General features: G+C 39.8%; 1 protein-coding gene across 2 annotated transcripts; it reads left to right on the top strand.

Annotated features, from left to right (window-relative positions):
• Positions 1-99,375: 99,375 nt before the first annotated feature.
• On the top strand, positions 99,376-236,319 carry LOC102410994 (SPHK1 interactor, AKAP domain containing). Of its 2 annotated transcripts, XM_025278383.3 has the most exons (11): positions 99,376-99,477; positions 119,339-119,446; positions 189,487-189,546; positions 191,795-191,929; positions 197,149-197,404; positions 199,758-203,529; positions 216,614-216,799; positions 218,648-218,734; positions 220,932-220,984; positions 221,072-221,256; positions 234,429-236,319. In XM_025278383.3, the coding sequence occupies exons 1-11, from the start codon at positions 99,391-99,393 to the stop codon at positions 234,570-234,572; spliced, it is 5,073 nt and encodes a 1,690-aa protein (XP_025134168.3). In that variant the 5' UTR covers positions 99,376-99,390; the 3' UTR covers positions 234,573-236,319. The 2 variants fall into 2 exon arrangements, with proteins under 2 accessions (XP_025134168.3, XP_006047169.4); XM_006047107.4 differs by lacking the exon at positions 218,648-218,734.
• The last annotated feature ends 52,039 nt before the right edge of the window (positions 236,320-288,358 follow it).

Raw genomic sequence — 288,358 nt, 5'->3', positions numbered from 1 at the left:
GTTTGCAGATGACATGATACTGCACATAGAAAACCCTAAAGATAGTATCAGAAAATTACTAGAGCTAATCAGTGAATTTAGCAAAGTTGCAGGATATAAAATCAATACACAGAAATCACTTGCATTTCTATATACTAACAAATAAAAATCAGAAAGAGAAATTAAGGAATCAATCCCATTCACCATTGCAACAAAAAGAATTAAATATCTAGGAATAAACTTACCTAAGGATACAAAAGAATTGTACACAGAAAATTACAAGATACTGATGAAAAAAATATAAAATGACATAAACAGATGGAGAGATATTCCATATTCCTAGGTAAGAAGAATCAATATTGTGAAAATGGCTATACTACCAAATGCAATATACAAATTCAATGTGATCCCTACCAAATTACCAGTGGCATTTTTCAGAGAACTAGAAAAAATTTTTCACAATTCGTATGGAAACACAAAAAACCCTGAATAGCCAAAGCAGTCTTCAGAAAAAAGAATGGAGCTGGAAGAATCAACCTGACTTCAGATTATACTACAAAGCTACAGTCATCAAGACAGTATGGTACTGGCATAAAAACAGAAATACAGACCAATGGAACAGGGTAGTTAGCCCAGAAATAAGCCCATGAACCTATGGGTACCTTATTTTTGACAAAGGAAACAAGAATATAGGATGCAGCAAAGATAGCTCTTCAATAAATGGTGCTAGGAAAACTGGACAGCTACATGTAAAAGAATGAAATTAGAACACTCTTAACACCATACACTTCATGGGAAATAGATGGGGAAACAGTGGAAACAGTGGCAGACTTTATTTTGGGGGGCTCCAAAATCACTGCTGATGGTGATTGCAGCCATGAAATTAAAAGACACTTACTCCTTGGAAGGAAAGTTATGACCAACCTAGATAGCATATTGAAAAGCAGAGACATTACTTTGCCAACAAAGGTCCCTCTCGTCAAGGCTATGGTTTTTCCAGTGGTCATGTATGGATGTGAGAGTTGGACTGTGAAGAAAGCTGAGTGCCAAAGAATTGATGCTTTTGAACTGTGGTGTTGGAGAAGACTCTTGAGAGTCCCTTGAACTGCAAGGAGATCCAACCAGTCCATTCTAAAGGAGATCAGTCCTGGGTGTTGTTTGTAAGGAATGATGCTACAGCTGAAACTCCAGTACTTTGGCCACTTCATGCGAAGAGTTGACTCATTGAAAAAGACTCTGATGCTGGGAGGGATTAGGGGCAGGAGGAAGAGGGGACGACAGAAGATGAGATGGCTAGATGGCATCACCGAAACGATGGACATGGGTTTGAGTGAACTCCGGAGTTGGTGATGGACAGGGAGGCCTGGCATGCTGCAATTCATGGGGTTGCAAAGAGTTGGACACGACTGAGCAACTGAACTGAACTAAACTGAACTGAACACCATACACAAAGATAAACTCAAAATGGATTAAAGACCTAAATGTTAGACCAGAAACTATAAAACTCTTAGAGGAAAACATAGGCAGAACACTCGATGACATAAATCAAAACAAAATCCTCTATGACCAACCCTTAGAATAATGGAAATAAAAGCAAAAGTAAACACTGATTAAACTTAAAAGCTTTTGCACAGCAAAGTAAACTCTAATCAGGTGAAAAGACAACCCTTGGAATGAGAGATAATAAAAGCAAATGAAACAACTGACAAAGGATTAATTTCCAAAATATACAAACAGCTCATGGAACTCAATACTAGGAAAACAAATGAGCCAATCAAAAGGTGGGGAAAAGATCTAAACAGACACTCTCCAGAGAAGACATACAGAAAGCTAACAAAAACATGAAAAGATGTTCAACATCACTAATTATTAGAGAATGCAAATCAAAACTACAATGAGATAGCACCTCACACCAGTCAGAATGTCCACCACCAAAAAGTCTACAATCAATAAATACTGGAGAGGGTGTGGAGAAAAAGGAATGCTCTTACACTGTTGGTGGAAATGTAAATCGATACAGCCACTATGGAAGATGGTATGGAGAGTTCTTAAAAGCTAGGAATAAAACCACCATTCAGTTTAATCCATCACTCATGTCCAACTCTTTACAACCCCATGAACCACAGCACACCAGGCCTTTCTGTCCATCACCAACTCCTGGAGTTCACCCAAACTCATGTCCATTGAGTCAGTGATGCCATCCAACCATCTCATCCTCTGTCATCCCCTTCTCCTCCTGCCATCAACCTTTCTCAGCATCAGAGTATTTTCAGATGAGTCAGCTCTTCGCATCAGGTGGCCAAAATATTGAAGTTTCAGCTTCAACATCAGTCCTTCCAATGAACACCCAGGACTGATCTCCTTTAGGATGGACTTGTTGGACCTCCTTGCAGTCCAAGGGACTCTCAAAAGTCTTCTCCAACACCACAGTTCAAAAGCACCAATTCTTCAGTGCACAGCTTTCCTTGTAGTCCAACTCTCACATCCATACATGACTACTGGAAAAACCATAGCCTTGACTATTCAGAGTTTTGTTGGCAAAGTAACGTCTCAGCTTTTTAATATGCTGTCTAGGTTGGTTACAACTTTCTTTCCAAGGAGTAAGTGTCTTTTAATTCATGGCTGCAATCACCACCAGCAGTGATTTTGGAGGCCAAAAAAATAAAGGCAGCCAGTATTTCAACTGTTTCCCCATCTATTTGCCATGAAGTGATGGGACCAGATGCCATGATCTTAGTTTTCTGAATGTTGAGCTTTAAGCCAACTTTTTAAGCCAACTGGAAATTCATGGTTCATGCATTGCTGAAGCCTGGCTTGGAGAATTTTGAGCATTACTTTATTAGCGTGTGAGATGAGTGAAATTGTGCGGTAGTTTGAACATTCTTTGGCATTGCCTTTCTTTGGGATTGGAATGAAAATTGACGTTTTCCAGTTCTGTGGCCACTGCTGCGCTGTCCAAATTTGCTGACATATTGAGTGCAGCACTTTCACAGCATCATCTTTTAGGATTTGAAATAGTTCAACTGGAATTCCATCACCTTCCTAAGGCCCACTTGACTTCTCATTCCAGAATGTCTGGCTCTAGGTGAGTGATCACACCATCGTGATTATCTGGGTCATGAACATCTTTTTTGTACTGTTCTTCTGTGTATTGACTTCCCTGGTGGCTCAGATGGCAAAGCGTCCTGCTTCCAGTGCAGGAGACCTGGGTTCGATCCCTGGGTCAGGAAGATACTCTGGTGAAGGAAATGGCAACCCACTCCAGTACTCTTGCCTGGAAAATCCCATGGATGGAGGAGCTTGGTAGGCTACAGTCCATGGGGTCACAAAGAGTGGGACACGACTGAGCAACTTCACTTTCACTTTCACTTTTCTGTGTATTCTTGCCACCTCTTAATATCTTCTGCTTCTGTTAGGTCCATACCATTTCTATCCTTTACTGGGCCCATGTTTGCATTAAATGTTCCCTTGGTATCTGCAATTTTCTTGAAGAGATCTCTAGTCTTTCTCCTTCTATTGTTTTTTTTCTATTTCTTTGCACTGATCACTGAGGAAGGCTTTCTTATCGCTCCTTGCTATTCTTTGGAACTCTGCATTCAAATGAGTATATCTTTCCTTTTCTCTTTTGCTTTCCCTTCTATTTGTAAGGCCTCCTCAGACAGCCATTTTGCCCTTTTGCATTTGTTTTTCTTGGGGATGGTCTTGATCCCTGTCTCCTGTACAATGTCATGAACCTCCTTCAATAGTTCATCAGGCACTCTGTCTATCAGATCTAGTCCCTTAAGTCTATTTCTCACTTCCACTGTATAATCATAAGGGATTTGATTTAGGTCATACCTGCATGGTCTAGCGGTTTTCCCTACTTTCTTCAATTTAAGTCTGAATTTGGCAATAAGGAGTTCACGATCTGTGACACAGTCAGCTCCCGGTCTTGTTTTTGCTGACTTTATAGAGCTCTCCATCTTTGGCTGCAAAGAATATAATCAATCTGATGTCAGCGTTGGCCATCTGGTGATGTCCATGTGTAGAGTCTTCTCTTGTGTTGTTGGAAGAGGGTGTTTGCTATGACCAGTGCATTCTCTTGGCAAAACGCTATTAGCTTTTGCCCTGCTTCATTCTGTACTCCAAGGCCAAATTTGCCTGTTTCCCCAGGTGTTTCTTGATTTCCTACTTTTGCCTTCCAGTCCCCTATAATGAAAAGGACATCTTTTTGTGGTGTTAGTTCTTAAAGGTCTTGTAGGTCTTCATAAAACTGTTCAAGTTCAGCTTCTTCAGTGTTACTGGTTGGGACATAGATTTGGATTACTGTGATATTGAATGGATTGCCTTGGAAATGAAAAGAGATCATTCTGTTGTTTTTGAGATTGCATCCAAGTACTGCATTTTGCACTCTTTTGTTGACCATGAGGGCTACTCCATTTCTTCTGAGGGATTCCTGCCCACAGTAGTAGATATAATGGTTATCTGAGTTAAATTCACCCATTCCAGTCCATTTTAGTTCTCTGATTCCTAGAATGTCGATGTTCACTCTTGCCATCTCCTGTTTGACCACTTCCAATTTACCTTGATTCACGGACCTAACATTCCAGGTTCCTATGCAATATTGCTCTTTATAGCATCGGACCTTGCTTCTATCACCAGTCACATCCACAACTGGGTATTGTTTTTGCTTTGGCTCCATCCCTTCATTCTTTCTGGAGTTATTTCTCCACTGATCTCCACTAGCATATTGGGCACCTACCGATCTAGGAAGTTCATCTTTCAGGGTCCTATCTTTCTGCCTTTTCATACTGTTCATGGGGTTCTCAAGGCAAGAATACTGAAGTGGTTTGTCATTCCCTTCTACAGTTGACCACATTCTGTCAACCACCATGACCCATCAGTCTTGGGTGGCCCCAGATGGCATGGCTTAATTTCATTGAGTTAGACAAGGCTGTGGTCCATGTGATCAGATTGGCTAGTTCTCTGTGATTGTGGTTTCAGTCTGTCTGCCTCTGATGTCCTCTCTCAGCATCTAACGTCTTACTTGGAGTTCTCTTACCTTGGACGTGGGGTATCTCTTCATGGCTGCTCCAGGAAAGAGCAGCTGCTGCTCCTTACCTTGGATGTGGGGTATCTCCTCACTGCTGCTGTTCCTAACCATGGACTTGGGGAAGTGGGGTATCTCCACGTGGAGTATCTTCTCACGGCTACCACTCCTGACCTTGGACTTTGGATGTGGGGTAGCTCCTCTTAGCCGTTTCTGCACTGCACAGCCACCACTCCTGTACCACCATATGACCCAGCAATCCCATTCCTAGGCATATACCCTGGGGAAACCAGGGTTGAAAAAGACACATGCATCCCATTGTTCATTGCAGCACTATGTACAATAGCTAGAAAATGGAAGCAACCTAGATGCCCATCAGTAGATGAATGGATAAGAAGTTGTGGTACATATACACAATGCAATATTCAGTTCAGTTCAGTCACTCAGTCGTGTCTGACTCTTTGCGACCCCATGAACCACAGCAAACCAGGCCTCCCTGTCCATCACCAACTCCCAGAGTTCACTCAAACTCATGTCCATTGAGTTGGTGATGCCATCCAACCATCTCATCCTCTGTCATCCCCTTCTCCTCCTGCCCTCAATCTTTCCCAACATCAGAGTCTTTTCAAATGAGTCAGCTCTTCAAATCAGGTAGCCAAAGTATTGGAGTTTCAGCTTCACCATCAGTCCTTCCAGTGAACATTCAGGTCTGATCTCCTTTAGAATGGACTGGTTGGATCTCCTTGCAGTCCAAGGAACTCTCAAGAGTCTTCTCCAACACCACAGTTCAAAAGCGTCACTTCTTCGGCACTCAGCTTTCTTTATAGTCCAACTCTCACATCCATACATGACTACTGGAAAAACCATAGCCTTGACTAGATGGACCTTTGTTGGCAAAGTAATGTCTCTGCTTTTTAATATGCTGTCTAGGTTGGTCATAACTTTCCTTCCAAGGAGCAAGTGTCTTTTAATTTCATGGCTGCAATCACCACCTGAGTGATTTTGGAGCCCAGAAAAATAAAGTCAGCCACTGTTTCCACTGTTTCCTCATCTATTTGCCATGAAGTGATGGGACCAGATGCCATGATCTTAGTTTTCTGAATGTTGAGCTTTTAGCCAACTTTTTCACTTTCCTCTTTCACTTTCATCAAGAGGCTCTTTACTTCTTCTTCACTCAGCCATAAAAAGGAACACATTTAAGTCAGTTCTGATGAGGCAGATGAACCTAGAACCTATTATACAGAGTGAAGTGAGTCACAAAGAGAAAGATAAATATCATATTCTAATGCACACATATGGAATCTAGAAAAATCATCCTGAAGAATTTATTTACAGGGCTGCAATGCAGAAACAGACAAAGAGGATAGACTTACAGACATGGGAGAGGGAAGGAGAGGGTGAGATGTATGGAAAGAATAACATGGAAACTTACATTACCATATGTAAAATAGATAGCCAATGGGGAATTTGCTGTATGGCTCAGGAAACTCAAACAGGGTCTCTGCATTGACCTAGAATGGTGGGATGGGGAGGGAGATGGGAGGGAGGTTCAAAAGAAAGGGAATATATGTATACCTATGGCTGATTCATGTTGAGGTTTGACAGAAAACAAGAAAATTCTGAAAAGCAATTATCCTTCAATAAAAAAATAAATTAAAAAAATAATTTTGAAAGCCACTGCATAGGAAAAAATTGCAAAAGTACATTTATTAACCTAATACAGTGAGAAGACACTCCTGGAGAAGCTCAGTGTTAACCAAGACAAAGGGAAGAAGGAGGTGTTTACTGTAAAGTTTGAGTTCTCCTGACAGGTCCATAAAGGGGGCAGGATCCTTTCCTGTCTTTCCTTTTTTTTTTTTCCACTCATTAACCCCAACATTGATTAAGTGCCCCCCTTTAATACTGGAAGAGACTTAAATTTGTTCAACACAAAGAGCAGCAATTGCATAATGTCCCACCTTAAATATGATAGCTATTTCAATTACATCAGATAATTTTTAAAATTTTCTAGCATTTTTGGGGGACAAAATTGATATATAACATTTAGTTAGCTTTAGATGTACAACATAATGATTTGATATGCAAATATATTGAGAAACTATTAAAAAAAAAAAAAAAAAAAGAATGGGTATGCCAATGCAGAAGATCCCCCAATGTAGGAAGTAGCAACCCACTCCAATATCCTTGCCTGGAAAATACCACAGACAGAGGAGCCTGGAGGGCTACAGTCTATGGGGTTGTAAAGAGTCAGACATGACTAAGCGACTAGGCATGTACACATGCACCATGCTGTACATTACAACTCTGGGGCTTATTTATCTGATAACTGGAAGTTTGTACCTTTTGCTGATTACCATTTCTGGGGCAGCAATAGAAGTGGGACTAATTAAGAATTGGGTGCCAAGAGATGAGAGCAGTTTAGTAACTGTGTTCCAGCAATTATGGGAAAGGAAAGGAGGTCTGGAGCCTTTACTGGCAAGAAAATAGGAGTCAATCAGAAAGACCCCAAGAGGGGGTCATTGTGGCATTTCACAGCTGCTGCCTGACCCAGGAGAAATTCTGTTTCCCGCTAACTTTGCAGCTGGCTTTATCTACATCTGTCCTGGGGCCTAATTAATGAGCTTCTGTGTTTCTTCCTCCAGCCAACCTGATTTTCACTCTTTTAATCGAGGATCGGTATTTGCTCTTTCTGACTGTTTAGATTATAGGTCATTTCCATTATATTGCTCTAAACTTTTTTTTTTAACATGTTCCATATTTTCTACAATTCTGTTTAGGATCAGGGTAAAAACAGAAAATCTATGTAAAGGAATAGTTAACCAACAGTAATGAGCAAAAAATCAATCCATGCTCCAGAAAAATAACTGTATTTACATTTATTATTTATTCAGGCTTGCTGTTTGCATTGAGTAATAAATTTGCACTTTTAAATAATATTTGTGTAAACTGAATGTTTCATATATTTCAGTTGGAGTGATTATCTACATTGTTTAATTCAAAGAATTCAAATATTTTATTATTCAGTTGAAAAAGAGGAAAGAATGAGAAAGTCATAAAGGATAATGCTTTATTTATTAACCCAGAGATGGTGACTCAAGAGCCATCATGGTGTATTTGTCAATAAGCCCAACATAAAACACTTCTGAATAGCACAGTTCACAATCCACCTCTTACTACCCATGAGAGTCAGTGTATTATATACCTAGCAGCACATTCTAAATATCAGGGTGACTACAGCCACATTTTGAGGAATTCCAAGAAGATCAATAATACACTTTCTTTCTGAAAGTGTTAAAAGAATAGAAGCAAATCTGTGTTCCACATCAGCGAGTAATACATTGACTGAAAATTCAGTTTGGTTCTCTTAGGTCCTGAACAGAGAACTGAAATGCCTGGGGTGCCTGTTGTGCCCATGTGCTGAGTAGAACTGAGGGTTCTGGAGGTCAATTGCTCTTATGCTCTGTGTAGTGTCAGTAGGCAGACTCTGCACCATCAACTGTTGGATGTTGCCAACACCTTCCTTGATTTAATGCCACCAACAAATAAAAGACAGGACCTGTGTGTTTTCCATACTGGAGTGGCTTTCCATTTCCTTCTCCAGCACACAATAAAAATGAAAGCTTGAAGAAGTTAAGTTCAGAAAGTTGCTTGAGGCCATATAGCTTTAGTCAATTACCTTTCCTAATGTGATTGAGACACAGGGTAAAATACGGGAAATTATTTACATATCTGTAGCAAAATTACCAGACATTGTTTAGCTTTCTTGAGGAAAATGAGAATTACATGTAAGCCAACTATGTTAATGGTGTCATCTTGGAGTCCAGACCTGAAGAACTTTCTTTTTCATTTTGTATAACAAATATCTGGGAGTTGAAACACATCAAAGTGATTAACAAATCTAAAATTTTATCAGCTAGTTCTTTAGAAGGGAGGGATAGAAGAAGCTAAAAGTAGGGGTGAAAAAAATGCAGAATAGCTAGAAAGATGGGGGAAATAATAAGAACAAGAGGGAAAAAATGGGAGGACCAAGCATGATTTATCCACAATTTGCCCTAGACTGATTGGAAAGTGTGTATTGCAATAACAACTTAAGCTATACACTTTTATAAAGTAGTTAAACCATCAAAACATTTTCTTTGAACCAAGAATCGGCCACAGATCATGTCTCCTGAGCCAGACTGATTTTTCTGTTGTCACTTATTGATACAAAATGGCTTAATCCCAACTTGAATCAGCCTTGAGGTGAAAAAGAACAAACAGGCACTTCCTCTGCTGGGTTTTGAGGGAAATCGGGAAGCCCACTGCCTCAGGGAGGCACCAATTATATGAACCTGAAATGTAGGTTGTGAAGAGGTGCTGGAAAGGCTTAAAGAATGCTCCTCTCTGCAACTTCTTGGGAAAAGATGGTCTCTAATAATCATCATTTCTGTAGTTAGCATTCATTAAGCCCTCAGTGTATGTCAGGCACTGTGGGAAACTCTTCCTTGGTGGTTTCATTTAATTTTCACAGCACTTCTATGAAGCAGACACAAGGAAATTAAAACCCATGTCAAGAGATTGACAATGGGAAATTATGGCACAGGAAAGGAGACAAAGAGAATAAGATTTTTCTCATCAAAGTCATATAACTGCCTTATGAAAAAGCAAGAATATTCCATTTTCTACTAAACGATAAATGCATAGATAAGCAAAGTTGCTAAGGATCCTGCTTTCAGGCCTTCCTAGTGAGGAAGAGATACTTCATGGAAGTCTGCCATTCTTTTAGTGATATGAACTTCCAGATGTTCAAGCTGGTTTTAGAAAAGGCAGAGGAATCAGAGATCTAATGCCAACATCCACTGGATCATTGAAAAAGCAAGAGAGTCCCAAAAAACATCTATTCCTGCTTTCCTGACTATGCCAAAGCCTTTGACTGTGTGGGTCACGATAAACTGTGGAAAATTCTAAAAGAGATGGGAATACAAGACCACCTGATCTGCCTCCTGAGAAATCTGTACGCAGGTCAGGAAACAACAGCTAGAACTGGACATGGAACTACAGACTGGTTCTAAACAGGAAAGGGAGTATATCATGGCTGTATGTTGTCACCCTGCTTATTTAACTTATATGCAGAGTACATCATGAGAAACGCTGGGCTGGATGAAGCACAAGCTGGAATCAAGATTGCCTGAAGAAATATCAATAACCTCAGATATGCAGATGACACCCCTCTTATGGCAGAAAGTGAAGAAGAACTAAAGAGCCTCTTGATGAAAGTGAAAGAGGAGAGTGAAAAAGTTGGCTTAAAACTCAACATTCAGAAAACTAAGATCACGGCATCTGGTCGCATCACATCATGGCAAATAGACGGAGGAACAGAGGAAACAGTGACAGATTTTATTTTGGGGGGCTCCAAAATCATTGCAGATGGTGACTGTAGCCATGAAATTAAAAGACACTTGCTCCTTGGAAGGATAGTTATGACCAACCTAGACAGCATATTAAAGAGCAGAGACATTACTTTGCCAACAAAGGTCCGTCTAGTCAAGGCTATGGTTTTTCCAGTAGTCATGTATGGATGTGAGAGTTGGACTATAAAGAAAGCTGAACACTGAAGAATTGATGCTTTTGAACTGTGGTGTTGGAGAAGACTCTTGAGAGTGCCTTGGAATGCAAGGAGATCCAACCAGTCCATCCTAAAGGAGATCAGACCTGAATGTTCATTGGAAGGATTGATGCTGAAGCTGAAACTCCAATAATTTGGCCACCTGATGCAAAGAGCTGACTCATTGGAAAAGATCCTGATGCTGGGAAAGATTGAAGGTGGGAGAAGAAGGGGAACAACAGTGTATGAGATGGTTGTATAGCATCACTGACTCAATGAACATGAGTTTGAATAAACTCTGTGAGTTGGTAATGGATAGGGAGGCCTGGCGTGCTGCAGTCCATGGGGTCGCAAAGAGTTGGACTTGACTGAGCGACTGGACTGAACTGAACTCAACTGAGGCAATTCTTAGACCTGGCATGACACACCTGTGATGCCAGCCCCAGTGCAAGTTTAAAAATGTGTTACATATTAGTCCGGTTTTCATCTTCTCTCTCCTAGAGTGGATTTCTCTTCTGCTCATCCATTCTGTCATAATAAATTTCTTCTTCCCTATCTGTTGTTAAGATCATATTTTGTAAATAAGTTCATTTGAACATCTGAACCAAACACAACATTGTAGACCAACTATACTCCAGTAAAAAATTCTAAAATAAATAAATAAAAATTTAAAAAAGAAAACAGTATGAAAAGATTATGTTAGTTTCTGAAGGTGGTTTATTAGCTATTCTTGTGCCCTCAAGTCCTTTGGGGTCTGGAAAACATGATTATTTAGAGCCTGGTGTGCTGCAGTTTGTGGGGTCACAAAGAGTTGGACACAACTGAACGACTGAACTGAACTGATATAGATAATAGTTTTAGTTGTTAATCTGATAGCAACATTGTCTTGCAATTTTCTAAATCTGAGTAGGAATCTCTCTCCCCCCATCATAGTATTTTGTTGTTGTTGTTCAGTCACTAAGTTGTGTCTGACTCTGCAACCCCATGAACTGCAGCTCATCAGGCTTCCCTGTCCTTCACTCTCTCCAGGAGTTTGCTCAAACTCATATCCATTGAGAGTGATGCTATCTAAACGTCTTATCCTCTGTGGCCCCATTCTCCTGTCCTCAATCATTAGCAGCATCAGGATCTTTTCTAATGAGTCAGCTCTTTGCATCAGGTGGCTAAAGGATTGGAGCTTCAGCTTCAGGATCAGTCCTTCCAATGAATATTTAGAGTTTATTTCCTTTAGGATTGACTGATTTAATCTCCCTGTGGTCCAAGGGAATCTTGAGAGTCTTTTCCACCACCATAATCTGAAAGTATCAATTATTTGGCACTCCACCTTCTTTATGGTACAAAAAAGACCTTCACAACCCAGATAATCATGATGGTGTGATCACTCACCTAGAGCCAGACATCCTCATATGTGAAGTCAAGTGGGCTTTAGGAAGCATCACTATGAACAAAGCTAGTGGAGGTGATGGAATTCCAGTTGAGCTGTTTCAAATACTAAAAGATGATGTTGTGAAAGTGCTGCACTCAATATGTCAGCAAATTTGGAAAGCACAGCAGTTGCCACAGGACTGGAAAAGTTCAGTTTTCATTCCAATCCCAAAGAAAGGCAATGCCAAAGAGTGCTCATTGCACTCATCTCACACTCTAGTAAAATAATGCTCAAAATTCTCCAAACCAGGCTTCAAAAATACGTGAACTGTGAACTTCCAGATGTTCAAGCTGGTTTTAGAAAAGGCAGAGGAACCAGAGATCAAATTGCCAACATTCTCTGGATCATTGAAAAAGCAAGAGAATTCGAGAAAAACATCTATTTCTGCTTTATTGACTATGCCAAAGCCTTTGACTGTGTGGATCACAATAAACCGTGGAAAATTCTGAAAGAGATGGGCATACCAGACCACCTGACCTGCCTCTTGAGAAATCTGTATGCAGGTCAGGAAGCAATGATTAGAACTGGACATGGAACAACAGTTTGGTTCCAAATAGGAAAAGGAGAACGTCAAGGCTGTATATTGTCACCCTGCTTATTTAACTTATATGCAGAGTACATCATGAGAAACGCTGGACTGGAAGAAACACAAACTGGAAACAAGATTGCCAGGAGAAATATCAATAACCTCAGATATGCAGATGACACACCCCTTATGGCAGAAAGTGAAGAACTAAAGAGCCTCTTAATGAAAGTGAAAGAAGAGAGTGAAAAAGTTGGCTTAAAACTCAACATTCAGAAAACTAAGATCATGGCATCTGGTCTCATCACTTCATGGCAAATAGATGGGGAAACAGTGGCAGACTTTATTTTGGGGGTCTCCAAAATCACTGTAGATGGTGGTGGCAGCCATGAAATAATAAGACGCTTGCTTTTGGAAGGAAAGTTATGACCAACCTAGACAGCATATTAGTACTTTGGCTACCTCATGCAAAGAGTTGACTCATTGGAAAAGACTCTGATGCTGGGAGGGATTGGGGGCAGAAGGAAAAGGGGATGACAGGATGAGATGGCTGGATGGCATCACCGACTCGATGGAACTGAGTTTGAGTGAACTCTGGGAGTTGGTGATGGACAGGGAGGCCTGGCGTGCTGCAATTCATGGGGTTGCAAAGAGTCGGACATGACTGAGTGACTGAACTGAAGACAGCATATTAAAAAGCAGAGACATTACTTTGCCAACAAAGGTCTGTCTAGTCAAGGCTATGGTTTTTCCAGTCGTCATTTATGGATGTGAGAGTTGGACTATAAAGAAAGCTGAGCACTAAAGAATTGATGCTTTCAAACTGTGGTGTTGGACAAGACTCTTGAGAGTCCCCTGGACTGCAAGGAGATCCAACCAGTCCATCCTAAAGGAGATCAGTCCTGAGTGTTCACTGGAAAGACTGATGTTGAAGCTGAAACTCCAATACTTTGGCCACCTGATACGAAGAGCTGACTCATTGGAAAAGATCCTGATGCTGGGAAAGATTGAAAGCGGGAGAAGGGGAGGACAGACGATGAGATGGTTGAATGGCATCACTGACTCAATGAAGATGAGTTTAGTAAAGTCCAAGAGTTGGTGATGGACAGGGAGGCCTGGCGTACTGCAGTCCATGGGGTTATGAAGAGTCTGACATGACTGAGCGACTGAACTGAACTGAACTGAACTGAACTAAACTTCTTTATGGTTCAACTCTCACATCCATATATGGCTACAGGAAAATACAGAGAGTTGGCTATACAGACCTTTGGTGGCAAAGTGATGTCTCTGTTTTTTAATATGCTGTCTAGGTTGGCATAGCTTTTCTTCCAAGAAATAAGTGTCTTTCAATTTTATTCCTGCAGTCACCATCTGCAATGATTTTGGAGCCCAAGAAAATACAGTCTGTCACTGTTTCCATTGTTTCTCCATCTATTTACTGTGAGGTGATGGGACTGTATGCCATGATCTTAGTTTTTTGAATGGTGAATTTTAAGCCAGCTCTTTTACTCTCCTCTTTCACCTTCATCAAGAGGCTTTTCAGTTCTTCTTTGCTTTATGCCATTAGAATGGTATCATCTACATATCTGAGGTTGATGATATTTACTCTGGCAATCTTGATTCCAACATAGGATTCATCCAGCCTGGCATTTCACATGTTATACTCTGCCTATAAGTTAAATAAACAGGGTGACAATACACAGCTCTGACATACTTCTTTCCCAGTTTTGAACCAGTTCGTTGTTCCACGTCCAGTTCTAATTTTGCTGCTTGACCTGTATACAGATTTCTCGCGAGGCAGGTAAGATGGTCTGGAATTCTTAACTCTTTAAGAATTTTCCACAGTTTGTTGTGATCCACACAGTCAAAGTATTTTATGGGGCCATTACTGTGTGTACTATGTAATATTTGCTATGTTTCTCTAAGTGGCATATCATCTTTTATATTTCAAAATGTCATTTTGTATTTAGGAAGCTTCCTTTTCATTCTAGTAGAAATATTTGTATTTAAATCCTTTAATTATTTTTAATCTCCCATTTTCAAACTTAATCTATTACTATCTGATGTGTTGGTTTTAACTAGTCTGCTTTGACACTAGCTTTAAAATAATCAATGATCTTATTCTACTTCCTTCTTTTTTTCCTTTTTCCTCCTGTTTTACTTTTATTCATTCCACTATTTCAGAACATATATTTATCTGGATGTCTCTCACCCATGTCACCATCACTTTAGTCATATTTCTACATCTACATATATTAAATCATTTCCATTAGTCTTTTTACTAAAGTTGCTCCAGTTATTGCTTGCTAGAATTAAATACATCATATATTCAAATCTTTGGAAAAGGCTGATATGTTTAGTATTCCCTGACTTACTGAATATTTAAAACTGCCTTTCTATAGACTCAGTATTTAAAATACAGCTTCACTGGGATTACATTCTTGGCTCATGCTCTTTTTCTCTGTGTATTTTGAAAATGCTGCTCTACTATTCCCTTGCCTTACATTTACTTCTTGAGAAATCTAATGCCAGCCTGATTTCTCTTTACCTTTATGAAGTTTGATCTTTCTGCTTTAAGGTCCTGAGAATCCTTTATTATTTATTCTTAAAGACTATGAGCTTTACTAAGGGAAAGTGTTAGAGTTTATTTTCACAAAGTCAGTTTTCTTAAACTATTTCAATATTTTATTTCTAGAACAAATTTTATTGGATTACAGTTTTGAATATTAATTCTGATCTATTTTTTTATTTATTTGTTTGCTTTTCTTCCTCAAGAACTCAAATTTCATGTGTGTTGGAACTTCTTTTTCTGGCTTCCATTTTAACCACTTTTTATATGAATTTTTTTAAATTTCTCTCTTTAATTTTCATTCTTCTGACTCTTTACATATCTTTATTTGATATGCCTTATTAAAATTTCCTTGGAACCTGTTTTTCTTTGAGCCTTATGTTTCTGAGATTGCTTTCTTTTAAACTTTTTTCAAATTATTCCTTACAGGCACTCTGATAGAGACAGTAAAGGCACAAAGCAGGTGATTAAATAATTAATCCTATTCCCTGGTGGCTCAGACAATAAAGATTCTGCTTGCAATGCAAAAAATCCAGATTTGATCCTTGGGTCGGGAAGATCCCCTGGAGAAGGGGATGGCAACCCACCCCAGTATTCTTGCCTGGAGAATTCCATGGACAGAGGAGCCTGGCTGGCTACAGTCCATAGGGTTGTAAATAGTCAGACATGACTGAGTGATTAACATCACCAAGGGATCACAAGTAAAGGAAAAAGTATGGGAGACCCCTATATGTTAATGATCACTCAGTAATGATTTGCTTAATCATAAAACCAAGCAGGCTTTCTTAGCAAAAGAAGCATGCAACAGAAGCATGGGATAGCCCCCAAAACAATAACACAATAGTGGAATGAGATCCATATCCCACCCAATGAGTTCAATAACTTCATGATTCCCAGGAGATGCTCCTCTGTGCACACTAAACTCTATTCAATACTCTGTAATGATCTATATGAGAATAGAATCTTTAAAGAAAAGTGAATATGTGTATATGTATAACTGACTCAGTTTGCCATACAGTAGAAACTAACACAACATTGTCAATCAAACATACTTCAATAAAAAATAATTTATAAAATATAAAGAAAAGGTGACATTATATTGAAACTGAGATGATTTACCATTTTTAGTAAATTTTACCACCTTTTTGCTTATTCCCATTGTTGCCATGACAAACCCAATTTGACAACGTAGGAATAGGAAAAACCCCTTGCCTGACTTGGAGGAGGAACTAATGATGCAAGCCTTGATGTCTACTCGAGAATGAGGAAGAAAGTGGTCTTCTACCCCACCCCTCCTCTTTTCCTTTGATTTTAAAACCATAGCCCACTAAGTTCTTGGGGGTGCAGCACTCCCTTGTCTAGTTGTTTATAAGCCTCACAAGCATCCTATTCTAATAAATCACTTATCTCTTACTTTGCCTCTCACTGAATTCTTTCTGTGTTAAGACATAAAGAACTGGAGCTCCTTTGAGCCCCCCTACCACAAGACACATTTCTGTAGTTCTATAATGACCTCCTGAAACAAAGGGAAACCCAAAATAAAGGTAGCTAGGGCGGAAAGAAATAGAAGACAATAAAGTACAGTTAAATATTTTACTGTTACTAATTTTACCCCAAACATGACCTCATAAATCTCCACAAGGGCATAAAAAGAGCCACTAATAAGACAGCCCCTGAAGGCTAAGATTTACGAGCATCACAGTAATTCCACCTCTGGTGACAACTGATTGTCAAGAATATGCAAAGTGCTTTGCCTACATTATCTCATCTGATACATTTATGTAATGCTGAGAGAGCATTTATTTAGGATAGAGAGCTATAGTCTTCATTTTAGGATGAGGAAAATGAGGCAACAAATGATAACTCCAAGTGCCAAACTTTGGGTTAGAATACAATCCCCCATTACTAGAAGGTATGTGTGTCTTCAACCACTCTTCTCTGATGCCTCTCTGAAGTAGACACAGGATCACTCCCACTATATCCACTTGTACCTCATTGGTTTTTTCTGTCTTAATTGCCTCCGATTCCTACAGATTCTCCATCAATACTTTAAAAAAAAATCTTTTCTAGATACATGCATTGATTGGTCTGTCTCTGATTCTAGTTTGATTTCTTGCTGTCTCATCTTATTGCAGTTCCTTAGAATAGAAAACACATATAACTTTTTCAACCTTCACAGCCTTCGTAGTCATGTTAAATGTTCCTGAAACTCTCATAGCAGAACTGTAAAAATTGATTAAAACCCCATAGGAACCAGCAACTCTTCACCATTTCTCCTTGTCCTGACCTTTCTTGCCCACTGACTGCCCTCTATCCATGAATATAGAGGTTAAAAAGGAGAGAAAGACAGATCCTAAAAGATGTTAAGGTGTTATTTTGAACTGCTGGGTAACTGTACTATCATTTTCTGAGAAGTGGAAGATTGGAGAAGGTGGCCATTGGACATCTCTTAATGTCAGCACCTCTGTTTAAAATGGAAACATCAAAAGTGAAGCTAAACATTAAGACAGGTATCTTGCAACAATTAATACTTAGAGCAAGATTTAATTTAATACTAGGTATATGAAAAGAAAGAATTAAGTACTAGATTTTAATGCCTTCAATAATCCTAGAAACAATACTTTTTAAACAAGGAAAACATGGCAAAGGAGTTTAAATAATATAACTTTTATCAGTATATTTATTTGTACAAACAGACAGTTATTTGATCATAGTTGGTTTTGGTTTGTTTGTTTGGATGCCTCCCAAACTAGGACATACACTCCATAGAGAAATGAATCGTGATTTCTTTGTTTACTGATGTATTCATAATACCCAAATGCAATGCATCTGTATGTGTTAGTCACTGTTAACTTATATTGAATGAGCAACTAAAACAATAACTTCAGCTATCAAACGTTAAAATGAATATAAAATATTTATCAACAATGGGTTGGATTCTAGATTATTTTAATATTGATAGCAGTAAGCACTTTCATTGCTGAAATTAACACTTAAATTAAAAAGTCCATTTTCAGCAACAAAGTAACCATTCTTTTCTATTCCTCCCTTTACACTTATATACAAATGCAAAGTAAGAGTCTTCTGACTTGCTTAGTGGCTAGAGCGAGCATCTCTATTTACAGATGAGGATTGAAAAATTACTTTCTTTGCATTATAGAATATGTGTTTGAAGGGCCAACAAGTTCCAGAGCAAGACATACCACACAAATTCTCCAGCAACACAGGAACATAGCCCTAAGCTTCAATATACAGGCTGCCCAAAGTCACACCAAACCCACTGACATCTCATAACTCATTACTGGACCCTTCATTGCACTCCAGAGAGAAGAAATCCAACTCCACCCACCAGAACACCGACACAAGCTTCCTTAACCAGGAAACCTTGACAAGCCACCCATCCAACTCCACCCACAGTGAGAAAACTCCACAATAAAGAGAACTCCACAAAGTGCCAGAATACAGAAAGGCCACCCCCAAACACAGCAATATAAACAAGATGAAAAGGCAGAGAAATATCCAGCAGGTAAAGGAACAGGATAAATGCCCAACAACCAAACAAAAGAGGAAGAGATAGGGAATCTACCTGATAAAGAATTCCGAATAATGATAGTGAAAATGACCCAAACTCTTGAAAACAAAATGGAGTTACAGATAAATAGCCTGGAGACAAAGATTGAGAAGATGCAAGAAAGGTTTAACAAGGACCTAGAAGAAATAAAAAAGAGTCAATATATAATGAATAATGCAATAAATGAGATCAAAAACACGCTGGAGGGAACCAACAGTAGAATAATGGAGGAAGAAGATAGGATAAGTGAGGTAGAAAATATAATGGTAGAAATAAATGAAACAGAGAGGGAAAAAGAAAAACGAATTAAAAGAAATGAGGACAATCTCAGAGACCTCCAGGACAATGTTAAATGCCCCAACATTCAAATCATATGAGTCCCAGAAGAAGAAGACAAAAAGAAAGACCATGAGAAAATACTTGAAAATAATAGTTGAAAACTTCCCTAAAACAGGGAAGGAAATAATCACCCAAGTCCGAGAAACCCAGAGAGTCCCAAACAGGATAAACCCAAGGCGAAACACCCCAAGACACATATTAATCAAATTAACAAAGGTAAAACATAAAGAACAAATATTAAAAGCAGCAAGGGAAAAACAACAAATAACACACAAGGGGATTCCCATAAGGATAACAGCTGATCTTTCAATAGAAACTCTTCAGGCCAGGAGGGAATGGCAAGACATCCTTAAAATAATGAAAGAAAATAATTTATAGCACAGATTACTGTACCCAGCAAGGATCTCATTCAAATATGAAGGAGAAATCAAAAGCTTTACAGACAAGCAAAAGCTGAGAGAATTCAACACCACCAAACCAGCTCTCCAGCAAATGCTAAAGGATCTTCTCTAGACAGGAAACAGAAAAAGGGTGTATAAACTCTAACCCAAAACAATAAAGTAAATGACAAAGGGATTATACTTATCAATAATTACCTTAAATGTAAATGGGTTGAATGCCCCTACCTAAAGACAAAGACTGGATGAATGGATACAAAAACAAGACCCCTATATATGTTGTCTACAAGAGACCCACCTCAAAACAAGGGACACATACAGACTGAAAGTGAAGGGCTGGAAAAAGATATTCCACACAAATAGAGAACAAAAGAAAACAGAAGTAGCAATACTCATATCAGATAAAATAGACTTTAAAACAAAGGCTGTGAAAAGAGACAAAGAAGAACACTACATAATGATCAAAGTATCAATCCAAGAAGAATATATAACAATTATAAATGTATATGCATCCAACATAGGAGCATCACAATATGTAAGACAAATGCTAACAAGTATGAAAGGGGAAATTAACAATAACACAAAAATAGTGGGAGACTTCAATACCCCATTCACACCTATGGATAGATCAACTAAACAGAAAATTAACAAGGAAACACAAACTTTAAATGATACAATAGACCAGTTAGACCTAATTGATATCTATAGGACATTTCATCCCAAAACAATGAACTTCACCTTTTTCTCAAGTGCACATGGAACTTTCTCCAGGATAGATCACATCTTGGGCCATAAATCTAACCTTGGGAAATTCAAAAAAATTGAAATCATTCCAAGCATATTTTCTGACCACAATGCAGTAAGATTAGATCTCAATTACAGGAGAAAAACTATTAAAAATTCCAACATATGGAGGCTGAACAACACGCTACTGAATAACCAACAAATCACAGAAGAAATCAAAATATGCATAGAAATGAATGAAAATGAAAACACAACAACCCAAAACCTGTGGGACACTGTAAAAGAAGTGCTAAGGGGAAGGTTCATAGCAATACAGGCATACCTCAAGAAACAAGAAAAAAGTAAAAGAAATAACCTAATTCTACACCTGAAGCAACTAGAAAAGGAAGAAATGAAGGACCCCAGGGTTAGTAGAAAGAAAGAAATCTTAAAAATTAGGGCAGAAATAAATGCAAAAGAAACAAAAGAGACCATAGCAAAAATCAACAAAGTCAAAAGCTGGTTCCTTGAGAAGATAAATAAAACTGACAAACCATTAGCCAGACTCATCAAGAAACAAAGGGAGAAAAATCAAGTCAATAAAATTATAAATGAAAATGGAGAGATCACAGCAGACAACACAGAAATTCAAAGGATCATAAGAGACTACTATCAGCAATTATATGCCAATAAAATGGACAACGTGGAAGAAATTGACAAATTCTTAGAAAAGTACAACTTTCGAAAACTGAACCAGGAAGAAATAGAAAATCTTAACAGGCACATCACAAGCATGGAAATTGAAACTGTAATCAGAAATCTTCCAGCAAACAAAACCCCGGATCAGACAGCTTCACAGCTGAATTCTACCAAAAATTTAGAGAAGAGCTAACACCTATCCTACTCAAACTCTTCCAGAAAATTGCAGAGGAAGGTAAACTTCCAAACTCATTCTATGAGGCCACCATCACCCTAATACCAAACCTGACAAAGATGCCACAAAAAAAGAAAACTGCAGACCAATATCACTGATGAACAGAGATGCAAAAATCCTTAACAAAATTCTAGCAAACAGAAAATCCAACAACACATTAAAAAGATCATGCATCATGACCAAGTGGGCTTTATCCCAGAGATGCAAGGATTCTTCAACATCCATAAATCAATCAATGTAATACACCACATTAACAAATTGAAAAATAAAAGCCATATGATTATATCAATAGATGCAGAGAAAGCCTTTGACAAAATTCAACATCCATGTATGATAAAAAAAAAAAAAATCTCTCCAGAAAGCAGGAATAGAAGCAACATACCTCAACATAATAAAAGCTATATATGACAAACCCACAGCAAACATTATCCTCATTGGTGAAAAATTGAAAGCATTTCCCCTAAAGTCAGAAACAAGACAAGGGTGCCCACTCTCACCACTACTATTCAACATAGTTTTGGAAGTTTTGGCCACAGAAATCAGAGCAGAAAAAGAAATAAAAGGAATCCAAATTGGAAAAGAAGTAAAGCTCTCACTATTTGCAGATGACATGATCCTCTACATAGAAAACCCTAAAGACTCCACCAGAAAATTACTAGAGCTAATCAATGAATATAGTAAAGTTGCAGGATATAAAATTAACACACAGAAATTCCTTGCAATCCTATATACTAATACTGAGAAAATAGAAAGAGAAATTAAAGAAACAATTCCATTCACCATTGCAATGAAAAGAATAAAATACTTAGGAATATATCTACCTAAAGAAATGAAAGACCTATATATAGAACACTATAAAACATTAGTGAAAGAAATTGAAGAGGACACTAATAGATGGGGAAATATACCATGTTCATGGATCAGAAGAATCAATATAGTGAAAATGAGTATACTACCTAAAGCAATCTATAGATTCAATGCAATCCTTGTCAAGCTACCAACGGTATTTTCAACAGAGCTAGAACAAATAATTTCACAATTTGTATGGGAATATAAAAAACCTCGAATAGCCAAAGCGATCTTGAGAAAGAAGAATGGAACTGGAGGAATCAACCTGCCTGACTTCAGACTCTATTACAAAGCCACAGTCATCAAGACAGTATGGTACTGGCACAAAGACAGAAATATAGATCAATGGAACAAAATAGAAAGCCCAGAGATAAATCCACACACCTATGGACACCTTATCTTTGACAAAGGAGACAAGAATATACAATGGATTAAAGACAATCACTTTAACAAGTGGTGCTGGGAAAACTGCTCAACCATTTGTAAAACAATGAAACTAGAACACTTTCTAACACCATACACAAAAATAAACTCAAAATGGATTAAAGATCTAAACGTAAGACCAGAAACTATAAAACTCCTAGAGGAGAACATAGGCAAAACACTCTCTGACATAAATCACAGCAGGATCTTCTATGGCCCACCTCCCAGAATATAGGAAATAAAAGCAAAAATAAACAAATGGGACCTAATTAAAATTAAAAGCTTCTGCACAACAAAGGAAACTATAAGAAAGGTGAAAAGACAGCCTTCAGAATGGGAGAAAATAATAGCAAATGAAGCAACTGACAAAGAATTAATCTCAAAAATATACAAGCAACTCCTGCAGTTCAATTCCAGAAAAATAAATGACCCAATCAAAAAATGGGCCAAAGAACTAAATAGACATTTCTCCAAAGAAGACATACAGATGGCTAACAAACACATGAAAAGATGCTCAACATCACTCATTATCAGAGAAATGCAAATCAAAACCACTATGAGGTACCATTTCACGCCAGTCAGAATGGCTGCGATCCAAAAGTCTACAAGCAATAAATGCTGGAGAGGGTGTGGAGAAAAGGGAACCCTCTTACACTGTTGGTGGGAATGCAAACTAGTACAGCCACTATGGAGAACAGTGTGGAGATTCCTTAAAATACTGGAAATACAACTGCCATACAACCCAGCAATCCCACTGCTGGGCATGCACACCGAGGAAACCAGAATTGAAAGAGACATGTGTACCCTAATGTTTATTGCAGCACTGTTTATAATAGCCAAGACATGGAAGCAACCTAGATGTCCATCAGCAGAAAAATGGATAAGAAAGCCATGGTACGTATACACAATGGAGTATTACTCAGCCATTAAAAAGAATACATTTGAATCAGTTCCAATGAGGTGGATGAAACTGGAGCCTATTATACAGAATGAAGTAAGCCAGAAAGAAAAACACCAATGCAGTATAATAATGCATATATATGGAATTTAGAAAGATGGTAACGATAACCTTGTATGTGAGATAGCAAAAGAGACACAGATGTATAGAACAGTCTTTTGGACTCTGTGGGAGAGGATGAGGGTGGGATGATTTGGGAGAATGGCATTGAAACATGTATATTATCATATGTGAAATGAATCGCCAGTCCAGGTTCAATGCATGATACAGGATGCTCAGGGCTGGTGCACTGGGAGGACCCAGAGGGATGGGATGGGGAGGGAGGTGGGAGGGGGGTTCAGGATGGGGAACACATGTATAGCCATGGTGGATTCATGTTGATGTATGGCAAAACCAATACAATATTGTAAAGTAATTAGCCTCCAATTAAAATAAATAAATTAAAAAAAAAGAGTATGTGTTTGTAAGTCACTTATTTCTACCCTTGAAAAATCTGTGAACCATTCTGGGCTGGGAAATGGGTTGATTCAACCAGTGCCTCTACAGCAGTGCAAACTTGCCAGCTTTTTTTTGTGGTATTTCAGATGTTTACCATACTTCTCTCTTCTTCAAACACATATTCTATAATGCCAAGAAAGTAATTTGGGGGAGTGGGAGGGATATTCAAATGGGAGGGGACATATGTATACTTACGGCTAATTCACGTTGTTGTATGGCAGAAACCAACATGACATGTAAAGCAATTATCCTTAAATTAAAAATTAAAAAATAAAAATATATAAGAGTTAAAAACAAGTTATATGTTCATTAAAAAGAAAATAATTTTTCAACCCTCACCTGAGACATTTTTCCTGAGAATGTACTGTAAACAGACCTCCACTCATTCAGCTTACCATTAATTTCTAGCAGTATCTAATTTCTTTTCCTTACAGTATGTATTTGTTCTACAGTTATATTATTATACACAAACATATTATATATCATATTATATGTATACACAAATATATTGTACACATACATATTGTATAATATATTATTATACTTTATATTATATAAATATATATATATCTCTATAACATCTATAGCAACATTACTATGTTTGTATATGAAGTACTTATGTCTAGAGAAAATGTAGCTCTTATTATACATTAATACAACAGCTTATAAATTCATTCAGATAGTGTATGAGCTATTTCCAGATGCCATATTCCTCTTTTCTGTACTGTGCTATGCTTAGTCGTTCAGTCTTGTCCGACTCTTTGTGACCCCATGGACTGTAGCCCACCAGGCTCCTCTATCCATGGGGATTCTCCAGGCTCCTCTGTCCACAGGGATTCTCCAGGCTCCTCTGTCCATGGGGATTCTCAAAGCAAGAATACTGGAGTGGGTTGTCATGCCCTCCTCCAGGGGATCTTCCCAACCCAGGGATGGAACCTAGGTCTCCCACATTGTAGGCAGATTCTTTATTGTCAGTGCCACCAAGGAAGCCTAAGAATACTGGAGTGGGATCTTCCTGACCCAGGAATTGAACTGGGGTCTCCTGCATTGCAAGTGGATCCTTTACCAGCTGAGCTATCTGAAATATATATATATAATATTATATAAATATAATATACATTATATATAATATTGTGTTATATATTATATATATACACATACATACACACATTCTTTACCTAAGTTTAGTAGTTTCATTATACTTTTAAAATGATAAAGACTGTATATGAATAATCTCCTATGGTAGGCTAAATAATGGCCACCAGTAAAAGCAATAGCAACATTATTCACAAGTTGCAGCTATTGTATATTGTCCACATATAAATTATTTTCCAAATCTGAAGGATTAACAACACTGCACAGAGTCTTTTGCAGAACTACTCCATAAAAGCAAACAGCAATGCTGTATAAATTTCCCTCTGTCTTTCTATGAATTCTCTTTTAATACCTATCTCACAGTATTGTTACCAAGGTTATATTTTCTACTATTTTTTTAGGTGAAGAAACAAGCTCAAAAACATTATGAGATTTGTCCAAGGTGACCCAACTAGAAAGAAGTAAAGGAATGAAACTAGACCTTCTACCTTCAAAACAACACTGTTTTCTCTACATCAATATCCTGTCCTTTTTTCATTAAAAAGAGAGAGAGAGGAAAAAAAAATCTAAAAGAATAAAAACAGATGTCCATTGCATTGACTGGTTAGTAGAGGGCCTCAGCTGATCCTGCATTGACAATGAATCTCATTTTGTTTATGGATTTCTGCCTCTGTTTTAAGCCTCGACAGTTCGGTTGGTAAAGAATCCACTTGCAATGCAGGAGACCCCAGTTAAATTCCTGTGTCTGGAAGATCCGCTGAATACAGGATAGGCTACACTCCAGCATTCTTGGGCTTCCCTTGTGGCTCAGCTGGTAGAGAGTCTGCCCACAATGCAGGAGACCTGGGTTTGATCCCTGAGTTGGGAAGGTTTCCTGGACAAGGGAAAGGCTACCCACTCCAGTCCAGTATTCTGGCCTGGAGAATTCCATGTACTGTATAGTCCATGGGATCTCAAAGAGTCAGACACGACCGAGCAAGCATAAAATTTAAGCCTTAGTCATTCATATCTATCATCTGTGTAACTTATACAAAAATACTCATAAGGAATAATGAGAATATATTTCACCAAGAGCTTTTTATCAATTGAGAGATTCTTTGATTCCACATTCCCAAATGTGTTTGTGCTGATATGAGAATTCAATTTACTAGGCCAATATATAAAGTGGTAAAAAAGATAATAAACAGGATGTAGTAGATGAAGAAGGTAAGAACTGATTTAAGATTTAAGCACCATGAAGCTTCTTTCTTTATAAATAAACTTGACCCAAAAAAAGAAAAGAAACTAGAGAGTAGCTTTTAAAGGAGTTATTTGCTTCCTGAAATTTATTTTACTGCAAATCAGTACATAAAAGTTGTTAGTCAATAGGCAAAACACTCTCTGACATACATCACAGCAGGATCCTCTATGACCCACCTCCCAGAATATAGGAAATAAAAGCAAAAATAAACAAATGGGACCTAATTAACCTTAAAAGCTTCTGCACATCAAAGGAAACTATTAGCAAGGTGAAAAGACAGCCTTCAGAATGGGAGAAAATAATAGCAAATGAAGCAACTGACAAACAACTAATCTTGAGAATATACAAGCAACTCCTACAGCTCAACTCCAGAAAAATAAATGACCCAATCAAAAAATGGGCCAAAGAACTAAATAGACATTTCTCCAAAGAAGACATACAGATGGCTAACAAACACATGAAAAGATGCTCAACATCACTCATTATCAGAGAAATGCAAATCAAAACCACTATGAGGTACCATTTCACACCAGTCAGAATGGCTGCGATCCAAAAATCTACAAGTAATAAATGCTGGAGAGGGTGTGGAGAAAAGGGAACCCTCTTACACTGTTGGTGGGAATGCAAACTAGTACAGCCACTATGGAGAACAGTGTGGAGATTCCTTAAAAACCTGGAAATAGACCTGCCTTATGATCCAGCAATCCCACTGCTGGGCATACACACTGAGGAAACCAGAAGGGAAAGAGACACGTGTACCCCAATGTTCATCGCAGCACTGTTTATAATAGCCAGGACATGGAAGCAACCTAGATGTCCATCAGCAGATGAATGGATAAGAAAGCAGTGGTACATATACACAATGGAGTATTACTCAGCCATTAAAAAGAATACATTTGAATCAGTTCTAATGAGGTGGATGAAACTGGAGCCTATTATACAGAGTGAAGTAAGTCAGAAAGAAAAACACCAATACAGTATACTAACGTATATATATGGAATTTAGAAAGATAGCAACAATAACCCTGTGTACGAGACAGCAAAAGAGACACTGATGTATAGAACAGTCTTATGGACTCTGTGGGAGAGGGAGAGGGTGGGAAGATTTGGGAGAATGGCATTGAAACATGTAAAATATCATGTATGAAGCGAGTTGCCAGTCCAGGTTCGATGCACGATACTGGATGCTTGGGGCTGGTGCACTGGGACGACCCAGAGGGATGGTATGGGGAGGGAGGAAGGAGGAGGGTTCAGGATGGGGAACACATGTATACCTGTGGCGGATTCATTTTGATATTTGGCAAAACTAATACAATTATGTAAAGTTTAAAAATAAAATAAAATTTAAAAAAAAGTTGTTAGTCAAATTATATTATGTATTAAAGATATATTGCATTAACTAATTGCATTAATTAATCTTAAATTTTATCAATGAATAATAAACAATACATTAAATTAAGCATGAGGATATCCAAGTAATGGTTTTACTTGTGTGAGCATGGAGAAGGTATTCTAGAGATGTTGGGCCTAAGACCTGAATAATGACAGAAGTGATGCCTGGTTAAGAACAAAAGGAGTGGGAATAGGAGGGTCACAGACGTATGGAGTTAAAAGGAAAAACTGACAGACATGTATGATTTTGTGTCATCTTGGTCTGCTGTGCTTGTTGATCAGGAATCTCCCCACTTTGCAGCCTCCCAGCTGGTCTCCAGTACCTAACTCAACGAAGAAGAAACTGACCCATAAACAGTGCATGCTTTCAGGGCATGGCAATCACTAACCCTGGGGAAGGGAGAAGACAAATGGTTCCTCAGTTTTAAAACCAAACTGCATAGTTAGCTGCCTGGTATGTCTGAGGAGCAAAAATTTGACTCATCCCATAAAATAAATTCATAGTCTCTTATTTAATATTTTTTACATTTCTGCAATAAGATAATGCTTCTTAGTCTTTTCTGATTAACAAAGCAATATCTGTTAGGAAAAATTTAGAAAACACAGATCAACACAGAAGAAAATAAGTTGCCTATAATCCCATTACCCATAAATAACCATTATTAACATTTTTATTTTTAGGTATTCTCTCTTTAGAAAGTAATAGCAGGTTCCCCACCCTCCACCTAATGTAGCAAGCTGAAAACGCCCTTGTTTCCACTCTTGAGACAACAACAAAAGCAGAGAAACAGCAAGTTTATGACTTTCTTTGAATCCATCAGAGATCCACAGCCCTGGGTAACTAACTAGACTAAAATCTAGGGAGAGACAGGAGCTTCAGAAAGAAGTGGAGAGAAAGTTCTTGTTTACCCAGCTGAAGTAATTAAGGCATTGGTGGAAGTCAAGTGGGTCTGACAAGCGAGAGAACAACCCCAAGAACCGTAGCTGTGCTGAGAATTTTCACCCTCTTATGGGCCTTTCTCTATGGATCCCAAAAAATGTTTGCTGAGAGTCATGAAAAGATGTGGTACCAGCCTGGGGAGAGGAACAACAAACATCTACAGAAAAGGTGCGAAACCACCTCACATGACTCAAAGAACGAAACCCTTAATATTGGGAGGAAGGAAGGAGGACAAGCCTTCAGACCAGATCAGTCGCTCAGTTGTGTCCGACTCTTTGCCACCCCATGAATCACAGCACGCCAGGCCTCCCTGTCCAGCACCAACTCCCGGAGTTCACTGAGACTCACGTCCAAAAGTCAGTGATGCCATCCAGCCATCTCATCCTCTGTCGTCCCCTTCTCCTCTTGCCCCCAATCCCTCCCAGCATCAGAGTCGTTTCCAATGAGTCAACTCTTCGCATGAGGTGGCCAAAGTACTGGAGTTTCAGCTTTAGCATCAGTCCTTCCAAAGAAATCCCAGGGCTGATCTCCTTCAGAATGGACTGGTTGGATCTCCTTGCAGTCCAAGGGACTCTAAAGAGTCTTCTCCAACACCACAGTTCAAAAGCATCAATTCTTTGGCACTCAGCCTTCTTCACAGTCCAACTCTCACATCCATACATGACCACAGGGAAAACCATAGCCTTGACTAGACAAACCTTTGTTGGCAAAGTAATGTCTCTGCTTTTGAATATGCTATCTAGGTTGGTCATAACTTTCCTTCCAAGGAGTAAGAGTCTTTTAATTTCATGGCTGCAATCACTATCTGCAGTGATTTTGGAGCCCAGAAAAATAAAGTCTGACACTGTTTCCACTGTCTCCCCATCTATTTCCCATGAAGTGATGGGACCAGATGCCATGATCTTCGTTTTCTGAATGTTGAGCTTTAAGCCAACTTTTTCACTCTCCACTTTCACTTTCATCAAGAGGCTTTTGAGTTCCTCTTCACTTTCTGCTATAAGGGTGGTGTCATCTGCATATCTGAGGTCATTGATATTTCTCCCAGCAATCTTGATTCCAGCTTGTGTTTCTTCCAGTCCAGCGCTTCTCATGATGTACTCTGCATAGAAGTTAAATAAACAGGGTGACAATATACAGCTTTGACATATTCCTTTTCCTATTTAGAACCAGTCTGTTGTTCTACATCCAGTTCTAACTGTTGCTTCCTGACCTGCATACACATTTCTCAAGAGGCAGATCAGGTGGTCTGTTATTCCCATCTCTTTCAGAATTTTCCACAGTTGATTGTGATCCACACAGTCAAAGGCTTTGGCATAGTCAATAAAGCAGAAATAGATGTTTTTCTGGAACTCTCTTGCTTTTTCCATGATCCAGTGGATATTGGCAATTTGATCTCTGGTTCCTCTGCCTTTTCTAAAACCAGCTTGAACATCAGGAAGTTCATGGTTCATGTATTGCTGAAGCCTGGCTTGGAGAATTTTGAGCATTACTTTACTAGCGTGTGAGATGAGTGCAATTGTGCGGTAGTTTGAGCGTTCTTTGGCATTGTCTTTCTTTGGGATTGGAATGAAAACTGACCTTTTCCAGTCCTGTGGCCACTGCTGAGTTTTCCAAATTTGCAGGCATATTGAGTGCAGCACTTTCACAGCATTATCTTTCAGGATTTGGAATAACTCAACTGGAATTCTATCACCTCCACTAGCTTTGTTTGTAGTGATGCTTTCTAAGGCCCACTTGACTTCACATTCCAGGATGTCTGGCTCTAGGTCAGTGATCACACCATTGTGATTATTTGGGTCATGAAGATCTTTTTTGTACAGTTCTTCTGTGTATTCTTGCCATCTCTTCTTAATATCTTCTGCTTCTGTTAGGTCCATACCATTTCTGTCCTTTATTGAGCCCATCTTTGCATGAAATGTTCCCTTGGTATCTCTCATTTTCTTGAAGAGATCTCTAGTCTTTCCCATTCTGTTGTTTTCCTCTATTTCTTTGCATTGATCGCTGAAGAAGGCTTTCTTATCTCTTCTTGCTATTCTTTGAAACTCTGCATTCAGATGTTTATATCTTTCCTTTTCTCCTTTGCTTTTCACTTCTCTTCTTTTCACAGCTATTTGTAAGGCCTCCCCAGACAGCCATTTTGCTTTTTTGCATTTCTTTTCCATGGGGATGGTCTTGATTCCTGTCTCCTGTACAATGTCACAAACCTCATTCCATAGTTCATCAGGCACTCTACCTATCAGATCTAGGCCCTTAAATCTATTTATCACTTCCACTGTATAATCATAAGGGATTTGATTTAGGTCATACCTGAATGGTCTAGTGGTTTTCCCTACTTTCTTCAATTTAAGTCTGAATTTGGCAATAAGGAGTTCATGGACTGAGTTACAGTCAGCTCCTGGTCTTGTTTTTGCTGACTGTGTAGAGCTTCTCCATCTTTGGCTGCAAAGAATATAATCAATCTGATTTCAGTGTTGACCATCTGGTGATGTCCACGTGTAGAGTCTTCTCTTGTGTTGTTGGAAGAGGGTGTTTGTTATGACCAGTGCATTTCTTGGCAAAACTCTATTAGTCTTTGCCCTGCTTCATTTCGTATTCCAAGGCCAAATTTGCCTGTTACTCCAGGTGTTTCTTGACTTCCTACTTTTGCATTCCAGTCCCCTATAGTGAAAAGGACATCTTTTTTGGGTGTTAGTTCTAAAAGGTCTTGTAGGTCTTCATAGAACCGTTCAGCTTCAGCTTCTTCAGCGTTACTGGTTGGGGCATAGACTTGGATTACTGTGATATTGAATGGTTCGCCTTGGAAATGAACAGAGATCATTCTGTTGTTTTGAGATTGCATCCAAGTACTGCATTTTGGACTCTTTTGTTGACCATGATGGCTACTCCATTTCTTCTGAGGGATTCCTGCCTACAGTAGTAGATATAATGATCATCTGAGTTAAATTCACCCATTCCAGTCCATTTCAGTTCGCTGATTCCTAGAATGTCAATATTCACTCTTGCCATCTCTTGTTTGACCACTTCCAATTTGCCTTAATTCATGGGCCTGACATTCCAGGTTCCTATGCAATATTGCTCTTTACAGCATCGGACCTTGCTTGTATCACTAGTCACATCCACAACTGGGTATTCTTTTTGCTTTGGCTCCATCCCTTCATTCTTTCTGGAGTTATTTCTCCACTGATCTCAGTAGCATATTGGGCACCTACTGACCCAGGGAGTTTCTCTTTCAGGGTCCTATCTTTTTGCCTTTTCATACTGTTCATGGGGTTCTCAAGGCAAGAATACTGAAGTGGTTTGCCATTCCCTTCTTCAGTGGACCACATTCTGTCAGATCTCTCCTATAAATGTTGCAAGAGGGCATCAGAGGGCAAACACACTGAAACCATACTCACAGAAAACTAGTTAATCTAATCACACTAGGACCACAGCCTTGTCTATCTCAATGAAACTAAGCCATGCCCGTGGGGCAACCCAAGATGGGAGGGTCATGGTGGACAAGCCTTAGGCCCTATTATAATCCTTTGTAGCTGGAGAATTTGAGCAGAAAAACATTTCTGCCCCTAAGGAAGGAGCAGGAATACCATGAGAATACCATGATGGCCTCAGAACTACATCTGGGGGAGGGAGCAGTGACAGTCAGAGCCAGGAGACCCAGGCTCACACTGCTTGCCCAAGGCTGAGGCTTAATCAGAAGTGAAAGAATGCCCCCTACCCCTCCATATACCACCAGGATGACAAGTGTAGAATAACAGGAATATGGAGCATGGCTTGAGTAATTGCAAGAGCAAAGAGGCAAATCAGTGTGAAGACAGAAAAAAGAGAAAATGTAAAGATGAAAGTGTAACAGACACTGAATAAAGCCATCTGGTAAACCAGCCCTCACCCTGAACACTAGGCATCATCACAAGCATTTGAAGACAATGGTTTCCCCAGCAAGGAGGGCGGCTGAGGAAGGGGCAGACTCTGCAGGACAAGACCCCTCCTCTGTCTTCACCTGACAGGTTCCCTCTTGGAACCTGGAGGGATATAAGAACCTGGCCTCTAAGGGAGTGTGAAGATACTTTAATGAAACATAAGGATAAAAACCCATTTTATGTAAAGCTTTATTATTTACCACTGGAGCACAGGGCCTCCATTGGTGCACTTTTCCCAGGTACAACTGTTGTCGCCAGTGTGCCTGGGTGGAAGGTGGACTGACCTAGCATCATTTAGCATTTTAGAGGTAGAGGGAAAGATCTCCCAACTTCTGATCGCTTGATCCTTGCTTTGTATTTTTTCTGCAATACCATTTACTCTCCCAGAATTCACCTCATTTTTTTTCTCTTTTTAAAATTTTTTTATTTTAGAGTAGAGTATAGTTGATTAACAATGTCATGTTAGTTTCAGGTGTACAGCAAAGTGATTCAGTTGTGCATATCCATGTACATATATATATGCATGTATTTTTCATATTCTTTCCCCATTTTGATTGTTACATAATACTGAGCAGAATTCCTTGTGCTGTATCATAGGTCCTTGTTGGTTATCAATTTGAAATAGAGCAGTATGGACATGTCAATCCCAAACTCCCTAACTTATTTTCAATACAATTAGAATGCAAGTTTTTCTTTCAAATGATCTTTTCAAACAGAAGATTTGAAAAATCCAAAAAAGGCCAATAGTTTTCATATAACATGTAGAACAACTATAAAATGGTTAACTATTAAACAGTGCACAAAAATCTAACAAAAGCAGAGGTAATAAATGACAACAAGTACCCATTTGTTGAACTTTCAGAATAGAGGTTTTAATTATTCTGCATAAATTAAAAATTTATAGTTTCATAAATACACAATTATTTTTCACTGTTTTTCCCCTATATATCAATATCAAGCCTGCACACTTTTTCCTGATTTGGTACATATCATGTGGTAATTACTTCACAGATATGGGGGTTTTTTACTCACTGCCAGAAACCACCTTAGTTATTCCACATGTATATGTTTTCCTAATACTTGGAAGTTTGAAAGAATTAAACATACAAAGTACATTTAACTCTGATAGAAGAAATACAGCATTCCAGAAGGTAAGAAAAGAATCTCTTTTTTATAAGAATGAGCAATTCAAAACCACACTGCTTGAACTGACTTATAAATTCAGTGCAATACTAATTATAATTCCAGCAAAGTTTCTCATAGATATCTGTTATGGACAGAGTGTAGACATCCTCTCTATATTTATATGTTGAAGCCTCAACCCCCAACCTGACTATTTGGAGATATGAGCCTTTGTGCAGGTCATTAAGGTTAAATGAGGTTATAAGAGTTGGGCTCTGATCCAACAGAACTGGTGTCCTTACAAGAAGAGATAAGAGTTTGCTATCTCTCTCTTTTTCTCTCTCCATCCCATGTAAGAACACAATAGGTCAGCACCTTGACCTGGACTTTCTAGTCTCCAGAACTGTGATAAATAAATTTTGGTTTTTTAAATCATACAGTTTTTTATATTTTGCTATGGCAGCCTAAGCTGATTAACACAATGTTAATAGCTAACTCTAAAAATTTGCATAGGAAGCAAAGAAACTAGAATAGAATAGCCAAAGCACTTTTGATAGAGAAAAGCAGTGTTAAATAATGCACACTATACTTATTAAGACTTATTATCACTTACGGTAATCAGGACCGTATAGTAATGACAAAAGGGAAGACGCAGAAAGCGCAAAAATAGATGTATACAAATATGATCAACTGTTGACAGAAGTTACAACGGCGGCTCAATCAAACATGCTATATTGGAACATTAGACATCATTGAAAAATTAATTGACCAACAGCCTATTCTTTACACAAAATTAACTCAAAATAGGGTTATAGATCTAAATGTAAAATGTGTAATTCTAAAACTGAAGATAAAATAGAAAAATCGGCCTAGAGAAACAGTATTTAAATACAACTCCAATATCATGGTTCATCAAATTTAAAAAATTGATTAATTGTACTTCTTCAAAATGAAAAACTCTTTCTGTAAAAGATTCTGTTAAAGGAACAAAATACAACCTGTAAACTGGGATAAAATACTCCTTAATCTGGACTGTGAAGAAGGCTGAGCGCCAAAGAATTGATGCTTTTGAACTGTGGTGTTGGAGAAGACTCTTGAGAGTCCCTTGGACTGCAAAGAGATCCAACCAGTCCATTCTAAAGGAGATCAGCCCTGGGATTTCTTTGGAAGGAATGATGCTAAAGCTGAAACTCCAGTACTTTGGCCACCTCATGCGAAGAATTGACTCGTTGGAAAAGACTCTGATGCTGGGAGGGATTGGGGGCAAGAGGAGAAGGGGACAACAGAAGATGAAATGGCTGGATGGCATCACTGACTCGATGGACATGAGTCTGAGTGAACTCTGGGAGTTGGTGATGGACAGGGAGGCCTGGCGTGCTGCAGTTCATGGGGTCGTGAAGAGTCAGACACGACTGAGCGACTGATCTGATCTGATCTGATCTGAATCTGATATCTGACAAAGTATTATATTCAAAATGTGCTCATGTGTTTACACAACAATGTTCCCAACTATGGAACTCAACAATGTTTCAATAAAAAACAAACTAACAAGAATGGGCAAAAAATTTGAACAGACACTTCATTAAAGGGTGTGGATGGCAATGCAGACAAAATAGATGTTTAACCATTTTATTAGTTAAATGCAAAGTAACTGTCAATACATGGGCTTCCCAGGTAGTGGTAATAGTAAAGAACCTACATGTAAACACAGGAGACATAAGAGACGTGGGTTCAGTCCCTGGGTCGGGAAGATCCCCTGGAGGAAAGCATGGCCACTCCAATATTCTTGCCTGGCGATTCCCATGGACAGAGGATCCTGATAGGCTACAGTCCATAGGGTTGCAAAAGAGTCAGACATATCTGAAGTGACTTAGATGCATGCACAAGGAAATTTATAAGTCTTACTGGAAACTCTAAGGATGTATAAAGGAATCTTTTAAAGGCTCATTAAAAGTAAAATTATATTTGCTTTTCATGACCTGGCACTTTCACAAGCACTACCATGGCTTTCTCAAATGGCAAAATTTAGAACAATTCTATTCTTGGCCTGGCTGTACACCTAACTCATTCTGAAATTTTAAGCAAGTAATCTTTTCCTTAGATTTTTTTTCTGTTCTATAAAATACGGTGTTTGGTAAAAAGCTTTTCAAAAGCTGCTATAGACTTAGCAGAAATTCTAATAGACTGAGTACATTAGAATCACATCAGAAACTTCTATAAAGTGTTGCTTCCTGGAAAGGCATCATCTTCAAAGATTCTAACTTAATTGATCTTTGTGGAGTTTAAGCATTGATTTATAGTTAGGACTGAAAGCTCCTAACTATAGGACCAAAAGCTCATGGTTCAGCCACGTTCAAAAGCAGTCTTCTACGGATGTGTTACAGTGTCTGGCTTTTTACTGTTAAAAGTTGAATGTGGATCACATTTAGTTGATCATATTGTGATGTGTCCTGTTGAGTTGATTAATATCACCAATGCAGCTGCAGACACTGAGAGGCTGCCCAGACAAGAGTGGGCAAAGTTGGGCTCTGTGCTGGCGTTGTCCCATTTTACTGCCTCTGGGTACACTGACCCCGGCCATCTCCAAACTCCTTAAGCTGCTAAATAACCCTCACCCCTCACTTGTTTGCCTTCTACACTTACATCCTTATAGGTAAGTAGGTCACCTTCATGCATTTGGGAATTGCTGAACCTGCACTATATCCTTTCAAGTTCTATGACTACCGTCAATCCAATCTTGGATCTGAAATGTCAGAACCCTCACAATTAGCTACTGAGCCTTGTTTCAGAAATCTGAACCAAACCCACTAATTTCTGACTATGCTTTGAGACCACGTTAAAAGAACAGCACCTGGTGCCCTCCCACACCATCAGGAGCTCAAATTCTGATGGCCATCATCCAGTACCATATGCCTAATTGCACCTCCCTTTTCCTGCTCTCATAATTGGTAGATGCTTACACTTTGGAGAGCATTACCACGGGCACAAGAATCGAGAACACTGACAAAGCTAAGAAACTGGAAAGGAAGATTTCAGCCAAACTAATTTATTTCCACTTTCCATGATGTCATACCTTTCATTTGCTGTTTTGAAACATAAACTTCCGAACTACTTATTTTAATGTGATGTACAAAAAGTTACAAATATCTTCCATTAATTCTTTCAGAACTTCATTGCTTAGTTATTTTTTTTTAAACAGGTGCAGTGATCACTGCAATTGCAAAGCACAAGAATGTTCTTTATTTTGCAAATTAAGACTCTGAGTCTCAGGAATCAAGAGATTTATAGGACTTTGAATGCACATAGATATTTTCTTTGTCTTTGAACAAGTACTATGCCTTAATGTGTAATATAAAAATTATGCACTGAACCACTTCTCTACAACAGTGATCTTTTTTTCCCTGATACTTTAACTTTTTCTTTTCTTTTACTTTATTTTTAAATGGAGAAATGTATATTGTGTTTGTTATATATCTTGGAATAAAAACCTCCGTGCTAATAATCAGTACAGTCATTACAGATAGTGATGTAGACAGGAAAAGACTAAGAGGAGAGTGGGGGATGGGTACCTTCACTTTTGTACCCAACCCAGGATGCAGTGTTCTATAAATGTTCATTAGATCCTATTGGTTTATGATCTTGTTATGTCATTCTATATCCTTGATGATTTTCTGTCTAGTTGTTTTATCAGTTGTTGAGAAAAATGCTTAAAGTGTGCAACTATAAATGTAAATTTGTCGATTTCTCCTGTCTGTTCTACAAGTTTGTTGCTTCACATATTTTGCAGCTCTGTTGTTTGGCACATAGGCATTTAAAGTGCCTATGTCTTTTTAACAGATTGACTTCTTTTTTTAAGAAATAAATATAAACTTCTTTATTTCACTCCTTTGGTAGCTTTTTCAAAAATTTGTTTATTTTTTAATTACAGGACAATTGCTTTATAGAATTTTGTGGTTTTCTGTCAAACCTCAACATGGATCAGCCATAGGTATACATACATCCCCTACTTCTCGAACCTCCCTTCCATCTCCCTCCCCAACCCCTCCCCCAGGATGATACAGAGCCCCTGTTTGAGTTTCCTGAGACATACAGCAAATTCCCATTGGCTATCTATTTTACATATGGTAGTGTAAGTTTCCATGTTACTCTCTCCATACATCTCACCCTCTTGTCCCCTTTCCCTGTGTCCATAAGTCTGTTTTCTAAGTCTGTTTCTCCACTGCTGCCCTGTCAATAAATTCTTCAGTACTATCTTTCTAGATTCTGATATATGCATTAGTATATTTATCTATTTTTGACTCACTTCACTCATATAATAGGCTGTAGGTTCATCCACCTAATTAGAACTGACTCAAATGTGTTCCTTTTTATGGCTAAGTAGTATCCCATTGTGTATATGTACCACAACCTCTTTATCCATTCATCTGTCAATGGACATCTAGGTTGCTCCCGTGTTCTAGCTATTGTAAATAGTGCTGCAATGAGCAATGAGATACATCTATCTTTTTCAACGCTGGTTTCCTCAGGGTATATGCCTAGGAGTGGGATTGCTGGGTCATATGCTGGTTTTATTCCTAGTTCTTTAAGGAATCTCCATACCATCTTCCATAGTGGCTGTATCAATTTACATTCCCACCAACAGTGCAAGAACATTCCCTTTTCTCCACACCCTCTCCAGCATTTGTTTGTAGACTTTTTGATGATGGCCATTCTGACCAGTGTGAGGAATGTACTACTATTTCATTGTAGTTTTGATTTGCATTTCTCTAATAATGAGCGATACTGAGCATCTTTTCATGTGTTTGTTAGCCATCTGTATGTCTTCTTTGGAGAATGTCTGTTTAGGTCTTTTCCCCACCTTTTGATTGGGTTATTTGTTTTCCTGGTATTGAGTTGCATGAGTTGCTTGTATATTTTGGAAATTAATCCTTTGTCAGTTGCTTCCCTTGCTATTATTTTCTCCCATTCTGAGGGCTGTCTTTTCACCTTGCTTATAGTTTCCTTTGCTGTGCAAAAGCTTTTAAGTTTAATCAGGTCCCACTTGTTTACTTTTGTTTTTATTTCCATTACTTTGGAGAAGGCAATGGCACCCCACTCCAGTACTCTTGCCTGGAAAATTCCATGGATGGAAGAGCCTGGTAGGCTGCAGTCTATGGGGTCACTCAGAGTCGGACATGACTGAGCGACTTCACTTTCACTTTTCACTTTTATGCATTGGAGAAGGCAATGGCAACCCACTCCAGTGTTCTTGCCTGGAGAATCCCAGGGACAGGGAAGCCTGGTGGGCTGCCGTCTCAGGGGTCGCACAGAGTTGGACACAACTGAAGCGACTTAGCAGCAGCAGGAGGTGGGTCACAGAGGATCTTGCTTTGATTTATGTCACTAAGTGTTCTGCCTATATTTTCCTCTAAGAGTTTTATAGTTTCTGGTCTTACATTTAGGTCTTTAATCCATTTTGAGTTTATCTTTGTGTATGGTATTAGGAAGTGTTCTAATTTCATTCTTTTACATGTAGCCGAATAGTTTAGAAAGACTTCTTTATCACTGAGTAATCTCCCCCTCTGTCTCTAGTAATTTTCTTTGCTCTGAGATCTACTGTATCTGATATTAATACAGCCACTCATGCTTTTGAATAATATTAGCACGATACACCTTTTTCCAACTTTCTTATATAGCTATATTTGAAATTAATTTCTTATATACAGCATATAATTGAATGTTTTAAATCCATTCTGCCAATTTTTGTCTTTTAATTGGTATTTAGATCATTGAAATTTCATGTAATCATTGATATGTGCATGCGTGCATGCTAAATCGCATTAGTCATGTCAGACTCTTTGTTACCCCATCAACTGCAGCCCACCAGCTCCTCTGTCCATGGAATTCTCCAGGCAAGAACACTGGAGTGGGTAGCTGTGCCCTCCTTCAGGGGATCTCCCTGAGCCAGGGATCAAACCTGGGTCTCCTGCATTGGCAGGCATGTTCTTTACCACTAGCACCACCTGGGAAGCCCAATCTTTGATATATTAGAGCTTAAAACTATTCTTTTGTATTTTTTAAAATTTGTTTTCTCTTTTTGTTTCTAATCTCTTTCTCTCTGCCTGTCAGTTACTTATTTATTTCAGTTTTATTTACCCATAGTATTTTGAGCATATTTATTTGTATGGCTTTTTCTTAGTGATTTCTTTACATATTGCATTAAATATACATCACTTATTAAAGTCTTCTTTGGTATTAATTTTGGCTTCCCTGGTGACTCAGATGGTAATGAATCTGCCTACAATGCAAAAGACCCAGGTTCAACCCCTGGGTCAGGAAGATCTGGTGGAAAACAGAATGGCGACCTACCAGTTTGAACAAAGTGTAGAAAACTTATGACTCTTGTGTCCCTTTATTTTCTCCCCTTTACAATACCATTGTCTTAAATGTTTCCCTGCATATGCATCATTCAATGTTATAATTTTTGCTTTATTGTCAAACATGATTTAGCAAACCCAAGAGGAGAAAGGAAACCTATTGTTTTTTATCATACTACTGCTTACTGTGTATTGGATTTTTTTCCTAATATTCCAAGATTCCTTCCTTATAGTTTCTTTTCTATTTGGAGAACTTCTTTGGGCTTCCCTGGTAGCTCAGTCGGTAAAGAATCTGCCCCCAGGGCAGGAGACCCGGGTTCAATCCTTGGGTTGGGAAGATCCCCTGGAGAAGGAAATGGCAACTCACTCCAGTATTCTTGCCTGGAAAATCCTATAGACAGAGGAGCCTGGCGGGCTACCGTCCATGGGATTGCAAGAGCTGGACATGACTTAGTGACTAAACCACCACCACCAGCACTGATGACCAATTTTCTTAGTCTTCCCTCGTCTAAGAATGTCTTGATTTCACCTTCATTTCTGAAGAATATTTTTACTGGACACAGGATTTTGTGTTGATAGTTATTTTCCTCAGCAGTTTTAAAATGTTGTTGCACTTACTTCTTGCCTCCATGGTTTCTGACAAGAAATTTGCTATTGATTTGTACCATTTTTCCTTATGGGTGAGCTTCCCAGGTGTCTCTGGTAAGACAATGCAATTGATACGGGTTTGATTCCTGGTCCAGGAAGATTCCCTGGAGAAGGGACCAGCTACCCACTCCGGTATTCTTGCCTGGAAAATCCCATGGACAGAGGAGCCTGGCAGACTACAGTTTGGGTTGCAAAGAGTCAGACACAACTTAGTGACTGAACAACAGCAACAACCCTTATAGATAAAGTGATGTTTCTCCACAATTGCTTTCAATATGTTGCCCTTGTCTTTAAGTTTTAGGTGTTTGACTATGATATGTCTTTATGTAGATTTATTTATGTTTATTATATTGGGATTTTGCTCCACTTATTGAACTTATACTTTGAAGTCTTCTGCCAAATTTGGGGATATTTTTTCAACTCTTTTTCTTCACATGTTCTTGGGACTCTGTTTTTTTCCTTTCTTAGAACATTTTCTCTCTTTTGTTCAGATTAGATAATTTACATTGCTCTATATTCCAGTTTATTGATTTTCTCTTCTTTTCACTTTATTATGTTGTTAAAATCATTGTGTTATATTTTGATTACTATATTTTCCAGTTCTAAACTTTTCAATTTTTCTTTATGTATGTGTTCTATTTACCTGTAAGACTTCATTTCTTCTTTCATTCTTCCTTCTTGCCTTTCTTTCCTCCTTCCCTCACCTCTCTTTCCTTTTTCTATTTCTCCAATTTTTTTCAGGTGTGTTTGTAATCACTTATTGAAGCATTTTTATTATGGCTACTTTAAAGTCTTTGTCAGATAATTTGAAACCTCTTCGTTATCTTAATTTATTGATTTTTCAAAAACATTGTTTGAAATCTTCTTGTTCTTGGCAAGATGAGTAATTTTCTATTAAGCCTGTACATTTAGGGTATTATCTGGGAGACTGAATCTCATTTCTTCTTATAATGGGCATCTCTCAACAGTGCTCCTGCAGGACTCAGGGGCAAGTGGGGAAGTACTGCCTCATTACTGCCTGGGGGGAGGTGAGGGAAGTACGTCAAGGAATAGAATTCAGGGTGTCCTCATAACTTCCTTCAACACCTGAGAGGAAGGGTGTCCCCCTTGCTACTAGGCACAGACTGGGGCTTCAGGATGCTCCACTAAACCTTCATTGATAATGGGAGTGGTGTGAGTGCCTAGGTATCAATTCCCATGTGGCTTCATTACTTCCAGGCAGTGGGGGAAGCCCTGACTCTCCACTATGGCTTCTCTTACACTCCCCCAGTGCCGAGTGGGAGAGGGACACATTGCTGCTATGTGGCAGCAACGTATAGGCTTCAGGGACACAAAGGCAGGGCGTAGGGGTTGATACATCCTTCTGGAGGTGAAAGTCCTGGCTCCCTATTCAGCTTTCACTGAGCCAACCTGGGCTGGGGGTTTGGGATGCCTCCTAAGAGCCTAGAAACAGTAGAACAAATCTAGGGGCCACACTTGGCCTTTGATGGCATGGTTGAGAGGGACCACAGGATTTTTTTAATTTGATGTTCTGCCAGACAATTTTCTGTCTGCTGGGCTGTCCCCTTCTTGGTCCTTTGGCTAAAAAGAGGAGGCTTTTTTTTTTTTTTTTGTCTGCACTCACGGACAGTTCTGGTTGTGTTCAGCTGCTTCAGTTCCAAGTTTGCAACATAAGAGACAAAGCGGGGGGGAAAAAAATAGGAACTCAAAATCATGTCATTCCTTGAGTTTCAAGGTCTCTAGTTTGTCAGCTTTCTTCTGTCCAACTTTTGGTCTTCTTATGCTTGTTTTACAATCTCCGGAGCTTTTATCTGTGGCTACCAGGAGGAGGAGGGGCAAGGGCACGTCCTCCATCTTCCCCTTTGTCCTATGTGCTAAGTCGCTCAGTGGTGTCTGACTCTTTGCGAGCCCCCATGGACTGTGGCCCCCAGGCTTCTCTGTCCATGGGATTCTCCAGGCAGGAATACTGGAGTGGGTTGTCGTCTCCTTCTCCAAGGAATCTTCGCTACCCAAAGATGGAACCCGCGTGTCTTATGTATCTTGCATTGGTAGGCGGATTCTTTACCACTAGCGCCACCTGGGAAGCCAGGAAATCCCATAGCTTTAGTTTTTTTTTTTTTTTTTTTTTTTTTTTAATTTAATGAAAGTAAAGCAGAATCAAGAGTACCTTCATCTTAACAGTCATTTGCAATCATCAATGTCTTCCTTCTTAAGCATCATTTTTTTGCTCAAGACACTGAAGCAGGCATTTACAGATTTGTGTGTGTGTGTGTGTGTGTGACAGCCCTTCCTTCCAGGGTCTGGTTGCTGGCCTCTGACGGATGACCACTGTCATAGTTTCTGAAATCTCTGCGCACACAGGGTTCTAACAGATGAGGTATGAGTGAGTCACAATTAAGCCAAATGAGTTCCGTGCAGAATTCTGAGAATCACATCTAGCCCAGGTAAAGGCAAAAGCAGCTGGCAGATCAAAGACCATTGCTCTGAGCGATGAACCATGACTTGGTAGAAGACAAACAGAACTAAAATTCAGGGAGACAGTTCAAAGGAATGGTGAGCGACCAGCGGGGAATGGGGGGCATGGCCAGGAGTTGAGCCTGAATGTGGCAGAGTGGATGAACAACTTCAGGGCTCAGACGGCTTTACCTCAGGGAGAGACGAGGGGACGGGATTGTGAGGCGGGGAGAGAGAAATTCTGTCGGAGTCACCTCAGCTGGGCGCCAGCAGAGGCAGGGAAAGCTCATAAGGCGCCTCTGGCTACCGAGACACGGGCTGCCTTGGAGGAGGGCAGAAGCCGGGTAGACCGCTTGGAGCTTTGGCCAAGCGCACTTGCAAGCTCAGAGGGGACGACTGGGAGGAGACTATTTGACGGCCGCGGGGTTCAACGCTTCCCTGCCAGGGAGGAGCGCGGCTCCGACCGCCCCGCGCTGCGGTGGTCTCAGCCCGCGCGCCTCGGTGCCCGCGCGCGTCCGTCTCGGCGCTCTGGGAACCGTGTCCTAGCACCGCAGACTTCCCATCCCTCGCGCGCACTTTCCGTCTTGCCTCTCTCGACGCGCCCCCAGACAATGGATGGCAGCTCCCTGCTCTCCGCACCAAGGTAAGACCCGCTTTCCCCTCTGCCCAAGCTGACGCGCGTCAGACTCGGTTCTCAGCTCCGAGTCGCTCGCGAACTTGCCGTGGGGGCGCGGGGCTCCCCGGGACACCGAGGACTCGGAACTTACAGGAAGTCCGGCTGCGGGGGTGCGTGGAGCTTCGTGGTCTCTGTCAACTAGCCCACGGGGAGCGCTGCTGGGTGAGCCTGCGCGCCGGAGCCGCACGGGGTGGGGGAGAGCTCGTGTCCGCCTCTAGGGCGGGGGCCCCGGGAAGCCAGGAGCCGGACTTTCTGCGGACCCTGCCCGGAGAGGTTTTGCGCCTTGAGGGGAGAGCGGTTCCAAGGTAGGGATGAAAACAGGAAGGGAATAGGGCTGGGGTACAGCACCCCTACATCCCTTCCCTCCGGACCCCGTAGGCGAGTGTCTGCGGTGGCTGGTGGGGAGGTCGAGGTGGGGGCGATTGCCTCTAACTCCCGACCGGCCTAGACTGCGCCCGCCGGAGACCTGTACCTAAAAGGACCTCTGTCCGCCCCAGTCCCACCCGCCTCAGTTGCCCCCACACCTCCTGCCGGGCTCCTTAGCATCTCTGGCCTCGAGCATTTCCTGACTACCCCAGCCCTGGGATGCTCACGCCAGGAGGTGGGGGGGAGGCCACCTTAGGCGCTGCCCAGGTGGGGAACAACACGTTTTCCCTGGTGTGCGTTCCGTCCTGTTTCCTCGCTTTGCCGGTGCTCCGCGCTCGGTTCAGACTCAGTCCTTTGCGCATTTAGGAAACAGATTTTAGTATTTCTACCCGCGTAAACCTGAGGGGTGAATTGAGGCCGTCGCGCTGGTGGGGTTCCGCCAGCCGGGCAGGTGGGCTTTTGCGCTCTTTGTGCTCCGCGCGGAGCGTCCATCCCCTTGGAGGAGAGGATGCTGATGCTCGCGGATGCAGGTGTCTCTCTGCCGCCCGCACAGCCCCACCTTTCCGAGGCAGAAGGGGCTTCGTGTGGACTATTTTCTCATCCCGTACTTCCTCATTTTCCCCAAGCAAACATCTAGGCAGCTTGCAGCCGAATGTCAGGCTCTGGAATAGATATTTGGAACTCGAATTCTTGGAGAGCACCTAAATCCACCATGCACCGGCTAAAGCAGACACGGAGCTGATACTATGTTGCCGAGTAGCCGCGACGCGGGTGGGACTGGAGTCGGGGTGGATGGACACCGCTTTTCAAACGTGTTGAAGGCTGCCATCTAGAGACTTGAAGTGTTAATATTAATATTCCGTAAGGAAATAGAGCTTTTCCAACTCCACAGGCATTTCCTCTCAAACATCCCTTCCCTGGGGATTAGCAAAGGGCTCTTACAAAGGCTTCTAAGCCTAGCCTGAAGCTGCTCCAGTATCTGTGGAGTCAAACACAGTCAAAGTACCACTAAGTCATTCCTTTCTATCCTAATGCACGAAAAACAAAACAAAAAGATTTTTTAATATATCAAGTTAATCAAAGAATATATGTTTTGTGTGGGCCTTTAGATTTTAAAATGTTTAATGAATCAAAGATATAATTGATGAAATTTTAATCAAACAATATTCTGTAGAGATTGATCTCTACAATAAGAACCCCAGGAAGACTTTTTAAAGCTTTAAAGTATATATTGTCACTTAGTTTGGGTCAAAGTATGAAGCATTTTAAAATCGAACAAACTGGGTATTCACGTTCTACACCATCTGGTCTACTACCTAAGGTCTTTAGAATGGAAATAGTGAGCTGTGTGATTGCAACATTCCAATAAAATAGAGACATTTTTGATAGGAGATTGCTTGCTCTAAATCCAGTTTTGCTGATCAAAACAGTGGTGCTTGAATCAGAATTATATATCTATTAAACATCTGAGGCATTTTCTAAAATATTAGAAATACTTTATACCAATAACTCCTTAAAATTATTTCTTCTGCACGATTGTAAAATGACCTTTTGAAGAGCAAATAAACTGCCATGAAATTGCTCTGTATCTTGTAGTAGCCTGTAAAAATGTTAATATAGAATTAACACCAGCTTCAGGTATTAAATCTTTTGAATATTACTGCTTATTCGCCAAGATACAACACATTTCCACAAATCAGTGTGATAATTCAGCTATTTTATGAGCATCCTTATTAATATAAAAATAGTTAAGTTTAACCCTTATTTAATTTACTACAAGAAATACAATTTCTTCCTGCAATATTTAATTGGAAGTCATAGTGATACGCAAAAAATAAACTAGAATTTAAAAACAGTGTGTAGAAATTATATTCATTGTACCATTTCTCCACAAAACTTTGAAATTTAAATAATTGATGATTGAATACTCTACCAACTTTTCAAGAAAATGGAAATAAAGAGGAAAAATCAAATTGTTATAAATCAAGATTTGTGTTGTCTAAATCTGATATGTTTTCAGTAATTAATAAAATTAAGTTAGTGATTATAAATCATTGATTCTCTTAAGAATTATAAAAGCAATTTGATGCTCCAACAATTGGATGGATAAAACAAAAAGATTTTTTAATATATCAAGTTAATCAAAGAATATATGTTTTGTGTGGGCCTTTAGATTTTAAAATGTTTAATGAATCAAAGATATAATTGATGAAATTTTAATCAAACAATATTCTGTAGAGATTGATCTTATTTGATTCATACACTGTAGAAATTTTGAAAGATGGTTTTTTTGAAAGGAATTGTTTATGTTTTTTGAGTTATTACACTATAGTACCTTACCTCTGTGAAAGCTCCAGCTAGTTTTTACTTTGAATATTTTCATCTTTAAATGTGCAATAAGTTATGTGGATTATATTACAGTTTTCTTAAAACCACTGTTTATTAAAGCTGGAAGGTGTCTCAAAGAGGGAAACTAAGCTGTGGAAACATGAAATGTTTCCATGTTAGTTGTATAGTAGACCCAGAACCTAAGTGTTTTCTAATTAGTAATCCAGTTCAAGGAAAAAAACAAACACACAAAATCTAAAAAACAAACAAACAAAAAGTTTTGTTTGTTTGTTTGTTTTTAGCTCTAAAAGTTTAGGTAGAGATTCTTTCATCATGTCTTTTACAGAAGGTTTATTTGATTTGCCAAGGCCACATAACTAGGATTTATGAAAACAGAATAGAATCCCAGAGCGACAAAGTGCGTTGTATTGCGGCAGCACATTATACTACAATGCAGCAGTCACCTCTCATAGAAGGAAAGTTGATCTGACTTATATTGATTGGTAATACTTTGGCCACCTGATGAGAAGAACTAACTCATTTGAAAAGACCCTGATGCTGGGAAAGATTGAAGGTGAGATTGGGGGTAGGAGGAGAAGGGGATGACAGAGGATGAGATGGTTGGATGGTATCACCAACTCAACGGACATGAGTTTGAGTAAACTCCAGGAGTTGGTGATGGACAGGGAGGCCTGGTGTGCTGCGGTCCTTGGGGTTGCAAAGAGTTGGACACGCCTGAGTGACTGAACAGAGCTGAACTGATTGTGTGGATGGTAAAGCTGAAAGTGGAAGTCGCTCAGTCCGACTCTTTGCTACCCCATGGATTGCATAGCCTGCCAGTCTCCTCTGTCCATGGATTTCTCCAGGCAAGAGTACTGGAGTGGGTAGCTGGTCCCTTCTCCAGGGTATCTTCCTAGCCCAGGGGAAGGGGATCTTCTCAACCCAGGAATTGAACCCAGGTCTCCTGCATTGCAGGTGAATTCTTTACTATCTGAGCCACCAGGGAAGCCCAAGAATACTGGAGTGGGTAGCCGATCCCTTCTCCATGGGATCTTCCAGACCCAGGGATAGAACCAGGGTCTCCTGCATTGCAGGCAGATTCTTTACCAGCTGTGCTACCAGGGAAGTCTGTGAATGGTCAAGTTGGTATTTTATTGTGTTATCCCATATATTCCCCTGGAGGAGGAAATGGCAAGCCATTCTAGTATTCTTGCCTAGGGAATTCTATGGACAGAGGAGTTGGACACAACTGAGTGACTGAGAACATCCCATATACTAAATTATTTGATCATCACATCCATGTAAGTTAATTATAACAAATATAATTGCCTCCATGAATTTGTTGAAAAAAAATTGAAGTAAAAAGAAATTAAATGAAGAAAATAATTAGATTTAAACATTTATACAATAGTATGTAAGAAAGCTCGATCATCTACAAGTTCTTCTGACTTGAAGTTCAATTTCCTTTTTTGTATTGATTGAAAATTCACACATTATTTTAAATGGGGGTAGAGGAAAAGAGATCCCGATGCACAGTTTGGACAAACTCTGATGTCATTAGAACACGTGGGGGCAGCCTAAAAGCCAAATCATTGTTTAAAGCCAACAAATGCTGAAAATACCATTTTTGCAAACAGAAATAATTTGTCACCTTGACCATGTCTAAGCTTGAACTTCAAATTTAAGGAAGAAGCCTTCTTTTATTTTCTAAATCATTTGCATTTATACTAATTTTGTTCTTTTTGTTCTGTTTGGCTTACTGGATTCTATTTCAGTAATAATTTATTTTTATTGGAGTATAGGTGATTTACAATATTGTGTTAGCTTCAGGTGTACAGCAAAGTGATTCAGTTATACATGCACATATGCCCATTCTTTTTCAGATACTTTTCCCATTTAGGTTATTACAGAATATTGAGTTGAGTTCCTGTGCTGTATAGTAAGTCCTTGTTGATTATCTATGTATGTATACTAGCATGTGTATAGGAAGAAGGAAATGGCAACCCACTCCTGTATTCTTGCCTAGAGAATCCCGTGGACAGAGGAGCCTGGTGAGCCGCTATCCATAGGGTCTCACGGAGTCGGACACGACTGAAGCGACTTAGCATGCATGCATGCATTGGAGAAGGAAATGGCAGCCCACTCCAGTATTCTTGCCTGGAGAATCCCAGGGACAGAGGAGCATAGTGGGCTGCCTTCTATGGGGTCTCACAGAGATGGACAGGACTGAAGGGACTTGGCAGCAGCAGCATGTGTATGTTAATCCCAGACTCCTAGAGTATCCCTCCCCCCACCCATGGCACTCTGAATGAGAAAAACATTAGAGAGATGTTTGAAAAAATAGATATTTTAATTTAAATTTCCCATCAGTTTAGTTTGCCCAAGCCTAAGTTTAGCCTAGCAATAAAGCAATAAAGCCCATCAGAATCAAAATTTTGTCTCCGAGAATGTTAGTACTAGAGGGGGGGAAAAAAGCTGTTTTTTAAATGGAACCCCACTCCAGTACTCTTGCCTGGAAAATCCCATGGACGGAGGACCCTGGTAGGCTGCAGTCCATGGGGTCTCTAAGAGTCAGACAGGACTGAGTGACTTCACTTTCACTTTTCACTTTCATGCATTGGAGAAGGAAATGGCAACCCACTCCAGTGTTCTTGCCTGGAGAATCCCAGGGATGGAGGAGCCTGGTGGGCTGCTGTCTATGGGGTAGCAGAGTCGGACACAACTGAAGTGACTTAGTAGCAGCAGCAGCAGCAATAACCCAATGCTGTAAATGAAAGTCTTCCATTCAAATTCAAAACAAACAGAGAAATTTAAGAGTACCTTTACATTTCTGTTTTTTATTTATCAGAAACTCTTTAAAAAAGAATCCATCACTCTTAATAAATTGGGGATCAGGGACAAATACCAGATTCTGTCTTAAATCAAAATTTGAGATTATTCTCTAGACTGAAATGCATGTTCTTTACAAGACCAGGGCTGATGTGGCCATATCCCCTAATTTACAATTCTCAGGGAAGCACTGCTCAGGAGGTGCTGCTTCTTACAGAGAAAAAAAAACTGAGACAGCAAAAGAGACACTGATGTATAGAACAGTCTTATGGACTCTGTTGGAGAGGGAGAGGGTGGGAAGATTTGGGAGAATGGCATTGAAACATGTATAATATCATGTATGAAACGAGTTGCCAGCCCAGGTTCGATGCACAATACTGGATGCTTGGGGCTGGTGCACTGGGATGACCCAGAGGGATGGTATGGGGAGGGAGGAGGGAGGAGGGTTCAGAATGGGGAACACATGTATACCTGTGGTGGATTCATTTAGATATTTGGCAAAACTAATACAATTTTGTAAAGTTTAAAAATAAAAAAAAAATTAAAAAACTGCGATTAGTAAGTCTTGGTGCTCAGGACTCAGATTCTACGTTGCCAAAGGGTAATAAACATCTGGAGAAGAGGTGGGAACTCTGAAGGCAGTTTCCCACAGAAACATTATTTTTAAAAGTCTTGAAACCCACCATTTATCCTGCATTTCCCCACCCTTTTAGGGGCACCTGGTCTCCATCCTTTTGGTTCCTTTTGAAAAATATTTATCTGCTGCCAAGTAATCAATTTGTAAATGAACTGTTAGAGAATGTCTCATTCACAAAGGGTCCATTTGTCTAATATTTATTTGAATTGAGTTTTACTCTAATTAAAGCTTACAACTAAAAAGAATTGTAGGAAGAGGAAAAAATGATGTGTTTGACATTAGGAGACTATTGGGACATGTAGTGCTTGGTTCTGTTCTGAAATTAATGGCTGTAACTGCGGAATTAATTGTTTGACTTGTTGATTCTCTACCTCCTCCTGTTTACAGTAATGCATGCTCTACATATACTGATCTGAATCCCTCTCACTTCTAACCTTCTATAATGCCATGACCTTTACTGTACAGGACCTTTATTGGTGGCTTCCCTGGTGGCTCAGATGGTAAAGTGTCTGCCTACAATGTGGGAGACACGGGTTCAATCCCTGGGTGGGGAAGATCCCCTGGAGAAGGAAATGGCAACGGAGTCTACAGTTAATGGGGTCAAAACGAGATGGACACGACTGAGTGACTTCACTTTCTTTCTTTCTTTTAGTGTATCATGTCTCGACATGATATGAATAAGATCATCCTCTTGAAATATACAGACAAAATCAAGGCATTGAAAAAAGAACCAAAGCAACATTAATCCATTCAAAAAAAGTCCAGCTCAGAGAATCAATGTTTGTTTTTAAATCCCTCCAAAAGGCTCACAGAAGGCAGAATAAAAGCTTACTTTTTTGCAAAGACTATAGATCCTGGTTCTACCTCTTACTACTTTTGTTGTCTTAGTTGTTGAATAGCCCACATGACTCAGACATGAAATCTACTTTGTCTGACATTAGCATAGCTATTCCAGTTTTCTTTTGGGTTACCATTTTCCATCTTTTTGCTTATAATCTATCTCTTCATATTTAAAATTGTTTCTTGTAGACAGAGTATTGTATCTTACTTTTATATTTTATCTGACAATCTGTTTTAATTGATGTGCTTAAATTTAGATCATTCACATTAAGATTCTAGATAGGGCTGTATTAAAAGCCACCAACTAAAGCAACAAAAGCCAAAATAAATGAGATAAGATCAAATTAAATAGCTTCTGCACAGCAAAGGAAACCATTGACAAATGAAAAGGCAAACATGGAATGAGCTAAAATATTTATGAATCATATATCTGATAAAAGATAATATCCAAGGTATACAAAAACTGATACAATTCAATAGCAAACAACAACAGCAACAAATCTAAACAATCTGGTTTTAAAACGGACAGAAAAACTGAATAAACGTATTTTTCAAAGAAGATGTGCAAATGGCAAACAGGTACTTGAAAAAGTGCTCAACACACTTATTGTCATGGAAATACAAATCAAAGTCATATATGAGCTTTCACCTCACATCTGTTAGAATGTTAGCTGTGCTCAATCGTGTCTAACTCTTTGCGACCCGGTGGACTGCAGCAGGCCAGACTCCTCTGTCCTTGAAATTCTCTAGGAAAGAACACTGGAGTGAGTAGCCATTTCCTTCTCCAGGGGATCTTGCCAACCCAAGGATCAATCCCAGGTCTCCTGCATTGTATGCAGATTCTTTACCATCTGAGCCACCAGGGAAGGCTCCTCTGTTAGAATGGCTATCATTAAAAAGACAAGAGATAACAAATGGTAGTGAAGGTGTGGAGAAAAGGGAACCCTCTACACTGTTGGTAGAAAAGTGAATTGGTGTAGCCACCATGAAAAACTGTATGGAGATTCCTCCAAAAATTGAAAGTAGAATGACCATTTGAGCCAGCCATCTCGTTTTAGGTGATGATAAAAAGATAGAATACATGGTGGGATGGTGGGTGGAGAGAGAAAGAAAGAAAGCAGGATCTTGAAGAGATACCTGCACTCTAGTGTTCATCGCAGCATTATACACAATAGACAATGTATGTAAACAGCCTAAGTGTTCATCAACAGTGAATGAGTAAATGAATATTTATATGCATGAAGTGTAAAAGTGTTTGTCACTCAGTCATGTCTGACTCTTTGTGAGTCACTCCTTGGGCTGTGGCAGACACATGGATATTATTTAGCCATGAGAGAGATGGAAAGCCCCTTTTTTGGATTTGGAATGAAAACTGACTTTTACCAGTCCTGTGACCACTGCTGAGTTTTCCAAATTTGCTGACACACTGAGTGCAGCACTTTAACAGTATATACCTTCGAATTGTAATATACTACGTCACACCCAGTGTAAGGGTCTTATAATTATGTGTCCAAATTGTCTTCTCTGATCCTGTGTGCTACTGTCCTATATTTTATTTTTATTTCTGTTATAGACACTATTTAATGCTACTGTGTTTGCTTTAAAAAGTTGGATATTTTAGAAAATTAAAAATAAGTAGAAGTAGATTTTATTTTACCCTCATTTATTCAGTTTCTGACACTTCATCTGTATAGAGGCAAGCTTCTCTGTCTTGTATGTTCTTTCTGTCTATAGAACTCCCTTTCACATCGCTATCATGCAGGTCTGCTGGCAGTGAATTCTCTCAGTTTTTGTTTATCTAAAGTGTCTATTTTTCCTTTACTTATCGAACCATACATTTTATGAGTATGGAGTTGGGTTGAAAAAAATTTCTTTTCATTGTTTTAAAGATATCGTTCCTTTGTATTTGGGCTTCTATGGTTTCTGCCAAGAAACTGTTTTCATTCTTATTTTTGTTCCTTTCTATGTCACGTGTGTTTTTTCCCCTGCCTGTCTTCCAAATTTTCTTTTTGTCTCTTGTTTGGAGCAGTTTTAATGTGATATGCCAAGGAGTGAGTATATATGTTTGTGTGTGTGTGTGTGTGTGTGTGTATCCTGCTTGGTATTCTCTGAGATTCTCGCTGTGGTTTGGTGTCTGATTATTAATTCTGAAAATATTAAGTTAAAATTGTAATAGGCTGGTTTGGTATGTTGCTTTATCCCTTGGAAGAGCATTTTTACCTTGCCTTTTCACGTGGCTTATAATATTTTTACTGAAACCCAGATACCTTGGTAGGATAACATTTCCCCAAGTGGAAACTGGAAGTCAGTGCTACTATTTAATGCACATGTAAAAGAATACACTTAGGCTTAGGAAGGTTAAATGACTCGCCCAAGGTCATTCAACTAGTGAGTGACAGATGTCAAACTTCACCCTTGGTTTTTACACTCCAAATCTTATGTTGTCTGACTATATCATTGTTACTCTCTACTTCCTAATGCATGTACATTCCCACCCTGGAGGCCTCCAGGACACTTATTGATGCCACACGGCTTCATTTATTTCAGACATTTTTGATCTCCTATCCCCAAGAAAGTTACTGAAGCATGCATAATGATGAGTGAGAAATGGTTCTTGCCCTTCATAAAGGTCACCAAGTAGTTTTAAAATGTCATTATTTTTTCTGAATGCCTTTTGATTCCATCTTTTTCAACATATGGCCTCGGAATCAAAAGCAGCTGCACGGACAGGTGGATGCTCAAAGAAATTTTGAGTCAGCCATAAGAAAGCAATGGAAACCTAGAGCATGATGGAATAAAACATTAAGACATTAATTTAAAAGTTTGTATCTGTATCCAGCGGAGTCTAAAAATTCAGACATTAACACCTCTATCTGAAAACCATGCTGCATTCCTGCTTGAGATAGAAGAAGTGGCATATCCAAACAAATGGCCTGAGAGAACTTCTCGTGGGAAAAAATAGCATACAGACCAGTGTACTTTTTATTCCTTTCATTTTAAATACATATTATTGATATCTTGAAATAATTAACAGAAATTCTTAGAGTATCCATGGCTTTTGAAACAAAAGTTAGTCTTTAGAAATGTAAACATATGGGAATTCCCTGGCAGTCCAGCAGTTAAGAGGTAGTGCTTCCATTGCAGGGGACGTAGGTTTGACCCCTGATCAGGGAACTAAGATCCCTTGCAGTATGGCCAACAATTTTTAAAAATGTCAAGATATTATTTTCATTTTCTATGTTAATTCAGCAAATTGCCACAAAATCAGTAGATTAGCACACAAATATATTATTTTATAATTCTGTATGTTGGAAATCTGACGTGGGCCACACTGAGATGAAATCAAAGTGTTAGCAGGGTTGCATTCTTTTCTGGAATGTTTCAGTTCAGTTCAGTCACTCAGTCATGTCTAACTCTTTGTGACCTCATGGACTGCAGCACGCCAGGCTTCCCTGTCCATCACCAACTCCCAGAGCTTACTCAAACTCATGTCCATTGAGTCGGTGATGCCATCCAACCGTCTCATCCTCTGTCTTCCTTGTCTCCTCCTGCCTTCAATCTTTCACAGCATCAGAGTCTTTTCCAGTGAGTCAGTTCTTCACATCAGGTGCCCAGAATATTGGAGTTTCAGCTTCAGTATCTGGAAGGTTTGCTGCTGCTGCTGCTGTGTTGCTCCAGTCGTGTCCGACTCTGTGCGACCCCATAGATGGCAGCCCACCAGGCTTCCCGTCCCTGGGATTCTCCAGGCAAGAACACTGGAGTGGGTTGCCATTTCCTTCTCCAATGCATGAAAGTGAAAAGTGAAAGTGAAGTCGCTCAGTTGTGTCTGACTCTTCGAGACCCCATGGACTGCAGCCTACCAGGCTCCTCCGTCCATGGGAGTTTCCAGGCAAGAGTACTGGAGTAGGTTGCCATTGCCTTCTCTGTCTGGAAGGTTTGGGAGGAATCTATTTCCTTGTGTTTTCCAACTTCTGGATACTGCTGGAAATCCTTGCCTCATGACTGCCTTCCTCTGTCTTCAAAGTCAGCAATGGTGGGTTGAGTTCTTACGTCTCATTCTTCTAACTTTTGACCTCCTTTTCAGCCTCTCTTTTCCACTTTTGAAACCTTGTGATTACATTGGATCCACCCAGACAATCCAGGATAATGTCCATATATCAAGGTCATGGATTAATAACCTTAATGCCATCTAGAATCTTGATTCTGTTTTGCCATGTAACAATATTCCTAGGTAGTGGGGATTTGAACATGACCATCTTTTTAGGCCCAGTGTTCTGTCTATCACAAGAATTAATTTAACTAAAAAAAAATGTAGCCTTCTGGCTTTCAAATTGCCCTTGAGAGGCTACTAGGAGTAATTTCTCTCTCCCTTTTTCCCTCTCTCTTCATCCTCCTTCTTTATTAAATAAAGGGGAAGAATGATAGGACTGTTTGTTCCTCCACTGCAATATGCAATCCATTCAGTGTGGCCAAAGTGAAACAATCACCCAATTCCAGAATCTTATTCAGTAACATAAGGCCAGATTGGGGTGTACTTGAAGACCTAATAGAATTCACTCGTTGGCACATCTCTTTATTGCAGTGGTCATTAGTGAGAGTCAGGAAATATTTCCAATTGTGTTCCTAAGCATAAAGCCAGGTTGTCCTTGCTTGTCTCCTTTGTACAAGATATGATCTCATGATTTGCTTGAGCCAATGCAAGGTGGGGCTTCCCTGGTAGTTCAGTTGGTAAAGAATCCGCCTGCAATGCAGCAGCCTGGGTTCGATCCCTGGGTTGGGAAGATCCCCTGGAGAAGGGAAAGGCTACCCACTCCAGTATTCTGGCCTGGAGAATTCCATGGACTGTATAATTCATGGGGTTGCAAAGAGATGGACACGACTGAGCGACTTTCACTTCATTTCACTTCAATGCAAGGTGTGCAGAAGAGACATGTGTCTCATCCAGGTGGACGTGTTAAAGGGCCCATATATGATTTTGTTTCACTTCTGCTTTCTGCCATGCTACATAACAGTTCACATAGTGGCTGCTCCATCAGCCTGAGTTTCAGAAGGAGCACAGTGTGGAACACAGCCCCCATTAAATCATGCTGGCCACATAGGATAAGCAAGAAATAGATCTTTGTCATTTTAACCCTCTGAGATTTTGGAATTGTTTGATAATGCAGCATCACCCAACCCACTATGTCTGACGCTGCCACCTTTGGGGTTGGAATGGTAGGTGGTCCGGTGGGTGGGTGGCTTGCTTGTGAAGGTTTTCAAAGGATCTCACAGGTTTTTGTCTTGCTCTGAACTTCAAAAGATCCTCATCACTATCTAACGGCATACTCTTGGTGTAGTGATACAAGGATGGGGTTGGAGAAAGGGAGGAATGGAATTCACCTTAACTAATTCATGAAGCAGTCAGGAACCAGGTCCTTTGGACCAGTCCCACATAATGACAATAAATACAGTGTGGCCTGTAGGTCTCCCATCCTAAGGACATGGCGTGTGAACTAGGAGTCTCACTCATCCTGATGTCAGCTCACACCCTTCCCATTTCACAATCTCACACAGCTGCTGCTTTTTAGGACACAGTAGTGCATCCTATGGGATTCTCAGGTGGCTCAGTGGTAAAGAATCTGCCTGTCAATGTAGTAGTCGTGGGTTCAATTCCTGGGTTGGGAAGATCCCCTGGAGAAGGAAATGCAACCCACTCCTGTATTCTTGTCTGAAAAGTCCCATGGACAGAGGAGCCTGGCAGGCTAGTGTCCATGGGGTCACAAAGAGTGGGACATGATTTAGTGACTGAACAACAACAACTGCATCATGTACACATTTAACTCATGCAAATTCAATACTACATGTTCATTTTCCTTTTTCATTCTCCCATTTCTCTGTCTCTCTTTCATTTTTAAAAATATGATAGTTCAGTTCAGTTCAGTTCTGTCACTCAGTCATGTCTGACTCTTTGCAACCCCATGGACTACAGCACGCCAGGCTTCCCTGTCCATTACCAACTCCCAGAGCTTGCTCAAACTCACGTCCATCGAGTCAGTGATGCCATTCAACCATCTTATCCTCTGTTGTCCCCTTTTCCTCCTGCCTTCAATCTTGCCCATCATCAGGGTCTTTTCCAATGACTCAGTTCTTCGCATCAGGTGGCCAAAGTATTGGAGTTTCAGCTTCAGCATCAGTCCTTCCAATGAATATTCAGGGTTGATTTCCATTAGGATTGACTCATTTAATCTCCTTGCAGTCCAAGGGACTCTCAAGAGTCTTTGCTGGAGAAGGGAATGGCAAACCACTTCAGTATTCTTGGCTTGTGAACCCCATGAACAGTATGAAAAGGCAAAAAAAAAAAAAAAAAAATATATATATATATATATATATATGGTAAGCTTATGTTAGCTTGTATTTCTGTCACATTGCACATTTCTATATAGCATACACACACTAAAAAAGAAAAAAACAACACTTTATAAGGGTTTTTTTTTTTCTTTGCAAAATCCAACATGCCATGATTTATAAGCTTCTTAAAGGATTTTCAAAGGTTATTTTGACTCCACACAATTTTCAAGATAGTCTATGACATTAGACCTGAAATCCCACATTAGCTGCTTCTCTGCTTCCCAGTGGTTGTCAAAACACTGATTTTGGTAGCCTGTCACCACAAGAAGAGGATGACTGGAAAGTTAATCAGGCAGCACTCTGTCCTGGCTCCTTCACAGTCCTGGGATGGAGCAAGACCCAGTTCCTGCCCTCATTGCATTTCATCTTGGTGGCAGTTGAACTTTGTGAGGAAGGAGACATGCTGGGAAGTTGACACACAGCACCCAGTGACTAGATCCTCTTCATTTCTTGAGGGACCTCTCAGGCTAGCCAAACTGATCAGTTCTCTTCCTGATTCTGAGTGCATTGACCTGAGGGAGAGGTGACCCCTAACTTCTTCAAACAAGTTTTCCCTAATGAGAAACTTACCTAAAATATAGACCTTTTGAAATATCATGCTCTTTTTTTTCTGTGCTGAGAAAGTGGAACCCACTGAGAATGGGATGTTGTAGCTATAAAGATGTTGATAACTGCCACTTTGCTCAACCCTTTTCCTTTACAGATTAAAAAACTGAATTCAGGAAAAGTTAAATGAATTAATCAAATTATACAAATGTTGATATTTATGGATGTGTGTGTGCCTGCTTAGTCACATCCGACTCTCTGAGATCCCATGGACTCTAGCCCACCAGGCTTCTCTGTCCCTGGGATTTCTCAGGCAAGAATACTGGAGAGGGTTGCCATTTCCTTCTCCAGGGAATCTTCCTGACCCAGGGATCAAACCCGAGTATCCTGAATCTTCTGTATTGGCAGGTGAATTCTTGACCACTGAGCCACTTGGGAGAGTCAGGGAGCCAAGAATGAATCCCTAACTAAGCTCCTGATTCCTGTGCTTATCACTGCATTGGATTTATTTAAAATAATAATAATAATCAACTCCAAAATGTAGCTGGACGCTCTTGGCCTTTTCCAATACTACAGAACTTGTCAATCACCTGTGTCTAAATACCTTTCTTATTTTTCCTTAAAAAAACAATGTTTTTATGATTGCTTATGTCTCCATTTCACTTCAACTGCCAGTAATGCCAGAAACAAATCAAAAGTTTAATTATAACAGCAATTTAGGAGTTTATAACTTAAATATCTATGCCGCTTTTAACCATGATACTAACCACTTGTCATAATGTCTATTTTCCTTGGCCCTAAGTTTTAAACTATGTCTGATCATTTTATTGTACATACGTTTTCTGTGTGTGCCCATGTGTGCTCAGCTGTGTCCAACTCTTTGTGACCCCATGGACTGTAGTCCGCCCAGGCTCCTCTGTCCATGGGATTTCCTAGGCAAGAATGCTGGAGTGGGTTGCCATTTCCTACTCCAGGGGATCTTCCCAACTCAGGAATTGAACCCACGTCTGCTGCATTGACAGGCGGATTCTTTACTACTGTACCACCTGGGAAGCCCATGTTTTCTATTAGTTGTCATATATTTTTAGTGGAACAAGATGGAATACACATCATTAAACCAATCATGCAATCAATTGATTTCTTTATAAGCAATGCAAAAGAATAATGTTCCTGCATATTAGAAGAATTAAATTGATCTGTGGCAAGTTGGAACTCATATGAATCAATGGCCTATACATATTAATTAAACCTACCTTAAAGACAGACTTGCCGTATGTGAAATGTTATAAGCAATTTCTACAAAATGATTATTAGATGATTAACATTAAAGCAAAACCAACTGTTTTAGAATAAATATAAAATAAAATGTGAAAACTTTGTGAAACATAATTCTCAATTATTTATTAAACATGATGTTATGATTGTTTAGTCACTTAGTCATGTCTGACTCTTGCAGCCCCTTGGACTGTAGACTGCCAGGCTCCTATGTCCATGGGATTCTCCAGGCAATAATACTGGAGTGGGTTGCCATTTCCTTCTCCAGGGGATCTTCCCAACCCAGGGATTGAACCTGGGTCTCCTGCATTGCAGGAAGATTGTTTACCAACTGAGCTATGAGGGAAGCCCAAATATGATGTTACACATCTATTTTAAATGTATGTGCATAAGTAATGAATTTCAATTTGTATCAAGGATATTAGTAGCTAAAAGTGCTATTTTTGGTTTGTACATTTTATATTTTAGAGTACTTTGCTCAGGGATTAAAATGCATTAAATAAAATAATAAGAATTTTAAAATACTTTTGCTTTGACAGATACAAGGAGAATTGATAATTTTCTCACATACTTCAGTATTAACATAAGTTAAACAACATACTTAGTTGCTTCTCATGTAAAAATTTATAATTTTTAACATAAAAAGAATATAATAAGACTTCAATAAATGACTTTTGATACCTTATGCCTATGAATAGATTGATCTGTTCAATTACAATTTGAGGAACTGACTCTTCCACTTAATTTATGAAGACAAATAATTTATCCGGTTAATTCAAAACAAAAATCATATAAAAATCAAAGACTGATTGGAGACATTTTTTTCTAAGTGAAATATTGGCTCCATCTAATGTGCTTATTGCTGACTCATACACTCAGTATAACCTGATGATTTTTACCTCTTATTTAACTTTTTTTCTGAATGAATCAACGATGCTTCAAAATAGCAATTAAAAATGCATGCCCTTTACTTGTGTAATTATCAACAGTCAGTGATCTGACCTGACTTTCTGTTAAACTGTTAGTCTTCCTCCCTTGCAATAATGGATAAAATATGATGACTTCATCAGAATCAGGTCATTTGGATAATGAGCTGCACTTTCATCACTTGAATCACTGTAAAAGAAGTGTCCAGAGAAGAGATTTGTGATCCAGAGAACTTGTCATCTAGATAAGCTTTTATCCTAACCCTAGTCACCCTCAGGCCTTTTAGAGTGTAGTCACTCTTTATGAAGGAGAACAATATGCACAAACTGCTAATAACGATGATATTTTCCTCAGTATTTTTACTGATTTTCATATTTTTCCATAATACAGATAACAACATTTATAAAGAATGAATCCGAAAAGGTGAGATCTCTTACGAGTTTTAAGCTTGTAGATTATATGGAACTGGTGTGGATGTTTGGAAATGGAGGGTTAAAAAGTAAGAGGGAGGGTTTACTTTTTACTTGATAGGAAAGAATGAAATCTAATGATTTCAAAGCCATCTTCATCGTGTGAGGACAGTTGGAACCTGTAAAAGGTCACATAAATTTCCTACAGTGAAGATTCAGTTCAGTTCAGTTGCTCAGTCGTGTCTGACTCTTTGCGACCCCATGAATTGCAGCACGCCAGGCCTCCCTGTCCAGCACCAACTCCTGGAGTTGACTCAGACTCACGTCCATCAAGTCAGTGATGCCATCCAGCCATCTCATCCTCTGTTGTCCCCTTTTCCTCCTGCCCCCAATCCCTCCCAGCCTCCTGCCCCCAATCCCTCCCAGCATCAGAGTCTTTTCCAATGAGTCAGCTCTTCACATGAGGTGGCCAAAGTACTGGAGTTTCAGCTTTTGCATCATTCCTTCCAAAGAACACCCAGGGCAGTGAAGATTAAATGCTACTAATTAGTGGACAAAATTAACCAGTTTGATTAGAAATGTATCTTTAAGAATAATAACATTTATATTTCAAAATCATTTCACTTTATTGATGTTTTAAAAATAAAAAGTAAGCATGAATTATGTAATAATCAAATAATGGGGCTTCCTTGATGGCTCAGTGGTAAAGAATCCGCCTGCCAATCCAGGAGACATGGGTTTGATCCCCGGTCCCGGAAGATCCCACATGCCATAAGGCAACTAAGCCTGTGCACCACAACTATCGAGCTTGTGCTCTGGAGCTTAGGAGCCCTGACTGCTGAAGCACAGAACCTTAGAACTCCTGCTTAACAGTAAGAGAAGCCGCTGCATCGAGAAGCCTGTGCACTGCAACTGGAGAGTAGCCCGCTCCTCTAAAACCCACACATCGAGACCCAGCACAGCCAAAAATAAATAAATAATGGAATCAATACTGTAATAAAAATTAAAATGAACAAATAATTTGGTATTGATTGGATTGGAAGATCATAATTTTTCCTTGAAAATTGTGTGCTAACATGGCACATAAAGAATAAAGAAGTCAGTTCTGTAGATATATTCAAGAGCCTCATAAGTTTTGCCAGTTGTTCCTTTACTTCTTTGATTCTCAGATCAGTGCCCTGTGAAATGTCTATCATGTCATCAACCTCACTGATCTTCCCTTCTTCCAATTTAACTGATCTTAATTCAGATAGGCTCTCATTTATCAACAGTTTGACCTGTGATAAAGAGTTCTCCTCATCATTTTCTTCCCTTTCCTGAAGTTCTGCATTTTCTGCAAGATTTTTCACCTTAATTTATGAACATTTTATTTAAATAAAACTGACAACCTCTTAAATCATCAACAGGCAACTACCAAAGATATTGATGCCATGGGCAGAGATAAACACTCAAGTTTGGTTGGGAGGAATCCTCACTGGAGACTAATTGGGAGCGGTCAGTCTATTAGTTCATGAAGTGTTTGCTTTTTTTGTACAATCTTTTAATTACAAAGACTGGAACATGAATAACAAGGACATCTGATGTTTAGGAGGACAATTCCCAATGATTTTAAATTTACCAGATTTTCTCCAATGAAGGCACTGCTGAAAGTCTTTTTCATTTTCCCAAACATTTTCTTACAGATGAGTGAATTATCTAATGAAGCAATGCAGATACAATTGACTGTTTCAAAAACCTATCCTTCTGGGAAATTATCCACTGTTTTTAAGACTGCAGAAGTCTTTCTGTTTCCAAAATATCTCACAGTTATTAGTCCTTTTTTAATGCACAGGTATTCATTTGAATTGAATGAATGAAAAGCACCAAAAGGTGTTCCAGGATAAATGTCAGTCTGCTTCTTTACCCTTTCTGTAAGACCACCGTGTTGATCAAAGTCTAAAAGCAACAAGTAGACCAACAGGATTAAAACCATGTGGTGGGTCTTTAGACAGTGTCTGTGGTGACCAGGATCTTGGTGAAACAGTTTCATGTCTAATCCTTCATAGTCACCGAGTGAGTAAGTGAGTAAAAGTCGCTCAGTTGTGTCTGACTCTTTGCAACCCCATGGACTCTATAGGCCATGGAATTCTCCAGGCCAGAATACTGGAGTGGGTAACCTTTCCCCTCTCCAGGGGATCTTCCCAACCCAGGGATCAAATCCAGGTCTCCTGCATTGCAGGCAGATTCTTTACCAGCTGAGCCACAAGGGAAGCCCATCGTCCCTGAATGCGCCTATGATAGGTCTCTTTATACCTCTGAGGAGGGAAAAAAAAAAAGAAAAAACAACTCCTGCCACAGAAAGAAGCCCTTGTTTGTTACTCGCTCAGTCATGTCTGACTCTGCAACCCAGTGAACTGAACTGGGCAGGCTCTTCTGTCCATGGGATTTTCCAGGCATGAATACTGGAATGGGTTGCCATTTCCTCCTCCTAGGAATCTTCCCAACTCAGGGATCAAACATGGGTCTCCTGTGTTGGCAGGCGGATTCTTTACCAGGGATTCTCAGGCGGATTCTGAGCCACCAGGGAAGCCCAATTTATGAAGAGTTAAGGTCAAATGTAAGACATAAGCTTTTAAAAACAAAATACATTTACTCATGTATTTCAGTTCAGTCACTTCAGTCTCTCAGTCGTGTCTGACTCTTTGCGACCCCATGAATCACAGCACGCCAGGCCCCTGTCCATCACTAACTCCCGGAATTCACTCAGACTCACGTCCATCAAGTCAGTGATGCCATCCAGCCATCTCATCCTCTGTCGTCCCCTTCTCCTCCTGCCCCCAATCCCTCCCAGCATCAGAGTCTTTTCCAATGAGTCAACTCTTTGCATGAGGTGGCCAAAGTACTGGAGTTTCAGCTTTAGCATCAGTCCTTCCAAAGAAATCCCAGGGCTGATCTCCTTCAGAATGGACTGGTTGGATCTCCTTGCAGTCCAAGGGCCTCTCAAGAGTCTTATCCAACACCACAGTTCAAAAGCATCAATTCTTCCACACTCAGCTTTCTTCACAGTCCAACTCTCACATCCATACATGACCACAGGGAAAACCATAGCCTTGACTAGACAAACCTTTGTTGGCAAAGTAATAATGTCTCTGCTTTTCAATATGCTATCTAGGTGGGTCATAACTTTCCTTCCAAGGAGTAAGCGTCTTTTAATTTCATGGCTGCAATCACCATCTTCAGTGATTTTGGAGCCCCCAAAAATAAAGTCTGACACTGTTTCCACTGTTTCCCCATCTATTTCCCATGAAGTGGTGGGACCAGATGCCATGATCTTCGTTTTCTGAATGTTGAGCTTTAAGCCAACTTTTTCACTCTCCACTTTCACTTTCATCAAGAGGCTTTTGAGTTCCTCTTCACTTTCTGCTATAAGGGTGGTGTCATCTGCATATCTGAGGTCATTGATATTTCTCCCAACAATCTTGATTCCAGCTTGTGTTTCTTCCAGTCCAGCGTTTCTCATCATGTACTCTGCATATAAGTTAAATAAGCAGGGTGACAATATACAGCCTTGACGTACTCCTTTTCCTATTTGGAACCAGTCTGTTGTTCCATGTCCAGTTCTAACTGTTGCTTCCTGACCTGCATACAGATTTCTCAAGAGGCAGATCAGGTGGTCTGGTATTCCCATCTCTTTCAGAATTTTCCACAGTTTATTGTGATCCACACAGTCAAAGGCTTTGGCATAGTCAATAAAGCAGAAATAGATGTTTTTCTGGAACTCTCTTGCTTTTTCCATGATCCAATTCAGTACAAATATTGACCCCTTGCTGTTGTTGTTTTTGTTTATCCACTAAGTCACGTCCGAATCTTTTGCGACCCCGTGGACTGTAGCCCACCAGGCTCCTCTGTCCATGGGATTTCCCAGGCAAGAATACTGGAGTGGATTGCCATTTCTTTCTCCAGGAGATCTTCCTGACCCAGGGATTGAATTCACATCTTCTGCATTGCAGGCAGATTCTTTACCACTGAGCAACCAAGGAGGCCTTACTTTATGTCAGATAATGTCATCTAGATATGCACTAAGGAACACAATTAGATGTAGCCCCATTGTCATCGAAGTTCAGCACCAATGGGACAGAAAGACTTTAGTCAGAGGCAGTTTGCAAAATTAGATATCATGAGGATTTGTGCTTCTGAGGACTTATATCCTGAATCCTTTTTTTTCTTTTGACTCATTGATGGGTGAAATCCCTGTGGCACATGACAATTTAACTGCCAACTATCTGAAGCAAAAATAGCATTGTTTCTGGATTGGACCTACATTGAAGTTTTCCCCAGACTCCCTTTACTAACTCAGAAGCCTCTAAGTATGACCTCACTAAGCATTTGTTCTTGTTCATAATATTATTTACTAGATGCCTGCCTTCTCCACTCACTTCAAGTTAGTTAAAAGCAGATATTATGTTTAACTTCAGTCATTATTGTGTTGGCAGTGCCTTATATAGTATTTGGCACCATATCAGTTCTGATAAATTATTTAGATGAACTAATTAAACACACACATGTTTCCTGATAATGCTTGAGCCAAGAATTTGTTGTTCAGGCACAAAATTGTGTCTGGCTCTTTGTGACCCCATGGAGTGCAGCATGCCAGGCTTCTCTGTCCTCTGCTGTCTCCCAAAGTTTGCTCAAATTCATGTCCATTGAGTCAGTGATGATATCTAACCATCTCATTCTCTGCTGCCCCCTTCTCCTTTTTGCTTTCAGTCTTTCTCAGCATCAGGATTTTCCAGTGAGTTGGCTCTTCACATCAGGTGGCCAAAGTACCGGAACTTTAGCTTCCACAACAATCCTTCCAATACATATTCAGGATTGATTTCCTTTAGGATTGACTGGCTTGATCTCCTTGCAAGTCAAGGGACTCTTAAGAGTCTTCTCCAAAACCACATTTCAAAAGCATCAATTCTTCAATGCTCAGCCTTCTTCATGGTCCAGTTCTCACATCCATACATGACTACTGGAAAAACCATAGCTTTGACTCTATGGACTTTTGTTGGCAAAGTGATGTCTCTGGTTTTTAATATGCTGTCTAGGTTTGTCATAGCTTTCCTTCCAAGGAGCCTGTGTCTTTTAATTTCATGGCTGCAGTCACCATGTGCAGTGATTTTGGAGCTCAAGAAAATAAAATCTGTCACTGCTTCCACTTTTTCCCCTTTGTATATTCTAACATATGAGAGATCACGAAAAGTCTGTATAAGGAAAGAGACACTGAGTCTGGGACACTAGATGTAAACATTACCTTACAAATATGCAAAGGTTTAGAATATCTTGAAAGAATATACTTTAAAAGCATTCTTTGCTCTATCACAGTGTCATTGATTAGTAAACAAAAGTTTACCACTAGCAAAATAAATACAAGCACATCTCATAGATATTACAGGCCAAATTCCAGACCACCACAATAAAATGATTATCACAGTAAAGCAAGTCACACAATTTTTTTGGTTCTCTAGTTCATATAAAAGTTCTGTTTACCCTGTAATCTATTAAATGTACAGTAGATTTATGTGTTTTCAACTTAAGGTAATTATATCGCTTTTTAAACATAAAGCTACTGCACATTTAATAGAATTGCAAAAACGTGACAGAGACAAGCAGTGAACACTGTTAGAAAAATGACACCAATAGATTTGCAGGACACAGGGTTGTCACAAAACTTCAATTTATTTAAAAAAAAAAAACAGTATCTGCAAAGTGCAATATAAAATGAGGCATGCCTGCATAGTACAGTATTTCATTCAGAAAGTTCACATAGATTCAGACTATCCAGATATAAAGACTATCTGGATTTCATGATCATGAAGAAGACTAACATGATTATTGCAATATGCCACCTCCCCTACTTCCAAGCCCACAAATTCCACTGACAATATAAAATCTCAAATCATTCAAAACATCACACAAAGCTAAACTTCCTCCTCTCCAATAAATATTTTGACTTATTTCTGTCTTCCCCAAAATGATGGTTTTACATAAAGACCTAATTTTTCAGCTGAGGGTAGTGAATGCCAAATTCCCTTTGCTCCCTTTCCCAATGAACAAGACTCACATGATGCCGGGAAGGATTGAGGGCAGAAGGAGAAAGGGGTGACGGAGGATGAGATGGTCGAATGACATCACCAACTCAGTGGACATGAATTTGAGCAAGCTCTGGGAGATAGTGAAGGACACGAAGCCTGGCCTTTTGCTGTCCATGGGGTGACAGAGTCGGACATGCTGCTGCTGCTAAGTCACTTCAGTCATGTCCAACTCTGTGCGACCCCATAGACGGCAGCCCACCAGACTCTCCTGTCCCTGGGATTCTCCAGGCAAGAACACTGGAGTGGGTTGCCATTTCCTTCTCCAATGCATGAGAGTGAAAAGTGAAAGTGAAGTCGCTCAGTCGTATCTGACTCCCAGCAACCCTATGGACTGCAGCCTACCAGGCTCCTCTGTCCATGGGATTTTCCAGGCAAGAGTACTGGAATGGGGTGCCATTGCCTTCTCCGGAGTTGGACATGACTGAGCCACTGTTAACAACAAGAACAACACATGGCTTCAGGCTCCTAGCACCAACCACATTCCCAGCACCCATCTGGAGGGAGAATTTAAAGACACATTTATATGGAAATTACTTCCTCAGATATAGTGAGGATGGTGTAGAAGTGAAGGGCATGGTATCCTGTGATGAGAAATAAGGATGGAGAAGAAGCCAAGGTCTCCAGGATGAAAGCTGCACAGTCCATTGACCAAGATGAACTTAACATTTTCCTCATCTTGACTGCACTAGTAATTACCTTTCTTGACTCTGGGAGCAGACTTCTCTTTTTTTAGAGTCCTTTTTAAAAACAAAACAAAACAAAACAAAAGCAAAACTTATAAATTCTTTCTCTGCCTCTCTGGAATGAAAATATTTTCAAAAGCCTCTTACCAGTTTTACAAATTAGGAATATCTTTCTTGAGGACCTAGAAGTCATCTATTTCAAATGTAAGCATCATGGGAGATAGTGTGCCCATCTTCTAGCTTCTGTGGGAGAGGGGAGCCAGGATTATGTGAGCGTCTTGCTCCAAATTATAAAACTCTCCCATGTCATGAAGATATGAGAGTTTATTTTTCCTTTGGGTAAGGTCAGTTAACAAATACAAATGGCCTGTGCTCCCCCACCAACCATCAGCATCTCTGCTCTTAAACAATCTTCACCCTTTGTTTCAATGGAACTGAGTTTGGACTGCATTCTGGTCTCTGTTTCCTATTGCAGTAACTTTGAATAAAGTTTGTCTTACCTGTTTAACTTTGTCTGGTAGAAATTAGCTTTGAGATTATGTTTAAGAACCTGGACTTCGTCTAAGTTAGTAGGATAGTGGTGGAGAACTCAGACTTGGAGGTTTTACAACCTGAACTAGAATTCTGTCTGTACTACTGCTCATTTGTAAATTACTTTATCCCTCAGTCTGAATTTCTTCATCTATGACACATGAACAGGCATTGAATTCTTTCAGAGGTAATATTATAATAATGGAAAGAACGGGAGAGAATGAAAGATGTATTTGTTTTGAAAGACATATTTAGAGAATAAAATTGGAAAGATTTGGTAATTGATTAGATATTATAGATGAGACTAAAGGAATTCAAAGATAAATTCTAAGTTGTTTTAGTTTGGGAATTTTGGGTTGTTTATGATAGCAAAATTTGAACTGAAAATTAATGAGGAAAAGCAGGTCAGGTAGAAATAAGCGGACTTTGAGATAGATGCAAGACATATAGATGAAGACATTCAGCAGGCTGTTGAGTTTTCATATCTGAAACTCAAGGGAGAAGTTTGGAGTAAAAGGATGAATCTAGACAAATATATCAGAGGTATGAGATCTCTTGGGTAAATTGTTTAACTAAGAATAGCTGTCCTTAGCAACCTAAATGTTCACCAATAGAGGAATGGATAGCAAAGAGGTGGTACATGTATACAATGGAATATTACTAAGCCATAAAAAGGAATGAAATAATGCCATTTGCAGTAGCATGGATGAACCTAGAGATTGTCATACTGAGTGAAGTAAGTCAAAGAAAAATACACGATATTGCTTATATGAGAAATCTAATAAAAGTGCAGAAATGAACTTATCAACAAAACAGAGTTACAGGTGTAAAAATAAAAACAAAAAAGCAGAAAAATTATGGTTACCTGGGAACAAGGAAAGGAGTGACTGTAGCCCACCAGGCTTCTCCATCCATGGAATTTTCCAGGCAAACGTACTGGAGTGGGTTTCCGTTTCCTTCTCCAGGGGATCTTCCTGACCCAGGGATCGAACCTGGGTCTCCCGCATTGCAGGCAGATGCTTTACTGGCTGACCCACCAGAGAAACCAAGGAAGGGAGGGGAGCTATAAATGGGGAGATTGTAATTGACATATGCACCCTATTATATATACACGTGTGTGCTCTGTCGCTTCGGACCTGTCTGACTCTGCAACCTCATGGACTGAAGCCTGCCAGGCTCTTCTGTCCTTGGGATTCTCCAGGCAAGAACACTGGAGGGGGTTGCCATGCCCTCCTCCAGGGGAATCTTCCTGACCCAGGGATTGAATCCATGTCTCCTGCATTGGCAGCAGATTCTTTACCACTAGCACAACCTGGGAAGCCCATAGCGGTCTATCTAAAATGTATATATATTTAATTTCCTGGTGGACCCCCTGTTCACTCTATAGAAATGGCAATAGAATTCAGTCTCTTGGACTTGATTTTCATACTCCCTAGGACATACCTTAAGTTTGCCCCTGGTTTTTCCCACACCTGGCTATTTTAACCACCTCCTGCACTGGATGTGGTTGGTCTCTTGGCCTTATTTTAAACGGTAAAATAATACAGTCTATGCTAGGAAAGAAAGAAGTAAAATACAATCACAATTATCTTACATGCGCCTGTTTTATTTTCACATAGCCCTCTGAGGTCTGAAAAAGAAGAAAGTAGGAGAAGAATGTAGTTAGTGGACCATTTGGACAGGAAATAGGAAGTTGCTTGGATGATCACCACTGAACGTCAGCACTGATTAAATTCACTGGATAATTAATTGCTTGATTCTCCCTGTTGCCCTGCCTTTGTGAAGTCCTAGAAGAAGCAAATCTGTGAGTGTGTTGTCCATTCTACCATTTAATTCCTGACCTTTTGCAAACACATCAGTCATAATTAACCTCAGTACACTTGGCATGTTGTTGTGCCCTTGGCATCTCCACATCAGTCTTGTGCATTTTGAAGCAGGCCAATAACAATGGCTTAATAAAAAGCAGCACTATTTAAAATTTGATTTCCTGTTTTCCTTGATAATATTACTTTCCTTTCAAGAATCATAATTATTCTACCTAGACAAAACAACTACTACCCATCTGTGGCCATCTAAATAGCCTATGAAAATATTTCAGCCTAGGTGTTTATTTCCAAGTCTATCTAATGAAGGTGTCCTAGCAATTGTAGAACAAGCAGACTCACCCAAATTCCGGTGGTCTCTGCTGGCTATTCCTGTTCTCAGGTACTTATGCTGTTCCTGAGTTTTCTTCCACTGCTTCCCCACCCTAAATATTATCTCCTTATCCCTTGTATTGATAGAACTATGTAATAGAAGCACATGCAATGAAACAGATTAAAAAATCCTCTCAAAGCAAGTACCATAAAAAAAAAAATGTAAAAAGAGAATAACAGGTGTTCTGTTGCAAATTATACAGTTGCTTTATTTTTTTCTCATTGAGTCCTGCTTTCTTTGAAACAATTAGTGGAGAACTCTGAAATATTCAGATGTATATTCAATTTTTCAGTTCGTTTGGCTGTTCTCTTTCCGTGATTCTCAGTACACAACTCTTTGTGAACACTTAATTTACTTTTATTGCTGTGTAGACAATGCTTTATAATGGAAAAATCCCAGGCGTGGAATTGGAAGACAGAGTTGAAATCATATCTTTCGGTATACTGTGTGACGTCAGCAAAATTGTTTACCTATCTTGAAGTTGTCTATTAATGATTCTCATTATTTGTGTGAAGGAAAAAAAAAACCTAGGCAACCTAAATGAAAATATTCACTATATAAAATAAACATTTAAATATTTTTAGTCTCTTACATATTTTTAATTTTATGTTTTACTTTTTTCTTTCTTCTCCAATACAACATAAACTCCATGAAAGTGAGGATTTTTTTGTCCATTTTATTACTGCAAGTGCTCAGTAGTTATCTGTTGAAAGAATAAAAGTATGTGAATTCAGTTTTCTGCTTAGTGTTATAATTGCTCAGAAAGTATATTTCTCCTGCTTTTTCTACTTACAGAGTGGTTAGTGGAACTGTTAATAATATCTTGTTAGAAAGAGCTCATTTTGATTGAATTTCAGAAGAAATGAAACATTTGTGTTTCTAGATCTTGCCTTAGAAAATTAGCTCAGAAGTAAATCTGAATCAATGACCAGAAGGTCTGATATATATATCTATGACTATTTATTGGTGTTAATCCTTGCACTTGTAATTTTGGTTGGAGAGGTAAACTTAATTCTGTCTTCAGTGGAGAAGACTATTGTTGTTTAATTGCTAAGTAGTGTCCAACTCTTTGCGACCCAATGGACTGTAGCCCGCCAGACTCCTCTGTCCATGGGATTGCTGTTTCCTTCTCCAAGGGATCTTCTGACCCAGGGATCGAAACCACATCTCCTGTACTGCAGGCAGATTCTTTACTGCTAAGTCAGCAGAGAAGACCAGCAATACTGATATAAATAAAGCCTTTTCATGATTCCTGTTTGTAGTTCTCCCATAGCTTCTGTTTAGTTGCTAAGTCATAACCACCTCTGCGACCCCATGAACTGCAGCACGCCCGGTTTCCCTGTCCGTCACTATCTACCAGAGTTTACTCAAACTCGTGTCCATTGAATCGAGAATGGCATCCAACCATCTCATCCTCTGCTGCCCCTTTCTCCTTTTGCTCTCAATCTTCCCCAGCATCAGGGTCTTTTCCAGTGAGTTGGCTTTTCTCATCAGGTGGCCAAAATACTGGAGCTTCAGCTTCAGCATCAGTCCTTCCAATGAATATTCAGGGTTGATTTCCTTTAGTACTGACTGGTTTGACACATTTGAGACATGCATATCAGATTTCGGGGGTAATCCTGTAGACATTATGAGAATAGAGATAAAAGTAACCTTATTTCAAAGAAGGTCTTGATGAAGGGGAAGGAGTCTTATGCTCTTAGTTGGCATATCTTAGCTTAATTCTTTCACAAGGGAAGGTATTCCTCACCATGATAATCTTCTATATAGGACACAGTCTGTTCTCTTCCGCCAAGAAACTGGCTAATGAGTTAGATGGCCCTCTGTATGCCCTCCCTGAGCCAAGATTAACATTTCCTAAACTTTGAGGCATTGCCTGCCCTCTTTGCCTGTGCTGCACAGAAGCTCTATTTCCTGTGTGCAATGATAATTTGCTATAAATATTAAATTTATGAGATTTCTCTCAGAAATATGTTTTTTTAGCACTCTTGAACACTGAAATAAGGGAATAATTGTTTTAAGCCCTTAAGAAGCCTGGATGTCCCTACATAATCCCTCCAGTGGGATTTGCTCACTGTCTGCTCTCAGCTCACCTTTCTCAGTGGCATCTCATGAGGCAATAAAATAAAATCTCCTGTGCGAACGGATATATTGTCCTAATAATGAGGAAACGTTCATCTGCTCAGCCTCACTAAAATTCTCTGCTCTGCTTCACCTAGAAAGGATGAAATGTGATTTCCAAGAACAAATGACAGTTTCCTGAATCTTGGTGATGTGGGCATCCATAGAGTTATAAAATCTTGTGTATATTTATATCATATTTATGTTATGGCCTTTTTAGTGAACATTTTTCTGTTGCTATAATTCATATGTGGCCTAATACTTGAAGTTCTCATTAATAATAGTTGCATATAGATTATGGTATTTAATAATTTGGGTTCTAGCTGCATTTTAGAAAGTAAAGAATTTTTACTCTTACCAGGTCTTATCTTAGAAATAGCTACTACTGAATGGGTGAAAGGAGTATTCACTGCTAAACTTCCAACAGACATGCTGGTATAATTGGCTTAAAATTTTATCTATAGATTATACAAAGATATAAATTAGCTAATAATATCTGTTATTACAATTTCTGAAATGTTGCTCAAATTAAAGTATCATTTTTAACAAAAAAATTTCCCCTTTAATATAAAAGCTTAGAGGAGTACTATAAAATCTCCCTAATATTCTTTGCACTTTGAAAATGTTTTACGTGTCCTTTGACTCACATACTTTTTTCATGAAGTGGAAAATATAGAGGTATTTATTTTTTGGCTTAAAAGTCAATATATTTAAGCATTATAGCTTAGGACCTAGTATGATAAGCTGGTTTGTCTGTCTTTTTATTAATTCATTCACTTATTGTTTAGTTAAATAAATTCATGAAAAAAGAGAAAATAAATGTTTATTTCCATTTTTACAGCTCATTCTAAAACCTAATAGTTGTAAAGTTATTTTTTTTAACTGAACTAGAATAAGAGTCATAGAAAAATTGGCCATTCTACCTGCCTCTCTAATATGTTGGATTGTGCTACTCAACTTCCATTAGGGTAAAAATGTTTTTGTAGAGAAAACAATTTAGAACTGGCAGGGAGAAAGCATGGATCCTATTTGAATTTTGTACATGAGTTATTTAAGGTTTTTCTGAAAATGAGACCTACATACACAATGACAAAATATTGGTATAATGAATTTATAACACAAAAAAAATAAGATTTAATAAGATTATTAACAAGTCCACATAATATGTGTTCTTTGCATGGGCATTTTGATATATTACCTAGAGGTAAACTTCTTCGAAAGTATACTGCTTTTCAAGAAAGACATTGAGTGCTCTTTATTGGTGTGATTCAGTCACTCAGTCATGTCCAACTCTTTGCAATCCATGGACTGCAGTGTGCCAGGTCTCCCTGTCCATCACCATCTTCCAGAGTTTGCTCACACTCGTGTCCATTGGGTTGGTGATGACATTCAACTATCTCATCCTCTGTTGTCCCCTTCTCCTCCTGCCTTCAATCTTTCCCAACATCAGGGTCTTTTCCACTGACTCATATCTTCAAATCAGGTGGCCAAAGTACTGGAGTTTCAGCTTCAGCACCAGTCCTTCCAATGGATATTCAGGGTTGATTTCCTTTAGGATTGACTGGTTTGCTCTCCTAGCTGTCCAAGAGATTCTCAAGTCTCCTCCAGCACCACAGTTTGAAGACATCAATTCTTTGGCCCTCAGTCTTTTTTATTGTCCGTGTCTCACATCCATGTATGACTACTGGAAAAACCATAGCTTTGACCATACAGACCTTTGTAGGCAAAGTAGTATTTCTACTTTTTTATATGCTGTCTAGGTTTGTCATTTGGAGAAGGCAATGGCACCCCACTCCAGTAGTCTTGCCTGGAAAATCCCATGGATGGTGAAGTCTGGTGGGCTACAGTCCATGGGGTCGCTAAGAGTCAGACATGACTAAGTGACTTCCCTTTCACTTTTCACTTTCATGCATTGGAGAAGGAAATGGCAACCCACTCCAGTGTTCTTGCCTGGAGAATCCCAGGGACAAGGGAGCCTGGTGGGCTGCCGTCTATGGGGTCGCACAGAGTCAGACATGACTGAAGCGACTTAGCAGCAGCAGCAGCAGGTTTGCCATTGCTTTTCTTCCAAGGAGCAAGCATCCTTTAATTTCATGGCTGCAGTCACTGTCCATAGTGATTTTGGATCCCCCAAAAATAAAGTTTGTCACTGTTTCCATTGTTTCCCCATCTATTTGCCATAAAGTGATGGGACCAGATGCCATGATCTTCATTTTTTGAATGTTGAGTTTTAAGACAGCTTTTTTATTCTTCTCTTTCACCTTCATCAAGAGGCTCTTTAATTCCTCTTCACTTTCTGCCATAAGTGTGGTGTCATCTTCATATCTGAGGTTATTGATATTTCTCTCAGCAATCTTGATTCCAGCTTGTGCTTCATTCAGCCTGGCGTTTCTCATGATGTACTCTGCATATAAGTTAAATGAGCAAGGTATCAATATATAGCCTTGATGTACTCCATTCCCAATTTGGAACCAGTCCATTGTTTCATGTCTGGTTCTAACTGTTGCTACTTAACCTGCATACAGGTTTCTCAGGAGGCAGGTAAGGTGATCTGATATTCCCACCACCTTAAGAACTTTCCAGTTTGTTGTGATCTATGCAGTCAAAGGCTTTTGTGTAGTCAATGAAGCAGATGTTTTTCTAGAATTCTCTTGCTTTTTATATGATCCAGCGGATGTTGGCAATTTGATCCCTGATTCCTCTGCCTTTTCTAAATCCAGCTTGAACTTCTGGAAGTTCTCGGTTCACATACTGTTGAATCCTAACTTGAAGGATTTTGAGCATTACTTTGCTAGCGTGGAAGATGAGTGCAAGTGTGCAGTAGTTTGAACATTCTTTGGCATGTCCTTTCTTTGGGATTGGAATGAAAACTGCCCTTTTCCAGTCCTGTGGCCATTGCTGAGTTTTCCAAATTTGTTGGCATATTGACTGCAGCACTTTCACAGCATCATCTTTTAGGATTTGAAATAGCTCACCTGGAATTCCATCACTTCCATTAGCTTTGTTCATAGTGATGCTTCCTAAAGCCCATTTGATTTCACACTGTTCATAACTATATATAAATACTTTATTAATTCCCTAGGATAGTTCATTTCAAAATGGGGGTGAAGAACAAAAACAATGTAGGAATGAAAAAAAAGTGAACATCACTACATATATCACAGACAAATTTATGATAATATTGTAAAACATTATGTCAACACATAAACGCTCAACTTAGAGTAAATGGACAATTTTGAATAAAAATATAGTTTACCAAAGTAGCTCAAGAAGAAACAGAAACCATGGTAAACATCAAAGATATTTATTCTGTGATCAAAACCCTTCCAAAAGAAAAGCTTCATCTCCCTTTGTTAGATTTCTGCCAAAAATTTGACAATAGATAATTTCCATATTACACAAACTCATCCAGCAAACAGAAAAAAAGGAATAGCTTTAATATATTTTATGAGACTGGCATAACTTTGATACCAACATGACAAAAGAAGAAGGGAAATACAGTCTATCTCCTTCATGATCACAAAGGGAAAAAAACCCCAAGGAAGTTATCAGCAATCTAGGTCTCACAACATATAAAAATGATAATTACTACTATGAAGTTAAATTGAGCTCAGGAATTCAAGACTGATTTAGCATTATAATTCAATTTTTATAATCCATCAAATTAGTAATCTAAAGGGCAAAAATGTGGTTATATCAATAAATGCAAAAAAGCATTCAATAAAAAGCAACACCCTTTTCCAATTAATTGAAAAAAAAAAAAACAAACTAGAAAAATAACAAATAGGCAAAACTTCCTTAGTAAAACTCTATAGCAAATATAATACACATTGGTGTAACCCTATGGATTTTTTTTTCATTACTTTATTCAGCATTTCTCTGAAGATCCTAGCCAAGGCAGGAAGACAATAATGAGAAAAAAAAGTAAAAGATATGGAAGTCATGTGTGACTGTTTGTGACCCACTGGACTGTAGCCTACCAGGCTCCCCGGTCTGTAGATTTCTCCAGGCAAGACTATGAGAGTGGGTTGCCATTTCCTTCTCCAGGGGATCTTCCAGACCCAGGAATAGAATCTGGGTCTCCTGCATTGGCAGGTGGATTCTTTACCACTGAGCCACCAGGGAAGCCCAGATTGGACTTTATATGACCATAAATGGTCACTTATTGACACATGGTGCTCTACCCCATGCCTCTAAATCAAATGTCTCCTGATTTGATATCTCTGATATTTTACTGCCCTACTTTTCTGACATCTTCATCCATAAAGTAAAATTTTCTTGAATTCTAATGATGCATAGGGCTTCCCTGATGGCTCAGTTGATAAAGAATCCACCTGCAATTCAGGAGACCTGGGTTTAATCCTTGGGTCAGGGAGATCCCTGGTGGAGAAGGAAATGGCAACCCACTCCAGTCCCATGGACAGAGGAACCTGGTGGGCTACAGTCCATGGGATTGAAAGAATCAGACATGACTTAGTGACTAAGCCACCAATGATGTGTAAGTAACTACCAGCAGTGGAGATGTGATGATAATTTGGCTGACTTCTCATTTATTTTGTGCTCCAACATATATTGATATTGTTAGTTTTTCATAGCTATAATGACTTTATAGCCTTTGAAGTTTTAGGTAATGTACCACTCATTTTGACTGAAAGAAAGGTGCCAGAGCATGCTTACAGGTAAGTGTTGTATAGAAAATTAATTACAAGGCATTCAAAGAAGCTATAACAAATGTCTATAAAAATCTGTTGCCCTACTGTTCTCTTAATATTAACTTTAATATTAAAATAGTAAGTTTGAGTAGCACGTACTGAAAAAACCAGGTTGGAAGGCTGTGGAATTCTTATCTACTAGATGTAATTTGCCTTTTGATGCATCAAAAATGTGGAACCCAAACTTCCAGCATATTACCCAAGACAGGCACTATCTGCATGCAACTTTTGAACACGTTTTTGAGTTTTTAAAAATTATCACAATTTCTTGTTTAGCTGTTTTTGTTCTTTTTAAAGACAGCCTGCTGTGAGTATGTCTTTCTCCTTGAATGATACTAAAACTTGTTTCTTCCCCACTCTACCCTTCTCCTCTCCCATGTCCTCTCCAAATCTGCTGGTGTATGTAAGTCCTTTATTGTGGGTGTGGTCCTCTCCATCAGCCATGTGGGTAGTTGAACCAAACTCACCTACCTGCCTCTCTGCTGCGTTGTCTGCCAGGAGACCCTCCCAGGAATCCAGGTTGGTCATGGGGTGTGGGGTCCTGGGAAATATACAGCCAAGTCGTGACCAGGACCCCTTCTCTCATGCCAGCATTCCATTGGTGCCCTGGTTCCCAACCCCCCAGATTTTGACCCTGACTCTGAAGGCTTCTTGGTTCACGGAACCACTTTTGCCAAAATGCAAATTGTGCTATGCACCTGACCTCTTTTGAACGGTCAGATTTTACCCTTTCTATGCTCCATCCCTTTGGGGTCCTTCTACCCTCTTCTAGTTTAAAGTCAGTCATTAGTAGGGATTCCATCATGACAATTAGACAGGCTTAGTTACACAGTTTTCCTCGTTCTTTCAATCACAAAAGAAGGATGTTTTCCTATTTCGTTTTCATGCAGGTCTAGGCCTGGTAGTGCGGTTGGCAATGCTCCTCTATGATTCAAGTCCCCTCTTTCCTCCACAGGAGCACGCATCCAGTCTGGTGCAGCAGCAACGTCTCCTCCTACAAACCTTCACCCTTGTCTGCATTGCTCTTCTCTGGGCTCCAGGATCCCCATAAAATGGAAGACCTTAAGGAAAACACGGTTCTTGAGAAAGTTAGCATGTTTTCTAGGGGAAAGTTTTCTAAGGGAAAGAGCACAGACTGAGGGCAGCTTCACCTAGGCTTGAATCCCAAATTGTGCCACTTAATTAACTGTGTAACTCCTAGCAAACTCCAAACCTCTGAGTCTCAGTCTTCCTATGACTACAATAGGGCAATAGCATTCTCCTGCTCTGAAGCGATGAAGTGACAAATGTAAACGTCCTATCACAGCAACCAAGGTAGACTGGGTGCTCGGCCAAGTGTGTCTACTAACATTAACCGAGACGCCCTTCGTTAACAGCAAATCTTGTAGATAGTATTGGCCCCATTTGACAGATGAGAAAGTGGAGGCTCAGGGAGATAAAGTAACTTTCCCAAGATCGAGCTAGTAAAAGTGACTCAAACTCAAATCTTCTAACTTCCAGTACACAGCAACATTGTTACTAGATCACATTATAAGAATACTTTTTTTAGTTTGACATATATATTTATATTAATTGTAATTCTTCTCATGGCCTATTGTTTAGTGTGTGGATGTTATACATTTCTCCATTCTTCTGGTTTCAAATATTGCAAATATAATTTACATGAGTTTTTTGTTGATTTTTAAAAACGACAGTTCTACTTACAGCTTATTTGTACTATTTCTAGCTAAATGTTGGTTTTACTAACATTTGTATTTCAGGACTATGGATTCTCACAGACAAAGACATGGAGATAAAATTAAAAGACCATGTTCACCTTTATCTGACAATTGTGGATAGATCACCACAATTTTTGTGGTGCCATTTTTGGATCCTATCATATTTATTGAGAGCTGCCTAACTGGCAGACATTGTGCCAAATGTTTTGTACGGTTCAATAGTGAATCAGATGCTCCTTTTCACCTCAAGAACTGAGGAACAAATCTGGAAATAAAATCTGGCAGTTTAAATTTAACCTCAGCTAAATTGGAAATTCCTTCTTCATTCAATAGAAAATACAATTATGTCATAAAATGGAGATTCATGTACATTAACATTTATAGGTAAAGTTTACTTACCTGCTTGAGGTGTGTCTGACTCTTTGTGGCCCCCTGGACTGTAGCCCACGAGGCTTCTCTGTCCATGGAATTTCCCCAGGCAAGAATACTGGAGCGGGTTGCCATTTCCTACTCCAGGATGTCTTCCTGACCCAGTGATTGAAACTGGGTCTCCTGCATCTCCTGCAGGCAGGAGAAATTCTTTACCTGCTGAGCCATCAGGGAAGCTGATACACAAATATATATATATATAATATTGTCTGAATTGGGATTTCTCCAGATACTCTCTCCAAGAAAATACAAACCCAACTCTTTGTTAGTTGTAAAAGTAGCCTGCTGGATAGCTTATGAAATCTCTGCTATGACACGAGAAAAGACTTCTTCAAACTCTAATAAAAGTGTGTATCAGAGTGCTCTATTTAAAAATGCAAAAATAATTAAAAAAATAAATAAATCTAAGAGCAATGGTAACTCAAGGCATAGTTTTACAATTCTAAAAATCCGAGGGAAGAAAATCTGAGGCAAAAAATATGTCAAGAATGTTTTTTATTCTGAAGTTGCATGATCAAATATTTTCCAGGCTGACACTTGTAATGAAAATGAGGGCAACAGCATGCTCACAAAGCATGCTGAAATTATTTTTTAATTTTAAATTTAATATTGGAGTGTAGTTGATTTGCAATGTGTATGGGATCACTTTGCTATACACTTGAAACTAAAAAAGCATGCTGAATTTAAACAGGTCCCAAGCTCAACAAGTTCTGCCAGGGTAGCCTGATTTATATATTTCAAGAGGAGACAAAACTCAAACCTTTTAAGGCGCATTCTTCCAGTTTTCAAGAGTTGGCAACTAGTTTAAAATATTTTAATACTGCACAGTTTGTGAATTCTATTTAAACTCTCTTATGGCTAAATGTTTGGGATGTAAAATTACCTCAATTTTAAATTTATTTTGTTCTATTCATAAATTTTTGACATTTAACAAGCTGTACCTTTTAAAGCTATAAAATGAAAATACATTCATCTCTAAGGAATTAAGTGAATTGGACTCTATGAAAATAATCTATAATTGTAGTAATACAAATTCCAGGTTCACTTAGAAGATCCATTTATTAAATCCAAATGTATTTGCAGCAAGTCTGAGAACAGAAATGATCTGGGAAAGTTATCCCTCTACCCTTTGAAAGGAATGTTATTCAGTGTTATTCTAACACATGAAAGGCTTCCTACAGGCTTTAGAAATTTTAAAAGACAATCTGGTATACCCAATAAAGAGTTCAATACAAAACCATTAGACTATTCTGATGGTTTCAGAGAAATGAAGCCATTAGCGTTGGCTGTCCTCACCCATCAGGAGAACAGGAGCTACTTCTTTTGAGAGGATCTGTATTTTGGCATGACGGTGCTCTTTTAACCTGTGTAGGCAACTCCATCCGGCAGCTTCCAGCATCTTCTGCTCCTGATCTAAGTCTCATTATCCAGAATCAGTGAAGCGTTCCATAGGGTTGTCGAAGTTTAATTTCATTTTGCCAGTTATCTACGTAGACAGCTATGAAACTGTTCAACATCTTCATCCCCCAGAGATGTAAGGAAAACAAGATGTAGGCTCATACCCAGTCATCCGTGATAAAGGGTTCTTCTGCATAAAAACGTTGCCATGGAATTTACCTTTAGTTAAGGGCAGCATTTGCTGGTTCTACCAGTCACATTAGTTCATTTTAACTGTAATAGCTGGATTGTCTGTTACCTTTGATGGGACCCATGGGAACTTACTACTAAAATAGTAACCCATATGCTAAAATGGAAAATTTCATTTATTTTGAAGGAAAAAAAATTTACTAACCAGATAAATTCCTTATGAGTGTAGATATAATTCAATTTTGCATCTCCATTTTTTTTTTCAGAAGCTCTGGGTTTTCAGAGCTTACAGAGATCACACATTTTATTTTATTTTTTTTTTAGAATTTTTTTTAATTTAAATTTATTTATTTTAATTGGAGGCTAATTACTTTACAATATTGTATTGGTTTTGCCATACATCAACATGAATCCATCACGGGTTAAAATAGAGAATTCTTTTGAGTCACACACACACATACACATGTGTATGTAAAGAATGTAAAGAATCTAGAAAATGTAGCAAAGAACAACAAAGAAAATGTCACAAGTCATCCCATAAGCCAAAGATAAGTTCTGTTTACATTTTTAGGGGCTTCCTTGATGGCTCAGTAAAGAATCCTCCTGCAGTGCCGAAGATAAAAGAAACATGGGTTCATCCCTGGGTGGGGAAGATCCCCTGGAGTAGGAAATGGCAACCCACTCCAGTATGTTTCCATGTATATTAAACTATGTATACATTTGTTTTAAGTAGCTCATTGATTCCACAAACATTGACTGAGCTCTTACTATACTCCAGATGTTATGCTTGGACTGAGAATGCATCATGAAAAATCAACAAATATCCCCACATTTTTGGAATTTACAGCCAGCAGGGTGGAGTGAGGGAGGACAGGGAGGAGAGACTTCTAATAAATAATAAATTTAGTAAATAATGCATCCTATAGAATGTTAGAAGATGAGATTGATACTGAGAAAAATAGAACAAAGTAGGAGAGATTGGGAAGTCCAGTGTAGGGAGGTCGGGGTGATAACAAAAGAGATCAGGAAAAGCCACATTGAGAAGGGGCATTTGGGAAAGACCTGAAGGAGGTGATGAAGGGGTTTTGCAGACAAAGACCATTCCAGGCAAGGGGACAGCTGGGGAAGGGACTAAGGCAGCAGTGTGCCTGTCCTGTTCTCGGAATAGCAAGAGTGGAGAGAGAAAGAGTGTGAAGGACACAAGGCCTCAGAGGTGATGAGATTCCAAGCATGTAGAACTGTGTGGTCCATGGCAATGACTTACAATTTTACTCGAAGTGAAACACAAACCTACAGCAAAGTTTTAAGCATAAAGATAACCTGATCAAGCTTACATTCTAGAAGGATGCCACCTATGTCAATAGTCATATTGTATAACATTTTGTGTTCAACTGTGGTCATTTAACAGGGGAGCATCTCCCCAAGTTATTTTGTATTTATGGGGAAGAGGCATACTGGTTCAATCAAAGTACCCATTAGTGACGGTATTCTTTATTTCAGTTTTCCTTGTTCATAATGTTGAATGGATATCTCAATACATGAGTCTTTATCTCAGACATTACTGTCAGTCCTCTAGCATAAATTCTTTTAAGCGGCAGTACTGAGTAACACGTAAGAAGAGGAGTCATGAAATGTGCATCCAGATTGTTTTCCAAAAGTGTCATATACATTTATGCCCTCAGAAGCAACTTGTAAAAGATGACATTATTTTGATCAACAGAATAATACGTCAGCTTTTAAAATTGATACTAACAAATAGGAGACTCACTTATTTATCAAAAAAGACTTCCTAAAATCCATACAGCAATCAGAATCAGAATGATGGAGGCCCATATTTTTCACACACACACCTACGTTTCTTACCTTTCTTCTTTTATTCCTTTTTTCTTCATTAACCCACTTTCACAGAAGTGACCTGATTTTCTTTAGTGAATCATTGTTGTATTTATTTATTGGCTTCACGGCACAGCATGTGGGATCTTAGTTCCTCAACCAAGGATCGAGTCTGAACCCACTATACTGGCTTGAGTCCATGACCCCTCTCCTCCCTCTCCTAATGTCTCTCTCTCTCTCTCTCTCTCTAATTGAAGGATAATTGCTTTACTTTAATGTGCTGTTTTCTGCCGTACATCAACATGAATCAGCCATAGGTATACACATGTCCCTTTCCTCTTGAACCTCCCATCCACCCTCCACCCCATCCCACCTCTCTACGTTGTCACCGAGCACCATATTTGAACCCCTTCTGTCATACAGTAAATTCCGATGATACCTGAAGCAAAGGCTTCACAGAAGCGTAACTCCCAGTATCTCAGAAGAAAGGGTTTGCCAAGCAAATGAAGAAGGCAAACAGAAACAGAGGAAAATACACATAAAATTTTCTAAGACATTAAAAATGTCTTAGAAAAATAATTCTTTTTTTATCTTTTAAATTATGAAAATATGAAAACACATGTATAGGAGATTTAGAAAATACAGAACAAAGTTACATGTAGTTCCACTATAGAGAAAAGTTATTCTTGTGTATTTATTAAAGTATTCATTTTTTTTTCTATTAAAATAGTAATACCTCTTTCCTCAAGAAACACTTTCAATTCAAATTTTCACTGAAGTCATATTAGTCCTCTGTAAGCTTGAATATTTCCCCCTGTTGACAAATAAAAGACTGTGTGTCTGAACAGGCCATGTATTTGTACAGCTTTAGACTCATTGACGGAGAAGGCAATGGCACCCCACTCCAGTACTCTTGCCTGGAAAATCCCATGGACGGAGGGGCCTGGTGGGTTGCAGTCCATGGGGTCGCTAGGAGTTGGACACGACTGAGCGACTTCACTTTATTTTTTCAATTTCATGCATTGGAGAAGGAAATGGCAACCCACTCCAGTGTTCTTGCCTGGAGAAGCCCAGGAACGGGGGAGCCTGGTGGGCTACCGTCTGTGGGGTCGCACAGAGTCGGACACGACTGAAGCGACTTAGCAGCAGCAGCAATCAATTGAATCAATTCTATGTTTCCTTGGATTTAAAAGCGGTTAATTGCTCTTTATTTTATAATCTCATGGTGACAGTCAAGAGACAGCATAAGTATGTATATATTTTAGAAACTCGGGTCTGAGAACAGAAAAGGGAACTGTCACTACAACAAGTATTTATTTCTCTTTTTGAGTTACTTCTCTCTGTATGACCGCCTCTGGGTATTAACGCATGTATGTGGAATCTAGAACAATGATACAGATGAACCAATTTTCAAGGCAGAAATAGAGACACAGATGTAAAAAATAAATGTATGGACACCAAGGAGGAAAAGGGGAGGTTGGGATGAATTGGAAGTTTGGGATTGACGTATACACGCTGCTGTGTATAAAATAGACAACTAGTGAGAACCTTGGAGAAGGCAATGGCACCCCACTCCAGTACTCTTGCCTGGAAAATCCCATGGACGGAGGAGCCTGGTAGGCTTCAGACCATGGGGTCGCGAAGAGTCGGACACAACTGAGCGACTTCACTTTCACTTTTCCCTTTCATGCATTGGAGAAGGAAATGGCAACCCACTCCAGTGTTCTTGCCTGGAGAATCCCAGGGACGAGGGAGCCTGGTGGGCCGCCGTCTATGGGGTTGCACAGAGTCGGACACAACTGAAGCGACTTAGCAGCAGCAGTGAGAACCTAGTGCATAGCACACGGAACTCTACTCAATGTTCTGTGGTGACCTAAATGGGAAGGAAATCCTAAAAAGAGGGGATATATGTATATGTATAGCTGATTCACTTTACAACAGAAACTAACACAATATTGTAAAGCAACTATACTACAATGAAAATTAAAAGAAAACAAGAAAATCACAAGTATTAAATGTTTATACATTTATTCAAAAGGTCTGCACATACTCTGTTTAATTTATTATCAAAATATGCTTAAAATCTGATAAGGAGAATCTTGAGAATAAGTCAATTTATGAGCTTAACATGGTATCATTTCTCAATTTAATATCTATGCTTTCCCTGTGCCAGCATTATGCTACTGCTTTACAAGACAATAACCCCATTTAACCACCATAACAGTTCCATGACACAGCTTCTATTATAATCTGCATGTTACAGATGAGGAAATGAATGCTTAGAGAGGTTTAAGTCACATGTCCAATTTCACCCAGCTAATAAGTACTAAAGTGGAAACTTGAACCTAGACTTTCTCAAATACCAGAGCACTAGGATTTGGCTACATTGGGGCTCATTTAGAGGACATGGTCATGGAAGCCAAGGATTAGAGGGGAAATTAGAAGTTACAATGGAAAATCACACGATGTAGAGATAAGAAAAGCAGAGCAAATCACAGAGCAGTTATTTACCAGGGATATAAACTTGGATTATGTTAACCTCTAACTCCTGATCTATAAAAGGGGTATAATTAAAAGACAGTGTAAAATAGTCCATAGACATGAAGCATCTGCTATGCATTAAATGGTGGCAATAAGTTTAGAAGCAATGTAGAGAAGATTACAGAACGAAGCACTTGCCCAGGTGGTTTGGTGGAAGAACAGAAATGAGTTGGGAACGGAGGTGGATACTATACCATACTATATATTACTAATGTATCTGAACTAAAATCTAGATGCAGGAGAATGCAGTGACATACATGACGTGTTTTGACCATCCAAACAAATATCACCTGAACCTTTTTTAAGACATAAAGAACTTTGGGATAAGTATGTCAATAGTCATCATCTAATGGCCTTCATGGTGCATATTCATGCAACTCTAACTTAGCAGTCATAGGTACCTTTTGTCTGACATTAAAATAATATTTTCCATATACCATTCGTAGGACATATGTTTTCAAAAGTTTCCCATAGCTCTTGTTAACAAAAAGGGGGAAAAAGCTAAACTATATCGTTCTTTGGCTTGATCCTCTTTTCTGAATAAGGAGTTATATTTTCAAGGTTAATTCTTGGGGTGTTGGTGCAGGCTGAGATTGTGAAACTGAGTTTTAAGGTACAAAAATAAACCCCTACGGTAGTGATGAAATTCCTGAGGCCGTTACTTGCTGCCATCTATCTACTCAGAGATAGTATATGAATTTTCAAAGCACAGCATCTGACACACAGACTATCATTCAATAAATGCTTTTGTATTATGTATATGATCATCAATACACTCCATTCTGCATTACAGTCCTTGTATTATATTAAGCAGCTATTATTTACTTTTTCTATTATAATCTAGTTATTATGCATAATATCTACTTATGATGGGCTATCAGGCTTTCATTGGAAATGTCTGATGGATTTAAGGGTTGCCTGAATGAAAAGTCTTCATTGAACAGTGTTTGATATAATTTAATACGGAAAATAAAGAAAAAAAACAACTACCAACCATTGGTATTTACAAATTATATCCCACTTGAGGTAATAATTCTATTTTTAAATAATCAGTATTGATTTCAGTTCAGTTCAGTTGCACAGTCGTGTCCGACTCTGCGGCTCAGTGAATCACAGCACGCCATGCCTCCCTGTCCATCACCAACTTCCGGAGTTCACTCAAACTCACATCCATCGAGTAGGTGATGCCAAGCAGCCATCTCATCCTCTGTCGTCCCCTTCTCCTCCTGCCCCCAATCCCTTCCAGCATCAGAGTCTTTTCCAATGAGTCAACTCTTACATGAGGTGGCCAAAATATTGGAGTTTCAGCTTCAGCATCAGTCCCTCCAATGAACACCCAGGACTGATCTCCTTAAGGATGGACTAGTTGGATCTCCTTGCAGTCCAAGGGACTCTCAAGAGTCTTCTCCAACACCACAGCTCAAAAGCACTAAATTCTTCAGTGCTCGGCTTTCTTCACAGTCCAACTCTCACATCCATACATGACCACTGGAAAAACCATAGCCTTGACTAGACAGACCTTTGGTGGCAAAGTAATATCTCTGCTTTTCAATATGCTATCTAGGTTGGTCATAACTTCCCTCTCAAGGAGTAAGTGTCTTTTAATTTCATGGCTGTAATCACCATCTGCAGTGATTTTGGATCCCCAAAAAATAAAGTTTGACACTGTTTCCACTGTTTCCCGATCTATTTCCCAAGAAACGATGGGACCAGATGCCATGATTTTCGTTTTCTGAATGTTGAGCTTTAAGCCAACTTTTTCACTCTCCTCTTTCACTTTCATCAAGAGGCTTTGTAGTTCCTCTTCACTTTCTGCCATAAGGGGGGTGTCATCTGCATATCTGAGGTTCTTGATATTTCTCCTGGCAATCTTGATTCCAGCTTGTGCTTCTTCCAGCCCAGTGTTTCTCATGATGTACTCTGCATAGAAGTTAAATAAGCAGGGTCACAATATACAGCCTTCACGCACTCCTTTTCCTATTTGGAACCAGTCTGTTGTTCCATGTCCAGTTCTAACTGTTGCTTCCTGACCTGCATACAGATTTCTCAAGAGGCAGGTCAGGTGGTCTGGTATTCCCATCTCTTTCAGAATTTTCCACAGTTTATTGTGATCCACACAGTCAAAGGCTTTGGCATAGTCAATAAAGCAGAAATAGATGTTTTTCTGGACTCTCTTGCTTTTTCGATGATCCAGCAGATGTTGGTAATTTGATCTCTAGTTCTTCTGCCTTTTCTAAAACCAGCTTGAACATCTGGAAGTTAGCAGTTCACATATTGCTGAAGCCTGGCGAGGAGAATTTTGAGCATTACTTTACTAGCGTGTGAGATGAGTGCAATTGTGCAGTAGTTTGAGCATTCTTTGGCATTGACTTTCTTTGAGATTAGAATGAAAACTGCCCTTTTCCTGTCCTGTGGCCACTGCTGAGTTTTCCAAATTTTCTGGCATATTGAGTATAGCACTTTCACAGCATCATCTTTCAGGATTTGAAATAGCTCAACTGGAATTCCATCACCTCCACTAGCTTTGTTCATAGTGATGCTTTCTAAGGCCCACTTGACTTCACATTCCAGAATGTCTGGCTCTAGGTGAGTGACACGCCATCATTATTATCTGGGTCATGAAGATCTTTTTTGTACAGTTCTTCTGTGTATTCTTGCCACCTCTTCTTAATATCTTCTGCTTCTGTTAGGTCTATACCATTTCTGTCCTTTATCAAGCCCATCTTTGCATGAAATGTTCCCTTGGTATCTCTAATTTTCTTGAAGAAGTCTCTAGTCTTTCCCATTCTGCTGTTTTCCTCTATTTCTTTGCATTGATCGCTGCGGAAGGCTTTCTTATCTCTTCTTGCTATTCTTTGGAACTCTGCATTCAGATGCTTATATCTTTCCTTTTCTCCTTTGCTTTTCGCTTTTCTTTTCACAGCTATTTGTAAGGCCTCCTCAGACAGCCATTTTGCTTTTTTGCATTTCTTTTCCATGGGATGGTCTTGATTCCTGTCTCCTGTACAATGTCACAAACCTCAGTCCATAGTTCATCAGGCACTCTATCTATCAGATCTAGGCCCTTAAATCTATTTCTCACTTCCACTGTATAATCATAAGGGATTTGATTTAGGTCATACCTGAATGGTCTAGTGGTTTTCCCCACTTTCTTCAATTTAAGTCTGAATTTGGTAATAAGGAGTTCATGATCTGAGCCACAGTCAGCTCCCGGTCTTGTTTTTGCTGACTGTATAGAGCTTCTCCATCTTTGGCTGCAAAGAATATAATCAATCTGATTTCAGTGTTGACTCTCTGGTGATGTCCATGTTTAGAGTCTTCTCTTGCATTGTTGGAAGATGGTGTTTGCTATGACCAGTGCATTGTCTTGGCAACACTCTATTAGTCTTTGTCCTGCTTCATTCCATACTCCAAGGCCAAATTTGCCTGTTACTCCAGGTGTTTCTTGACTTCCTACTTTTGCATTCCAGTCCCCTATAATGAAAAGGACATCTTTTGGGGGTGTTAGTTCTAAAAGGTCTTGTAGGTCTTCATAGAACCATTCAATGTCAGCTTCTTCAGTGTTACTGGTCGGGGCATAGGCTTGGATTACCGTGATATTGAATGGTTTGCCTTGGAAACGAACAGAGATCATTCTGTCGTTTTTGAGATTGCATCCAAGTACTGCATTTTGCACTCTTTTGTTGACTATGATGGCTACTCCATTTCTTCTAAGGGATTCCTGCCCACAGTAGTAGATATAATGGTCATCTGAGTTAAATTCACCCATTCCAGTCCATTTCAGTTAGCTGATTCCTAGAATGTTGACATTCACTCTTGCTGTCTCCTGTTTGACCACTTCCAATTTGCCTTGATTCATTGACCTGACATTCCAGGTTCCTATGCAATATTGCTCTTTACAGCATCAGACCTTGCTTCTATCACAAGTTGCATCCACAACTGGGTATTGTTTTTGCTTTGGCAAAACAATATTGAATTAGAGTATAGCTAATTTGTGCTTGTGCTCAGTCATGTCCCACTCTTTCAGCTCAGATGGTAGAGAATCTGCCTGCAATGAAGGAGACCCAGATTCAGTCCCGGGGTCAGGAAGTTCCCCTGGAGATGGGAATGGTGACCCACCCTAGTATTCTTGTCTGGAGAATTCAATTCCATGGACATAGTAGCCTGGCAGGCTACAGTCCATGGGATTGCGAAGAGTCGGACAAGACTGAGCAACTAACAATCACAATTTGTGCTTGTGCTCAGTCGTGTCCAACTCTGCGACCCCATGGACTGTAGTCCGCCAGGCTCCTCTGTCCATGGAATTTTCCAGGCAAGAATGCTGGAATGGGTTGCCATTTCCTCCTCCAGGGAGTCTTCCTGACTCAGAGATCAAACCCACATTTCCTATTCTCCTGCATTGGCAGTATCACAAGGCTGAGATTTCTGATTCATGAACAGTGTAATGAGCTTGACTAAAGATTGGCCAGGGAGGGAGTATTTATCAATAGACTGGTCAGAAGATTAAAACAGTGGAATAATTTTTGGGCTCCAAAATCACTGCAGATAGTGATTGCAGCCATGAAATTAAAAGACACTTACTCCTTGCAAGGAAAGTTATGACCAACCTAGATGGCATATTGAAAAGCAGAGACATTACTTTGCCAACAAAGGTCCATCTAGTGAAGGCTATGGTTTTCCCAGTGGTCATGTATGGATGTGAGCATTGGACTGTGAAGAAAGCTGAGCACCGAAGAATTGGTGTTTTTGAGCTGAGGTGTTGGAGAAGACTCTTGAGAGTCCCTTGGACTGCAAGGAGATCCAACCAGTCCATTCTAAAGGAGATCAGTCCTGGACGTTCTTTGGAAGGAATGATGCTAAAGCTGAAACTCCAGTACTTTGGCCACCTCATGCAAAGAGTTGACTCATTGGAAAAGACTCTGCTGCTAAAGGGATTGGGGGCAGGAGGAGAAGGGGATCACAGAGGATGAGATGGCTGGATGGCATCACCAACTCAATGGACGTGAGTCTGAGTGAACTCCAGGAGTTGGTGATGAACAGGGAGGCCTGGCGTGCTGCGATTCATGGGGTCGCAAAGATTCGGACACAACTGAGTGCCTGAACTGGTCAGAAGATGAAGAAATTTACACATCATGTGATTTTTAAAGCAAATGAGTTTTAATTTAATTTATTTAAAATGTAAAGAACAAATCAAAAAACATTCACCCATTTCTTCCACCTACCTCTCCCTTTTGTTTTATAGATGCAGATGATATAGATACAGATAAATACACATATATACATGTATGTTTTCAATTCCACATATAAGAGAGATTGTACAAATAGTATTTGTCTTTCTTTGACTTATTTCATTTAGTATAATGCCCTCAAGTTTCATCCATGTCATTGCAAATGCCAAGATTTCATTTGTTTTTATGGCTGAATAATATTCCAGTTTCTGTGTGCATGTATGCGTGCATGCTATGTGTTTGTATTCATCCATCCATTGATTCATGTACTTAAGATGTGTTGGCTACTGTAAATAATGCTGCAATGAACATGGGGTGCATATATCTTTTCAAATGAGTGTTTTTGTTCTGTTTGGGGAAATGCCCAAAGGTGGAATTGCAGGATCATGTGGTACTTTTAATTTTTTGTGGAAACTGCATACTGTTCTCCGTAAGTGACTGCATCAGTTTACATCTCACCAACAGTGTACCGGTGTTCCCTTTTCTCCATATCCTCTCCAATACTTGCTATTTTGTCTGTTAGTCATTCTAACAGGTACGAAGTGATACCTCTTTGTTATTTTGATTTGCATGTCCTTGGTGATTAATGATGTAGTGCATCTTTTCATTGGCCATCTGTATTCTGATCTTCTGCCTCCTTTTTAACTGGGCTGTTCATTTTCTTGCTATTGAAGATTAATGAGTTCTTTGCATATTTTGGATATTAGCCCCTTATTGGATATATGATTTGCAAATATTTTCTCCCTTCTTGTAGGTTGCATTTTTATTCTGTTGATGGTTCCCTTTGCTGTGCAGAATCTTTTTAATTTATTTTTGCTTTTTTGCTTTCATTTTTGGTGTCAGATTTTAAAAAATCCTCTATGAGCTTACTGCCTTTATTTTCTTCTAGGAGTGTTATGATTTCAGGTCTTATTTTCAAGTCTTTAATCTATTTCAAGTTAATTTTTGTGTATGATATAAGGTAGTGGGGGCCTTCCCTCGTAGCTCAGCCGGTAAAGAATCCGCCTGCAATGCAGGAGACCTGGTTCGATTCCTGGGTCTGGAAGATCCCCTGGTGAAGGGATAGGCAACCCACTCCAATATTCATGGGCTTCCCTGGTGGCCCAGCTGATAAAGAACATGCCTGCAATGCGGAAGACCTGGGTTTGATCCCTGGGTTGGGAAGATCCCCTGGAGGAGGGCACGGCAACCCACTCCAGTATTCTTGCCTGGAGAATCCCCATGGACAGAGGAGCCTGTGAACTGCAGTCCATGGGATCTCAAAGAGTTAGGCATGACTAAGAGACTAAGCACAGCACAGCATAAGGTAGGGCGTCCAGTGTCATACTTTTTCATGTGGCTGTTCCATTTTTCAATACCATTTACTGAAGAAACTGCCTTTTCTACATTGTATAGTCTTGGCTCCTTTGTCATGGATTAATTAACCCTATATAAGTGCATTTACTTGTGGTGCTGTATTCTGTTCCAGTAATCTCTGTGTCTGTTTTTCATGCTAAGATCACACTGTTTTATAGGTGTTTGTAATATAGTTTGAAATCAGAGAGTATGATGCCTCCAGCTTTGTTCTTTCTCAAGATTGCTTTGGGTTTTCAGTTTTCCAAAAACATATCAGTTTTAGAAAGACTGACCTAAACCCCTTTTCTTCATCTAACAAATGAATCCCTTTAGATAACGGTAAAATAAGGACATTCACTTTAGCAAACTTTCATTTTGAACCACACAAATGTGTATTTTAAAATCTTCTAAATTCTAGGTTGTGGCATGTTGTTAAACTGGTTTTAACAAGGGGCACTTGATTTCTTGCTCAAAATCCCTTCTGATAGATAGGAGCTTTTATTTTTCTTCTGGTGTTGAGATTAAAGGATTTAGTATAAGGCCCAAAAATAGATATCCTTAATAGGATTAAGACAATCAAACCAATTACCATATTTTACTAAGAGCATTCTTTATGTGGGGGAGAAACTAAGAATAAACCTTAGCTGTTAGAATCTTCAAATTGTCTAACTTTCACTGTGTTTACTTGACTTCAGCAGCAGCAGCAAGATCCCTTTTTGTTAGAATTATCCTGGGAAATTCTTTAAATTATCTTTTCAGATGTAGCTTATCTCACCATCTGTCACCAAGGCAGGAAATTTAGCATTGAACTCAAACACTCTTGAGTGCATAATCTTTTGAGGTCAATCAGGATGCTCAGAAAGATAAGGAAAAACAACACTGATAAACACTAATTGAGCATCCTTCACTGCCTAGTGCTGTCCTAGGTGGTCTCTAACAGTGAAAGCACTATGTATAGCCTAAACAGGGAGACAGACAAACCTTATGCAATTATATATCATTTTGACAAGCGCTGTCATAGGACAAGTGCTATTGAAACTCACAAGAGTATCTACCTCATTTCTTGGGTTGAGTTGAGATTGGGAAGATGAGGGTGGAGGAAATGTGAGGGTGTGGATATGAGTGTGTGTGTGTGTATGCACGTGCATGCGTTGGGCATTGGAGGTTGGAAAGGAGCAGTGGTCTCCTTAGCAGAGAGAGCGGAAGAAAGAGGTGCAAGAGGTGATTTATAAATGGAGACTCAAAGGATAGAGTAGAGATTATTCTGAAGGAAGCAGGGGTATGGGCTGGGGTGGGGGGTGGGTACAGGAAGGGTGTTTTTTTTTTAATTGGGGTATAGTTGTTTTGCAATGTTGTGTTAGTTTCTGCTATACAGTGAAATGAATCAGTTATATGTACACACATATCCCAGTGAAAAAGCGGGCTTAAGACTAAATATTAAAAAAACCATAAGATCATAGCATCTGCCCCCAATACTACATGCAGATTTCCTCTTCTTGGGCTCCAAAGTCACTCTGGACGGTGACCGCAGCCATGAAATTAGAAGACGGTTGCTTCTTGGCAGGAAAGCAATGACAAACCTAGATAGTGTATTGAAAAGCAGAGACATTACTCTGCCAACAAAGGTCCATACAATCAAGAGTATGGTCTTCCCAGTGGTCAGGTACAGTTGTGAGAGCTGGACTGTGAAAAAGGCAGAACACCAAGTAACAGATGCCTTCGAATTGTGGTGCTGGAGAAGACCCTGAAAGCCCCTTGGACGACAAGGAGATCAAACTAGTCAATCTTAAGGGAGATCAACCCTGAATATTCACTGGAAGAACTGATGCGAAATCTCCGGTATTTTGGTCACCTGATACGAACAGATGACTTATTGAAAAAGTCCCTGCTGCTGGGAAAGATTGAGGGGAGAAGGAGAAAAGGGCACCAGAGGATGAGATGACTGGACAGTGTCACCAATGCAATGAACATGAACTTGGGCAAACTCTGGGAGACGGTGAGGGACAGGGAGGCCTGGCGTGCTGCAGTCCTTGGGGTTGCAGAGAGTTGGACATGACTGGATGACTGAACAACAACAGTCCCCTCCCTTTTGGACCTCCCTCCCACCCCCACCTCCATCCCATCCATCTAGGTCATCACAGAGAACCAAGCTGAGCTCCATGCGCTATACAGCAGCTTCCCACTGGCTATCAGTTCTACACATGGCAGTGGATATATGTGAATCCCAGTCTCCCAGTTCATCTCACACCTGCTACCCTGTCTCCATGTGTCTGTTCCCTACATCTGCAAATACATTCCTATTCCTGCCCTGAAGATAGGTTCATCTGTACATTTCTAAAAGAAGTGATATCATGTGCAAAGACGCAAGGGCAAAAACAATATAAATTTAACTTAAGACCTTAGATAAATGCTTCTCAAGCTTTAATGAGAATGTGAATCCCATGAGTTTAGTGTCAAAATGCAGATCTGATTCAGTAGCTCTAGGGCAGGTCATGAGATCCTGGGTAGCAACAAGCTTCCAAGAGTGCTGCTGGTACACAGACTGAACTTCGAGTAGCAACATAAACTACTGTTTCCAGTAGTGGGTCCCTTCATTCTCTGGTGAAATCACTGAATATTCCTTAAGCTATTTTCACCACTAATGGTTGAACTACTTATTAACATTGCATGAGCCATTGATTGCAGTCTGGTGGCAACTCAGGATCTCATTGATATACGACATTGTTCTACAAAGGTGTCTGCTTCTCCTCCTATAATACTTTTAAAGCCACTACTTTAAATTCTGCTTTGGTGCCTTCCTTCCTACCTTGATCTTCCTCCTCACTGAAATGCATTTAGCAGTTTCAGCATGAAACCAGACAGAAAGGATGTGCTTAATAAATACTGTCAACACTTGTCAAAATCAAACAAAAATGTCCCAGGGAAGTATTTACATCCTTCCCCATTAAGAGCAAGTTATAAGGCTGTGCTATATCTTGACCGCAGTTCTTTTAATGTCAGTTTGTGCTCATTTTTAATAAATGCATGAGTTTCATGTTCTTGCCATTGCTGTCTCATCCTGTAGCAGCAAATGTTCTGCTTCTAGAGAGAAAACATTTTTGCAAATACTCTGAAAATTCCATCTCCTTCCCAAAGGCATGCGAATAGATTGAGCTGAGTTGTAGTCGCCTACTGGAAACTTACATTCATGTCACGTGGTTTAAAAGATGTGCCTCTCTAGATATATTTTAGATATAGGCATCATTAAATTGATTCATAATGTGTTTCAGGAGACCAGAAGATGCGTGGAGGACACATTTGTAATTTTGTTAATGCTATACATGGTTGCTGCTGCTGCTAAGTCATTTCAGTCGTGTCCGACTCTGTGTGACCCCATAGACGTCAGCCCACCAGGCTCTCCTGCCCCTGGGATTCTCCAGGCAAGAACACTGCAGTGGGTTGCCATTTCCTTCTCCAATGCATGAAAGTGAAAAAGTGAAAGTGAAGTCACTCAGTCATGTCCGACTCTTAGCGACCCCATGGCCTGAGCCTACCAGGCTCCTCCATCCATGGGATTTTCCAGGCAAGAGTACTGGAGTGGGGTGCCGTTGTCCTTAAACAAATGGAGTGAGACCTGCAGGCAAGCAACACTTTCAAATCCCCTTCTTCACCTTCACTTCTGACTAGGATCTCAATCTCACAATCATCTTAAAGGCAGAAAGATTTTCATACCAGGATATATGTGGGTCAGTCAGTTCAGTTCAGTTGCTCAGTCGTGTCCGACTCTTTGCAACCCCATGGACTGCAGCACACCAGGCCTCCCTATCCATCACCAACTCCCAGAGCTTGCTCAACTTATGTCCATTGAGTCGGTGATGCCATCCAACCATCTCATCCTCTGTTGTCCCCTTCTCCTCCTGCCTTCAATCTTTCCCAATATCAGGGTCTTTTCCAGTGAGTCAGCTCTTCACATTAGGTGGCCAAAGTATTGGAGTTCCAACTTCAACATCAGTCCTTCCAATGAATATTCAGGACTGATTTCCTTTAGGATTGATTGGTTGGATCTCCTTGCAGTCAAAGAGACTCTAAAGAGTCTTCCCCAACACCACAGTTCAAAAGCATCAATTTGGCACTCGGCTTTCTTTATAGTCCAGCTCCCACATCCGTACGTGGCTACTGGAGAAAACATAGCTTTGACTAGACAGACCTTTGTTGGCAGAGTAATGTCGCTGCTTTTTAACATGCTGTCTAGGGTGGTCATAGCTTTTCTTCCAAGGAGCAGAAATGTCCAGTTCTAACTGTTGGTCCACTTAGAGGTCCATACCATTTCTGTCCTTTATTGTGCCCATTTTTGTATGAAATGTTCTCTTGGTATCTCTAATTTTCTTGAAGAGATCTCTAGTCTTTCCCATTCTATTGTTTCCTTCTTTCTTTGCATTGATTACTGAGGAAGGCTTTTTTATCTCTCCTTGCTATTCTTTGGAACTCTGCATTCAAATGGGTCTATCTTTGCTTTTCTCCTTTGCCTTTGGTTTCTCTTCTTTTCTCAGTTATTTGTAAGGCCTCCTCAGACAACCATTTTGCCTTTTTAGATTTCTTTTTCATGGGGATGGTCTTTATCACTGCCTCCTGTACAGTGTCACGAACCTCTGTCCAAAGTTTTTCAGGCACTCTGTCTATCAGATCTAATCATTTGAATCTATTTGTCACTTCCACTGTTTAATCGTGGAAAACAGTGGAAACTGAGAGACTTTATTCTGGGGGGCTCCAAAATCACTGCAGATGGTGCCTGCAGCCATGAAATTAAAAGATGCTTCCTCCTTGGAAGAAAAGCTATGACCAACCTAGAGAGCATATTAAAAAGCAGAGACATTGCTTTGCCAACAAAGGTCTGTCTAGCCAAAGCTCTGGTTTTTCCAGTAGTGAGAGGATATGAGAGTTGGACTATAAAGAAAGCTGAGTGCCAAAGAATTGATGCTTTTGAACTGTGGTATTGGAGAAGACTCTTGAGAGTCCCTTGGACTGCAAGGAGATCCAACCAGTCAATCCTAAAGGAAATCAGTCAATATTCATTGGAAGGACTGATATTGAAGCTGGAACTCCAATACTTTGGTCACCTGATTCGAAGGACTGACTCATTGGAAAAGACACTGATGTTGGGCAAGATTGAAGGCGGGAGGAGAAGGGGACGACAGAGGATGAGATGGTTGGATGGCATCACCGACTCGATGGACATAAGTTGAGCAAGCTCTGGGAGTTGGTGATGGACAGGGAGGCCTGATGTGCTGCAGTCCATGGGGTCACAAAGTGTTGGACACCACTGAGCAGAATTGAACTGAACCGCATTATTGTAAGGAATTTAATTTAGGTCATATGTGAATGGGGTCTAGTGGTTTTCACTACTTTCTTCAATTTAAGTCTGAATTTTGCAATAAGGAGTTCATGATCTGAGCCACAGTCAGCTCCCAGTCTTGTTTTTGCTGACTGTATAGAGCTTCTCCATCTATGGCTGCAAAGAATGTAATCAATCCGATTTCCTTATTGACCATCTGGTGATCTGGTGACTTGGCATCTCTTCTTTCTCCTAGACTAACTCAGCAGTTAAACTTTTATGTGTATAATAATCACTATGGTACTATGGCTACTCTCCCTGGTGTCTCTGACAGTAAGGAATCTGCCTGCAGTGGGGGTGACCTGGGTTCGATCCCTGGGTCAGGAAGATCCCCTGGAGAAGAGAATGGCTATCCACTCCAGTATTCTTGCCTGGAGAATTCCATGGACAGAGGAGCCTGGCAGGCTACAGTTCCTGGGGTCCCAAGGAGTCAGACACGGCTGAGCAATGTGGCTATTTGCAGCCATGTACAATGTGCTTTATGGGAAAACAAGGAGCTTCCATGGCTGATCTTTTACTCTAACCTAGGTTCCCTGATTTTGGACCTACCCAACGTTCCCTAAGTTAGATGTGATCCACCTTTAGAGAGATACCAATTGCTGAAGCTCTGTTTCTATTGTGTTTTGTATCAGGTTTGTGTCCACCTCATTTCTCAGCCTTCCTCCTTCCTACTCTCAGGACTGCTAACCCTGCAATGAGACATGGGGAATGTCCCAACACTGGACTTAAATCCTTTGGTGGCCTAGATGGAAGTGATCCTCCAGGTCACTAGAGATGCCTAATGGACATAGCAGAAGCTGGGCAGGCAGCTATGTAAACTCTTCCGCCTGTCTCTCTGAACTGCACACAGAGCTTTGACTGGCTCCCACTAAGAATAATAACTCAATTTCTTTTGAGTCATGGGCCAAGTTGTTACAGACCGTAGTCACCTTGGTCAGTGATCCTATCTTCCATGTGTAAATGATTTAGAATCTCACAATGATAACCTATTTGGTATAAAAGTCAAACTCTCCTGTGGCCGAGAAAGCATTCAGAAGGCCTGGAGCTAAGTTTGAGGGAGAATCACTTACTGATAGTAAGTAGGGTACAGGCCTTACATTGCAAGAAGCCTGTAAAAACAGGACTGAAAACTCAGACTCGCGATGATACTTTGAAAGTGAGGTCCAGAGCTAGCAGGGACCACAGACTTGACTCCAAGCATTTCATTTATGAACAAAAAAGAACAGACCCTGAAAAGCTAGGCAGTGTCTTGGCTCAGGCGTTAGAACCAGGATCTAGAGTCAGTTACCTTCTTCCTCTGTTTCCTGATCCCTCCCCCTCCTTCTTCCCTTTTCTTTCCTTCCTCTATCCCTTCCTTCCTTTCTTCCTTTCATCCTTCCTTTCCCAATCTTTCCCTAGTTCATCAAAAATAATATGGATGCTGTCTTTTCATTCTATTCTTCAAGGTGGCAGTTACTCAGAAAACACTACATAATGTTTAAAACAAAACAGACTTTACTTGAATTATTCTATAAAATTTTTACCCAAATTTTTGATCTGTTACAGAGCACCGTCTGTGGTCATGTGAAAAAAGAATGTTATTCATAGTAGTTAATAACAGAAATACAAATGGACTACATGCATGCAATATTTGACTTATGGCTAATTGCAATGCAGTGAAAATTGACTAATTCAGAACCTCAGGCGTAAGGCTTATAGGTTATTTAGAAACACAATGTTTATTTAACAGATCTTCTGTTTGGTGCTTCTTAATCTGAAGAAAAAAATTCTATATGTTGTGTTGATAATTACATAAAGAGTCATTAGACAATATTTCAAAAAATGTGTTTTAATGAATTGTACATGTTCTATGTGGTCAACAACCACAAAAATAAAATATGTAGACTTGAGATATCAGTATACTTTTTTAAAATCTAGCTTTGCATATTTTCAGAAGAAAATTATTCAGCCTAATTTAAATATACAGGAAGCCCTCTGAATCTTAATATTTCTCAGCTCAGCTCAGTAAGTCACTTAGTCGTGCCTGACTGTTTGCAATCCCATGGCCTATACAGTCCATGGAATTCTCCAGGTCAGAATACTGGAGTGGGTAGCTGTTCCCTTCAATATTTTAAAACTATTTTCTAAAAATAATTTTGATTCTTATCATGTCTTGAGGCTGTAAGCAATTTCAGATCTTTTAAAATATGTATACACCCCTGTATATAGTCAAGCCCACCAAGATTTGACAGGAACAGGGGAGGAGGATTTAAGTCTAGAATTTTGGAGACAAGAAAGTTAAGATACTGTCTCCAGTCACAGGGATGATTAAGAGATGACCTGTGTTTTCTAAAGCTCATGTTCTTTTCATGGTACCACACTGCTTCCCAATTAAAATTGTTTTCCTCTCATTTGAAAAAATAATATGAGTATTTTTTATGTATTCATTTTGGCTGAGTAGAAATAATGTGACAATGGAAAGAATATTACTTGGGTTTTAAAACCGCCTGCTTAAGAAAATGTGTCAACTCTGCTAGAACTCATGCAGATGTGTCCATCCACAGTCCGTGGAGGGCGATGGGTCACAATGTTATATTCAGAATGGAATAGGTCATCGTGGTTCCACCAAATACAAAAATGAAACCAGCAAGGAAACAAATATCAATGTCAGCAGAAGGTTTGCAGTGTCCAGCTCAATCTGAAAAGATGATTTTGCATAAAGCGCATTGTGCTTCTTTCTTTCTGAATATGCAGATGACTCACTGAATGTGTTCTCTTTTGTGTTTTGGGGAACAAACAGCAGCTTGGAGTCACCCCTGATGTACCAGGTTCCGGAAACGCAGCAGGGCAGTGCCAGCGCCAGCTCGGGAAGTAGCCTGGGCGGCTCCATCACTGCGTGTAAGAAGGTAACGCTGCTTCTAACACCGCTCTCTCCGAACTGATTGAGCTGACTGAACACTGGTTTGAGTTTTCAAGCACTTCTTCAAAAGCAGAAAGAGCAGTAAAACCACACAGCAAAATCATGCACAGTTTGCTCATGGGGATAACCCCCTGATGACATTAAACATGTAATTCATGGAAATGATCAGAAAACTCAAGCATTTCAGGAAGGTCTGATTTAAAAACTCTAAGCCTCCAGTCATACACCACACCTCCAACCTTTTCTAGTAGCTCTTCCTAAACTTAACCATGGGTAAGGGCTTCTTGGATCTCCTTACAGAAAAATTTTCACGGATTTTGAATGACTCAACTTATTATAGTAAGCTCCTAAGTCTATATCTAAGAAAAATACATTCATGGCTGTTTTCCTTTACCTATTTTCTTAAAGGGGAGGGTACGCTTGGTTATTTTAATAGGAACAGAATTGCATTTCCTAAAGATTTTAGAACTGATAAACAAATCTTGCTTTCAGACACTTGTAGAAAGTTGCCATTTGAACAACATAAAATCATCTAATTTAATGGTCCCATTTTTCAAGCCAACCTAACCCAATTTCAGGCCCAGAAATTTAAAGCCAAATGCTCACTTACCTATTTAATGCATTTGTCATTATTTGATGCTGAATTCCAGAGGAAAGTGTATTTCTTTTCTTGAAAACAAAAATCACACTGGATTATTTCATTTATTGTTAAAAAAAAGTTCAATTATAAAGAATGCTTATAGTTATACATTAAGACAAATTATTTTACTGATCATGTTTTATATGTATATTTAATTATGATAACATAATGTACATTATATATGCATATATATTTCAGTCTATTGATTACTGTTCTGAGTGAATCAGCAGTATTCACTGTTCATGTGATTTCGTATAGTTTTCAAGTACCAAAGAAAACAAATATCTTCAATAGAGAACATACAGTGATTATAAACAAAGTAGCATTAAACATAATCTTAAAAAAATATTTGCATGCATATATTCATAACTAAATATAAAAATAAATGTGCCTGATTAATTAAGGCACACGTGTTATATAATCCTATCTTACTATCACGTGTTACATAATCCTATTTTCTCTCCTCTTATAAAATTCTTGTAGAGGATTCAAAGCTATAAATTCCAGATTTTAATGCAGAAAACTGAGGCCCTGTAATGCAAACTGGTTTTGAGTTGCTTATGAAAGAACTAAAGCTGCAGGTTTCAGGCCCTAAATATGGTCTATTCAGCTCTGTAACTCTAAATTATAAAGTTACCACCAGATGCTGTATCTTTCATAAGGCTAAATTATTTTTAATTTATTCTAACTTTTGAATAACTCTATTTCTATTGATTAGAATTCCAGTGGCATTTAAAAGAAGGATTGAAGCCAGACTGCCTGAATTTGACACCCAGTTCTATGATTACTAGTTGTGTGATTTTGAGCAAATTACCTCTTCATGCCTCAATTTGCTCATCTGAAAAAAGATATTATTACCCATTTCACTGGGTTGAGATGCAGGTTCTTCAATGAGTGTATCAATAGGAAATGCTTAGAACAGCATCTATATTCAAAAATAAAGATAACCTATAACTAATATTAGTCTAAAGAATAGTTTTATCAACTGGTAAACGGTGCCAGAAAAATTCAATATTAGCATTACCATGCTAAGAGGGTTAGTACCTTATGATCTGTTATTTCAATTATGCTTATTTCCCTAGAAAATAGTCATATTAATTTTTTAAAAAATCATGTCTAGAAGCTAATGAACTAATAATAAAACCATTTGGGACTGAATAGCTTCTAGAAAAAGTAAAACAAATTCAATGATCTATTCTAAATGATCTATTATATATGCATATATATATATATGATTTTAAATTTTTGAATATAATTCTACTCATTTCACAATTATTTCTGGAACAACTGTTATTAGGCTGAACCATATAAAATTCACTTTTTATTGATCATTTATCAAAAATGACCAAATATGGGTAATTTCATACAATCCAACCTAAATACATTTAAAATTTTGTTAGCTCCTAAGGAAAGATAGGGGCTTCCCTGGTGGCTCAAATGGTAAAGAATCTGCCTGCAATGCAGGAGACCTGTGTTCAATCCCTGGGTTGAGAAGATCCCCTGGAGAAGGGAATGGCAACCCATGCCAGTATTCTTTCCTGGAGAATTCCATGGACAGAGGATGCTGGCGGGCTACAGTCCTTAGGGTCGCAAAGAGTGGGACAGGACTGAGTGACTAACACACACACACGCACACACGCACACACGCACACACGCATGCACGGAAAGATACAAGGATAGATCACAAATAGCCCCCACTCTAAAAGAATTTACAATATGGTTTGGGAGATTGTACTGGTTTCTGATGTGAAAAGTCAAGCAGTAAATAATAAGTTAAATAATATAACTGCAGTGACATATCAAGATAGTATAAATTAGGTGACAGATGAACATTATGGGTATTTATAGCTGAGAACACAGAGAGACACTGGATTTGTAATAAACAACAACCTTCAAAAAGAGAAGTGGATGTTAATTTAAACTTTGAAGTGTGAATAAGATTTGAATAAGTGAAGAGATTATCCAACTAAATTTAAGAAAGTGAAGCCAAATCAATGTAGGAGAAGCCAATACTTTTGTGTATGGCAATATTTTTCTAATATTCATGGTACATTCCTTTCATTCTTAAGCTTATGTAAACATTGCATTTTAAGACAATTTAGTAGCTTTATATGACATAAGTTATACACCATGTGGACTCTAATTGTTTTTCTTGCCTTCCAAAAAGTAGCTCACCAGAATTTTTCTTCTTTGTGTCAAGACCATGGCCCCACAATAAAAGGCATGAATATTGAAACTTAATTCCTTTATTTTATTTTTATATGTAACTACAGTTGATTTAAGTGATCATGATTATGTTTTCATTGCATTAATCACAGGTCACAGGATTGGGGAAGTAAGGATCTGTATGTTCACAATTGCACATATATGTTCTGTACAATAATTACAAAAAGAGTCCTTAAAAAAAGAGTAAGGACAGTTCTGTCTTAGAAACAGCAAGACTGTCCAGCCAAATCTCTACTCTTCACAATGAATCAGCCTTCAGTAAGAGTAACACGGATAATTGAAATCTATTGGTAATTCCCCAAACTCATTTTATGTAATAGCTTCATCTTCTTCTCCATCAAACCTTCTTATCAGAACTGACATATTATTAAATTAACCAGTAGAAGAAATAAAACAAGAGTCCAAAAGATAATGCATTAGTTGGATAATCAGCCTCTGAAAAATTGCAAATTGACCAAATGTATTTCATATGCTGTATGCTTGACAGTGAATCTCTGAGGTTTTTGGAATCCTACCCAGGTTCAGTTGCTTTAGTTTCTTGTTGTTAAGGAAATATGTCACTGAACACCATAGCTGTGAAAAGGCCATACCATTAGGAAAAAGAATTTAGTGGTCTTATTTGAAGGATCCACTTCTTATTTAACTCCTTAATATATGTGTTTATTTGAGAGGGACTGTCTTTCCCCAGAGCTAAGATTACCATACCGTTCAATCACAGCTAATATATACTGTCCTGGCATTTTGTTGATCTAATCCCCTTTTGCTCTCAAAAATTCCCTGGTATGCACAGTGTCATATGATTATCCCAGCTCTAGCTTCAGAATTATTCTTTCTCTTCTTTCTCCCCTTCCTCTAAGTGCTATGAAAGTTATCAGATAAACTCGCACTGTGGTGTTAGTAACTACACATCTTAATGTTGTTGTAACAAATAAAAATCTGTTTTTACTTAACTACTGCTACTGCTGAACTCGTATGATTATCACCTCCCTCAACTGACATTGGCAACTGAGCCTATAGAGCCTGGGCACGATTTCAGAATTCTGTTCTTCACAAAGCATCAATCCATCCAAGTTGCGATTTAAGCTAACTTTGATGTCACCCTAATTTAATGAGCACCAAGACCCATCTAATTCTGTTTCACTGACTATGCTAAAGCCTTTGACTGTGTGGATCACAACAGACTGTGGAAAATTCTTAAAGAGATGGGAATACTAGACCATCTTTCCTCCTTCCTGAGAAATCTGTATGCAGGTCAGGAAGCAACAGTTACAACTGAACATGGAACAACAGATTGGTTCCAAATAGGGAAAGGAGTACATTAAGGCTGTATATTGTCATCCTGCTTATTTAACTTACATGCAGAGTACATCATGCAAAATACTGGGCTGGATGAAGCAAAAGCTGGAATCAAGACCTCCAGGAGAAATTTCAACAACCTCAGATATACACATGATACCATTCTAATGGCAGAAAGTGAAGAGGAACTAGAGAGCCTCTTGGTGAAGGTGAAAAGAAGAGGGAAATAGCTGGCTTAAAGCTCAACATTCAAAAAATGAAGATCATGGCTTCTGGTCCCATCACTTCATGGCAAATAGATGGGGAAACAATGGAAACAGTGACAGACTTTATTTTTTTTGGTCTCCAAAGTCACTGCAGATGGTGACTGCAGCCATGAAATTAAAAGATGCTTGCTCCTTGGAAGAAAAGCTATCACAAACCTAGGCAGTGTATTAAAAAGCAGAGACATTACTTTGCCCACAAAGGTCCATCTAGTCAAGGCTATGGTTTTTCCAGTAGTCATGTATGGATGTGAGAGTTGAACTATAAAGAAAGCTGAGCACCGAAGAATTGATGCTTTTGAACTGTGTTGTTGGGAATGATTCTTGAGAGTCCTTTGGACTGTAAGGAGATCAAGCCAATCAATCCTAAAGGAAATCAACCCTGACTATTCATTGGAAGGACTGATACTGAAGCTGAAGCTCAGTATCAGTCCTATACTTTGGCCACCTGATGTTGAAGAGCCTACTCATTAGAAAAGACCCTGAGGCAGAGAAACATTGAAGATAGGAAGAGAAGGGGACAACAGAGGATGAGACGGTTGGATGACATCACCAATTCAATGAACATGAGTTTGAGCAAGCTCCAGGAGATGATGAAGGACAGAGAAGCCTGGCATGCTGCAATCCATTGGGTTGGAAAGAGTCAGACATGACTGAGTGACTGAACAACCACCAGACCCAGGGGAGTTTTAATGTATGCAGTGTTGTTGTTGTTCAGTTGCTAAGTGTGTCCAACTCTTTGTGATCCCATGGACTGCAGCACACCAGGCTTCCCTGTCCTTCACTGTCTCCAGAAGTTTGCTCAGACTCATGTTTATTGAGTTGGTGATGGCATCCAATCATCTCATCCTCTGTTGCCCTCTTCTCCTGCCCTCAATCTTTCCTAGCATCAGGATCTTTTCCAATGAGTCAGCTCTTTCCATCCGGTGGCCAAAGTATTGCAGCTTCAACTTCAGCATGTTCTTCCAATGGATATTCAAGGTTGATTTCCTTTAGGATTGGTATGCAATATAATGCATTTAAATGATGAAATTCTAAATACTGCCCGGGAGAAAAAATGACAGAAAGAAAGAAAGCTGCTGGTGAAGAGGGGGCACTGGAGCCCTCCACAGTGTCTTTTAAAATTGTTTCTCACCTGGACATTCCCTGATGTTTCCTTCCCTTATAGGATAATTCCTCCTTACAAGACAAACACAACCACCTTTGTTAAACTGAATCATATGGATTTCCCTTTAAATAAGCTAAATTATAAATGTTATCCTTTTTTGTCTATTAAACACTAAATGAAATGTCCTTAATATTCTCTTTATAATAAAGCACAATCTGTTATCTAAAGAGAGGCAGTATGGGGAAGGGAGGTGGGAGGGGGTTCAGGATGGGGAACATGTGTACACCCGTGGCAGATTCATGTTGATGTATGGCAAAACCAATACAATATTGTAAAGTAGTTAGCCTCCAATTAAAATACATAAATTTATATTTTAAAAAATCACTAACCAAAAAAAAAAAAAAAAAAAAAGGAGGCAGTAAAGTGCTGTGTAGCAAAGCTGAACTTGGAATCCAAAGTCCCGAGTCAAATTTCAGGTTTCTCGGTTTTACTGTGTGATCTTAGACCAGTGATGTAACTTCTCTGACTCAGATGTCTTAAGGGTTGGGAAGCCTTCATACCAACCCTTAAGACATCTGAGTCAGAGAAGTTACATCACGAGTCTAAGAGCTTGGACTTCCCTTGTAGCTCAGCTGGTAAAGAATCCGCCTGCAATGCGGGAGACCTGAGTTCTATGCCTGGGTTGGGAAGATCCCCTGGCGAAGGGAAAGGCTGCCCACTCCAGTATTCTGGCCTGGAACATTCCATGGACTGTGTAGCCCATGGTGTTGCAAAGAGTTGGACAGGACGGAGCGACATCCACTTCCGCTTCACTTTCACTGGTTGCTCAGTGGTAAAGATTCCGCCTGCCAGTGCAGGAAACAAGGGTCTGACTCCTGGGTTGAATAGATCCCCTGGAGGTAGGAAATGGCAACTCACTCCAGTATTCTTGCCTGGGAAATCCCATGGACAGAGGAGCCTGACAGGCTACATACAGTTCATGGGGTTTGCAAAGAGTTGGACACGAGTTAGTGACTGACAACAACAACATGACATTTATATGCCAAAAGCTTTGTGTAAGTCTTTAGTACATAATTCATGCTTAATAAAAATCAATTTTTTAAGCAAAAAATAAATAATCTTTTGTTGTTGTGTAGTTGCTAAGTCATATCTGACTCTTTTTGGACCCCGTGGACTGTAGCCCACCAGGCTTCACTTTCCATGGGATTTCCCAAGCAAAAATACTGGTGTGTGTTGCCATTTCTCTGGGGGATATTCCTTACCCAGGGATTGAACTCACATCTCCTGCATTAGTAGGTGGATTCTTTACTATTGAGCCACCAAAGAAGCCCACAGGGTAAAATTTATTTAAGTAGAATTGACAAACTAATCTGCATGTACCACGCAATGTGCTTTCATTGTGTTGATATCTGTTGGACTCTTCTCTAGTTTGAAAACATTATGAAAGTGAAGTGAAAGTGCTAGTCACTCAGTCGTGTCTGACTCTTTATGACCCCATGGACTGTAGCCCACCAGGCTCCTTTGTCCATGGAATTCTCCAGGCAAGAATACTAGAGTGGGTAGCCATTGCTTTCTCCAGGGGATCTTCCTGTCCCAGACATCAAACTGGAGTCTCCTGCATTGCAGGCGGATTCTTTACCATCTGAGCCATCAGGGAAGCCCCTTGAAAGCACTATAGTCGATGTCGTATGTCCACAAGAGCAGGGCATTTTTGATTCATGCTTTACATCACAGACTGAAGATTTGCTACTCAGGATATAGTAGAACCAACTGTATGAAAAGAATTTTGGAGAAAAATCAACACCTCAAATATCCTTCTCTTTTTAAGTCATGTTAATTAAATCCACCCTAGAGTTGGACTTAACAAAGGCATCAGACTGAAAACACATCAGGTTCCCAGAGGCAAGATTTGATCTTAACATGACATCTGATCGTCTCTTTGAAGCTTCAAAAGCATGCTTTGGCTTGACTGACCTCTTTTAAACTGACTGAAATTTGCTGTCAACAGTGGCACAGATACAACTGAAGAAAAACAGAATGGAGGCCTCTTGATATTTTACCTGCTCTGATATTACCCTGCTCTGTAAGATACATTTCATCTCAGCCCATATCTTTTTGATGACATGTAATTAAGAAAAGCAATTCAATTAATATGTTCATGCACGAGCATACAAATTGAAAGGCTTTTTCAGAATCCTATCCTTTTCTCTAAAGATGTTTTTATTAATCAGAATTACATTGCTCTTGGCCAAAAGCCCCAGTAGTAACTCCAGGAAGTACATGATGGAAAATAGCTATAATAGTCTGTATTTGTAGAAGCTGTTTCCTTAAAGGAAGGAAGGGCTTTTAAAATATATATAACTAAGTAAGTAAAATTAAAACAAGGCCAGCATAACTGGGCCATAATCACCTTTCTGTTGAAGGCTTTCCCTCTGGGATGTAACCCACTCACAGATCTGTAAACACTCTTCTGATCAAGCAACCTGTTAGCGATGTTCAGGTGCACCTTCTGAAACCAGAGAATGGCCTCTTCAAGTTTTGTCAAACAGCAAGGTGTCTTATTTTATTGCCGTTCTACAGGAATAATCAGAGGCATTGAAGAAACGGAGATTTTTAAGAAAAGAAACGGATTCATTTTGATATTTGGCAAAACTAATACAATTATGTAAAGTTTAAAAATAAAATTAAATTAAAAAAAAAAAGAAATGGATATCTTCCTAAAAGTGGTATTTGAAGATGGTTTGTCTAGTAGTTCTAAAGGCAGTTACTTAGAGAAAAATGAGAGTGAAATCTAGGATGTCAGAAGAAGCATAGCTTATATGGATGGGAAAGCAGGGAGAAGAGAGGCAGACCCTGTATACAGAAAGTGAGAGGAAGGAAAAGCAAGCTCTGGGACAAGACACATGAGGAAGTCAAGGTCCATAGGATTCCATGACGTTGAGAGTTAAACAGAACCACGAACTCTATTTGAGCCAAGACATCCATGAGTGGTGAGTCATTGAGGTCACTGGGAAGAGGAGCTAGGAGACAAGGTATTGGGCTCACAGGTTCAGATTTAGCCCAGTTGCATCTGAAGAGCCAGCCACAAAATTCCCTCTGGGGGTCATTTCACTGACTGCCCAAGGAAACATCTACCTGTCCTGAGCCACACTAACATCTAGAAGGCTTCAAGGGTGCTCTGAGGCCAGAACACAGATAATGAGGACTCTGGTGGGGACTCATTTCCTCTGCCTTCAGCAAAAGCAAATTGAAATGATAAACATTTTCTCTTGCCTTTAAAGCAGCCTGGTCTACTCTGAACTAGAGAGGTGTGCTACATGGTGAGTTCATTCTTTGACAAATGTCAGTTCAGTAATCTTAGGTGGGAAACTGTTTAAAACTATCAATTATGGCTCATTTTGCAATCTGAATGTGATTCAGCATCTTATTCCAATAGTCAGGACTTCTATTCAGGATTCCACACCACCTCTCCTTCCTGCCAACAACTGCCATATAGACTGTTTGAGACTCCAATACGCTAGTCTTTTTCTGTTCTCTACAGTTCATTCCTTGAGCATCCTCTCTGCTATGTGTGAAGAACTCCTAGAAGGATTTTGCAGTGCCTTTTCTTTCTTTCTTTTTTTTAACCAAAAAGTAGGGCTCTGAAAACTCAAAATAGCTTAGAACATTTTGTGGAATGGAAGGTGATGTTGTGCTGTTGAAACCAGGCAAGTGATCTTTTTTTTTCCCTTGAATTATTTTAATTGCCCCAAACCTTTGTATTAGCTATTCAAAATTTCTATTCAAAAATGGAAGGGGTCTATATTTTTAAAACATCTAATATGGAATTCAGAACTCTCTGTTTTTCCCTTCAGGCATTTAAAATATCTTACCATCCATGCTCCCCATCACTAGCCTTTTGCTTTTTCTCACTTTCCCCTTAGTCCTCCATCTAAGCATCCCTCTCGACTTTGTAGTCTGGAGTAAACACTCTGTTCCCCACCAGTCCTAAGAGGATTCACTTTCCCTGTATCCTGCCAGGCTTGCCTTTCTGATAAAAGTGCTCACTTTTCAGTTCTGCCAGTGGCAGGGTGGGAAGAAAGAATGTGACTCAGATAAACTTGAACAGTCCTCCTTAAGAGCCTTCTGGTTCATGAATCCCTGAGACTGAGTCTCTCTGCTGTGTGTGCCTGCATTTACTAGGCTTTTCTCTGTGTCTAGAGAAGGAGACCCATCTTGAAAGACCCAGATCAGGGCTTTTCCTCTCAAGGATGAAGAGCATCCAAGAAGCAGGTGTGTCCCTTAGCAAAGTATGTGTCCCTCTGCTTACACCTTAGAAGGTAGTTGTTCCCAGCAGCATCTTGCAAAGAAACGAGTCAAGATGAGAATTGCCACTTTCTTATAATTAAACGTGTCATCGCTCAGTTGTGTCTGACTCTTTGTGACCCCATGGACTATAGCCTACGAGACTCCTCCATCCATGGGATTTTCCAGGCAAGAGTACTGGAGTGGGTTGCCATTTCCTTCTCCAGGGGATCTTCCCGACCCAGGGATCGAACCTGGGTCTCCTGAGTTGCAGGCAGACGCTTTACCCTCTATGCCAAAGGCCAAATACACATACCAATACTCAAGTGTTGCAAGGCCAAACCCGCTGTCCCTTTGATGAGTAGCAAATCTGCACCATGTACACTTTGCACAAGAATCATCCAAAGTCAGTGGCAGGCCTGGATGTACATTATGGGATTCCCTGGTGGCTCAGATGGTAAAGAAACCGCCTGCAATGAGGGAGACCTGGATTCGATCCCTGGCTTGGGAAGATCCTCTGGAGGAGGGCATGACAACACCCTCCAGTATTCTTGCCTGGAGAATCCCCAGGGACAGAGGAGCCTGGTGGGCTACTGTCCATGGGGTTGCAAAGAGTCAGACATGATTGGAGCTATTTAGCACGCAGCACACAGAGATGTACATTATAGATTTTCCTATATGTGTTTTTTTTTTCCTGTATTTTGCTTCTCCTAACATGAAAAATCCTATTTCCATAACAGGTCATATCAACATGACAGCATTACATGGCACCTAAATAGAAACTAAACAGAAATTAATCAGCTATCTTCCATTTATGTCTAATTTGATGCTATTTAAATCAGACCATTCATAAGTTATGCTATAATTGCCTTTACTGAGTATATCTGTTTCTGTAACTCTTGCATTTTATGCTTGAGACAAACTTGGTGATCATTTTCATGTGGAAAAAGCTCTGATCAGCTTTCAGAGCATTCTTCAGCCAGCTGACATCTGTGTGGTATGGAGAAGTAAACAGCGTGGCTTGATACTTCTAAATTGTCCTCTGTGCTCCGATACCATTCTTGTGATTGCATTGAAATACAATGTAACTTCCAGGATACAAGTAATTGTGTGGTGCAGAAAAACAGAAAGCTACTTAAAACTGCCTACCTAGTTCATTTCTTGACGCATTAGGATACACTCTGGGCCAAGATAATGTACAAAATCTCCAGATTACATCGATGGGAACTTTAACTTCAAAGGAGAGAGCCCTCTTGTTCATGAAACATTTCCATTTTATACTCAGATACTTGCACGTGTGACATTTGTTGGAAGTACTTATAAATCAGTGTGTTGCTGTTATTGCTTAGTGGTTAAGCCGTGTCTCACTCTTTTGCAACCCCATGGCCTGTAGCCCACCAGGCTCCTCTGTCCATAGGATTTCCCAGGCAAGAATATTGGAGTGGGTTGACATTTCCTTCTCCAGGGGATCTTTCTGACCCAGGAGTCAAACCTACGTCTCCTACGCTAGCAGGCAGATTCTTTACCACTGAACCACCAGGGAAGACTGGTATAAATCAGTATATTTCCTGTTTACCAGAGGCAAGCTTAGTTAGACTGGGTACTTATTGCTAAAAGCATCCCATAGATAAGGACTCTGCTGCTATAAAAGTGCAGTTTATCTGGAGGTTAGTATGTTTACAATGAAATATGAGAGTGTCACCTTCTTTCTTCTCTGGGAGTATTCCCTCCCACTCTGCTCCATAGTCAAGAAAGAATTGCAGATCCACTGCCAACCATTTCCTTCCCAAACTTCCAAACCAACAATACCTTTGATCTGGTGCTATCGAGGTTCTTTGCTTCTTAACAATGGAGAATCGCTAGTTCCAAGGTCTTAACAGAACTCCATTTTTTTCCAATACTTTTGCAGCAATCAGTTATAAGATTGCTACTTTGTACTAGGTGTCAACCTTGTCATGAAAGAATGTTTCACATCTAACCAACATGATTATTCATACTTTGAAAATAGTTTCCCCTTTTTGTCAAAGGAAGCTAAATACACAAAAAGACAGGCAGTCAGCCAGAAGAATCATCATTAAAAAGCAAATGTTATCTTAATATTTCATTCAACCTTCTGAGAAACTGAGACTAAACCACTGAGTGTTCTGTGCTGCTTTTTTCCTCCACACAATCATTTTATTTCCAGTCTGTTTCTTTGTCTTTTCTTAGAAATTCAGTGTACTTTCTAAAGCATAAGAGTTTCCCTGTGAGGTTATGAAAAAATATTATCCCAGAGTGGAACATAAAAGATTACAGAGTTCTCAGAAAGTTCCCTAAGGCACAGATTAAATCAACATAAAATTAAGTGTGTAAAGTGACACAAAATCTTCTGACTTCTAATTCAGTGTATCTGGTGGAGGTAGGCTTGTAAGCTATTATAAAAATTTAAGCAAACAATTAAGCATTCTTGAGCCAGTGACTAAATATCCAAAAATTATAATTAAACATTTTTTAAATTAAAATTTAGAGTACTTCATGACGTTAAAGACTATCTGGCTCCCTTAGCCATGGGTTTCTTTTCAGTGAAAGATAAAATGCCCTTTCTTATCCCTTCCCCAACCATTCACACTGCACCAGCCATGATGGATTCTCTGCTGCTTTTCAGCATCAACAAACGCATTTCTTCTTTGAGCCTCTGTTTTTTTTGCTGGTGATCTCTGCTGAGATACTCTTCCTTCAGGTGGGTGTATGGCTGGCACTCATTTCTTTCAGATCTCTGCTCCATGTCACCCTCACAGAGGCCAGAAAATACTTCCCCAAACAGTACCCCTTACATTTTCATTTCTTTTTCTGACTTTATCATCACAATGGTCACAGTAGTTTTCACAGAGCATACATAAATATGGAAAATTTATTTGATTGTGGTGGGTCCTCCCTTGGCAGAATGAGAACAAAACTGTATGCTTTCTTATTATTTTTGTTTTGCCCACCCCCCGATGCTTAGCAGCATCTTCTAAAAACAGTAGGTGTTCAACAAGCAGCCATTGAATGAATGAATGAGGGAATTAAAACAGCATGGTTGGCTTATCCTTCTCTTGGAAATGATATCCCAAACTTAGTATCAAATGTAGAGTCTATTTAATGCTTTATGATTGATGAATATGGTTTGCACCAATATAGAATCTAAATTAAAATTTTTAATTTAAAAAAAAAGGAGAAAAATCTTTTAAAAATAAAAGGAAAGTAAGCCATGATGAAATACCACGGTGCACCAAGTAGAATGGCTAAAACTTGAAAACAAAAACTGACAATACCAGGTACTGACAAGGATGAAGAGCAGCTTGACCTCTGATGATGGGAATGAAAATGGCAAATTCACTTTAGTAGACAGTTCATCAGTTTCTTACTGAGTTGCATCACTGCCTAGTAATCTCACTCTCAAGCAAAGCAAAAACTTAAATTCAGACAAAAACCTGTAAGTATATATATATAGCAGCTGTATTCATATTTGGGCTTCCCTGGTAGCTTACCCCCAAATAGAAACTACTCAAGTATTCTTAATCTGGTAAATGGATATTTTTGAAAATATGCATACATCCAAAAACTGGAATACTGCTGGCAATAAAAGAAAATTAATACACACAACTATGTAGATAAATCTTAAACACATTACGCTCAGTGGGGGGGGGAAAAACAGGTCACAAAAAGGCAACAAACTACATTATTCCACACATACAACATTTCAGAAAAGGCAAATTTTAGAAGTAGATATCAAATCAGACTGCGAGAGTTTGGGATTTGGGTGGCCTTTGGACTAAAAGGAGCAGACGTGAATTTTGGGGGTGATGAAGCTGAACAGTTGTTCTACATTTTGATTGAGATGGTGGTTACACAACTATGTGGTTTCTTCAAAACTCATAGAACTTTACACAAAAGGTGCGTTTTATAAGAATGTGTTATCTCTATGAATAAAATGTTATCCACAGTAGAGATACCACTGTTTATTGCAGAGCAAATATATAATAGTATTTAGTGAGTAGCTACCTTCATTCTTCCCTAGTATCATTTTCATCAGCTCTTTGGCATCTTTTTTTTTTTTTTGAGGGGGGGAATTCACTGTGCAGCATGTGGGATCCTAGTCCCTGACCAGGGATCAAACCCTCACCCCCTACATTGGAAGGTGGAGTCTTAACCACTGGACCGCCAGGGATGTCCCAACTCTTGGCATCTCACTATGCAAATCTAATTGACCTGCTCATTTTACCATCTCTTTGTGTAAGGAAAATTTAATTGAGTTTCCTAGAAAAAGGCTAGAACTGCAGTAGTGGTCTGGAGAGTCTTCTCTGAGGAATACTCAGGACTCTCTTAATGGGCTTATCTGGCTTCCTTTATCTTATTGCTCCTCTTTCTTTTTCTTTCCTTATCTCCAGCACACATCCATGGAAACTGTGTACCACATTTGAAAGAATGATTTTTCTTTAAACAGTGTTTCCAAATCTTTTCCACATTATGATACATATTTTTAAAATATTTGTTTGGAACTCCAGTAAGCAGATGGTCAAGGGTGCTTGCCCTAGAATGGCCAACCAGGCACTGTCCAGCCTTCACACAGCTGAGTGCATCTCAAAGTCCCAGCACTTCTCAGCTTTTCTGAGTCCACTTGTTTGGGGGTGGGAGGGAGAGTAAATCTGCTGCTGAAGATGAATGAGCTTGTTGTTCTGATGATGTTATTCAGTTGATGTGAAGCACAATTCCATCATTAGTTGTGATACCTGTCATTGCTGTTGTTGTTTAGTCACTTAGTCGTGTTCAGCTCTCTTGCAGCCCCATGACTGTAGCCTACCAGGCTCCTCCGTCCATGGCATTTCCCAGGCAAGAAATCTGGAGTGGGTTACCGTTTCCTTCTCCAGGGGATCGTCTCAACCCAGGGATCAAACCTGTGTCTCCTGCATTGGCAGGCAGGTTCTTTCCCACCTAAGAAGGTTCTGAGCTGGGTTCTGGGAAGCCCCAATCATGATACATACATTAGGCAAATACAGTATTTTGTGTGTGAAATTTTCTCTTTTAAGAGCATTGATGTTGCTTTACATCATGATACTTAAAATTATCAGAAAAAAAATTTGACAGTATTTGATAGTATAGAACTACAAATGTGACAAAACTTAAATTGCTGTCTTCTCCAATTTAAGTACTTTTATTAATTTTAAAGCATTGCTCAGTAACATTTAGAGCTGTGTTCAGGTTACCAAGAATTCATCCATGTTCAGGTGCATGGATTCCATATCAATTGCAGCTTGGTTTTCTGTATAAAAACGGAAAATCACTGTACAGGAAAGCAGAATGATCTTTCCTCGTTGTTTAGGACACAAAGAAATTTTAAGAGAAAATGTGTCATTATTATTTCAATCTTGTGAATGCATAGCATGTTTATCATTAGCTCTTCATCTGAAATAATTGAACCTGCAGCTAAAAATAGCAGATAAATAAATGAGCCATGGAAAGCCTGGTGAGTTTTTCTTTTTCCCTACCCCCATCAGAAAGTGACTGTCTGCAGGGAGATTATATTCATAAAGCTTTAAAATCATTACACTCTCAAACACATATTCTTCTTTCAAGCATTCTTCTTTTTTTCTAGCAATTTGTCTAAACCATTACACCAAAAGCTTTTCACGGGTCATAATTGCTTAACATATGATGCTAAATGGTTTACTGATGCCTGCATTTTTATTCTCTTTGCTTATTTGCTTCTTAATATATTTGAGAATTGGAAGAGCTGAAGGAACGAAAGGAGAAGAGAGGCAGAGAATTACTATTGTTCCAGAGAAGGGTGCTTCAGATCACATGATTTCATTGTGTACAAAGGACAAACTGAGCCTGGGAGCTGGTGGGTAACCTGACCACACAGACAGTAGGGTCAGAACTAGAACTCAAACCTTCTGACCACGCAGACCAGGTCCCTGAGGGACAGATGGATAAATGCATAGACACATATTTGGTAGAACTGGAAGATGAGAAATTATGTAGCTTTAATACTTTGCAATGGATCAATCTGTTATGGGGACTTTGGGACCAGAGAGACTGGTTCACAGAGTGTGAAGAAAAAGTATAAATCCCTTGAAGTCTGAGCAAAGAGAATAATAATTTTTATAAGAGCTGATGTTTATTGATGCTTTTGAACTGTGGTGTTGGAGAAGACTATTGAGAGTCTCTTGGTGAGCAAGGAGATCCAACCAGTCCATCCTAAAGGAAATCACTCCTGCATATTCATTGGAAGGACTAATGCTGAAGCTGAAACTCCAAAACTCCGGAAGTTGGTGATGGACAGGAAGGCCTGGCATGCTGCAGTCTATGGGGTCACAAAGAGTCGGACACGACTGAGCGACCGAACTGAACTGATGTTCCTTGAACACTTGCTACATGCCAAGAACTATTTTAAGCACATGTCACATATTAGCCCTCAAATTCTACTTCATAAGTCTAGGTGTTTAATTCAGGTAATAACTAAATAGGACCTTAGCCCAGAGAGTTCTCAATTAAATGTAGTATTTCTTCATCAATAATTAAAGAATATAAAGTATTAAATAGTGAATAACCTCTAAATATCTCTAAATAAACAGTGAAATTTAATTGTTGATAAAATCAAGTAAGCTATTTTTTAATTATGATAAAATTCACATTTTAAAGTTACACAGGGAATGATTATTCTCACAAGACACATTCTCTTCAAAGTATTTGTTGTCAAGCAATTGAAAGATGTAGGTTTCATTTTAGTTATTTTTTAAATGCATGATATATTTTATTTTTCAGAGCAGTTTTAGGGTCACAGCAATACGTGAAACTGAACTTACACTTTTTACGTCAGAAGATTTGCTAAAGAAGATTTGTCTTCACACATCTGAAATGTTTTCAATGTACTAATTTCAAACAAAGGCATCCAATTTTCTATTTTCCTTTGTGAAAGTGAAGTTGCTCAGTCGTGTCCAACTCTTTGTGACCCCGTGGACCGTAGCCCACCAGATTCCTCTGTCCATGGGATTCTCCAGGCAAGAATACTGGAGTGGGTTGCCATTTCCTTCTCCAGGGGATCTTCCCAACCCAGGGATCAAACCCAGGTCTCCAGCATTGCAGGCAGACGCTTTAACCTCTGAGCCACCAGGGAAGCACTCTTTTCCTTTGTAGTTCATAGCAAACAGTAACAATGAGAACCATGTATTGAGAGGATGACGTACCATTTTGCACACTGCCGTGTTTGACACACATCATCTCACTGAATACCCCAGTGATCCCACCTCCAAGTGGGTATTTACTGTCTCCATTCATAGGTGTAGAAACTGAGACAGAATTTAAATTGGCCATCCAAGATCTTCTTGCTACTAATAACCAGGACAAGATTTCAACACAAATCACAAATGTCTGTTTTCTTAAATTCTATTCTATGGTGGAAGTAAAAGTGAATGGCAGTGAAAGAAGTGGACTGAGAATCTTTTTCTACTTCAAATAAAGTTAATCTAGATCAGTGGTTGTCAATTTTAATGTTTCTGAAATCAAAACTCCTTTGCACTAAAAAAATGTTGGGGATCTTGTGAAAATTTTGATTATATGGGTTGTTCTTACTGGTATATTCCATATTATAAATTAAACCTAAGCAAAGTTCTGCATATATGCAATATCATATCATATCTGTCTTTGACTCACTTGTGGAATCTAAGAAAAATGATACAAATAAAGTTATTTGCAAAACAGAAACAGACTCAGAAACTTCAAGAACAAATTTATGATTACCAAGGAGGAAAGGTTGGAGGAGGGATAAATTGGGATTTAGGATTAACATATGAACCCTATTGTATAAAATAGATAACCAACAAGGACCTACTATATAGCACAGGGAACTCTGCTCAATACTCTGTAATAATCTAAATGAGAAAAGAATTTGAAAAAGAATGGATACATATATATATATAACTGAATCGCTTTGCTGTATACCTGAAACTAATGCATTGTTAATAAACTATACTTCAATATAAAATAAAAATTTTAAATTAAAAAAATTAAAAATAACTTTTTCTATTTGCTAAATTGTATTTTCAGAATATTTTGATGAAGTCTGATGCCACATAGAAACAAAAATACCAAAACTTGTCCATGTGTGCTAAGTCTCTTCAGTCATAACTGACTTTGTGATCCTATGGACTGTTGCCCACCAGGCTCCTCTGTCCATGGGATTCTTTAGGCAAGAATGGGAGTGGGTTGCCATTTCCTTCTCCAGGGGATCTTCCCAAACCAGGGATCAAACCCATGTTTCTTATGTCTTCTGTATTGGCAGGCGGGTTCTTCACCGCTAGTGCAACTTGGGAAGCCCCAGCAAAATCTTAAAGCAGCTAAATAAACGTATAATTCATAAGAAAAAAGCCAAGAAAATTCTAAATACGTATTTCTTTAATCTTGAAATAACAATTAGAATTTAAATAGCCATAATTTATTACTTAAAAATAATTTAAAAATAAACATACTGCAAGTTAACATACATATTTTTATGGCCAATACCTATGTTTTCCAAAACAAAACAGTTTAGTGAGAAGACTAACTTTATTTTACATTTTTAGCAAATCTCCTTAATATCTAACTTAAAAGAACTCAGCTAGACTCTCCTATTTGCTTCTGCATTTAACCTATTACATTATCATACCTCATGTGGACCCTGGAGAACTCCACTGAGTACTCAGGAGACAATTCAGTTGAAAAGAGAAAATAAAGACAATATTATTATAAAAATAATTTGACCACTGGACTCCCAGAAAGACCCCAGGGATCTCTATAGGTCCCAACTCACACTTTAAGTACCACAATTTTTAGATAAACTCTAAGAGACCTGAGAAATTCCATCTCGAACTTTCATCTCCAGTGATAACTGAAGTCCATCCACACTGTCTCTTGGTATTGTTCTGGAAAAGAATGATGAAAATTTGTTATCTCCAGAATAGTAAACCTTGAGGGGGAAAAATATTAAAATAATATCATGTGGCTAACACAAAAATGTTATAGAAAAATGTGTCAGAATTATATTTGGTTAACTCAGTATGCAGAGACAAAAATTAAAGTATTTTTATAGAACAAAGGAAGACAATCCTTCAGTGTGCAAATGAAATATAATTGAAGTGTCATTCTATTCTTGTGGCAGTAACCAAACTGATTAAATCTATTCTATTACTTAAGTGAAGGTGGTTGGCAGACATGTGCCCTAATAGAGTAGAGAGTACCAGGAGAGCACTGGAAATCTTTTATGAGAAAAATCTTATACAATATTTGACTTGCATTAAAACATCAGAAGCTGAATCATTTGGTTGTTTATGAGACTACATCTTGAAAATGTTTCAGTTCAGAAATAAGATTTTTCTTTATTTCTTTAAAATCAAAGCCCAGAAACAAGACATTTGTAAACCATATTTGGTGTTGTTAATTTGTGTATTGAAATTCACTTTGCATTACCATACTGTTTCTACAAGAGAAATGGTTGTTGTAATGCATTTATTTATTCCTAATAATTTTTAAACTTAGTGTAGTACCCTAAATGTTCTAAAAGAACTGTGCCTTATTTCATAAATAGGTTAGTACAGCTGGAAATCTAAAGAAGAATAATTTCATTATTGCACCAAATGGAGAAACACTACATTTCAATCAAAAGTATTCATAGAATGTAAAAGAGCTCCAACACTTAAATGAAGTGTGATCCCCATTGCCAATTGAACCATATCCCAAACAGTCATTTGACTGCAAGTTATGCAAAAGTCACAGGTACACTGAAGTTTCCAGATGTTGAATTAGATGAGAGAAGAAACAACAATATTCACGTCAGTACGTTCCTTTAAAGTGGATTCTTGGTTGACTGTTTTATACATTTTAGAGGTACTATTATCCTGGAAGTATTTTTTTTTCCCTAATATCCAAATGCAATGTGGCCAGCAAAACACTTCTAGATTCTTTAGAAAAGAGCTCTTTGTTTAAATAGAAAGTCTTGCCAGTAGCTCTGAGAAGGTTTTCTTGGTTCCCTTAGGTTCTCCGCAGTAATAGCCTGCTGGAGTCTACAGACTACTGGCTGCAGAATCAGAGAACACCCTGCCAGATTGGTTTTGTGGAAGACAAGTCTGAAAACTGCGCTTCTGTAAGTAAACACAGCTCCGGGGCTGAGGGCTGAAAAAGTGGGGAGTCGCGAACCTGTGCTCATGAGGACCTAAGCACTTAATACAGCATTGGGAAAGTAACCTTTTGAAAATACGTAATTGGTTTATACAGAGTGTGACAGGCCAAAGCTCATAATTCTTCTGCTTTTCTCATTTCAACAGGCAAATTAATCTTACCAATTCTCTATCCATGTTGTTTTTATTTTTAAAACTGTGAAAAAGATTCAGAAATAGAATTGCATGATCAGAAACAAAAACCTGGTCAAGAGCTCTCTTAGATTCTTTTCAATATATTTTATTACTTCTTCTAATAGGTATTTTTCAACGTGAAAACTGTAAAAATATTCTACCACTTTTATATGTTATTGTCATTATTTGAAAACCTTCTCAACATAAGAAATTACAACCATGAATTTTAATATTCTGTACTGTATCTGAGCTTTACATATAAAAACCCTCCTTTTCAAGGGAAGAGATGTTCTTATAGATAAATGTTTCTTGTGGCTTAGATTGTAAAGGTGTATTGTTGATATGAGAAATCAACACTGTGATCTCTCCTTCCTTTATGAAGTAGTCTGCTTCCTGTATGTTTTACAAAGCTATATGTTTCATTTTAACTGAAATTACCTAGCTTTTATGGGGTCATAATTACAGAAATTGGGGGAGAATATTTCCAAAGAGGAGAGAAATGTAATTCTCATGACTAAGTTGAGAGCATCAGCTCAGAGCTATTCCTAGAGGTAAGTTGCATGCCAGCATTTCTGTTAAAAGAAAAAAAAAAAAAGAAGAAGCTGAAAATGGGATGGAGAAGCTTTTTATATATAATGAGCAGAACCAGAATTGGCAGACAGAGAATGTAAAACATTTCACACTGCAAAGTCTCATAGCCCAAAGAAAACAGAGTCCATTCAACACACTTAATTCAATCTCTTTGTTTAGGCAAAATGATTTGATTGTGCTATTTTGGGGACTTTTTAATCCCTTGTCCAGAAAACCAGTTGATGGCTAAAAATCTTTGGTGAAAACAAAAAGGATTAGGTGGTGAGTTATTTAACAGTGATACCTTCTTTGGAAATTCAGTTCTAAGATGAGGTAGAAAATTCAGACATTTGCTGATACTAATCTCTAATTATACAGCTATGAATTGCAAAAGGGAGAGAAATGGAGAGGAAAAGCTATCAGCATCTACACTTCAGTCAAAGGCTTCATCCTGGCAGCTCCTATATAAAGGAATCTGTCATTTGCAGCAGGCACAAAAGTTGAGGCACTAACAATTGCATAATAAAGGGCAAGGAGGTCTTTTCTAAACTTTATATTTTGGGAATCTGTATTGAAGATCTACAATTAGAAATGATAAATTTATAGCCAAAGTTAAGATCACCATTGGATCTTAGATCTCTCTAAGCGTAAGAAAGTTCTACTCACAACCCCCGCCCCTATCTCAAGGAACTCATATTTGGACGTAAAACTGTATGACTTTCTTTCTTAACTCTTTGTCCCTTTATAGTTTCTAATGATGTCGGTGAGTTTGAGCTAGCTGATTCATACTGTCTTTATGGTTCTTTCTATTCTTCCCCAAAGGGGAAAAATCTAAACACAAATAAAAGGCATACTGGAAGGTTTATTTTTCTGCAAGAGTTTATAATAAATGAAACGGACTCAAATGTTGAAAATTGTCCATGACTCTAAACTTAAAAGAAATTTCAGAATCCCTATGAAAAATAAACCCTAATCTCTTAAAAAAGTACTTTGTAGTTTACTTTTTCTTAGTTTACAAGTCCTTTCTCTCTTAGTTGGCATAGAAAGAGTCTAGACCTGGACATTGCTGAAGCGACGCTATTATCTAGAGGGAAACAGAGCTGATCTACAGCAGTGGTCGGCCTGCCCCGGTGGCCCAGCGGTACAGAATCCACCTGCCAATGCAGGAGACGCGAGAGATTCGGGTTCAATCCCTGGGTCAGGAGGGAAGATCCCCAGGAGACAAAAATAGCAACCCACTCCAAAATTCATGCCTGAAAACTCCCCTGGAGAGAGGAGCCAAGTGGGCTGTAGTCCATGGTGTCGCCAAAGACTCAGATATGATTTAGTGAGTAAACAACAGCAAAGACACAGCACTGGTGGACAGGACAAGAATTTCTTGCCCAAAACAGCTACACACAAGGAAGTAGCCACATGCTCAGAGTAAAAGTACATAATTCCTCTTCCAAACAAATTCTCCTCAGTAGGATAAACATGAAAGTATAATTTAAGGAAACCATTATACTGTGTTTTAAAATAATATCTTCATTAAAGTCTAGTTTAAGAAATTATTCTAAAGAGATCATCCTGAATCTACATCTATTAACAAATAATCACAACTGAATTCTGAGGACCCTCTAGCAAAGTTGCTGCATATTTTATTACTTTGTACTCTGTTCTAACTCTGGGGGATGCTCCGCTGTGTTAACTGTTTCGTCTTTAACTTATTTCTTCCAGATCAAACTTTGTATACAGCTGTTTCACATACAGTTTTGATTGGCTTGTTATCCATCATGCTAAACTCTTAAGTATCTGGATTTGCAGTTTCTCATGGCACCCTACTCCAGTGCTTCTGCCTGGAAAATCCCATGGACGGAGGAGCCTGGTGGGCTGCAGTCCATGGGGTCACTCAGAGTTGGACAGAACTGAGCGACTTCACTTTCACTTTTCACTTTCATGCATTGGAGAAGGAAATGGCAATCCACTCCAGTGTCCTTGCCTGGAGAATGCCAGGGATGGGGGAGCCTTGTGGGCTGCCGTCTATGGGGTCGCAAAGAGTCGGACATGACTGAGGCGACTTAGTAGCAGCAGTAGCAGCAGAACTAAGTGCCTCAGAGTACCAATATTTTCTGAAGACAAGATCTTCATTTAAAATTTTTACTGAAGGACAGTCTCAGGCATGGAAGCCCTTCAGGGTGTTATGGGCATGGGTCAGTACAGCTGTTTGTTCTCAAGCATCAAACGAGCTTCACAAACCAGATTTGACCATTATCTCAGTAAAGAACTGCTTTCACTTCATAGCTAAAATGATGTGTCTTAGTGAGCTGTCTGAAACTATCAGAAATACGATAAGTGTTCTAACGTGATCTATATGGGAAAAGAATCTAAAAAAGAGTGGATATATGTATATGTATATGTATAACTGATTCACATTGCCTTACAGCAGAAACTAACACAACATTTTAAGTCAGCTATGTTCCAATTAAAAATCAAAAATATAATAATAAAATTAAAAAAGAAATATGATAGGCAAGCCAAACTTGACAGAAATCTGACTCAGAAGCCCCCTGAAAGTCACTCTTAATATTTTTTCCAAAAGAGATTAAATATGAAAACTGTGGTTTTGCTTTTGTAAGTAGAGTTGGCTTCCCAGATGGCTCAGTGGGTTCAGAATCTGGCTGTAATGCAGGAGACACAGGAGATGTGGATTCGATCCCTGGTCAGGATGATCCTCTGGAGGACAGAATGGCAACCTGCTCCAGTATTCCTGCCTGGAGAATCCCACGGACAGAGGAGCCTGGTGGGCTACAGTCCATAGGATCACAAAGAGTCCGACATGACTGAACAACTGAGCACGGAGCACAATCAAACTACATTACATTTTTTTTATTTCTGATTTGCCATTCTGAGGGAAAAAGCATATATCAGCCTTGGAGATTTTTTTAATCTAATTATTAAAAGAGGAATGTAGAATAATAACGTTGGAAGCCAATATCTAAATCCGGAAGCTGAGGCATTATCTTAGTAGAAGTCCTTAACTTGAGTGGTAGGATGTGGATGCTTTAGGAAGCCTGACATTTTTAAATTAAAAACTAATTTAGTTGCTTTTTAACCCCCTATTTCTCTTTCAGTTCAGCTCAGTCGCTCAGTTGCATTTGACTCTTTTCGACCCCGAGGACTGTAGCACACCAGGCTTCCATGTCCATCACCAACTCCCGGAGCTTGCTCAAACTCATGTCCATTGAGTCAGTGATGCCATCCAACCATCTCATCTTCTGTTATCCCCTTCTCCTCCTGCCTTCAATCTTTCCCAGCATCAGGGTCTTTTCCAATGAGTCAGTTCCTCATATCAGGTGGCCAATGCATCACTCCTTCCAATGAATATTCAGGACTGATTTCTTTTAGGATTGAATGGTTTGATCTCCTTGCTGTCCAAGGGACTCTCAAGAGTCTTCTCCAACACCACAGCTCAAAAGCATCAATTTTTCAGCACTCAGCACTCTTTATAGTCCAACTCTCACATCCATACATGACGACTGGAAAAAACGTAGCTTTGACTACATGGACCTTTGTTGGCAACGTAATGTCTCTCTGCTTTTTAATGTGCTGTCTAGGTTGGTCATAGCTTTTTTTCCAAGGAGCAACCTTCTTTTAATTTCATGACTTCAGTCACGAAAATCATCTGTAGTGATTTTAGAGGCCAAGAAAATAAACTCTGTCACTGTTTCCATTGTTTCCCCATCAATTTACCATGAAGTGATGGAACCAGATGTCATGATCTTCGTTGTTCGAATGTTGAGATTTAAGTCAGCTTTTTCACTCTCGTCTTTCACTTGCACAAGAGGCTCTTCAGTTCCTCTTCGCTTTCTGCCATAAGGGTGATGTCATCCTGCAAATCTGAGATTATTGATATTTCTCCCGGCAATCTTGATTCCAGCCTGTGTATCATCCAGCCTGGCATTTCTCATGATGTACTCTGCATATAAGTTAAGTAAGCAGGGTGACAATATACAGCCTTGGCGTACTCCTTTCCCCTTTGGAACCAGTTTGTTGTTCCATGTCCAGTTCTAACTGTTGCTTCTTGACCTGCATGCAGGTTTCTCAGGAGGCAGGTCAGGTGGTCTTGTATTCCCATCTCTTTAAGAATTTTCCACAGTTTGTTGTAATCCACAAAAAGGCTTTGGCGTAGTCAATAAAGCAGAAGTAGATGTTTTTCTGGAACTCTCCTGTTTTTTCTATGATCCAACAGATGGCAGTTTGATCTCTGGACCTCTGCCTTTTCTAAATCCAGCTTGACCAACTGGAAGTTCTCAGTTCAAGTACTGTTGAAGGCTAGCTTGGAGATTTTTTAGCATTCTTTGCTAGCTCACATACTTTGCTAGCATGTAAGATGAGTGCAATTGTGTGGTAGTTTGAATATTCTTTGGCATTGCCTTTCTTTGGGATTGGAATGAAAATTGACCTTTTTTCTGTCCTGTGGCCACTGCTGAGCTTTCCAACTTTGCTGGCATATTGAGTGCAGCACTTTAACAGATAGCATCATCTTTTAAGACTTGAAATAGTTCAGCAGAATTCCATCACCTACACTAGCTTTGTTCATAGTTATGCTTCCTCTGGCCCACTTGACTTCAAACTCGAGAATGTCTGGCTCTAGGTGAGTGATCACACCATCATGGTTATATGGGTCATTAAGTTCTTTTTTGTATAGTTTCTCCGAGCATTCTTGCCACCTTTTCTTAGTATCTTCTGCTTCTGTTAGGTCCATACCATTTCTGTCCTTTATTGTGCCCATCTTTGCATGAAATGTTCCTTTCGTATCTCTCATTCTCTCGAAGAGTTCTCTAGTCTTTCCCATTCTGTTGTTTTCCTCTGTTTCTTTGTATTGATCGCTGAGGAAGGCTTTCTTATCTCTCCTTGCTGTTCTTTGGAACTCTGCATTCAGATGGGTATGTCTTTCCTTTTCTCTTTTGCCTTTAGCCTCTCTTCTGAGCTACTTGTAGGGCCTCCTCAGACAACCATTTTGTCTGTTTGCATTTCTTTTTATTGGGGATAGTCTTGATCCCTGTCTCCTGTACAGTGTCACAAACCTCCATCCATAGTTCTTCAGGCACTCCTCTGTCTATCAGATCTAATCCCTTGAATCTATTTGTCACTTCCACTGTATAATCATAAGGGATTTGATTTAGGTCATACCTGAATGGTCTAGTGGCTTTTCCTTACTTTCTTCAATTTAAATCTGAATTTGGCAATAAGGAGTTCATGATCTGAACCACAGTCAGCTCCCAGTTTCATTTTTACTGACTGTATAGAGCTTCTCCATCTTTGGCTGCAAAGAATATAATCAATCTGATTTTGGTATTGACCATTTGGTGATGTCCATGTATAGAGTCATCTCTTGTGTTGTTGGAAGAGAGTGTTTGCTATGACCAGTCAATTCTCTTGGCAAAACTCTGTTAGCCTTTGCCCTGCTTCATTTTGCACTCCCAAGGCCAAACTTGCCTGTTACTCCAGGTATCTCTTGACCTCCTAGTTTTGTATTCCAGTCCCCTATGATGAAAAGGACATCTTTTTTGGGTGTTAGTTCTAGAAGTTCTCATACGTCCTCAGAGAACCATTCAACTTCAGCTTCTCCAGCATTAGTGGTTGGGACATAGACTTGGATTGCTGCGATATTGAATGGTTTGCCTTGGAAACGAACAGAGATCATTCTGTCATTTTTGAGACTGCACACAAGTACTACATTTGGGACTCTTTTGTTGACTATGATGGCTACTCCATTTCTTCTAAGGGATTCTTGCCCACAGTAGCAGATATAATGGTCACATGAGTTAAACTCACCCATTCCAGTCCATTTTAGTTTGCTGATTGCTAAAATGCTGATGTTCATTCTTACCATCTCCTGTTTGACCACTTCCAATACCTTGCTTCATGGACATAACATTCAGATTCCTATGCAATATTACTCTTTATAGCATCAGACCTTGCTTCCATCACCAGTCACATCCAGAACTGGGTGTTCTTTTGCTTTGGTTCTGCCTCTTCATTCTTTCTGGAGTTGTTTCTCCACTGATTTCCAGTAGCATACTGGGCACCTACCAAGCTGGGGAGTTCATCTTTCAGGGTCCTATCTTTTTGCCTTTTCATACTGTTCATGGTGTTTTCAAGGCAAGAATACTGAAGTGGTTTGCCATTCCCTTCTCCAGTGGACCACGTTTTGTCAGAACTCTCCACCATGACCCATCTGTCTTGGTTGGCCCTACATGGCATGGCTCATAGTTTCCTTGAGTTAGACAAGGCTGTGGTTGATGTGATCTGTTTGCTTAGTTTTCTGTGATTGTGGTTTTCATTCTGCCTGCCCCTTGATGAATAAGGATAAAAGACTTATCACTTTGCTCTTTACTAGAATTTAATTCTAATTTTTCCAGAACTATCTTTTGGTTTAATGCTTCATTAAAATTGCCTTGAAATTCACATTATTTCTACTCATAGTTACAGGCAGCTCTTTCCTTACTGATCATTTTAAGACTTTTGGCTATCACCCTGCAAATAAATTATACCCTTTAGCATGCATTTTAACTGATGAATCTTGGCATTTGAAAATGTTTTGTATTTGCCTTAAATTTGTGAATAAATTAATAAGATTTTCGAGCAGTCTTTAAAATTTCAGACACGATATTGTGAAACTAGGAAGATATTTGACAGCTGTTCAGTGGGTCTCTGATGTGAATGAAACCCAGGGGCAACAATGACAGAATGGTATCTTGAATAACTGCTTTTTATTTCATATTATTTCTCCAAATATGTCTGTATCTAGTCTTTTCTGAAACTTAGTAGAAAAGTTAAGGAAGAGACAAATAGCCCACTTGATAAGTTGGTCTGTGGAAAAATCTAGGTTTACATGATTAAGGAAATATAAAATGTGAAGAGATATTTACATGATCTGGTACAGATATTTACCAAGTTTTCAAGGAACTATTAATGTTCTTTTTTTCCCTAAAAGAATACTCTTTGGAACTTCCTTTTTAATTCTTTAACTTTAGGCTTACAGAAAAGTTGCATGAAGAGTGCAAAGAATTCACAGATTCCTGAAATGCAAAAATGTTACTGTAGTTATTTCACCTTCTCCTTTGTGCATGTATATGCATCTGTGTGTAAATATACAGAGGTGTTTTTTTTTTTCTAAAACTTTTGAGAATGACACGATGCCCCTTTATCCCTGCATACTTCGGTGTGAAATGTAAATATTTGAAATTCAAGTTGAACCCAGAGTTGCAGAAACCCTTCTTTAGGCAAGGAACTCAGTACCCACTGCATAATGGTATTCTGTAAATATTTATTCAGCAGTTTTCAAGGAGAAGCTACATTCTGCCTGCAAAAAGTGAAAAATCAAAGGATGATGATGGAAGTCAGACAGACTGAGCAAAACAAAAGCTCTAGATAAAACAGACAAAGGAAAGCAGCATGAGGGCAGTAGAGCTGGACCATGCGACCTCACTCACCTGGGCAGTAGCTTCGGAAACATCTTAAAAATCCAAGCATCCCGGAGAAAACTTTGGTCTCTCAGTCAAATGAAAGTTTTACTGAACCTTCTCAAGCTTTTAGAAGCCAGTGAATTGGAAAGGCACTTTATTATGAAGCATGACACAGAGGGCTGGTAGAGAAAAGAGTTTCCCACAAATCACCTAGGTGGCTCTACATCTATGAAGGTCATGTGCAAGAAATCAAAATCTAGAACAGTGATCAGTCAAACTGAGAAGAAGCTTTTGATAATAATTTGAGGGCTGAGTCTAAACTGTGTGGCCAGTCAGTACTGTAGTAGTTTGGAGGTCAGATGGTAAAGAATCTGCCTGTGATGCGGGAGACCTGGATCCGATCCCTGTGTCAGGAAGATCCCCTGGAGAAGGAAATGGCAACCCACTCCAGTATTCTTGCCTGGAGACACCCATGAACAGGGGGGTTGCAAGGAGTTGGACACGACGGAGCTACTAACACTTTCACACTTTAACTTTCAATTTGGGAGTAAGTCTTAGGCTCAGTCCATACATTTATCAGTGTCTTAGATCCTGAAACTGTTCAGGAGGACGTTTTTATAAGTTTACTTTCATTGAAAATTGAGTCCAAATTCTATGTCCTAAAGTGAAAATCGCTCAGTCATGTCTGACTGTGACTCCTTAGACTGCAGCCCACCAGGCTCCTCCTAAGCTGTAGGTAAAATGATACATAATAAAAATTAAGATCATTGACTTTGTTTACTGTCCCAGAAATTACAATATATGTGCTCAGATTTTCAGTCATGTCTGACTCTGCAGCTTCATGGACTATAGCCCACCAGGCTCCTCTGTCCATGGGATTTCCCAGGAAAGAATACTGGAGTTGTTGTTGTTGTTGTTCAGTCACTCAGTCATGTCTGACTCTTTACAACCACAAGGACTACAGCACCCCAGACTTCCCTGTCCTTCACCATCTCCTCAATCTTGCTCAAACTCATGTGCATTGAGTCATGAGTGATGCCATCCAACTGTATCATCCTGTGTTGTCACCTTCTCCTCCTGCCTTCAATCTCTCCAAGCTTCAGGGTCTTTTCTAATGTGTCAGCTCTTCACATCAGGTGGCCAAAGTAGTGGAGCTTCTGCTTCAGCATCAGTCCTTCCAATGAATATTCAGAATTAATTTCCTTTAGGATTGACTGGTTTGTTCTCCTTGCAGTCCAAGGGACTCTCAAGAGTCTTATCCAACACCACAGTTCAAAAGCATCAATTCTGTGGTATTCAGCCTTCTTTATGGTCCAACTCTCACATCCATTCATGACTACTGGAAAAACCCTAGCTTTGACTATATGGACTTTTGTCAGAAAAGTAGATTGCCATTTTATCTAAGCATTAAATAAGTGGAATGAGACTTGTAATATTTCATAATAGAAACCAAGGCTCCCAGTGTAATTATTTATTAAAAATATGCTTCAAAACTGTGCATATTATGTATTCAACAAAACACTTTAATGAACTGAATGAAAAAAAGAAGTCAAGGATAACTGCTATGTTTTTGACATAAGCTCTTAGGTGGATTTAAGTTACCGTGATGGGGGAGACTAAGGGTTGGGAGAAGTAGTTGGAGGTAGGAGGAGGGAGATGATTCTGAGTGTCTTTTAATTATCCAGGTAGAAATGTCAACTTGGTAGGTGGGTGTACAAATAGGAATTATTGGCAAGATTAAGAAGAGAGAGAAAGGATTTGAGGGCAAAAAGTAGAGATCAGTCACACCAGGGAGAATGTGTGGAAGAAGGGAGCTTGTAACTGTGAGCTGGAGTATTCTGATAAGTGCTCATACAAGGATCCCCATCTCCCAAGGTCCCCCTGAAAGCAAGAGATTATTTTTTAAGCATGTAAGTCTGAATTTCAAATACACAATAAAGTGTTTTATGTATCCTGGTATTTTTGTCACTAAAAATACAGACAGATGAATAGATCTGAATGTACTTTTAAACTTGGGTGTTCAAACCGTTTCCAGTTTTTTTAAAAAATTCATTTTGACAGAAGAATCTCATTATTAAAATAGCTCGGAATAGCTTTGAATTCCATATTTCAAACAATTCCTGCAATTACAGCAATTTTCCTTTGAGTAGAAAGCCAATCAGTCAACAAAAACCAAGAGCAGTAAACACTGTTTCTCATTAAAATACCTTTAAGCTTCAGGGATATTTATTACATAGTTCAGGTATCTCTTTAGCAGAATTATTTGTTTTGGTAACTTGTCTTTCTTGATCAGTTATTCCAAAATCCAGGAAAACTAGTCAGAAGTAACAGCATTAATTTTTTTTTTCATAACTTAGAGTCTAAAGGTTAAAAACAAATAGATAAGAGGAAGAAACAAAGTGTACCTGGCTAATGACCACCATAGAATGTCTGTTTTCAGTTCCAAGCCTCTGGGGTATTATTTCTCTTTTATAATAATGACACAAGCTCACCCCTAGACCTTTATTAAAAATGAGAAAGTGCTCCAAGCAGAAATGCTGCCCTTCTACCCTTGTATATTACATTCTTTTTAAGACCAGAGACAGCCCTCACTATATATTCCAATAGGACCGTTAAAGAGACAGCCTAAGTCAGCAGACACGACTGATTGACTAACACTTTCACAGGTCAGCAGTATCTAAGGCGGTTTTGCTAGGTACCCAGGATGAATTCTTCCAGAAGAGAGTCTTCCAATCTTCGGCACCATTGCCAAACAAATGTCTTCATTCTTAATGAAAGTATTCTTCACTATTGCATTCCTAACAACATTTATATACATGCTTCCCCTCCTTCCTTATAAATATTAATTCTTATGTCCTTGCAAATCGTCTTTAAAAAGCAAACATTAAAACAAGCAAAACACTTTCTTTGACTCTCTCCCTGTGAAACCACTCTCCCTATGTTCCTCCTTCTCTTGACCACCAAACTTAAAAACTAGTAAAAAGCATATTGTCTATTCTATCTGGGCCACTATCTGACTATCTTACCTTTCTGCTGAAATTGTTCTTATCCACTGACGTGTTGTCACTGCTTATGTTACTCACTTTTGAACAGAACAAACTAAATGCATACCCCCACCCAGCTTCTGAAGAGTAGTTATTTTTTTTTTCCATGGCTTCATGAACATCATTCTCTCTTCTAATTATTTTCCTACCTCTCGTATCATTTCTCCTCTGTCTTTTTCCTGGACTTCCCAACCTAGCACTTAAATGTGGCTTTTCCCAAAGGTCTGGGCAAAAGCCCATCCTTTCTTTCTCACAGCTCTCACTGGATCATTCATCCATAACTAATGGCTTTAGCCACATCTATATACCAATGACTGCCAGCTCAGGACTACAGACTTCTTTCCAAGTGCCTGTTAGATAAACTCATCTGAAAAATCTCAAAAATAACACATAGTCAACATAAATTGGGTAAATATCCAAAATATGGTCCTTCTCCCAAAATTCCTGTTGGTGGTTTTATAATCTACACATTTTCCCAGGCTGCAGTCCTTAGAACCACACTCATCTTATTTTTCTCTTAGGCTTCATCTCTAATTGATTATCAAAAGCTGTTTTTATTTCTCAGTTCTGACTGTGCCTTGTTCAGCCCTACTTTATTGTTTAATGCCCCACATATTTCTTCTAAATATTTAATGTGCAAAAATCTAAAGCAAACACAGAAAACAAGAGACAAAAAAACAAAGAAGACCTTAGCAATCCTGAAAGTCCGCTGGTATTTTGGTATCTTTCTCTCCTGAGTTCCTTTGTAGCATCAAATTCCTAGACTTACTTTAAGGTTCTAGTGTTACAAATAATTGCATTACCAGTTACCCTGCTACCATGCTGTGTCACATAATTCCTCAGGGGCCCCTTAGTCAGTTCAGTATCTAATTCAAGACCATGACTCTAGTTTTTAATTGAATTGAATATGAATTCCAAGGAAATATGGATATGATTCACCCTGTTATCCTGGGTTTTATATTTTAAAACTTTTTATTTTGTGCTGGAGTGGTGTGCTGCGATTCATGGGGTCGCAGAGTCAGACACGACTGAGCAACTGAACTGAACTGACCTGAATAGTCGATTAACAATGTTATGATAGTTTCAGGTGGACAACAGAGGAACTCAGCCATACATATACATGTATCCATTCTCCCATAAACTCCCCTCCCATCCAGGCTGCTGCATAGCATTGAGCAGAGTTCTGTATGCTATACAGTAGGTCGTTATTTGTTATCCATTTTAAATGTAGCAATGTGTTCATGTCCATCCTAGTTTTTAAAGGGCACTGCAAAATGATGGGTCGAGGAAGAAGCACTTTGACACTGGTACTCTCTGACATTGAAGATACAATCACAGTATTCGTTTGCCAGAGCCTAGCAGCAGCCCCATGTATGCATTCGTCATGTCTGACTCTGTGACCCCACTGAGGAGAGCACGGCAACCCACTGCAGTAATTTTGCCTGGAGAATCCCCATGGACAGAGGAACCTGGCAAGGCTGTGGACTATAGGGTTGCAAAGAGTTGGATATGACTGAAATGATTTAGCATGCATGCACACAGCAGCAGCCCCAAAATAAAATAGCTTAAGTAACCATATTTAAACACATGCTAAACTAACAGAATGTACTAGAGTTCTCCTATAGTGCCAAACTACCAGTAACGCTGAAGATGAACAGTTTTATGAAGACCTACAAGACCTTTAAGAACTAACACCCAAAAAAGATGTCCTTTTCATTATAGGGGACTGGAATGCAAAAGTAGGAAGTCAAGAAACACCTGGGGTAACAGGCAAATTTGGCCTTGGAATATGGAATGAAGCAGGGCAAAGGCTAATAGAGTATTGCCAAGAAAATGCATTGGTCATAGCAAACACCCTCTTCCAACAACACAAGAGAAGACTCTACACATGGACATCACCAGATGGTCAGCACCGAAATCAGATTGATTATATTCTTTGCAGCCAAAGATGGAGAAGCTCTATACAGTCAGCAAAAACAAGACCAGGAGCTGACTGTGGCTCAGATCATGACTCCTTATTGCCAAATTCAGACTGAAATTGAAGAAAGTAGGGAAAACCACTAGACCATTCAGGTATGAACTAAATCAAATCCTTATGATTATACAGTGGAAGTGAGAAATAGATTTAAGGGACTAGATCTGATAGATAGAGTGCCTGATGAACTATGGAATGAGGTTCGTGACATTGTACAGGAGACAGGGATCAAGACCATCCCCATGGAAAAGAAATGCAAAAAAGCAAAATGGCTGTCTGGGGAGGCCTTACAAATAGCTGTGAAAAGAAGAGAAGCGAAAAGCAGAGGAGAAACAGAAAGACATACGCATCTGAATGCAGAGTTCCAAAGAATAGCGAGGAGAGATAAGAAAGCCTTCCTCAGCAATCAATGCAAAGAAATAGAGGAAAACAATAGAATGGCAAAGACTAGAGATCTCTTCAAGAAAATTAGAGATAACCAAGGGAACATTTCATGCAAAGATGGGCTCGATAAAGGACAGATATGGTTTGGACCTAACAGAAGCAGAAGATATAGAAAGAGCTTCACGACCCAGATAATCACGGTGGTGTGATCACTGACCTAGAGCCAGACATCCTGGAATGTGAAGTCAAGTGGGCCTTAGAAAGCATCACTACGAACAAAGCTAGTGGAGGTGATGGAATTCCAGTTGAGCTATTTCAAATCCTGAAAGATGATGCTGTGAAAGTGCTACACTCAGTATGCCAGCAAATTTGGAAAACTAAGCAGTGGCTTGGAAGGAAAGTTATGACCAAACTAGATAACATATTCAAAAGCAGAGACATTACTTTGCCAATAAAGGTCCTTCTAGTCAAGGCTCTGGTTTTTCCAGTAGTCATGTATGGATGTGAGAGTTGGACTGTGAAGAAAGCTGAGCGCCAAAGAATTGATGCTTTTAAAGTATGGTGCTGGAGAAGACTCTTGAGAGTCCCTTGGAGTGCAAGGAGATACAACCAGTCCATTCTAAAGGAGATCAGTCCTGGGTGTTCTTTGGAAGGAATGCTGCTAAAGCTGAAACTCCAGTCCTTTGGCCACCTCATGCGAAGAATTGACTCATTGGAAAATTAGTCCCTCTGAGGCTGGGAGGGATTGGGGGCAGGAGGAGAAGGGGACGACAGAGGATGAGATGGCTGGATGGCATCACTGACTCGATGGACATGAGTCTGAGTGAACTCGGGAGTTGGTGATGGACAGGGAGGCCTGGCATGCTGCAATTCATGGATCGCAAAGAGTTGAACACGACTGAGTGACTGAACTGAACTGAACTGAACTGAAGCAGTGGCCACAGGACTGGAAAAGGTCAGTTTTCATTCCAACCCCAAAGAAAGGCAATGCCAAAGAATGCTCAAACTACCACACAATTGCACTCATCTCACACACTAGTCAAGTAATCCTCAAAATTTTCCAAGCCAGACTTCAGCAATATGTGAACCATGAACTTCCAGATATTCAAGCTGGACATCTTTTAGAAAAAGCAGAGGAACCAGAGATCAAATTGCCAACATCCGCTGGAACATCGAAAAAGCAAGAGAGTTCCAGAAAAACATCTATTTCTGCTTTATCAACTATGCCAAAGCCTTTGACTGTGTGGATCATAATAAACTGTGGAAAATTCTGAAAGAGATCGGAATACCAGACCACCTGACCTGCCTTTTGAGAAACCTGTATGCAGGTCAGGAAGCAACAGTTAGAACTGGACATGGAACAACAGACTGGTTCCAAATAGGAAAAGGAGTACGTGAAGGCTGTATATTGTCACCCTGCTTATTTAACTTCTATGCAGAGTACATCATGAGAATCGCTGGGCTGGAAGAAGCACAAGCTGGAATCAAGATTGCCGGGAGAAATATCAATAACCTCAGATATGCAGATGACACTCCCCTTCTGGCAGAAAGTGAAGAGGAACTAAAAAGCCTCTTGGTGAAAGTGAAAGAGGACAGTGAAAAAGTTGGCTTAAAGCTCAACATTCAGAAAACGAAGATCATGGCATCTGGTCCCATCACTTCATGGGAAATAGATGGGGAAACAGTGGAAACAGTGTCAGACTTTATTTTGGGGGGCTCCAAAATCACTGAAGATGGTGATTGCAACCATGAAATAAAAGACGCTTACTCCTTGGAAGGAAAGTTATGACCAACCTAGATAGCATATTCAAAAACAGAGACATTACTTTGCCAACAAAGGTCCGTCTAGTCAAGGGTATGGTTTGTCCAGTGGTCAGGTATGGATGTGAGTGTTGGACTGTGAAGAAAGCTGAGCACCAAAGAACTGATGCTTTTGAAGTGTGGTGTTGGAGAAGACTCTTGAGAGTCCCTTGGACTGCAAGGAGGTCCAACCAGTCCATTCTAAAGGAGATCAGTCCTGGATGTTCTTTGGAAGGACTGATGCTAAAGCTGAAACTCCAATAATTTGGCCACCTCATGCGAAGAGTTGACTCATTGGAAAAGACTCTGATGCTGGGAGGGATTGGGGGCAGGAGGAGAAGGGGAGGATAGAGGATGAGGTGGTTGGATGGCATCATCGACTCAATGGACATGAGTCTGAGTGAACTCTGGGAGTTGGTGATGGACAGGGAGGCCTGGCGTGCAATTCATGGGTTGCAAAGAGTTGGACACGACTGAGCGACTGAATTGAACTGAACTGAAGTGACTAAACTTCTCTTCATGAAATTGCACACCCCAAGGGCTGGAATAAATCTGAGAAGATATACTGCCCATTCCACTTACACTTCAAATGAGAAAACAAAATAGCAGTGAGGAGAAGGATTGCTCAAAGCCACAAATTAAATTAGCAGCAAGGCTGGGTCTAAAGCCCAGATCCACCAGTTCCTAGCAAAATTAATACAGCACTTTTTCAATATTCTGGTAGATCCCCTTCTACAGTAGCTATAATAATTTTATTAAAATTTAATAAGATGTACAATTTCTTTTGTAGGGTTATTTTATTTGAAGCATGAAAGATTTTTATTACTAATCCATGCTGAAGACCTTAAATTATTAAAAAGTTCCAAAATATTTAGCTTTATGACTGTTTTTAGTAAATTTAAGATTGTCACATTTTGTATACATAATACAAATTATATCTGGGGCACATATAATTATATCATTCATAGTTATAAATACCATTAAGGTTTGGGTGGCTCAGTTGTAAAGAATCCACCTGCAGTGCTGAGACATGGGTTTGATCCCTGGGTAGGAAAGATCCCCCGGAGAAGGAAATAGCAACCCACTCCAGTATTTTTGCCTGGGACAGAGTAGCCAAGTGGGCTGCAGTCCTTGGGGGTCATAAAGAGTTGGACATGACAACAACTAAACAACAATCAAGTTTGATATGTCTGTACCATCAACCAAAGCAACATAGCCCTTGGTAACATTGCCACTCGAGGGGCAGTGCCTACACTTAGTCCTCCGGCTGACATTTATCGAGTCTTATGATGTTCAAATCACTCCACTAGAGTCTCTGAGGTACATGGAAACATGAGCAAAGATTCTCTACATTTTAAGTAGCTCAGAAAACTGGACATTTTAACTAATGTGTGCTAAGTCACTTCAGTCATGTCCAACTCTGACACCCTATGGACTGTAGCCTGCCAGGCTCCTCTGTCCTTGGTATTCTCCAGGCAAGAATACTGGAGTGGGTTGCCATTCCCCTCCTCCAGAAGATCTTCCCAACCCAGGGATTGAATCCGCGTCTCTTACGTCTCCTGCATTGGCAGACGGGTTCTTTCCCCCTAACGCCACCTGGGAAGCCCATTTTAAATAATATGCCATAATAATTCTGGATACTGATTCCACTCCCACTCTCCTGGGCTTATATTGTTGTTGTTTTCTCCAATTTCTTTTTTGGCTGGATTGGTTTAGTGAAGTTTATTTCCTTTTCATATTGTGAAGTCTTTGGTGTCACTCCTCAGAGATGCACAGCCTTGGGCCTGTGCACAGTCACCTCGACAACCATGATCCTAGCAGGTCTCTCTCTCTGACTGTGTCTTTCTCTGATCTTCCTTTTAAGCTGCTTGTTTCATTTGGTAGTACATTCCTGCATGTTAGCCTCCACTACTTGACAGGTGGTTATTCTATTGCTTTTAAAAATGCCTTGGAATATAAATTGCTCAACAGACTGATGCAATTAAACTTAGGCAGGTGTAGTTTCTGTAGTTTTGAATTTTGTTCTGACCCCATGAGAGTTCTTTTTAGATACCTTTCTAATTCACTCTAATAAACTAGCTGACTATGGTGTAGCTTGTCGATCTTAATTAAGAAAAGCTATTATTTTTAAGGATGCACTCAGGCTTGAACTTCTCTAGACACTGTCTCAATAATCACTGTGCCTTTTGGAAAGAGCTTCTGGGTTCTCTTTTCTTATGGATTGCCTTTTCTCCTAGGCAACATCTCTTAAGTGGTCATACAGGGCACTGGGTGTAACAGTAGCCTCTGATGTTCTTGGCTTGCCTTTCTAAGTTAGAACTGCTACTTTCTACAAGACACTGGAGCGAGTCCAGCTTACTCTGCTCATCTCACGACAGGCCAATAAATCAAAGACAAGGTGTTGAGGCAAGGAATACGACTTGGAAAGCTGACTGACTGAGAAGATGGCAGACTAATGTCTCAAAATGATCATCTTATCTGTGTCTGGATGCCAAGTTCTTTTATAGATCAGAGATAAGAGGAGGGGAGGAAACAAAGTAAAAAGGACATTGATCTTGCAAATATCTCCTAGAATGACAAGTCTCAGGCAGGGGATGTGTTATTTTCTTTCTGCCATCTACAAGTGGACAGGATTCTGCAAAGGCACTTTAGTTTAACAGTTAAGCAGAGGGGCAGGATTCTCTGAAGCCATTATGTGTGATTATAATAACAAAAGCAACTAAAAGCTAGTTGAAGCAATACTTCCAACATGGAGTCAGAATTGACTTTTCCCCGCAATAGCCCTAGTATTCCCAGCCTGCTGTATCTAAGTAGCACCTGGATGGGACCCACATGGAAGAAAGAAGATCCCAGTTTCTTGGTTTCACTCACCAAGTATTTAGCCTCTTCACTTTGGATCTGGAGGGGATGAGTAATGCTGGCAGTTTCTTACTGTAGGTGAGAAAAGATAGAGTAACTCTTGTTTGGGTGTTGAGGGAACAGGAGACCCAAATGGAGCCTCAGTCAAATTGAAGTGAAGGAAGCAGAGGCAGGGGAAAGGAGAAAGTGAGGTGTGGCATAAATACCACAGACTTTTTCTCTATTTCGGGTTTTAGTAGATTTTCTTGAAAATATTTCCTTTTCTCGGTGTTCTCATGACAGTTTCTAGGGAATTAAAGCATTTGCTTTTATAGTTTCTCCCCTCTGCTGCCCCCTGCTGTTTTGCTTCCTTCACTGAGGAGTTGGTCCAAAAAGCTCTTCATGCTGCCATCCCAGGCCTGGAAATTTCTATTATATTTATGTTACCTGCCTGATGCTTGGAGATGTTCAAGTTTGTGACCCAGGCAGGGTTTACAAATAAAGTCAGGCATTTCTTATCACCAGTTAAACATCTCTTTATATCCTTTAGCTTTCAGCCTTGTTGAGGATAGAGCTGACATTCCTCATGAAAGTTAAGGAATCTAATTTCCCCAAAGAAGAGCATCTCATTTTCTTATAAAGTTGACAAGTGAATGTTTGGGGAGAGAATCAAGATTTTTCTCAGGAAAAAAAAAAATAGAAGTTTCTTATAATCCATGGAGTTCAACTTCAGGAGATGCTTCTACTGATTTTATTCTGAAAACATTTAACAGATGTCACAGTTGTCTAGAGAAGCTGTCCATTAAAAACTTGTTAAATAATGATTTTTCAACTTTAAGGACTATAATTTCATCATTAGCCTAAAAAATAAACTGTAAAGGATTCCTCTTGATACTGCATGAAGTGATTCACAATATACTTTTTGGTTGGAAGCTACTTAGACGTTAAATGAGGTCTGGCAAAGGATGATAAATGTGAAATAGCTAAAACTGAGTCATTCTCTCTAGTACTAATTGTATAGCAAACCCAATTGTCTATTCATTTAATTTGTTTTTTCTAATAAAATTGTATTATCAACCTCCAATAGAATTTAGTCATGTATCCTTAAAATCCACAGAATTTTGTGAATTTTCAAGTAGAAATTCATAGATAGGTATATCTGTATCAAAGACAATTCTCTGGTCACTGTAATTTTTGTCTAATAGCATTAATAAAAAGTAGGTTGTGCAGGCTAAAAAATTTGATATTAAAATTAAGGGACACATTTCATTTATCACAACAAATTCCCAAGTGACTTGGCCTATGTGACCACAAAGCTTCCTTCCAATTTTGAAGATTCTTTTCAGATGCATATTCATTCTTCTTCAGGTAAGTTCAGTTCAGTTGCTCAGTCGTGTCCGACTCTTCGCGACCCCATGGACGGCAGCATGCCAGGCCTCCCTGTCCATCACCAACTCCTAGAGTTTACCCAAACTTATGTCCATCGAATTGGTGATGCCATCCAACTATGTCATCCTCTGCTGTCCCCTTCTCCTCCTGCCTTCACTCTTTCCGAACATTAGGGTCTTTTCAAATGAGTCAGCTCTTCACATCAGGTGGCCAAAGTATTGGAGTTTCAGCTTCAATATCAGTCCTTCCAATGAGCACTCAGGACTGCTCTTCTTTAGGATGGACTGGTTGGATCTCCTTGCAGTCCAAGGGACTCTCAAGAGTCTTCTTCAACACCACAGTTCAAAGGCATCAGTTCTTTGTCTTTCACCTTTCTTTATAGTCCAACTTTCACATCCATACATGACTACTGGAAAAACTATAGCTTTGCCTAAATGGACCTTTATTGGCAAAGTAATGTCTCTGCTTTTTAATATGCTATCTAGGTTTCTAGGTTGGTCATAACTTTCCTTCCAAGGAGTAAACGTCTTTTAATTTCATGGCTGCAGTCGCCATCTGCAGTGCTTTTGGAGCCCCCCAAAATAAAGTCTGACACTGTTTCCCCATCTATTTGCCATGAAGTGATGGGACTAGATGCCATGATCTTAGTTTTCTGAATGTTGAGCTTTAAGCCAACTTTTTCACTCTCCACTTTCACTTTCATCAAGAAGCTTTTTAGTTCCTCTTCACTTTCTGCCATAAGGGTGGTTTCATCTGCATATCTGAGGTTATTGATATTTCTCCCAACAATCTTGATTCCAGCTTGTGCTTCATCCAGCCCAGCGTTTCTCATGATGTACTCTGCATATAAGTTAAATAAGTAGGGTGACAATATACAGCCTTGACATACTCCTTTTCCTATTTGGAACCAGTCTGTTGTTCCATGTCCAGTTCTAACTGTTGCTTCCTGGCCTGCATACAGATTTCTCAAGAGGCACATCAGGTGATTTGGTATTCCCATCTCTTTCAGAATTTTCCACAGCTTATTGTGATCCACACAGTCAAAGCAGAATCATTGTTCTTAACAGTGCAATATTGGAAGAAAGTGATATTGTGCTTAATTAGTGAAAACAGCAGAATTTTGCTGCCTTTATTTTTTTACACTGAACTTCAGCATGGTGTTCTGTTAATTCAGCAGACTGCTGTTGTTCTGGTGTTAAGTGCGTGAAAACACATTCTGTTTGCTTTGCTTAAGAAGCAGAGAACTAGGGGCATATATTTGGTTTACCTTGGTAACTGCAAAGGGAAGTCATCAATCAATGTCACAGGCTTTGAGCTATTCTTATGACAACTCAATTTTATTGATTATTTTTTTTCCTTCAGTAAGTTTGTCTGTAAAGATGCTCTTTTCCCCTTTATCCATCACAGCCCTTTCTCACTCTTCATATAGGCAGAGATTTCTTTGATCTGAAGAGAAGTTCCTTCAAAGTGGGAAAACAAAGAATTAGACTTGAGCCCTGCTTATGTGTCTTGAAACTGAAGGGAGACATAATTTGTTCAGGCAAAGTCCTCTTAAGTTTTTAGTTTATGAAACACTTTTGAAAACTAATCAATCATGAACATTTTAGAAACTACCTGAAATGAAATCCCACAAGACATTTAAGATGATACAATGGGGTGCTTGAAAATTTACATCACATCATTTGTTTGAAAAACAAAACCAAAAGAACTTAAATGGCTTATAATAATCAACATTAATATTTATGTACGAATATATAAAAATGAGATATTAACAGATGGATGTTTTTGTAGTGTGTTGATAATTATGAAAAAAATTATTGAAGGCTTTCAACTTCTTTCAGATCAGCTGTGCAGGCATTTATTTGCCTTCTTATTCATAGCCATACTGCTATTAATGTCATCTCTTGTTTAAATTTCTTTAATTTTAATACTATCAGTGCCAGAAAACCATTAATAATATATGCTATCTGTGCAAGATGAAATGGGGAAATAATAATATTATTTTTTATTATTTATTATTTCCACAGAAACTCTATGAAATACCCAGAATAGTTATTGTATGTAAAGAAATGTGCATTGGTGTTGAAAGGTTTAATGTTTGTCCAGGATCAAAAAGTGATGGACTTAATGCTTGAAATCAGGTCTCCGGTTACATTTGCTAAGCAACGATTAATTGGGAAAGTAAAGTCTTATGATTTCACATTCTTGATTTTCTAGAAACGCAACTGACAAAAATATAGTCCTCAGGCCAAATCTGGCCCACTGCTTGTTTTTGTAAATAATTTCATTGGGACACAGGCACATCCATTCTGTTCCATACTGCCTATGACTGTTTCCCCATCACCACAGAAGAGGTGAGTAAATGCAGCGAAATCTTTTGAAAGATAAATACAGCTTCTTTGCATTATTGATTTAGTATGGGTAAAAATAAGACTATTTCTGTTCTATCTGTGGAATCTCTCAGATCTGTTATACATCAAGTGTTTGAAGGACATTACTTTTCACCATCAAGACTTGAATTTGTCGATCTCTGCTTAAGATTCTCGGTGTATTGAATTGTGCCAAGTAGAGTGACTATAAGCTCTGTGGACTGAACTTTAACTGAAGTCTTAATTTTTCTTGATAGAGAACTGTACCATAGGATTTTAAATTCCCCAGGATATTTGATTTTCATGTTTCCACCTAAATTTGGGGTTCTTTTAATTGACTTCCCTATTCGAATAATATACTTAATTTACCCTGTTGAAAAAAAAATGACATGTTTTGAAATTTTTATCAAAGAATAGTTCCATGGCTGTTTCCCACAAACTCTGTTATTTTTGTTTCTCGTTAGTAAAGCCTTTTTGTGCTTCACCTCTTAGTGGCTTCCAATTTCACTAGTCCAAGTGTCCTAAGAAATTACATGTTTCATAGCATTTTCTCCTGGCTTACTCTTGAGAATTAGACCAATACATTGCCTTTTCTTGTCCCTCTGAAGAGTAATCTGGCATCTTTTAGGAGAACAGTATTGCTTCCTGCATGAATCTAGCTTTTGTTTGTCTCAAAGCTATAATTACTAACTGTATTTTTAGTTCTGTAAACCCTAATTTGCCATCCCATTTTCTTGCTGCCTGTTAATCACAACCTACCAGAAGTCACAAAAGCCATGGTCTTTGAGAAATATTTGATGTGCGCTTGGCAATTCAGAAAGAACAAACGCTTGTCAGCTCTTTAGAAAAGGAAAGCAAGTCCTTGGTAATTCAAAGAGAGTGGGATCAGATTTCGTGAAGTAAGTTAGTGGTGGTATGCACATACACACCTAAGTAAGTACACCCTAAGTAAGCACACACACCCTCAGTAAGTCATTATTAACTTAAAAAATAGACACATTTGTGTATACCAAAAGACAATATACTAAAAGTTTACAACATCCATAGCATAAAAGAAAAAATGCAGGTATTATAAGAATGTTTTCATCTTTGAGGTCCATCTTAGTGATGATATTCTGTAATTTGAATTTATTTCCATAATTATGTTCTTCCTACCTTAATAAGCATTGTCCTGCTCCCTGGAACTATAGTGGTGACTAGATCGACACAGTCTCTGCCTTTTTGCATTTAAAATTTTCTTGGTTTTGGAATCTTATTTTTTGATGATTATATTGGCTATCTTATATAACTGATTAGAGGAATACATGTTGAAAGGACAAGGGAGAGAGAAAGAGAAGGAGGGAAGAAAGGAGGGAGGGAAGGAAGAAAATAAGGCAGGCAGGCTCAAATAAAATAAAAGCAAGTGAAAAGTGAAGTCACTCAGTCGTGTCCGACTCCTTTGTGACCCCATGGACTGTAGCCTACCGGGTTTCTCCGTCCATGGGATTTTCTAGGCAAGAATACGAAAGTGGGTTTCCACTTCCTTCTCGAGGAGATCTTCCCAACCCAGAGACTGAACCCGTTCTCCCGCATTGCAGGCAGAACTTTACTTTCTGAAATAAAGGCAAAGTTACATACAATTGGGGGTACTTCTGAAGACTTCACTAATTCAAGATTAACATCTTATGAATATTAACAAAGAATACAGCTAATGGATCTGAGAATATATCAATTAACCCCCATTATAGAACATTTTTGCATTTAAATACATGTTTTAATCACAGTATATATTTACAGAAATTTTTGCATTTCTAAGATCTCTTTTCACATGGTCAAAAAATACTGCCTGCCTTAGCTTAAGTTGCTTAGCTTAAGGTCATAGGGGCACATTATGGAAATTTCTACCTTAGGGCTAATCTCCATAAATTTATCTTTGTCTAGCTGAACAGTGATTTTTTTTTTTTTTTTTCTTGTTTTCTTAACACTCTCTTTGCTATTTCTTTGGGTTGTTTTCTCCTAAATTAACTCAGGTCATTGGGAATGGTTCCTTGGTCTTTCTTATGACACCATATCACTGCTAACTTCAGATCCAAAGGCATTAATTTTATTTAAAAAAAAATTGTTTCAAATGACGGTAAGAGTAACTTAAGTAGCATATATTAAAATCCGAGACTGGCTGAGGCATGTAAACCTTCAGGCCACATAGTCCTAAAGGCAGTAGGTTTGACTCTAAACAGATTAAGTATAGCGGTCACGTGGCAATGGTTTAAGACTTCGGAGTGCACCAGAAATTATGTAATTATTGATTTGTTGTTGTTGTTTAGTTGCTAAGTTGTATCTGACTCCTTTGCAACCCCATGGACTGTAGCCTGCTGGGCTCCTCTGTCCATGGAATCTCCCAGACAAGAATACTGGAGTGGGTTGCCATTTCCTTCTCCAGGGGATCTTGCTGACCCAGAGAGATAGAACCCACCTCTCCTGCATTGGCAAACTTATTCTTTACCACAGAGCCAACAGGGAAGCCCCATAATTATTGATATGTTGATGTAATTTGGAGAGCATGGTGGCATATATCTTTTCTGCATGTTCAGCAGTACATTAATAATGCAGTTTTTCTAGACTACTCACCTAAATTTTGTAGATACTCTCCTTCAGTAGTTATATGTTAACTAAAAAATACAGTTACAACATGAAAGTAGAGAGTGTTTTATTTGGTGGGAACACTAGGACTTCAAGCCCGGGAGGCAGCATCTCAGGTAACCCTGAAAAACTTGCCTGAGGAGCCAGGGAAAGGAGTCAGGATATACAAAAGTTTGTAACAAAGGAGGGCAGGCAGTCTGAACATCAAAGGTTACTGTTAATTAAGGAAAACCAGGTATCTCAAGGAATTTAGTGCTCTTCTAGGTCTGGGAAGATGCAAGAGTCTAGGATTATTGAAGTCATTCATTTCATATGTACCTCTGGTGTCTGGGGCAAGCATCCTATTTTTTTATCTCTTATATTCCCCCTCTCCCAATCCAGCTCCTCAGCAATCTCCATGGGAGGGTGGGGGAGGCAATATCTGCTGGATTGCAGGCTTTATTTTCCCTTTGGGGGGCCCTCACTAACATTTGGAGGTTTGAAAGCACTGTAGGCTGTTACATCTTTGTTTATTGATATGGCAGCAAATATTCCATTTCACACATCTGGCTGAATCAGAGTTGGAAAAATTCCTGCATCCCCCTACCTTCCACCTATTACCCATATGCTTTATTCAGCTCAGTTCAGTTAAGTCTCTCAGTCATGTCCAACTCTGTGACCCCATGGACTGAAACATGCCATGCCTCCTTGTCCATCACCAACTCCTGGAGTTTACCCAAACTCATGTCCATTGAGTCAGTGATGCCATCCAACCATGTCATCCTCTGTCGTCCCCTTCTCCTTCTGCCTTCAATCTTTCCCACCCAGCAGCGGGGTCTTTTCAAATGAGTCAGCTCTTTGCATCTGATGGCCAAAGTATTGGAGTTTCAGCTTCAACATCAGGACTGCTCTCCTTTAGGATGGACTAGTTGGATCTCCTTACAGTCCAAGGTAGTCTCGAGTCTTCTCCAACACCACAGTTCAAAAGGATCAATTCCTCGGTGCTCAGATTTCTTTATAGTCCAACTCTCATATCCATACATGATTACTGGAAGAACCATAGCCTTGACTAGATGGACCTTTGTTGGCAAAGTAATGTCTCTGCTTTTTAATATGCTGTCTAGGTTAGTCACAATGACACAGGACCACAGTGACACAATGTGGTCCACTGGAGAAGGGAATGGCAAACCACTTCAGTATTCTTGCCTTGAGAACCCCATGAACAGTATGAAAAGGGAAAATGATAGGATACTGAAAGAGGAACTCCCCAGGTCAGTAGGTGCCCAATATGCTACTGGAGATCAGTGGAGAAATAACTCCAGAAAGAATGAAGGGATGGAGCCAAAGCAAAAACAATACCCAGTTGTGGGTATGACTGGTGATAGAAGCAAGGTCTGATGCTGTAAAGAGCAATATTGCATAGGAACCTGGAATGTCAGGTCCATGAATCAAGGCAAATTGGAAGTGGTCAAACAAGAGATGGCAAGAGTGCACGTCAACATTCTAGGAATCAGCAAACTAAAATGGACTGGAATGGTGAATTTAACTCAGATGACCATTATCTACTACTGCAGGCAGGAATCCCTTAGAAGAAATGGAGTAGCCATCATGGTCAACAAAAGAGTCCGAAATACAGTACTTGGATGCAATCTCAAAAATGACAGAATGATCTCTGTTCATTTCCAAGGCAAACCATTCAATATCACAGTAATCCAAGTCTACGCCCCAACCAGTAATGCTAAAGATGCTGAAGTTGAACACTTGTAAGAAGACCTACAAGACCTTTTAGAACTAACACCCAAAAAAGATGTCCTTTTCATTATAGGGGACTGGAATGCAAAAGTAGGAAGTCAAGAAACACCTTGAGTGACAGACAAATTTGGCCATGGAATATGGAATGAAGCAGGGCAAACACTAATAGAGTTTTGTCAAGAAAATGCACTGGTCATAGCAAACACCCTCTTCCAACAGCACAAAAGAAGACTCTACACATGGACATCACCAGATGGTCAACACCGAAATCAGATTGATTATATTCTTTGCAGCCAAAGATGGAGAAGCTCTATACAGTCAGCAAAAACAAGACCAGGAGCTGAGTGTGGCTCAGATCATGAACTTATTGCCAAATTCAGACTTAAATTGAAGAAAGTAGGGGAAACCACTAGACCATTCAGGTATGACCTAAATCAAATCCCTTATGATTATACAGTGGAAGTGAAAAATAGATTTAAGGGACTAGATCTGATAGAGTGCCTGATGAACTATGGAATGAGGTTTGTGACATTGTACAGGAGAAAGGGATCAAGACCATCCCCATGGAAAAGAAATGCAAAAAAGCAAAATGGCTGTCTGAGGAGGCCTTACAAATAGCTGTGAAAAGGAGAGAAGCCTAAAGCAAAGGAAAAAAGGAAAGATATAAGCATCTGAATGCAGAGTTCCAAAGAATAGCGAGGAGAGATAAGAAAGCCTTCCTCAGCAATCAATGCAAAGAAATAGAGGAAAACAATAGAATGGCAAAGACTAGAGATCTCTTCAAGAAAATTAGAGATACCAAGGGAACATTTCATGCAAAGATGGGCTCAATAAAGGACAGAAATTGTATGGACTTAACAGAAGCAGAAGATATTAAGAAGAGGTGGCAAGAATACACAGAAGAACTGTACAAAAAAGATCTTCATGACCAAGATAATCACGATGGTGTGATCACTCACCTAGAGCCAGACATCCTGGAATGTGAAGTCAAGTGGGCCTTAGAAAGCATCACTACGAACAAAGCTAGTGGAGGTGATGGAATTCCAGTGGAGCTATTTCAAATCCTGAAAGATGATGCTGTGAAAGTGCTGCACTCAATATGCCAGCAAATTTGGAAAACTCAGCAGTGGCCACAGGACTGGAAAAGGTCAGTTTTCATTCCAATCCGAGAGAAAGACAATGCCAAAGAATGCTCAAATTACCGCACAATTGCACTCATCTCACACACTAGTAAAGTAATGCTCAAAATTCTTCAAGCCAGGCTTCAGCAGTACGTGAACCGTGAACTTCCAGATGTTCAAGCTGGTTTTAGAAAAGGCAGAGCAACCAGAGACCAAATTGCTAACATCCACTGGATCATCGAAAAAGCAAGAGAGTTCCAGAAAAACATATATTTCTGCTTCATTGTATGCCAAAGCCTTTGACTGTGTGGATCACAATAAACTGTGGAAAATTCTGAAAGAGATGGGAATACCAGACCATCTGACCTGCCTTTTGAGAAACCTGTATGCAGGTCAGGAAGCAACAGTTAGAACTGGACATGGAACAACAGACTGGTTCCAAATAGGAAAAGGAGTACGTCAAGGCTGTATATTGTCACCCTGCTTATTTAACTTCTATGCAGAGTACATCATGAGAAATGCTGGGCTGGAAGAAGCACAAGCTGGAATCAAGATTGTTGGGAGAAATATCAATAACCCCAGATATGCAGATGACACCACCCTTATGCCAGAAAGTGAAGAGGAATTAAAAGGCCTCTTGATGAAAGTGAAAGAGGAGAGTTAAAAAGTTGGCTTAAAGCTCAACATTCAGAAGACTAAGATCATGGCATCTGGTCCCATCACTTCATGGGTAATAGATGGGGAAACAGTAGAAACAGTGTCAGACTTTATTTTGGGGGGCTCCAAAAGCACTGCAGATGGCGACTGCAGCCATGAAATTAAAAGACACTCCTTGGAAGCAAAGTTATGACCAACCTAGATAGCATATTCAAAAGCAGAGACATTACTTTGCCAACAAAGGTCCGTCTAGTCAAGGCTATGGTTTTTCCTTTGGTTATGTATGGATGTGAGAATTGGACTGTGAAGAAGGCTGAGCATCAAAGAACTGATGCTTTTGAACTGTGGTGTTGGAGAAGACTCTTGAGAGTCCCTTGGACTTCAAGGAGATCTACCCAGTCCATTCTGAAGGAGATCAGCCCTGGGATTTCTTTGGAAGGAATGATGGTAAAGCTGAAACTCCAGTACTTTGGCAAACTCATGCAAAGAGCTGACTCATTGGAAAAGACTCTGATGCTGGGAGGGATTGGGGGCAGGAGGAGAAGGGGACGACAGAGGATGAGATGGCTGGATGGCATCATGGACTTGATGGACGTAAGTTTGAGTGAACTCCAGGAGTTGGTGATGGACAGGGAGGCCTGGCGTGCTGCGATTCATGGGGTCGCAAAGAGTCGGACACGACTGAGCGACTGAACTGAACTAGGTTAGTCATAACTTTCCTTCCAAAGAGTAAGCGTCTGTAAATTTCATGGCTGCAATCACCATCTGCAGTGATTTTGGAGCCCCCAAAAATAAAGTTTGCCACTTTTTCCCCATCTATTTGCCATGAAGTGAGGGGACCAGATGCCATGATCTTAGTTCTCTGAATGTTTAGCTTTAAGCCAACTTTTTCACTCTCCTCTTTCACTTTCATCAAAAGGCTCCTTAGTTCTTCTTCACCTTCTGCCATAAGGGTGGTGTCATCTGCATATCTAAGGTTATTGATATTTCTCCCAGCTGTCTTGATTCTAGCTTGTGCTTTATTACAAGTATGCAATTCTCATTTCGAGATTGGCTCTGCCTAGTGGGTAGGCAGGCTGTAACTTTGGGGAACCTCAGAACTTACTGGTCCAGCATAACCCATGCTGAGTATCTGGAACTATAGGAACCAACATTCATTCAGAGAGAAGGTTTTTTCCAATTCAATAACTCATATGTTTTCTCTACCAGACCATCATTCTCCCCACACATCACAAGGAGAATAAGACCACTGCAGTGCCATTAATGAGCTGTTAGGTAATGGGTCAATTATTCTGACTCCCTGAGCTAATTGTATCATCTGTAAAATAAGCTGCTTTAACCAGATGGTCTCAAAGTTCTTTCCCATCTCTGAAACTCTGTGTTTTTCCAGTCATCTCTTCTAGTTAGTACAGATGCACGAACAAACTACCCCAAACCTTAGTACCATAAAACAGCTTTCAATATGCTCATTTTCTAACTAAATATTAAAGAAATACGTTGAGTGGGAGACAGTCATTATAGAGATTCAAATTTGTAGTATAGGAGAGAAAGCAAAAGAAATATCTCTAATGCTAATTTTAGAAAATAAAACCATATGAAAAACCTCAGAAATCTAATATGAGAATGACAGAAGCTTCTGAAGGAGAAAAAGGAACATGAAAGGAAAACAATAATTAAATAAGAAATTTTTGCCTGAATTTTAAAAAGACCTTAATCTATAGGTTTAAATGATTTGCCAAGCTACTGGAGGGGGTTAACAAAAATGAAATGGCAAAGTAAGTGCATAGGAAATTAATTCTTCCATTAAAAAGCAGACAGTAAAAAAAAAAAAAAAAAAACAAGTGCAAGGAAGACCATGCACTTTACCAAGGAAGCATGCTTTTATGATACTTAATGATAAAAGCAAAAGTTTAAAAGAGCAATATTCCTATAATACTGATATGGAAAGGGATGTTTTAACATATTGCTGATGGGCATTTAAGTTGTTCTAAGCTGTTTAAACATGCAGATGACACCACCCTTATGGCAGAAAATGAAAAGCAACTAAAAAGCCTCTTGATGAAAGTGGAAGAGGAGAGTGAAAAAGTTGGCTTAAAACTTAACATTCAGAAAACAAAGATCATGGCATCTGGTCCCATCACTTCATGGCAAATAGATGGGGAAACAGTGGAAACAGTGTCAGACTTTATTTTTTGGGGCTCCAAAATCACTGCAGATGGTGATTGCAGCCATGAAATTAAAAGACGCTTACTCCTTGGAAGGAAAGTTATGACCCACCTAGATAGCATATTAAAAAGCAAAGATATTACTTTGCCAACAAAGGTCTGTCTAGTCAAGGCTATGGTTCTTCCAGTGGTCATGTATGGATGTGAGAGTTGGACTGTGAAGAAAGCTGAATGCCGAAGAATTGATGCTTTTGAACTGTGGTGTTGGAGAAGACTCTTGAGAGTCCCTTGGACTGCAAGGAGATCCAACCAGTCCATTCTAAAGGAGATCAGCCCTGGGTGTTCTTTGGAAGGACTGATGCTAAAGCAGAAACTCCAGTACTTTGGCCACCTCATGCGAAGAGTTGACTCATTGGAAAAGACCCTGATGCTGGGAGCAATTAAAGGCAGGAGGAGAAGGGAATGACAGAGGATGAAATGGCTGGATGGCATCACCGACTCTATGGACGTGAGTTTGAGTGAACTTTGGGAGTTGGTGATGGACAGGGAGGCCTGGCGTGCTGCAATTCATGGGGTCGCAAAGAGTCAGACACGACTGACCAACTGAACTAAACTGGACTGAACTGAAGCTGTTTAAATAGTAAACAAACAACATTTGTTAGAACTTAAATTATGTGCCCTTCAACCCCCAAATCCCATTGTGTGTGTGTGTGTGTTGAAATCATAAAAGTAACGAAAAACAAAAATCTTTAATATGGAATTTCTTCACAACGGCCGCAAGAGAAAAAACAACAACAAACAAACAAACCTGTAAGCAAATTCCCATTAACAATTTGGAAAAATTACCCTACCTCAGCTCATAAGCCAGAAAGCAGTCATACAAAAGAATGACCTGGGGATACGTCACTATTCTTGGAGAGGTTTAAAGAAGGGCTTCCCTGCTGGCTCAGTGATAAAGAATCCTCCTGCAATACAGGAGACGCAGGAGACTCGAGTGAAATCCCTGTGCTGGGAAGATCCCCAGGAGGAGGAAATGGCAATCCACTCCACCATTTTTGCTGGGACAATCCCATGGACAGAGGAGCCTGGCAGGCTACAGTCAGGCGGTCACAAAAAGTCAGACATGACTGAGCATGCACACACGCATATATACGTATACATACCCATATACACACATATGTAGACACACAAGAATATATATTATATGTCAACTTCTTATCATAAGATCACAGTGTGGAAGAACAGAGATTTAACACAAACATGAAAGTGAGAGTAGTAGAGTAAATTCAGTAAAAAGGAAATGGATAAAAAAAAGATTTCACTTTGCCTCAGCATATTGCCTGCCCCACAAAATACACACTCACATATTGCAGATGAAAAACCCAACATGTACTCTTTGTTATTATTGTTCAGTGGATAAGTCATGTCTGACTCTTTGTGACCCCAACTCTCACATCTGTACATGACTACTGGAAAAGCCATAGCTTTGAGTATTCAGACTTCTGTCAGCAAAGTGATATCTCTGCTTTTTAATACACTGTCTAGGTTTGTCATAACCTCTCTTCCAAGAAACAAGAGTCTTCTAATTTCAAGGCTGCAGTCAGCATCCACAGTGACTTTGGAGCCCAAGAAAATAAAATCAGTTACTGTTTCCACTTTTTCCTCATCTATTTGCATGAAGTGATGGGACCGGATGCCATGATTTTAGTTTTCTGAATGTTAAGGTTAGCCAGCTTTTTCACTCTCCTCTTTCACCCTCATCAAGAGACTCTTTAGTTCCTCTTCACTTTCTGCCTTTAGAGTAGCATCATCTGCCTACCTGAGGTTATTGATATTTCTCCCAGCAGTCTTGACTCTAGCTTGTGATTCACACAGCCTGGCATTTTGCATGATGTACTCTACATAGAACTTAAATAAGCAGGATGACAATATGCAGCCTTGATGAAATCCTTTCCCAATTTTGAACCAGCCAGGTATTCTATGTCCAGTTCTAACTGTTGCTTAACATGTATTATGATCCCCATTTATGGAAAGCTATAGTTTATGTATGCAACACTAGAAGAAAAAATATATAGAGAAAGTTAGATATATGGGTGTCCATGAGAGAAAGCATGTTATAATATATATAGTAAAATTATATTGTTGCAAAATAAAATCTTTATATCATATACATACTGATAAACAGATAAAGATATAAAGATACAGATGGAGATAGAGAGATCTGTATCTTTAAACACATAGATATATCAATATAGATTCACTTGGAGAAGGATGTAGAAAGATACAGATTAAGCTATTAAATTTGTTCGCTGCATTGGCAGGTATTGGAAGAAGGAAGATGTGAGAGAAGGTTGAAATGATCAGTTTTACCTTTACGTATCTCTTATTATTTTTTGTTTTATTTACTGTAATGACCATATTACCTGTAAAAAATAAAAGCATTTTAAAAATAAATAAAGCTAGATAAATCGTATCTACCAGACACTCCACAGGGCTGGGGGAAATTTCAGATTTTCTCAGCTACTTCAGTGTGATGCATTAGCACCAATGCTACAACTGAGGGAGGTGGGATCACAGGAGAGGCAAAAGTTATTTCTGGTCAGAGAAGGTGATGGAAAAAGCTACACATCAAAGTAGATGTCTGAGATGTGATTTTGTTTTTAAGTCACAGCATGAAAAATAGGAAAACATTAACTGAACAAAGAAGGCAGGAAAGAGAATTTTAGTCGAGTGCAGAAATATGACCAAAAGTAAGCACATATATTCGTACACCAGACTTAATATACATTAAAGATCCTAATGCATTTTTGAAAAAAAAGATTATTGGACTTTCGTGATTTTAAAACCAAAACTCAATGGCTTTCTAGTTATCTGGCAATTGGTTTTCATCAAAAACAAAGCTCAGAGTAATATTAAAATCCAAAGGACTAAAATATAAAATGCCACAAGCAAGAGAAAAATCTTTGAAACTTTAAGCAATAACAAACATCTCCTAAAGATAACTGAAGAACCTCTGAACTTACCATCTTAAGGTGCTCAAAATATTATGCCAATATATTCTTACTTGGTTTAGTTAACACTCCTAAAATGTGTTTGGTGCCAAAGAGAAAGGTTTCTGTCTCTTTATATGTTTAATAACTCACACTGAAGTTTCAGTGATTATTCATATATGTTTGTAAATTCAAGCACAGCCTCTGAATGTGCTCTGCATCAGTGTCTTTTTTTTTTTAAGAAGCAAAACCCTTTTTTTCAAATGAAATCATATCTGTCTCCCAATATACATGACAAAGAGAAGAGAGAAATGACTAACTGCTCGTTTAAAGGCCTAGAGCCCTGACTGGAATGAGATTCACTCACAGCTGTCAACTATAGGCCCTCAGTAACATGACAGATGACCGAATGATGGTCTGTCTCTCTGACATGTACCTGTCTGTCTGAGGGCTAGCTCAGTCCCAGGAGGCCCTATCAACACTAAGTCAGGATGACTTAATTGGAGCATATGAAATGAGCTACCTCCGCTTTCCCAGATTCCGAACTCCATGTATGCAGTTTGTGTACAATTTTACATTTTGTAAGCTTGATATTTAGCTTCTCTCAAGTTTATTTCATCCTGTGATTCCAAGAGTAGATTCATTTTCACTGTGATTGGGAAAGTCCATCAATAGTCCCAGCAAGTGTCATTGAGTGGTTGGGATTCAAATAATTGAGCCTCAGGAGTACACAAATAGAAAGGGCAAACACTTTCTCCGGTTCTTAGCTTTTTAACTCCTGTGCTGAAGGAGAGAAGCAGAAGAATCTTCTGCCCTGAAGCCAAGGTTGCTGAGTCTTTGAATGGATGTTCTGTGGTTTGCACTTTTAAAGTCACATCCACCGAAGCTGAATTTTCAGATTAGGTGATGAAGGTCAATCCTGGATATGTTCACAATAAGGAGAAAGAGCAAAGAAACAGGACAGATGGATAAAAAATGAAAGGATGCTTAATAGGCAGGATAATAAATGAAAAACACATTTTTACAGTCTCTGAAATATTATCCCTTCAATTTCTTGCCTTGGTTTATTTTTTTTTTAATTTTTGATTTAAAAAAAAAAAAACAGAAATAGCTTTTAAATTAAATCACACTCGGTCCGAAAATATAATTTAGTAAAGAGTTAAGAATTGTCTCCGTATTATCTCTAAAAAAATAGTTTACTAAGTAACTACAGTAAAAATATTAGTGAACATATTTTTTAATTGAAGTGTAGTTGATTTGATTTACAATGTTGTATTGGTTTCTGGTGTACAGCAAAGTTATTCAAATTATATATGTGTATATATATGTGTATATATATAGTTTTTATATATTCTTTTTCATATTCTTTTCTGTTATGGTTTATCACAGGATGTTGAATATAGTTCCCTGAACTACACAGTAGGACCTTATTGTTTATTCGTTCTATATATAATAGTTTGCATCTGCTAATCCCAAACTCCCAGTCCACTCCCCACTACCAACCACGTGTCTGTCTGCTGTCGTTCAGTCACTAAGTCATGTCTGACTCATTGTGGCCCCATGGACTGCAGCATGCCAGGCTCCCCTGTCCTTCACTATCTCCCAGAGTTTGCTCAAACTCATGTCCATTGAGTTGGTGATGCCATCCAACCGTCTCACGTCACCCCCTTCTCCTTTTGCCCTCAATCTTTCGCAGCGTCAGGGTCTTTTCCAGTGAGTTGACTCTTCGCATCAGGTGGCCAAAGTACTGGAGCTTCAGCATCAATTCTTCCAATGAATATTCAGGGTTATTTCCTTTAGGATTGACTGGTTTGATCTCCTTGCAGTCCAAGAGACTCTCAAGAGTCTTCTCCAATACCACAGTTCAAAAGCCTCAATTCTTCTGCCCTCAGCCTTCTTTATGGTCCAACTCTCACATCCATACATGACTACTGGAAAAACCATAGTTTTGATTATATGGACTTTTGTCAGCAAAGTGATATCTTTTGCTTTTTAATACACTGTCTAGGTTTGTCATAGCTTTTCTTCCAAGGAGCAAGCGTTTTCTAATTTTGCGGCTGCAGTTTGTTTCAATGGGTGCTTAAAAACAAGAGGTGAAATTTTAAGAGATTACCTTCTCTGGTCAGTTTGTGTTCTAATGAGAATTGATCATGGAAAAATGGATGCTCCTGTGGCTCCAGAGAGCTCTGCTGCTGCTGCTGCTAAGTCACTTCAGTCGTGTCCGACTCTGTGCGACCCCATAAACGGCAGCCCACAAGGCTCCCCCGTCCCTGGGATTCTCCAGGCAAGAACACCGGAGTGGGTTGCCATTTCCTTCTTCAGTGCCAGAGAGCTCTACTAGTTGAGAAACATGTTCTCTTTTGCATGGATGCAGAAATGAGTATGATTTCTCTCTGTCAGAGCAACGTGCAGCCTAGAAACTAGAAACAATTGTGCTCATCATAGCCCTGGGATCTGCGTCTACTGCCCCCACACAATGTGCGCCTCAGGGCAGCACCAACAGGCCTGAAAGGTATCTTCTCTGGAAGGTGAAGGGAACTTTGCATGGGCTGATTCCAACAGCTTGACTGTGCCTTAAATGGGAACAGAGGGTAATTGTACAACCTTCTTATTAGAAGAGGATAAATTTCCAAGAGACACAAATAACCATTTTATAGAAAATTAATTACCTTGTGTCAGGGTGAAACCCACAGGAGAGAGATAAGAATGGAAAGTGTAAAAAAGATGCAACCTCTGGCTAATGATGAGGTCAGGTGTGATGGGATCCCAAGCCTGGAGTTTCTGAACACAGGCATATTTCAACTTGCCCATTTCATTGAAAATCAATCGGAGACCAAAGTTAAGAGAAAATATGAAACAAACAAACAAAAAACCGCTTGGAGCTTCTCTGGCTTTTATTTAATTGCCTGATTATTAGGGGGATTATTAAGCATAATTCTTTCCTACTTTCTTGTACTGCTACAGGTTTTTGTTTTGTTCTTCCCTGGTGGCAAACAATAAAGAATCTGCCTGCAGTGTAGGAGACCTGGGTTTGATCCCTGGGTCAGGAAAATTCCTTTGAGAAGGGAATGGCTACCCACTCCAGTATTCTTTTTTCTTTTTTTTAATTAAATTATTGATTTTAATTGGAGGCTAATTACTTTACAATGGGCTTCCCTGGTGGCTCAGAGGTTAAAGCATCTGCCTGCAATGCGGGAGACCTGGGTTCAATCCCTGGGTTGGGAAGATCCCCTGGAGAAGGAAATGGCAACCCACTCCAGTATTCTTGCCTGGAGAATCCCATGGACGGAGCAGCCTGGTGAGCTACAGTCCATGGGGTCACAAAGAGTTGGACACGACTGAGCGACTTCACTACTTTACAATATTGTGTTGATTTTTGCCATACATTGACATGCATCCGGAGAAGGCAATGGCACCCCACTCCAGTACTCTTGCCTGGAAAATCCCATGGATGGAGGAGCCTGGTAAGCTGCAGTCCATGGGGTCGTGAAGAGTCGGACACGACTGAGTGACTTCCCTTTCACTTTTCACTTCCATGCATTGGAAAAGGAAATGGCAGCCCACTCCAGTGTTCTTGCCTGGAAAATCTCAGGGACGGAGGAGCCTGGTGGGCTGCCATCTATGGGGTCACACAGAGTCGGACACGACTGAAGTGACTTAGCAGCAGCAGCAGCAGACATGCATCAGCCATGGGTGTACATGTGTCCCCTATCCTGAACCCCCCTTCCACCTCTCTCCTCATCCCATCTAATGAGGTGGATAAAATGAGCCTATTATACAGAGTGAAGTAAGTCAGAAAGAAAAACACCAATACAGTATATTAACGCATATATATATGGAATTTAGAAAGATGGTAACGACCCTATAGGCGAGAGAGCAAAAGAGACACAGATATAAAGAATAAATTTTTGGACTCTGTGGAAGAAGGCAAGGGTGGGATGATTTGAGAGAATAGCATTGAAACATATATATTAACATATGTGAAATAGATCACCAGTCCAAGTTTGATGCATGAAATAGGGCACTCAAAACCATTCCAGTATTCTTGCCTGGAGACTTCCATGGACAGAGAAGCCTGGTGGCCTAAGGTCACAAAGAGTTGGACACGACTGAGCCACTAACACTTTCACTTTAGGCCTAACGGCATATTTAAGTCACTGTAAATTATTCCCTTCCAACGTAAAAGGTGGGTTTCAACTGGTGGCTTGCTCACTGATGCAAAACCCACCTGCCAATGCAGGAGACACTGGTTCAATTCCTGGGTCTTGAAGAGCCCCTGGAGGAGGAAATGGCAATCCACTCCAGTATTCTTGCCTGGGAGATTTCCATGGACAGAGGAGCCTGGCAGGCTATAGTCCGTGGGGTCGCAAAGAGTCGGTCACGACTTAGGGACTAAACAGCAACAAAAGCTAAACAGGAGCCTCCTGGGATAAAGAATGCTTTTTGAAGTTTCACCTCTCTGCTCTTTAGCCCATCCTACATGGATCATTCTGACTCAAAGTCTTTACAGAAACTATTCACACTTCTCCAGACCCTCTATTCCCTACTTTGGTGACTAATAGCCCTTCATTATTCACAGCTCATCTTACTCAGCATCTCTCTGAAAGCCTTCTGAAACTCTAAGGGCTGGAACTGTATCATCTTCTACACCCTGGTTATCGTCACCCAGTACTATTCTTGGTACTTAGGTGACTCACAATAAGAATGTTGAATGCAGGCAAGGAAGTCACCTCTATAGTCCAGGGTTGGTTTTCTTGGGGGCAGATTCCTCCTGAGTGTCCCCCAGAGGCAGCCTCGCCACAAATGCAAAGGGGTTTCCTTCTTCAATTCAATATAATGCTTCTCTTCAGAAAACTATTATAATAACCCTACAACTTCACTGCAACTAGAAAGTAAATGGTACCCCTTGGCCTCTTGGAATTATACTACAAAGCACACTTGCACAACCATACCAGCTGTCTTAGCAAGAATCCCAAAGAAAATCATTAAATAACTGGAAACTTGCTGCCAGGAATTAGAATCCTCATTTGACCCTGTATCATCTTTTAGCAGTTACCTTCTATACTCTCATTTATAGCCAAACATATTAAAATAGTTTAGACTCATCTCTTTGGCCCTCAGCACTCCATGGAAACTGTTCTTTGCCAAGTTTATTAAGGGCCAATAGACCCTTTTTGATGTCTACCTTTTTTTTTAATTACTTATCATTTGTTTCCTTTCTGTTGAAGTGTAATTGCTTTACAATGTTGTGTTGGTTTCTGCTGTACAGTGAAGTGAATCAGCTGTGTGTATGCATTATATGCTCCCTCTTGGACCTCCCTCCCACCTCCCTCTCATCCCACCCATCTAGGTCCTTACAGAGCACCAAGCTGAGCTTCCTGTGCTTCTGAACACTTGGCAGCATTGGTAGCTCTTCTCCTGAATGAGTGTCTAGGACTGTGAAAGAGCTGAGATTTTGCCCTACTTTCAAGCTGACTGTTGCTGTTAGGTGAATGCTTGGAAAAGACATGAGATTTCTGGGTCAGAGAAAAAGTTCTTTATTCCACACAGCACAGCAGTAGCCAGAGTCAGTATGTTTGCGTCAATTTCCCTCGCCTCCCAAGAACCATGGGGATGACTCAGATGGGTCCCAGGCGTATGTCATGCATACGGTGAGTTTGCATTGCAAAGAAGGAATGCTGAGTGTGCAGCATCTACTGATTTTATAATGAACCAGGAGCGACTGTACTCTGTTGGTGGGGAAGGAAGAAATTAATTTCATCCTTTAAGACTGCTTTCTGCAGGCACAAGGCCAAGAAATGGCCCTAGGAAAGAGAATTCAGACCTTGCATTTTTGGTGTACCCAGCAAGGACAGAGATGCTCAGGGCTCATGGTAGATAGCCTCTGCTCTGCCACCAATGTCTTCCCTCAAGCCCTGCAGCCCCACATTCTCCTGGTTTTCTGGTTACCTCTCTGGGTACCCGTGTCCTCTGTCTGTTCTCTTACTCTGCCTGTATGTGAGCATTTTAATGAATTTTGTGTTGGCTCCTACATGCTCTTTCTCTTCATAATCTTGTGCTTTAATTCACATCTGTATCAGGAAACACGACCTCAAATACCTAAAGGGGTGAAGCAGGTAATGAAATGAGTGACACACACCAGGAAAAAGGCTGGAATCTGCCAGAGACAGAATCATCTGCCATTCATTTTTACTGAACAAAGACAAAAATACCTAACATAGTATGGATGGATACTGAAAATAATTTTAAAGCCAACATTTAAACTATATACTGTAAAAAATAGAAACGTCCCATTATTTCTTTTTATGTGTTGTAAGTTAGTAGAACTTGTTCTGAAACTTAAAAAAAAGAAAACAAACATGTGAAACCTTTTCTTCTACACACCATGTCAATAGCAGGTGTTTTTATTTCAGTTTACAATGTGTAATATCAAATTCAGTCATGGTTCCTCTAGCCGGGTGTGATATTTACTTTTATTGCTTTCCATAATGGAAAACAAGTGTTCCCAGACATAAATATATAGACCTGTAAATTTTTGTTTTTTAGACCTCTCCCAGATGGAATTACTGTGTCCCAATGTCATCGTTTTTAAATGCTAGTACTTAATGATTTTTACGATCCTATATTTCAGTGGTATCCAACAGTAGTTCTCACTTCACAAGTGGAAATATTAAGAGAGAGAAACTGAGCAATGTTAATTAATTTTACTTGCAGTTTAACATCAACCAGAGAAATCTTTTTAAACATCAGACTTCAAAACCATAGTGTGGAGTATGTGGTTCCATTTCATTAGGGAGACTGACTTTAGCATATAAAAAGGGAGGAGGGTTCAGGATGGAAAACACATATATACCTGTGGTGGATTCATTTTGATATTTGGCAAAACTAATACAATTATGTAAAATTTAAAAATAAAATAAAATTTAAAAAAAAATAAATAAACAAAAAAGCAGAAAAAAAAATAGATAACCAACAAGGACCTACTGTATAGCACAGGAAACTATACTCAAAACATTGTAGTAACCTATAAAGGAAAATAATCTAAAAAAAAAAGAAATAAATAAAAAAATAAAAGTGGACCAGATAATTTCTTCCCAAATGGTATCTCCAAACACATCATCTCAGGATTACTGGAGCAGTGAAATCATGCATTTTAATAGCTATTCAGTGATTAGGTGAGTTGTACCGGCAACTTCAACAGCCAGATCCTTAATGCAGTCAAGGTTCCATGAATAAGTCAATGTTTTGAACAGTTAAAACTCTGCTCAGTATTTTTTCATATGAAGCTATTAAAAAACTATGTCTTACTACCTGTCCAGTTCATCCAGAAATCTCACTTTGGCTCAAGCTGTAGGAGTTTATTGAGTTAATGGAGTTAACTACAATGTTCATAGTATTGTTTAGTATTAACTTTTTAACCGAAACAAATACTAGTTCATAATGTACTACATGAACTAAAATTCTACATTCTTGAAAAATATTACCACCCTGTATGTTAGTTCCCTCATGTCTAACTTTAATACCAACCACAGCAGCAATACCACCCAACCAATTTTGACCAGTCTACAATAAGTTATTCGACTTCTCTCAGTAAAGTAGCTCATTTCTTGATATTATGCCATGAGGGACACTATATCCAAAAGTTCTCAGTAAAATCAAAATCATCAAAATACCAAGAACAAATATAAATAACTGGCTGGTACTACATAGACAGATAGATAGATATGATTTATAGATAGACAGGAATCAATCTGTGCTTTGAGCAGAGGCCACAAATAACATTTTCCATGTAAAGTATACAGTAAAATCTTAATAGTAGCTTCAGTATGCCAAGCAACATTATTTCCAGCTAGACTTTTACTTGTAAAACTTGTTTCTGTTCAGAACACATGATTTCTGTTATACTCAATAGACTTTGTTTAATAAGCCTGTCATCTGTAAAAAGCAATTGCACAGACAAATTATTTCCCCTAATGCATAACTAATTCCACAGGAGCATCAGTTATTTTACTCACATCCAAAACAAATGCTTTTAAATTTTCAGTCCTTTTCAACAGATCACCAATTGTTTCACCATACATCTTTTCTCTATACCTGTGTGGTTCTTTATGATGAATGATTTCATAATATTATTTTATGATTTTGTCTTGTTTCTTTTGAACACAGATACACTTTGCATATCAAACATGTGGATCTAGCACTCACTTTCACAAAGAAATAGGTTCACTACCATTTTTCTTTAAACTCACGGTCTTGGCATTTTCATTTCCCCACTTGGGTATGGAGACATATGTCTCTGTTCTTAAAAAAATAACCAATGCAGAAACCAATGGCATGGCATTTACCATGCAACTTCAGAGTCCAGAATACAATAGGAACTGGTGGAAGACTTGACACACTTAAAATGATCTGGGGACAGTTGTCATATGGAAATGAAGGTTTTTGTCCCAGAGTTTCTCTGCTGCTAAGCTGCTAAGTCACTTCAGTCGTGTCCAACTGTGCGACCCCATGGACAGAAGCCCACCAGGCTCCCCCGTCCAGAGGTTGGAAATTCAGAACTTTTATGAAAAATCACTTAATTGTTTAATGTTACCTTGATTTTACTTAAAACACTACCTATGCACACTACATATTTTCTAGACTAGATATCAACTGATTTTGGAGTGAAAATGTCAGTTTGCAACATGTGAAAGGAGTTTAGTGATACTTATTCTATCAGGGCTAAACAGGCTGGAGTCTAGATTCGGTCACTATAAGATCCATTAGTTTTTCAAGGAAAGGAATTTTTTGTGGGCTTCCCTTGTGGCCCAGCTAGTGAAGAATCTGCCTGCGATGTGGTAGACCTGGGTTCAATCCCTGGGTTGGGAAGATCCTCTGGAGAAGGGAAAGGCTACCCACTCCAGTTTTCTGGCCTGGAGAATTCCATGGACTGTATAGTCCATGGAGTTGCAAAGAGTTGCAAAGGGTGCATGTAGATGCTACAGCTAATGCTCTTTTCCAAGAAAATCCATGTCCTGGATATTCAGAGTATAAATGCATGTGTTAGTAGCTCATTCATATCCAATTCTTTGAGACTGCCATGGACTATGTAGCTCACAAGGTTCTTCTGTCCACGGAATTCTCCAGTCAAGAATAGTGGAGTGGGTTGCCATTCCCTTCTCCAGGGGATCTTCCCATCCCAGGGATTGAACCCAGATCTCCTAAATTACAGGAGTATAATTACCTTGGTCCAAATATCACCCTGATGTTGGGAAAGATTGAGGGCAGGAGGAGAAAGGGGCAACAGAGGATGAGATGGTTGCTTGGTCAATAGACATAAGTATGAACAAACTCTGGGAGATAGGGAAGGACAGGAAAATCTAGCATGCCACAGTCCATAGGGTCGTAGAGTCAGACACACACATCATATCTGAAGCACATACATGAAAATGGAGAACTTCAAGATTCCGCAAAAGTTGTCCAAGTCTAGTGCTAAATCCAGTGTGGTTAATGAAGCCTCCGGCTTCAACCTTGGCTCTGCCCTTAGAGATGAGGCCCCTGCCTTCCCCTCTTATGGGCTGCTCTTGGTGGTGTCTCTTCTTCCCTTGGTCCTTTCTCCATCAGCCATCAAACTCAGAATACTTCCTGAGAGCTGTCACCCTCTCCTTGGGGAATACCTCTCCCAAGCTCTGCCATCCATACTGGCTCCTACTTCAAGCTCTTTGAGATTAACCAAATCACAGTTGAGATTGACAAGAGATGCCTTGAGAAGAAAAAAATTCTCAGCAACCATCATGGCTTCAATCATAAATATATTAAAAACCTGGAAGTAAGTATCACATTCCAATCACTAACTCATGGTTTTTTTAAAAAAGACCATCTTAGACTGCTAGAATGAAATGTTGACAGTATATGCAATTTTTAATTGAACTAGAACCCTTAGCAGTCTATCCAATTCATCTTTTAAAAACAACATAGTAAAAAAATATATATATAATATAGTATGTCACATAACATATGTAACATCATATATAATTATGATAGAGCATATAGTAACTACTATGTTAAAAAGATAATATAACATGGTACAGACCTCTAAGACAGACTACTTGTGAATGAACCCTACCACTCAGCAGCTCTGTGACTCTGCACAAGTAACTCAACTTTTCTGTGTCTTAGATTCCTGACATGAGCATCATAATGGCATCTTTATAGGATTTTTATGAGCACCAAATGTCTGCCTGAGAAGATGCATAATGAAAGTATCTGCTATCACATTACTTCTGAAGGTCTAAAATGAGCATCAGTATGTGTGCATGCTACGTTGCTTCAGCTATGTGCGACTCTTTGGGACCTTACAGACTGTAGCCCGCCAGGCTCCTCTGTCCATGGGATTCTCCAGGCAAGAATACTGGAGTGGGTTGGAATTTCCTTGTCCAGGGGACCTTCCTGAACCAGGGACTGAACCCATATCTCTTATGTCTCCTGTATAAATTGCCTGAAAACTTTTTCTAATTAATTTATGTCTAACTATTAATGTTTGAATTTCTGTAGACATTTAATTAACCTTCTCCCTAAGGACTATATTTATAATCAAAAAGGAAAACAGAAATCTTCGATGGGAACAGTTCATCCCAAGGCCTCATATTATGTTGAATTAAAGTGGCAAGAGTGGACATCCTTATTTCATTCCTGATCTTAAAGGAAATGCTTTCAGCTTTTCACCATTGAGTATGATGCTGTCTGTAGGTTTGCCATATATGGTCTTTATTATGTAGAGGTGTGTTTCCTCTATACCCACTTTGTTGAGAGTTTTTAATCCTAAGTGGATATTGTTGTTTTTCAGTAGCTCAGTTATATCCAACCCAACTTTTTGCAACCCCATGGACTGCAGCACGCCAGGCTTCCCTGTCCATCACCAATTTCCAGAGTTTGCTCAAACTCACATCTGTTGAGTTAATGATGCCATCTAACTATCCCATTCTCCAATGCCCCTGTCTCCACCTGTCCTCAATCTTTCCCAGATCCAGGTCTTTTCCAGTGAGTCAGCTCTTCACATCAGGTCGCCAAAGTATTGCAGCTTCAGCTTTAACATCAGTCCTTCCAATGAATATTCAAGGTTGATTTCCTTTAGGATTGACTGCTTGGATCTCCTTGCTGTCCAAGGAATCTCAAAGAGTCTTCTCCAACACCACCGTTTGAAAGCATCAATTCTTTGGTGCTCAGCCTTCTTTATAGTCCAGTTCTCACATCCATACTTGACTATTGGAAAAAGCATAGCTTTGACTATACAGACCTTTGTCAGCAAAGTGTTGTCCCTGCTTTTTAATACAGTGCCTAGGTTTGTCATAGCTTTTCTTCCAAGGAGCAGGTGTCTTTTAATATCATGGCTGCAGTTACCATTCACAGTGATTTTGGAGCCCAAAAAAATGAAGTCTGTCACTGTTTCGATTGTTTCCCCATCTATTTGCCATTAAGTGATGGGACCAGATGCCATGATCTTAGTTTTTTGAATGTTGACTTTTAAGCCAGCTTTTTCATTCTCCTCTTTCATCTTCACCAAGAGACCCTTTAGTTCCTCATCACTTTCTGCCATAAGGGTGGTGTTGTCTGCGTATCTGACATTATTGATATTTCTCCCGGCAATTTTGATTCTGGTTTGTGCTTCATCCAGCCTGCCATTACTCATGATGTACTCTGCATGTAAGTTAAATAAGCAAGGTGACAATATACAGCCTTGACATACTCCTTTCCTGATTTGGAACCAGTTTATTGTTTCATGTCGGGTTCTAACTGTTGCTTCTTGACCTGCATACAGGTTTCTCAGGAGGCAGGTAAGGTAGTCTAGTATCCCCATCTAATAGTGGGTATTAACTAATGCCAGAAACTTTTTCCACATCTTTTGAGATGATCATATGATTTTTATTCTTAAATGTGTTAATGTGGTATATTGTGTTGATATCAATAGGCTTGTGGTCAGCATGCAGTTAACTTCTTCTTCTACCTGGTAGGGGTTTTAGTATCTGCAAAACAACACAAGAATATGGCTCAGGATGTTATCTGTAACCCTTGAGGAGAAATTAAAGGTCTTTGACTTTGTTTTATGATGAAACTATTATTTTTTTATTTTGCTTGACTGTTTTCCTTTGTTTCTGCATTTTTTCAGTTTTCTGATTAAATTTGCTCTTTGAAACTCTGAAAAGCCTGAAGGTTTTCTACAATCAGGTTGCAGGTCACAAGGAGGTGGGTGGTTCCTGCTTGGTTTCTGTAAGATAAAATTTACCATCAATTCCATATAGGAATACCTGAAAGCTGTTTGCTATATTTTAAGTTTCACATAATCAAAAAGCAAGAATTGGAGGATAAGGTAACAAATAATGAACTCATGTTTCAGATTCTGTTTTTCAGAGAATTTTTTTCCTCTCAATCAGCCTTTGCACTCCCTGGATGGAATATTTAGCCAGCACATGCAGTTTCTTCTTCAACATCATGACTGCGATTCAGTCTTGCCGCTTGTATAAGTCAGTTAACAAAATGATTGGGGAAGATGATTTTTTCAGCCACATTAAAAAATTACAAAAGTGAATAAGCAGGGAATAAAATACAGTCACTCTGGAAAAGAGTTTGGCCTCTTCTTAGAAGATAAACATACACTTACCACAAAACCAAGTAATCCCATTCATAGGTATTGCCCAAATTGAATGAAAACTTATATTTATATGAAAACCTGTAGTCAGTGACTAAGCAGATGAATAGATAAACCGTGATACATCTAAACAAGCATACTATCAAGCAATAAAGAGAAACAAACAGTAAATACACACAACATGGAGAAATCTCAAATGCAGCTTGCTGAGTGAAAGAACCTACTCTTAAATGATTATGTTGTTGTCCTTGTTGTTCAGTTGCTAAGTCGTGACTAACTCTTTGCAGTCGTGGACTGCAGTATGCCAGGCTACCCTGTCCTTCACTACTTCCTGGGGTTTGCTCAAACTCATGTCCCTTGAGTCGGTGATGCCATCCAACCATCTCATCCTCTGTGGCCCCCTTCTGCTCCTGCCCTCGATCTTTCCCAGCATCAGGGTTTTTTCCAAATCAGCTCTTCCCATCAGGTATATAAATGGTTATATACTATATGATTCCACTATCACAACATTTTAGAAAAGGCAATACTATAGGAATAAACAACAGGTCAGGGATTGTAAGGATTAAGGAGGGAAAGAGGGTCTGCCTATAAAAGAGCAGCACAGGGGAATTCTTTGGGGATGTTGAAAGTGTTCTATATCTTCTCATGGTTACAGGAATGTATGCATGTGTAAGACTGCATAGATATGTACACCCAAAAAAGTGAACTTTATTGTCTGTAAATTTTACTCTACATAAATTTAAGAGCTAAGAAAGTAAATAAACAGACCCTTCTAATAGGGAGGTGATGAACTACTGAAAGAAACCCCTTCTATTTATTCACGTGAATGCTACATAGGAGTTCTTAAAAACAAATGCTAAGAGGGACACAGCACTTCAGAAAATCTGCAAGTGGAGGTATTGAAGAAGGTAGCATATTCAGGTCTGAATGGATGTTCTGATGAGGGGGTGGGGAGCAGAGCAGAGGTAACGTCTCCCCATTCCAGCAGTGCTAAAGGTGTGAGAGAGGGAAGAAGACTCTGGGCATATTCAGCAAACAACATCGGTGGCATTTGCCTGGAGCTTAGAGAACAGGGTCGACAAGCGAAGTGCACTGAAATGATAGTGCCTACCTTGCCTGGGAGTGGTGAGGTTTAAATGATATAATGCAAGTACAGTGGTATAATATATGTGAAGATTAAGGGGTGTAAAATGTAACATAATGTCTGTATAATGTATGGTTAAGCACTTAAGACATGGAGTGACTCATAGCACTTACTGAGGTTTTTCTAGACATTAAAGGAAAATGGAAGTTTCTTAGGCTGGGAGGGGCAGGACACAGATTGGGCTAGATCTGAGGGAGCTACTCTTGGTGATCCTAATTAAAAGCTTTTGCTCCTGGTTACAGAGAAATGTTCTGAATCGGGCAATGGCAGCAAGAACAAAACAGAATGTAGACGCATGTCTGCAACTCTAGATGTTCAAGGAATGAAACTAAATGAAACTAATTTTTAATCTGATCTTTAGAATTGTGGAGCGGCGTAGAGCTCAGGGGAAAGAAACTGCACGCAGAGTGGTCTTTCCAAAACAGAAACATGATGTCATAGAATAAATGTGTCCTTCCAGAATTCATGTGTTGAAATCCTATCACCACAGTGTGACAGCAGCCTTAGGAGGTGAGGCCGTTGGGAGGTGATTAAGATCTGATAAAATCATGAATGTGAAGTCCTTCTGCATGGGATTAATGCCCTTAGGAGAATCTTAAGACCCTCTGCCTTGTGAGGCTGCAATGAGAAGTTAGCAGTCTGCAATCTGGAAGGGGGTTCTTATCAGAGTCTGGCCATTGTGCCCCCCTAATCTCACACTTCCAGCCTCCAGAACTGCAAGAAATATAATAGATTTCTCTTGTTGATAAACTATCCAGTTTACAGTTTTTGTTACAGTTTCGACAAGCTAAGATATAGTTGAAAGTGAAAATATTAGTCACTCAGTCATGTTCAACTCTTTGCCACTCCATGAACTGTAGCCCACCAGGCTCCTCTGCCTGTGGGATTTTCTAGGCCAAAATGGTGGAGTGGGTTGCCATTTCCTCCTCCAGGAGATCTTACCAACCCAGGGACTGAACCTGGTTCTCCTGCATTACAGACAAAGATATAGTTATGTCTCCTCTTATGTGGGAGTCTTTCTCTTTACTGCCGTTCCATTGCATTCAAGATAAAGACAAAGTCTTTAAAATTCCCTCCAAATTCCCCATACTCCAAAACCTTATTCCTCTGGCCTCAGAGTGTCCTATTTATCTGCTCACTCCCTATATTCCACCAATCTTCCTTACCACTTCTTAAATGCACTATTTTTAAAAACTTGACTTATGTTACTTGTCTATCCGGAATCCTCTCCCAGCTTACCACCTTTCCACTCATCTTCCATCTATGCCTTGACCTCACCTCTAAGACTTTCAGATCTTCCTTCAAACTTCACCTCCTCAGGAAGCCTTCCCCTCCCTCCTTTATCTGTTCAGCATCATCTGGCACACAGTCTGTGGACTCTTCCTTGCAGATTTCATGTCACAGTTATTACTTCCATAGGGACCCAAATATTTTCTCAAGGGATGAATGAAATGTCTCATAAGTTTGAACTTCAAATTGTTCTTGTTCAGTTGCTCAGTCATGTCCAATTCTTTGTGACCCCATAAACTGCTACACACCAGGCTTCCCTGTCCTTCACCATCTCCCAGAGCTTGCTCAAACTCATGACCATCAAGTCAGTGATGCTATCTAACCATCTCATCCTCTGTCGTCCGCTTCTCCTCCTATCTTCAATCTTTCCCAGCATCGGAGTCTTTTCCAATGAGTCAGCTGTTCACATCAGGTAGCCAAAGTATTGGAGCTTCAGCATCAGTCCTTCCAATGAATATTCAGGATTGATTTCCTTTAGGGATGGACTGGTTGGATCTCCTTGCAGTCCAGGGGACTCTCAAGAGTCTTCTCCAACACCACAGTTCAAAAGCATCAATTCCTCAATGCTCAGCCTTCTTTATGGTCCAGCTCTCACATCCATACATGACCACTGGAAAAGCTATAACTTTAACTCTACAGACAAAGTAATAATTGGCAAAGTAATGCCTATTTTTTAATATGCTGTCTAAGTTGGTCATAGCTTTTCATCCATGGAGCTATCCATCATAGTCTTTTACTATCATGGCTGCAGTCACCATCTACAGTGATTTTGGAGCCCAAGAAAATTAAGTCTGTCACTGTTTCCATTGTTTCTTCATCTATTTACTGTCAAGTGATGGGACCAGATGCCATGATTTTCGTTTTTTAATTGTAGAGTTTTAAGCCAGCTTTTTCACTCTCTTCTTTCACCTTCATCAAGAGGTTCTTTAGTTTCTCTTTGCTTTCTGCCCTAAGGGTGGTGTCATCTGCATATCTGAGGTTATTGATATATCTCCTGGCAATCTTGACTCCAGCTTATTCTTCAGATACACAGGTGGAAATGGAGGAACACTGGGAACGGATACAGTTTGAATGAGACAACTTTGCTTTGCATTTGAGAATTTTTTGCCTACTAGCTCAATAAAAATAAGTATATTCAATGATACATGTCAAGGTATTTTGAGTCAATAATAGGTGTTACATGAATAAAAAGACTTATTTAATATTTATTTCCTATGGCAAGATTTCTAGTATACTTTGCAATAGTATTCTCTTTAAAAATAATCTAGAATACTTGTGAAGAACATCAGAACATTTTCTGCATGTATGGTATATAAGATAATTTTAAAGAAAAAAGTAGACTGTCAAGTCAAGTCAATTTCTACTTTCAATCATGCCTCCCTTCCTAATCGTACAGTGGCATTTGAGAATGTATGCCTCTGTCAGATACAGATGTTTGATGCAACTGCCTCAGTCCACTGAACAAGTCAGACGTGCTTTTGAGCACTGATGATTTATGACTTATTTCTTTCTTAACCATGGGAGCCATTCTAAGAATGGCTCTAAGAATACTCTCAGAAATACTGCTAGACCAGCCCATCTTAAAACTATTCCTGGACATTCACACATACAGTCATTCAAAGTAAATGAGGCCCCTATAGTGCGAGCTGCAGGGAATATGAAGGTAATTATGCCTCCTTCTACTTGAAAGCTGCCTGACAATTGGCTTAAAAGTACACTTGCCAATACTTTATAAGCAAGTTTTTATTCACTGTTTACTCCCTGTGCAAATATGATTTCCTGTGGCTCATGCTCATATGTAGTAAAGATCAGAGATACTATCTTTTATTTATTTTACTCTCTTCACATTTAAAGGGAAAAATAAACATTTAAAGACCTCTTAAGTCATAAAGAATAAGAATTGCTATCTCAGTGCTTAGAGAAAACAGGTCCCCCAGATTAGGCCAAGATTCACTATAACATAGTTCCAAATCATGTTGGGCTGTGTCCAGCGAAACACAGATTGGGGCCAAAATGGGCCACTGATATGGTCAATTCAAGATCTCTATATCTTCCTCTATGACCTGGTCATTCTTCATGTACTTAGCAGCTGTTGTCTGGACATCTGCTGCGCCATGCACTTGGGGAGATGCACAGTTCACACTGACAAGACAGCGGTCCCACTCTTCATTAGCCTACCTTCTATTTGGGAAAAGGGCTTCCAAGGTAGCACCAGTGGTCAAGAACCTGCCTGCCAGTGCAGGAGACATAAACGAAGCATGTTTGATCCCTGGGTCAGGAAGATCCCCTGAAGAAACTGACAACCCACTCCAGTATTCTTGCCTGGAGAATTCCATAGACAGAGGAGCCTGGAGGGCTATAGTCCATGGGGTTGCAAGGAGCTGGACACAACTGAGTGACTAACACACACACACACACACATGTTTGGGGGAAAAGACAGGAATAATTTAAAAATGTTTATGCAAATTGTAATGACTGCTGTGAAGGAGAATTGCATGGTGCTATAAGCAAAAAGCAGAATCATCAGAAAAATTCACTGTGACAAGGTAGTTCGTAAGGAGGTCTGAGAGATATGAAGAAATCTGACCCTCATCATACTCTTCAAGACTGAATGTGGAGATCAAGTACACAAAAACTCCCATTGGCTGTTTCTCCATCTGGGGTCTCTGGGCTGTTGAAGACACTGGCAGCAATGTGCCCCCCAGAACTGGAGTAACAACTTAAGATCCTGGAATCTCTAAGAATTGTACTTAAGCCCTTAAATACTACTGTTGGTGTTTGCAGGAGACCAAGATTTGCCACAGAGTACAGCTTGTGAGAGGCTTTACCAGGTGGCGCTAGTGGTAAAGAACCAGCCTGCCAATTCAGGAGACTTAAGAGAAGTGGGTTTGATCCTTGGATTGGGAAGATCCCCTAGAGGAGGGTATAGCAACCCACTCCAGTATTCTTGCCTGGAGAATCCCATGGATAGAGGAGCCTGGCAAGCTACAGTCTATTGGGTTGCAAAGAGTCGTACATAGTTTGCAAGGGAGCTAGAAAACAACAGAGCAATGTCTTCAAATTTTTGAGTGAAATGATTTTTCAACTTGGAATTTCAAATTTTTATTTACTCCTAGTAAAGTAAAAATTTATTTGACAAGACTGATTTGAAACCCAGGAATATTTTTGTGCTCTCTTCTCCTTTCCTTTCAAGTGAGAACATATTAGCTGACAACAGACAAAGCATGATGATGAGGTGTGGACATTACAAAGGAACAAAAGTCAGGGCTCCAGCTGTCCTCGCCCAGACACTACTATCTCCTCTTTTGCACAGAGAAGGGTGCATTTTTTTAATCTTTCCAAAAGCTCAACTCAATTCAGTCACTCAGTCGTGTCCGACTCTTTGCAACCTCATGGACTGCAGCATGCCAGGCTTCTCCATCCATCACCAACTCCCAGAGCTTACTCAAACTCAGGTCCATCAAGTTGGTGATGCCATCCAACTGTCTCATCCTCTATTGTCACCTTCTCTTCCTGCCTTCAGTATTTCCCAGCATCAGGGTCTTCCAGTGAGTCAGTTCTTCGTATCAAGTGGCCAAAATATTGGAGCTTCAGCTTCAGCATCAGTCCTTCCAATGAATATTTAGGACTGATTTCCTTTAAGATTGACTAGTTTGATCCTCTTGCAGTCCAAGGGACTCTAAAGAGTCTTCTCCAACTCCACAAAAGTAGACAATTCATAGTATCCTTCAGTTAAAAGCTGACATTTGGAATCTCAGACACAAACTATAATAATTTTTTTTTAATTCTTGATGGATGCCTCAATGATTGAAGTCAGAAACCATGAAATATTAAGTCTAAACACAAAATGAAACAAAACAAGAAACACTTTCCTGCTGTCTTGCTATCAATGATTTCTGGAGAGGTCAGAGAATGTGAAGTGTTTGAAGAGCATCTGAGTCACCTATCTATTGCAAACACTTGATCCCATAATCAAAGCTTAAATTCAGCTTGTTAACAGCAAGCCTAGAGCTAACTTGAATTAACATCTCCATTACAAAAGTCATTTTTCCAGAAGTCATTGCCTTAAATGAATAAAGTTCAAGAAAGTAAATTGGAAAATAAGCCAGAATTAGGATATATGTCAGTTTTACCAACAGAGACAAAAATCCAATGAAGGGGAAAAAAAAAACAAAAAACAAAAAACAGTGTTCATCATGCAGACAGTCTCTTTGAAACATGAATATTTTAGTAATTAATCAAAATCATTGTCAAAGGAAACAAATGTGAAAGACTAGTTTTTATCTCTTCAGAACAATAGATAATCCCCTCTGGTATTTTTTTGTTTCTCTCTAATTGCTTTATCTATCTATCTGATTATTTATTCATTGTGCGAAAATGACAGACTTCAGAATTCCAATTTTCAAAGACTTGGCTTTAATGGCCATTAATTTGAAAAGCAAGTTACATCTAAGCACTTGCCAGTCTGTTAGAACATTTTACCTTAATGAGTCTCTGAAGAGCTCTAGGAATCCAAGCTATAGGGAGCAGTGATTCAGATACATGCTTGGAGCTAATGACTTAATACGTAGCCACAGAACAGGCCAAATAAAGTAGTTCTTACACACCCAATGAAATAGAATTGAGAACAACTTTCAATGTAGATAGTGAATCTGAACAGTTGTTTTCAAAAGAAGGAAAAGTACATCTGTACCGTTAGCAGCTTGATTTGAGGACTAAATTATCTAAATACTCAATTCACTTTTCTGTGTGGCTTCAACCAGGATGCACATTCAGCAGTTGCTGTTGCATTTTTCTTTTTTATACTTTTTTTTTTTTTTTTTTTTGCATATACCAGTGGAATGACAGCATCCCTTAATTATTGACAGGGACACAGTTTTCGCTCAAATATACCTAAGGCATCCGGGAGAGGTAAAGCTTGGAGTTATTTGTTTGTTTGGATGTCACATAATATAAGAGATGCTAGTTAAAGGTCTATTTTAGATTAATTATTTGTATTTTAAAATTAGGTTCAGTATCATTTATTTCCAGTGATTGTAAGTATTTAAATGGCCTTTCATCTACTCTAAAATAATTGAGCTGCTAAGGCTACAAACATCCATTTCTACACTTTTTACATTTCTTTGTACAAATATTTATAACTTTGAGAAGAGGAAATGGTGACATTACAGGTGAAAATTAGAAATAACTTTAATAGAATTTTAAAGAGTTAAAACATAAAATTCTACAAAATTTAAAGCCATGCAATATTTTTGCTCAGATTACGCTGTTTATCTATTGCATTTTGTTCTAACACACATCATCTAATGCATTTCTATTGCATTCATTTCATGCCATAGTCAAAACTCAATATTCTTATCATGCCTGAAGGAAGATTTTGTCAGTTAACTGATCAGCTTTTCAACATTGATGAAAAGCACATTCTCAGCTGATTTTTTAAATGTTTTAAAATAAAGCTACCCTATATATGCTTTCATATGCTGTATTGAGAAATTGAAATCATGCATTGGATTCAATGGGGTGATATGTATGTATAACAGTTTATGTTTTCTCATTCTCATCAAAGACATTTATTTCTAAGAATAGAGTCTATTTTGCCTGCAGATCCATATAAGTTCCCTCAAACAGCACTATTCATGTTAAGCAACTTAGTAAGTGATGCTTGTTAAGCAGTGGTTGATGTTTTTCACATGTCTACATTTCTGCTGCAAATTATAATCTTTTTACTCTCTCTATGTGTAGTTGTCTCCCAATTTCATGTCTGTTGCAATCACCCGCTGGTTTTATGGCATGTGATAACAATATCACCCATAGCACTTTCAGGTATTTACATAAATAAGTCATAAATGCCCCTGAGAAAAAGAATGAAGGCATTTCTTAATAAAATGTTTTATAGCTTGAAAAATACAGTAACACAGTTCTTGTATATATTAGATTCCAAATAGAGAAGTAAACATTTACTAAAAAAAAATAGTTTAATGTTCTTCTTTCTTTAATCACAAGGATTTATTCTGCTTTATCAAAACTCCAGAGAAGAAATTCTTTAGGCAAAACTTCTAGGACTCTAAGAATGACTTTTTTTATTAATAATATGATATTTTTAATCTCATGCATTAAAAAAAATTATTGTCTTATGGTTGGTTTACAATGTTGTGTTAGTTGTGTTACTGAACAGCAAAGTGAATCAACTATATGTATACAAGTATCCGCTCTGTTTTGAAATTCCTTCCCATTTAGGTCACTACAGGGCACTGAGTAGAGTTCCCTGTGCTATGCAGTAGGTTCTTATTAGCAATCTACTTTACACATAGTATCAATCGTGTATATATGTCAATCCCAATCTCTGGATTCATCCCACCCCCACCCCCTTAGTGTTCATATCTTTATTCTCTACTTCTGTGTCTCTACCTCTGCTTTGTAAATAAGATTGTCCATACCAGTTTTTTTTTTTTCAGATTTCACATAAATGTGTTAAGATATTTGTTTTTCTCTTTCTGACTAACTTCACTCTGTATGACTGTCTGTATACAAGAAGCCAAAATTTAATTGCTTTAAACTCAGAAATAGCTGTTCTTTATAAAATTCTATTTCGTGTTGTTTAGGTTATTTAGATTAAACCTTATAAAATGTTTTGTGTGAAAAAAGTTAAAGAGCAGCACTTTAAAATAGTTCACCTTTACAGATTATAATCCAGAAAGCAATAAAATGTCATCTAGTGTACTCCAATGTTCTTTATTTTGTATTTCATCTAATCTTCACAGGAATTCTGCAGATTATTATAAATTTATGACCCCAATTTTTCCCATGGTTTATTAAGACTGCTGCTGCTGCTGCTAAGTCGCTTCAGTCATGTCCGACTCGGTGCAACCCCATAGACGGCAGCCCACCGGGCTCCCCCGTCCCTGGGATTCTCCAGGCAAGAACACTGGAGTGGGTTGCCATTTCCTTCTCCAATGCAGGAAAGTGAAAAGTGAAAGTGAAGTCGCTCAGTCGTGTCCGACTCTTAGCGACCCCATGGACTGCAGCCTACCAGGCTCCTCCATCTGTGGGATTTTCCAGGCAAGAGTACTGGAGTGAGGTGCCATTGCCTTCTCCTTATTAAGACTACCAACTATTAAGAAGTGAAATCAGGATATGAAAGCTAAGCTTGTCTGAAAGCAAAGCCCTTCTGTTTCTTCTGTACTCTGTGCCTCAAAGATTGGTCCAGCCATAGACAGGGATCATATTGTCCCATTTACTGTTTCTGGGATTTCCTCCATTGGTATTTGGTGAAACTTCTAAAATTTTAATATTCTGAACAATGACTTTGTCCTCTACATAGAAAACATAGGACTACTTTGAAAGCTTTGAAAATTGGGTGGCTTTCTGCTACATAGCTTACTTATTTCTTCAGTTCTTTGTTGTTAGTTCCTTTATTATGGCTGTTCATAGACTTTAAGGATCTGGGTTATTTCTGGTTTTCATAACCTAAGGACAGTCCTGTTCTTTCAGTCTTTCTTTTCTAGAGTATATTTATCCAGATTAAGTAGAGTTAACCCTTTGAACTGAAGGCATCCAAGGGAATGCAAGAACTTATAAGGAAAACAGCAGTTTGACAATGAATTTTGAAGAGTGAGATGTGTAGAGCCATCAGATTGAACTTGATAACAAGTAAGAATTTCCTGCTCAAGTAGTGTTTCAGAATCAGCAAAAAGATCTCGCCTACCATCTCCTGAGGTGTTGTTCCCCTGTCAAAAGAATGTGAAGCCTCTGACTACTCCCCCTACCTGACACATGCTCTATTTTTCCAAGGGAAAAAGATATATATATATTTTCCCTATTAAACATGCTAGTGATTGTTGTGATTCTCTGAAACTTGGTTTAATTACAGTAGGCAAAATGGGGACTTGAGAAAGCATCTTGATCAAAAAGAAAACAGAAGTTTGCTGTTAAGCAGAAGATCCCCCACTGCCATTGAGCATGTCTATAGCAAGTCATCCACTCAGTTGATCAGCATCTGAGTTTTCTTTGCCTGCATTACCCCTGGACATGACTCCTGAGAGTTTAGGACTGTATCTCAGCTCTTTGTGTTAGTAATCTTAATAACCTCTGTGAGAGAAGAAATAAACAAGGTGGAACCAAGTCTGACACATTCTTTTTCCTTTCAATTTAACATGCAAAAAAGGTAAAACTTCCAGATAAACCCTGTTCTAAGGGAAATTTGACTCATCCCTGCCCCTCCACCCTTGGGCATCACTTTTTATTTTAGAATCATCCCCTATTATCAAGAAGAGATAACAGGAGAAACTCTTTTAGCCGAGATGATAGATGACAAAATTACAATAAAAAATTATCATATCCTAAGAGTCCCAAATCCTTTTACCAGGGGAGATTTTGAAAAATAAATATTTTCTTGGAACAACCCAAATATCCATAAAGGAACAAATAAAATGCAGTACATTGTAGTGTTGGAGAAGACTCTCTAGAGTCCCTTGGACTGGAAGGAGATCAAACTAGTCAATCCTAAAAGACATCAATCAATGTAATACACCAAGTATTCATTGGAAGGGCTGATGGTGAAGGTGAAACTCCCAAAACTTTGGCCAGCTGATCCAAAGAGCCGACTCATTGGAAAAGACCCTGATGCTGGGAAAGATTGAGAGCAGGAGGAGAAGGGGGCAACAGAGAATGCGATGGTTGGGTAGCATCATCTACTCAGTGGACCTGAGCTTGAGCAAACTCAGGGAGATAGTGAAGAACAGGGAAGCCTGGTGTGCTGCAGTCCATGGGGTTGCAAAGAGTTGGACATGACTGAGCGACTGTGAACAATAAATTTTAATCACCAAAAAAAACCCCTTATGTTTTGTTTCTAAGACACATGATTTTAGTTGTACTAAATGTCCAAAACAGGCAAATATGTAGAGATTTAAAGTAGATGAGTGATTGTCTAGGGCTAGAGGGAGGGTACCTGGGGAGAAATAAAGATTGATGGCTAATAGTACATTTCCTTTCATGGAAGGTAAAAATATTCTAAAATTTACTGTGGTGATGATTGCACAACTCTGTGAATATATGAAAAACCATAGAAGCATGCATTCTACATGGATAAGTCATATGGTATATTAATTATATCTCAATAAAACATATATTTTAAATGGAAATCTAAAATAAATATGTGTTCTTTATCTGGTAAATGTATATTAAACATTATATTTAAATTTATCCTCATACTCCAAAAGAATTGTCTTTAAAACAACAAAAATTTTGGGAAAATGAATAATTACTCTAGAGTAGCATCCTTATTTTTCATTTATTTTTTAGGTTAGCAATAAAATTGGCCTGACGTATGGTTAGTTAAAAAGCCTGTCATTGCTTGGAAGTCTATGCCTTTTACTTGAATAACTACCCCCCAACAGCATTTCAAAATTATTTTAAAAAAAAATTGCCAATGAAAATAGAGGAAAATTTGACAGTCTCAAGTGTAAATAAAACTTCATATTTTATTTTGCATGATTGCTGAAATCAATAACTGGATACACATACAGTGTCATTCCAAACAGTCAAGTATGTTCTAGAATGTCTGACAGCTCTGTGGCTTGACAACGTTGATATATAAATTGCTGTTTTAGTTTTCATCAACCTAAAGGACTAATCAGGGGAAAAGGCACATCCTTTAAAAGGTAACCATGGTCCTGGATCCTGAATCTAGCAGAAGTCTTTTGGTTGATGAAGAAAGGAGGCAATTTTTCTTTTGAAAGATTTGTCAATTGGCATTTTAAACTACCAAATTAAGAGATCCTCTCATCACCACATGGCCAGATGGCTGCATTGTTAGAAGCTGCAGAAAAAAGGAATTGGAATTCTTCTAAGATAAAGCCTAAGTATATATTTGGTCATAGTAAACATTCAAATGCCTAGATTTCAAAAGCAATTTGACATCATGATCTTTGTTAACATTTTCTAAGCAGAATCTCCATAAGAATAGAAATAGATTTTAGCTGACTTCAGGAGAGATGAAAACATACCCAGGAAAGAAAAGCAAAGTTCCCACATTCTGGGCTAAAACCCATTTGTCATATATCCTCTTGCACAGTGATTTGCTTTTAGTGGATGCATTATGTAATGGCATTTCTCAACTGTTGCATTTGACAATCTGAACAATCCAAAATGTTGACTAAAATGAATACATGAAAAAATAAAACTGTCCACATACAGTGGATCAGTTCAAAGACTGAAATCTGAAATTTTTACTTGACACATTAGTATTGTTTTTATCTGACTTAATTTGCATTGAAATAAAACTATTTATTCAGTTCAGTTCAGTCACTCAGTCATGTCCAACTCTTTGCGACCCCACGAATTGCAGCACGCCAGGCCTCCCTGTCCATCACCAACTCCTGGAGTTCACTCAAACTCATGTCCATCGAGTCAGTGATGCCATCCAGCCATCTCATCCTCTGTCGTCCCCTTCTCCTCCTGCCCCCAATCCCTCCCAGCATCAGAGTCTTTTCCAATGAGTCAGCTCTTCGCATGAGTTTGCCAAAGGACTGGAGTTTCAGCTTTAGCATCAGTCCTTCCAAAGAACACCCAGGGCTGATCTCCTTTAGAATGGACTGGGTGGATCTCCTTACCATTCAAGGGACTCTCAAGAGTCTTCTCCAACACCACACTTCAAAAGCATCAATTCTTCGATGCTCAGCTTTCTTCACAGTCCAATTCTCACATCCATACATGACCACAGGAAAAACCATAGCCTTGACTAGACGGGCTTTTGTTGGCAAAGTAATGTCTCTGCTTTTGAATATGCTATCTAGGTTGGTCATAACTTTCCTTCCAAGGAGTAAGCGTCTTTTAATTTCATGGCTGCAGTCACCATCTGCAGTGCTTTTGGAGCCCAGAAAAATAAAGTCTGACACTGTTTCCATTGTTTCCCCATCTATTTCCCATGAAGTGATGGGACTAGATGCCATGATCTTAGTTTTCTGAATGTTGAGTTTTAAGCCAACTTTTTCACTCTTTATTAAATATAGCTAACTTAGAAAAGTTGTTATGAATTGTTTCTTTGTAGTTGTTTTGTGTCCAGCTCTTTGCGACCCTATGGACTGCAACACACAAGGCCTCCATCTCCCTAACCATCTCCCAAAGTTTGCCCAAGTTCATGGTCATCGTATCAGTGATGCCATCCAGCCATCTCATACTCTGACACCCTCTTCTCCTTCTGCACTCACTCTTTCGCAGTATCAGGGACTTTTTCAGTGAGTCATCCGTTCACATCAGGTGACCAAAATACTGGAGATTCAGCTTCAGCATCAGTCCTTCCAGTGAATATTCAGGGTTGATTTCCCTTAAGATTAACTGGTTTGATCTCCTTGCTGTCCAAAGGACTTTCAGGAGTCTTATCCACAGTACATTTCAAAAGCATTGATTCTTTGACCTTCTGCCTTCTTTACAGTCCAGCTGTCACAGCCATACATGATCACTGGGAAGACCATAGCCTTGACTATAGGGACCTTTGTTGGCAGAGGCACGTCTCTGCTTTTCAACACACTGCCTAGGTTTCTCATCGCTTTCCTGCCAAGAAGCAATGGTCTTCTGATTTCATGGCTGCAGTCATCACCCTCAGTGATTTTGGAGCCCAAGAAGAGGAAATCGGTCACTACTTCCACCTTTTCTCCTTCTATTGGCCATGCAGAACTTCCAGATGTTCAAGCTGGTTTTAGAAAAGACAGAGGAACCAGAGATCAAATTGCCAACATCCTCTGTATCATTGAAAAAGCAAGAGAGTTCTGGAAAAACATCTATGTCTGCTTTATTGACTATGCTAAAGCCTTTGACTGTGTGGATCACAATAAACTGTGGAAAATTCTGAAAGAGATGGGAATACCAGACCACCTGACCTGCCTTTTGAGAAACCTGTATGCAGGTCAGGAAGCAACAGTTAGAACTGGACATGGAACAACAGACTGGTTCCAAATAGGAAAAGGAGTATGTCAAGGCTGTATATTGTCACCCTGCTTATTTAACTTCTATGCAGAGTACATCATGAGAAACGCTGGGCTGGGAGAAATATCAATAACCTCAGATATGCAGATGACACCACCCTTATGGCAGAAAGTGAAGAGGAACTATGAAGCCTCTTGATGAAAGTAAAGGAAGAGAGTGAAAAAGTTGGCTTAAAACTCTACATTCAGAAAACTAAGATCATGGCATCTGGTCCCATCACTTCATGGCAAATAGATGGGGAAACAGTGGAAATAGTTTCAGACTTTATTTTGGGGGGCTCCAAAATCACAGCAGATGGTGATTGCATCCATGAAATTAAAAGCGCTTACTCCTTGGAAGGAAAGTTATGACCAGCCTAGATAGCATATTGAAAAGCAGAGACATTTACTTTGCCAACAAAGGCCCGTCTAGTCAAGGCTATGGTTTTTCCTATGGTCATGTATGGATGTGAGAGTTGGACTGTGAAGAAAGCTGAGGGCCAAAGAATTGATGCTTTTGAAGTGTGGTGTTGGAGAAGACTCTTGAGAGTCCCTTGGACTGCAAGGAGATCCAACCAGTCCATCCTATAGGAGACCAGTTCTAGGTATTCATTGGAAGGACTGATGCTGAGGCTGAAACTCCAATACTTTGGCCACCTCATGCGAACAGCTGACTCATTGGAAAAGACCCTGATGCTCAGAGGGATTGGGGGCAGGAGGAGAAGGGGATGACAGAGGATGAGATGGTTGGATGGCATCACTGACTCAATGGACATGAGTTTGGGTGAACTCCAGGAGTTGGTGATGGACAGGGAGGCCTGGCGTGCTGCAATTCATGGGGTCACAAAGAGTTGGACACGACTGAGTGACTGAACTGAACTGAACTGAATGGGGCCAGATGCTATGATCTTAGTATTTTTTAATATTTAGTCTTAAGCTGGCTCATTCACTCTCCTCCTTCACCCTCATTAAGAGACTCTTTAGTTCCTCTTCGCTTTCTGCCATTAGAGTGGTATCATCTGCCCACTTGACTTCACATGTTATGAATTACAATCTACTTAAAATTATTTATATTTTCTTATTTTAATATAGTTTAAGGTTAACCTTTTCTCATAGTAGCTTTCACCAAAACATCTTAAATCACTATCTAATAAAATATAGTAAAATTTTATTTTTACATGCCTACATCCTCCATTTATGAAAGTAGACTTATAGGTAAAATGCTTGACTTAATAATCCAGAGAAAATAGTGTATTGCCTACAAACATTAAAATGTTTACTACGTGTGAGTTCCTTTGAAGAATATTTTATTAGATTATTGAAAAGTCAAAATCATAAAGTGGCATAATTTTCTGTGATACTTATTCCTACAATGTTTCATTTTAAAACCTTAATAATGACAGAAGCTGCTGCTGCTAAGTCATTTCAGTCATGTCCAACTCTGTGCAACCCCAGAGACGGCAGCCCACCAGGCTCCCCAGAATGACAGAAGAGAGTCTTTGAATTTAAAAGTTATGCACAACCATAAAATTAGCAAGAAAAGTTGTTTGTGTTCTCTTGATGATGATACTGTGTTTCCATCTGCTTTAACTGAATGTATCTGCAGATGCTCTAAACAAGGACAAATGCAGACACAATGTAAAATCCATTTTATGTGAAGAACAAGGAGCCTTGAGTCCAAAAAAAAACTAGTACCTTTTATGTGTATTTATTATGGAGAAGGCAATGGCACCCCACTCCAGTACTCTTGCCTGGAAAATTCCATGGACGGAGGAGCCTGGTAGGCTGCAGTCCATGGGGTCGCTAAGAGTCGGACACGACTGAGCGACTTCACTTTGACTTTTCATTTCATGCAATGGAGGAGGAAATGGCAACCCACTCCAGTGTTCTTGCCTGGAGAATCCCATGGACAGAGGAGCCTAGTGGGCTGCCATCTATGGGGTCGCACAGAGTTGGACATGACTGAAGCAACTTAGCAGCAGCAGCAGCATTATGGTTCTCGACTTTTTGCCTGTTTCTCTTTTTTAGCAAATCCTTATTAGGGGATAAAGAAGCCAATTTTTAAGCACTTAAGGCCATATCAACAGCCTGATTCATATTAGCCCAGTTAATCCTCCTATAACTTCTGTATTTAATCCCTTACATTCTTGTTAGAAGAAAACTATGCAACAAATAAGGAAAATATTTAGTTAAATTGATGATTATTACACCTATCACCTGTGACATGACTTTCACTTCACACATATACATTTATCAACAAGGATTCATTGAGTATCTCTGAAATGCCAGGCTATGATAAGCACTAAGAATACAGTGATGACCAGAATCTGACCTCATGAACAAATAATCTAGTCCAGGCTGAAGGAAATAAACTGTGCTCAAGAACAAAGGTAATTAAGTAAACACCTGTACTTTAATTCATGTCAATGTATGGCAAAAAAAAAAAAAAAAAAAAAAAAACACCACAGTATTGTAAAATAATTAGCCTCCAATTAAAATAAATAAATTAAAAAAAAATCTTTCCCCGTATCACTTGACATACAGTAAGCCCCCTACATAGAAACAAGTTCTGTTCCAAGAGCACATTTCTAAGTCCCATTTGTTTGTAAGTCCAACAAAGTTAGCCTAGGTACCCAACTAACACAATTGACTATATAGTACTGTACGGTAGTAGGTTTATAATACTTTTCCCACAAATAATACATAAAAATGAAATGCAAAAAAAAATAAAGTATTTTTAATCTTATAGTACATGCCTTGAAAGGCACAGTAATATAGTGCAACAGCTGGTAAGCGAGGGCTGGCATTGAGTGAACAGGCAGGAAGAGTTACTGACTGGAGAGAGGAGAGAAGGTGGGGACAAGGTAGACATGAGGGATTGTCAGCAATAGCAGATGGAGGGCAAGCTGCAATTTCATTCACCTCTGACATTAATAACACAGGTTCTGATTCCTTGCTGGATTCAAATCTATCTACCTTTTGGAAAAAATGATCCAGTGATGTCTGGGTAGTAGCTCTCTTTTTTCTCATCATGGATGGTATGTTCACATTTTTGAATGTTTGCAAATTAAAGTTTGTATTTTGAGGACTTACTGTATTTGGATTTGCACATACAGTCATTTGACAGATAACTCAGTGACATTGAGAGTCCTTTGGACTGCGAGGAGATCCATCCAGTCAGTCCTAAAGGAAATCAGTCTTGAATATTCATTGGAAGGACTGATAATGAAGCTGAAGCTCCAGTACTTTGGCCACCTGATGTAAACAGCTGACTCATTGGAAAAGACCCTGATGCTGGGAAAGATTGAGAAGGGGGCAACAGAAGATGAGATGGTTTGATGGCACCACCTACTCAATGGACATGAGTTTGAGCAAGCTCCAGGAGTTGGTGATGGACAGGGAAGCCTGGTGTGTTGCAGTCCGTGGGGTCACAAAGAGTTGGACATCACTGAGTGACCGAACTGAACTGTAACATCACTGGAGTAACATCACTCCAGATTGAGATAAAGTATCAACACAGAGCAGTTACACTTATTCCTAATTGGATGATGTCTCAGACATACCAACTCAGCCTCCATGCAGCCCATTAAACCATAATGAATAATCTCCCAGGCTTTAATGTTGGTCATACATAGCACTTACCCTAAGCTGTTAGAAACTTTAACTTCCTGTTAGCAAGTTTCCTTATATAATGTCCTCCTGTTTAAGTTTCCTCCTGTAATAACATGGGAGCAGTCTCACTTGCAGGAATGGTAATACCTAATTCTAACCTATAGGTCTCCTTCAATTCTTATTGCACAGGTAGTGTATCACAAAGTTATGAGTTCCCCTTTCATTCATCTTTTAAAAGTCTGCTGAATTATTCCCAGAGTCTTTTATTGTTCAGAAAGAAGGACATTTTGTCCATCCACTTTGATCTTAATCTGGAGTTCCTGTAGAAAGTTTTCCTTGCCTTGGATTTCACAACCTCTGTCTTCTCCTTCTCCTCAGCCTGTGCTTAATACAGAGATTCTTATCATTCATTACTCAACAGCTGGTCAGGGGAAAACCATCCATTCGTTGTTTTGTACCATTTTCCCTCTTCTGCTAATTACATGTGTCCTGCCTGCCTGCCTGCCAAGCTCACCTTAAATCTATCTTCTCAGAGATGCCATTTGTGATCAATCCCTTTGTCCCAGCTTTCTCCACCGGTACATGTGCCTGTTACTTCTGTAACACTTCATGGTCATCCTTTTAGGGATGCATTCAGCCTTCAGCAGACCAAAACTTTCTGAGAGCGAGAAAAACATCTGTTTGTCTTCTCAGCACCCAGCACCAAGCCGTAAACCTCGGAGGTGTAGGGCCCTTAGTCCTCTGATCAACGTATACAGTCTCCACTCCCTAGCGACCATTCCCCAGTCCTACTGGACAGCGGCTTGTCTTACACGTTCCACTCAGAGTTCAGCATCAGAGGGTGGCAGAATCTCAAGTAAACAGTCCGCAGTATAGAGAGTGAGCGCATCCTAAGAGCATTGCCATCACAGAGACCATTTCACTGTGAAGTGCATGGACAGTAAAACCACCAAAGCTTCAAATTCAGGGCTCCTCGGGTACGTAGGATCCTCTCGTAGGCACTCACAAAGTTATGTGCTTTTGTGATTTTCGAATTGAAGATATTTAAACTGCAGTTGTCTCTTTCCATTCAGACTCCCTGCATCTTACCTGTTCTCATGTGGAGGGTCATCAGAGTGACCCCAGACATGTGTGGGGTCTGGCTCAAAAGAAAATGAGTGGATTTGTATTTCCTTGAGATATGTTTATGTAGTTTGAGATCACGTCCGTGTAGGAAGGTAGGAATGTCTTCCTGAATGCTCCCGTCATGGACAGAGGGTAACCCAGCCAGACGTTGCACCAAGAAGATTTCAGATGATAGACGGTTTTCCAATTGAATGTGTCCTTCCATCCCCAATACCAGAAATACAAAATAGTAAACAAGGTTTATGTGCCAGGAGCTAGTCTGTGAAGAATTCTAGTCACCAAACATGTAAAATTACAAATACAAGATTGGGTTCCACTGGTGTCTAGACAACACAGAAGTTCCCCCCAGTGGAAAATTCAGTAACATAGCACTGAAAATTATAAATGTACCATGTCCTTGTCTTTCTTTTTCAGTAGGAATCAAAAGAGAATTTATCCAAATGTTAGTTTGTAAAGCACAAATTTTAATAGTATTAAAATGAATGAATATACCTATAGCCACCCATATATGAAAGAAATTATTTAGTGATTTCTCACTGAATTTGACAATAACCTGGAAAATGTGCAAGATATTATCAATATAAGTTTGTGAAGCTGAAAAAAAATAAATCAACAATATTGGGGATGAATTATCTTTCTATTCTTGCTAGAGAAAATGATATTATAACACTGCTTTTATAGGAAGAGATAATCAGAGTATTGAGCCAGCACTGTAAGGGGAAATATTATGTAGGTGTACCAGGCTGTTTATTAATAAAAATAGCATTTTTCAGAAAGTTCTTGTGTTTATGGTATTTGTCAATCTTTTTAAATTTGAGATTTGTTGTGATTTGCTTTCTCTTTCTAAATAATAGTCACTTTCACATCTAGTTTAAACTTTTCGATTTCATCATTCTTTTTCTAAAGGAATGTCTCCCAAAATTGTATGTATATCAGGCCCTAAAAACTTCCCCTACCACCAACATCCAGAAAGATGTATGGGTTCAGTACAATATAAGCAAGCAACTGGTTTGTGTCTTGCTTTGTTCCAGTCTTGGTCCAGCCAGCAAGTATGGAGAGTTTCCTCCTCCAAACATAGGCAGAGTTTCACATTGTAACACAAAATTAATTTTAAAAAATGTTCTTCTTCAGAAACGAAATACAGTATCAGAGGGCAGAGAAATGGTTATTATAGATGCTTTTCTTGGGTCTCTCTGCTTTGCCCTCTTCCACTGTGAAATAGGATAATAGAGCTTTGTGACGCCCAGGGGCCAGGTAATGCACCTTTCTTTAAGGTGAATGGAATATTGTCTAATCAATTCAATAACTGCCATCCCAGCTGCCTGTAATGAAAAGCCCCTGAGTACTAATGGATACTGAACCAGCTTTCCAAGGGCAGAGTTACTATTATTATATGAATATTCTCAAACTGCTCTAGATTGTAAACCAGGAGGCACCTACTCTCTATGCTTCCATTTGCTCTCTGTCTGCAAAAGGTCTCATGCCCGAATCCTCCCTATTAACCAAAAGATTGAGAGTGTGGGTGGCGTTTCACACCCTTCCTTATTCCAAATGTCCATCAAGTTATTCTTAACAAGCAAATACTGTATCCAAGAAATGTACGGCAACGATATTGTGAGCCCCGGAAACTTGAAGAAATCTCTCAATAATTAGGATTAAAACAATAGTGAGCTTTACACTTCATCAATATATAACTATTTTAATTTTTAAGGCCTTTCCCAAAATCTTTCCCTTATGGTTCTTTTCCAGCCCCAAAAAGAAAAACGATGGACTCTAAGAAAGGATGACCCCAAACAACTAACTGAAATCAGAAATCCCTATATGCTTTCAGATATCCACTTAAGTCCAAATATCTGACTAACTATTCAGGTAATTAATATTCTCATCCAGTTTTTTATGGTCCTACTGTTTTTCTTCCTTTATTTTTTTTTTAATTAGAGGATAGTTGCTTTACCACATTGTGTGAATTTCTTGCAGTATAGCAGAGTGAATCCGCCACTCACTTACATATGTCCCGTCTTTCCTTGGATTTCCTTCCCCTAGGTCACCACAGAGCACCAAGTAGAGTTCCCTGTGCTATTAAGTAGGTCCTTATTAGTTATCTATTTCATATATAGCAGTACCCATGGTAGTTTATTTTAATTAATGTGATGTGGTTGTGGTTGTGTTCAGTTGCTAAGTCGTGTCCAACTCTCTGTGAACCCATGAACTGCAGTACGCCAGGCTTCTCTGTCCTTTACTATCTCCTGGAGTTTGTTCAGACTCATGTCCATTGAGTCAGTGATGCCATCCAACCATCTCATCCTCTGTAGCCCCCTTCTCTTCTTTCCCTCAATCTTTCCCAACATCAGAGTCTTTTCCAGAGTTGGCTCTTCACATCAGGTGGCCAAAGTATTAAAGCTTCAGCTTCAGCATCAGTCCTTCCAATGAATATTCAGGGTTGATTACCTTTAGGACTGACAGCTTTGATCTCCTTACTGTCCAGGGGAGTCTCAAGAGTCTCCTCCAACACCACAGGTCAAAAGCATCAATTCTTCGGTTCTCAGCCTTCTTTATGGTCCAACTCTCACTTCCATACATGACTACTGTAAATACCATAGCTTTGACTATACAGATCTTTGCCAGCAAAGTGATGTCTCTGCTTTTTCAATACACTGTCTAGGTAGTTTTTCTTCCAAGGAGCAAGTGTCTTTTAATTTCATGGGTGCAGTCACTGTCCACAGTGATTTTAAAGCCCAAGAAAATGAAATCTGTCACTGTTTCCACTTTCTCCCCATCTATTTGACATGAAGTGATGGGACCAGATGCCATGATCTTACTTTTTGAATGCTAAGTTTTAAGCCAGCTTTTTCACTTTCCTCTTTCACCTTCATTAAGATGCTCTTTATTTCCTCTTCACTATCTGCCATTAGAGTGGTATCATCTACAAATCTGAGGTTGTTGATATTTCTTCCTGCAGTCTTGATTCCAGCTTGTGCTACATCCAGCCCTGCATTTCATATGATGTACTCTTCCTAGAAGTTAAATAAGCAGGGTGGAAATATACAGTTTTGACATACTCCTTTCCTAGTTCGGATCTAGTCTGTTGTTCCAAGTCTGCTTGTGATGGTTTTAAATTATAACAATTCTTTGACTGTTGCTCTGAATTACTATTTAATCTTGTAGCTATTGTTTTTACACTCTTATTTATCCAGACACTTATTTAAGATATCTGCAAAAGTGTCAGAGTTTGCAACAAGATTAAATACATTAAAAATTAACTAAAATAATGAGACAAGAAGAACTCCATTGATAATACATGATATGAAAAGTGGGTGGAGACCTCCCAGAATATTGGAAATAAAAGCAAAAATAAACAAATGGGACCTAATTAACCTTAAAAGCTTCTGCACATCAAAGGAAACTATTAGCAAGGTGAAAAGACAGCCTTCAGAACGGGAGAAGATAATAGCAAATGAAGCAACTGACAAACAACTAATCTCAAGAAAATACAAGCAACTCCTACAGCTCAACTCCAGAAAAATAAATGACCCAATCAAAAAATGGGCCAAAGAACTAAATAGACATTTCTCCAAAGAAGACATACAGATGGCTAACAAACACATGAAAAGATGCTCAACATCACTCATTATCAGAGAAATGCAAATCAAAACCACTATGAGGTACCATTTCACACCAGTCAGAATGGCTGTGATCCAAAAGTCTACAAGTAATAAATGCTGGAGAGGGTGTGGAGAAAAGGGAACCCTCTTGCACTGTTGGTGGGAATGCAAACTAGTACAGCCACTATGGAGAACAGTGTGGAGATTCCTTAAAAAACTGGAAATAGAACTGCCTTATGATCCAGCAATCCCACTGCTGGGCATACACACTGAGAAAACCAGAAGGGAAAGAGACACGAGTACCCCAATGTTCATCGCAGCACTGTTTATAATAGCCAGGACATGGAAGCAACCTAGATGTCCATCAGCAGATGAATGGATAAGAAAGCTGTGGTACATATACACAATGGAGTATTATTCAGCCATTAAAAAGAATACATTTGAATCAGTTCTAATGAGGTGGATGAAACTGGAGCCTATTATACAGAGTGAAGTAAGCCAGAAAGAAAAACACCAATACAGTATACTAACGCATATATATGGAATTTAGAAAGATGGTAACAATAACCCTGTGTACGAGACAGCAAAAGAGACACTGATGTATAGAACAGTCTTATGGACTCTGTGGGAGAGGGAGAGGGTGGGAAGATTTGGGAGAATGGCATTGATACATGTAAAATATCATGTATGAAATGAGTTGCCAGTCCAGGTTTGACGCACGATACTGGATGCTTGGGGCTGGTGCACTGGGATGACCCAGAGGGATGGAATGGGGAGGGAGGAGGGAGGAGGGTTCAGGATGGGGAACACATGTAAACCTGTGGCGGATTCATTTTGATATTTGGCAAAACTAATACAGTTATGTAAAGTTTAAAAATAAAATAAAATTTAAAAAAAAAAATTAAAAAAAAAATAAATAAATAAATAAAAATAAAAAAAAATAAAAAAAGAAAAGTGGGTAGAGAAAGGGAGCAGAAAATAAGAGAAAAGAGAAAACCAGCAAGAAATATTTGCTGCAATTATAAAGAGTTTGCAAGTATTAAAAGCTTTTTTTTTCTGTTTCATGAGATTTAACAACACTCTAAAAACCTGAAGATTGTGTTGAGACTGTTACACTGGTCCTGTACAAAGAGGTTTTGTTTTGTTTGCTGGGCCATGAAAGGCAGAGGGCATTTGGTGTAATCAGTGGGAATCATGAGTAGGATATTAGAGACCCATGCAGAAGCTCAAAGGTAAGATGGCTCTTTCTATGCCAGGTCAACTATATGAAAATATTTGACTCTTGAATCATTTGCGCGCAACTAATTCCTGCTTTCTTCAAAAAGGACTGTCAGGTTTTTCACTTAATTGACAGTTGTTGCCCTTTCCCAGGTCTGCTTTGTGAACCTGGATGTGAACAAGGATGCATGCAGCACGGAGCGCCTGCAGCAGGTAACTCGGGGAACTGAGCTCTGGGAGCTCCCTTCAAGGGCTGGCTGCACTGACGAGAGACCCATCATGGCTCTGCCTCAGTGATGCTCGCTTTGTAGGAGACTCATTAATTAGATGATTTCATCACAGCCCATCTCCCTGACCTCCTCCTGACATTTTTCTACACAGTTTGCTCTCCTTACATTTGAGAATTGCTTTCCCAAATAGTCTAGGCTGTTTCCTAAGCAGTCTCTTTCTCCTGCGCCCCCAGTGCCTAGGAGTGACTTTTCTACTGCCCCCTTCTATGCACTCAAGCACTCTTTCTGTGATGACTTTTCCAGTTTTTCCAAAACCTGCTTGATACCAGCTAGCCCTTCCCTCTGGCTTGCTCCTTCTTGCTGCTCTCATCAAATATTTTATATCTAACCTCAGTTTCTCAGCCCCACACTCATCTGGGACTCACATTTTTTGCACTCTGTGGGAGATAAATATTCCAAATTTATCCAAGGTTGTGAGATTTCTGATGTAAATCCTTGACAACATGCAAAAACCTGAAGACTCACTCAATCCTTTGGAACCAGAGCCTGTAGGTACAATGGGAAGAGTTCGTTAATGTGATATGATTTATCATTTCATGCCCAAAGCTGAAGATGGTTTGATTTTACTGTTTGGTACAACACTCTTTAATGTATAATAGTATACCATTTGCATCTTGATTGCCATAGGACAGTGGATCTGAAATTACTCAGTTACTCCTATAACTTCTTTTTCTTCACAGTGCTCCACCTGAAGATTCTCAAATTTAATTGGCCATACAGATAATTTATTACAGATTTCCACTGAGCCCCAAATATCCCTCATCTGTGTAGTACTATAGAGATTTTCAAAAGAAATTATACAAATAATTTCATTTTATAAAATTGTGGTGCTAAGTCGATCAGAGAGAGCAGGAAGGAACAAGCAAGCTGTCATCTTAAGAACTGTGTGTTTCCATCAAACTTTATGATACAGAAAATATGCATTATAGCATAACAGCATTTTTCCCACTTTTATTTCTCCAATTAATGTGATCTTCATGGAAACAAAAATGTTTCAGCAGTGATCTTTGGGACAGCTATTGCAGTATTTAAATATGCAAATAGATTGCAGATATTAATTTTTAAATATGTGTGAAATGAAAATTTGGTAATATGAAAATTACATTTTCAGAGTATATAAAATAAATATGTAGATGTGTATTTCTGATTAATCTGTTGTATATGAATTTCTTAGAATTCTCTGTGTTCTCAGGTTTTGATTTTTTTTTGTATCAAATAAACATTCTTATTTTGATATGAAAAAAATAAATATATATGTGTAGCACAATAAAAGACTAAAGCAAAAAAAATGAAGACTGTATTTAACAAATTTATGACTGATTCGAGACAGTCTTTGGCTATTGCTTAAGGGCATACATAAGCTGATTTAGCTACATAAAGTTGTTCATCTCATCTTTCTGGATTTCAGAATACTTATGTGTGAAAATGAAGTGATAGTGCTGCCTAATTCATTTAGGGGTATTGCAGTGATTGAGTGTAGCAATGTACCATACATGCAGTCCTTAATATGGTACCTCATATATACAGAAAAATCAATGCCAGTAATTATTTTATTATTAATATTATTACTGGGGGCTTCCCAGGTGGCGCTGGTGGTAAAGAACCTACCTGCCAATGCAGGAGACATAGGAGACTCGGGTTTGATCTCTTAGTTGGGAAGATCCCCTGGAGGAAGGTATGACTACCTACTCCAGTATTCTTGCTTGGAGAATCCCATGGACAGAAGAGCCTGGCAGACTACAGTCCACAGGGTCGTACAGAGTCAGACATGACTGAAGTGACTTACCAGGCAATTTTATTATTATTAGCTTCATTAGAACACATGATTATTAGTCAACGAGTCTCTTATTCAAGGACTTAAAAGGGAAGAAAATTCCCAAACTACCATGGATGCCTGTGGTGTCACGATAAAAATCATGAAGTGTTTATATTTTGGGAAACTTCAAACTAAAAATTGTTAAATCTTTATGTCTAGGAAATTTTCTATTCCAATCTAAACCTTTATGCTTCAATTTTATACAATCACTTCTCGTAATAATCTTAGTAGATTCAGTCATCTATATTATGAATGGTTATATGAGTATATTAGTTTTGCAAGTAAAATAATTTTGAGGTAGTATTTTGGAAGTGAAAATAAATTATCTTAAGTAATAAAGATTCTTGTTCTACAGAAGTTGGTCAATGTTTCACCAGATCTTCCAAAACTTATAAGCTCCATGAATGTCCAACAGCCAAAAGAAAATGAAATTGTCCTCCTAAGTGGGTTAACAGCTGGAAACCTACAGGCAGATTTTGAAGTTTCACAGGTAAGAAATAGTAGCTCTTGATAAGCAATTCAATTCACTAGTAAGTTATCTGCGGTCAGCTCCTGGCACAAATCAATAAGAGGCCCAAATGAATGCAATATGTAGACTCCCATAGCATGTGAATCTAAACGTCTTTGTATCCTATAATAGACTTTACTTGTACTTCTTTTAAATATTACCCCTTAAAGTCTGACAGAGTTTCCCTTACATTGATTTCTAACATATATTATCTTCTCAAGTTTATGGTACTAAGTTGCACTTAAACTAGAGCAAACACACCAGGCATTGATTGGTTAGCTTGGTTTTCTACTAATTTACTGAGTAATCAAAACCAGAATTGTCTTCTGTTTCAGAAAAAATAGCAAAATTCTAATTCATACCATGTAATGCCAAAATGGCATAATTTCTTCTTTCTGGATGCTATTTATTTTTTAGGCTATATCAAACCAGCCAAGCTAATAAATACAGGATAGCAGTCCCAAAGATGAAAATGGAGTTTCCTAGGCCCAAAATGAAGTTCCCAGAAGAAAAGAAAATAGAGTTTAAAATACTATTATCATTCAATCTACTAAACTAATGTTCGTTATTATTAAATAAATAATTATAATGCTGAAGAAAATTTAACATTTTAAATTGTTTAATCAATTTACATAAAATTTCTAAAGACATACTGTATAAAAGATTGTGAATGTTCTCACATAAGATATGTGAATAGTGATTGATAACTACAGACTAAAATAATGAGCATTTATTTTCTTCTATAAATTGTTCTTCCTTGTGTTTTAGTTTTGCTGGAAAGTTTTTAAATCTTCTTTTATTTTTTAATCCTTCAAAATATCCAAAAACTTTTAGTGGGCCACCCACTATTTCTTTCCATACTTCAGATGCTCAGTGAAAATCTACATACAAAAAAAAAAAATAGAAAAAAGAAAAAAAGAAAATCTACATACAGCCCGTTACAATTTGCTCCTCAAGACTAGACCAAGATTATTCCCAATCTAATAACACATTTCTTTAGTGAGAAAATTAATTGTTTGAAAAGAGAATATGGAAGTGGACCTAAGTACTGCCTATTTATATTAGGCAAAGCCATAATAACCAAACATATTTTTTCAAACCTGAGTTTTAAGAGTGGTTTCTGCACCAGACCTATTAGTTATGATTTCTAGTTAAACTCTCCAAGAGGAGAGTTGGAAAAAACACAGGAACTGGAGTCCAGAGACCTGAACTGCAGCGGTGGTTCTTCTCCTTTATATTTCTGTGACGTGGGTGAATGGAGAGACAGAGATTGACACATATACACAATTGATGCTATGTATAAAATCGATAACTAATGAGAACTCTACTCAGGTCTCTGTGGCTACCTAAATGGGCAGGAAATCCAAAACAGAGGGGATATATGTATGCATAACTTGACTCACTTGGCTGTACAGCAGAAACTAACACAACACTGTAAAGCAACTAGACTCCAATAAAAAATTTGTTTAAAAAGAATTGGCCTTTCTGTACCTCTATCTGTAACAGGGCAGTAGCACCAGCAACCTTGTAGAAAAGGGTTAACATTAGAGGCAATAAGATATACGAAGCACCTAATAGACTATCATAAAAATCATATACTAATATCTGCCACTATTTTTAATTAATTTTTATTGGAGTATAGTTTCTTTACCCTGCTGTGTTAGTTTCTACTGTACAGCAAAATGAATCAGCCATACAAATGTTGATACCTGTATCCCCTCTCTTTTGGATTTCCTTTCCATTTAGGTCACCACAGTGCATTGAATAGAGTTCCCTGTGCTATTCAGCGTATTCTTCTTAGTAATCTATTTTATACATAGTATCAGTAGTGTATATGTGCCAATCCCAATCTCCCAATTCCTCCCACCCATAGCCCTTTTCCCCTTGGTGTATCTCCCATTATTTTCCAGCCTCTTCTGTTTGCCATCATGTACCTAAGACGCCCAGGATATTTATTTACTTTCAAGAAGATTGTAAACAAAATACAGTTTCTTCCTAAGGGTACCACATCTGTGTAACATCGCATGTTTAGTAACATCCTTTCCCTAAGTCTGTCTTGAAGTATGACTTAACTGCTTATATTACTTTGTTAACATTCCTTTTAATTTCTGTCCCATTTCACCTTATGTTATTTATATTTAGTCTAAATGATATAAAACAATGAATCATTTTAATCTGTATATGTGACAATTTCATATGGTTCAACTTTGTAATGATTTTTATTCCTATGTGACCTACTGGGAATATATCATACCGTATTCCCTAGAGTAATTGTTTGATTCGTGTTTGTACCTCATTTTCATAGAAGAAAATCTATGATAAACCTAGACAGCATATTAAAAAGCAGAGACATTACTTCGCCAACAAAGGTCCATCTAGTCAAAGTTATGGTTTTTTCAGTAGTCATGTATGGATATGAGAGTTGGACCATAAAGAAAGCTGAGAGTCGAAGAATTGATGCTTTTGAACTGTGGTGTTGGAGAAGACTCTTGAGAGTCCCTTGGACTGCAAGGAGATCAAACCAGTCAGTCCTAAAGGAAATCAGTCCTGAATATTCATTGGAAGGACTGATACTGAAGCTGAATACTTTGGCCACCTGATGCAAAGAGCCAACTCACTGGAAAAGACCCTGATGCTGGGAAAGATTGAAGGTGGGAGGAGAAGGGGATGACAGAGGATGAGATGGTTGGATGGCATCTTCAAGTCTATGGGAATGAGTTTGAGCAAGCTCTGGGAGTTTGTGATGGACAGGGAAGCCTGATGTGCTGCAGTCCATGGGGTCACAAAGAGTCAGACAAGACTAAGCAACTGAACTGAACTGAACTTGTACTTCCCAGCATATCTTGCATATAATAGGCACTCAGAAAATATCTGGCAAATTTCACTTTATTGTCTTACTTCTGAATTCAGTGGAAATAAAAGTAATCAAGTCAGCCACCATTACTCTATAGCAGTGGGTCCTCACCATTTGGGGGAATCATAGATTCTTTGTGAATTTCACAGAATCTATAGCCCAGTACTTCTCAAAAGTTAATGCATGTAGGAATCACCAAAAGTTTTCTTGAAAATGTAGATTCTGATGTGGTAGACCTGGGTGGAGTCTGAGATTATATATTTCTATCAGGCTCCCATGTGATGCTGAGGCTGGTAGTACACAAACCACACGTTGAAAAGCAAGGCCACCTTCCTTGAGAAAAGACCCAGTCACTTAAGCACATAGATAAATCTTATTTCTGAGCCTCCTAGGGACCCCTGTACTCAGAGAATGATTGAATTTTTCATTTTATAATCATCTGTCTTAGAGTTACTCTAATTATATATAGTATACAGTCAAAGAGATTGATAAATGATATTTACACACAAAGATATACTACTTTCAGAGATACAATATGAATATCTATGTGTACGTGTTCTTCTGCATGTATGCATCCTCACCACTCGCACACACACATATACTTATATACATACATATATGTAATACATTCAGATATCTACATTCAAACTCAAGCATTTCAAAATGGCAAGTTAACTAGGATGAGACCTAATTACCTCCAACCACAGATAAGCATGTGTTTTAAATAATCTCTTTTTATAAGAGGAACATGTAGACATAAAATATTCCCAAGCATTTTAAATTCCATCTTGAGATAAATTTATCTTCCCTTTGCCCACTGTTGTTTCCATGCAAATAATTTTCTCTTAAAAATTGCTAGAAATCAGCATATTGTTCCTCTTACAAAGATGAAAACCCCAATGCACAAGTCATATGTGTAACTTACTAGTAATCTGTGCAAGGGTGACTGAGACTTTACTGTTGTTCTAACGAACGACACTATGAATGGTGAAAATATGCAGTGGAGAATGGGGAGGCAGTCTGTAGCCTTGGAACTGAGGAGAATCAGCAGGTCTCCGTGGGACACCCTCCAGTGATCTGTCTCCCTCACTGCTGGCCCCATAAACCTGTCCTTTAGAGAGGATTTGATCACTTTCAGTGGATCTTTTTACATCTCATTTTGGCTGCTTGTTCAAATGAACACTACAAATTATAAAATATAACCATAGTTGATAGAACACTTTCCATCTGTGTGAAATACTAGCAAAGAGGTTGTACTGAATATCAGAAAGGCAGAAAAACTATTGGTCTGAGAACCTGGGAATCATTTAATCAAAAGGAGCATCCAAGACAGCTTTAACTTTCCCCTCGGCTTTATTAAATTTTAGACAGCCTTATTCCTAACTCCAGGCCCCAAACCTCCCTTTTCTTAGAATATTGATTTTAGAGAACTTATTTTTATAAATTGCTTCTCTGCCCCATTGAGATATAAATCATTTTAAAAGCTTTTGACACTGTACAACCCAAGAATGTCTTTCTCAAGGACCTTGGACCCATCTCTTGGAAATGTCATCAAAGAAGTTAGTGTCCCTATGTCTTTGGAAGGATGGGAGCCTAACTTCTGCAGGCACTTTGCTCCAATTTACAAAACTACCTCCAGCCAAGAAGATACAAGAAGTTTCCTTTTCCTAAGCAAACACATGGACTTCAGTCCTCCTGTACCAGCTCTTCAAAACCCTATTGCGTTTTTTTTTGTTTCAGTGGAGTTGTGATCCAACCCAGTTCTGGCCTCCTTCTCTTATTTTAAAAGCTTTGAATGAAGTCTTCTGTGCCTGCTAAACTTTGCCTAGTGCAATTTTCACCTAGACAGGAGAGAACAAAAATATGCCATACAGCTAGTCAACTTTTCTCCTAGATACCCTGTGTTCCAAAGCACCATTTGAATTTTTTCAAGCAGTTCATCAATATACACCCTGAAGATATTCCAAGTATTTTGGAATATCCCCATTCCTTCTAATGGGAGAGACTAATAGAAGAAAGGTTGGAGGCAATGGTTTTATATTTTCTCTTGTGTGTGTGTGTGTGTGTGTGTGTGTGTGTGTGTGCTGTTGTGTTGGACTCTATGTGACCCCACAGACCGTAGCCCACCAGGCTTCTCTGTCCATGGGATTCTCCAGACAAGAACACTGGACTGGGTTGCCATTTCTTTCTCCAGGGGATCTTCCTGACCCAAGGATCAAACTCGCATCTCTTACATCTCATGCATTGGCAGGTGGATCCTTTACCACTAGCATCCCCCAAGAATCTCCGTGGTATTTTGTTGTTGTTGTTGTTTTTAACAAATGCCTTTTTCTCTCTCTACTTGCAGTGTCCTTGGATGTCAGATGTCTGCTTGGTCCAGTGTGCAAGAGGGAACAGACCAAACAGTACCAATTGCATCATCTTTGAAATCAACAAATTTTTGATTGGTCTGGAACTGGTACAGGAGCGGCAGCTCCACCTTGAAACAAACATCTTGAAAGTGGAGGATGACACGAACTGTTCCTTGTCTTCAATTGAAGAAGACTTTCTCACCGCATCCGAACACTTGGAGGAGGAAAGTGAAGTGGAAGAGTATAGGAATGGTGAGAACTTTCCTGTAAAATGAATGTGCATCCTGAAATTAGTCACCCTATAAAAATGCCTTGGTTACATTTCAGAAAAGTTTCAGGCCACATCAGTTTGGCTGACGCATCACAATCTTCACATAAGAAGTTTCAGGAGGGAGAGAGAATAAGAAAACACTAGTGAGGATGCTGACGGAGGCACTTTAACAGATTTAATGGTTAGATGGCCCCATTCTCCGTAAAGATGCCTTAGGGATGCTGAAGGAAATCTCTGTTTTAAAACAAAATCTTCCTGCCTGCCAAGAGGTGGAGACTATCACTTGGAGGAAAGTTAATTTCCCTAAGATTTCCATTAAAGCCATCTGTTAGCTGAGGCTGAGTGAGATTGGCCTGAATCCGAGTGCTGCCTCTTTGAGGCTGTGAAAGCTGGGGCCAGTGATCTAAGTCTTTCTGAGCTCCAGTTTCCTTATCCATAATTTGGGAGTATAACAGTGCCCGCAGAACTATTATATGTATTATATTTAGCCATTTAAAATACATATTTGTTACATTTCTGGGCTTTCCAGGTGGCTCATTGGTAAAGAATCTGCCTACCTATGCAGGAGCCACAAGAGACCTGTGTTAGATCCCTGGGTTAGTAAGATCCCCTGGAGGAGGAAATGGTAACCCAGTCCAGTATTCTTGCCTGGGAAATCCCATGGACAGAGGAGCCTGACAGGCTGCAGTCCATGGGGTCGCTCGGACATGACTGAGCCAGCATGATTATTTTTCCAGGGCAGGAGCAAGTAACCCAGAAAAGTTCTTGCTGCTGCTGCTAAGTCGCTTCAGTCGTGTCCGACTCTGTGCGACCCCATAGATGGCAGCCCATCAGCCTCCTCCATCCACTGGATTTTCCAGGCAAGAGTACTGGAGTGGGTTGCCATTGCCTTCTCCAGAAAAGTGCTTAGCGTGTGTTTATTAATTCTTTCTTTTGACTCATTAATAGAGCTCAGTGAACAATGAGTTGCTCTTCCCCAAATAGGAAGGGATACTCCAGATTCTGTTCTCACTGTCCTTGGGGCACAAGAGAAACTCTCTCAAAAAGGCCCACAATATCCTACATATCCTGCCTTCTCCCTCTGTACCCACTGGGCAGCTGCAAGACACAGCTGTCTTGGTTACTTTCTTGCCAAAGCACGGTGACCAGCCCTCAGCTCCCAGATGCCCTCTTCCACTCTAGCACTGGCATTTGTACTCCACACTGAAAGCCATTCTGTTGAGGGCAGTTCACAATGAAACTCAAAAGCTTTTGCAGATTCATATTTCTTGAAGAAATATTCAAAATACTATTTTCAAAAAACAGAAAGAAAAAGATAACTGATCCTTTAAGGCATTTTTGGAAATAAAGATTATTTTAGACTCATGTGAACCTGCTATCTAAAAAGCAATGGTGCATGTAACTTCTCGAATTATGGCTTTTTATGTTTGTTTGTTTTTGTCTCTGTTCCATTTATATCTGCTCTGATCTTTATGATTTCTTTCCTTCTACTAACTTTGGGTTTTGTTTGTTCTTCTTTCTCTAAAAAAATAGTACAAATGAACTTATTTATAAAACAGAAATAGAGTCACAGATGTCGAAAACAGACTCATGATTACCAGGTGGAAATGGTCGGGGGGGGCGGGTGGCGGGCTGGGAGATTGGGAGTGACATATACACACTGTGCTGTGTTGTACGTAGTCGCTCAGTCATGTCCAACTCTTTGCAACCCCATGAGCTGTAGCCAACCAGGCTCCTCTGTCCTTGGGATTCTCCAGGGAAGAATACCAGAGTAGGTTTCCATGCCCTCCTCCAGAGGATCTTCCCAACCCAGGGATTGAACCTAGGTCTCCCGCATTGCAGTTGGGTTCTTTACCATCTGAGTCACCAGGGAGGCCCAAAAATGCTGAAGGGGGTGGCCTCTCCCTTCTCCAGGGGAACTTCCCAACTCAGGAATTGAACCAGGGTCTCCTGCATTGCAGGCGAATTCTTTACCAGCTGAGCCACCCAGGAAGCCCCATATACACACTACTGTATATAAAATAGGTAACTAATAAGAACCTACCGTATAGGGCAGGGAACTGTATTCAATACTTTGTAATGACCTACCTGGGAAAAAAATCTAAAAATGACTGGGTGTGTATATATATATATATATATATATATATATATATAATTGATTCACTTTTCTGCATACCTAAAACCAACACAACAATGTAAATCAACTGTACTCCAATAAAAAAAAGTACTCAGAATTGCAAAAAATGGAGTAAAAGCAGATGATCAAAAGTGAAAAAATAAACAATATTTTTACTTAAATAAAATAAATAAGTAGTATCATTTTCTCTTTACCAGGTTATGAAAATATAAATGTCTCAACCAGTATCTTGGAAAATAAAAAGCCAAAGGAAGCCACTAAGGAGGAATGGAACTACAGCAAGGAAAAATTACTTTATGCATTGGAAGACAAGTACGTTAGCAAATACCATACACCACTGGTTAAAACAGAAGGATCTCTGGGAACAGTGGCAGAATATACAAGTGTGCAGAGTCTAGATCCTTCAGCCAAGATATCAAAGTGGAAAGGTGAAGCTGTGGGGAATCAGCAGTCAACCACAAAGGATTATTATTCAGAAAAGTGTAAAAGTCAAGAAGAAAAATCACAGGCACTATGTAGTCCAGGCAATGCTTATTTCTCAAAGATGGTTAAGAGGGATGGACTTTCTGCATGTGGGACTTCCTCTGAGCGTGACAGCAATTTAGACCCAGGAGACCATGAAGACCGCACAAGCTCTCTTCTTCCCTTACAAGATGGAGAAGCCACAACAGGCGAGTATGCCACGAATTTAGCGGAATCTGTGCTGCAAGATGCATTTATTCGACTCTCTAAGTCTCAGCCTGCCCTCCCCCAAGAATCTGCAGTCAGTGTTTCTGTAGGAAGTGCTCTGCTTCCCAGTGGCTCTTCCACAAAAGATATCGTGGTACCTCAGTCATGGAACGAGCTCCCCAAAATCGTCATTGTCCAGAGTCCAGAAGGCAATGATGCTGGCCCTGAGCCAGGCATCTCCTCGTGGCCCGAGACAGAAGTCTCCAGTGAAACTTCAGGTGTCCCCTCTGGAGAGAACTCCAGCAGACACCCCCAGAGTGCTCTAGAAGTAGCATTAGCTTGTGCAGCCACTGTTATTGGAACCATTTCCAGTCCACAAGCCACAGAAAGATTCAAAATGGAGCAAGAACCTCTGGTTTCACCCCGTCCACTGGGAGGTGATGAGCCTTTGCAAACTCAGGCCTGTCAAGTACTCAAGGACCCCTCCCTGAGTGAATGCTCGTTTGCATCTGCTTTATGCGGCATGGCTCAGGTGGCCAGTGCCGTTGCTGTCTGTGGCCTGGGAGAAACAGGAGAGGTGAAGTGCCCGGTGGCTTCCAGTGGCTTCCTGTCTGCAGTTGAGGCCCCTGCAGCCATCCCCCCACTTTGTGGTTTAGTGGCAGAAAAGAGCATGGAGCTGGGGAATGAAGCCATTGCAGAGGCCTTGCTCAAGGAGGTTGCCTTGGTCTTAACAAGACCTAACGCCTACAGCAGCATTGGAGACCTCATGGAGTCAGTGAATAGGAGGATCATAGAAGCTGTTTCAAAGCCTCAGACCTTGTGCTCAGAAAATGCCCTTGGGAATGAACTGGCACAGACCCTGTCTAATGTTATCCTGAAGCATTCCATTGATGAAATTCACCAGAAAAATAAAATGATAGACCCCAGTGATGACAGGGACTCATCTGAAACCCTGGAATCCTTAATGGAAAGTGTAAATCAGCTGCTCTTCAATGTGATACACTTTACGTTCGAGAAGATGAGCCACCTTGTACAGCTTGGGGGATGCCCCCCTGTCCTTTCTAAGGAGACCATCAGATGGAGGGAAACCGAACCAGACTTCCAGCCAACTGATCAAGCCATTTGTCCAGCATGGACAAAAGCCGCTGAATACTCCAATTGCCATCCACTTAGCAGCCTGCATGTCAGCAGTCCTGTTATCAATGATCTTGTAGATGCTGGACATCCGAAGCAAGATAGCAAGGGTCCAGCACAGTCAGGTCTTTCCCAGATTCCCACACTGCAATCTGAATTATCCTGCAGTACCAGCATGTCTGCTAAAACACCACCCGAGGAAATATATCTGAAAGGATCCGTGGTGGAGGATATGAAAAACCCTCCTGCACCACCCAGTGATAATGAGAATGAATGCAGAACCCCTCCAGAGGAAGAAATGACACCAACAGTTGGCAAGCACAGCACCAGCTCTCAGGACACTGAGGACAGCATCATTGCAAATGCTCAAGAAAAGTACAGTGGTGCCTTGCTTCTGAACAGTGAACTTCAAGTTTGCCCGTCTTTGTTGGGGGATGATTTGCTGCTTCCTGCTCAATCCAGGCTACCAGAAAAAGACCCAGACATATACTGCATTGCAGACTTCGCAGAAGAATTAGCAGAGACGATCGTCTCCATGGCAACGGAAATCGCAGCGATTTGCCTTGACAACTCCAATGGAAAACAACCCTGGTTCTGTGCATGGAAAAGAGGGAATGAGTTTCTGGTTACCCCCAACATCTCCTGCCGATCCTTGAAGAGGAAGAAAGAGAGCCAGGCCAGCGGGGCCACTGTGAGGAAACACAAGCCCCCGCGACTCAGCGAGATCAAGAGGAAAACCGATGAGCACCCGGAGCTGAAAGAGAAGTTGATGAACAGGGTGGTGGACGAGTCCATGAACCTCGAGGACATCCCAGACTCTGTCAGTATTTTTGCAAACGAAGTGGCAGCCAAGATCATGAACCTCACAGAGTTCTCCTTGGTGGACGGTGTATGGCAAGCACAGGGCTACCCCCGGAGTCGGTTACTGGGTGGGGACAGGTGGAACCGCCTGAAGGCCTCCAGCTGCGAGAGCATTCCAGAGGAGGACTCTAACACCCGGGCCTATGTGAACAGCCTGGGTTTAATGAGTACCCTAAGTCAGCCAGTTAGCCGGGCCAGCTCCGTCTCCAAGCAGTCGAGCTGTGAGAGCATCACCGATGAGTTTTCCAGGTTCATGGTGAACCAGATGGAAAATGAAGGAAGAGGCTTCGAGTTACTGCTGGATTACTACGCAGGCAAGAATGCCAGCAGCATCTTGAACTCAGCTGTGCAACAGGCCTGCCGGAAAAACGACCATCTGAGTGTGAAGCCAAGCTGTCCGTCGAAGCAGTCCAGCACCGAGAGCATCACCGAGGAGTTCTACAGGTACATGCTGAGGGACATTGAACGAGAGGGCAAAGACGGCCCCTCCTCCAGGCAAGGCAGCCAGGACTGGACCACTGGCTTGCTCTCGCCTTCTCTGCGGTCCCCCTTGTACTACAGACAGTCGTCTGTGCCCGACGGCAGATCCCCGGGCGCCAGGCTCACGGTGAACGTGCCCATCAAAGCCAACTCCTTAGACGGCTTTTCTCAACACAGCCAGCAAGACTTCCTCAGCGTCCAGCCAGTCGGCGGCGCTTCCTCCTCTGGTCTCTGCAAATCTGACTCTTGCCTGTATCGCAGAGGCGGGGCTGACCACATCACAAACATGTTAATTCACGAGACGTGGGCAAACTCAATCGAGGCTCTCATGCGGAAGAACAAAATTATAGTGGATGATGCCGGCGCGGCTGATGCTGAACCTGCTTCAGGGGGCCCCTCCTTGCAAGTGGAAAAGTGTGCGGGCAGGTTAGCTTCGGGCAGCGTGCCAAGTGGACCAGCTCTGCTTGTGCAGGAGTCTGTGGATTATCCAAGGAAAAACTCAATCACAGAAAGCAGCCATCTCCCAGGGTCGTCCCCAAGCAAAGCTGCTCCTCTTACAAGTCACAGCAGTTTAGATTTTAAAAAGGAAACTCCCTCATGCCACCATGCGGTCCCTCTAAGCCACACCCGGCGATCACTTTGCTCAAGGGAAGTGCCTTTAATCCAGATCGAAACAGATCAGAGAGAAGAATGTGTGGGAGAATCTGAACACATTATTTCCGAACGCAGCCCCCTAGAGGAAAAAGAAAGGTGTTTGGAAGAAGAAAAGGTCCCAGAGGCAGGGAAGGGTGAAGACGCTGCCCTGAGTGCCTGCCAGAACCCCAGGTGAGTGAGTAATCTCTTAGACGAACTAAGGTTCATGGGACTGCAGTTTGCACCTTAATCACTAGTTATTCTAAATCTTAGGAAGTTATTGGTGCAGGAACTGAATTCCTGAGATAGTCATTGGCCTCCCTGAGTTAATATACACTTTCCCAGGTGGTGCTAGTGGTAAAGAACCCTCCTGCCAATGCAGGAGACACAAGAAATATGGGTTCAGACCCTGCGTTGGGAAGATCCCCTGGAGGAGGCATGGCAACACACGCCAGTATTCATGCCTGGAGACATGTCCATGCCTATGGACAGAGGAGCCTGGCGAGCTACAGTCCAGAGGGTGACAAAGAGTCAGACACGAAGTGACTTAGCATACGTATAATAGAAAGGCAGAAGTAAATTTTTTTAAATTTCTAAACAGATTAGATTTCTGTGTATAATAAAAGAAATGCGATATCATTCTCCCCATTAAAATTAATCTCCCGTAGTAAGCTACCTTTTGAAATTAATTCATGGCAACTTTCAAGCAAAAAAGAAAACACATCAACTTGATCACTTGAAAAAAAAGCTAAATTTAAATAAGTTTTAATATTGGAATCTGACATTAAATATTTTGGTGTAATTTTCCCCCAGGTTCTCTCGAGTTTTTCTTTCTTGTCTTACTCTAAAGATCTTTGCAAGGACACCATGTCCCACAGTGCTGACTCTTTAGATTCATAGTATAATACAGGCTTCCATGCAAGTGGTAAAAAATACCTGCCAACCCATGAGATACAGTTTGATCCCTGGGTGGGAAAGATTCCCTGGAGAAGGAAATGGCAGCTCATTCCAGTTTTTGTGCCTGGAAAATTCTATGGTCAGAGAAGCCTGGCAGGCTACAGACCAAGGGGTTGCAAGAGAATCAGACACAACTTAGCAACTAAATTTCAACATAATCACGGTAGGGTAAGTGCAGAAATAAACACTGGGATGTTGTTATTTCAATAGTTCTTTTTCCAGAAAATCATAATGCAGGTGACAGTGCATTTTGAATTTGACATAAGGTAATTATTTCTCTCAGGCAGCTTAAAGAAATATCAGTTCCTTTTACAACTCCCATTTTCTGTAGCAAATTCATAGGATTCTTGAATATGAAACCATTGTAGCATTTAAAAATTTGATATATACTTTAAGTTTTTTTTAAGCTACAGAAATAAACAGAGACAAAAATTAATCTACTGGCTTTGGGAAACATAAGTTGAGAAATAGCTTGCATTATCTTTTCAGAGATACACATCTATCATTCAGAGAGCTTATGATTTTTAAGTGTTTAGCTGCAATTAACCAGTTGAACATAGGCTTCTTCAAATTTTGTCAGCTCTGGAAAATCCCTAGGACATCCACACCCCCACCAAGAATGAGAAATCCCCCAAATGGATCCATCTTCAGGTACAAACGATCATTATAAAGCATCTTTACAAGTTATGGGCAGTGGGTGCTCCAGTTGCACTTTCTTAGCTACTTAGTGCTAAGACTAGCTTTCCAGTTGGATTAAATCCTAGAAGAATGCAGGTGACAAAGGCATGAAAACATACAAGCAAAAGAACATGAACTGACTAAGAAGACAAGTTCTTACATATCTGTAATTCTCCGACAATACTTGTCAAAATCTTACAGAAGTACCATACCTTACCATAGTGTTCACCACCTCCAGGAAATATGATGCACGACAAGTTATTAATTGTGATTAAAGACTTGTTTTGGATTCCAGGTTTGACTTGAAAACTCCAGCTGAGATTCTTAGTAAAAGAAGATCATCTAGCCAGGGAGCATTCTTGAACCAATAGTTCAACAAGGTTCATACTTGTAGGCTCAAATCTAATAGTGGCGGTCACTGAAATTAGATACCATGCATTCTACAATTTTGAGTTAAATGTCACAAATAATACTCAAAATAGGTACAACCTAAGAACATTCCAAAAGGTTGGGAAATAGGCATGAATAAACTTCCAACTAAAGTAGTTTGTGTTCCCAATAAATGACCCAAACACATATTATCTCATAATGTGGATTCCTGATTCAATTTTCCAACACTGAAAGAGAAAAAAAACTTGGTAGAATCCTCAGCCTTCAAAATTCGAGAGCTAAATCTTTTCTCAAAGCATTCAGACTAAGTATTTAATATATTTTTCTTTTGGGCACAATATAAAGAATTATAGGAGCTTCCCTTGTGGTCCAGGGGTTAGACCACAGGCTAACTGCTTTCAGTGCAAGGGGCATGATAGCCCACCAGGCGAATCTGTCCCTAGGATTTTCCAGCAAAAATACTGGAATGGGTTGCCATTTCCTTCTCCAGTGGATCTTCCCAACCTAGGGATCAAACCATGTATCCTTCACTGGCAGACAAGTTCTTCACCACTCAGGCACCAGGAAAGACCTTACTCACCTGCTGTTGTTCAGTCACTCAGTCGTGTCAGACTCTTTGCAACCTCTTGGACTACAGCAGGTTTCCCTGTCCTTCCCCAGCTCCTGGAGCTTGCACAAACTCATGTCCATTGAGTTGATGATACAATCAAACCATCTCATTCTCTGTCATCCTCTTCTCCATCATCAGGGACTTTTCTAATGAGTTGGCTCTTCGCATCAGGTGGCCAAAGTATTGGAGCTTCAACTTTAGCATCAGTCCTTCCAATGAATATTCAGGACTGATTTCCTTTAGAATGAACTGGTTTGATTTTCTTGCAGTCCAAGGGACTCTCAAGAGTCTTCTCCAACACTGCAGTTCAAAAGCATCAATTCTTCGGCACTCAGCTTCCTTTATGTTCCAACTCTCACATCCACACATAACTACTGGAAAAACTATAGCTTTTATACAGACCTTTCTTGGCAATGTCTCTGATTTTTAATACACTGTCTAGGTTTGTCATAGCTTTTCTTCCAAGAAGCAAGCATCTTTTAATTTCATGGCTGCAGTCACCAATCTGCAGTGATTTTGGAGCCCAAGAAAATAAAACCTGTCACTGTTTCCATTGTTTCCCCATCTTTTCCCCAGGAACTGAGGGGACTGGATGCCATAATCTTTGTTTCTTGAATGTTGAGTTTTGAGCCAGCTTTTTCACTCTATTCTTTCACCTTCATGAAGAAGCTCTTTAGTTCTTATTCACTTTCTGCCATAAGGGTGGTGTCATCTGCATATCTGAGGTTATTGATATTTCTCCTGGCAATCTTAATTCCAGCTTGTGCTCCATCCAGCCCAGCGTTTCTCACGATGTACCCCTCATATAAATTAAATAAGCAGGGTGACAATATATAGCTGTGAAGTACTCCTTTCCCAATTTGGAACCAGTCTGTTGTTCCATGTCTGGTTCTGTTGCTTCTTAACTTGCAAACAGGTTTCTCAGGAGGCAGGAAAGGTGGTCTGGTATTCCCAACTCTAAGAATTTTCCACAGTTTGTTGTGATCCACATAGTCAAAGACTTTGGCATAGTCAATGAAGCAGAAATGGATGTTTTTCTGGAATTCTCTGCTTTTTCTATGATCCAATGGATGTTGGCAATTTGATCTCTGGTTCTTCTGCCTTTTCTAAATCCAGCTTGAACATCTAGAAGTTCACAGTTCACGTACTGTTGAAGCCTAACTTGGAGAATTTTGAGCATTACTTTGCTAGTGTGTGACATAAGTGAATTGTGCAGTAGTTTGAACATTCTTTGGCATTGCCTTTCTTTAGGATTGGAATGAAAACTGACCTTTTCCAGTTCTGTCGCCTGGACTTTCCAAATTTGCTGGCATATTGAGTGCAGCACTTTCACAGCATCATCTTTCAGGAGTTGAAATAGCTCAGCTGTAATTCCATCACCTCCACTAGCTATGTTCATAGTGATGCTTCCTAAGGCCCCCTTGCCTTCTCACTCCAGGATGTCTGGCTCTAGGTGAGTGATCACACCTTCGTGGTTATCTGGGTCATGAAGATCTTTTCTGTGCAGTTCTTCTGTGTATTCTTGCCACCTCTTCTTAATATCTTCTGCTTCTGTTAGGTCCATACAATTTTTGTCCTTTATTGTGCCATCTTTGCATGAAATGTTCCCTTGGTATCTCTAATTTCCTTAAAGAGATCTTTAATCTTTCCCACTCTGTTGTTTTCCTCTATTTCTTTGCATTGATCAGTTAGGAATTCTTTCACATCTCTCTTTGCTATTCTTTGGAACTCTGCATTCAGATGGGTATGTCTTTCCTTTTCTCCTTTGCCTTTGCTTCTCTTCTTTTCTCAACTATTTGTAAGGCCTCCTCAGACAACCATTTTTCCTTTTTGCATTTCTCTTTCTTGGGGATCGTTTTGATCATTGCCTCCTGTACAATGTTACGAACCTCCATCCATCATTCTTCAGGCACTCTGTCTCACCTGTAGGCAGTAATCATCAGAAGATTCTTAAGGTTTACATAAAGAAATGTAGCCAGGCTCTTAACTCAGCACCTAGTCTATTACAAACACTCAATAAATGTTTACTCTATAATTGTTGTTTGGGCTTAAGGTATATGGTTGCTTTTATTCCAGAAGATCTTTTTCCCAAGAGAAATTTGTTATAAACAGTGTGAGAATTTTATTAAAACTAGAGAATTCTCAGGATTTGCAAGAGGGAAATTAGTCATAGTTAGATCACATTTTCTAAGTTCAGGGTTGTTATCAGGAGATTTGATGTGTCAAAATACGTAAATGTGGAGCTCAATTCCCTATGAAAGACTTCCTACCCACTTATACACAAGAGGGAGAGAGATGACATAGGCACACATTAGATTGTTTGGAAGTGGGGAGGTGTCATGTCCTGAAGATATTATTAGGCTATTCTCTGAGGGACATTTTCATAATTCTTACTAAAAGCTTCGTAAAAGCTCAACATAATGAAATAAAAATCACATTCTTACTTTTTTGTTATGTAAAACCAGAATTCATCATGGCCATCAGACCCAAATAGAAATACTGTAGCTCAGACAGTAAGGAATCTGCCTGCAATGCAGGAGACCCAGCTTCTTTCCCTGGATTGGGAAGATCCTCTGGAGAAGGGAATGGCAATCCACTCCAGCATTCTTGCCTGGACAATTCCATGGACAGAGGAGCCCAGTGGGCCACAGTCCATGGGGTCGCAAAGAGTCAGACACGACTGAGCAACTAACTCCAGTACTGCTACTGTTGTATTTCAGGCCATCACATTTGTCCACATACCGAATTATATCAATTTTAAAGAGCTTAAGTGATTTAGGATAGCCCAGTTCTTGATTTCTGGGAAAATATTATCCTATTGGTGAACAGCAATGTGTTCTTAACTCAACCACCTTCTCTGAGATTATTGAAAAGCAGTTATCTAACTTTTTGATAGTTGGAGACCAAGGTATAAACACCAAACTGAAAATTTTGATCTTTCACATGTTGCACTCACCTTATATAATTTTTTAGAAATATATTGTGTATTCAGTTATGTTTGCTTCAAGAAAAAAAATTTTCACCTGACAAATATTTGCATGCTCATCTGTGATACACATTTCCACTGGAGCTGCAAGCACAAGAGAACATAAAGATGTAGTGCCTGCACCCTTGGCTCTTGGGCTTCCCTGGTGACTCAAACAGTAAATCATCTGCCTGAAATGGAGGAGACCTGGGTTCTATCCCTGGATCGGGAAGATCCCCTGGAGAAGGAAATGGCTACCCACTCCAGTATTCTTCCCTGGGAAATCCCATGGACAGAGCAGCCTAGAGGGCTACCTTGCACACCAGTGGGAGAAATAAACAGTGTGCATGGAAAAACCCTTTTGAAAAAGATTACTGTAGAGTGTGATGAGAGGAAAATAAGAAGAGTAATGTGACAGAAAATAACTAGTTGGGGGGAGTGGCTTCTTAAGATAGAATGTTGGTATTTGAGACAAAATGTGAAAAAAGAGAAATTATGCCAATGACATGAAGAATTGAATTGAACTGAATCTTTAACATCATTGTGTTCTAGATAGACAAAAATTGTCCCGGGATGAATCACCTAGAAATCCTAGATTGAGTATAATAAACATCCTTTTAAATCTAGGGCTGAACTTCATAATCATATGACAATCTCAGAGGCAGAAAACGGAAGGATCTGAAACAAAAGTGACAATCTTGTTAAAGTGTTTTGACCATTAAAAAATTAATGCACTTAATCAGTTCAGTTCAGTCACTCAGTCGTGTCCGACTCTTTGCAACCCCATGAATCGCAGCACGCCAGGCCTCCCTGTCCATCACCAACTCCTGGAGTTCACTCAGGCTCACGTCCATCGAGTCAGTGATGCCATCCAGCCATCTCATCCTCTGTCATCCCCTTCTCCTCCTGCCCCCAATCCCTCCCAGCATCAAGTCTTTTCCAATGAGTCAACTCTTCGAATGAGATGGCCAAAGTACTGGAGTTTCAGCTTTAGCAGCATTCCTTCCAAAGAAATCCCAGGGCTGATCTCCTTCAAAATGGACTGGTTGGATCTCCTTGCAATCCAAGGGACTCTCAAGAGTCTTCTCCAACACCACAGCTCAAAAGCATCAATTCTTCGGCACTCAGCTTTCTTCACAGTCCAACTCTCACATCCATACATGACTACTGGAAAAACCAAAGCCTTGACTAGACGGACCTTTGTTGGCAAAGTAATGTCTCTGCTTTTGAATATGCTATCTAGGTTGGTCATAACTTTTCTTCCAAGGAGTTAGTGTCTTTTAATTTCATGGCTGCAGTCACCATCTGCAGTGATTTTGGAGCCCCAGAAAATAAAGTCTGACACTGTTTCCACTGTTTCCCCATCTATTACCCATGAAGTGATGGGACCAGATGCCATGATCTTCATTTTCTGAATGTTGAGCTTTAAGCCAACTTTTTCACTCTCCTCTTTCACCTTCATCAAGAGGCTTTTTAGTTCCTCTTTCTGGCATAAGGGTGGTGTCATCTGCATATCTGAGGTTACTGATATTTCTCCCGGCAATCTTGATTCCAGCTTGTGCTTTCTCCAGCCCAGTGTTTCTCATGATGTACTCTGCATAGAAGTTAAATAAGCAGGGTGACAATATACAGCCTTGATGTACTCCTTTTCCTGTTTGGAACCAGTCTGTTGTTCCATGTCCAGTTCTAACTGTTGCTTCCTGACCTGCATACAAATTTCTCAAGAGGCAGGTCAGTGGTCTGGTATGCCCATCTCTTTCAGAATTTTCCACAGTGTATTGTGATCCACACAGTCAAAGGCTTTGGCATAGTCAATAAAGCAGAAATAGGTGTTTTTCTGGAACTCTCTTGCTTTTTCGATGATCCAGCAGATGTTGGCAATTTGGTCTCTGGTTCCTCTGCCTTTTCTAAAACCAGCTTGAACATCTGGAAGTTCACGGTTCACATATTGCTGAAGCCTGGCTTGGAGAATTTTGAGCTTTACTTTACTAGCGTGTGCTGCTAAGTCGCTTCAGTTGTGTCTGACTCTGTGCGACCCCATAGACAGCAACCCACCAGGCTCCCCCATCCCTGGGATTCTCCAGGCAAGAGCACTGGAGTGGGTTGCCATTGCCTTCTCCAATGCATGAAAGTGAAAAGTGAAAGTGAAGTCACTCAGTTGTGTCCGACTCTTAGCAACCCCATGGACCGCAGCCCACCAGGCTCCTCTGTCCATGGGATTCTCCAGGCAAGAGTACTGGAGTGGGGTGCCATTGCCTTCTCCGTACTAGCGTGTGAGATGAGTGCAATTGTGTGGTAGTTTGAGCATTCTTTGACATTGCTTTTCTTTGGGATTGGAATGAAAACTGACCTTTTCCAGTCCTGTGGCCACTGCTGCATTTTCCAAATTTGCTGGCATATTGAGTGCAGCACTTTCACAGCATCATCTTTCAGGATTTGAAATAGCTCAACTGGAATTCTATCACCTCCACTAGCTTTGTTCATAGTGATGCTTTCTAAGGCCCACTTGACTTCGCATTCCAGGATGTCTGGCTCTAGGTGAGTGATCACACCATCATGATTATCTTGGTCGTGAAGATCTTTTTGTACAGTTCTTCTATGTATTCTTGCCAGCTCTTCTTAATATCTTCTGCTTCTCTTAGGTCCATACCATTTCTGTCCTTTATCGAGTCCATCTTTGCATAAAATGTTCTCTTGGTATCTCTAATTTTTTTGAAGAGATCTCTAGTGTTTCCCATTCTGTTGTTTTCCTCTATTTCTTTGCACTGATTGCTGAGGAAGGCTTTCTTATCTCTCCTTGCTATTCTTTGGAACTCTGCATTCCGATGCTTATATCTTTCCTTTTCTCCTTTGCTTTTCGCTTCTCTTCTTTTCACAGCTATTTGTAAGGCCTCCCCAGACAGCCATTTTGCTTTTTTGCATTTCTTTTCCATGGGGATGGTCTTGATCCCTGTCTCCTGTACAATGTCACGAACCTCATTCCATAGTTCATCAGGCACTCTATCTATCAGATCTAGTCCCTTAAATCTATTTCTCACTTCCATTGTATAGTCATAAGGGATTTGATTTAGGTCATACCTGAATGGTCTAGTGGTTTTCCCTACTTTCTTCAATTTCAGTCTGAATTTGGCAATAAGGAGTTCATGATCTGAGCCACAGTCAGCTCCTGGTCTTGTTTTTGTTGACTGTATAGAGCTTCTCCATCTTTGGCTGCAAAGAATATAATCAATCTTATTTCAGTGTTGACCATCTAGTGATGTAATAAACATCCTTTTAAATCTATGGCTGAACTTAATAATCATAATCATATGACAATCTCAGAGGCAGAAAATGGAAGGATTTAAAACAAAAGTGACAATCTCTGCTTCTTGTTAGAGTGTTTTGACCATTAAAAAATTAATGCACTTATCAGCATGCCTGAGTTTCATTATCATCTTGAAAATTATTTACTATTTGTGGTGTTCTTTGTTTCTGTGTATCCAAGTTCCAATCAGTATAGTTTTCCTTCCGCCTAAGGACTTCCACTGCACTTCTTATTGTGCAAAACTCCTAGTGACATTTTGTTGAATAAATATTGCTATTTATTGATAGCCTTATTTTTTCATTTTTTTTAAATAGGCTTAATTTTTTAAGAGCAGTTTTAGAGTCACAGTAAAGTGGATAGAACAGAGAATTTTCCATGTCCTCTGCCCCCACATAAGCATAGCCTCCCCCACTATCACCATCATATACCAGTGGTTCACTTGTTAACGGCTAATAAATCAACATAATACATCATTTTCACCCAAACTCCATCACTTACATTAGGATTATTGTTACTGTCTACCTGTGGTGAGTGATTCCTGCTTTCCATTTATAGTAATGACTCAAGTTTTCTTTCTAAAATAAACATATTTTGGTTATATAAACTAATTTTAAAATTTTTATTATTATTATAAAGGGTAATGCAAATATGGAAAAAATTATGACAATGGTGACATTTGCTAGCAAATGGAGTTGGAGGAACTCTGAACTAGGTGGTCTCTGAGGTCCCTGCCAACTCAGAAATTCTACAGTTCAATTTGATGTCAGATCAAGTATGGTCTTTTAAAGCACTGTATGTGAGCTGTAAGATCAGAAGTAGGAAAAAAAGCCAACACATACATCTGCAAAACATATATGTGCATTATTCATAAATAAATGAGCAAAGCTACAAATTTCTCTCAAAAGAAAATGAAAACTACTATTTTAGATAATCATTATTCATTCTGAATTCCTGGTTATGTAACATGGGATATGAATTTTACAGTAAATAGAGTGTGAAATTGAGATAAAATAAAATATTCTGACAGCTTCATTTTTTAACCTGAATGTTTAATGTCAATCACTGAGATTTAACTTCTGCTTTAGTAAGAAATGTCCTGGAACGAATTTTGCTAATAATATAAGGTCCTAACTCAGTAAGGAATTGGTCTAGGAAATTATTTTTCAACCAAATGAACAATTGGCTTAGGATCTCTCTCCTTTGTGCTCAACGCCTGGCTCATTTCCACTTGGGGGAACATGTATATTATTTCCATTTGTCATCAATGAACTTCTCTTTCATTTGAATTTAGTTAAATTCAGTAAATGTTTCTTTGGCTGCATCTATTCCTCCCCCACCCCTTTTCCTTGCTCAATTTAGAAAATCTCAACATTTTTGAAAGAAAGATCAAGTTTATATGGGTCTCTTTGCACCACATGTTAGCAGCAGACTGCACTGGAAGCAGCCACACCCCAGCACCGCACTTGTCCAGATGCTGTGAGAAGGACTCTGAGCTCTTGTGTGAAATTACCAAGGTGACACGTTTACATTTCAGAGGTGGTATTTAATCACACCCCCAAAATTAAGCATTTGAAATTCTGTGAAGTGGAATGAAGTGAAAGTCGCTCAGTCATGTCTGACTCTTTGTGGCCCCATGGACTATAGAGTCCATAGAATTCTCCAGCCCACAATACTGGAGTGGGTAGCCTTTCCCTTCTCCAGGGGATCTTTCCAACCCAGAGATCGAACCCAGGTCTACCACATTGCAGGCGGATTCTTTACCAGCTGAGCCACAGGGGAGGCCCAAGAATACTGGAGTGGGTAGACTATCCCTTCTCCAGTGGATCTTCCCGACCCAGGAATCGAACCAGGGTCTCGTGCATTGCAGGCGGATTCTTTACCAACTGAGGTTTTTTTTTTGTTTTGTTTTGTTTTTTTAATACAATCATTTTTGGAAAAAGGATAACAGTACTCATTCTACGATAGAGGAAAATTATGTAGACTTTTAGGGCTTGTACCCACTACCAATCAAGAAAGGGAATGCAGATGGTCATATGCTCATGGTCGACTGACAGTTGCTCTGTTGTGCATGTCTTCTGATAATTCAGTCTGTTATAACCAGTATAGAATATTTATGAAGCCTTAATTGGCTTCTAGCTCTCTAAGTTTACTTGGGGAAGCCCTGCAGTTAGTGTGTATCCACTGTGTGCTCTCCTGGGCAAGTCTGGGTTTAGAGATTAGATTGCAACCTTTTCCGGTAGGCCACCCTTGCTACTCATGCCTAACTTCCTACCTAACACATGTATTTTGAATGAAATTGATTAAGTATCTTAAATTGTATTTCCCAGGAACAGATCTTGAAGAGAGCAGCAGACAGATAATTTTTGGAGTGCTCTCTAGGAAAAAGTCTACATCCATGTGTAAGGAGCAGGGAAAGACAAGATTAGACAGAGGAAGATGGTCCCCCCTCCCCAAATGTGTTTACAACTGAAAGCACAGCACAGCCTACAGGAAACCCTGAAACCAGGATGCTCTGTCAGGTTTAGTGCAAATGGAGCCAATGAGTAGGTTTTCGTAGCTCTGTATCATCGCATCCTTGGGGTACTCACTGGGAAAGGGTATAACCTTAGCAAGACAATTCCAGACCTGAGGACAGTCCTCACTGGAAGCCCTCAATACTCTCTACAGCCAGTGCACAACGGCCAAGGAAAGCATTCCAGTGTCCACTCACTGAGTTACCTTATTCTTCATCGTCAACTGAGAAATACACTCTTGCTTTTTGTTTACAGTCATTACAGCCCTTCTCTTCCATGCTATTAGTTTTCGATGAGCCTATGGAGAAAAGTTTGCATGAATCTCTCCCCATTTCTGTACATTTGGCTCTCTGAGCAAAGAGCTCTGGCACCTGGATTAATGGTTGATCAATTACGAACCCTCAAGAGACTTCTAGAGAGATACAGAGCTTCATTTTCCTAGAGCTGGTTGTTTATATTCCGGGATGGTGACACCAACTCCTCTCCACAGAGAAGATTTTAATTTATTTATAATCTAGAGCAAAGTTCTCTCTCTTCCATCCGTCTCTCTCTCTCCCCTCTCTCCCTGAAGAAAAGGAGGCAGATGTGTCCTAGCATCTTAATTTTGAGCCTCCTCTCCTGTGGTGCAAACCTCACTACATCTGCAGTGTGCACTAGGAAATTGGGACAGACTGAGGAAATGGATGCAAAGAAATGGTCTGATCCTTAATCTAGAGCACCTGTGTACGTGTGCGTGTATAACTGCCAGGCAAACAAATGGAAAGTCAAGCTTGTCAAGAACCCTTTTTCACCAAGTGTTAAAGAAAGTCACTCAGTCGTGTCTGACTCTTCGTGACCCCATGGACTGTAGCCTACCAGGCTCCTCTGTCCATGGGATTTTCCAGGCAAGAATACTGGAGTGGGTTGCCACTTCCTTCTCCAGGGGATCTTCCTGACCCAGGGATTGAACCCGGGTCTCCCGCATTGTAGCCAGACGCTTTACCATCTGAGCCACCAGGGAAGTCCACCAAGTGTTAGCAGCAGTTGTTTTTTCGTCAGTACGTTGTGCCCAACTCTTTTGCCTAGAGTGTGATAGAAACTGCCACATCTCCATACTGTAGTTATCCAGATCTTTCCACTTGGGACTTAACAGGTAGGGCTCCCTAAATTAAGAGTATGCATCTAATTATGAACTGCTGCTGCTGCTAAGTCACTACAGTCGTGTCCGACTCTGTGCGACCCCATAGACAGAAGCCCACCAGACTCCCCCCGTCCCTGGGATTCTCCAGGCAAGAACACTGGAGTGGGTTGTGGGTTGCCATTTCCTTCTCCAATGCAGGAAAGAGAAAAGTGAAAGGGAAGTCGCTCAGTCGTGTCCGACCCTAGCGACCCCATGGACTGCAGCCTACCAGGCTCTTCCGTCCATGGGATTTTCCAGGCAAGAGTACTGGAGTTGGGTGCCATTGCCTTCTCCAAATTATGAGCTAGGCAGTTTGAACAATAACATGTTCATTTATGGCTTCCCTGGTGGCTCAGACAGTGAAGAACCTGCAATGCAGGAGACCTGTGTTCAGTTCCTAGGTTAGGAAGATCCGTTGGAGGAGGTATGACAACCCACTCCAGTATTCTTGCCTGGGAAATCCCATGAACAGAGGAGCCTGGCAGGCTACAGTCCATGGGGTTGCAAAAGAGTTGGACACAACTAAGCAACTTTACAGACACACACACATTAATTTACAGAATATTTAGTGTGCCCACAGCTCTACCCCAAATACATACAAACTCTTAATAATATATGGGATATACACTAGGGGCAGTGAGGTTCCCCGGAAAAGTTCAGTCTTATGCCTACACTCTTAGTAATGTCTTACCATCTACAGTGAAACCCTTGATGCCAGAGATGTACCGGAGGCTGAAGTCTCAAAAGAAGGCAGAGCCCTGGATGAGTTCTCCAGCCCTCCCGGCAGCAGTGGGGAGAGCATGGACAGTTGGTCCCAGCTCGCCAACGAGGAGGACAACCCAGACGACACAAGCAGCTTCCTGCAGCTCAGTGAGCGATCCATGAGGTACCTGCTCTTTAATTGACTTCCCAGGGAAATAAGTCTCAGCGCAGATTCCAGAAATGCATTTTAAATCATTCTCTCCAAAGGATCCCTGATAAAAGCAAAAAGGAAAGCTCCTGCTAGGACCAAGTGCCTGCCTGTCATGATTTGTGCTGAGAGCTCTTAATATCCAGTTATGGTTTCAATTAGCTCGACCAAAGTTGAGAGTCATCTGTGTTCCCTTCTCTGCAGGCTCCAGCTAGTGCATTCAATTATGTGACAACTGTGAGGTTGGTTTGTATTTTTTTAATGAGTTGCTATTACAGCTGGTGTGTTTGATTCTTTCTGGTTCGTTTGTATTTCAGATGCAAGACAGGCTGGGTTTACATGAGGCAAGTGTTTTCACACTGTGTTGTGTTTTTTGGACTGACTGTTGCTCCCTTTCTCTGCCCTGCCCTGCCCTCTGTATTGTTGCTCTAGAAAGCTAGACAGGAGCTTAGAGAGATTAGATTTAGGAGAACCTAAGCCACTCAGGAGACATAAACTAAAAACTAGTCCTCTGTGAGGTGAAAATGAAAAAATCTTCACGTTTCTATCCCAAATCTTATTTGATACCAGGCCAGTAAGTCTAAGGACTTTCCAGAAAGATCAATTGGAAAGTGGCTTCAGTTGCATCTGAGTGTATGCCTCCTGGAAAGGTTTTTCTTTTTTTCCTGCAGTTCAGTCTGTTTAGACTTAGAAAATGTTACAGTGTTAAATGATTTATTGAAAATTTCAAACACTGGTGGAAATGTTACAGTATAGCAATAAAAAGCAAAGAGAATTTGAATCTTTGGGTTTATCATAAGTTTATACAGTTAATTACCTCCAGCATAATGTTTGAGTCATCAAATTTCAATCAGTGAATACATTCAGTACCCCTACGTGAAACCCAAGACAAGAATTTGAAATGAGGGGGTTCAGTTGTTTATTCATAGAACTCCAGAGGGAAGACCGTTCCATTACGCAACACTCCAGCACACATCCTTAGAAAACCTTACTTGCAAGAGAAGTCATTGGAAATTAGAGAAGGTATGAGGACACATGGTGAGTTTGGTGAAATTGGATACATTCCATTGTGCAAGTACAGACAGAACCTAAAAATGGGCTCAACTCTTCTGTGTTTCAGTAAATAGATTCCAGGCTAGTAACTAGACCATATGTTGATTGTGCAACCTACAAAAATGATACAATATATAATTCCTCCTTCTCTACAACACACTGAAGTATCAGATGTGGCTCCTTCTCAAAGATTTTAAGATAAAGGAGCTATAAAACTTTGACATTACCCAACTTTGTACTTACAAATTCTGTAGCCCCATAGAAAAAAAAAAATGAGACAAGTGCATATCCTATGGAATATGCCTCAGAAAAATCCCCTGAATGGCAAAGGGAAAACCCTACTGGTTTCTGTCAAAAAGCCAAGAAGCAGGAAGATCTCCCCCAAGCCAGCATTCTCAGAAGTATCTTAGTCTCTGGAGGTATACCCCAGAAGCCTGTTGCTGATGGATAAACATTCCCATTTGTTACTAGAATGAGGAAGTAAGGGGTTATGCTGATTGTCACCCACCAGGTGTGATCCACCAAGTCTGAGCCCACTGCAGAAATTACAAAATACTGATGATGAGGATGATGGTGGTGAGTCAAAAGAGTCTTTTATTGTGTTTTCTCCTGATTTGGTCAGAAATAAACCTCAATTTAGGGGTCCTAGACACAAAGCAATATTCTCCTGGGGATCAAAGGAAGGACCTCTTAGAATGGTGGAACATCGGTGTCGGCAGCGTGGCCAGGTGGCGGAGACTGGCATTAATATGTAAACTTTTGCTTTGTCAGCAATGGCAACAGTAGTGCCACTAGCAGTCTTGGCATTATGGACCTGGACATTTATCAGGAAAGCATGCCATCTTCTCCCATGATTAAGTAAGTAGCCACTGAGATGCAGTGATTGTGAGCCCGCTACTCTGATTCCATCTGGCAATCCATTTTGATCATTCAGGTTGTGCCCGACCACCGGCTTCATCATGTCTGTCCTACCAAGGTTCCCGGAGACGTGTGGTTTCATGTCACTGGAGTAAGAACTCAGGCGTGCCGTAGCCTCACCCTACCATCAACCGCTTTCTATATTTCAAGTCTATCCCTTATACTATAATCGTTTTGGATAAAGCTTATCCATGTGTTCAGACATATATGTCATTTTACCTAGATGGATACAGAGAACCAAAAACCCATTTAAATTGTACCATACCAACCAACAAAGACTATTGTTCAGTAGAATATAGTGTGAGAGGCTTTTCCTTTTCTTGTAGACACCTGGGACTATTGCCATTAATGAGTCCAATACCAAATGGCACTATGATGGAGATACATCACCTGCTCCCCACATTATGAGGCCCTTCTAAAATACCAAGGGAAAAAAGTACAGTCAATAAGGCATGAAATATGGTATATAAAGGGAGAGCAACATGAGGTCAGGACTTCATCTAGAATTTGTGATTGTTCTGGAAAATTAAATGAACCAAAAGCTATTTTTGACCATTAGGACATTATTTGGAGATTTCTGAAATTTCAGAAAAATAAAAATGAGATATAGGGCTAAAGCTTCTCCCTGTTCTATTTTTTTGATTATTATCCATAGCGAAAGCACTTTTATGTCACTATTTAATCAGTATCCTGCCTGCGGGAATATTCCTCAGTGATTAAAAGTTGCAGTGCATCCTTTATTGAGCCACACAGCCATAACTCGCAGCTAGAGATGAACATAAACATTATCTTGGGTCTGTTTTGGTTTTGAAAGGAGACAAAACAAACAAAACTACTTTGGGGTAAATTTCTTTTTCTCCTTCAGACAACATTTGTTTAGTTGTCCGTCTTTCTCCCCAGGATGAGTCTAGGACCCCACAGAATACAGAAAGAGAAAACCAAGACCATCTCTACTACCCCTGTTAGCATCCTGCTGCTTCATAACAGCAGAAACTGTATCTAGTGGCTCATTTCACTTATGTTCCTTGGATAGAGATCTACTGAAAAATACAGACCCTTTGGGAAATTGGCCATTCTTCCACAAACAAATAGGTGTTCGTGAAAGAAAACAATTGTACTTTCTCTGGACATTAGGAATACAATGGAATTTACTAGCCAGATTTTAGCAGTAACAGAGAATATAAGGAGAATCCTCCCCCATAAAGAGACACATTTTTAAGAGCACCTGCAGTTTAATTTCTAGACAGGACAAAAATACGGGACAATGATGAATTTCCCAAGATGACCACTTGCTTTCAGCTACTGGAACATATACTCTAATTTTAAAATCATTTACTAAAGCTTCCCACTATTTGCAAGGCTCCCTAATAAGTACTCACTATAATGAAAATACCTCAGATATTCAACATGCCTATATTTAATGAGATCCTTACTTCGGTTTTCAGAGTCAGACATGACTGAGCGACTGAACTGAACTCACTTCAGTTATGAGTCTCTAGTTCTAAACAACCCTCAGCCTGCTAACAATTCCCAATAAAAAGAAAAAAAAAAGAAAAATTTCAACTAATTGAGATATTTTGTCGTACAACTTAAGATCTAAAGTTTGTGATTGTGTTTTTCCTCATTTCAGGTCAAAGAACCAGATATATGTAGAAAAATATTTTCCCAGACTAAAATGCAAATTTATGTTGCTATCATGGTATAGAAAAATAATCAGTCTTGAGATGGAAATACAAGATCCTTTAAATGACAAATAAAATGCAGAAGAAGGATAAATCCTCCAATCGGATCTAGTTACCTACTAAATATTTTCTTGACTATTCAAACCTGTGAGGGTTTGTAGAAGGAAGGTTGAGAAGAATTGAAAATTGCATCTCTCAGAGTCTCCCACACCAGTCATCTCAACTAAAACCATGCAGTTTATGTGGCCTTTTTTTTAGGGGCAAGAATATCTATTTCAGACCCAGTAGTCCAATGTAATAGCCATGTTAGTACTTCTCTAGTATTCGTTTACTCCACAAAAACCATAAATATATTTCAAGAGCTTTTATATCAATAAGACCCATCACTTCATCTTCCATTTACAGCTTGTTCTTCCTAAACATTACCAACCATATACTGTTGTTTTCTCCCAAAGTGAATTGGTAGAAGAAAAGGAGATTCTTAAAGGACAGGCAGAAACCATGGAGGGTAAGCCACTTTCCCATAATTTTGAGACACAATTTGCCTATGATCTTCCCATGGAAAGCGTAGTAAGGTGGTTATGTCTGTGTTCAGAACGTGCCTCTGGAACGCCGGTGGAAACAGCCAGCCGCCAGGGGAGCCTGCTGGTGATCAACTTTGACCTGGAGCCAGAGTGTCCTGACACTGAGCTGCGAGCCACTCTGCAGTGGATAGCTGCATCTGAACTCGGTATCCCCACCATCTACTTTAAGAAATCTCAAGAAAACAGAATCGAAAAGGTACCTTGACCCCTGTTTCAATATCATAAGGCTTTGTGTTTTTATCCCTGCTTGAAACTGAGTAAATGTTCAGTTGGCCCATTTGAATGTTTTTGTTCTTGCCTTTTCACCTTAGAATTTTGCTTAGAACTTTGAGGCCTTCCACCTGCATAAATGTGATCATGACAACTCTTTGACTGGCAGTTTGTCTCTACTAGTTGGGGATGATGAGAAAGTAAATTGAGGAGATGGAATATTTTCAGAGTCTGTTATCTTTAGGTGTGTTTCCTTGCTCTTGAATTGACCTTTTCCTATGTTCATTTAAATTAAAAGTAGAAAAGCAAAGATTTGATAATACTAGACCAAAGTGAGGTCACACTGATAATTAAAACAAACTGGCATGGTGTCAAAGAGAAGGCATTTTTAATTCCTTATGAAACATATTTGCATTGGATGGATTTTCTCATTATTATTCTCCACCTACCAAAAATATAAAGCTAAGGAATAGATCTTTGGCCAACGTCAAAATTAATAGCAACTGTCACTCTAATTCCTATTCTCTAAGACCAATCACTTACTATTATAGAATATCAATTATTAAGGTTAAAACAAGAATTCAACTGCCAATGACTTCCCAGGTGGCTCCGTAGTAAAGAATCTGCCTACCTCGGTAGTAAATCTCAGTAGCAAAGGATGCAGGAGATGCAAGAGACATGGATTCCATCCCTAGGTCAGGAAGGTCCCCTGGAGAAGGGAATGGAAACCCAGTCCAGTATTCTTGCCTGGACAGAGAAGCCTAGCAGACTATGGTCCAGGGGGTCACAGAGAACTGGATATGACTGAACTATTGATCATGCACACCAATGTTTTCAAGCTCAATTTCCATAATTTAAAGGTATACTTTTAAAATAATTAAAAATAATGTTGCTATATTGGTTTTCTATTTCTGTGTTACAAATTTACTAACTTAAAACAGCAACACCCAGGTCTGTCTGTTGTTAGACGTTTGGGTGAATTCCATTCTCTCTACTGAGGGACTTACAAGGCAGAAATCAACTTGCCATCCTGGCTTGGCACTTATCTGGAAGCCACAGAGAAAAATAAGCTTCCACACTTGTTAGGGTTGTTGTCCTGACTCGGTTCCTCGGGGTTGTAGGACTGAAGTCCCATTTCCTTGCTGAAGTCCACTCTCAGCTTCTAGAAGTTGTACAATTTCCTGTCATGTGGTCCCTTTGTGCCCTCATGCCGTTAGTTTCCATTACTTCTTCTGCACTAGCCACAGAAAACTCTGCTTTTAATGGGTTCATTCAATCAAATTACACAGATTAAGTTCACCAGATAGTCCCCCTTTTGATTAACTCAAAAGTAACTGAAGAATCCCATTTTCCATTTAAGATATGCCCTAATAAGGGCATTAATTATCTCATCCTACTCATGGTACTGAGGATTAGGGCAGAAAATTTGGGGAGCTAATTTAGGATACTGCCTATCATTACCACTGTGCATTTTTTTAATGTCTTATTGTTATAAAGTATTTCCACATACTCATTATACTTGGTTCTCAACAACCCTGTGAGAAGAGCAGAATGGATATTATCATTCCTTTTATACTGATGAACAAGTAAGGACTCAGAGAGGTTGGTCCATGAGAGTCCTCAGATAGTGATGGCTGAGCCTGGTCCTAGAACCTCACTATCTCTACATATACTTCTCGATAGTTTATCTCTCTCAAGTTAAATTGCCTTGAAGTTACAATCTAGATTTTCTTAAAAGGTGTAACTGCATTTTAATTTTTATTGCCAAAATCTAGCATCTTGAAACATCCTGAGATGTGAGGTCCTTTACTCTCTGGCTCAGGCTTAGGTACATGGTAGTTAGAATAGCATCTCTCTCTCTCTCTTTCTCTCTGTCTCTGTCTCCCCAGACAATGGACTTGGCTACTGGAAAAATTGAGAAGACTTAGTTTATTTTCCATACACTCATCCACTTTGGCTTCTCTTTCTAGCCAGTGATTCGTGTTTCTGTTTATGCCTAGGACTGCCTACAGTTCTATCTTCTCTGAATCTAGATGCTACCCCATACTTGGCACACCTTTATTTTCAAGGTGATGAGTGGTTCACTATACTACTGCTAAGTTGCTTCAGTTGTGTCCGACTCTGTGCAACCCCATAGATGGCAGCCCACCAGGCTCCCCTGTCCCTGTGATTCTCCAGGCAAGAATACTGGAGTGGGTTGCTGTACTGGTTCACTATAAATTCTCCTCCCACCTTACCATCCAGCCAGCCAGTGCAAAGGGTGCAGTGATAGAGTGCTTCCGTGTTGCCCCCTCCCTCCTGCCACACATAATGCCAAGACCGCCTGCCAGGGGGAGGAGAACAAAGACATTTTTAGCCAGAGTTCTTGGTTTTCTGGAAAAATGAAAGGCAGGTTGGTTTTAGTTTTATCCCCAGCCTCTTCCTGCATAAAAGCATTGCATAGTGTATTTTAGATGATTTCTTAATGAAACAGATTTTTATGTTATTGTTCAGTTGCTCTGGGTCCAGCTCTTTGGGACCCTGTGGGGTGCAGCATGCTAGGCTCCTCTGTCTTCTACTATCTCCCAGAGTTTGCTCACATGCATATCCCGTTGATTTTTATACAGTCCACCATTTTGAAGAAACAGCGTAACACTCTATGTGAATACATGTCTAATAAGTTTTTGTTTAGATGAAAGGACAAGAAATATGTCGCTAACACCTTAATTATGTAAACAATGCTTTGACATGATATTTATTTCTCCCCAGTGATTTTCAGTTATCAAAGGGGATACCTGTCTTTGCTTATAACAATTTTTCTGTAAAAATAAATGTTCCATTAGTATGTCAAGATACATTAAATGATATTTCAGTCCTGTCTAGCATCATCTCAAGGGACTTACTTCTAAGTAATATAATTTTAGAGGGCTGAATCATCTTATTTTTCTGAGTCAGTTAAAATTCTCTACGGGTAATGGCTTCTCCATAAAAGGGCACTGCCTCTGCCCAGTTCTGTGACAGAACTGGTGAAATAAAGCAAACCCTTATGTAGAATTTTGATATCCTGTCTTTTATTTGGAGCCCTCATTCTGACTGTTTTTTAATTAGTCAGGAAGTTAAGTGGCCATTTTCAAGTGGTGTGAAAGAGAGACTATGGCTTCCCACCAAGGAGGCTGTGCCACTTGAAAGCAGCAGTGTCTCATTAGCTCCTCATCAGCTTGGAAAAGGTGAAAGAAGTGTCTCTGTTAAGTTCAGCAATCAAAAGGCCAAGGAGAAAAGGAAAGATATACCCATCTGAATGCAGAGTTCCAAAGAACAGCAAGGAGAGATAAGAAAGCCTTCCTCAGTGATCAGTGCAAAAAAATAGAGGAAAACAATAGAATGAGAAAGACTAGAGATCTCTTCAAGAAAATTAGAGATACCAAGGGAACATTTCATGCAAAGGTGGGCACAGTAAAGGACAGAAATGATATGGACCTAACAGAAACAGAAGATATTAAGAAGAGTATTAAGAAGAGGTGGCAAGAATACACAGAAGAACTATACAAAAGGGATCTTGATGACCCAGATAACCACGATGGTGTGATCACTCACCTAGAGCCAGACATCCTGAAGTGAAAAGTCAAGTGGACCTTAGGAAGCATCACTATGAACAAAGCTAGTGGAGGTGATGGAATTCCAGCTGAGTTATTTCAAATCCCCAAAGACGATTCTGTTAAAGTGCTGCACTCAATATGTCAGCAAATTTGGAAAACTCAGCAGTGGCCACAGGACTGAAAAAGGTCAGTTTTCATTCCAATCCCAAACAAGGTCAATGCCAAAGAATGTTCAAACACCACACAATTCCACTCATCTCACATGCTAGCAAAGTAAAGCTCAAAATTCTCTAAGCTAGGCTTCAATAGTATGTGAACCAGGAACTTCCAGATTTTCAAGCTGGATTTAGAAAAGGCAGAGAAACCAGAGATCAAATTGTCAACATCCGTTGGATCATAGAAAAAGCAAAAGAATTCCAGAAAAACATCTACTTCTTCTTCATTGACTATGCTAAAAACCTTTGACTGTGTGGCTCACAACTGTGGAAAGTTCTGTGGAACTGTGGAAAGTTCTTAGAGAGATGGGAATACCAGACCACCTTACCTGCCTCCTGAGAAACCTGTATGCAGGTTAAGAAGCACCAGTTAGAACCGGACGTGAAACAACAAACTGATTCCAAATTGGGAAAGGAGTACATCAAGGCTGTATATTGTCACCTCCTTATTTAACTTATAATGCCATCATGAGTAATGGCAGGCTGGATGAAGCACAAGCCAGAATCAAAATTGCCAGGAGAAATATCAATAACCTCAGATATGCACATGACACCACCCTTACGGCAGAAAGTGAAGAAGAACTAAAGAGCCTTTTGATGAAGGTGAAAGTGGAGAGTGAAAACTCCGGCTAAAATCTCAACATTCAAAAAACTAAGATCATGGCATCTGGTCCCATCACTTCCTAGCAAATAGATGGGGAAACAATGGAAACAGCAAGAGACTTTATTTTCTTATGCTCCAAAATCACTGCAGATGGTGACTGCAGCCATGATATTAAAAGACAGTAGCTCCTTGGAATAAAATCTTTGACAAACCAAGGCAGAGTATTAAGAATTAGAGACATTACTTTGCCAACAAAGGTCCATCTAGTCAAGGCTATGGTTTTTCCAATAGTCATGTATGGATGTGAGAGTTAGACCATAAAGAAAGCTGAGCACTGAAGAATTGATGCTTTTGACCTGTGGTGTTGGAGAAAACTCTTGAGAATCCCTTGGACTGCAAGAAAATCAAACCAGTCAATCCTAAAGGAAATCAGTCCTGAATATTCATTGGAAGGACTGATGCTGAAGCTGAAACTTCAATACTTTGGCCATCTCATGCTAAGAGCCGACGCATTGGATAAGACCCTGTTGCTGGGGAAGATTGAAGGCAGGAGGAGAAGGGGATGACAGAGGGTGAGATGGTTGGATGGCATCACTGACTCGATGGACATGATTTTGAGCAAGTTCCGGGAGATGTCATGATTGAGTACAGAAGCATCTCATCTGTCCCATCACTGCCTGTGAACTTGGCCTTGGAGTGGAAGGACACCTAATATCAGCTTATAACTACCTGCAGTCTTATTTCAATTCAAAAGATGAATTCCAAACATTCTGGGTCCCTAATGTCCTGTCACTCCTCTCCAGTAAATGACACCTTTATTCTCAGGCTTTCTCTTTTAGTGTTCCATCTAATTATTAAAATGCTAGGTGCATTTGAACATCATCCATGCAGGACATTCATCAAAAGTTTATCGAATATGTACAGCATGCCAACGTTGTTCTAGGCTCTGGAGACACAGGGAACAAAAGAGGCAAGATGTTCTACCCTTTGGGAGTTCATATTCCAGGTTAAGAAGGGCCCAGGGCAGGGAGAGGGTAAACCAAAGGAGGCTCAGCTTGTAAAGACCAAACTTGAAATGTAATGGGAGCATATTCTGAATAAGGAAAAATGAGAAACACACTGAAACAGTACTTTCTGCCCTGCAAACCATGAGCCAAATGCAAAGAGTCACCTGGGACACTAACTTATAACTCACATCTTAGGCCCCTTCTTGGAGCTTCCTTTCTAAGAGTGGGGCCTAGAGATATGCATTTTTAACTTATTTGTTCAAGTATGATGATTCTGATGAACACTAAAGTTTGAGACTCCCTTCCATAAGAAATGGGCTTTCCAGGTGGCTCTAGTGGTAAAGAAGCTACCTGCCAATGCAAGAAACAATAAGAGATGTGGGTTCGATCCTCAGATTGGGAAGATCCCCTGGAGAAGAGCATAGAAACCCGTTGCAGTATTCTTGCCTGGAAAATCCCATGGACGGCGGAGCCTGGAGGGCTCTAGTTCATGGAGTCACGAAGAGTCAGACATGACTGAGAAACTAACACTTCCATAAGAAATATCTTGAAGGAGTGACAGGATTTGAGGTGGCTTTTAAGTATGCTAAATTCCAAAGGAAAGTTTGCTGAGAATCATGGCACTTGAAAATCTAAAATACAGTTTATAAATTTAATTCACAGTGACCTTGACATCAGTTAAATTTAATCTACTTAATTCATGGAAGGGGAAAAATCATGAGAGCCATTTTTTTAAAAAAGGATATCAATTAACTAATTGTTCTGCTTTGTGGAGGCAATGTATTATTGTTCTGCAGCTCTTTACTTCTGTTTAAATTCAATAATCGGGGAGCCGGAATGAGCTGATGACTGGCCTCATAGTAAATCAGTTGCCTTCCTCATCATTAAGCTCATTTGGGGAATTACATCCTTCTCTTGAGGGCAGTGAATAGAACAGAACGTCCTAAGAGGAAACATGTATACCTGCCTTCCTAGGAATGTGGGTGTCAGAAGAAGACTCGCTTCTCCTTTAATGTCTTACTCTTTTCCACAAGCAAAGTAGAGGAAAGAGAATGAGAGAGAAAATATTGATGTCATTTACTATTAAGTTAACTTTCCCCAAAATACTACACTTAAAGTTTCAGTTTTGAAAACAGTACCTGACAAAGGAAAAATAAAGAATTAAATATTGTCTTAGTCAGCTCAAGCTGCTCTAATAAAATAACATGCTGCCGCTGCTAAGTCACTTCAGTCGTGTCCAACTCTGTGCGACCCCATAGACTGCAGCCCACCAGAATCCTCGTCCCTGGGATTCTCCAGGCAAAAACACTGGAGTGGGTTGCCATTTCCTTCTCCAATGCATGAAAGTGAAAAGTGAAAGTGAAGTCACTCAATCATGTCCGACTCCCAGCAACCCCATGGACTGCAGCCTACCAGGCTCCTCCGTCCGTGGGATTTTCCAGGCAAGAGTACTGGAGTGGGGTGCCATTGTCTTCTAATAAAATAACATAGACAGTGGCTTAAACAGCAGACATTTATTTCTTAGAGTTCTAGAGGTTAGAAAGTCTGAGGTCAAAGTGCCAGTAGGTGCATTTCCTGATGAGGGACAGCTTCCTTTCTGTGCTGTCACATGGCAGAGAGCCAGCTCTGGTATCTCTTCATCTTCTCAGAAGGGCATGAGTTCCATCCTGGGAGCCCCATCCCCATGACCCGGGGGATGCTTTTATGGCCCGATGCTCGAGCCAATCAAATCAAACTCTTCTCTTGGGATGAACCAGGCTTTGGGGTTTTCTCAAGATCCCTGGGGAGTCCCAGGGTACAGCCAAGGCTGAGAATCTCGACTCCTACAGGCCATAGTTGCGGGAGCAATATAAAGACCAGCTCACTTGTGCTTAATGAAATGGACTGCCTTGGAACAAAAGAAGGTAGCTGCTTTCAGAAATCTGCATTGAGTGTTTCCCAAAAAATCTAAACAATTTGCAACAACTCCCATAGGTTCCTTTTGATCCCTGGATCAGGGAAATCTCCTGGAGAAGGAAATGGCAACCCACTTCAGTATTCTTGCCTGGAAAATCCCATGGACAAATGAGCCTGAGGGGCTACAGTTCATGGGGTCACCAAGAGTCAGACACAACTTAGCAACTAAACAACAACAACCCATAGATCCCACCATATGATTTTATAAACAAGTAATCTAATTGAGTAAATGCACCTGAGAATATAAAAGGTACCTACCATGTGATACTTTCCTTCCAACAGGTCAACAACATACCATCGGCAGGATGTAAATTCTTCTAGCTTCCTAAAACAAAACATTTGCTCAAGGAAATGGCAACTATGATACATAGGAAGGGAACCTAATTGTTATTAATTGTGCAATGATAGGAAATGAAAATTTTTTATTTTTGTCAGTTTTTCTTTTGAAAGAAAAACTCAGATCCCTGACATCCTAAAGCTGATTACCAAGTCCATAGCATGGACAGACAAAGTGAAAGATATAGGGAAAGATATAGGGACAGCTGCTAAATAGAATGCAGTTTTTAAAGACTGTAATAATGAACTGGAGGTGTCCTTTTCTGGTTTATTTACAATCTTAGCTTCATTTTTGTCTAGAATTTTTTTTTAATAAAGGAAGAAAAGAAAGTGTAAGACCTTCCTTACTCATCAACCCCACCGATGTTTCAAGGTCTTAATGTCTGAGACGAAGCCATCACAGACTAAGAGCATGCTATATTTAGTGGGACCAGATCATTTTTAAAAATCGCTTTATTGGGATGTGCTTAGCCGCTCAGTCATGTCTAACTCTGCGACCCCGTGGACTGTAGCCTACCAGGCTCTTCTGTCCATGGGAAGAGGATTCTCCAGGCAGGAATACTGGAGTGGGTTGCCATTTCCTTCTCCAATTTATTGGGATATCAACCTGACTTTAGAAGTCATGAGACAGATTCTAGCATGTGGCCATTTTACAAAGTACTGATAGAGTAGCCTAGCTGGTAGGACATTTTGACAATTTGGGGTCAGTTCACAACATCCTGTGGTCATCATCACAGACCGCAGTGGGAGACCCTGCTTCAGCCCAAGATAGATGGAAAGTAGCTAATATTGGAAAGTAGCTAATACCTTCCAGAAAGGTCTGAAGCAGACAGCCTTCTGGGAAGAGTTTAGCCAATATTGATATCTGCTCTGTAATTTTCATTCTCTCCCAGAGCAATGACTCAGAGATTAAAGTTGGGAATAAGATGGTGGCCCAGAAAACTAGAGTGTACAGAAAGAAAAAAAAAAGTGCCTAGACTAAGTTTATATTTCTGTGTACTTTATACTGCATCTTTATAAAACATGCTAAAGAAGAGAAAACACCCTCAAGGGATAAGTCTGGTCTAAGACCGCTGATGACCCTGAAGGAAAATCTTGACGAGAAGTCGATGAATTATTAATATGAGCCTCTCCCAGTGAGACCTCAGAAACTTGATGTTCAAACCTTCTGCACTGGGAGCACCTTTCTCCAGTAAGAGCTGGAAAAGTCTGATTAACAAAATCATGCAAAGACATCCTAGCCTTTCTCCCCTTTTTCCTGAGGCTGCATATTTTTGCCACCTAGTCCAATAGAAAAACATGCATGCCTGGGATCTTTCATACACACGAACATACAAGTAATAGCTCACAAAATTATTTTTATGCAGCTCCATGAATTTACTAATAACCACCTAGAGTGTTCCTCTTTCTGATGGTATTTGTGTTCTGAGCAAAGTCTTAACCTAAAGGATTTAAGTTCTCTAAAATTTCAGGAGTCTAACAGACAGCTCAACAGACTTGTGAGGGACACCGGACAACTAACAGTCTGAAATTCTGTCACTGAGCCTGATGGAGCTGATTGGAGCTAACCTTCCAGGGCTGTTGTAATAATGACCAGTGAAGAGGGGTCCCGGGCACCCCACCTTCACAGCATGCATGCCCACTCCCAGTCACAGGTGATGAAACACCTGCCCCATGACCATCTCTGACTTTGCTCTTTGCCCACTACCAGGGCACCAGTTCAGGCTCTGCCTTTGCTTAGGTTCTCAGCCTTGACTCATTTTTTGGAGCATCCTATCAGTAGGGAATTATTGAGTAAGCAGCCCCAAGATGTGCCTGGTAATTTTTTAATGGTGTAAGTGCAAATATGTAAAACTCAAGGATGAATATTTATACAAGGTTCAGCTTCAGTGATTCTGGATGTCACTCCATATTTCAAGTAGTCTTATTATCATTTTGAATGCATTTGATATATTTGACTCACATTTGGGCGTTCCGCCTTCTGCAAATATTTATTGAGTCCCTAGTAGGTACAGGCACAAGATATTGGGTTGGCTAAACAGTTCATTCACGTTTTTTCCATAAGATGTTACCAATATTAAGTGATTAAGGACTTCCCTGGTTAACTTTCAGTGGTTAAGAATCCGCCTGCCAATGCAGGGGACATGGGTCCAATCCCTGGTCTGGGAAGATCCCACAGATTGCAGAGCAACAAATTTGGTACACCGTAACTACTGAGCCAGTGTCAGACTTTATTTTTTTGGGCTCCAAAATCGCTGCAGATGGTGACTGCAGCCACAAAATTAAAAGACGCTTACTCCTTGGAAGGAAAGTTATGTCCAACCTATATAGCATATTCAAAAGCAAAGACATTACTTTGTCAACAAAGGTTCGTCTAGTCAAGGCTATGGTTTTTCCAGTGGTCATGTATGGATGTGAGAGTTGGACTGTGAAGAAGACTGAGCGCTGAAGAATTGATGCTTTTGAACTGTGGTGTTGGAGAAGACTCTTGAGAGTCCCTTGGCCTGCAAGGAGATCCAACCAGTCCATTCTGAAGGAGATCAGCCCTGGGATTTCTTTGGAAGGAATGATGCTAAAGCTGAAACTCCAGTACTTTGGCCACCTCATGCGAAGAGTTGACTCATTGGAAAAGACTGATGCTGACAGGGATTGGGGGCAGGAGAGAAGGGGATGACAGAGGATGAAATGGCTGGATGGCATCACCGACTCGATGGACGTGAGTCTGAGTGAACTCTGGGAGTTGGTGATGGACAGGGAGGCCTGGCGTGCTGCGATTCATGGGGTCGCAAAGAGTCGGACACGACTGAGCGACTGAACTGGACTGAACTACTGAGCCTGTACTCTAGAGCCCATGACCCTCAACAAGAGAAGCTATTGCAATGACAAGCCCTCTCACTACAACAGAGTAGCCCCTGCTCGCTTCAACTAGAGAAAGCCCACACGCAGCAACAAAGACCTGGTAAAGCAAAAAAAATAAATAAAGGCCAGAGGTAGTTCAGATGGTGTCCTTTGGCAGGGAGATTACAGTCTATAATACTGTTGCCATCAGCTTCCCACTGGTCTCCCTTTTTGCATCTTCCTAAAACTCTTTGAGATGATGTTTATGTTTCCATGTATTAAAAGTTAAGCATTTTATTTTCCAGCCTAGAAAACTGCTTTATTCTGATTAAGCCAACACAAGGCGAATGAGTACAATAAAGCACTGATTTCTGTAACTGCAATAGCTGATGCAGTCACAGCAGCTGGAAGAAGAAACATAATTTAATAGTAGCTCTCTGGGAAACAACTTCCCAGTAATTGAAATGAATTAGCAAATTCAAACTGAAGGGGGTGGGGGAAGATCAGAAAAAATTAGCATTCCAATTTCTGGCTCATCTTCAAAGTCTGAGCAAATGTGAAATGAGCAGGGCAAAGAAATTCTAGAAGGAAACATTGAAGAAATAGTAACTAAAGCATATCTCTCATCTTTTTAAGAAATAGATTTTTCTTCCTCAATAAACGAGACTAGAGTCCCAACCTTTCCTTTATCCCAATGTTCTAAATAAATATTAATGTCTTATTATTCTACTTTGGAGAAGGAAATGGCAACCCACTCCAGTGTTCTTGCCTGGAAAATCCCATGGAGAGAGGAACCTGGCAGGCTACAGTCCTGCTAAGTCACTTCAGCAGTGTCCGACTCTGTGCGACCCCATAGACGGCAGCCCACCAGGCTCCCCCATCCCTGGGATTCTACAGGCAAGAACACTGGAGTGGGTTGCCATTTCCTTCTCCAATGCATGAAAGGGAAAAGTGAAAGTGAAGTCACTCAGTCATGTCTGACTCTTAGCGACCCCATGGACTGCAGCCTACCAGACTCCTCCGTCCATGGGATTTTCCAGGCAAGAGTACTGGAGTGGGGTGCCATTGGCTTCTCCAAGGCTACAGTCCATGGGGTCGCAAAGAGTCGAACATGACTGTAGTGACTTAGCATATTCTCCTACCACCAAAAGGCATGGGGTACTGTAGCAAAAAGAGCTTTGGTCTGCAGTGTCAGAAGACCATGCAGCCTGGGACTTCCCTGGTGGTTCAATGGTTAAGACTTTGCTTTCCAATGCAGGGGGTGTGGGTTCCATCTCTGGTCAAGGGGCTAAGATCCCACATACCTTGTGATCAAAAAGACAAAATGTAGACAACAGAAGCAATATTATGACAAATTTGATAAAGACTTTTAAAATGATCCACATTAAAAAAAGACCATCTTAATGCCAACTTTGCATCTCACAAACCCACAATTTTTCATCTTTAAATGCCTGCTTTACAGCATTGTTGACGGAATTAAATGAGATTACATGCTTGAAAGGTACTTCCTACAGGTTTTGGCTCTTAATAGTTGTTACTTTTCTTTATACATATCTGACTAAGGATTTTGAGAGGACTTCATGCTGAGCTTTAGGCTACAGTTTCATGAAGGGGATCATCTGTAATGATTTTCCCATCTTCCAGTGCTCCAACTCAACCTGCAGTCAGACGCTTTCTAAGTTGTGGCCAATTGAAAATGATACAATTAGCCAGGTGCTGAGTCTAGGATGTTTCCTCAATCTTTCCTTTTCCTGTTCCAATGGAAAGACAGTGTCTCTTGAAACTTGGTGGAGGAGGGAACTTTTCAAAGTGGAATGAGGAACAAGTAAGTAAAACTACCCAAAAGTTTGTTGTTCAGTCGCTAAAGTCATGCCCTACTCTTTGTGAGCCCATGAACTGCAGCACGCTAGGCTTTCCTTTCATTCACTATCTCCTGGAGTTTGCTCAGATTCATATTCACTAAGTCAATGATGATATCTAACCATCTCATCCTCTGTCGCCCCCTTCTCCTCCTGTCCTCAGGCGTTCCCAGCATCAGGGTCTTTTCCAATGAGTTGGCTTTTCACATCAGGTGGCCGAAGTATTGTCCTGGAGCTTCAACATCAGTCCTTCCAATGAATATTCAGAGTTGATTTCCTTTAGGATTCACTGGTTTGATCTCCTTGCTGTCCAAGGGACTCTCAAGAGTCTTCTCCAGCACCCAAAATTTTAATACAATTTATCTGGCCTAAATGGTACATCCTATGAAAGATTGTGTATCGCACTGATAGAAGGGACTGGGAACCATGCTATACAGAACCATTAGACAGAGTCTAACCCAGAGAAAGGTGGATCTGAGGGAACTCTTCAAATACCTAAAAGATAAGATGTTGAAAGAAGAATTCCATGTAGACTCTCAAAATTGGTGGATGGCAACTGCTGTGAGGAAAATCTCAGTTCAGTTGAAAGAACCCTCTAATAATCTGGACTGTCTACAAAGAAAATAGACTGTCCTGAAATATAGTTCCCTTCCACTAGAGGTATTCAAAAATAGCCTGGAGAGCCATTGGCTCTGGTAGAATGGTTGAATGAGATGACTTTGAGGATCCTCTGTGATATGTGAGTCCTAACTCTGTGCTTTTCTCTAGTTTCTAGATGTCGTGCGGCTGGTCCATCAGAAGTCCTGGAAGGTGGGGGATATCTTCCATGCAGTGGTTCAGTACTGCAAGATACATGAGGAACGGAGGGATGGGACCCCGAGTCTCTTTGACTGGCTCTTGGAACTGGGCTAAGGCAGCAGTCTCCTGCAGAGTATCTCTTTCCTTCTTTCCAGCTTAGATTACAGTGGTTTGCTCTAAATGCTCTAAACTTTCTCAAAACATCACATCACATTATCAGAGCTAGGAAAAAATCTGCTCCTCAAGTCTGCTGCACATGGAATAAATCTGAAGGAAAGCAAAATATAGGTCTGTACAAATCAACACAACCTGTAGGTGAGTTTAAAAGAGCTTGTGTTAGAATGGCTGGAGAAACAGAAATTGTAATGGGCCCAAATGGAAAACTTCAGGCTAGGCCTAAACTCCAGGAGAGTTGCACTTGCATATGTTTAATAACATAAAATGTCATGTAATATCTCCAATTACATGAATCAACTGGAAACAACATCACTGGTCAAAATCATTTTATAAACTCTGCTATAATCTTTATTTTACTTTTTTGAGCAGATTAAAGGGTCTATCAGCCCAGGTAAATATTTAAGATATGGGTGAGAAATTTCCAAAATTTTGATATAAAAGCTTTTCAGTTTTAGACCATTTTCAGTGGATATTAACAGAGATGCAAGGATATATCAGTGTTGCCTATAAAGGTGATTTCATTTGTTCACTCTAGCCCACTGATAAATATTTCATATCTCCCCAGCAATGTCTTGAGTTCCCAGCTAATGAAAAGACTCTTGGTGTTCAGCTGAGAGAGAGAAAGGTGGAAGATTGTCTTATTTCCATCTGTTTATTACATGAGTGACATGGTTACAGAACTCTTACCCTATGGGAAAGCTTTCCTACTAAAGAGAGTCTTTGGAGAGAAAATCTCCTTGTATATTAAATTATATAAAGTATAAACTTTCATTTTTATTGTAAATTATGAAGAGACTATCATAAATAATATATCAAGTTAGCCTTAGAGGTTCATAAAATATGAAGAGATTATTGTTTTAAGTTGTATATTGACACTTGAGCCCTATGATTTCATTATAAACACGTTGGTACCCGTATGGCAGACTTGCTAGTCAGATGACATTTATAATGATGGATGCAAGGTTTGACATATCCAGTTAGGATCATATACTTCCTAATTTAAGGATATTGGCATTTAATTTCAGAAAAAGAAACTATTGTCACATTGAAGTATTTTAAAAACAGAGATTTACTTTTTTGAAAAATAAAGGTATTTAACTTCTCCCTAATAGGTCTTTTTCCCTTTCAGCTAAATGAGCTAGACTGGCTTTTATTTTCTTGATCAAAGAAAGTGTTTATTAAAGATTTCCTGAAATACTATGCTTTTACACTATTTTTAAGATTGTCAAGTAATTTTAAATGTGAACAAAGTCCCACTCCATCCATACCAGCTTTCTGTGTCATCCATGTTGACAAGAAATTGAAATTTCTTGAAATGTCAACAAACTTTATTGGGAGTCATCCTCCCTACCACCCACCCCCCAGAATCCTTTCCAGGACTCATTAGGCATTTATTATAGAAATATAGTCCATATTTGGGTTATATATTTAATTGACATGTGATACAAATACCAAACTTGAACATTTATCCATCCTCTCAAAGTGAAAGTTCTTTGTGATACTAGATGGAAAAGGATATGTTTATTTTTTAAACAACCCCAGAAGATTGTAATATTCTGTGTAGACTTCTGTTGTGCTCGAATGTTTACTTATCCTACAAAGCACAAATACTGAATTATAACCATGTGATGAAATATATGTTGTATCTAAAGTTGCAAACTAATCAATAAATTTTTGTTGCCAACTGGTTGATCATTTTTTTCTCCCAGAGCTTAAGTGCCTCATAGGAAAAGTAGTCACAGTGTGATTGGATGAAGGTAGATTTATCTCTTATACAACTTCACTGTCCCACTTTCAATTTTTGAATAAGCAGATATTCTTTGGCTAAATTGTTGGGATCAGTAGTATTTACATAAATCTGCACTTCTCAGTCTTAGCACCACTCTCAGGTAAGGCTGGATAATTCTTTGTTGTGGAGGGCGGGGATACTGTCCTTCATGTTGTCGAATGTTTAGTAGCGCCCCCTCTCCCAACTTCTACCTGTAGATGTCAGTGACTATCTCCTCCCAGTTATGACAACCAAAAAAGTAGATCCTGGGGGGCAAAATCACCATTGATTGAGGATCTTTGGTGTAAATAATGTCTTGAAAAGGCAGAGCCTGAGGCTCTAGGAGGCATTAGGTTAAAGGAGGAAGCACTGTATAGCCCCTAGGCTGGAGAACCCCAGTAGGAACCCAAAAAAACAGGCATTGGGAAGATCCCTGGAGAAGGGAAAGGCTACCTACTCCAGTGTTCTGGCCTGGAGAATTCCATGGACTGTCCAGTCCATGGGGTCGCAAAGAGTTGGACAAGACTGTGTGACTTTCACTTTCACTTTTCACTTTCGCCACACCCTCCCAGGACTGACTGGGCTGTGGCCTTTACAGTAAGTCTCGGCGACAAGAGAGAGAGGCACAAGGCAACCAGGCATCTCCAGACCTGGGACTAAACCAACCTAGAAGCAAGTAAGCTAGAGGTAAATGTTCAGTCTTAGAGATAAATGGACTCTTTGAACTCATTAGAATTTATTGTGATGCAGATATATAGCAAAAGAAAAAAAAAGATTATTCAGGTAATTAAAAATAAGGATAACATATCTACTATTCTCAACAGTTTTTTAGTTGAAATTTTTATGATGATTTTCCAAAAGTGGAAAGCTAAAATATAGAGAACCTAAATGATCTGTACAATGCTTAAAACAATGAGGGGCAAAAGTGGGAGCTGATAAGACTGAAAGAGGTGAGCTAATTTTTTCCAGCTCCCACAACTATGAAGAATTTGAGCACAGGCAGTCTGACTGCAAATCTTAACCACTGTACCATACTTCTGGCTGTGAGCATGTGCTATTTTTATTACTTGAGTAAATGAAATAAGATCTAAAATTTTTTAAAACGAGATCTGTTTTCCTAATACCTGTATGAAAACTGGAAAGATTGTGTAGAAATAGCTAGACAGTTGTATCAATATTTCAATTACAGTCTGATGTTTTCCAACTGCAAAGCCATATTTGGTAAAAATTTATAATGCATCTCTTACAATCAAAATTATTTCATTGAGGTTAATTTATGTATGAGACAGTGTGTGTGTGTGTGTGTGCTGACTATTCAGATATTTAGACTAATGAAACAAAACATTTTCTTTTTCTATAGGTTAATTATGTTTGAAAAAAACACTCACCATGAATACCAGCCCACATAAATAAAAACATATTCAACCTCAGAAATTATTAGATTTATATAAAGAAAGTATTGAGATACCTGAGCATTTTATTTTATTCACTAATAAAAAGGCTTGGATATGCTTATGTAAAGAATTCTCCATCTGCCAGAGGACAATGCCAAATAGAAATAAACTCTAGGCATTAGTAAGGAGTGACTTTATTTGAAAGGATTACTACAAGAAGGGGAAAAGGACTGTTACAATAGGAAGGAAGGGGGACTATTTCTATTAAAAAGTAAGAAAGCTCCAACTGTGAGATCTACAAGTGTTCTGGGGAAAAAAAAAAAAAAAAGAGGTTTTATTTCAAAGAGAAAAGGACTAGAAAGAGCCAGGTGTGGAGAATGAGATGAGCCGGTACAGGTGTCATGATGGGGCAGTAGATGAGAGAATGTTTTATGCTAGGCTCAGTCTATTCTCAGGAGGGATTCTTTAAGGAGACACTATATACAGGATCCTGCCAACAGGATGGCTCAAAGTTAAGGAGCCTGGAGAAAATCGAGAAACTTAACTAAAGTTTGGTTAAAAAGTATATTCCTCAAGTTGATCAGTGGGTACAAACAGTTCAGCCAATGATTTATGAGACCAAGAATGGAAATTTGGAGGGTCCTTGTGAACAAGGGGGCTTCCATGGGTCCAAGACTCAGAGCTCAGCTCCTAGGAGCCAGTCAAGGGCAAGACCTGAAATCAGACCTCTTTTAGGAAGAGGTATGTGTGAGTACCAAGGCCTTCTAGATTAACCATCTCAGTCTGCCTTCCAGCATGATAAGCTGAATATCTATGTCTCCATCACTGATTGTAAGCTTCTTGAGGATGGAGCCGTCTTTAACTTATGTATGGACTTGGTCATCATCTCTAGCACAATGCCTTGTCCATGGTAGACGTTGAATTGAACTGATAAAGCTAATGGACCTTGGATAATTGAGGCTTTGATTTACATCTAGTGATGGTCAACCATTAATTTGAGAAACACAATTTTACTCTAAAGTTCTCCTTAGTTTTCCAGAGACCTGCCATATTAAATGTCTCAAGACTTTGTATAAAATTGCTTTTTTACTTATGTAAGTGAAACTTTCTAAAAATATTTGCCTTTTATTTTAGTTGCATTAGAACATTCAGTCACAGAAAGGAGAATGTCTTCATGGTACTGGGATGAATTTAAGTGATATCCAGGACATTATCAGCAAGACTTAGAGGCCAGTTGGGTGCAGATTAGGTCTGAACGAGGTGGACAAAGGGAAGAATCATTTGATCCTTGCTTCCTATCAGTAAAGATTTTCTGTGCTCAAACAAATGAACAAAATGCTAATCCACTGTTACTGATGTAAGAATCCTTTGACCACCTAAGTTTTTCTTTTCCTGAAATAATCCCCTCAAAAATACCCTTGCAAAGCCCCATATCCAGTTTTACTTCTTCTCAGTTTCATATCTCCTTCCCATTTCTTCTGCTTTTGTCCTTAAAAACAGCCTTTCATTAAAACTTATTAATTGTCGACTTAAAAAAAATACATGTGAAAGTTGAGAGTCAAGTTTTATTTTGGGGCAAAATGAGGATTATAGCCTGGACTTAGCACCTCAGATAGCTCTGAGAAACTGCTCCAAAGAATCAGAAGGAAAGGTCAGTATTACATGTGATTTTGGTGAAGGGAGAATACATGCAATCAAGTGCATATTTTTGCAGATTTCTGCTCATCAGAAGGCGCAATTGTCACCATGATTTCAGTGCTTTTCTATATATGAAGAGCTATAAGAATTGAGCTCATAAAATCAGCTTCTAACCATATCCGAAGACTTGTTAACGCCAGTTTTCCCAAAACACAGTAGTGCCTTATTTCTGCTCTCCAACCCGAACTCCTTTCAGGGGGTGTTGCAAATCAACAACTGCAACAGCACATGATTTAATCCTTGTAGAGGAAGATGGCAAGTGCTAATGGCAAGTGCCAATTTGTAGTTCACATCAACAATTATTTGTTTGCCTTTGGGAGATGCCCTCTGCGTTGTTGAATTCTGTCCCATCTGCCACTTTACTCTCTGCTCTGCCTGTTTCTGGTCCATAATGTAGCAAGGACTCCAGATTCTACCATGATGCTCTGAGCACCACAAAACCCAGGTGCAAAGATTGTTTCACGGCAGATTGTGTTGTGTCTGGGCTGAACACCTGGTCCAAATACTTATACACATGCAACATTTTTCTCTCATCATGTCACAAACAGTAGCATGTGGCACAGATAAAGGAGGAGCAAGCACTGTTTTCCTTCTTTCAGAGGAAAGCAGAAGAAACCAAATTGCCATTTGTTAAGACAGAATAAAGATGGATGATACCAGGAGAGCCTCTAGTTTCAGTGGATTCTTCTCCACTGTCACATGTTACATTTGTGAAGGTTACTCTTGCCTACTGTTTCAAACAATAGGACAGTTGTTTACACCTAGCAACATTTTTAGTGAAAAAGATAGTAGACCACATATTGGCTTTTTGTGAAACTCACAGAAATATCTAATAAAGCTTCATCAGATTAGTTCACTTACTTCCTTCTTTCCTCATGTTTGACATCAAGATCTCCTTCTAAAACTTAAGTGCAAAGATACAGTAGAAAAATAAGTAACTTAAATCCCAGCTATATGTGCCCTCCAGCACAGGACTAAATGTTTCTGAAACATTTTGTTTTTTGACATAACAAATAAAGGATGCAGATAAGGCAGTATATGAGAAGACTTCCAACTAGAACATTCTACAAATTGCTATTTGGCAGAGAGAAAGGTAAATGTAAAGATGATACCAATACTTGGTATCATCTTTGGAAAATAATTCATGGTTCCTAAAGAGGTTTCCATTCAACTCCAGGAACTTCTAGTTTCTCTTCAAATCCTAGGGATTGAGGGCCTGATGCTACTCCCCCAATCATGCCATAAGAATCTGTTCTTTCATCTGAGTGAGTGCTAGGTCCAGTCTGACTCTTGTGACCCCAGTGGACTCTAGCCCATCAGGCTCCTCTGTCCATGGGATTCTCCAGGCAAGAATGCTAGAGTGGGTTGCCATTCTCTCCTCTAGTACATCTTCCCAACCCAGGGATCGAACCTACATGTCTTATGTCTCCTCCATTGACAGGCCATTAGTGCTGCTTAGAAAGCCCTTCATTAGGGCTTCCCTGATAGCTCAGGTGGTAAAGAATCTGTCTGCAATGCAGGAGACCCTGGTCTGATTCCAGGGCTGGGAAGAGTATTCTTGGGCTTCCCTTGTGGCTCAGCTGATAAAGAATCCATCTGCAATGCAGGAGACCTGGCTTCAATCCCTGGGTTGGGAAGATCCCCTGAAGAAGGGAAAGGCTACCCAAGTATTCTGGCCTGGAGAATTCCAGGTACTGTATAGTCCATGAGGTCGCGAAGAGCTGGACACAGCTAAGCAACCGTCACTTTCACTCTCTTTCCTTCATCCAGGTTTGTTGAAAACAGTGATCACAGTTTTAACCACCTGCCACTCGATGCAGATGAAATGTATTACTTGTCATTAAAAATGCACCAAATACAATGGTTAAGACAGTAAATTCCATGTTTTTTACCATAATAAAAAAAAAATTCAAAAATACATCAGTTAAAATAGAACTCCTATACACAGCTCTGAAAAAAACAGGAAGTCATAACTACTTGTGCTGGAGAAGAAAACAGGCAACCCAGTCCAATACTCTTGCCTGGAGAACCCCCATGGACAGAGGAGCCTGGCAGGCTACAGCCTATGGGGTTGCAAGAGTCAGACACGACTAAACCACTACCACCAACTTCTTGTGCCCATAATAGCCTGTTGCATGTGTGTGTGAGAGGTTGTTTCAGTCATGTCTGACTCTTACTGACCCTATGGAATGTAGCCAGTCAGGCTCCCCTGTCCAGGCAAGAATACTGGAGTGGGTTGCCATGCCCTCTTCCAGGGCATCTTCCCAATCCAGGGATCAAACCTGAGTCTCCTAGGTCTCCTACATTGGTGGGTGGGTTCTTTACCTCTAGACCACCTAGGAAGTCCATAACATCCCATTAGTATCTGACTAAACATTTCTCAATATTCCATCACAGGCCTTCCTAGGCCCAGAATCCAACTACTATTCAACTCCCAGGAAAGAAAGCCAAGAAAAGAAACCTAGCTGAATGTCTGGTGTTCTCAAATGTATGGACACCAAGGGAGAAGGGGTGGGATGAATGGGAGATCGGGATTGACATATGTATACTATTGATACCATGTATAAAATAGATGACAAATGAGAGCTGACAATAGAGCACAGGGAACTCTACTTAATGCTCTTTTTTGACCTAAATGACAAATTCAAAAAAGAGGGGAGATAAATTAGGAGCTTGGAATTAACATATAGACGCTGCTGCTGCTGCTGCTGCATCACTTCAGTCGTGTTCGACTCTGTGCGACCCCATAGACAGCAGCCCACCAGGCTCCCCCGTCCCTGGGATTCTCCAGGCAAGAACACTGGAGTGGGTTGCCATTTCCTTCTCCAATGCATGAAAGTGAAAAGTGAAAGTGAAGTCACTCAGTTGTGTCCGACTCTTAGCGACCCCATGGACTGCAGCCTACCAGGCTCCTCCGTCCATGGGATTTTCTAGGCAAGAGTACTGGAGTGGGGTGCCATCGCCTTCTCCGACATATAGACACTACTATATATAAAATAGGTAAGCAACAAGGTCCTGCTGTATAGCACAAAGAACTATACTCAGTATCTTGTAATAACCTATAATGGAAAAGAATCTAAAAAAGATTATATAAGGAATTCCCTGGCAGTCCAGTGCTTGGGACTCTGCTATCTCACCACTGACAACAAAGGTTCAATCCCTGGTTGCGGAACTAAAATCCCACAAGTTGTACAGTGTGGTCAAAAATTTTTTAATTAAATTAAATTTTTTAATTTAATTTAAAAATAAAAAGGAATATGCATATATATGTGTATAACTTAATCACTTTTCTGTACACATGAAACTGTGCTTGTTAAGTCACTTCAGTCGTGTCCGACTCTGCGACCCTATGGAGAACAGCCCATCAGGCTCCTTTGTCCATGGGATTGTCCAGGCAAGAATACTGGAGTGGGCTGCCATTTCCTCCTTCAGGGGATCTTCCCAATCCAAACACTGTAAATCAATTATGTATCAATAAAAATTTAAACATTTTATTTAATTTTTAAAAAGAACAGAAATCAGCAAGAAGCCAATGCGTCCTTATTCTCTGGGCAGTTTTTCCTCTCACCCCTGCGTTTCTCAGATTGTATATTTTCCCACTTTCAGCTAAGATCCCAATACATTCTCTCCTGACATTTTCTGAACTATCTCCAGCTCTTGCTGCCCCACCCCCATCAGGTTGTATATTTCCTTGCTCTGTAGGAATGCATGGGTTGATGACTCCTTGAGTACACTGTTGTCTGAGGTATGGAACCTCATCTTTCAGAATGTCAAGGGCAATACTGTCATCATCAGAATTCCTCTGGCTAAAGAATAAGTAACATTTAAAAATAAATGAGCTTCTTCCTGGGAGAAAATTAATTTTCCATACTCAGCATTGGAGGTTTGGGCAAGCCCTTGAGTTGGAAGATGGTGACATCTGCTAGCATCTAACTGAAGTTCGAGCCTCGTCAACTTCTGATGATTCTGAAAACAGAGGAGAGCCCGGGTACGAAGCTTCCTGGTATTAATTCACCAACACTTTACTAATGACCACTCCCTCTGTGCTCCTCGTTCAGGTCCATATAAGTCATCTGAGTATGGAAAAAAAATTATGGCTCCAGTTTTGCAGGGGAGAAAGTGGAGATTCAGGGGTGAAAGGGAACTTAATCAAGGTTTCAAAGGATAATAAGAAAAATAACAATGTAACTAAGATTTACTGAGCATTTGATCCACGTACCAGAGGCATGTGAAGTGTTCTACATGTATTAACATTTAATCCCCCCAACAGCCCTCTGAATTAATAAAGTATTGTTATTATCATTTCATTATTGAAGAATCTGGAACATGGTAAGAAGTAACTTGCTTATTTATAATCACAGACCTAGAAACAGGTAGAGCAGGATTTACCCCCAGACAGATGAGAGCCTGCCCTCTGAACTTCTGCTGCAAGGGTTTTAAATTAGTATAAATTAGAGGAATGAGAAGTGAGCCAGGTCAAAGGAGATACAAGGCAGACAGGAAAAAAAGCAGAGTCTCAAACCACAAATCATCCTTATTGGTTCAATCGCATCTTTTCTCAGCTACCGTCATGCTCCCCGAATAAAGAGAGAGAATAGATAAACTGAACTCTGTGTTACTTACTTGACATGGACAGCAGTTAAGGCTGGGAAAGTGGAGGTGACGACTAAAAGTTTGGGTTGATTCTTTAGAGCTGTGGTCCCCGACCTTTTTTGGCACCAGGGACTGGTTTTGTGGAAAACAATTTTCTACAGATGAGGGGGTTGGGGTGGTTTCACGATGATTCTCATGAGCGCTCGACCTAGACCCCTCACTTGCGTAGTTCATGTAGGGTTCACGCTATTATGAGAATCTAATGTCACTGCTGATCTAACAGGAGGCAGAGCTTAGGCAAGTGATGGGGAGTAACTGCAAATACAGAAAGAGCTCCCCTTGGTCACCTGCCACTCACCTCCTGCTGGGTGGCCCACTTCCTTACAGACCAGGGACCAGTAGCAGTTCATGGTCTTGGGCCTGGGGACTCCTTATTTAGAATATCCCCATGCAAAGAGATCGTACTTCTAGGTCATTCACATAATCTCCCTCCAGATAAACACTTCACTTAACTGCAAAATGTAAAGATGTACTCAACCTGGATAAACACCAGGTTACAAGAGGTTTCCCAAAAGTTTAAAATCACGATAAAATTTTATTCTTAAATCATTAAAAAAAAAAAATAAGTATTTGGCTCCTCTCATAATGCTTTCAGAAACGTTTATAAAATATTGTGTGATAGGTCATTGTTTTTAATGTTATATTAAACATTCACAACCAATAATGCCATACCTTTCATCTATTCAAAATAAGTTAGTGAACTGAAGAGTAGAATTGTTCTACGGAGCACAGAGGAAGTGAGTGCCAGCCAAATTTTCAGCATGGGGAGAATGAACATCACAGAGACACACTGGGAGATGAATTTTTAATTCTGTTTTTAGAGCATGACTCCGGAAGATAGCAAGAAAAAAGAAAAAAAAATTAAAAGAAGAGTGTTTTCAAAGAAACAAATACCAAGGCTGACTCATGATGGATCTGGGAGTTAGAACAACCACTCTGAAGGCCAGTCAATGGGTAGAAGAGTGAGGATGATTAACTGACCAGAGCACACGGGTCTTTGGTCAGCAGTTACCTGCTGGAAGTGACACACCCGGCTTTCCCTTATCTGGGCATGAGCGACTCCCACTGACTGTGAGGAATGGAGGAGATCCTTGCCATGGAGCAGCCCAAAGGAAATTGGTCAACACTGCTCAGGGCAACTGGGTCATCACCAAATGGAGGCAGATGATTATCACATATGGTGGCCCCACGCAGTGGGGAGTTTTGGTGGCCTAGTCAGCAGCATCTCTCCTTCTTACCTGATGATGTGCAGGAATTCAGCTTCCTCCACATAACCCATATAATGTAGGAGAAACTAATTCCAGCCCAGAACGCGGATGGATACAGGCTAGGCTAAGCCCATTGGAGCCAGTCTTCCCTTGTTAGAATTCTTATCAGTTCAGGAGTCAATTTGGGACCTAAATTTCCCAAGCCAAAGGGAAGAAATTATATAGAAGATTCTATCTATCTTTCTCCAGCTCCTGAGAAAAAGTGAGCAGGAAAGCATTTCTCTGGCTACTTCTGGCAGCCAAACTGCAAATGTAACTGCAAACTGCAAATGGTTTATTAAATGACCTGAATTACATGAGGCAAACAAAACATGATGCATTTTTAAGTTCCTTCAACTACTGGGCCAACTGTGTTCTGTCAAATATATTTTTGCCGTCCTATGATAAATCTAGGGTAGATCCCATAGTTTCTGTTCTCTTTCATTACTAAACTCTCTGGCCAGTCTAATCCAATTTGTAGCCTGGCTCTGGTGTGCGATTTAAAGTTCTTATTCCCTTCTGCTAAGCACCAGCTAAGCTTCAGCCTAAGGAGCTTGAATTTGGAAAAGGGACAGTGCTGCTGGTTGTTTTTTTTGTTTGTTTGTTCTTCCTCCCCAAACTTTTCTGGTTCTATCTTGGTCAGTGTTAGGCAGTAGGGGAAGGAAAGGAAGCAGGACAGATGTCTCTCGTTTTATCTGGAAGTTGAACTGCAATTCTCTGTTGACTATGATTGCTTCTCTGGTTAATATCAACCCCCTGGTGATGTGCTTCTTGGAGCAGGAACCCAAATAACTGCTCTGCCCATGGGATACACGTGTTTTGGAAGGCCTTGTTGGATCATGGTGAACATATTTCTCTGAATAGAAAACACAAGTACTTGACTCCAGTCAGAATGGCCATCATCAAAAAATCCACAAACAATAACACTGGAGAAGGTGTGGAGAGAAGGGAACATTTCTGCACTGCTGGTGGGAATATGAATTGGTAGAGCCACTACTGAGAATGCTTTCAATATTCCTTTAAAAACTAAAAATAAAACTACCATGTGCTACATGTGCTAAGTTGCTTCAGTTCAGTTCAGTTCAGTTCAGTTGCTGAGTCATGTCCAACTCTTTGGGACCCCATGAATCGCAGCACACCAGGCCTCCCTGTCCATCACCACTTCCGGGGGTTTACCGAAACCCATGTCCATCAAGTTGGTGATGCCATCCAGCCATCTTATCCCCTGTCATCCCCTTCTCCTCCTGCCCCAATCCCTCCCAGCATCAGGGTCTTTTCCAATGAGTCCACTCTTTGCATGAGGTGGCCAAAGTATTGGAGTTTCAGCTTCAGCATCAGTCCTTCCAATGAACACTCGGGACTGATCTCCTTTAGGATGGACTGGTTGGATCTCCAAAAGCATCAATTCTTTGGTCCTCAGCTTTCTTCACAGTCCAATTCTCACATCCATACATGACCACTGGAAAAACCATAGCCTTGACTAGACGGACCTTTCTTGGCAAAGTAACGTCTCTGCTTTTCAATATGCTATCTAGGTTGGTCATAACTTTCCTTCCAAGGAGTAAGCGTCTTTTAATTTCATGGCTGCAGTCACCATCTGCAGTGATTTTTGAGCCCAAGAAAATAAAGTCTGACACTGTTTCCACTGTTTTCCCATCTATTTCCCATGAAGTAATGGGACCAGATGCCATGATCTTCGTTTTCTGAATGTTGAGCTTTAAGTTAACTTTTTCACTCTCCTCTTTCACTTTCATCAGAAGCTTCTTAGTTCCTCTTCACCTTCTGCCATAAGGGTGGTGTCATATGCATATCTGAGGTTACTGATATGTCTCCAGAAATCTTGATTCCAGCTTGTGCTTCTTCCAGCCCAGCGTTTCTCATGATGTACTCTGCATAGAAGTTAAATAAGCAGGGTAACAATATACAGCCTTGACATACTCCTTTTCCTATTTGGAACCAGTTTGTTGTTCCATGTCCAGTTCTAACTATTGCTTCCTGACCTGCATACAGGTTTCTCAAGAGGCAGGTCAGGTGGTCTGGTATTCCCATCTCTTTCAGAGTTTTCCACAGTTTGTTGTGATCCACACAGTTAAAGGCTTTGGCATAGTCAATAAAGCAGAAATAGATGTTTTTCTGGAACTCTCTTGCTTTTTCAATGATCCAGCAGATGCTGGCAATTTGATCTCTGGTTCCTCTGCCTTTTCTAAAACCAGCTTGAACACATGGAAGTTCACAGTTCATGTATTGCTAGACAGAGTGCCTGATGAACTATGGATGGAGGTTCATGACATTGTACAGGAGACAGGGATCAAGACCATCCCCATGGAAAAAAAATGCAAAAATGGCTGTCTGAGGAGGCCTTACAAATAGCTGTGAAAAGAAGAGAAGCAAAAAGCAAAGGAGAAAAGGAAAGATATAAGCATCTAATTGCAGAGTTCCAAAGAATAGCAAGGAGAGATAAGAAAGCCTTCCTCAGCGATCAATGCAAAGAAATAGAGGAAAACAACAGAATGGGAAAGACTAGGGATCTCTTCAAGAAAATTAGAGGTACCAAGGGAACATTTCATGCAAAGATGGGCTCGATAAAGGACAGAAATGGTATGGACCTAACAGAAGCAGAAGTTGCTTCAGTCATGTCCAACTCTGTGCCACCTGTCCATGGGGATTCTCCAGGCAAGAATACTGGAGTGGGTTACCATGCCCTCCTCCACGGCATCTTCCCTGGAGGGAAGCTATCATATGACCCTACAATCCCACTTCTGGGTATATATCAGGAGAAAAATATGATCTGAAAGGACACAGGCTCCCCAGTTGCCATTGCAACACTGTTTACAATAGCCAAGATATGGAAGCAGTGTAAACGTCCATCAACAGAATAAAATATAAAGAAGCTGTGGTACATATATACAATGGAATATTGCTCAGCCATAACAACAAATGAAATAATGCCATTTTCAGCATCATGAATGGACCTAGAGATTGTCATACTGAGTGAAGTGAGTCAGACAAGAAGAAATATCATATGACACCCTTAATAGGTGGAATCTAAAAAGAAATTATATACATAAATTTATTTACAAAACAGATACAGACTCACAGACTTAGAGAATGAACTTATGGTTGCCAGAGGGAAAGACTGGGGAAAGGGATAGTTAGGGACTTTGGGAAGGCCATGGACACACTGCTATATTTAAAATGGATAACCAACAAGGACCTATTGTATAGCACAGGGAACTCTACTCAATATTATGCGGCAGCCTGGATGGGAAGGGAGTCTGGGGGAAAATAAACACATGCATGTGTATGGCTGAGTCCCTTTGCTGTCCACCTGAAACTACCACAACACTGTTTATCGGCTATGTGTGTTCAGACGCTCAGTGGTGTCCAACTCCTTGCAACCCCGTGGACTGTGGCCTGCCTGTCTCCTCTCTCCATGGGATTTTTTTCAAGCAAGACTACTGGAGTGGGTTCCATTTCCTCTATTGTTAATAATTGGCTATACTCTAATATAAAATAAAAAGTTAAAAAAATAAAAGGAGGAAGAGAATAAAGAGGTTAAAATTAAAAAAAAAAACAGAAGATACAAGTATAACTCCAGTTTTACTTTTTCTTCATATAGCCCACACTCATATGACCCCTCTCTCTCTCTCTTCCCTACCACATCCAAGCTTATTGCACCTGGTTTCCAATATTTAACAGACAACTCCCTGGGTGCACACCATCAGAATAGTTCAAATACAGTCACCTACCCCTATGTCTGCAATGACCTTTGGCAAATGCATGACACGGAATAGGAAGAATCTTATCCACACCAAAGCTGTTCCTCTTTCCCCCTCATCTGAGCTAGGTTTTCTCTCTGGAATGTTCTTCTCCACTCAGATGTGCGAAAGTGAAATCGTTAAGTTGGCTGTCCAAACAGGCAGCCAATCAAAACTAAGTAAATCAGAATCCCTACCTTCCTGGTTGATCTTGGTTCATCTTAATGTCCCTTCCTGGGATTTCAAGGAAAGGGAAACAAAAATACCCTCCCCACAAGGGTGAGACAGAGGAGAGCACAGGTTGATGACCCACTAGTCATGCGGCTGACAACAAAGCAGGGTGGCTGAAGTGGCTTGAGCAACACAGCTGTGCAGCCTTGCTTGTCTTGTTTCTAGAAATCAATTTTGGACAGAGAAGTAGTGCCAACCAAGAGAGAGGGGATTTCAAAATTGGCCAGTTAAACAAGAAATGACTGTTTCTTTCCTTCTCCCTCCCTTCCACACCAATTTGTTGGAATAATTAAAATCAAGGAAGCAGGACGAGCTGCAAAATTTGCAAGCTTCAGTGCAAAATGAAAATTGTTAAGATTTTCCAGATTGCAACAACAGAGTCCTTAAACCAAGTGCAAGTCTTTCCTAAGTGTGAGGCCCAGGTTACATGACCCACTGAGTCCAGAAGGTAGAGCATCAAGCTAAAAAGGACCATTCTTGAGCCTTAATGGCTCATGGAGTTAGCCTTGTTCAGTTCAGTTCAGTTCAGTCTCTCAGTCATGTCCAACTCTTTGCTACCCCATGGACTGCAGCACGCCAGGCCTCCCTGTCCATCACCAGCTCCAGGAATTTACTCAAACTCATGTCCATTGAGTCAGTGATGCCATCCAGCCATTTCATCCTGTCATCCCCTTCTCCTCCTGCCTTCAATCTTTCCCAGCATCAGGGTCTTTTCCAATAAGTCAGTTCTTCGCATCAGGTGGCCAAAGTATTGGAGTTTCACCTTCAACATCAGTCCTTCCAATGAATATTCAGGATTGATTGATTGCCTTGTTAGGTACTGAGTTTGCTTGGGACCATTCGTGTCGTCCTTCTTTTTCATACCTCTAGGTGGTGATAGAGGTAAAGAATCCTCCTGCCAATGCAGGTACTATCCCTGGGTCAGGAAGATCCCCTAGAGGAGAGCATGGCAACCCACTCCAGTATTCCTGCCTGAAAAATTCCATGGGCAGAGGAGCCTGACAGGCTACAACCCATGGGGTCACAAACAGTCAGACACAACTGAGCACATCAGGAATAGAAATGTCTATCCTATTCACCACTGTGTTTTAGAACCATTTGACTTATCTGGTTTCACAGATTCCCAGCTGGAGAGGAATTTTGCCTCTGGGTAAATCTTACCTCTGGTCTCATTCATATCTGATTTAGGTGGCATTCAGATGAGACTTTAGACTTTAAATTTGCTATCGAAATGAGCTAAGATGTCTGTGTCTCTTGGGATGGAATAGATGTCTTTTTCATGGACATAAATTGGGGGAAGCTAGAGGCAAAATGCTACAGGTTGCATATTTGTCCTCCCAAAATTCATATGTTGAAGCCTTGATCCCCAGTGAGATAGTGTTTGCAAGCATAGCTTTTGGCAGCTAATTAGGTCACGAGGGTGAATCTTTCCTAAATGGAATTCAGTTCAGTTCAGTCGCTCAGTCGTGTCCGACTCTTTGCAACCCCATGAATTGCAGCACGCCAGGCCTCCCTGTCCATCACCAACTCCCGGAGTTCACCCAAACTCATGTCCATCGAGTCAGTGACACCATCCAGCCATCTCATCCTCTGTTGTCCCATTCTCCTCCTGCCCCCAATCCCTCCCAGCATCAGAGTCTTTTCCAATGAGTCAACTCTTCGCATGAGGTGGCCAAAGTATTGGAGTTTCAGCTTTAGCATCAGTCCTTCCAGAGAACATCCAGGACTGATATCCTTTAGAATAGACTGGTTGGATCTCCTTGCAGTCCAAGGGACTCTCAAGAGTCTTCTCCAACACCACATTTCAAAAGCATCAATTCTTCAGCGCTCAGCTTTCTTCACAGTCCAACTTTCACATCCATACATGACCACTGGAAAAACCATAGCCCTTTATAAGGAGAGCTGTGGAAGAGGTCATCTCTCTCTCTCTCTGTCTACCATAAGAGGATACAGAAGGAAGATGGCCATCTGCAAACAGGAAGTATTCCCTCAACAGACACAAGATCAGTTGGTGCCTTGATATCAGACTTACAGCCTCCAGAATTGTGGGAAAAAAATGTTTATTGTTTAAGTCCCACAGGCTATGAGATTCTGGTACAACAGCCCAAACTGACTAAGATGACTTCAGATTTCAGTGATTTTCCCATCAGACTTCCTGCTATTACACACACACACACACACGTGTGCACGTGTGTGTGCACACACACACATACTGAGACAGAGGGATGGTGTTTGACAGGAACAGAATTATAATGAGATAGCTTGAGGGGTTAGCTGGTGAATAGAGACTTTCAAGTTCCATGTGGTTGTTCCTCAAATCCCAAATCAGATTTGGAAAAGCAGAAATGGAAGACATGTTGGGAAGAAAATTTTAAGCAAAAGGAAGAAAGTAGACAATAGGATGGGTATCAAAGCCAAGACAATACAGGATACAAGCAATACAGATGGGAGAATGGAAAACTATGATTTGGAAGTGGTTGGAGACAAAATTTGGAAGGTCTTGAATACACAACTTCATCTGAGCAGTATGGTGTTTTATATATATTTGTTCTCAAAGTGTGTGCATGTGTGCTAAGTCTCTTCAGTCATGTCTGACTCTGTGAGACCCTACAGACTGTAGCCCGCCAGGCTCCTCTATCCAATGGGATTCTTCAAGCAAGAATACTGGAGTGGGTTGCCATGCCCTCCTCCAAGGGATCATCCCAGCTCAGGGATAGAATCCGAACCTCTTATGTCTCCTGCGTTGGCAGGGCAGTTCTTTACCACTAGTTTCACTTGGGAAGCCTGTTCTTAAAGTATGTTACTTGCATTTTCTATTATCCTAATATGCTGATTATAGGCAAATTATTGCTATAATTCCAGTTATGTGGAACAGCTTAAAACATACGTACTCTGTGATTCAAGTCATACTTTCATAAGGGAGAAGCTTCTGATAATGCCTGCTTTATTCATGATAGGAAAAAGCAACAGCCAAAAGAATGCTGGATTTGGAATAAGGGAGTCTAGGCTTGAGACTCATTTGCCACTGACTATCTGTATAACTTTGGGAAAATCACCAACCTTTCTGAACTTCAGTTTATTCATCTGTAAAATGGGTATCAACATATATTCATCTTACAAATAACCCAATTTCATTCCTTTATCTGGCTGCACAATATTCCATTGTGTACATGTACCTCATCATCTTTATCCATCCATCCGTCAATGGACATCTAGGCTGTCTCCATGTCCTGGCTATTGTAAATAGTGCTGTAATAAACACTGGGGTACATGTATCTTTTTGAATTATGGTTTTCTCAGGGTATATGCCCAATAGTGGGATTGTTGGATCATATATTGTATCACACAGAGTGAAATAAATCAGAAAGGGACAAACAAATATCATATACAAACACATGTATGTGAAATCTAGAAACATGGTACAAATGAACCTGGTTCCAGGGCAGAGAGGGAAATGCAAATGTCGAGAACAAACGTGTACACAGGCGGAGAAAGGGAGGGTGGGATGAATTGGGAAATTAGGTTTGATATAAATGCACTATTATGTATAAAATAGATAGCTAATGGAAATCTGCTTTATAGTACAGGGAGCTCAGTTTGGTGCGCTGTGATGACCTAGATGGGTGGAATGGTGGGAGGGGAGCCACTGGGGGAGGAAGAAGGAAAGTCCAAGAGAGCGAGAATATATGTATACAGATAAGTGATTCAGGTTGTTGTACACCAGAAATTAACACAATATTGTAAAGCAATTATACTCTAATAAAAGATAAATATATTAATAAAAATGATCAAATATATATATATATTTATTAAGCAGTTGTAAATATTCAATATGGCTACATTTATAAGTATGCTTTGTAAGTAAAAGGCACTATCCAAGGTACAGTGTCAATGTGATTCCTGAGTCCTTGACTCCTTTGGAAAGGTCACATCAATTGATGCCTGCTTGTAATGACATATAAGTCTGCTGAGACAGAGTTAAAACAGGCTAAAGTATTTATAAATCTAGTTTTCAGCTGGGCAGAGCATACTTTTGACAGATGATTCTCAGGGGAAGCCTTCAAGTGTCAAGTTCATGAGCCCATGAATAGAACTTGTAATTGAGGGTAGTCAACTTTAGCTTAAAGAACAGTTGCTAAGATCTTGGAGAACATAAGTGTTTTTTTCTTTAATGAAATTTTATGTAAAATTTCTGCATTTATACTTGCCTATTCCATATATTTTCCAAGTCTCATATCTCAGGTCCATGAAAATACGTATTTCTGTTTTATTTGGAAAGCGTGTTGATAATGAATCAATTATGTAATCATCCTTCAGTGTGACATAATTATAGCCTGGTTCCTGTATTTTTGTGGGCAGAGATGTTAGGTACTACTTACTTCAGCCGTAACAGTTCCTTGCCATTACCCACAAGCAATACATGATCGTAGAGAAACTTACACAAGCCGTTTTTTCTGTTTGTTTGGACTATACAGTCTCCCATCATGGACAGTGGATATTCTAGCATCAATTTTTCCCATGCCAATGACTCCTAATTTCCATCCTTGTATCTGCTTGCTTAAAGGGAAACCAATACCTGCCAAGCCCCCAGGGGTTGACACAGGACCTAGGCTAATCCAGTCACTGCTTTCTATTTCCTTGGCCCCAGTGGTTGATTCAGGGGTAGACATACAACTGAGCCTGGAGTGTTAATCAAGGGTTGAGTGACTCTTAAAGTGTAACTAAATAGATGTATTAGGATAAATGGGCTTGTTTGTTTGTTTTTACTTTTCCATTTTTCTAACATGTTCATTAAACATTTGGGGTGTATGTGTGTGTGTGTGTGTGCACATGCTCAGTTGTGTCTGACTCTTTTTGAGATCCCATGGACTATAGCCTGCCAGGCTCCTCTGTCCATGGAATTTCCTAGGCAAGAATACTGGAGTGGGTCGCCATTTCCTTCTCCAGGGTATCTTCCTGACTCAGGGATCAAACGCACATCTCTTGCATCTCCTGCATGGGCAGATGGATTCTGGTATTACATATTAAACTGATGTTTCTTGCCATGTATTCCTTTCTAAATATGGCAGGATCATTCTGGCAATCTTTTAGAAACCGTTTAATTGTTGTTATAGAAGCCCAGTGGTCAAGAAACTGATTAAATGTGTCTCTAAAGAATCCCCATGATATCTTTCTGTGGAACAAGATGTACTTAGGCCTGGGCATCTCTTTTCTGGTAACCAGTAGCCTTAAAAGTCAATTATGATAGATGCCCAATAAAGCACCTTGAAGGTCATATCAGACCAATTTTGTTTAAGTAAATGCAATAATTCATGACTCTAAGAAGAGTTGTCCTTAGTTCATATCCAGCTTTTTGTAATTTTATAAGGTAATTTTTTTTTTTTCAAAACAACCATTGGGCAGTGTCTATGTCCTGTACTTGAATCCGAGCATGGATCTGACATTTTCACACAAAAGTGCTGAGTAAAAGCAATGCTATGTCATTGATAAGGCTAGATAATTAAATGACAAGCAGTTTCTGCCTGGTGCTCTTGAGTACTCACTATGAGAGGATCCAGCTGTCAAATAAAAAATCAGACTAGTCAAACATTACTAGGGTGGTCAGACCAAGTGCACGCTCCCTGCTGTCAATCCCAGTGAGTGTAGCCTTCAGGTCACCCAGACCAAGAACCACATGCCGTGGAGCAGGGGCAGATCATCTCTGCTGCGTACTGTCTAAATTCCTAACCCACAGGATTTTATAGCACAGTAAAAATGTGTTGTGCCACTAGGTTCCCTGTTACAAGCAAAGTAACAGAAAGATTCACCTTACTACTCTTCCTAGATCTGAAGTCACATTGGGCTTGTCCATTGTTCTGTTGGTTCTCATTCATGTCATCCTGGTTCCTTATACATCTGATATTTTTGATAGCAACCTGTGTATTCTGTTTGGAAAACTATTGTATAAATAATTTTAGGCATATGATGGTGAACCTTCTACAAGTGAGAATTTTTTTCTTGCTCTGCCTGACATCTTTCAGTCCAGACTGCCTTAAGTTCACTTTGTATTTTATCCCGACCTTTTTATTTATGTCAGTGGTGGTGTGGCCTAAACTACCCAACTCACCATTACCTAAATTCAGGGGATGACAGAGTAACAGAGACCAGTGTTCTCAAATTTTAAGACACACACAGTTCACCTGGTACCTTGTTAAATGGTGGCATTGTCAACAGGAATGAAGATTCTGATTCAGTAGGTCTAAGGTAAGGACTAGAAGTCTACATTTTAACAAGCTCCCAGATGATGGAAATGTTAACATTTGAATAAAAAAAAAAAGATACATGTGTAAAGCTGGCTAGGAATATTGAACGGGAGTTGGGAAGATTAAAACTCATGATAGAATATCCTAAGTATATTCTTTTTAATAGTACGCTGCTCAAAATCAACCATGTTTGAACCTTTCCTTTGTAATATATTATATATATAGATATTGGAGAAATTGGGGCATGTCTAATGGTACCTGCTACAGTGGGCCTCTCAGCAGTACTCCTATTTCAGTAAAGATGATCTGCAAGAAGTGGGAAGTTTATGAGTTAGACTGAGGAAGAGAACAGAGAGTAATAGGACATCTGCCCCCATGCCCTGTGGTAGGTGAGTCTGCAGATAAAAGTTGAAGGAAGTTTTTTCACAGGGAACTATGTGAGGCATAGGGGTGTAAGCAGAAGGTCGTTTATCATCATTAGGTCTGGTAGCTTTGGAAATTTGGGGAAGCCAACCTGTGACTTGTCCTCACTAATGGGTACCCACTAGGCAAATTTTCAAGGAGGGCATGCAACCCACTCCAGTATTCTCACCTGGAGTATCCCATGGACAGAGGAGCCTGGCGGACTACAGTCCATAGGGTCACAGAGTCAGACACAACTGATGTGACTTAACACACACAGGCAGATGTGCAGAATGGGTGGTTCCCCTCAAGTTCAAGGGCATATTCAAGGCAGCCCAGAACAAAACACTATGAGTAAATTCAGCTGGCAAGAAACACTTACAGGAACTCCTAGAAATAACTAGGATAGCTTTTAAATGGGAGCCATTTAGGATACAAACGAATATAAAAATGCAGTGGAGTTTAAATAACTGCTGTTTGTTGTTGTTTGGTCTCTGAGCTGTGTACGACTCTTTGCTATCCATGGACTGAAACACGCCAGGCTCCTCTGTCCTCCACAGCCTCCTGACAGTGGCTTTACAAATTCATAGCCATTGAGTTGGTGATACTGTTATTTACAACTAATTACTGTGAGTGTTGACCTTATGATGTGTAGTATAAAGGCTCTATGAAGCCTTTTTTAGCATCTAGGGGCCATATATATATTAAATTTCAAAATGAAGGGATAAGGACTTCCTTGTCCAGTGGCTAAGACTCCACACTCCCAATGCAGGGGCCCAGGTTCAATCCTTCGTTAAGAAAGTAGATTCCGCATGAAGCAACTTAAGGTCCTCAGGCTGCAGCTAAAGATCAGCAATTAAGACCCAGCACAGCCAAATAAGTAATTTTCTTTTAAGAAGGGGGTAATTCTTAAGTAGTTTAGGCAGTATGGTGTATTGGAAAATGTGCAAGAATTTTAAGCAGACGTTTTCGGGTTCAAATCTCTGCTGTCATCACAAGCAGGGCTGTTTGGGGCCAGCTACTTACCTTCTTAAATTCAGGTAGTCTGCGAAGATGAAAAGCAACAGGCTTTACAAATTACTTGCCAAGTATTAGATACTTAAAAACAAACGTACATATCTTTATTTTTCCTTCCCTTATTACCAATAACTTAAAAATATATCCGCATCCCAAACACAGCTTTATCCAGTTAGGATTGTGATGCTAGAAAATCTGGAATATTTGCTCAAGAGATGCTCAGAAAATCAACAACACTATTGTATAAGAGTTCAAAGCAATTGGAGATTAAGTTCTCTACTCCTCACTCCAGTTTTAGAAAACTGATGTACCAGGCCAAGAGCAATGACTTATTTGGTCACACCATTTCAAAGCTGAGGCAAACAGACTTGGGATAATTGACTAATAAATTTTTTTCTTACTTAATAACCAAGGGAAAAGATAATCCTTGCATATCCTCAAAGTAGGTCATTCTCAGATTCTTTTTGATAAAAAGTGGTAAGCATAATTGATCAAAAAGTTTTACTTTTTTACAAAGGCCAAAATATAAATATAATTGTCTTCTATATCCCCACTCTAACTTGTTCAGACATATTTATTCATAATAAGTTGTGAAAGCATAATTCACAAAACAAATCTGCCTAGAACAAGAGTGCTTTTATTTACCTCCCCAGTACCACATGCTGGTGCTCACTGGGCAGCCCTGAAAAATAATTATACAGCATCAACATGGTAAGTTTAAAATTGGGATCTATTTTAAAACCTGAAAAATACATTTTCAAATTACCCTCTGAAAATGCCCTCAATTAATGAAACTGAAATCAAAGAAGATTGCTTTTTTTATATTGGAAATCATTCATGTAGGCTTAGGAAAATTGTCTTTTGTAACAGATACTCAGTTGAGTATACATATATCTTCAACACCAGCATTTCCATACAGGATGGGCAGTTTAGTGAGATAAAGAGCTTATCCTGAAATTAAAACATGGTGACTACTTTTTAAAATATTTATTTATTTATTTGGCTGTGTCAGCTCTTAGTTGTGGCACACAGGATTTTTAGTTATGGCATATAAAATCTATCTAGTTCCATAGCCAGGGACTGAACCAGGGCCCCCCACATTGGGAGCACAGAGTCTTAGTCAATGGGCACCAGGGATATCCCCAAAACATGCAATTTTTGTTGTTGTTGTGTTGTTTTAGTAATCTTTTTTATTTATTTATGTTTTTTAATTTAATTTAATTTTTTAACTTTACAATATTTTATTGGTTTTGCCATATATCAAAATGAATCTGCCACAGGTATACATGTGTACCCCATCCTGAACCCGCCCCCCTCTTCCCTCCCCATACTGGGATGATCCCTCTAGGTCGTCCCAGTGCACTAGCCCCAAGCATCCAGTATCGTGCATTGAACCTGGACTGGTGACTCGTTTCATATATGATATTATACATGTTTCAATGCCATTGTCCCAAATCATTCCACCCTCTCTCTCTCCCACAGAGTCCAAAAGACTGTTCTACACATCAGTGTCTCTTCTGCGGTCTCGTATGCAGGGTTATTGTTACCATCTTTCTAAATTCCATATATATGCATTAGTATACTGTATTGGTGTTTTTCTTTCTGGCTTACTTCACTCTGTTTTCTGGCTTACTTCACTCTCTCACACAGCTGGGTCTGAGACATGCGGAAGCTTGCAGGTCTAGAAAAGACTTGACCTCAGGGTTAGCTTCTCTTTCCCAGGGAAGCCTCCATTCTTCAGAGCTGTGTGGACTGGGGAACTTCTGGGGACAGTGCTGGATAATGACATTAATCTGACCAGGGGACTGCATTACTGATTCTCCACAGAGTTTAGCCAGGTTCACTGCAAACAGACTTCTTAAACTGGGTAATATCTGAAAGCTCTCTTTGTCTTTTATTGGGTCTGAGGAGGTGAGGGTCAGTGGTAGTCTGTGGTATCAAGGAAACTTTCCTTTATGGGTGCTATCATTGTGGTTGGGATCACAAATGTCTCAGGGCCACAGATATGAAGTTGCAAGTCTGTGGAGTGGTAGACTTGGAGAGCTAATGAGCTGAGAAACACCTCTCCACAGAGAAGGATTCAACCCACTACATACACACACACACACACACACACATATACATACACACACATATCAAAGAACAAAGAATGTGTGGTGTGTGAATTCTCAGAATATTTAACAAGTCCTTACTATGAGACAGTTATTGGGCTCAATGCAGAGATATGAAGCCAAATCAACTAGATCTTATTAATGAGCCACCCAGAGGGAACAGCTGCCCTGGAGAGTCACCTAGATTCACGGCAGAGAAGTGAGAAATAAATCTCTTTTTTTAACTTCCTGAGAAGTTAGGGGTTTTATTTAATTGGAGCACACTGGTATCAATTCTAATTGATAGTGAAAAGTGTGCATGTTAGTCACTCAGTCATGTCCCACTCTTTGTGACCTCATGGACTGTAGCCTGTCAGGCTCCTCTGTCCATGGAATTCTTCAGGCAAGAATACTGGAGTGGGTGGGCATGCCCTTATCCAGGGGATCTTCCCAAACCCAGGAATCGAACCTGGGTCTCCTGCGTTGCAGGCAGATTCTTTACTGTTTGAACCACCTACTTGCCTTCATTAGACTTACTGTCCAGGAGGTGACTTCAAGCATTTCAGTGGCTCTAAGAATAACCCATTTTTTAAACGAAAATAATTATTTCTTTCTAATTTATGTATTTTTAGTTTCTAAGATGGTCAGACAGGAGATGGCAAGAGTGAACATTGACATTCTAGGAATCAGCAAACTCAAATGGACTGGAATGGGTGAATTTAACTCAGATGACCATTATATCTACTACTGTGGGCAAGAATCCCTTAGAAGAAATGGAGTAGCCATCATAGTCAACAAAAGAGTCCAAAACGCAGTACTTGGATGCAGTCTCAAAAACAACAAAATGATCTTTGTTTGTTTCCAAGGCAAACCATTCAATATCACAGTAATACAAGTCTATGTCCCGATGAGTAATGCTGAAGAAGCTGAAGTTGAACGGTTCTAGTTCAAGAACTTCTAGTTTTTGAAGTTGACATACAAGACCTTCTAGAATTAACACCCCCCAAAAGATGTCCTTTTCATTATAGGGGACTGGAATGCAAAAGCAGGAAGTCAAGAGATACCTGGAATAACAGGTAAATTTGGCCTTGGAGTACAGAACAAAGCAGGTCAAAGGCTAACAGTTTTGCCAAGAGAATGCACTGGTCATAGAAAACACCCTCTTCCAACACAAGAGAAGACTCTTGTCCATATGTACATGGACATCACCAGATGGTCAATACCTAAATCAGTTTGATTATCTTCTTTGCAGCCAAAGATAGAGAAGCTCTATACAGTCAGCAAAAACAAGAACAGGAGCTGACTGTGGCTCAGATCATGAACTCCTTATTGCCAAATTCAGACTTAAATTGAAGAAAGTAGGGAAAATCACCAGACCATTCAGGTATGACCTAAAGCAAATCCCTTATGATTATACAGTGGAAGTGAGAAATAGATTCAAGGGATTAGATCTGATAGACAGAGTGCCTGATGAACTATGGACAGAGGTTCATGACTTTGTGCAGGAGGCAGTGATCAAGACCATGCCCAAGAAAAAGGAACACAAGAAGGCAATATGGTTGTGTGAGGAGGCCTCACAAATATCTGAGAAAAGAAAAGATGTGAAAGGCAAAGGAGAAAAGGAAATGTTCCAAGTTCCAAAGAATAGCAAGGAGAGATAAGAAGCCTTCCTCAGTGATCAATGCAAAGAAATAGAGGAAAACAATAGAATGGGAAAGACTAGAGATCTCTTTCAAGAAAATTAGAGATATCAAGAGAACATTTCATGCAAAGATGGGCTCAAGAAAGGACAGAAATGGTATGGACCTTACAGAACCAGAAGATATTAAGAGGTGGCAAGACTACACAAAAGAACTGTACAAAAAAGATCTTCATGACTCAGATAACCACAAGGGTGTGATCATTCACCTAAAGCCAGACATCCTGGAATGTGAAGTCAAGTGGGCCTTAGGAAGCTTCACTACAAACAAAGCTAGTGGAGCTGATGGAATTCCAGTTGAGCTCTTTCAAATCCTAAAAGATGATGCTGTGAAAGTGCTGCATTCAATATGCCAGTAAGTTTGGAAGACTAAGCAGTGGCCACAGGACTGGAAAAGGTCAGGTTTCATTTCAATCCCAAAGAAAGGCAATGCCAAAGAATGTTCAAACTACCGCACAACTGCACTCATCTCACACACTAGCAAAGTAATGCTTCAAAATTCTCCAAGCCAGGCTTCAAAAGTATGTGAACCATGAACTTCCAGATGTTCAAGCTGGTTTTAGAAAAGGCAGAGGAACCAGAGATCAAATTGTCAACATCCACTGGATCATCGAAAAAGCAAGAGACTTCCAGAAAAACATCTACTTGTGCTTTATTGACTATGCCAAAGCATTTGACTGTGTGGATCACCACAAACTGTGGAAAATTCTTCAAGAGATGGGAAAACCAGACCACCTGACTTGCCTCCTGAGAAATCTGTATACAGGTCAAGAAGTAACAGTTAGAACTGGACATGGAATGACAGACTGGTTCCAAGTCAGGAAAGGAGTACATCAATGCTGTATATTGTCACTCTGTTTATTTAACTTATATGCAGAGTACATCATGTGAAATGCCAGGCTCAATGAAGCACAAGCTGGAATCAAGATTGCTGGGAGAAATATCAATAACCTCAGATATGCAGATGACACCACCTTTATGGCAGAAAATGAAGAACTAAGGAACCTCTTGATGAAAGTGAAAGAGGAGAGTGAAAAACTCTGTTGGCTTAAAAGTGAACATTCAGAAAACAAAGATCATGGCACCTGGTCCCATCACTTCATGGCAAAGAGATGGGGAAACAGTGGAAACAGTGAGAGACTTTATTTTGGGGGGCTCTAAAATCACTGCAGATGGTGACTGCAGCCAAATCCAAACAGCATATTAAAAAGCAGAGACATTACTTTGCCAACAAAGGTCTGTCTAGTCAAGGCTATGGTTTTTCCAGTAGTCATGTATGGATGTGAGAGTTGGACTACAAAGAAAGCTGAGTGGTGAAGAATTGATGCTTTTGAATTGAGGTGTTGGAGAAGACTCTTGAGACTCCCTTGGACTGCAAGGAGATCCAACCAGTCAATCCTAAAGGAAATCAATCCTGAATATTCATGGAAGGACTGATGCTGAAGCTGAAACTCTAATACTTTGGCCACCTGATGCAAAGAACGAACTCATTGGAAAAGACCTTGATGCTGGGAAAGATTGAAGGCAGAAGGAGAAAGGGATGACAGAGGATGAGATGGTTGGATGGCATCACCAACTCGAAGGACATGAATTAGAGTAAGTTCCAGGAGTTGGTGATGGGCAGGGAAGCCTGGCATGCTGCAGTCCATGGGGTCACAATGAATAAGACATGACTGAGCAGCTGAACTGAACTGAAGATGATGAAAATATCATTTCAATATCAGAACACATATAAACCAGGACAGCTTTAAAAAATCCAATCTCTTTAGAGCAGTTATTCTTAACTCAAGCTGCATATTAGACCTGCCTGGCAGAACAGTTTCAAAGCACAAGTTCCAGGGCACTAATCTCTGTAAGTTTTGATTTAATTGGTCCAGAGAAGGGTCAAGTTATTGTAATTTTTCAAAGATACCTAGTTTGACATTCAATTAATTCAATAGTTGCATTAAATTCTTAAAGTTCAGTCTTTAAACATTAAATTTATCTCTAAGCTTCCAGCTAGACAAAAGAATACAGAAATAATTTCTTCTCTTTCCTGAGTCTTATTGTGATATTTTTGTGTGGTTTAGTGTTCTTTCCTGTGATGGTCAGTTTTATGTGTCAGCTTGACTGGGCTACAGTCCCGGTTATTGAATCATATACTACATAGCAGTTGCTGTGAAGGTACTTTGTAGTGGTGATTACAGGTCTAATCAACTGACATTATGTATAAAATAGTTTGCTAAATAATCTGAATGTGCCTGATTCAATCAGTTAAAGTCCCTAAGATCAGAACTGCTACTGCCAGAAAAACAATTTTTACCTGTGAACAGCAGCTTCAGCTTGTGCCTGAGCCTTTCACCCTGATCATCCTGATAACCTGTCCTGAGGATTTCAGATCCACCACAATCGTATAAGCCAATTCCTTGTAGTGAATCTCACAATGTATCTCCTACTGATTCTGTTTCTCTGGTTGAACTTTGACTGATATGGTCCCCATATTTGTGAGTGCTTGGTTGCTCAGTCATGTCCAGCTCTTTGCAAGAATACTGGAGTGGATTGCCATTTACTCCTCCAGGGGATCTTCCCAACCGAGGGATCAAATCTATGTCTCTTGTGTCTCCTGCATTGACAAGTGGATTATTTACCGCTGAGCCTCCTTGGAAGTCAAATATACTCCTCGAGTCCAATTAAATTGTATGTTCTGAAGGCAGAGGTATCCATGTTATTCATTATGAATCTCAGTACCTGATATATAAAACTCCAATACTTGGGTCACCTGATGCAAAGAACTGACTCATTGGAAAAGACCCTGATGCTGGAAAAGATTGAAGGCAAGGGGAGAAGGGGACAACAGAGGATGAGATGGTTGGATGGCATCCCCGACTCAATGGACATGAGTTTGAGCAATCTCTGGGAGTTGGTGATGGACAGGGAAGCCTGGTGTGCTGCAGTCCATGGGGTTGCAAAGAGTCAGACACAACTGAGTGACTGGACTGAACTGAACTGAACCTGACAACATGTTTGGTGCATAACAGGCATCAATGAACACTTGAATGAATGAACAATATGGTGAGGAAATAAACATTCAGCATAAAGAGTGGACCATGAAACTCAGTAAATACTGTGAAATTCCACACAAGGAACAAGGACATCCCCCCATGGAGATTAAGGAAGATATGAAATGAGCTGATTCTGAAGGTTTGAGATTGGGGAAGCAAAAATATAAAGATTGGAAGTGGCATACTGAGATCAGCTGTATGACATATTAGATCAGTTGAACTAGACAAAGAAATCATGTAAGCAAACAGATCAACGTGAGTTTAAAACAATAGATCATGACCAGTCTTTCATGATTAAATGCAGAACTGTATTCTCCACCTGATGATCTCTCTCTCCCTTAGAGATTATAAAACCTTTCTCCAAATCCTTCCCTGATAGCTCAGTTGGTAAAGAATCCACCTGCAATGCAAGAGACCCTGGATCAATTCCTGGGTTGGGAAGATCCCCTGGAGAAGGGAACGGCTACCCACTCCAGTATGCTGGCCTGGAGAATGGCCTATATAGTCCATGGGATCAAAAAGAGTTGGACACAACTGAATGACTTTCACTGCACTTCACTTCTCCAAATATACTTTACTTGTAGGTGAAAATCAGGAATAAAGTGTTTTATAAAATTATTTTCCTTTATGGTTTATTGATGATAATGATGATTTAGTAGCTAAGTCATGTCCAACTCTTGCAACTAAATGGACTGTAGCCCACCGGGCTCCTCTGTCCATGGAATTCTCCAGGCAAGAATACTGGAGTGGGTTGCCATTTCCATCTCCATTATGGTTTATTACAGGATATTAAATATAGTTCCTTGTGTTATATAGTAAGACCTTGTTGTTTACCTATCCTATATACAATACTAATCCCAAACTCCCAAATCTTCCCTGCCTCCTCTGGCCTCCCGTTTTGCAGCCATAAGTCTGTTCTCTGTGTGATCCTGTTTTTTAACGAAGCTCCTCTGGTTAAAGAAACATGCAGAGGACACAGTTCTGTGTGCTCAGCCCCTTGCTTCCTCCTCTAAAGAACAGTTAATGTCCCACAAAGCATCATTTGAAAATCAGCATTAAAGTAATTAGCCACAGCAATCTTCATTCACTCTATTAATCAATCAGTTCAGTTCAGTCTCTCAGTCATGTCCGACTCTTTGCGACACCATAAAAGGCAGCACACCAGGCCTCCCTGTCTATCACCAACTCCTGGAATCTACTCAAACCCATGTCTATTGAGTCGGTGATGCCATCCAACCATCTCATCCTCTGTTGTCCCCTTCTCCTCCTGCCCTCAATCTTTCCCAGCATCAGGGTCTTTTCAAATGAGTCAGTTCTTCGCATCAGGTGGCCAAAGTATTGGAGTTTCAGCTTCAACATCAGTCCTTCCAATGAACACCCAGGACTGATCTCCTTTAGGATAGACTGGTTGGATCTCCTTGCCATCCAAGGGACTCTCAAGAGTCTTCTCCAACACCACAGTTCAAAATCATCGATTCTTCAGCACTCGGCTTTCCTTATAGTCCAACTCTCACACCCATACATGACCACTGGAAAAACCATAGCCTTGACTATATAGAGCTTTGTTGGCAAAGTAATGTCTCTGCTTTTTAATATGCTGTCTAGGTTGGTCATAACTTTCCTACCAAGGAGTAAGCATCTTTTAATTTCATGGCTCAATAATCAATCAATCATTACCTATTTAGAGCAATCTACCATACCAGGGCTTCCCTGGTAGCTCAGACCATAAAGAATCTGCCTGCAATGCAGGAGACCCAGGTTCAGTCCCTGGGTCAGGAAGATCCCCTGGAGAATGGAATGGCAACCCACTGCAGTATTCTTGCCTGGAGAATCCCATGGACAGAGGAGCCTGGTGGGATACAAAGTTCATGGAGCTGCAAAGACTCAGACACAACTAAGCAACTAACATTCACCACACCACACTCCAGAGAAGCTCAGAGTTGAAGAGAAACCTTCTTCTGAAAGTGGAAGCAGCTTGAGAGGCCGTTAAATGCTCTCCTGAGGTTGCAAATCATTCCAGGCATGACTAAGGTCCTAAGAGTCAGCTTTCCAAGGGCTTTGAGGTTTATTCCAAAGACAATTTTTTTCTGATAGAGGAGACGGGTTTTGTAAAAACTGTGAGTATGTGCTTACTAGATTTTCCCCGTCCTTGAACTTGTACTAGAGCCCTAGGGAGAAGAGGCAAAAATAAAGTTGTCCAACATAAAAAATATCTGAAACACAGGGCAGTGACAAAGCTGCTTCAGAAACCATGCTGCAAACCGCAACACGGAGGCAGTGCCAAAAGGTATTATCTTCACGTGAAGTGGAACAGTTTCTAAAATGGGATATGAGAGAATATCCTCTATCAGATGAGGGAAAGTTGAGGGTCATGGTGGCAGGATACTTGTCACTCTGCCTGCATCCTGTCTTGAAAGAGGCAGAAGTTCTGAAAAATCCAAAATGGCCCAGAAAGACTTTAAAGTCTATTTGCCTAGTTTCTTTTGCATTGCAGGCTTTCAGCTTTTCTGTTTCCCAACACCTTCATTTACAACGTCCTGGATTCTTTCTAGCCAAAGACCGTCTCACAACCCAAAAGAATTTCTACTCAGAAAGTCCTCTAAAAGACTTTCAGTTTCCCCTTTCTCTTGGTGGTTAATTCCTTCATCATCTGTCTTTATTCATTTCATTGCCCATATCTCACAGCAAACCAACAGAATTCTTCTCACCTTCACTCTCAAGTTTGAACTCCTGTTCTTTTATCCTGGTCTCTCTGAAAACTCCAGGCCAGGACCAGTGTTGGAATGTCCCTTCTTCATACCTGTGCCGGGTGGTATGAAGCATCAAGGATGAGAATCACACAAGCACAATGCAAGTGAGTACAGCAAATCTGTGGTCTCTGACCTTGACTTTCAGTGTTGCCCAACATCCCTTTGTGATTCTCTTCAGTGATTACCCAAAAAAAGATCATCAACATCCATCTCAGTCTCTAAGCACCTCATTCTCTGCAGATGCCCTACAGGAACCAAGGTCATTAGGCACTGATCAGCAAGGTCTTGGTGTTGTTACTGCCTAATACAGCCAGGCTTTGGTGTTCTCATAAACAACTTCACAGGACATCAACATTGGAAAAGGGTACTCTGTGCTCAGGATGTGTTTTGCCGAAAGGTGTTTTTTGGGTTTTTTTTTTTTGGTAACAGGAATTATATATATATATTGTTTGTTTTTTATTTTACTTATGCATGTGACTATATTTTGATGAATACAAGGTAGAAGAAAGAGAGAAAGAAGCATAATAAGGAACTGTAATTTGCTTACTTGATGATGTTACAATAAGTTCAAATGCTGGAGCCTTAATTGTTGTTTAGTCACTAAGTCATGTCTGACTCTTGTGACCTCATGAATTATAGCCCACCAGACTCTTCTGTCCATAAGATTATCCGAGAATACTAGAGTGGGTTGTCATTTTCTTCTCCAGGGGATCTTCCAACTCAGGTATTGAACCTGAATCTCCTGCATTGGCAGGCGGATTCTTTTTTTTTTTTTTTTACCTTTAATTGGAGTCTAATTACTTTATAATATTGTAGTAGTTTTTGCCATACACTGACATGAATCAGCCATGAGTGTACATGTGTTCCCCATCCTGACCCTCCCTCCCCATCCTACCCCTCAGGGTCATCCCAGAGCACTGGCCCTGAGCACCCTGCCTCATCCATCTAACCTGGGCTGATGATCTATTTCACATATGGTAATATACATGTTTCAATGTTATTCTCTCAAATCATCCCACACTCACCTTCTCCCACAGAGTCCAAAAGTCTGTTCTTTACATCTGTGACCCTTTTGCTATCTTGCATATAGGTCATCATTACCATCTTTCTAAATTCCATATATATGCATTAATATACTGTATTGGTGTTTTTCTTCCTGACTTACTTCACTCTGTGTAATAGACTCCAGTTTCATCCACCTCATTAGAACTGATTCAAATGCATTCTTTTTAATATCTGAGTAATAGTCCACTGTGTATATGTACCACAGCTTTCTTATCCTTTGTCTGCCGATGGACATCTAGGTTGCTTCCGTGTCCTGGCTATTGTAAACAGTGCTGCGATGAACATTGGGGTACACGTGTCTTTTTCAATTCTGGTTTCCTTGGTGTGTATGCCCAGTAGTGGGATTTCTGGGCTGTATGACAGTTCTATTTCCAGTTTTTTAAGGAATCTCCGCACCATTCTCCATAGTGGCTGTACTAGTTTGCATTCCCACCAACAGTGTAAGAGGGTTCCCTTTTCTCCGCACCCTCTCCTTGCTGAAAGTTTTAACTTTTGTTTCAGGTTCCAAGGATTTGTTACCAAAACAAATCACTCATACACAAATAAACAATTCCAATATCTAATAGAGAATTATCTAACTGAAATGGCAACCCACTCCAGTATTCTTGCCTGGAGAATCCCAGGGATGGGGGAGCCTGGTGGCTGCTCTCTGTGGGGTCACACAGAATTGGACATGACTAAGGTGACTTAGCAGAAGAAAAGAGAAGCAATAACTAATAGAGAATTATCTCTCTTACTTTCAGTGAATAATAATTAACAAGAAAGAGAAATAGAACAGCAGCTACATCACCTAATTGGGGCTGGCTAGTATCCAGACTACAAATAACGCTGGGAAGTCCCGTGTAACAGCAATCTGGTGTCCCAATCAGGAAACAGTCCCAGGCAGCACGTTTGCTCTGTGGGTGAGACTTCATAATTGCATTTTGGGGAGTTCCCACTTACCATCCCAGGCTGCAAACTGATTTCATCAGAAGTTTGTGGAAAAACTGCAGCTCTGGTTTTAGGTTAATCTTTTAACAGTGCTCTTTATCTTGCCAGTCCTAGGATGTTGCTAAACACTGGGCTTGGTTGGCCAGACCTCCTCCAAGGGCTCAACAACTCCAAGACCCGCTCCTTATCTTATCTACAGTTCGCCTGGACTTACTGGTATCCATAGATGCACTTGGAGCCGGCACATGGTCAGGGTAGTGTCCAGGCTGGGCAAAAGCAAGATCAGAGGCCTCCTCTGCTTTCATGTTCCTGAAGCCTGAACAGAACTACTTTAACTTCCCTAACAGGATGGATCAAGACAAAACACCACCACTCTATTTTGTCTGCTGCTGATGCTGCTAAGTCGATTCAGTCGTGTCCAACTCTGTGCAACCCCATAGACAGCAGCCCACCAGGCTTCCCCATCCCTGGGATTCTCTAGGCAAGAACACTGGAGTGGGTTGCCATTTCCTTCTCCAATGCATGAAAGAGAAAAGTGAAAGGGAAGTCACTCAGTCATGTCTGACTCTTCACGACCCCATGGACTGCAGCCTACCAGGCTCCTCCATCCATGGGATTTTCCAGGCAAGAGTACTGGAGTGGGGTGCCATTGCCTTCTCCTGAACACAAACAAAATATAAGCATTATTCAAGCCACAAAAATGTAGTAAATCAAACATCCCCCTCTTTTAGTTAATATAAGCAGCAGCTACTCCTTTACCAATGACAACTTTAGTCTTGCATAAAAGTTTTGAAGATACCCAATCACACTTATGGGGCTTCCCTGCTGGCTCAGATGGTAAAGAGCCTGTCTGCAGTGCAGGAGACCTGGGTTCAATCCCTGGGTTGGGAAGATCCCCTGGAGAAGGAAATGGCAACACAATCCAGTATTCTTGCCTGGAAAATCCCATGGACAGAGGATCCCGGCAGGTTACAGTCCATGGGGTCACAAACAGTCAGACATGGCTGAGCAACTTCACTGATGAATCACACTCACTTCCTGACAGCATCTAATCCAGAGAAAAGTCCTTTAATACTTTCCAAAAGAACCTAATACAAGCCCATATTTTATAATCAACCCTTTCTAGCATTCTTTTTCTGAACTGATCCATGGTTCCCCATGAGAGCGTCTTCTTCCTCCAAGGAACAATCAATCCAGTTTGTTCAACTACAGGCATATCTGTGGTGGTTAGGCATTGACAACAGTAATAAGATTTATTTTTATTGATGATCACTTTGGTTAGGTTTTGTGCTAAGTACTTTATGTGTGTGACCCATTTAACTGTTTAATGACAGTAATGATTTTACCCATTGTAGACATAGAAACACTAAGGCTGAATGAAATATAAAAGCCATTGATGTCACAGATCCAGCATAACAGGTGAAGGAATTATGGCTCAAGAGCTTATAAACTCAAGGATTTTTGAAATAAACTACGAAAGTAGCAAGACTCTTTCTCATATCCCTCTTCCAGTCTCAGAACATGAGCTGGCCCTCCTTTCATTGTCAGCTCTTCCCTCTGTTCTTTGACCATCTCGTCTGTCATCTTTTATAACTGGTTCCAAGACTTCCCTAGTGGAGCAGTGGATAAGAATCTGCCTGCCAATGGAGGGGACATAGGTTCAATCCCTGATCCAGAAAGATTCCACATGCCACAGAACAACTGAGCCCGTGTGCCACATCTACTGAGCCTGTGCTCTAGAACCCAAGAGCCACAACTCCTGAGCCTGTGTGCATACAGCCTGTGCTCAACAAGAGAAGCCATTGCAATGAGAATGCACACATCTCAATGAAGCGTAGCCTCCATTTGCCATAATTAGAGAAAGCCGGCATGCAGCAATGAAGACGCAGTGCAACCAAAAATTAAATTAAAAAAATAATAACGGTTCAAAAAAATACAAATTTTTTTCTTTTAATTTTTCAACCTTTATTTCTTTACTGGAATCGTTTCCTCAGTCTAAAATCAGGCATAAGCCTCTTTCATCCTAATAAAAAACCAAAATTACCTCAATGGTCCCATGGTCTCTTGATCTTTTTCAACTCCAGCAAGTTCTGGAAATTCTGGTCTTTATTTTCCAGAATAATATGATTTAAAATTATAAAATATTTTTTTTTTAATTTTTTTTTTAAGGTTCCCAACCTCCAGTGTCTGTGATTAACCCATCTTCCTGATTCTTAGGATTACCCAAAGCAATCTATAGATTCAATGCAATCCCTATCAAGCTACCAACAGCATTCTTCACAGAGCTAGAACAAATAATTTCACAATTTGTATGGAAAAACAAAAAACCTCGAATAGCCAAAGCGATCTTGAGAAAGAAGAATGGAACTGGAGGAATCAACCTACCTGACTTCAGGCTCTACTACAAAGCCACAGTTATCAAGACAGTATGGTACTGGCACAAAGACAGAAATATAGATCAATGGAACAAAATAGAAAGCCCAGAGATAAATCCACGCACATATGGACACCTTATCTTCGACAAAGGAGGCAAGAATATACAATGGATTAAAGACAATCTCTTTAACAAGTGGTGCTGGGAACTCTGGTCAACCACTTGTAAAAGAATGAAACTAGAACACTTTCTAACACCATACACAAAAATAAACTCAAAATGGATTAAAGATCTAAATGTAAGACCAGAAACTATAAAACTCCTAGAGGAGAACATAGGCAAAACACTCTCTGACATACATCACAGCAGGATCCTCTATGACCCACCTCCCAGAATATTGGAAATAAAAGCAAAAATAAACAAATGGGACCTAATTAACCTTAAAAGCTTCTGCACATCAAAGGAAACTATTAGCAAGGTGAAAAGACAGCCTTCAGAACGGGAGAAGATAATAGCAAATGAAGCAACTGACAAACAACTAATCTCGAGAATATACAAGCAACTCCTACAGCTCAACTCCAGAAAAATAAATGACCCAATCAAAAATGGGCCAAAGAACTAAATAGACATTTCTCCAAAGAAGACATACAGATGGCTAACAAACACATGAAAAGATGCTCAGCATCACTCATTATCAGAGAAATGCAAATCAAAACCACTATGAGGTACCATTTCACACCAGTCAGAATGGCTGCAATCCAAAAGTCTACAAGTAATAAATGCTGGAGAGGGTGTGGAGAAAAGGGAACCCTCTTACACTGTTGGTGGGAATGCAAACTAGTACAGCCACTATGGAGAACAGTGTGGAGATTCCTTAAAAAACTGGAAATAGACATGCCTTATGATCCAGCAATCCCACTGCTGGGCATACACACTGAGAAACCAGAAGGGAAAGAGACACGAGTACCCCAATGTTCATCGCAGCACTGTTTATAATAGCCAGGACATGGAAGCAACCTAGATGTCCATCAGCAGATGAATGGATAAGAAAGCTGTGGTACATATACACAATGGAGTATTATTCAGCCATTAAAAAGAATACATTTGAATCAGTTCTAATGAGGTGGATGAAACTGGAGCCTATTATCCAGAGTGAAGTAAGCCAGAAAGAAAAACACCAATACAGTATACTAACGCATATATATGGAATTTAGAAAGATGGTAACAATAACCCTGTGTACGAGACAGCAAAAGAGACACCGATGTATAGAACAGTCTTATGGACTCTGTGGGAGAGGGAGAGGGTGGGAAGATTTGGGAGAATGGCATTGAAATATGTAAAATATCATGTATGAAATGAGTTGCCAGTCCAGGTTCGATGCACGATACTGGATGCTTGGGGCTGGTGCACTGGGACGACCCAGAGGGATGGAATGGGGAGGGAGGAGGGAGGAGGGTTCAGGATGGGGAACACATGTATACCTGTGGCGGATTCATTTTGATATTTGGCAAATCTAATACAGTTATGTTAAGTTTAAAAATAAAATAAAATTAAAAAAAATAATAAAAAAAAAAATAAAAATAAAAATAAAATAAAATTATAAAATAGACATGCATGAACGGAATTGAGAGGAAGATCTTTTCTACCTTGGAGGAGTAAGGGTGGGTAGGAGAGGAGAATTCAAGAGAAAAATTGTATCTGAGGAATATATGAAGCATTGGAGGGGGAGTTCCTAGCTAGAGATATAAGAAAAGGAATCTTAGGGTAAGTAAATAGGTAACTTACTTACCTATTTATGGTAAGTTGCTGCTGCTGCTGCTGCTAAGTCACTTCAGTTGTGTCTGACTCCGTGTGACCCTATAGACAGCAGCCCACCAGGCTCCCCCATCGCTGGGGTTCTCCAGGCAAGAATACTGGAGTGGGTTGCCATTTCCATCTCCAATGCATGAAAGTGAAAAGTGAAAGAGAAGTCACTCAGTCATGTCTGACTCTGCGACCCCATGGACTGCAGCCTACCAGGCTCCTCTGTCCATGGGATTTTCCAGGCAAGAGTACTGGAGTGGGGTGCCATTGCCCTCTCCATTATGGTAAATTACTTGCCCATTTACTCACAGCATTTTATGGTAAATGCTGTAGACTGAATGTTTGTGTTCCCCCAAAATTCATGTTTTGAAAATTAACCCCTGATGTGATACTAGGTTGTAAGTCCTTTAAAAGGTAATTAGATCATGAGAGTAGAACCCTCATCAAGACATTAGTGCCCTTACAAAAGCAACCCCAAAGGGCTCCCTTGGCCCTTTTGCCCTGTGAGGACACAGTAAGAAAAACGGCCATCTGTGAACCAGAAAATTCTGTTGTTTACAAGCCACTGACTCTATAGTATTCTTTTATAACAGACCAAAAGAGCTAAGAGAGTAGGTAATAGTGAAATCACAGAGAAAGGAAAGTCTGGTATATGAGATCTGGTGAGTAGTCTAGTTAATCTGGTGTATCATCTGCTCAGGCTGCCATAAGAAAATACCGCTGACTGGATACTTTCAACAACAGAAAATTGTTTCTCACAGTTCTGGAGGCTGGAAGTCCAAGATCAGCTCTACAGACAAAAATCTTCCTGCTGTGTCCTTGTGTGGTCTTTACTTTTTGCACCACAACCCTGGTGTCTCTTTGTATATCCAAATTTGCTCTTTGGTCACCAGACTGGATGAGGGACAATCCTAAAGACCTTAATTTCATCACCTCTATAAAGATTTTATCTCCAAGTACAATTTCACTCTAATCACATTCTGAAGTGGATTAGGACTTCAAAATACAAATTTTGAGAGAACACAATTCAGCCTGGGATGTAGGGTAGCAGGGAAGATTAGGCCAGAAATGTATATTAGGGCCAATTCATAGATGCCTTGGAATATAAGAATAAGAAATCAGTACTTCTTCTTTATGCAGTGAACTCTACGAATGTCTGATATGACATTCCTTACCTCATTGGACTGTTAAATATTGAAGGTGAAACCTAATATGACTTATTTACTGAAATTATTTCTATATATTATAATGTATATTTTGCAACAACTGAATTCCCTCTAAAAAGACTTGCTTTCAGATATATATTCATATACCTCTATTTTTATCCTCCTCCTTCAAACTAATCTAAAAAGATCCTCCAGATATTTAGAACATTGTCTGAAACAATATCTTTACATAGAACCAATGCTTAAAACACTTTTTGATTAACACTTGTAAGCATTCACTCAAATGCTTAACAGCTGAAGCTATTCTAAATATAGGCCACCTGTTTTTCCCAAGGGAGTCAGAAAAACCTGAGTGGCTGAGAGAAGCACATTTACACGGGACATCTCTACATGGCAATGTGGGCAAAGACCTTCAGAAAGGCAGAGAGGCTGTCCTTGCTCTGTCCAAGGACAGTTTGTGCAAGATCCCTTTTTCAACACAGGAGTCAGCACTGACTCCATTCTCAAAGGAGAAATTGAAGGTCAAGGACACACATTAAATACCAAATACACCACAAGCCTTGGGCTGGTTTTTCTCTGTTGTGTATTGTCTCATTTCATTCTATTATTGTCTTTCCATTTTATAGATAAGCAAACAGACTCAGAAAGATAAAGTTACTTGCTCTTAAGAATAGAATAATGAGTTGAACACGGTCTTATTCCAAAGTCCACTATGTTTGCCATATGCCATCTTAAGTGGGTTTTCTCTACCACGATTATGTAGGTCAAAGTATCATCAGCCTTTGTTTGAATCCCATCATCAGCTCTCTGCGGGGGGAGGACACCAGGATGCCATAAAGATTGTGGGTCACTATCAAGGATCTGTTTGAGGACAAACCTGAAGCAAAAAAATCTCTCAACCTGCACGTATACAGCAATGTATTAGGTTGAACCACACGAAAATTTTTGTAAATCGAAATCTGTCAAAATTTTATATGATGCAACCTAATTGTTTATTCCTGGTAAAAATTCAAGAGGTAATAGCTGTAGCTGCTACTCTACTTAACAATGGAGATTTTCTATCCTAGAAGAGAATTGTTCACGTTCTTTAGCCTCAGGCACACCTAGAAAACAAGTCTCCTCTTGCCTCGGGGGAAAAAACCCAGTGTCATCCTCCACTCCAGGAATATACACTCCTCTGGGAAAACAGGGGAAAACCACACGCACACGGAGCAGAAATTCAGGCATTCCCCCTTGGATTGCTCTTTCCATAATTAAGGATGAGAGTGTGTCCTAGAAATACTTGCAAATAATAAGGTGTATAAGATGAAGAAAAATACTAAATCAGGAACCAGACCACAGGAGATTCCAAGGGGATCATTACACATGCGGCATAAGCCTGCACCCAAAATATTACAGGGCAACGCACTGGAGGTGCCAAAGGAAAGTGTGTCTGTGATCACCCTTACTGAAGAGGTGCCAGCTTCTTTGATTGATTGACACTGTTGTTGTTCAGTTACTAAGTCATGTCTGACTCTTTGTGACCTTATTGGACTGCAGCAAGCCAGGCTTCCCTGTCCTTCATCTCCCAGAGCTTGCTCAAACTCATGTCCATTGAGTTGATGGTGCCATCCAACCATCTCATCCTCTGTCGTCCCCTTCTCCTTCTGCCCTCAATCTTTCCCAGCATCGGGGTCTTTTCCAATGAGTCAGCTCTTCACATCAGGTGGCCAAAGTATTGGAGTTTCAGTATCAGTCTTTGACTGACACTGTGAGTAATTAAAACTCAAATTTAGGGGCATTTGTCAATTTCTCCAGTATGTAGGAATCACTGAAATTTTAATAGGCACATCAGAACACCCTGGGGAATATTGCCACCTTTAAGATATTTTTAAGAAGTATTTGATAAATTCCCTCTAAATTTTCTAATAAAAACATCTTTTCTCAAAAACCAAGAGGATAACTTCAAGAAGATTTTTTAAATTTCACTTAATAGCATTTTCCTCCTCTTCAGTAGTGATTCCTGAGGCCGTGAGGGCTGGATGAGGCTTTACTTAGAAGGTCGCAGCTTTGCAAAAGGAGGGAAATACTGAAACACTGAGCTAATTAAGAGCCATGATCACTACATGTGGATTAATCTGAACCAAAACTTTATTCTCATGCCTCAGTCCATAAGAATTTATGAGAGATGGACACTGATACTCGCTGCATTTATCTTACTCCCTATCAGTTTCCTTGGAGAACCTTCCTTGGGAGGTTTTGAATATCTATTGCAGAGATATTCCAAATCATAATAAATTCATGAGAATATCTGCCTTGAATATGTGAATTCTTTCTCTGGTCTTAAGTCCTTTAAATCCAAGCCTCTGAAGCCTTGTATGCAAATAATATTAGCTATTCATTAACTGAATATTTATGATGTATCAAGTTCTGTTGCCGTTGTTGTTCAGTTGCTAAGTCGTGTCTGACTCTTTGCAACCTCATGGACTGCAGCACGCCAGGCTTTGCTGTCCTTCAGTATCTTCTGGAGTTTGCTCAGATTCATGTCCACTGAGTCAATGATGCTATCCAACCATCTTATCCTCTGCCACCCGCTTCTCCTTTTGCCTTCAATCTTTTCCATCATCAGGGTCTTCTGCAATGAGTGGCTCTTTGCATCAGGTGGCCAAAGTATTGGAGTTTTAGCCTCAGCATCAGTCCTTCCAGTGAATATTCAGGGTTGATTTCCTTTAGGGTTGACTGGTTTGATCTCCTTGTCCAAGAGACTCTCAAGTCTTCTCCGACACCACAATTTGAAATCATCAATCCTTCAACACTCAGCCTTCTTTACAGTCCAAGTTTCACATTCATACATGACAACCGGAAAAACCATAGCCTTGACTGTATGGACCTTTGTATGCAAAGAGATGCCTCTGCTTTTTAATATGCTGTCTAGGCTTGTCATAGCTTTCTTTCCAAGTTCTTCATGTATCTATTACTTTATTTAATCCTCACAAACTCCCCACACACTATTATCAGTCCCATTTTATAGATGAGAAAACTGAGTCAAGGAGTGTTTGAAATCTCGAGGTCCCACATCAAAGAAATATTTGAGCAGGATATTAAAACAGACATTTTGACTGCAGTGAAAGTGAAAACCACACAGTCATGTCCAACTTTTTGTGACCCTATAGACTATATAGTCCATAGCATTCCCCAGGCCAGAATACTGGAGTGCGTAGCCTTTCCCTTCTCCAGGGGGTCTTCGTAACCCAGGGATCGAACCCAGCTCTCCCGCATTGCAGACAAATTCTTTACCAGCTGAGCCACAAGGGAAACCCAAGAATACTGGAGTGGGTACCCTATCCCTTCTAATATTATTCGATTGCAGAGTCTACATTTTTAATCACCAAAATACTGTCACTCTTGAGAAACTGGCTGTCATGGCAGCTGCCCCACCACTACCATCAAATTAGAACCTTCATGACAGTTTAATGGCCACAAAGCACCCAAGGCCTCTACAGAAAATCCTCCACCCATGACATTGAGTAATCCTTCCTTCTTTAAAAATGTCTTCAAACTGCTTTATTGTCCATTGAAGCCAGTGAAATTCTGCCAGATATACCTGAAAACCAGTTAGAAAGTCACCCTGAAGCTGCCACCTTAATAAAGAATCTGTCAATCAGAGATTATCTCTGTATTTCATCTTTCTACTCTATGAAACTGATTCTCCTTTGAAACTTGGAACTCCTGCTGAAATGAAAGTGACAGCAGATGGTCTTCCTTTATTAATAAATAGCCTCTGTTCATTTCGTCTCAGAATTTTGTTGTCTTTGAAAATCAAACACAAACCAGATTGACCCTTTCGATTTACAATTATGTTAAAATAATTACATTCAAAGTATCCACAATTCTTGGGCTCTTGACCCACTGAAATTACAATCAATTTTATTAAAACATAAAAACTGATCAAGTATTTCTTGATCTTAATTGAATGTTTGTTTACTTGATAGATTATGTCATTATAAAATAAATAATTAGAACATGGTTTCCAATAGAAGGATCTATAGAGAACAAATAAAACTATCTCTTATCTTAGTGGGTGGTGTTCTCATAAATACATGGAAAAACATCTCTATACTGCATCAGGTTTAATGAGATATGTCATTTGCCCCAGATATGCCAAAATGGTCCTATGCTTTAAGCCATACCACAATCTGAGCATTGTTATATAGCTGCATGTAGCTTGAGCTTTAAAGAACTCAGAATACAAAGTTTACTCTTTAGACTCTTCATTTGTAGCTGTAAGTAAAGAATTTATTTGCCAAAAGATAAACAATGCCACCTGCTGAGATAAGAGAATAAAAGTGAGTAAGCTTATGTACTTTTAAAACAATATTTTCTACCTTTCATTAGTGAGATCAGTGAAAAGCAGGCTTGTCATTTCTTGGTAAAGTACAAGGACATCGACTTGTGGTGATCACTTGATTAGACCTCACAGTCCCAACAAAGTAGCAGCAAAGGCAACTTTTGATCAAAAAGATTCATCCAGCATTTCCCAAAAAATAGAATAAAAAGTCTTTGTGCTCACTGTATTTACAGCTTCTAGATAACTTTTCTGGGATTCTCATATCTTGCATGACCACAGAGAGTCATAAACTCATTTTTCAGTTCCAGGTAACTGAACCTGAAGCTCGAAACTGAAGAGGAATAAAGAGAAACAGCATAAAACTCCTAGAAGAGAGCATAGGCAAAACATTCTCTGACATAAATTGTACCTATGTTTTCTTAGGTCAGTGTCCCAAGGCAAAAGAAATAAAAACAAAAATAAACAAAAGGGACCTAATCAAACTGAGAAGCTTTTGCACAGCAAAGGAACCATTAAAAAAAAAAAAAAAAAAAAGCCAATCTACAGAATAGAAGAAAATATTTGCAAATGATGCAGTCAGTCAGTCAGTTCAGTCGCTCAGTCGTGTCCGACTCTTTGCGACCCCATGAATCGCAGCACGCCAGGCCTCCCTGTCCATCACCAACGCCCGGAGTTCACTCAGACTCACGTCCATCAAGTCAGTGATGCCATACAGCCATCTCATCTTCTGTCATCCCCTTTTCCTCCAGCCCCCAATCCCACCCAGCATCAGAGTCTTTGCCAATGAGTCAACTCTTCGCATGAGGTGGCCAAAGTACTGGATGCAATAGACAGGGCTTAATCTCCAAAATATACAAATGTAACATGAACCATTTAAAACTGAGCAATTCATTACTACTTGGTGCATTCAGAGTTTTGTGCAATAAGCATCTCTAATTCTGAAACATATTCATCACCCCTAAAGAAAACACCACACCCATGAAACAGTTGTGTTCCACCCTACCCCCAGTCTTTGGCAAGCAACACTCTACATTCTCTCTCTATGGATCTACCTATTTTGGGTATTTCATATAAAGGAAATCACACAAGAGGTGAGCTTTTGGTCTTACTTCCACTGAGCATAATATTTTCAAGATTCACCTTATCAATATTTCATTCATTTTTGTGGCTAATACTCCACTATATAGATATATATCACAACTTGTTTATCTCTGTACCAATGATGGACGTTTAAGCTATTGTGAATAGTGCCTTAATGAAAATGCACATACATGTCCTTAAGTACCAGTTTTAAATTTTGGGGGTATTTATTTAGAAGTGAAAATGGTATATGGGCCATATGGTAACTTGATGTTTACCTTTTTCAGGAATCTCAATCTTGATTTTTAAGTTGAGAATAATAACAACGCAAAAGTTGAAGCTTGCCAAGTAGAGAGTAGGTCATGATACCACGAATCAAGTGAGGACAAACCATACTGTAATCTCACTGGGACCCAGAAATCTCCAGGGTGAGTACAACTGTCCTCAGGATGCGGGGAAACTTTTCAAAATCTATATTCTTTTTTACTGTATGAATAGACCAGACCCATAAAAAGAGTGAGAAATGTGTTGTAATATGAGGAAAGGAGAAAAGGTGATCATAATCTGCCACTAAGCTTACTGTACTCATAAGTCAAAACTTACTACCTTGGATATAACAAATTACATTTATTGTAATAGGTAACAACCATTAGAACTGTGGTGTTGGTGAAGACTTTTAGGAGTCCCTTGGACAGCAAGGAAACCAAACCAGTCAACACAAAAGGAAAATTTATGACCAACCTAGACAGCATATTAAAAAGCAGAAACATTATTTTGCCAACAAAGGTCCGTCTAGTCAAGGCTATGGCTTTTCCAGTAGTCATGTATGGATGTGAGAGTTGGACTATAAAGAAAGCTGAGCACCAAAGAATTGATGCTTTTGAACTGTGGTGTTGGAGAAGACTCTTGAGAGTCCCTTGGACTGCAAGGAGATCCAATCAATCCATCCTAAAGGAAATCGGTCCTGAATGCTCTTCGGAAGGACTGATGTTGAAGCTGAAACTCCCATATTTGGCCACCTGATGTGAAGAGCTGACTCATTTGAAAAGACCCTGATGCTGGGAAAGATTGAGGGCGAGAGGAGAAGCAGGTGACAGAGGATGAGATGGTTGGATGGCATCACCAACTCAATGGACATGAGTTTGAGTAAATTCCAGAAGTTGGTGATGGACAGGGAGGCCTGACGTGCTACAGTCTATGGGGTCGCAAAGAGTCTGACACAACTGAATGACTGAACTGAACTGAACTTTATACACTCATGGTTTTGTCTTTTTTTCCATTGTTTCAGAAAGAGTGACTTCTGACACCATGCATTTTTAAAATGAACTCCACAGTAATAGAGGCTTCCCTGGGTGGCTCAGAATCCACCTGCAGTGCAGGAGACGAAGGTTACATCCCTGGGTCGGGAAGATCCCGTGGAGGAGGAAATGGCTACCCACTCCAGCATTCTTGCCTGGAGAATCCCATGGACAGAGGAGCCTGCAGGCTGTAGTCAGTCCATGGGGTAGCAAAACGTCAAACACGACTGAGCAAATAACACTTTCATGTTCCACAGGAATACTAAGTGGGGACTACCTCTATGGTAGTTACTGTTTACAGAGTATAGAAACTTCTAACTGAGAATGAATTACTTGATTTCACCACTTCACACAAGCTGTCTATTGCTAAATGGACCTCTTACATCACTGCCATATCTACCTTTCAGCCTCTAAGTGTGAACAATCAGAATCTCAGACTTTGCTCTTTACATTTCCAAAAGCTATTATGAATATTTGCATTTAGTTTCTGTAATGTCTGGAAAAAAGCATTTCTAATCTGTTACAATATAATTGCCAGGGGAAGTGTGAATTCAGAACCACCAGATCACAAGGAATTGAGACTCTGTCACTAAATAATTGTATGTATAATAAAGGTCCAAATTGAAACTCTTTTTACTTGGAAAAACAGCACCATGTTTTATAAAGTTAATTTTATAAAAGTTATTCAGGGAATTCGAAAGAAATCCAGACCAAAAAAGAAAAAGATATGTGTATCACCAGCACATGAAATGCACTCTCAAAAAACATAAGCCTCACATTAATATTTCATAACTTCTTTTCTCTATTTGTAAGACACAGCCTTTCAAGATTTGAGTCCATGTCTAACCAACTATCAGCCAACTGATTTTGGAGTAAACCACCTCTTAACTCTCCGAAGTATGTGTTATCAGCTCCAAATTCAGTTTCTAAGCATTCCTACTTTGTTCCTCTTCATTAAATGAATTGATGTATGCAAAAGTCTTGTAAACTGTAAAATCTATAAACGTTTGGAGATTTTTCTGTTTATTTTAGAAAGGAATAATCTGATGGAACTAAAGGAAGCCAAAGTAATTAAGTAGACGCTGGTTTTCAGTTTCTGGTGCAGGGATAATGAGATGATCGATTACAGATTAAAATGGTAATAAGACCGGAGACCTAGGGTTTGTTTTTGGAGGACAGTGCCTGTGATTCAGTGGGTAGATGAAATACAGGTGGAGAAGTAAGAGAGGATTTCACTGTCAGCATGAATAGAACTGCTAAGAACAGCAAGTTGAAATAATGAGAGATGTAAGAAACTCTCTTCTGGATTTGATGAAATTAAAAGAGATAGCAAGATACATAAAGTAAGAAAATAGTGTCAACCCATCTGGCAGCTAGGAAAGACACACAGGACAGAAGCCAACAAGGATGGTAGAGGGGGAGCCCCCAAATGTCATGTCCTCGGTCACCATGCCACTGAATAGCTCACTATGGGACTAACTAACCTTGGTTAAGGCAATTAAGTATTTCGTTACTTATAGCCCAAACTGAGATAACAGAGAAGCTAAATTAAACAAAACCTAAGATAATCTTGGTAAGATAACTAAAATGACTGTAGGTATTTGGGGTTAGTTTATGAATCTTTTTTTTGAAAAAGAGTATGCCTTTCATTATATTCACAATTTTTTAACTTCAAATTTCAAAACCCAAAATTGTTTTAAGAAAACCAGAAGCAATGGGAAAACATAATAAATTCCTTTGTAGTTTAAACGATTACTGATGCTTTTTAAAATGGCAATAGAAGACTTCTGTGTATAAAAAGCACTGTTTAGTTCAAAGAGCATTTATTTTGCCTTTAAATCAGACATTATGCTAAGTCGTGAGCTACTACAGTTTTAGAGATGAGTTGTTAGAAAAGATACTTCATTTTTATACATTTGAATCAGTTCTAATGAGGTGGATGAAACTGGAGCCTATTATACAGAGTGAAGTAAGCCAGAAAGAAAAACACCAATACAGTATACTAACGCATATATGGAATTTAGAAAGATGGTAACAATAATCTTGTGTACGAGACAGCAAAAGAGACACTGAGGTATAGAACAGTCTTATGGACTCTGAGAGAGAGGGAGAGGGTGGGAAGATTTGGGAGAATGGCATTGAAACTTGTAAAATATCATGTATGAAACGAGTTGCCAGTCCAGGTTCGATGCACGATACTGGATGCTTGGGGCTGGTGCACTGGGACGACCCAGAGGGATGGAATGGGGAGGGAGGAGGGAGGAGGGTTCAGGATGGGGAACACATGTATACCTGTGGCGGATTCATTTTGATATTTGGCAAAACTAATACAATTATGTAAAGTTTAAAAATAAAATAAAATTAAAAAAAAAAGAAAAGATACTTCATTTTTATGAGGACAGTTCACTCTCATAAAATTCTACATGAAGTCTAAATGCATGAGGATAGATTAGACCATAATCGTCTATATTAATGATCTCCTCACATCTCAGCTTCTCTGAAAGAAAACCTTTAAAAGGAAGTTATAAAAGACTTAAATTTTAAATTGACAAAAATTTGATTTATAATCCTCCCTAAGATGCTTTTAACAAATTAAATGAGTTATATTACAACTATTATTTCAGAGAAAACAACACTGTGTTCTTCCCTGGAAAATGTGTTCATATATTAAGTGCAATTTGTTTTGAAGAGGTCTCCTAAGTTATTGATCATAAATAATAACAGAAAACATTACCCTCATGCTTGTTATGTGCCATGTATTCCTAATCCTCAAAACAGGAACTTTTATTGCCACCAGTTTCCAGATGAGAAACCTCAGACAGAGTGGTAAGGTATTATAACTTGTCCAAGAATAAGAGTCTGAATCAGAATATATACGTAGAGAATCTGACTCCAGGCCCCACACACGCTTCACTGTACCTGACAATACTCCAGATGAAAATAGAGTGGGTATATGTAGTGAAAGTGCCTGACAATAAGCTTTTGACTACTGAGGCATCCATTTCAAAGCTATCCATCTCAAATGGGCATATTTACAGCTCTATGACGACACACACACTAGGTAGACAATCGGACACGGAGCCAGGCGACCTCATCTATGACGTTCCTCTTTTAGAAAGCCCCGGGTGACCCAGATAACGTCACGTGAGTGACCCTGATTCTTTTCTTCCCAAGCCCTAATTCCCACTCTTATGTTTTAAATTCACCACTAAAGTGTGAACCTGTGAAACCTCATCTTTCACCTGGCCTCCTGTGTGACCTTGGGTGTGACTTGTACCCTCCAGGACTTGTGTGTAATAAAACCTTGTTTTTTTCAAAGTTCCCTAATGGTTGTTGCTGAAGTGCCTCTTAGAATCATGTTACCAAGTCCAAGCTCATTCTGCTTGCCACATGACAGGCCAATAAACTGGGAGATGAGGTGTTGGGGCAAGGAAGAAAGATTTTATTTGGAAGGTTGGGAGCTTCAGAAGACTACAGTCCTAGAGAACTGTCTTACCAGGGTCTGGATGCTAGTTTCTTTTATAGGAAAGGAGAGGGGGAGGGCAAGAGGTAAAGAGAAAGGCCCCAAAATTTTGCAAATATTTCCAGATTTGACCAGACTCTGGGAGGGGATATGTTCCCCTTCTTCTTTCCTGCAGCCATTCACAGGTGAACAGGGTCAGAATGTTTCTCTGTGAGCTGAACAAAGGTATATCAGTTTAGCATTCAGGCAGAAGGGGCAGGTTCCTTGATATGGGCCATTATATTTGCTTCTAACTGTAGACATTTTCCTTTTAGTAATTCAGTTCAGTTTAGTTCAGTTCAGTCACTCAGTCGTGTCTGATTCTTTGTGACCCCATGAATCGCAGCACGCCAGGCCTCCCTGTCCATCACCAACTCCCAGAGTTCACTCAGACTCACATCCATCAAGTCAGTGATGCCATCCAGCCATCTTATCCTCTGTCATCCCCTTTTCCTCCTGCCCCCAATCCCTCCCAGCATCAGAGTCTTTTCCAATGAGTCAACTCTTCGCATGAGGTGGCCAAAGTACTGGAATTTCAGCTTTAGCATTATTCCTTCCAAAGAAATCCCAGGGCTGATCTCCTTTAGAATGGACTGGCTGAATCTCAAAAAAAAAAAAAAAAAAAGCAACAGAGAGCAAAGGTTAAACTAAAAGAAACACCTAATATGGAGTTCGATTTGTTCTTCCCTATTAGAACCATATAAAGAACCAAGAGGGCCAATCCAGCCACACACACCATTTTCAGGTGGATAAAGGTCTATGTGGACTCACCACAAGGAGTAGGAGCTCAGGTGAGCATTTCAGGCATTGCTAGCCAATAGTATCATGATCAGTGGGCTGAGACCAACACCCAGCAGTATATTATTGCTTTCCCTATGATCTTAATAAGCACTTTTTAAAGTAGAATGGGATATCTGAAAGCCATCACAAGCATTCTATAAAGAAACAATTCCTCAAAACATAAAACTTAGGAGGTTAAGTCATTTTATCGCCAAGAGTTTCACTTTGGTCTGTAAGACGTAGGATAATCTCCATGACCATATATTTGCATAGCAGCAGGACCCTATGGAACCTTCCTGAGACAGGTCTTCTTCCATGTCCTCTACTTTGTTGTTATTCAGTTGCTGTGTCCAGATCTTTGTGATATCATGGACTGCAGCACGCCAGGCTTCCTTGTCCTTCACTATCTCCCAGAGGTTGCTCAAACTCATGTCCATTGAGTTGGTGATGCCATCCAACCATCTCTCCCTCTGTCACTGCCTTCTCCTCCTGCCCTCAATTTTTTCCCAGCATCAGGGTCTTTTCCAACGAATTGGCTCTTTATATCAAGGTGGTCAAAATACTAGGGATTCAGCATCAGTCCTTCCAGTGAATTTTCAGGATTGATTTCCTTTAGTATTGAGTGGTTCAACCTCCTGCTGTCCAAGGAAGTCTCAAGAGTCTTCTCCAGCACCACTGTTTGAAAGCATCATTTCTTGGATGCTCAACCTTCTTTACAGTCCAACTCTCACATTCATACATGACTACTGGAAAAACCATAGCTTTAACTAAATTAAATGTTGTTGGCAAAATGATAACTCTGCTTTTCAATATGCTGTCTAGGTTTGTCAGAGCTTTTCTTCCAAGGGGCAAATGTCTTTTAATTTCATCCTCTGCTTTAGCTCCTCTCTAAAGTACCTATTGAATAGGTAATAGTATCTGAGGTACATTTCCTGAGTTGTTTTGCAGATGTGAAAACACCCCCCAAATAGAAGATATAACTGCTTGATGACTGTGAGCACATAGCCTCCTGGAGCCTAAGGACTGATAAAGTTAACGTCTGTGACACCACCCTTTTCCACATCATCAGCTAATCAGAGAATTGTGCATGAGATGATCACATACCCTGTGCCTCCCCTCCTTCACCTGGCTTTTTAAAATGTTTTGCCAAAACCCTTCAAGTAGCTCGGGGCTTTTTAGGGCATGAGTCACCCACCTCCTTGCATGTCCTTGCAATAAAACTTTGTCTGCTCCAAACTCTGACATTTCAGTTTGTTTGGCCTCACCGTGTGTCAGGCACATGAACCTAGGTTAGCAAATTGTCTGAGTCTTATAAATGATTTAGCAAAATAGTATTCTCACTGTGGACTGAAAGTATATATTCATATGAAAATATGTATACAAGTTGAGCATTATGTCTTATTTGGTGGGAATTTTTAGGACTTCAAGGCCAGGAGGCAGCATCTCAAATAACTCTGAGAACTGCTGCAAGGAGACAAGCTGAAAGCTAGGATATATAAGAGTTTTCCAACAAAAAGCGGGTAGTAGAAACAAAAGATTACTGTTAATTAAAGAAAACTAAAAACCTCAAGGAATTTATCACTTTTCTACTCATGGGGAGATGCAAGAGTCTGGACTCACTGAAATCATTCTTTTGATATGCACCTCAGGTATCTGGGGCCAGTATCCTGTGTTCTCACATCCAGACTTTCTTCAGGGCTCGCCTCGGAGAGTGGCTGCAGTCTGATGACTACTAAATAGCAGCTATTCTTCTCCTTGCTGAGTGCCCTTAGGCCCCCCAGCTTACAATTGGCTATGGCTGCAATTGCTGATGACTATGATATCCTTTGTTTACTGATATGGCAGAAAATATTCTGTTTATCATCACCTTTCCCAAAGCTATCAAAGAGTTAGAAGGAAAAATCAAGGTCCACTGATTCTTTAGAATTTTCAAAGCAGCAGCTAAATTTTGGCCTGAAAGCAAAAGTCACTGAGTTATGTCCAACTCTTTGCAACCCCATAGACTATACAGTCCATGGAATTCTCCAGGCCAGAATACTGGAGTGGGTAGCCTTTACCACTCCAGGGGATCTTCCCAACCCAGGGATCCAAACCAGGTCTCCCGCATTGCAGGTGGATTCTTTACCAGCTGAGCCACAAGGGAAGCCCAAATTTTGGCCTGGTTTTCTCTAATTCAAACTCTCATTGGCTGTTCCACCTCTAAACTTATTTACTCCTTTCTAGCACGAAAGTTTTGTTTATTTTTTTCTTCTTGAGGCATCCACAGATGATCTGAGAGGTAATTCTCACCCCAAACCTTCCTACTGGCACATCTGATACTGTTTGGTCATAATTAAGACTTTTTCACTTAAGAACGTATTATATGAAAGTGAAAGTGTTAGTCACTCAGTCCTGTCTGATTCTTTGTGACCCCATGGTCTGTAGCCTGCCAGGCTCCTCTATCCATGGAATTCTCCAGGCAAGAATACTGGAGTGCGCTGCGATTCCCTTCATGGGATCTTCCTGACCCAGGGATCAAACCTGCATCTCCTGCATTGCAGGCAGATCCTTTACCATCTGAATAAATCAGGGAAGGCCAGGAAAGGCTTTCCTGACCACCAGGGAGCATCAGAGAACATAATATAATGGAATCCCTGGGCTCTAAATCCCACTTCACTAACCAATATTTGATGTCTTTAGTAAATTATTTAACTTCACTGTGATATACCTTTCTCAGTGTAAAATCAGGACTGCTATCTGCATTGTAACAGATAACAGTTGTAAAGATAAATCTTGTGCTTTATCGTTGAACATTAAGTTTTAAAATGCATTGTGGCACTTTTACATAGAAAAGCCTTTTTAAAAACATTGTCTAGTATTTCAGTATCAATCAGCTTGGTGTTTGATGATTTCTCTGGTATCTCAGTTGTTTAACAACCAGATTTTTAAGTTCAATAGTCTGAATTTATATTCTGTTTAGCTTTTCCTCAGAGAAAACTATGTCTGCATTTTTTACAGTCCAGTCTACTATGAAATCAGAATACATTTGCTACTAAGTGAGATCCATTTTATTTTCCCCATATGTTTTTCTATATTTCCCTATATTTTATTCAGTGTCCTTTCTCAACTTTTTCACTGGAGGAAGGAGGAGTAGGTGTATTCTTGAATATGAGGGAAGGAAGATAAAGCTTCTATTCCTATTTGCCTCTTTCTTTCTGAGCTGAAAAAAAGTACAATAGCTAAATAAATATTAAAACTTCTAATCACATTCCAAACTTACATATCCTCCTAAAAAATGTTGGAATTTAAATTGGTAAAGCCAATATGGAAAGTAGCATGGAGGGTTCTCACAAAAATTAAAAATATAATATAATCCAGCAATTCCACTTCTGATTATATGTTTGAAGAAAACAAAAACCCTAACTGAA

This window comes from Bubalus bubalis, chromosome 2 (genome assembly GCF_019923935.1).
Source record: "Bubalus bubalis isolate 160015118507 breed Murrah chromosome 2, NDDB_SH_1, whole genome shotgun sequence".
Taxonomy (NCBI): domain Eukaryota; kingdom Metazoa; phylum Chordata; class Mammalia; order Artiodactyla; family Bovidae; genus Bubalus; species Bubalus bubalis.
The sequence above is the reverse complement of the archived record's forward strand: the minus strand, read 5'-3'. Positions and strand labels throughout refer to the sequence as shown.

Coding starts and splice junctions, on each gene's coding strand:
- LOC102410994 (XM_025278383.3), top strand. CDS start 99,391: ATGTACCAGGTTCCGGAAACGCAGCAGGGCAGTGCCAGCGCCAGCTCG. Junction 216,800..218,647: donor CTCAGTGAGCGATCCATGAG/GTACCTGCTCTT, acceptor TTGCTTTGTCAG/CAATGGCAACAGTAGTGCCA. Junction 221,257..234,428: donor AAGAAAACAGAATCGAAAAG/GTACCTTGACCC, acceptor GCTTTTCTCTAG/TTTCTAGATGTCGTGCGGCT.